Genomic DNA, 288,358 nt, shown 5'->3' on the forward strand with positions numbered 1-288,358 from the left:
GGCCCATTGTATCCAACGGGGATGCAAAGCCTTAGAGTTTGGTACACTTGCCTTTGTCACCGCTTCCAGAGCTGGACATGGTGTTACAACCAAAATCTGTTTCCCTTGTGCCAGTGCGTGTTCCAATTCTGCTGAAGTGTACAAATGTGATTTGCAAGCAATAGGTACTGTGTCTCCTTCATTAAACGTTAAGTGAAACCCACATGGCCTGGGACGATCTGTATCACCAGGTTTGTATAGTTATCACGAGTCAAGAAGAATTTTGATGCCATAAGATTGGACTGCAAATATTGCAGTATAGTAGAATGTTCCGGAAGCCCGCAGGCTTTTGAAAAAGTAGGTTGTATCAAAGCATACAAAGGCTTGATATGCTGGGCATAATCGGGAATGTATGTTCGACCGAAATTCAAAAAACCCAGCAAAGACTGTAATTTTTTCAGTGTAGCCGGAGGGCGCAAACGTGTGCATGTTTCCAAGCCTCTTCCTTCATTGTTGAGCTCGTAGCCCAAAAACAACACTATGTACCCTGCAATGTGTGATTTTGCAAAGTTAAATTTGTAACTGTGGTCAGCAAACAAAACTATGATGCGATCTAAGCGACAAAGATGCGGCCATAACTGGTCGTCCGTTAGATAGATATCATCAACATACGAGTATGCGTCTTCGTCTATGCTGTTTAACAAAGAGACAATACGGACGGCGAAAACACCAGGGCTATTTTTGTAGCCCATTGCCAAACGCGTACATTTTTTTTTTTCGCCCGCTGTGAAGGCCGTCCATTGACTGCTTTCAGTTGATAGATTGTGTATGAAAAAGCTGTTTGAAATGTCTAGTGTAGTTTTATATTTTTTACGAACAAGACTGTCGACTAACGCAGAACTTTGGGTATTCTGCACGGCACAAGTCCGACAATGTGATTTCAAATATCGGTAATCCAACGCTAAGCGGTACGACCCATCGGGTTTTGCTACTGTAAATAGAAGATTATTCATTGGTCACACACATGACTCAATTACTCCTTGATACTCTAGTTGATCCAGAATATTTGCAACGGGAGCTGTTGCCTCCCGGCGCAGGGGATAATGGGGTTGTGGCTGTGGCAAAGACCGTAATGGTATCTCATGCGGGTGGGAATCTTTATCCCAGCCCACCTGAGTATGGTACAGAGCCGGTGCAAGCTCCAAAGCCCACTCTTCTGCAAAAGCCTTTGCTTGTTCCTTGGAGAAGTTATGCGAAAAACTGGTGAGTATAACCTCCTCACCCCTGGGAGCGGTTAGAACAAAAGGCGGCGGCCAATCTTTCTCTGCCAAAAGTATGTCATAAAAAGAAATCAGGTTTTCCCAAAAAATCCCTTTTATTACACGTTGTATGTCACCTTCAATTAGAAGAACTATATCATATAATCTGCCAGGGGGAGCCACTCGGGTGTCAGCCGTTTCGACTGTGAAATGTTTCAGGTGCTGTCGCCTTCAGAAATGGATGCAGTGCTTGCCGTACTATTGTAACCTCTGCTGCGCTGTCTAGCAGCATTACTGCCCATGTTAGGTTCCGGAGCCGGTTTCTCACCATCAGTGGCATATCTCGCTGTTAAAGCAGCAACTTTCTTTTTCTGAAAAAAAGGAACATCGTCTTGTTTCCCTTTGCTTTCAGTCTGACGAGGCTGCTCACGACCTTGAGGGGCACCTCGACCTCTTCCGCGATCCTGGCATTCCCCTCCACCGGCTTGTGAGCCTGATGTTGCCTGTGAAGAATGAGGAGAACGCTGATCAGGAACCTGAAACCTATCAGGAGACCTAATTCTCGCGCAGTCGTGCAAATCATAAGTGCGTTCAGAAGGTTCGGAACTGGTGATGCTGCACGCGACCCTTGTGTTTGTTGTAGCTTCCCCTGTTTCTTATTTTTCCAATTCCTTTTTGGAAAGTTTGGATGGTCGTCTTTAGCAGACTGTGCCGTCTGTGTTTGCTGTTGCGCTGGAATTCTAGCAAAAGGCTTACCACCCAAACTATTGCGCCCAATTGTCCTATAAGCTTCTGCAATAATTTTTGGTAATTCACGGGATTTCTCCTCATCCCGGACAAGGCGCAAAGCATTAGACACTTGAAAGTTAACCGCATCTCCCTTGACATTAGCAAGGATCAGATCAGCAACTACGTTAAACACTCCAACCAACCTCATCCCCAACTCCACAGCCGCCTCCGGTCCATGTTCATCCTGAACACACTTAATCATGGAGGGGAGCACAGTCATAGATGGTGTGCCAAAACATTTTGCATACACCGCTGCTAACACTTGACCCCAATTTTCACAATCAGTTACTTTGGGTATTAAATCTTTCTGCAAACTAATAGTAAGAATCCTAGGTTTCTCTACAGGAGTTGTATTCGGAAATACTGCTTCGAGCTACTCAAATTTCTCCGCAAGTCAGCAAGGTAAATCTTCCTTGTTCTAGGGACGCTTGGACATAACCGAGTTAACCATAACTGGACTAATAGTTAGTCCCACAGGTCCAGCTGGTTGCACAGCAACCCCAGGTGCTCCCACCTGTAGATTGCGTGAGACGTATTATACTAGAGCCCTGTGCGCTTCAATCAAGGAGGTGTGTAAAACACCCAACTCGTCTTCAGTGACTACTAGATAACGTGGATGTGGTGAGTACCCGGCCAAAACTGGCCAACTGGCCCCTGGAATCGATAAAGGGCCTAACCGGACCGGGGTCACGGTGTGGGGTAGGGTGCCATTAAACCAAATACGGTTTTACCATGCTGAAACCGGAACCTCAAGAGTCATATACGGCCGATACGCTACAGGTGTTGCAGTGGGAGTGTACGTATGGAACAAGTTATCATCTCCATCCACTGCCGGAAAGGTCACTCAAGAACAAAACACCTCAAAGGTGGTGAGCTGGATTAGCCTCTACCACAAAAATGAGTGAGATACCCACGTCGGGCACTTCAAAAGTAGTCAAATGACGACTGAGCGCCCAGCGGCTATGTGCCGCAATATCTACCTCAGCCATATCGAGTAGAAAAGAAGAACAACTTATAGCGTGGCAGCGCAATAGGGCAGTAATTCAAAAGAACCATAAAACCATTTAATGTATCAAACTTGAAATGAAACCTATAAAAACGTCAATATAGGTAGGCTATGCTGACATGGCTGCTTACCGGAAAACAGAAGCGAGGGTGTCATGGACAAGCACAAGTACTACTAAAGTGCCTCGTAAATAAGAACCAGACCAAACGTTAGGTGCGCCATGTTGCAGGGATTCTGCACATACACAGAACTATGCGCCGGAAACCAGGACCTCAGTGTGTAGTGGTGTACCAAAATACCTTCCTCGGTGCCCAGAACCCCAATCCGACTAGCTATAGTGTCTCATTCGTTCTCCGTGCTACAGCGAAGCTACCAATGATTAGACATCCTAGAACATGCTACCCGTCCCTCTCAGGATACGTGGGAACAAGAACACTCTTTCATTCAAACTCTCGCACTTGTCCACAACATGAGTAAGTAGAGTCAAGGAATAGTTTAAAAGGTTTATTTTAACTAACGTGCTCTATAATGCAGTACACTAGCCAATACTAGCAGCGATATGCATAAGATCAGACAAATCAGCATTGTTACAATTCCATATAGAACAAAAGGGGAAATCATATTATAATGATGGTGGAAACAGGACTATAGCGCCTTGTCTCCTTCCCCGTGCTAGAAGCAATTTTTTTATAATTATAGAAGACCTCCAGGCTTTGTCAGGGGGAGCCCATACCTCCGAGTTCAGATGCAGGAATTTACATCACCGGAAGAGCACAGCTCTTCTATCCTGGAAAGCGTTACTCCAAGTGTCGTAACATGAATGCAAGGCAATATTAAAAGCACCACATTTCCAGGTTTGCAGCTGTGTTCTATGTTATGGCTAGGGACGTGAGACTGACCAAAGCAAATCAACAGAGCTCATTGTTTTTCGACCTTGAACAAGCTGTACAGACGAGGAGCAGAGTGTTCAACTAAATATGTGAAATGCAGACAGTTCTTATGTGAAAGCGAGCAAGCAAAGTGTTTACGAGAAATGTGGCATGTAGTAACGTGAGCAAAAGTAGCAAAATGGCGGCCAAGCATACTAACTTATGCTAACTTAGCAATGCCCGCAGATGTGTCCATATCCTCACGACAAAGAGGGTTCACGGAGACCTGCCTTGATGTGAGGGATGGTGTGGAAAAATGGCCACACTGTGGATATTAAGCCAAATCAGGTCCTGCCTGTTAACCAGATTGAGTACTGTCAGCACTAGGAGTGAAGATAGCAGCCTGGTAAGCAGCAGTAAAACAAGCACATGGGATGTTTTGCTACCTTCGCCAGCTGACAGATTCCCTTGTTTAAATGTTCTTGGTCAGATTTTAGCCCTCTACAGCAAGACACATTACTCTGACCTGGTAGTCTTATGAAATAGAGCAAGAGGTAGCTAGAGCCTTTAGTGTCAATGGGCTCCTAGATTATACCATGTTCGTGGGTGAAAATATTGGATCAATGAGGTCCAAAGTGGAAACACCAAGTGCACTTGTTTGAAGCTGGTGTAAAAGAATTTTGTAGACTTATAATTTTTGTGCGTCATTCACAATTTGCAGTATGCATTTACTCACACAATTTTACATCTGCAGACTTATTAAATGCAATTTCTTTTTAAACAAGTTTCCTATGATTAGTAGAAGTGGATTTCCTAATGTGTTTTAGTTAGGCCAGCTTTCTGTGTAAAACACCATTTTAAAAATGATGGAAGTCCTCTCTGTCACTCATTTAGTGCTTACCCCCAGAGCAAATACTCACCTCACAAAATCTGCTGAGCACTGTCAAAACAGTAATTAATTAGGTTATTTTCGCAGTTGGTATTGCTTTGTTCCTGATGAGCCTTCTCTGGTTCAGCTGTAACTTGTAACTTTTTTTTTTTCAGCAGGAGAGGTGTGGCGCAGCGGCCACAGCGGGTGCCTCCGGAGTGCAGAGATCATGATTCGATCGCCGGCAGCAGCTCAGCTCAGCATCATGTGACTCTGGGAAATATCTCTCTTAATCTCTCCGACGGCCCCCAGTGCCCTTAAACCTTAAGGGGTGATATGTTCGCTCTTTACAAAATATGGATTATTCACTGAGACCTATTCATTCAAATGAAACTTTATTGTTAATGTAGGCAGGGGTGGGAGCACACAGCTTCACCTCCCAGCACAGTTCGCCATTAGCATTATGGTAAATGCAGTTCTTAATACATGCTTACTTGAGATTTTACTTGAGTGTTTCATCAGTAGAGATAAAAAATAATTTTATATGGGGTTGCTGAGCAGGCTGCCACAATCCTTACAGGTCTCAGTACCTCTCACAGGCACACAGGTGCATCTCCACAAGCTCGTCAGCTCAAGGGCTCAAGGGAGCCTTTTCAAAACAGGAAGGGGTGGGAGCACACTGCTTCACCTCCCAGCACAGTTTGCCCCTTAGCATTATGGTAAATGCAGTTCCTAGTACATGCTTACTTGAGATTTTACTTGAGTGTTCCATCAAACATGGTCCAGGTTAGTGCTGTACCTCTCTAGACACGTGTTTCTGATGGCATTGTTTCTTAATGGCATTGACTCTGTACCGCTTTATTTCTACATTTCATTGATCTAGAACTCAGTTATTGAGTGGGTCCAAATTATTCTTATATTAGAATTATTTCATGAGTTGTATTTCTCATGATTTTGATCTTTTTGGAGGTGCCTCAATGCCTCATGAACTTGAGTTTAAACTTCATCTCTATCCAGATCGATGTATGATGTAACCACGCAAGCCATTACAGCGTATGGCTTAACAACGCGTTCCTTACAATGACCGCAACACTACCAAGGAAATCTTTATCATGCATATGTCTTTACTACGCATGCCTTTACAACAAAATTTGCATTGTTAAGCCTTGTATAGTAAAGGCATATGTGTGGTAAAAACTTACCAGGTAAATATAACTCCAAATATATATATATATATTCAAAAAGATACACGGAAAGCTGGTCTGCTGCCTGATCCCTGGTGGTGCTCAGAAAACAGTGCTAGTGTATCAAAATCGGCCCAAACTCTATTATGAGAATGAAAACCGGCACTCGAAGTCAAGAGAAATGAACCTGTTTATGGGATCAGGTTGCCCCCGGTGCAAGAACAGGAAAGACGCATTTTAGCAGTCCAACTGCCTATTTCAATAATTGTTTTTATTGATAATTTAAAAAAGCACAAAGTGGTTTTTACCGGATTTTGTTTACAAGACTCCTTTAGGAGTGTTATGTCAACAGTGGTTGAGTTAAAATTTTGTGTGGTATTTATATTCAAATGTTGCATAAATGTCCCAATTGAGGCTAGACAGTGGAACCCTATAGGCCTCAGCACCTAACTTATATAGATATATTCTGGAACTACCCAGAGAGGCGTGTGCACACTGACAAACACCCACTGTCACAGTGGAATTCCAATACAGGAATATAACAATTAAAACAAAACAGCACAGGTGCACCACAGATAAGCTTAGACAAAGAATTTTATAAAATCCATGTCCATAAGTATGCTTCCAGGTTCTTCTTTTATTTCAATTAAGTTTTTAAAACATGATCAAAATGATCAAAACACAGCCGACGCGTTTCGTTCTTATCAGAAGGACTTCTTCAGGGCAAATTAATCTTTTTATATTGTAGACGTTGTGAAATAATCCACATGGCAAGCCGAATAAAGGGTGAGAAAATACTTCCGTCCTCAAACGTATTATGTTTAGGATTTAATTAGCACCTTATCTAAAAAGAAGGCCGAATGGGTAAGATAACTCCCAGTCTGAGCAATCCTAAATCCTAGGTTGGGAACAAGGTAATAAAAGGAGTGATTGCACAATTGCAACAGCCGGCCAGAATCAGTCGGAGTTTTCCTCATCAGCAGAAGACGGGACGGGACTAAACCCTAAAAACCCCTTACTCATAATACGTTTGAGGAAGGAAGTATTTTCTCACCCTTTATTCAGTGCACCTGTGTTGTTTTGTTTAAATGTCCCAAATGTCGTTTTTTTTAAAAAGGTGCTGCTATACATTATAGTATATTGTTTAAGTCTATTTTAGTTGAAGTTTAAAAGGAGCATCAAAATGGCAAAATTTTAGATTGAAAAAGGCAGTTGGACTGCCGAAACGGGTCTTACATATATATCAGAATTGCTCCAAACTTTATTAGGAGAATGAAAACCCACACTCGAAGTCAGGGGAAATTATATATATATTGTTCTCAATTGTTCTCACAGCAAAGTCAACCACATCCACCAGAAAGGGGAGAGAGTGCAGGTCCACGAGTGTGAGACTCGCTTAATAATGAAAAGAGAAAATCCTGGGCGATATCCAAGATTAACAAGCATTGGCATAGCCAATAGGTCTCGCCTTTGGGACCTTATAAGTGTTTAGCCATGCAGCACATTATCCTGTGTGCTTTGCCACCAGGGATTGAAGGGCCACACAACTTCTGCAGACTGTGTACACTTTATAAGTAGCAGCCATCTGCAAATGGTCTGATTTACTAATGAATTTTGAGGCAGGTGGTACTTGTAGCATCAGACACTCAGTGTCAGGAAGTGGCAATGATATCATCTTAAGACCTCCACTGTGAGGAACTAGCAAACATAACATCTACTATCAATAAGTAGGGCAGGTAATATATGCCCGACACTCATTGTCAGCAGATAGAACTTTAAACACCCCAAAGCATTCACAGTCAAATAGTACCACTTGTAATAACCTCAGATACTCGTTGTCAGTAAGTTGAAAGCATAGCACGAAACATCTTCCACTGTTAGAAACGGTTACTTGTAACATCATATGACACTTGCTGCCCAACTGTCCGAAAATGGCATTTTAATATTGAGATACTAAAAGCCAGAGAAGGGTGCTTGTAGCATTACAAGAAACAGCGCCAGTCAGTGGAAATGATAACACCAGAAGAAATCAATTTTTAGAAAGTACCATGTAACAACACCCTAACAGAGTAACATCTCAAACCAGAGACATCCAATGTTAGAAATGGCCACTAGAAACATCATCAATATCAGATTTTTGAAAATGGCATGCACTGCAGCTCAAGGCACCGAGTTCTTAACATACATTAAATTACAGAAAGTCTCTTTCATGGCATCTAATCACAAAAAGTGACACTTGTATCACCTCCAAAGCACTCACTGTGACAAAGTAAAATGTGAAAAGAATGCTGCAAGCCAATACATCTGTACCAAGAGAGACCCTGAATAGCGAAGTATGTGGAGCAAATAGTGTGCATGAATGCAAGCTTAAATCAATGCATGACTTTGTGCCTTTTTTTTCTGGTACACCAGTAAAAACACACTGTTGGTGAGGGAGGAGCCTGGGTGCATATGGGTGCACAGGAGGAGGGTGGGCAAAAAAAAAAACAGTGCGGGTGAATGAATCACATGGATCACCCCATGATAGAAACAAAGGACAGAGCTCAGAGAGGCCAGATCTAGATGTCAGGAGACGGATGACGAACATCAGAGGGATGCATGTGAACCAACAGGGCAGAGAGGAGCGGGAGACAAGCAAAGCTAGAGGGAGAAGGGAAAAACAAGCAGAAAGAAAAAAATATATACGTAAAGAGGCAGTCGCAGACTGGAGAGATGCTTAGGAAAAGACAGACATAGAAGAGAGAAAGGGATACGCGGGAGGAGAACAAGACAATGGATGAGATATAGGTTCTACTGATGGAAAGTAAATGCGAAAATGTGCGTGTGAGAGAGACGAGTGAAAACATGAAGAGAGGATACACACAAGCAGGGAAAGGCGGTAGAGAGAGCTGGGTTAAATGGGAAAAAGGAGAGGGCAGAGACAAGGAGTGGAAGAAGAGATAGAGAGGACATGCATGTGGTGTGTGAGAAAGACAGATCGATACAGAGTGAGGCAGAGAGTGAGACAGGAAGGTGTAGAGGGAGGAGCGGAGGAAGAGCGGTAGGCAGAGTGGGATCTGGAGGTGGAAAACGCGAGAGGCCGGTAAGGCGGGACAGATGCTGCTAGAGGCCCTGTGCTCGCAATATGCAGTCTTGCCTGGGGTTGTATGCAGAAAGTGTGTAGTGGGAGCAGTTGTCTATTGCCACTTGTGTACGCTTGGCGTTTACCTTACGGGAGCGAGCAGCGGCAGGGCGATAATTGCTAAAATATGGCACCGCTGCTCGCTCCCGCAAGGGAAACGCCAAACGTGTATGAGTCACAATAGAAACCAATGGAGAACATGCACGCATTTAGGCAAAAGTCCTGAGCGATGGCTAAAGGTCCCCTCCTAAGCAACGCTTGCGTGCTGCGTACGCGAGACCTAAAAAGCAGGCACACAGTGTGTTGGTTTCGAGTAGTTTTAATGGCAATGTGTTTCAATCCTTCCGGGTTTTCGTCAAGGCCCGATCACATTTTTAGGTCTCGCGTTTGGCAGCGCATGCGCTGCATGCGCTGTCTCAGCGAGACCTAAAGTAATCTATATGTTGGGTGAAACTCTGTGTAATTTGTTATACAGCTTGTGATTCGTTTAACTGTGGCAATGCTTTTCTTATCTTTCTTTCTGTTGGCTGTTGATCCCATAGTAACTTCCTTGAAGTCCCGAAGCAGCGGCGCCTAACTACTGTTTTCCTCCGCTCGCACTTGTTTTAATTAGCAGCGGTGCCCTGTAGCTGAGGAAGAGCGGCTCCCTGGCCTCTTCTTGGCCAATAGGGAGCTGGGAATTACATCAGCATGGTGCTGTGAGAGCCAGCATGTCTGCAAATGTTCATTTTCAACGTGATAGGGTGGCCGTCATACTCCCTGATCCACTGCAGTGCAACCCAGACTTGGTATTGTTTTTTGATGTAGCGCCACGTCCCCCTGCGCCTGCTGAATCTGCGCATTCCGATCACGTCTGGAATTTGGATGCCTGTTTCTCGGACTCCGCCTTGCATCGTGTCCCTGGGGCTTCGGAGGAGCGGGCAAGGAAGAGGCTTTACAGCACAGGCCGTGGGTGAACCCAGCTCCCAAGGAAGGCAGCAGCTCCCCGAATCCACTCTGCCTGCCCGTCGGAGCCAGCCCAGCAGTCAACCCGAGGGCGGAGAACTGACAACCCCGCCCTGTCCACCCGCCGAAAGCACTACAACCCACAGCGCCAGCCGAAAGCACTACATCCCCGCTCCCTCTCCTCCAGCAGCAGCCTGGCAACACACAAACACACAACCTCTTCACACAGCAGCAGCCTGTTCCTACATCCCCGCTCCCCCTCCCCGCATCCCAGTACCTCAGCCAGAGGCGCAACTAGAGCCAAATTACGGGGGGGGCTGAGAAAATTTCGGGGGGGCTGAACTTTAAGCAATAGGCAGAGTGGAGCTGCAGGGGCTCTTAGAAGGGGTGAAACAACAGCGAGGCCTCATTAACATGCAAATTGTCTTTTAAAGACCTGTGAAGTGCTCGGGTGCGGCTGCTTTTTTGCCCGGGAAGGTGTCTCATCCCGGGCTGCCACACGCGACGGGGGGGGGGGGGGGCTGAAGCCCTGTGAGTCCAATGGGTGTTGCGCGCCTGACCTCAGCCATGGGCACCACGGTCCCCCAGATGCTGCAAAACACCGCCTGGGGCAACAAACACTACGGAGCCCAATTGAACCGTGGCAGCACACCATCCCCTGGGAAATACAACAGCGGCCAGCTGAAAGCGCTCCATCTGCGCCCCCGCCACTGCCCGAGCGTGGAGGCCCCTGCCCATTGCACAGCTCTCAATGCACCGTGACTGACCTGAAGGTGTAACCGCGTAGCCCCCACCCCCAACCGCCGGCGTCCCTATGGTGGTGCCTTGGTGTATACGAATACTATCAAATCACAAGTGCCCCCTGTGACGAGTTGATTAATGTGCTAACTGTCTTCCCCGCGTATCCCCACTGCCTCGTGCCCCTAGAGCCCCCCCCTTTCCTGAAGGTGACCATCCGCTCCCCAACCACCTGTGCAAACTACCTCCCGGCTCCTCTGCATTTCTCCCTGCTCAAACCAGTGCCCCCCACCTCTCCTACTGGCGCTCCCGCATCTCCCTCCACTCCCAATCAGTGCTTGTGTGTGTCTTCCAGACTTGCCCGCCACGTCACACCCGGCTAACTTCCCTTCCGTACTATTCCCAGGACACTAAACCATCTGCCCAGAATCACCGGATGTGATCAACACCGAAATCTGCACGCCATCCCACAGCCCCAAAGTCAACAGCCTTGCCCACAATGCCCAACGCCTCCCCATGGGACCCCTACATTGCCCACCATATGCTCTAACAACACTGTGCCCTGATCCCCCCTAGCAATCCGCCACCTCCAAAGCGCGCTCCAGCAGTCAAAGAAACAGTCTCCCATCACCAGCTTCACCCAGCCCTCCCGCACCCCTTCCCGTTCTCGTGCGCACTTCCACCCCTCACCCACTTGTGTAAATTCGCACCCAAACCCCCTAAATCCCACCCCCAAACCACGAGCATTGAACCCTCGGCAGCACTTCCAATTCCCCACCCATAACCACCAGCAAAAAAAAAAAAATCATCCATCCTCTGGTACCTGGGCTAAGCCTCGGACCTGTAAATTTGATGCCACCTCGAAACGCACGTAGATGAATGGACTTTTAAAATACTTTGGGATAATAATAATGTATTAAAAGTGCGCATTCTTACTCATATGTTGTGGCTATACATAGGGTGTTCACTAGCACGGAGCTCCTAGAAGGAGCTACTGTTTTGAAGGACACGTGAGAGCGCTATGCGGCGAACACATGTAAAATAGCGCGAAGACACCTGCGCGTGTTTATTTAATTTATGGCCACAGACAGTCCATATTACTCGAGCAAAATATTAAGCGCGATGGCAGACAGCATGCTGTAAGTGTTAATCAGATACCCATGCAGACCCAGACCCCAGCTGCAGCAGCTCTAAAACCTCTCTGCCCCTCACCCACTCACGCAGAGTCCAGTAGGAATACTCCGCCTGCAGTGTGTTGGGCAAAGGTGTTTTTCATGGAGGACAAGCAGAGGAACAAGTCATGGGAACAAGAGGCTGCAGGAGTTCGGGAGGCTGCGCTAATGACGACCCCCTGGGAAGTGCTACTTGAGGACACAGCAGGAATATTCTGTGCTCTGGCAGCCTCCCTCCCTTTCCGACCCAGCAGGAGCCCAAGCCATTTTGACGATAATGATCACTAAGTGAGCAGAAATGTCACTTCACAAATTAATATAAGTTCTCTTTAAGGACATTGTACGAGCCCTTGTAGACTCCTAAAACATTAACAAATTTCGGATTTTTTTGCCTACCTGATGCAGCTCTCCCATATAGCAGCCAGCAGATCAATAGACAGGCGGGCTGGGGTTGCAGCCACGGTCAAATTCCGTTCCAATCTATGTAGAGAGACGCAGAGGGGGTGGGGGGAGTGTGGCAGAGGCCCATCTAATTAACAAACATTTGCAATGCAATAGATCTCGCATATACGCGAGTTTCAGCTATTGGCATTGTAAATGACAATGCCTTTTATTTATGTTTTAAAAACAAAAACAAAAAAAGGCATTATTATTTGCAATGTCAATAGGTCAAACTCGCGTAAATGCGAGACCTATTGCATTGCAAATGCTTGTTATTTTTTTATTGGGTTGTGACGAAGGCCCGGAAGGGTTGAAACGCATTGCCATTAAAACTACTCAAAAACAACACGCTGTGTGCAGGCATTTAAATCTTGGATATCGCCCAGGATAGGTACAGACCACAAAACATAGAATGTTGCTGTGATGAAGTGCTTTATTTAAAATTCATGGCTCACTGTCTACTTCAGGCCAATGCCTGACATGACGCTTTTCGACCGACAAAACTTGGTCTTGATATATATATACTTTTTTTAATTTTTAAAGGTAAGATATATATATATATATTTTGTATAAAAATATATATAGAAATATTTACATATATATAATTGTTTTAATATATATGTATAACTAAATCTAAATATATATACACACACATGCATAGACCCTTTCCACCCAAAAACCCATACCAACCCTAAACACGAAAACCCAATAACACCCAAAATCCCATACCTGCCATAAAACCCTAAATACTAAAAAACCCTTAGGACCCAAAAACCCATACACACCCTAAACCCTAAAAACCCTTACCACCCAAAAAACCATACCCACCCTAAACACCCTTGAGCACCCAAGAACCCAACCCCATCCGAAACCTTCAAATTTCCCTTGCCACCGAAAAACCCATACCTACCCTAGACCATAAAAATCCCTTACTATCCAAAAACCCATACCCAACCTAAACTCTGAAAAATAACATTGTAACCCAAAAACCCATACCCACCAAAAATCCTAAAATTACCCTTGCCACAAAAAACCCAAACCAATCCTAAACACTACAAATCCACTAACCCACCCATAAGCACTAAAAATAAAAATCCATAATATACATCATCTCTATCCAGAGGGATGAAAGACGGAACCATGCAAGCCATTACTGCACATGACTTTACAACGTGGTCATTATAACAACTGTGACATTACCAAGCAAGTCTTTACCACACATATGCCTTTACCAGGCATGCCTTTACAACAAAATTTGCATTGTTAAGGCATGTATAGTAAAGCTATATGTGAGGTAAAAACTTACCAGGTAAGTATAGCCCCAAATAAAAAAAATAATAATATATATATATATATATATATATATATATATATATATATATATATATATTCACTGAAAAAACCATAGGTTTCACACATGTTATAGTTAGCGGAAATTTTACTGATAAAAAACCAGTGAAATTCCCCCGTTATAGTTAGCGCAGGCAACTATAACTCACGCGACCGCAATCCTCTGCTGATGCTAATACTGTATTTAGACACTTATTTGCCCATGTCTTCTTCCATACATTTTTAGCTATACATATATTACAAATATTTTTTTTTCATAAAGACACATATGTCATCAGCAGAAGATTGCAGTCGCGTGAGTTATAGTTGCCTGCGCTAACTATAACGGGGGAATTTCACTGGTTTTTTATCAGTAAAATTTCCGCTAACTATAACATGTGTGAAACCTATGGTTTTTTCAGTGAATTTGCAAGGTTTTTTAAATGCTAATTCCTAACTATAACGTGTGTGAAACCTATGGTTTTTTCAGTGAATTAGTACGGTTTTTTAAATGCTAAGTTTTTTTCCCTTATAATAAGCCCTGTACATTTGGTGGCCTTCGGCCACCAAAAGCACAGGGGGTGGGGTAAGTGTGGATAGTGTTTTTTGCCCTTAACATAAGCCCTATGCTTTTGGTGGCCTTCGGCCACCAAAAGCACAGGGGGTGGGGTAAGTGTGGATAGTGTTTTTTTTATTTTTATTTTTTTACCGTACGCTTACGGTAAGCGTACGGTAAGCGTACCCCGCGAAATTGCCGAAAAAAAAATAAAACCGTTTTTGCACTTGGGGGATGTTTGGGGACTCCCTCAACCTGACTATGTGGGAGGGAGTTGTCAAAACAGCCCCTTTACATGTTTTTGGGCTTGATATTTTAAAAATCACTCTCAGTGCGAGAGACAAAATGGCGGCCGCCGCTTCCTGGTTTCGGCCGATTCGAATGTTTACTAAGATCTAAGAGCCAATCAGAATCGCGCTCGCGCACGCCACCGTACGCTTACCGTAAGCGTACGGTAAGCGTACCGTAAGCTGGCTCAGATATATATATTGATTTAAAGGTTATTTTCTCAGAATCTACTGAACAGATTTACACCAAACCTACAAAAGGCACTTCCTTGACCTAGGGACTACCTCTCCGCCAAATTTTTAGTAATTCTGTTCAGCCGTTCGGGCTGTAGCTCGTTCTAAAGGTCCTATGGAAAAATGCACGGGAAAAACGCGTTTTGGGACCCCCCTTTTATCTCAGCCCCCGCTTGACGGATCCCCCCGAGACTTTCAGGGTAGGAGCGGAGCGTAGCGCCCCACCTATTTTGAAAAATTTGCGAGGATTCGTCGACCGGCGCCAAAGTTATTCAAAATAGAATGTTGAGGTTTTCCTATGGAAACGTGGTCCTAACTATAACTACCTACTGGCTATCGCCAGTAGGTAATATAGTTTTTTTCGACCTTTAAAAGAAATATATATTGTTTTCCTATATATATATATATATATTCACTGAAAAAACCATAGGTTTCAGGGGTGCTATAGTTAGCTGGACTTTTCACTTGTACAAAACCATTGAAATTCCCCCGTTATAGTTAGTTCAGCTAACTATAACTCGCGTGCCCGCAATGCACTGCTGATGACGTCACATATTACATCACTCATGACATGGTCAGTGACATCACTCATGACATCACTGATGACATCTCAAATGACATCACTGATGACATCACTGATGACATCATCCAGTGAATGTGTGTTATTCTGAAAATTAAATATGTTTTATATATGTATATCTCAAGGTCGATGGAAGAATAAATGGGTATATAAGTGTCTAAATGGATGATTTGTTTTTGAAAAATTGATTGTGTAACTGACTGATTAAGTGTATCATAGTGAATACATGGCTTAGTGAGTAATGTTTAAATATGTAAATATCTGTATCAGTCTCTCACTTTGTGTATAAGTGGCTGCATGGGTTGGTGAGTAGCTACATGGGTGTCTATATAGGTTATTAGTTGGTTTTTTGAGTATCAGTCTGAGTGTCTGCATGGTTCGGTGGGGGTATTATGTAGTGCATAGGTGCATGAATGAGTGACTCACTTTTTGTATGTGTTGAACACAGTATGTGTGCAGGACTGTATGGGTGGATGAGTGTGTGTATGGGTGTGTTAGTGAGTGAATGACTGTCTCAATAGTGTCTTTATGAGTAACTACATATGTTTTAAACTAGTATATGTGACTATTGGTGTATATATGTGAGTATATGTGAGAGTGAGAGATTGAAAGAGTTCCTGTATGAATAAGTATGTGTTTCTATAAGTGATTGTTTAAAAGACTAAGTATGTGTAAGTTTCCGTAGAAGTAAGTGTGGTGGTGTGTGTATAACTGTATATGCAAGTAAATGTATGTTTGATTCTTTATTAGCATGAGTGACTATGTGTGTGAGTAACTCTATGGATGAGTGGCATTGTGTAACAGGATGTATAGGTGTATGAGTACATATGATGAGTGAGTACATGTATGAGTGACTGTATTGGACTGTTGGTGAATGAGTGGATGTGTATGTGGATCTTAGAATTACTGAAGAGGTTGTTGTAACTGGTATTGGTATGTCCATTGTTTTGAAAATGTTAGTCTCTATTTTTGAATGTGTGTATCAAAGGTTATATTAGGGTGAGAGGAGGTCTGCCACTCTATCACAAGGATGATGTCATCAGTGATGTCATCAGTGATGTCATTTGAGATGTCATCAGTGATGTCATGAGTGATGTCACTGACCATGTCATGAGTGATGTAATATGTGACGTCATCAGCAGTGCATTGCGGGCACGCGAGTTATAGTTAGCTGAACTAACTATAACGGGGGAATTTCAATGGTTTTGTACAAGTGAAAAGTCCAGCTAACTATAACACCCCTGAAACCTATGGTTTTTTCAGTGAATTTCTGAGGTTTTTTAAATGCTAATTCCTAACTATAACATGCCTGAAACCTATGGTTTTTTCTGTTAATTTCAAAGGTTTTTTAAATGCTAATTTCTAACTATGCCTACAGAGATAGGACATGTGAAGAAAGAAGAAAAAATGCACAGAAAGAAACAAAAGAAGTGCAGAAAGAAGCAACAGAAGTCCTCAAATACGAAGATAAGTGCAGGAAGAAGGATAACGTGCAGAAAGAACAAAAAGAAGAGCAGAAAGAAGCCTTGTTGCAAAATCATCCTGTACCCTCAACTTTTTCAGACGGATACTGGTGGTAACTGAGTCTGACTAACCAGTCCTAGAGCCAGTGCTATGTTAAAAGACACTTAGAATACAGTGAAAACACCTACATACACTAGGGAACATTATGCGTTGGGGTCCCCCTGTGATTAGCCTTACCTCCTCTATAAGCCCCTAGTATATAATAGGGCATGGGGATTAAAACTACCTCTTAAAACAGGCCACAGGGCGTTTTTGCACACGTTAACTCAGGCCCCGTCCCCTCCTTTCACCATTGTGTAAACACGCCCTGTGTCCGTTTTTAGTTGGGAGATTAAGTTCATTTGAGTCCTGAGGGTCCCTAGGGTCCAACTAGCCCACTAGGTACCTCCAGTAAGTGCCACAGAGCTGCGTTGCAGAGAGGTGTAAAAAGTGGCACGGCCTGGACCACCTCTCTGCAATGCAGCTCAGTGGCGCTTACTGGAAGCACTTGGTGGGCTAGTTAGCCCCCAGGGGCCCTCAGTATTGAAGGGAAATTATATCCCCAATTTAAAACGTGCCATGGTGCGTGTTTGCACACGTCACCTCAGGCCCGTCCCCTCCCTTCACCACTGTGTAAACGCGCCCTGTGGCTGTTCTAAGTTGAGAGATTAAGTCCCCTTGAATCCTAAGGGTCCCTAGGGTCACACTAGACCACTAGGTACCTCCAGTAAGCGCCACAGAGCTGCGTTGCAGAGAGGTGTAAAAAGGGGCTTGGCCTCAGAACACCTGTCTGCAGCGCAGCTCCCTGGCGCATACTGGAGATGCCTGTTGGGGGCGCGTTTGCAGAGTGCTGCATGGAGGGGGCATGGCCTCCGGCACGATGCCAGTCTTTTATTTATTTTATTTTTTTAAGAAGGGGGGCTGTGTGGTTCCCCTTCTTATTCTAATTTATTGGCCCTGATGACCCCATCCCCCAGGGCCTGTCTCCTAATTATATTTTTTTGACCCCAATCCCCAGGGCCGGCCACTGTTTTTTATTATTTTTAAAAAATATATATTTATAGACACACCTAGGACATGCTGGACAAACCGTACGTACCTATCACCATGACGATTTGCGTGATATTCATTAAAAGGCGACTATGCATGCAATTAATCCACGTGGAATGTATTTACACCACTAGTGAAGCTCCGACATGTCTGATGCTCTACCGTGCCTAATCCCGGTAGACACCCTTGTCGTTTATTTATACAAACATGGGTAGCTATTGACGGGCACATTTAATACACATGCACACCAAGCCATTCAAAGGGGATTCGACAAAAATTCGACCAAAACTATGCAAGAAACCCCCCTCACAGTTAATAAAACACACATCCACTGCCGGATGTGTAATACTTTTTATTTTACTCTCTGGAAAGGGGACGAACATCACTTGCGAGTCACAGCGCGCTCCTGACAGAGCCCAATGTTGTGTTACACCCACCATTGCCTGCCGAGTGCCACACACCTCTGTATTGTATTCCACTAGCTAGTGCATATGCTATGACACTCTCTAGCCCATGTGCACTCTAACACCACCCCGTGAAAATGTCATGCCACACTTGTCTTAGCACGGGTTATATTGCCCCATCTAACGTGCCTTCCTCGATGCCTATGTTATAACGCACAGTGCTATGCCATACATATTACAATTTGGGATCCATATCTTTGTCACAGTGCATATGCAACGTTACACTCCCCAGCACATATTTTATATTACAACTTTAGAGACTAGTTAGGTTACACAACACTGCCCTGTGCATATTACACTCTAAGGCGCATATCGCATAGCACGCGCTAGTGCCTGTGCTATCTCGCGCTCTCCAATGAATCTGTCATTGCGCACAATGTATTGCATATTATATTTCACGCCTGGTTCATCTTATATCACACTTTTTGGTGCATAGTTTATACCATACACTATATCTAGTTTTCATTTTCAATCGTGCTCTCAGGACTATGTTCTATATAACACTGTGTTCACCTACCCTTTTCACGGGCATTACATTTTGCGATAGGGGGTGGAGGGTCAGGGGGTGTTTTTGCCAAGTGAGCCCGGAGTCACAGTCACTAACGTCTTCTTCTTCCTGAATAAAAGTGAGATTATGCTGCATACTTGTTCATATTTTAAGTAGTTTGCACAGACAAAATGTTTTAAAAACAATAAAGTTTCTAATACCCGCCTTCTCTGAACAGTTAGCTTGCTGCCCCATCCCCCTCCTCCCTATCCTCTGTTGTGTGAATCCATGGACTAGCCTCCTCCCTCCTGCCATGCATGGTCTGATGTGCTGCCACTGCCCTCAATTTAGTATGATGTACCAGTCCACTCCTCCTGCCCTCCATTGCCCAATTCTATGCCCCATCATTGACCTCCTGCTTAAACTCTGTGCTTAGCTTGCTGCCCCTATTCTCCTTCCCCCTGCCCTCCGATGTCTTTGTGCATGCCCCTGCTCCATCCTTTTGCCCACCATGTCCCATGGACCTGCCACTCCTATCTACTCTGAGTGTTCTGTTGAGCTGCCACTCCCCTCCCACCTGCCTAGCATTGTCAGATGACTGTAACCTGTCCCTGCCACCTCCACCCTGCCTGTCCACATGCCATGCCTCTATCCTCTTCCTCCTGTTCTACATGGTCCATTGTACTGCCACACCCTTCTGCCCTCCCTGGTCTGTTGTGCTGCAACTGCTCCTCCTGCCTGCCCCGTGTGGTCTGTTGTGAGGCCCCTTCCCCTGAACTTTCTTGTCTGTGCACAGGTCCTGACCCTCCCTTCTATCCTCCATCGTCCTTTGTGCATGCCCCTGCACCCTCCTTCTTGCCCATCATAGCCATTGTGCTGCCACTAACCCTCCCACTTGCCATGCATGGTCTTCTGTGCTGCCATGGCCCCTCCCACCTTCCCTGTGTGGTCAGTTAGCTGCCCCTGACCCCCTCCCACCTTCCCTCCATGGTCTGTGTGTATGCCATCACAGTCTCACTGTTGCTCTTCATGTTGTGTCTTGCTTCTAGTGCCCATCCTGCCTGACCTCCATGGCCATCTTGCTGCTCCTGCCCTGCCCCCTTGCCCCCAGCCCTCTGTTTACATGTGCAGACCCCTACTCCCTCCCTCCTGGCTTGTCTGTTCCATTGTAATGCCCCTGATCCGTCCCTCCTGCCCTTTATGGTCTGTTATGCTGCAGCCTTCTCTCCTGTCTGTCCATTATGGTCAGCTAGCTACCATTGCCTCTTGCCCCTCTGTTCTCTGTTGTCCATGTGCATGGTCCTGTCCCCTCCCTCTTGCTTTCTATGGATTGTTGTGCTGCACTCCCGTCCTGCATGCACTGTGTGGTGTATTGTGCTGCTGCAAACCCTGATGCCTGCCCTGCAGGGTCAGTTTGGTGCACCTCTCCATGTCTCTCCTGTCCTCTGTTATCCAAGTCCATGTCCCTATCCCATTTCCTTCCATGATCCAATGTACCATACTTGCGAACATTTTGAACTTGGTAAGAGGGAGATTTTGAAAAAAAACTGGGGTATTGATTTTCCCCTTTGAGTTACATTGAAAAAGAGGATATTGTAGACAGGAGACAGATCAAATAAAGCCCATTTGAGCTTAAAAACATTGGACGTTTCCTGGCTGAATCGGGTCTGTTGGCATGTATGGTTGTACTACCATTGCCTCTTCCTTCTGCCCACAATGGTCTATTACATTGCCACAGCCTTGAAGGAGGGTAGATTTTGTATCACAGGGGGCCCCTGGCCCGTTCTGTCCACACCTGAAGTATGAGACCCTTGTCCTTGCCCTGCCAGCCGCATTTGTAGGCCGTATTAAATTGACCAGCGGGTCCTGTGTTGCTATATAATTATCCTGAGACATCCTTACCACTCAGCCAGCATAAAACCCCTGTGTAGGCCCTTCTGTTCAATATGTAGGCCTCTTTGTTAAATTGACCATAGCTCTGCAATTTTAGTGTATAGCAGTCTGAAGGCAGGTCTGCGAGGCCTTCTGCTCCAAACTAGTAGCCCCCACCCTACCCGAGTGCTCCGTGCTCGGTATCAAAGTTCAACATCCCCCTGAAGCTGTCGACATACAGTAGGCTGCATCCTGGACTGCTACTTGCTTCCTGGGCAGGTTTCCCGCTTTTAAGGAAGTGGCAACCGCAGAGCGTCAAGTTAGGAGAACTGAGGAGATTTTATACATGAATATATTGAATTCCTGTACAATACCCATTATTTTCTGCTTGCTCTATGGAACTTACGATAAGCGATTGGCCTGAGAGACTGACCTTTTCACCCAGTCCATTGTCAGCATTAAGTGGGTAAATGACGAAATGTCTGGTAAAATCTGCAGACGAAGCTTTTGGGTAGCATACGTAGGTAGATGTAGCGTGCAAAGGAGCCCACAAAATGATATAAAAAGGGAGCACCCACAGATATCGACGGACAACCTCGCCGTCTGTATGTAGGTTAACAGGCTGTGCAGGTTTTCCCCAAGAACTGGGAGCTCTTGTCTTCCTTTGCTTAAAATGTCTTGCTCTGCTTTGCTTGAAGTATCTTATTCTATTTTACCTATATGAAATGTCATGTTATGTTTAACCATTGTTCTCTTTACTTTTGCATTTAAAAGATGTTGTATTGTAATTGCAGGAATGCTTGCTCTAAGAGTAAATGTGAGTGTCCCTAGGTAACATTTTCCTTGGTGTAACTTGTTTCTCATGATGCATTTATAGATGTGTTTTCTCTCTCTCTCTGTCAGTCCATTAATTGAGATACAGAGAATATCATGACAGCTGTATGATTATCTGGATTCTGTATTTTGTACTTTATGTCTCTATTCTGCGGTTTCTTTGAAGTTGCATCTTCTCATTAAACTGCCATTGTATTCTGCCTCCAATTCCATGTCTCATATGTCTGTTTTCTTCATTTTTGGAGCAAGCGTTCCTAGGCACCCCGGCTCAAATTAAGGTGCCCCTTTTGTCCCTGACTCACTCTCCTGCTCAGTTCTGTGGTGGCTCCCGGGGCTCTGGGGACCGCCCCTAGCTTCCTTGACCCGTAATAGATCTTCCCTCCAACAGCTTCTCTTGCAAGTCCTGTATTGTTGGTTTGTTGCCCCTGCCCCCCTTTCCACTGCCCTCCGTAGTCTGTTGTGCTTCCACGGCCCTTCCTGCCTGCTCAGTGTGGTTAAATTGTTGCCTTTGCACCCTCCTACCTGCCTTCAATTTTCAGAGTCCGTGCCCCTGGCCTCTGCCTCTCAACAGTATCCTAATGAACAACTAGATTGCTAACATTCTATATTTATTACAAAAGTGTGGAACGCCTGACATCATCTTGATGTAATCAAAACTGTAATACCTAGAGCATTCCTTTAGAAATTACATATATGAGAGGGTCTTATTGGCATCAAAATTATGGTTAGTGCTCTAAAAGACTAAAATAAGGACATATTTTCTGAGTTTTCAAATAGCGACAAAGCACTTTTAAATTATTTGTTATCTTTATGTTTTTTTATCTAGTTGACAACTTGATTAAATGTTGCACTTAGGGGAGAGGATGTGGTGTTACTTCCAGAACTGCAGACTTTGCAACTGGGGAACCAGGTTGAAGTTTCTGCTTCAGCTCGACATTCTGTGATTCTGGTCAAATCACTTAGTCTCCCCATGTCTACAACCAAAATGAATTTGTTCTTGTGTGATGTAACCAATGCTCATGTAAAGCACTCCAATACCTGACAAGTCTGCACTATATAACACTGCAAAAACACAAAATAATAAGTGTTTTGCACACTTCTGTCATTGGGCTATATTTGGGCTATATATGAGTGATTTTGGGCTACATTTGGGCTCTTTTGTCTCCGGTGGCCATCTTGGGAGATTTATTTGTTATGAAGTTTCCTTATTTCCTCATGTACTGCAGTCTCCTCAGTCGGAAATGCTTTCAGTTTTTTACTTTGATTCCATCATGAAGGTATTCAGATATGTCACACATCTGCCATGAATACTGAATGTTAGCACTCTAGTTGCTCATTAGATCACTGTAGTAAAACTACTGTTCACCATGGAAGTCTGCTCCTGGTATTAAAAGTGCATGTTTCAGTCTGCATGTCAGAATTTTTTAATGAAATAGAAGAGGATTTGAGAAGTCACTCAAAATGTGCCCTCATTTTCTTTCTTCAGCATTAATCATAATTTCTATGGCAAAATGAACCCCCTCATTGTGTTCCTTTTTAAATTAAATGTTTTAAGTGTTACCAGTTTATTCCAATCAAGATGGCTTCAGGTGTGCCATACTTTTGTCATAATGAAGACAGTAAGTGCTCTAGTTGTTTTTAAGAACATTCTTGGACATTCTGTCATTGGGCTATACTTGGGCTACATCTGGGTGATATTTGGGCTACATTTGGGCTCTTTTGTCTCTGGTGGCCATCTTGGGAGACTTATTTGTTATGAAGTTTCCTAATTTCCTCATTTACTGCAGTCTCCTCAGTAGGAAATACTTTCAGTTTTTTACTTTGATTCCATCAAGAAGGCATTCAAATGTGTCACACATTTGCCATAAAATCAGAATGTTAGCACTCTTTTTGCTCATTAGATCACTGTAGTAAAGCTACTGCTCACCAGGGAAAACTGCTGCTGGTATTGAAAGTGCATGTTTCAGTCTGCATGCCAGGATTTGAGCAGTCACTCAAAATGTGCCCTAACTTTTTCTTTCTGCAGCACTAATCATACTTTTTATGGAAAAATGAACCCCCTCATTTTGTTCCTTTTTAAATTAAATGTTTTAAGAGTTACCACTTTAATCCAAGCAAGATGGCTTCAGGTGTGCCATACATTTATCCTAAGTAGGACGGTTAGCGCTCTAGTAGTTCTTTGGAACACTCTGGAAAGCTGCAGTAGAACACAAAGGAATCAACTGACAGTCTCTGCCCTTGTTGGATGTACATGTTTTACTGAGAATGTCAGACTTCATTCTCACATGACTGAGAAAGATAATGTGAATTTACAGAAAATAAGCTCTCAGTTTAGCTTATAGATCACCTTCCAAACCTCTGTGGTAAAAGCATGAGAAAATATTTTTCTCTCAATCATGATATCCCAGCAGAAGGCTTTTTCACATGGTGAAATCACCTTAGAACATACCACAATTCCTAAAATGAGTATGGTACCATCAACAAATGATTTATAATGTAACTAAAGTCTTAAAATCTTCTATTAACTGCAATGCTTTTTAATGAGGTGCTATCATGTATATTGGTCCCAAGATGGCTGCCAACACTTCTTGGATGAAGTGCTGACAGCCAATCAGATCTCAGGATGAGATGTGTGGTTAGGCTCCGCCCACATATATATATTGATTTAAATGCTATTTTCTCAGGAACTACTGAACAGATTTACACCAGACCTACAAAAGGCACTTCCTTGACCTGAGGACTACCTCTCTGCCAAATTTCAAGTAACTCTGTTCAGCCGTTCTGGCTGTAGCTGTGTCTAAAGGTCCTATGGAAAAATGCATGGGAAAAACGCGTTTTGGGACCCCCCTTTTTTCTCAGCCCCCGCTTGACGAATCCCCCCGAGACTTTCAGGGTAGGAGCGGAGCGTAGCGCCCCACCTATTTTGAAAATTTCGCTAGGATTCATCGACCGGCGCCAAAGTTATTCCAAATAGAATGTTGCGGATTTCCTATGGAAACAGGGTCCTAACTATAACTATCTACTGGCGACCGCCAGTAGATAATATACACACATATATATATATATATATATATATATTCACTGAAAAAACCATAGGTTTCACACACGTTATAGTTAGGGATTAGCATTTAAAAAACCTTGCAAATTCACTTAAAAAACCATAGGTTTCACACATGTTATAGTTAGATGGATATTTCACTCGTAAAAAAACAATGAAATTCCCCCGTTATAGTTAGTTCAGATAACTATAACTCGCGCACCCGCAATCCTGCTCATGACGTCACATATTACATCACTCATGACATGGTCAGTGGCATCACTCATGACATCACTGATTACATCATCCTTGTGATAGAGTGGCGGTTGCACAAGTTATAGTTATCTGAACTAACTATAACGGGGGAATTTTATTGGTTTTTTACGAGTGAAATATCCACCTAACTATGAATTTTTTTTTTTTTTATGGTTTTTCACCGTGCGCGCACCCCGCGATTTTTTAAAAATACAATTACAATGTTTTTTTCTGCCTTCGGGGTCCTTCAGGGACCCCCTGACAAAGGCTAGGGGTTCAGGAACTCTCTACCCTGCCCCCTTTTCACGTTCGCCACCTTCCTTTTTCACTCTCGCACTGAAAACAAACAAAATGATGGCCGACACTTCCTGATTTCGACCGATTCGAACGTTGACTGACATGTAACCACCAATCAGAATTACGCTCGCGCACGTTAGGGTGCGCGCATGGGGCGCGGCTGTAGATATTTATGTGCTTTAACTGCAATTTTCTCAGGAACTACTGAACAGATTGACTCCATATATGCAAAAGGCACATCCCTGACCTGAGGACTACCTCTCTGCCAAATTTCAAGTAATTCTGTTCAGCCGTTCGGGCTGTACCTTCGAATAAAGGTCCTATGGGAAAATGCATGGGGAAAACGTGTTTTGGGGCCCCCCTTTTTTCTCGGCCCCCGCTTGACGAATCCCCCTGAGACTTTCAGGGTAGGAGCTGAGCGGAGCGCCCCATTAGTTTTGAAAATTTCGCGAAGATTCGTCAAACGTCGCCAAAGTTATTCAAAATAGAATTTTGAGATTTCCTATGGAAACACAGTCCTAACTATAACTATCTACTGGTGACCGCCAGTAGATAATGTATATATATATATATATATATATATATATATATATTCACTGAAAAAAAACATAGGTTTCAGGCACGTTATAGTTAGGAATTAGCATTTAAAAAACCTTAAAAATTCACTGAAAAAATCATAGGTTTCAGGGGCGTTATAGTTAGCTGGACTTTTCACTCGTACAAAACCATTGAAATTCCCCCGTTATAGTTAGTTCAGCTAACTATAACTCGTGCGCCCGCAATGCACTGCTGATGACATCACATATTACATCACTCATGATATGGTCAGTGACATCACTGATGACATCTCAAATGACATCACTGATGACATCATCCAATGAATGTGTTTTTCTGAAAATTACATATGTTTTATATATGTATATCTCAAGGTCGATGGAAGAATAAATGGGTATATAAGTGGCTAAATGGATGATTTGTTTTTCAAAAATTGATTGTATAACTGACTGATTAAGTGTATCTTAGTGAATACATGGCTTAGTAAGTAATGTATAAATATGTAAATATCTGTATCAGTCTCTCACTTTGTGTATAAGTGGCTGCATGGGTTGGTGAGTAGCTACATGAGTGTCTATATAGGTTATTAGTTGGTTTTTTGAGTATCAGTATGAGTGTCAGGAATCACGGGAGGTTTCCTCCTCCTACTTCATCGGTAGCTACTATTATCTCATTACAAACTCAAGGAACAGCTAATCTCTTTAGTTGGAGCGCTAGTTGGCACCGTAGAAACTCCAACATGGCCGCCAACATACTGCAACAGCATATCGCTGTTTAGCAGTCTAGTCTTTCAGCAAATGACAGTTAGTGAGGTGTGCGCCAACATTCTACTGCGCACTTCACTGAAGATTCTACTGGAGCAGCACCTGTTTCTTGCGTCGTGGAAGTTAGTCAGGGTAGTGGCGGAATTATCGGGTTTAGTTTGTCGGTATACACACATTCATGACTAAGGTTAGTGTCAACATCTAGATATAAATTCAGTTTCCTTCAGAAGCCAATAAATAAACTCTGTTTGAAGATAAATCAGGCTCAAGGTAGCTCAGGTTATCTACAGTAATGTAAATAGTTTAGAAGATCGAAAGTAACATAATTTGAAAGCTAATTCTAGACTGTTTAATCCTGAGGTAAGGGCCGAGTTACAGAATGCAGGCGAGTTCATTCTCTCGCCGCACATGTGGAAACTATTCTCTGTGAGCCATAAATTACTATCACAATTGAAAGGGCTAAACGGGCACTTTATTCCTTCGTGCCGTTCAGTCCTGAAGGAATTGAGAGGTAAAAGACGCGCACACGTTTCTTTCCGTGCGCGCGAAACAAACACAGGCAAAGACTTCACCGGCAATATTTAACGCGTCTCTGCTCCCTGGAGACGCGTAAAAATACTAAAGCGGGTAAAAGTGAACGCAAGCGTTTACCGTTCGCTTGCATTAAATAACGAGGTAGCGCTAATAAAAATTGCAGGCGTTTCATTGCTGTCAACAAACTAGTTGCAGATGCTCATTAATGGCAAAAATCTAATTAAGTAACACCTTCTCTATAGGCTGGAAACAATAAACATAAAATCACCTTTTCCTCCCTTGTAAGAAATAAACAAGGCAGGTGCATACTTGGTTGTGAAAGCCAACATTAAAAGAGCAACTCTACAATTCAGTCACCATTATAAGACAACACTTTCACTTGATTAGTGAGTATCCAGTACAGGAAAAAAGAGAGAATAAACATAATAGTACAATGCAAAGAATATCTAATCAATCAATCATTCAATCACGACATTTGTATAGCACGCTACTCACCCGGAAGGGTCTCAAGGCGCTGGGGGGGAGGGGTACGTTACTGCTCGAACAGCCAGGTCTTGAGCTGCTTCCTGAAGGAGAGATGGTCTTGGGTTAGCCGAAGGTGGATGGGGAGGGAGTTCCAAGTCTTGGCTGCCAGGTAGGAGAAGGATCTTCCTCCGGCGGTGGCTCTGCGGATGCGTGGTACGGTGGCGAGGGCGTGGCTGGTCGATCATAGCTGGCGGGTGGGCGAGTAGAAGGTCATGCGGTCGTTGAGGTACTTGGGGCCCAGGTCGTGGAGAGCCTTGTGTGCATGGGTGAGGAGTCTGAATGTGATTCTCTTGCTGACGGGGAGCCAGTGCAGGTCTCTTAGGTGTCCGGTGATGTGGCTTTGTCGGGGGATGTCCAGGATGAGTCGTGCGGAGGCGTTCTGGATGCGTTGGAGTCTTTTTTGAAGTTTGGCTGTGGTTCCGGCGTAGAGGGTGTTCCCGTAGTCCAGTCGGCAGGTGACGAGTGCCTGGGTAACGGTCTTCCTGGTTTCTGTGGGGATCCATCTGAAGATCTTGCGGAGCCTGCGCAGGGTGTTGAAGCATGATGAGGAGACGGCGTTGACTTGTCTGATCATCGAGAGGGAGGGAGGAGTCCAGGATGAAGACACATACTTACCTTGTTTCTCTTACGTTGAGACAGAGCAGAGTGTGAGATAGAACAACCTGTGAAGAAAAGAGCAAGTGATTAGAGTGAAGGCTTCTCTGAGTAAAAACGTACACAACACTTGAGAGAAGTAAGAAGAGCGGCAAGCCCAAAACCACCTTCTGGTGAGATAAGTAATCTTATGTAAAGAGTACAAGTAAGTTTTAAATAATAAATCACATCTAACTAATGTAATGTTTTCAGCTTAAGAAAAAAGAAGAAGAAAGACCAAGCAGAGCCCGCTGAGTTTTGGAGCTGTCTCGTCTCTGTCCCAACCCCTTTCCCCCCTCAGTACTTACCTGCGATGGAATAATATTAAACCTAGCAGGGGGGGTTCTGACAAGGGCATTGGAATTTTGCGTTGTTCTGCTCCTGTGTGGTAAACTAGTTCCTGCACAACCCCCTTGACAATGAGTGTCTGAGTGTCTGTATGGTTCGGTGGGTGGTATTACGTAGTGCATAGGTGCATGAATGAGTGACTCACTGTTTGTATGTGTTGAAGACAGCATGTGTGCAGGACTGTATGGGTGGATGAGTGTGTGCATGGGTGTGTTAGTGAGTGAATGACTGTCTCAATAGTGTCTTTATGAGTGACTACATATGTTTTAAACTAGTATATGTGACTATTGGTGTATATAAGTGAGTATACGTGAGAGTGAGAGATTGGAAGAGTTCCTGTATGAATAAGTATGTGTTTCTATAAATGATTGTTTAAAAGACTAAGTATGTGTACGTTTCTGTAGAAGTAAGTGTGGTGGTGTGTGTATAACTGTATATGCAAGTAAATGGATGTTTGATTCTTTATTAGCATGAATGACTAAGTGTGTGAGTAACTCTATGGATGAGTGGCGTTGTGTAACAGGATGTATAGGTGTATGAGTGCATATGATGAGTGAGTACATGTATGAGTGACTGTATAGGACTGTTGGTGAATGAGTGGATGTGTATGTGGATCTTAGAATTACTGAATAGGTTGTTGTAACTGGTATTGGTATGTCCATTGTTTTGAAATTTTTAGTTTCTATTTTTGAATGTGTGTATCAAAGTTTATATTAGGGGGAGAGGAGGTCTGCCACTCTATCACAAGGATGATGTCATCAGTGATGTCATCAGTGATGTCATTTGAGATGTCATAAGTGATGTCATGAGCGATGTCACTGACCATGTCATGAGTCGTCATATGTCATATGTCATATGACGTCATCCGCAGTGCATTGCGGGCTTGCGAGTTATAGTTAGCTGAACTAACTATAACAGGGGAATTTCAATGGTTTTGTACGAGTGAAAAGTCCAGCTAACTATAACGCCCCAGGTTTTTTCAGTGAATTTTTAATGTTTTTTAAATGCTAATTCCTAACTATAACATGCCTGAAAACTATGATTTTTTCAGTGAATTTCAAAGGTTTTTAAATGCTAATTTCTAACTATGCCTACAGAGATAGGACATGTGAAGAAAGAAGAAAAAACGCACAGAAAGAAAAAAAGAAATGCTGAAAGAAGCAACAGAAGTCCTCAAAGACGAAGAAAAGTGCAGGAAGAAGGATAACGTACAGAAATAACAAACAGAAGAGCAGAAAGAAGCCTTGTTGCAAAATCATCCTGTACCCTCAACTTTTTCAGACGGATAATGGTGGTAACTGAGTCTGACTAACCAGTCCTAGAGCCAGTGCTATGTTAAAAGACACTCAGAATACAGTGAAAACACCTACATACACTAGGGAACACTATGCGTTGGGGTCCCCTGTGATTCGCATGACCTCCTCTGTAAACCCCTAGTATATAATAGGGCAGGGGATTAAAACTACCTCTTAAAACGCGCCACAGGGCGTGTTTGTACACGTCACCTCAGGCCCCGTCCCCTCCCTTCCCCACTGTGTAAACATGCCCTGTGGCCATTTTAAGTTGGGAGATTAAGTCCCCTTGAATCCTGAGGGTCCCTTGGGTCCAACTAGACCACTAGGTACCTCCAGTAAGCATCACAGAGCTGCGTTGCAGAGAGATGTAAAAAGGGGCACGGCCTAGACCACCTCTCTGCAACGCAGTGCAGTGGCGCTTACTGGAAGCACCTGGTGGGCTAGTTGGCCCCCAGGGTCCCTCAGGATTGAAGAGGAATTATTTCCCCAACTTAAAACGTGCCACAGGGCATGTTTGCACACGTTAACTCAGGCCCCGTCCCCTCCCTTCACCACTGTGTAAACACGCCCTGTGGCCGTTTTTAGTTGGGAGATTAAGTTCATTTGAATCCTGAGGGTCCTAGGGTCCAACTAGCCCACTAGGTACCTCCAGTAAATGCCACAGAGCTGCGTTTCAGAGCGGTGTAAAAAGTGGCGTGGCCTGGACCACCTCTCTGCAGTGCAGCTCAGTGGCACTTACTGGAAGCACCTGGTGGGCTAGTTAGCCCCCAGGGGCCCTCAGGATTGAAGGGGAATTATTTCCCCAATTTAAAACGCGCCATAGGGCGTGTTTGCACACGTCACCTCAGGCCCCGTCCCCTCCCTTCCCCACTGTGTAAACACGCCCTGTGGCCGTTTTAAGTTGGGAGATTAAGTCCCCTTGAATCCTGAGGGTCCCTAGGGGTAAAATAGCCCACCAGGTACGTCCAGTAAGCGCCATTGCAGAGAGGTGTAAAAAGGGGCACGGCCTGCACCACCTTTCTGCAACGCAGAGTAGTGGAGCTTACTGGAAGCACCTGGTGGGCTAGTTGGCCCCTAGGGACCCTCAGGATTGAAAGGGAATTATTTCCCCAACTTAAAATGCGCACCAGGGCGTGTTTGCACACGTCACCTCAGGCCCCGTCCCCTCCCTTCACCACTGTGTAAACACGCCCTGTGGCCGTTCTAAGTTGAGAGATTAAGTCCCCTTGAATCCTAAGGGTCCCTAGGGTCAAACTAGCCCACTAGGTACCTCCAGTAAGCGCCACAGAGCTGCGTTGCATAGAGGTGTAAAAAGGGTCGTGGCCTCAGAATACCTGTCTGCAACGCAGCCCCCTGGCGCATACTGGAGATACCTGTTGGGCTAGTTGGCCCTCAGGGACCCTCAGTATTGAAGGGGAATTAATTCCCCAATTTACAAATGGCCAGAGTGCACGTTTGCAGAGTGATGTGCGATGCCGGCCTTTTATTTACTTTATTTTTTTAATAAGGAGGGCTGTGTGGCCCCCCTTCTTTTTCTAATTTATTGGCCCTGGGGACCCCATCCCCCAGGGCCTGCACCCTAATTTTTTTTGTTGAAAAAAAGTAATTAGGAAGGGGGCCACGTGGTCCCCCTCCCAAGGCCTTAATCGGCCCGGGGACACCAGCCCCCGGGTCATGGCCTTTTTTAAAAAAAAATCTTTAGGAGGGGTACTGCGTTGCCCCCCTCCTCAGGCCACTTATGGCCCCAGGGACCCCATCCCCCGGGGCCGGCCTTTGTTTTTTATTATTTTTAAAAAATATATATTTATAGAAACACCTAGGACATGCTGGACAAACCGTATGTACCTACCACCATGACGATTTGCGTGATATTCATTAAAAGGCGACTATGCATACAATGAATCCACGTGGAATGTATTTCCACCGCTAGTGAAGCTCTGACATGTCTGACGCCCTACCATGCCTAATCCCGGCGCCCCTGCCGGTGGGTACTCTCCAAGTAGACACCCTTGTCGTTTATTTATACAAACATGGGTAGCTACTGATGGGCACATTTAATACACACGCACACCAAGCCATTCAAAGGGGATTCGACAAAAATTCGACCAAACTATGCAAGAAACCCCCCTCACGGTTAATAAGACACACATTTACTGCCGGATGTGTAATACTATTTATTTTACTCTCTGGAAAGGAGACAAACCTCACTTGAGAGTCACAGCGTGCTCCTGGCTGAGCCCAATACTGTGTTACACCAACCAGTGCCCGCCGAGTGCCACACACCTCTGTGTTGTATTCCACCACCTAGTGTGTATGCTATGATACTCTCTAGCCCATGTGCACTGTAACACCACCCCGTGAATATGTCATGCCACACTTGCCTTTGCACGGGTTATATTGCCCCATCTAACATGCCTTCCTTGATGCCTATGTTATAACGCACAGCGCTATGCCATACATATTACAATCTGGGATCCATATCTTTGTCACAGTGCATATGCAACATTACACTCCCCAGCACATATTTTATATAACAACGTTAGAGACTAGTCAGGTTACACAACACTGCCCTGTGCATATTACACTCCAAGGCGCACATCGCATAGCACGCGCTAGTGCCTGTGCTATCTCGCGCTCTCCAATGAATTTGTCATTGCGCACGATGTATTGCATATTATATTTCACGCCCCGGTTCATCTTATATCACAGTTTTTGGTGCATAGTTTACACCATATACTATATCTAGTTTTCATTTTCAATCGTGCTCTCAGGACTATGTTCTATATAACACTGCGTCCACCTAACCTTTTCACGGGCATTAAATTTTGTGATGGGGGTGGAGGGTCAGGGGGTGTTTCTGCCAAGTGAGCCCGGAGTCACAGTCACAAACGTCCTCTTCTTCCTGAATAAAAGTGAGATTATGCTGCATACTTGTTCATATTTTAAGTAGTTCGCACAGACACACATTTTAAAAACAATAAAGTTCCTAATTGCCACCTTCTCTGAACAGTTAGCTTGCTGCCCCAGCCACCTTCTCCCTATCCTCTGTTGTCTGAATCCATGGACTAGCCTCCTCCCTCCTGCCATGTATGGTATGTTGTGCTGCCACTGCCCTCCATTTAGCATGATGTACCAGTCCACTCCTCCTGCCCTCCATTGCCCAATTCTATGGCCCATCATTGACCTCCTGCTTAGCCTCTGTGCTTAGCTTGCTGCCCCTATTCTCCTTCCCTCTGCTCTCCGATGTCTTTGCGCATGCCCCTGCTCCATCCTTTTTGCCCACCATGTTCCATGGACCTGCCACTCCTATCTACTCTGAGTGTTCTGTTGAGCTGCCACTCCCCTCCCACCTGCCTAGCATTGTCAGATGACTGTAACCTGTCCCTGCCACCTCCACCCTGCCTGTCCACATGCCATACCCCTTTCCCCTTCCTCCTGTCCTCCATGGTCCATTTTACTGCCACACCCTTCTGCCCTCCCTGGTCTGTTGTGTTGCAACTGCTCCTCCTGCCTGCCCCGCGTGGTCTGTTGTGAGGCCCCTTCCCCTGAACTCTCTTGTCTGTGCCCAGGTCCTGACCCTCCCTTCTATCCTCAATGGTCCTTTGTGCATGCCCCTGAACCTTCCTTCTTGCCCATCATAGCCATTGTGCTGCCACTAACCCTCCTGCTCTCCATGCATGGTCTTCTGTGCTGCCATGGCCCCTCCCACCTTCCATGTGTGGTCAGCTAGCTGTGCCTGACCCCCTCCCACCTTCCCTCCATGGTCTGTGTGTATGCCATCATAGTCTCACTGTTGCTCTCCATGGTGTGTCTTGTTTCTAGTACCCTTCCTGCCTGACCTCCATGTTTGTCTTGCTGCTCCTGCCCTGCCCCCTTGCTCCCTGCCCTCTGTTTCCATGTGCAGACCCCTATTCCCTCCCTCCTGCGCTTGTCTGTTCCATTGTAATGCCCCTGAGCCGTCCCTGCTGCCCTTCATGGTCTGTTATGCTGCAGCTTTCTCTCATGTCTGTCCATTATGGGCAGCTAGCTACCATTGCCTCTTTCCCCTCTGTTCTCTGTTGTCCATGTGCATGGTCCTGTCCCCTCCCTATTGCTTTCTATGGATTGTTGTGCTGCACTCCCATCCCACATGCCCTGTGTGGTGTATTGTGCTGCTGCAAACCTGATGCCTGCCCTGTAGGGTCAGTTTGGTGCACCTTTCCATGTCCCTCCTGTCCTCTGTTATCCGAGTCCATGTCCCTACCCCAATTCCTCCTGCCTACCATGATCCAATGTACCATACTTGCGAACATTTTGAACTTGGTAAGAGGGATATTTTGCAAAAAACCTGGGGTATTGATTTTCCCCTTTGAGTTACATTGAAAAAGAGGAGATTGTAGACAGGAGATAGATCAAATAAAGCCCATTTGAGCTTAAAAACATTGGACGTTTCCTGGCTGAAACGGGTCTGTTGGCATGTATGGTTGTACTACCACTGCCTCTTCCTTCTGCCCACAATGGTCTATTATATTGCCACAGCCTCTCTTGCCAGTCCTGTATTGTTGGTTTGTTGCCCCTGCCCCCCTTTCCACTGCCCTCCATAGTCTGTTGTGCTGCCACTGCCCTTCCAGCCTGCCCAGTGTGGTCAAATTGTTGCCTCTGCACTCTCCGACCTGCCTTCAATTTTCAGAGTCCGTGCTCCTGGCCTCTGCCTCTCAACAGTATCCCAATGAATAACTAGATTGCTAACATTCTATATTTATTACAAAAGTGTGGAACGCCTGACGTCATCTTGATGTAATCAAAACTGTAATACCTAGAGCATTTCCTTTAGAAATTATGTACATGAGAGGGTCTTATTTGCATCAAAATTATGGTTAGTGCTCTGAAAAACTAAAATGAGGACATATTTTCTGAGTTTTCAAATAGCGACAAAGAACTTTTAAATTATTTGTAATCTTTATGTTTTTTTATCCAGTTGACCACTTGATTAACTGTTGCACTTAGGGGAGAGGATGTGGTGTTACTTCCAGAGCTGCAGACTCTGCAACTGGGGAACCAGGTTGGTGTTTCTGCTTCAGCTCAACATTCTGTGATTCTGGTCAAATCACTTAATCTCCCCATGTCTACAACCAAAATGAATTTGATCTTGTGTGATGTAACCAATGCTCATGTAAAGCACTCCAATACCTGACAAGTCTGCACTATATAAAACTGCAAATACACAATAAATAAGTGTTTTGCACACTTCTGTCATTGGGCTACATGTGGGCTACATCTGGGTGATATTTGTGCTGCATTTGGGCTCTTTTGTCTCTGGTGGCCATCTTGGGAGATTTATTTGTTATGAAGCTTCCTAATTTCCTCATTTACTGCAGTCTCCTCAGTAGTAAATGCTTTCAGTTTTTTACTTTGATTCCATCAAGAAGGTATTCAGATATGTCACACATTTGCCATAAATTCTGAATGTTAGCACTCTAGTTGCTCATTAGATCACTGTAGTAAAGCTACTGCTCACCACGGAAGTCTGCTGCTGGTATTAAAAGTGCATGTTTCAGTCTGCATATAAGAGTTTTTAATGAAATAGAAGAGGATTTGAGAAGTCACTCAAAATGTGCCCTAATTTTTCTTTCTTCAGCACTAATCATAATTTCTATGACAAAATGAACCCCCTCATTGTGTTCCTTTTAAAATTAAATGTTTTAAGTGTTACCAGTTTATTCCAATCAAGATGGCTTCAGGTGTGCCATACTTTTGTCATAAGTAAGACAGTAAGCGCTCTAGTTGTTCTTAAGAACACTCTGGGACATTCTGTCATTGGGCTATACTTGGGCTACATCTGGGTTTTATTTGGGCTACATTTGGGCTTTTTTGTCTCTGGTGGCCATCTTGGGAGATTTATTTGTTATGAAGTTTCCTAATTTCCTCCTTTACTGCAGTCTCCTCAGTAGGAAATACTTTCAGTTTTTTACTTTGGTTCCATCAAGAAGGCATTCAGATGTGTCACACATTTGCCATAAATTCTGAATGTTAGAACTCTAGTTGCTCATTAGATCACTGTAGTAAAGCTACTGCTTACCAGGGAAGTCTGCTGCTGGTATTCAAAGTGCATGTTTCAGTCTGCATGTCAGAATTTTTTTATGAAATAGAAGAGGATTTGAGAAGTCAAAATGTACCCTAATTATTCTTTCTGCAGCACTAATCATAATTTCTATTGCAAAATGAACCCCCTCATTTTGTTCCTTTGTAAATTAAATGCTTTAAGTATTACCACTTTATTCCAATCAAGATGGCTTCAGGTGTGCCATACTTTTGTCATAAGTAAGACTGTTAGCGCTCTAGTTGTTTGTTAGAACACTCTGGGACATTCTGTCATTGGGCTATACTTGGGCTACATCTGGGTGATATTTGTGCTACATTTGGGCTCTTTTGTCTCTGGTGGCCATTTTGGGAGACTTATTTGTTATGAAGTTTCCTAATTTCCTCATTTACTACAGTCTCCTCAGTAGGAAATACTTTCAGTTTTTTACTTTAATTCCATCAAGACGGCATTCAGATGTGTCACACATTTGCCATACATTCAGAATGTTAGCACTCTAGTTGCTTATTAGATCACTGTAGTAAAACTACTGCTCACCAGGGAAGTCTGCTGCTGGTATTGAAAGTGCATGTTTCAGTCTGCATGTCAGAAGTTTTTTAATGAAATAGAAGAGGATTTGAGAAGTCATTCAAAATGTGCCCTAATTTTTCTTTCTGCAGCACTAATCATACTTTCTATGGCAAAATGAACCCCCCTCATTTTGTTCCTTTTTAAATTAAATGTTTTAAGAGGTACCACTTTATTCAAATCAAGATGGCTTCAGGTGTAAAATACGTTTGTCATAAGTAGGACTGTTAGCGCTCTAGTTGTTCTTTAGAACACTCTGGGAAGCTGCAGTAGAACACAAAGGAATCAACTGACAGTCTCTGCCCTCGTTGCATGTACATGTTTTACTGAGAATGTCAGACTTCATTCTCACATGACTGAGAAAGATAATGTGAATTTACAGAAAATATGCTCTCAGTTTAGCTTATAGATCACCTTCCAAACCTCTGTGGGAAAAGCATGAGAAAATAGTTTTCTCTCAAACATGATTCACGATATCACAGCAGAAGGCTTTTTCACATGGTAAAATCACCTTAGAACATTCCACAATTCCTAAAATGAGTATGGTACCATCAACAAATGATTTAAAAATGTAACTAAAGTCTTAAAACCTTCTATTAACTGCAATGCTTTTTAATGAGGTGCTATCATGTATATTGGTCCCAAGATGGCTGCCAACACTTCTTGCTGACAGCCAATAAGATCTCACGATGAGATGTGTGGTTAGGCTTTGCCCAGATATATCTATCTTTTTAACTCTAATTTTCTCAGGAACTACTGAACGGATTTACACCATTTAAGCAAAAGGCACAAGTCTGAACTGAGGACTACCTCTTTGCCAAATTTGGTGTAATTCTGTTCAGCAGTTCGGGCTGTTCGGGCTGTAATTGCGTCAACAGGTTGTTAGACCTGTCAGCCCTTTGGGTGGTCCCTCCTCATCATTATTTATTTTGTCCCACTTTTGCCTCAAACCCTGTTTGAATTTTTTCTTTTTGGGAACCACCAGGCTTTTTAGTGTTGCTGCAGATTCAGGGAGCCATTTTACCTACCCCTGAAACTTCTGTCTGAGGGCCTGAAGCACAAAATGGTGGCCACCTGTGACATCACCAGCATCCACTGGAACCTACCAGCACCTTCCAGAACATTCCAGAACCCTGTGACAGTTGGAGGCGGTTTAGAATGTTGGGAAGCTAAGAGAGAGAGTTGGCAGTTGGAGCTGGCAGTTGGCACCTGACTGGTGAGGAGTGAGCAGCAAAAACGTGAAGAAGGAAGGAGTGAAGCAGCAGGGGTGGAAACTTGTGCCTGGAGTGGGGTCCATAAACCCACCCTTGATACTAGTCCCTACTGACGGAGCCCAGCCTAGAGCCCTGTGTGGGAAGAAGTCAGAAAAACCATCCTGAGGACCTGGACAGCAGGAACAGGCCTTAGAGACAAGAGAACAGCAAGATCCTGACCTGGAAGCTGGTTTCCCTGAAGTCCGACGTCGAGTAGCCTAAGACCTGGAGCCCGAGGTGGAGAAGCGGCGCTGACTGGAAAAGCAGACGTCGTACCCGGAGCCGCCAGAGGTCGAGAGAGGGCGCCGTCAGAGGTCGTGAGGAATACCAGAGGTCGAGGAGGAAGTCACCCGAGGTCGAGTGAGCGGCGTCATCGGAGGAGTGAAGTCCGCCCTCCGGAGTCGTCGGAGACCGAGGTGAAGGGTAACGGAGGTCGGGAGTGAGGATCGCACTCCGGAGTCGCCGGAACCTGTGAGAATCGTGCCGGAGGTCGGGAGTGGAGGTCGCACTCCGGAGTCGCCGGAAACCTGTGAGGAGCACCGGAGGTCGGGAGTGAGGATCGCACTCCGGAGCCGCCGGAAGTCGACATCGAGGCAAGGCCGGCCGACGTCATCGAAGCCGAGGTCGCCATCGGACCGGAGCCGCCCGAAGTCGACATCGAGTAAGACTGCCCGACGCCATCGAATCGGAGGCCGAGATCGAACCGAGGCCGCTGACATCGAGACCGGATCCGCCTGCCGGCGTCGTCAAAGAACTGACATTGTGCCGAGGCCGCCGACATCGAGCTGGAACCGCCTCACGGCGTCGACACGACTCCAGCGGCGTCGGAGCATCAGAAAAAGGGCAGTAAGTGGAGTAGAGGGCGCCTAAGGCCCTGTGGAGACCTGAGAGACTGCTCTAAGGGGCTAGGGAGGTGCTGGAACCAACCTGACTGTGCCAGGGGTGAACTGGGACTAATCTAGAGAAGTTGTGTGGAGAGAGAGAGCCAGGTCTCTGGTTTTTCCCCCCTTTATCTACCTCAGTTTAGGCCTCAGCCTTGACCAAGCCAGGGAGTAGACACCCTCAAGCCTTCCACCTCCCCACAAGCTGTGCCTGGGCCAAATCAGCCCTTAGGAATTCAAAAGTGATCTGAATCCATGAGTGTCACTGTCAGCTTTTAAGTATTTATTAGGGGCACTGTATTTATTGTATTTAACCTATTTATTGTTCCACTGTATTTATTGGTCCACAGTATTTATTGATGCACAATATTTATTGGTTACAGTATTTATTGCCTCAGAATATTTAATTGCCTGTCAGTATTGCACTTTTATTTATGCCTTCAGTATTTATGATCACCCCTATTTATTGAATCATTAAGCCAGTATTTATTTGACCTGCACTTTCTAAAAGTTTGTATATTGTGATTGTTATTTATTTTCTCCAATCAGCAACTAAGAGAAAAAGCAGATAAAGAAAGTTATTTTCATAATTTTTACGGTGTAGAGTCGTTTTTGGAACGGATGCACGCATGGTTATTGTTTGGGTATGTTGTATGCTTAGCACGGAGCCTGATTCCTGACCACTCGAGCCAAGCTACCACAGTGTGTCCGGGAGACCACCACCACCCCTTCTAGTGTGGGAGTGGTTTTCCAACACAGGTCCTATGGGAAAATGCATGGGGAAAACGCGTTTTGGGACCCCCCTTTTTCTCAGCCCCCGCTTGACGAATCACCGTGAAATTTTCAGGATAGGAGCGGGCCGGAGCTGGACAAATTTCGCGAAGATTCGTCAATCGGTGACAACGTTATTCCAAATAGAATGTTGCGGATTTCCTATGGAAAATAGGTCCTAACTATAACTACCTACTGGCGACTGCCAGTAGGTAATATATATATATATATTCACTGAAAAAACCATAGGTTTCACACATATTATAGTTAGGAATTATCATTTACAAAACCTTGCAAATTCACTTAAAAAACCATAGGTTTCACACATGCTATAGTTAGCTGTACATTTCACTCGTAAAAAAACAATGAAATTCCACGTTATAGTTAGATCAGGTAACTATAACTTGCGCGACCGCAATCCACAATGTGTAATTTCAGATGTCATCATTGATGTCATGAGTGATGTCACTGACCATGTCATGAGTGATGTACTATGTGACGTCATCAGCAGTTTATTGTGGGCACGCAAGTTATAGTTACCTGATCTAACTATAACATGGAATTTCATTGGTTTTTTACGAGTGAAATGTACAGCTAACTATAACATGTGTGAAACCTATGGTTTTAATTTGTACGGTTTTTTAAATGCTAAGTTACTTTACGCCATTCGTGGTGTGCGCGCCCACTTAACGCAGTTCGTTCCGTGCGCGCACGGTGCGCTTCTCGCACCGTGCGCGCACAGAGAGCACGCGGTGCGCTTCGCGCACCACGCGCCCACTTTACGCAGTTAGTACGTTACGCGTGCCCACGTTACGCTGGATGGGCCATGTACGCACGGTGCGCGATGGAGGACATATTATGCGCTTCGTTGTGAAAGGTAATGTTTGCTTTTTTGTTGTGCTATGGTAATGTATAATATATCATGCACAAATGGTGCCCTTCGGGCACCATTTGCACACGGGGTATGGAGAATATGGATATTTTTATTTTTTGCAATTTTTTTACCGTACGCGTACGGTAAGCGTAATCGGCGATTTTACGAAAAAAATTAAAAATGCTTTTTTGCCCTTGGGGGTTCTTTGAGGACACCTTCTTCAAGGCTAGGTGGTTGGGAGCTGTCTAAACAGCCCCTTTATATGTTTTTTGCCTTTGTTTTTCTTCCACCCCCTCAGAGTGCGAGATAGAAAATGGCGGCCGCCGCTTCCTGGTTTCGACCGATTCGAATGTTTACTAAGATCTAACAGCCAATCAGAATCGCGCTCGCGCATGTCACCGTACGGTAAGCGCACGGTAAGCGCACCGTAAGCTGGCTCAGATATATATATTGATTTAAAGGCTATTTTCTCAGAATCTACTGAACAGATTTACACCAAACCTACAAAAGGCACTTCCTTGACCTGTAGACTACCTCTCTGCCAAATTTCAAGGAACTCTGTTCAGCCGTTCGGGCTGTAGCTGTGTCTAAAGGTCCTATGGAAAAATGCATGGGAAAAACGCGTTTTGGGACCCCCCTTTTATCTCAGCCCCTGCTTGACGAATCCCCCCGAGACTTTCAGGGTAGGAGCGGAGCGTAGCGCCCCATTAGTTTTGAAAATTTCGCGAGGATTCGTCGACCGGCGCCAAAGTTATTCAAAATAGAATGTTGCGGTTTTCCTATGGAAACAGGGTCCTAACTATAACTACCTACTGGCGACCGCCAGTAGGTAATATATATATATTACCTACTGGCGGTCGCATAAAAAGATTTAAAAAGTTGGCCATGCCCCGGGGGATGGGGTCCCCAGGGCAAATTATGGCCACGCGGCCCCCTTCCCGATTTAAAATAAATAAATAAATAAACAATTGGGAGCAGGCCCTGGGGGATGGGGCACCAGGGCCAATAAATTAGAAAAAGAAGGGGGGCTAATTAGCCCCCCTTCTAAAAAAAAAAACTAAAAAAAGACGGGATCAGGCCGGAGGCCACGCCCCCTCCTTACACCACTCTGCAAACGCGCCCCCTGGCGCATTTGCAGAGGGGGGAGTAATTCCCCTTGAATACTGGGGGTCCCTGGGGGCCAACTAGCCCACCAGGAACCTCCAGTAAGCGCCAGGGGGCTGTGTTGCAGAGAGGTGTAACACAGCTCTGTGGCGCTTACTGGAGGTACCTGGTGGCCTAGTTGGCCGACACGAGACCTCAGGATTCAAGGCGACCTAATCCCCCAACTTAAAACACGCCACGGGGTGCGTTTGCACAGTGGTGAAGGTAGGGGGCGGGGCCTGAGGTGATATGTGTGCAAACACGCTCTGTGGCGCGTTTTAAGTTTGGGAATTCATTCCTCTTCAATCCAGAGGTCCCCTAGGGGCCAACTAGCCCACAAGGTACCTCCAGTAAGCGCCACGGAGCTCCGTTGCAGAGTGTTGTAAAAAGGGGCGTGGCCTCTGAACACCTCTCTGCAACACAGCTCCCTGGTGCATACTGGAGGTACCTGGTGGGCTAGTTGGCCCCCACGGGACCGCAGGATTGAAGAGGAATTAATTCCCCAACTTAAAACGCGCCACAGGGCGTGTTTGCACACATCACATCAGGCCCCGCCCCCTTCCTTCACCATTGTACAAATAGTCCTCTAAAATCAGCCGAACTACGAATTATGATTTACTCACCTGTTATCAGGAGAGAACCCAGTGATGCATCTTTTAGCCTAGCACTGACCCTGAAAAGTAATTGTAAGCGTACTTACCAGTAACTTGGAACATAGGAATCCATTGTGTGGTTTTCACCAGAAAAGTTTCTAAGTGTACAATTTTGAAACGTACAAATATTCCTCTAAAATCAGCCAAACTACGAATTCCGATTTACTCATCTGTTGTCAGGAGAGAACCCAGGGCTGCATCTTTTAGCCCAGCACTGACCCTGAAAAGTAATTGTAAGCGTACTTACCAGTAACTTTTATTTCCTTCCATAGGAATCCATTGTGTGGTTTTCACCAGAAATGTTTCTCTGTGTCCATTTTTGAAACATACAAATATTCTTCTAAAATCAGCCGAACTACGAAATCCGATTTACTCACCTGTTATCAGGAGAGAACCCAGTGCTGCATCTTTTAGCCCAGCACTGACCCTGAAAAGTAATTCTAAGCGTACTTACCCGTAACTTGTATTTCTTTTCATAGGAATCCATTGTGTGGTTTTCACCAGAAAAGTTTCTCTGTGTCTATTTTTGAAACGTACAAATATTCCTCTAAAATCAGCCGAACTACGAATTCCGATTTACTCATCTGTTATCAGGAGAGAACCCAGGGCTGCATCTTTTAGCCCAGCACTGACCCTGAAAAGTAATTCTGAGCGTACTTACCAGCAATGTTCCTTCTAATTTTTTTCCTCTGTGTGCGGCAGTGTAAGGTCTCTGTGCACTACAACCAAGACTATGTGCACCAGGAACCAGACCACATGTGGGGGTGCAGCGCCAAATATCACTCCAAACTTTTGCTTAAAAAAGTGAAAAGACAGTGCATTTCCACACATGCAGCACCACATGAATGGTCTTAAAGCAGGTTTTCAATTTAGATACACATGTCAAGACATGAATTTGTTACACAGGCAAGTACACTTCGGGTTCAGAAAAGCACTGGACTCCAATGGTGGTACCGTAATACGATTTTACTAAAGATCCTCAACTCGAGCACTGTTCATAGGGTGGGGAAATGTTAGGAGCCTATACAAGATCACATATATACACAATTACATAACATTTATAATTTGATGTGCAAGCTACGGAGTAATGTGTGGATATCCCGTCAGAGATAGTTTGTGAAATGTGTGGCGTCCAGGAAAACATGTAGTGTGGAAGAGGGCCATTCACACATTTCAAGTGCCATCACTGTTAATAGGAGCATGGCTGCGGGGCAGATTGTGAGCCTTTTTGAAAGTATTTATGCTATTCGCTGCAGCAGTTATGCATGTACAAGGCGCTGCACATGAATACTTTCGAAATGCACACAATCAGCCCTGCAGCTGCATTCTATTAACAAAATAAATGCAGAGTCTCAAACAAGACTTGTGCTTTCAAAATCCTGAGTTTTTAAACAACCTCAAGGCTGAGGACCTTTTTCTTGCTGAATTTTTTGGTGCCTAAGATTACTCTAATATGACCCTTGTATTTGTTTTAATATTATTGTAGGAGATGTTTGGAGTGTAGTTTTATGGTTTTTATTAAACACTCTAAAAACATACATTCTGCTAGCATGAATGACATGATAGTCCTACACCTTTAAATCCCCATTGTTTCATGTAACATTTCCTGTACTCTGATTTACACACTTATAAGCCTTCATGTCTGTGTAATATACGTGTGATGTAAAGTGATCCGACATCCTAAACTGGTATGAGAAGCACTATAAAATAAATGAAATATATATGAGAGAGGGTCTATGGAGAGATGAGGGGCACTCTTGGAGAGTGACAGTGGGTGAACTTGTTGAAAAGAGAGCTATGAGAGGAGGGCACCAAAAAAGGAATGTTGCACCGGGTGCCACCCGCGAAAGCTGGCTATGTGCAGCTGTGTCAACCGCTCAAAGTTAATTTTTGTGAAAAGATGTAGACTGCAGCGTTCATCTTCATTTGGCAACTTCAACAATTGCCAAATACTGCGGGAAACAGTGCTTAATTTGTAAAACAATAAGTGCCGGTCCTCAAAGCTTAGCTCAGAAGATGTGCATTGTTTTTTGTCTGTGGCTCTGGATCAGGGGTACTTACAAACTTTCTCTCAGGGGCCAAATTTACAGTGTGGTTTGTGGCAGAGGGCCGCACTGGTGGGAGCGGGGTCAGTGGGGGAGGGGGGCAGGGCCAGAGCAAAAACAACTGTGTCCTTGAGGTTGTACACAGGACGCCTTCGTCCACTGAGCCACCAAACCTGGCATATGCACATCTCTCTCTCTCTCTCTCTCTGTGTTTGTCTCTCCCTCCGTCTCCCTCTCGCCCTCCATCTCCCTCTCTCCTTCCCTCTCCCTCCCTCCGTCTCCCTCCTTCCGTCTCCCTCTCCCTCCCTGCCTCCCTCCGTCTCCCTCACCCTCCCTCCCCCTTCCTCCGTCTACCTCCCATCTCCCTCCCTCCCAACGTCTCCCTCTCTCCCTCTTTGTCTCTCTCCTTCCCTCTCTCCCTCTCCGTCTCCCTCCCCCTCTCTCCGTCTGTCTCCCTCTCTCCATCTGCCTCTCTCCGTGCCTGTCCCTGTCTCTGCCTCTACCTGCCTCTGCCTCTGCCTACCTCCTCCCTTTATCTGTCAGTCTGTCCCTGTCTATCTATATCTCTCTCTGTCTCTGGGCCTCGGGCAGTGCACACTTCTGTGTCTACACGTCCCCGACACCAGCCCATAAACAGCCCCCCCACTCCCTCCTCTCCCTGTGTAATGTAAAAGCCAGCTCTCAGACCCTGCTGCCCTCCGTCACCACACCTGGCTCTCACTCCCTGCTGCCCCCGTCACCCTCTGCCATTTCACCCGGCTCTCACTCCTCGCTGGCTCTCACTCCCTGCTGCCCCCCTCACCTCACTGGGCACTCTCACCCTGATGTCCTCTGTCACCTCACCCTGCATGTGTGGCAACCCGGGCTGAGACAGCTTCCCGGGCTGACACACAGCCCCACCGGAGAACTTCACGTGTCTTTAAAAGACCATTTACTTGCTAATGAGGCTTTGTTGTATTTCACCTCTTCTTAGCGCCCCTGCATCTCCACTCAGAGACGCAACTAGAGTCAGATTTCGGGTGGGGGGGGCTAAGAAAACATTTCTCGGGGGGGAGGCTGATTCTTCAAGCAAAAGGCAGAGTGGAGCTGCAGGGGCTGTAAGCAGGGGTGAACACCATCAAAGCCTTGTTAACAAGCAAAAGGTCTTTTTTTTTTTTAATAAAGTTTTATTGTTTTCACAAAAACTATAACAAAAGGACACGAAATCAGATCGTATATACATTATAGTAGACAAAACATCATACATAGTCATCAGTTCTCCAAGTAGACCTAGATCGGGCCTCCTGAGGCCATCATTATAAGCAAAAGGTCTTTTAAAGACCTGTGAAGTGCTCGGGTGCGGCTGCGTGTGTTCCCGGGAAGCTCTCTCATCTCGGACAGCCAAACACGACGGGGGGCTGAAGCCCTTTGAGTCCAATGGGCGTTGTATGCCTGTCTCCACTCTATCCTGGAATCTCCTGGCCCCCATAGAGCAGTCTCTCTCGGAGTCCGGTGGTGTTTGCTGACACACTTTGAAAAATACAAAAAACCAAGGTATGATGTCTGCATGGTCCGCGGGCTGCCAAGGAAGGCTTGCCGGGCCGCTGGCGGCCCGCGGGCCGTACTATGAGTACCTCTGCTCTGGATGAAAGTTTGGTATATATATATATATAAATATGTATATATATATGTATATATAAATATATTCACTGAAAAAGCCATAGGTTTCAGGCACGTTATAGTTAGGAGTTAGCATTTAAAAAATCTTAGAAATTCACTGAAAAGAACCATAGGTTTCAGGGGCGTTATAGTTAGCTGGACTTTTCACTCGTACAAAACCATTGAAATTCCCCCGTTATAGTTAGTTCAGCTACCTATAACTCGCGCGCCCGCAATGCACTGCTGATGACGTCACATATTACATCACTCATGACATGGTCAGTGACATCACTCATGACATCACTGATGACATCTCAAATGACATCACTCATGACATCACTCATGACATCATCCAGTGAATGTGTGTTTTTCTGAAAATTAAATGTTTGAAATATGTATATCTCAAGGTCGATGGAAGAATAAATGGGTATATAAGTGTCTAAATTGATGATTTGTTTTTGAAAAATTGATTGTATAACTGACTGTTTAAGTGTATCTTACTGAATACATGGCTTAGTGAGTAATGTTTAAATATGTAAATATCTGTATCAGTCTCTCACTTTGTGTATAAGTGGCTGCATGGGTTGGTGAGTAGCTACATGAGTGTCTATATAGGTTCTTAGTTGGTTTTTTGAGTATCAGTATGAGTGTCTGAGTGTATATATGGTTCGGTGGGGGGTATTACGTAGTGCATAGATGCATGAATGAGGGACTCACTGTTTGTATGTGTTGAAGACAGCATGTATGCAGGACTGTATGGGTGGATGAGTGTGCGTATGGGTGTGTTAGTGAGTGAATGACTGTCTCAAAAGTGTCTTTATGAGTAACTACATATGTTTTAAACTAGTATATGTGACTATTGGTGTATATAAGTGAGTATATGTGAGAGTGAGAGATTGGAAGAGTTCCAGTATGAATAAGTATGTGTTTCTCTAAATGATTGTTTAAAAGACTAAGTATGTGTATGTTTCTGTAGAAGTAAGTGTGGTGGTGTGTGTATAACTGTATATGCAAGTAAATGGATGTTTGATTCCGTATTAGCATGAGTGACTATGTGTGTGAGTAACTCTATGGATGAGTGGTGTTGTGTAACAGGATGTATAGGTGTATGAGTACATATGATGAGTGAGTACATGTATGAGTGACTGTATAGGACTGTTGGTGAATGAGTGGATGTGTATGTGGATCTTAGAATTACTGAATAGGTTGTTGTAACTGGTATTGGTATGTCCATTGTTTTGAAAAGTTTAGTTTCTATTTTTGAATGTGTGTATCAAAAGTTATATTAGGGTGAGAGGAGGTCTGCCACTCTATCACAAGGATGATGTCATCAGTGATGTCATTTGAGATGTCATCAGTGATGTCACTGCCCATGTCACGAGTGATGTAATATGTGACATCATCAGCAGTGCATTGCGGGCGCGCAAGTTATAGTTAGCTGAACTAACTATAACGGGGGAATTTCAATGGTTTTGTACGAGTGAAATGTACAGCTAACTATAACACCCCTGAAACCTATGGTTTTTTCTGTGAATTTCTAAGGTTTTTTAAATGCTAATTCCAAACTATAACGTGCCTGAAACCTATGGTTTTTTCAGTGAATTTCAAAGGTTTTTTAAATGCTAATTTCTAACTATCCCTACAGAGATAAAACATGTGAAGAAGGAAGAAAAAACGTACAGAAAGAAAAAAAAGAAGTGCAGAAAGAAGCAACAGAAGTCCTCAAAGACGAAGAAAAGTGTAGGAAGAAGGATAACGTGCAGAAATAACAAACAGAAGAGCAGAAAGAAGCCTTGTTGCAAAATCATCCTGTACCCTCAACTTTTTCAGACGGATACTGGTGGTAACTGAGTCTGACTAACCAGTCCTAGAGCCAGTGCTATGTTAAAAGACACTCAGAATACAGTGAAAACACCTACATACACTAGGGAACACTATGCGTTGGGGTCCCCCTGTGATTCGCATGACCTCCTCTGTAAGCCCCTAGTGTATAATAGGGCAGGGGATTAAAACTACCTCTTAAAACGCGCCACAGGGCGTGTTTGCACACGTCATCTCAGGCCCCGTCCCCTCCCTTCCACACTGTGTAAACACGCCCTGTGGCCGTTTTAAGTTTGGAGATTAAGTCCCCTTGAATCCTGAGGGTCCCTAGGGTCCAACTAGACCACTAGGTACCTCCAGTAAGCGCCACAGTGCTGCGTTGCAGAGAGATGTAAAAAGGGGCACGGCCTAGACCACCTCTCTGCAATGCAGAGCAGTGGCGCTTACTGGAAGCACCTGGTGGACTAGTTGGCCCCCATGGGTCCTCAGGATTGAAGGGGAATTATTTCCCCAACTGAAAACACGCTGTTGGAAATGGCCCTTTTTGCAGGGTCATCCCTAAGCTTTTTGCCTCCCTCCTGGATTTTTCCTAACCTGTTTTTGTTGGCTTTATGACTCTGGGCACTTTACCACTGCTGATCAGTGCTAAAGTGCATATGCTCTCCCTTTGAAAATATGACTATGTGAATTGGTATATCCCTGATTGGCTTATTTGGTTTACGTGTTAGTCCCCAGTAGCGTGGCCCATGTGTGCCCAGGGCTGGTAAACCGAATGCTGCTGGTGGGCCTGCAGCACTGGTTTGTGCCACCCACAGAAGCAGCTTGTAAAGTGTGTCTCAGACCTGCCACTGCAGTGTCTGCGTGCAGTCCAGAACTGCCATCTTGGCTGTGAAGTGCACCCACTTCCCAGCCCCTAAACCTTCCCTTGGCATCATGTCAGCCACCCCTATGGTAGGGTGCATTGTATGTGTAAGGTAGGACATGCTCTGATGTGTGTAGCATGTCCTAGTAGTGAATTACACCCAATTTCGTTTTTCACTACTGTAAGGCTACCTGTTCTCCATAGGCCAGAATGGGAGGTGTTGGCTATTACATTCTATAGTCCTAACTGACCCCCAGAACATGGTAGAAAAACGAATTTAGTATGCCTGAGCTCAGAATATTAAAATACATTTTTAGTGAAGGTTATTTTTATATTCTGTGTTTGAAACTACCACTTTTAGAGTATAGGTACTTTCTTGCCTCAGCCTTCCAGTGTGCTCTGCTGTTTTGTGTATTGGCTGTCTGGTTTTGAAGGGACAGGGCAGGCTGAGTCAGACCTGGGTTGAATAGAGCGTCCTGCCTTGGTGTGAGGGGAGGGGTAGCTCCTGCACTTGAATAGGGCTGTCCCTGGCAAGGTGAATGCTGGCTCCACCTCCCACTGTGCCTCTGAGGCAGACCCCCTCTTTCTGAAAGGAAGGATGCAGCCTGATCAACAAAGTGCTCCAGGGCTGGGCGGAACTGGTTCTGGCTGGGTTCAGAGACTTGTGGTTCCTAAGAACAAAGACTTTGGGGGTATAAATATTTGTGCACAAACCCCTACAAATGGTATTGCTCCTGGATAACAAGAAGAACCTCTGTCCGTGTGGCTACAAGAATCTGCAGGAGAAGGACTGTCCTTGTGCTTGTGTGCTGTTTCTGGGACTGGCCTGCAGCTGTTACTACTGGACTTCAAGAAGAGGAAAAGAACTTTGATTGGACTTTTATTTTTTGTGCTTCAGCAATCACCCAAGGGCTAGAAGAGAGCTAGCCTCCTGCTGGAGTCTCAGGCACATCAGACTCCATCATCAGCCTCCTGTTTCCTCCCAGCGAGGATTACTATCTGCAGGTGAGGCTCCTGTGTGTTCCAGGGCCTCTAGTTCTACTGCTAAGAAGAGAGCGCTGAAAATCGTCGCTAACCTCCGTTAGCGAGCCGCTGCAGCTGGTGAGCGTGAGAAAAATCGCCGCTCTGCTGTCCCCGAGCGCTCGCTATCCCCGAAGAAGATCGCATCATCTGTCAGCAGGTCTGAAAACGCCCGCTATCTGAAAATCATCGCAGCTCCTGTCAGCGGGCCTGAAAACGCCCGCTATCTGAGAATCATCGCAACAGGATCATCGCAGCGCGGACGCCGAGCGTTCGCCATTTTCCCCGCATCGAATCCGGATCGTTGCTTCCTCGCGGAGCGCCATCTTTGTCAACGCAGCAAGATCGCACACGCAACAGGCTCGGTGCATCATCCTCCCTTCGCGGCAAGGATTTCATCGCATCACCGGCTTAGCGTGAGGAAGTTTGTCGCTTTGTCCTGCCCGCAACCCAGCGCATCATCCTCCCTTGCGGTAAGGATGCAACGCATCGCTGGTTAGCGTGAGGAAGTTTAACGCTACAACGCCTTAGCGACATTTTTGTTGCTTTGCCCCAGGAACCAGATACTTTGTGAGTAAAAGGGTCGCAGAGACCACTGCCTTGAACTAAACCACATTTTGTGCATCCTGAACTATTTTTCCTTGCAGCATTTCTAAAGTAATTATATTTTTATAGTATTGTGGATTTTTACTGTTATTGGTCTTGTGATTAAGTCTATATAAAAATACCTATTTTTCATAACTACTTGAGTGGTGTCCATTTGTAGTGTTCCTCATTATATTACTGTGTATGGTCATAAATGCTTCACACACTGTCTCTGAGATAAGCCTAGCTGCTCGTGCTACGTTACCACAGGGTGGAGCAGGGGTTGTCAAAGGGTGTAGGCTGCTTACTCTGACTTAGGAAGAAGGGTCCCTACTTGGACAGTGGCCAGCCATTGCCAACTAGAGACCCCCATTTCTAACACACGCCATAGGGCGTGTTTGCACACGTCACCTCAGGCTCCGTCCCCTCCCTTAACCACTGTGTAAACACGCCCTGTGGCTGTTTTAAATTGGGAGATAAACTCACCTTGAATCCTGAGGGTCCCTAGGGGTAGATTAGCCCACTAGGTACGTCGAGTAAGCACCATTGCAGAGAGGTGTAAAAAGGGGCACAGCCTGCACCACCTCTCTGCAACGCAGCTCAGTGGCGCTTACTGGAAGCACCTGGTGGGCTAATTGGCCCAAGGGTCCCTTAGGATTAAATGTGAATTATTTCCCCAACTTAAAACGCGCCACAGGGCATATTTGAACATGTCACCGAAGGCCCTGTCCCCTCCCTTCAGCACTGTGTAAACGCGCCCTGTGGCCGTTCTAAGTTGAGAGATTAAGTCCCATTGAATCCTAAGGGTATCTAGGGTCAAACTAGCCCACTAGGTACCTCCAGTAAGTGCCACAGAGTTGCGTTGCAGAGTGTTGTAAAAAGGGGCGTGGCCTCTGAACACCTCTGCAACGCAGCTCTCTGGCGCATACTGGAGGTACCTGGTGGGCTAGTTGGCCCCCAGGGACCCTCAGGATTGAGGAGGAATGATTTCCCCAACTTAAACCGCTCCACAGGGTGTGTTTGCACACATGTCAACTCAGGCCCCGCCCCCTCACTTCACCACTGTGCAAACACGCCCCATGGCGCGTTTTAAGCTGGGGGATTAACTCCCCTTGAATACTGAGGGTCCCTGGGGTGCAACTAGCCCGCCTGCTACCTCCATTAAGCACCACAGAGCTGCTTTGCAGAGAGGTGTAAAAAGGGGCGTGGCCTCCGAACACCTCTCTGCAATGGAGCCCCCTGGTGCATACTGGAGTTTCCTGGTGGGCTAGTTGGCCCCCAGGGACCCCCAGTATTCAAGGGGAATTTGTTCCCCATCTGCAAACGGGCCAGGGGTCGCGTTTGCGTTAATGCTCAAAGGAGGGGGCGTGGCCTCCGGCGCGATGCCGGTCTTTTTTTTTTTAAGAAGGGGAGCTTTGTGGCCCCCCTTCTTTTCCAAATATTCTTGACCCTGGGGACCCCATCCCCCAGGGCCTACCCCCAAATGTAATTTTTTTTTTTTTTTATTTGGAAGGGGGCCACATGGCCGAGGTCATAATCTGCCCCGGGACCCCACCCCCCGGGGCATTGGCCATTTTTTTAATTGTTTTTCTTTTTGGAGGGGGAGCTGCCTTGCCTCCCTCTTTAGGCTATTTATGGCCCCGGGGACCCCATCCCCCGGGGCTGGCCTTTGGTTTTTTTTAAAAATTATTTTTACATTTTGAGGAGGGGGGCCGCGTGGCCCCCCTCCCTGCCCACTTATAGCCCCGGGGACCCCATTCCCCGGGGCAGGCCCTCTCCGCTGGGGGCCGTGGGGGGTCCCCTATCCCCCCACAGTCCCACTGGCTCCCCGCGTCCTGCGGGAGCCAGCATTGCTTATCCACATGGGGAGCTGCTAAGATGCAGCTCCCCGTGTGGAAAAGCAATTTGGTTTGAATTTTGAAAGAGAGAGCAGGTTTCCCTGCTCTCTCTTTCAAAATCCAAACCAAGTTTGCTATGGCAAACTACAGTGTCCCGGGGGTAGGCACCTTGGAACACTGCAGGAGCCGGCCCTGGGGGATGGTGGTCCCCAGAGCCATGAAAAGGCTCCAGGACGGGGGCCGCGCGGCCCCCCTCCCACAATCTACAAAGCCCTGGGGGGTGGTGGTCCCCGGGGCTGGGGGGTCCGTCACGGACCCCCCAATTTAAATATTTAGAGCCCCGAGGAGGTGGCGGTCCCCAGGGCGTGTGGGGGGCTTGCGCCCTTCCCACACAGGTTATTTTTTATTTGCAAAAAAGCCCCAGGGGGTGGTGGTCCCTGGGGCTGCGGGGGGCATTGTGCCCCCGCAATCAAAATCAAGGAGAGCCCTGGGGGGTGGCGGTCCCCGGGGCTTGGGGGGCCTTAGAGGCCCCCAACATTAAAGTAAGAAGCCCCGGGGGTGGCGGTCCCCGGGGCTGCGGGGGGGAAGTGTGCCCCCCGCAATCTAAATTAAGTAGAGCCCAGGGGGTGAAGTCCCTGGGGCTGGGGGGCCCCTCTCGGCCCCCCATTACATAAAACATATTGACCCCGGGACTTGGCCCCCCCCGGGGCGAATTAACAACGAAGCGCAGGAGCCTAAGCTTCGTTTTTTTTTTTATCGGCAGAGTCCGCACATCCAATGGGGATTTTGCCGAATTTTTTGTTTTTTTTGTGTTTGGGGCCCTGGGGGTCCTTGTCGGACCCCCTAAGCAGGCCTAGGGGGTCAGGGTGTTTCTACCCTGCCCCCTTTTTGCGTTTTTTCTGTGCTTTCTTGAGCTTCGGCTCTACCGAGGCACAAGATGGCTGTCAACACTTCCTGATTTGGAGTGTTGACAGCCAATTAGCATACAGCTCGTGATCGGGAGGGTGCGCGGATCCACCACGTCCATAGATATATATGTGATTTTACTTTTGATTTTCTCAGCAACTACTGAACGGACTTACACCATTTAACCAAAAGGCAAGACTCTAAACCAAGAGCTACCTTTTTGCCAAATTTGGTGTAATTCCGTTCAGTAGTTCGGGCTGTAGCTGCGACTAAAGGTTCCTATGGAAAATTGCATGGGGAAAACACGTTTTGGGACCACCCTTTCGTCTCTGCCCCTGCTTGACGAATCACCCCAAGACTTTCAGGATAGGAGCGGACCGGAGCTGGCCAAAAGTTTTGAAACTTTCGCGAAGATTCATCAACCGGCACCAAAGTTATTGGGAATAGAATGTTGCGGATTTCCTATGGAAAATAGGTCCTAACTATAACTACCTACTGGCGACCGCCAGTAGGTAATACACACACAGACACACATGCATAGACCCTTCCCACCCTAAAACCCATACCCACCCTAAACATTAAAACCCCATTAACACCCAAAAACCCATACCAACCCTAAACCTTAAATACTAAAAAAAACATAGCACCCAAAAACCCATCCCCACCCTAAACCCTAAAAACACCTTACCATCCAAAAACCATTACCACCCAAAAACCCACACCCACCCTAAACTCAAAATCCTAAAATGTTCCTTGCCACCCAAAAACCCATACCCACCCTAAACCCTTAAAACCCTTCCCATCCAGAAACCCATACCCACCCTAAAAATAACTTTGCCACCCAAAAACCCATACCTACCCTAAACCCTAAGAATACCCTTACCATCCAAAAACCCAAACCCATATCCACCCTAAAAAATCCTTAGCATCTAAAAACCCATACCTGCCCTAAGCTCTAAAAATACCCTAGCCAACCAAAAACCCATATCCACCCTAAACCCTAACATTACCCCTGCTACCCCAAAACCCATACCCAACTTAAATCCTGAAAACCCCTTAGCACTCAAAAACTAATACCAGCCCTTAACCCTAAAAATACATTTACCACCCAAAAACCCATACCCACCATGAACCTTAAAATTACTCTTGCCACCCAATATCCCAAACCCACCCTAAAAATTCACTTATTATCCAAAACCCCAAACCCTAAAAATTCCTACAACCCAAAAACCAATAAACTCTTACACGCCCTAATCCCTTATCAAAAAACGGTTTCCAATATATATTTTGTCCTCTCTAAGATGTCCGCCGTGTGTAAGGTAAATAACATTTCCTGTGAATGTCTGTTTTCTATCTTGTTGGAAATAAGCAGTGAGTGACGTGTATTTAAACTGTATGCATTACTTGTTGCATTGACATTGATGTAGGCCATTATGGCCGAAACGCGTTTGTCAAGCCAGGGATGAAAATAAAGTAAAATTGGATTTATACAACTCGAGTGTGCCCCACACCTTTGTGATACAGAGTGTTTGGAGAAATTGACTGCAGTGCACCTCTGCTTTGTGGCAGCACCCACCCGGAAGCGAGCAGCGGTTTCAGGTGACGATCTAGGACGAGCTTCATGGAAAATACCGCTGGCACCACCAGAGCACGCAACGTATCTGAACTGCAAGAGGGATTGTACTGGGCAAGAACAGATGGAACCGGGACGGGATCGGAGGCTGCCGTATCGGAGGACACGTAAGCCTATCGAAAATCCATTCCGGTAAGTCGATATCGCTATTACACAGCACTCCCGGATTGCTTTGGTTGGGTGTTGCGAGTGACATTTGGATCTTAACGCAACGCCAGAAGAATGGCAAACCAAACTTTCATAATGTTTGCAATTAATCCTGGGCATTTGTGACAATGTTTAGTGAGGAAAAAAGAATGGAGGCAGCTGCCTCGATATTCAGAGTGGGGCCCCAAGAAATCACAGGGGTGAGAAACAGACATGGAGGAAATGCGGCCCCTAATTCACTGAAAGGACTGTTCCAACTACTTGAAAAAACGTACAAAAAAGAAGTACATAAATGGTAGGAATCTACATTATTACGCAGATACTTGGAAGTTGATTGCCCATTTTGTTCCCCATCTGCAAACGGGCCAGGGGTCGCGTTTGCGTTAATGCTCAAAGGAGGGGGCGTGGCCTCCGGCGCGATGCCAGTCTTTTTTTTTTTTAAGAAGGGGGGCTTTGTGGCCCCCCTTCTTTTCCAAATATTCTTGACCCTGGGGACCCCATCCCCCAGGGCCTACCCCCAAATGTAATTCTTTTTTTTTTTATTTGGAAGGGGGCCACATGGCCGAGGTCATAATCTGCCCCGGGACCCCATCCCCCGGGGCATTGGCCATTTTTTTAATTGTTTTTCTTTTTGGAGGGGGAGCTGCCTTGCCTCCCTCTTTAGGCTATTTATGGCCCCGGGGACCCCATCCCCCGGGGCTGGCCTTTGGTTTTTTTTTTTAATTATTTTTACATTTTGAGGAGGGGGGCTGCGTGGCCCCCCTCCCTGCCCACTTATAGCCCCGGGGACCCCATTCCCCGGGGCAGGCCCTCTCCGCTGGGGGCCGTGGGGGGGTCCCCTATCCCCCCACAGTCCCACTGGCTCCCCGCGTCCAGCGGGAGCCAGCATTGCTTATCCACATGGGGAGCTGCTAAGATGCAGCTCCCCGTGTGGAAAAGCAATTTGGTTTGAATTTTGAAAGAGAGAGCAGGTTTCCCTGCTCTCTCTTTCAAAATCCAAATCAAGTTTGCTATGGCAAACTACAGTGTCCCGGGGGTGGGCACCTTGGAACACTGCAGGAGCCGGCCCTGGGGGATGGTGGTCCCCAGAGCCATGAAAAGGCTCCAGGACGGGGGCCGTGCGGCCCCCCTCCCACAATCTACAAAGCCCTGGGGGGTGGTGGTCCCCGGGGCTGGGGGGTCCGTCACGGACCCCCCAATTTAAATATTTAGAGCCCCGAGGAGGTGGCGGTCCCCAGGGCGTGTGGGGGGCTTGCGCCCTTCCCACACAGGTTATTTTTGTATTTGCAAAAAAGCCCCAGGGGGTGGTGGTCCCTGGGGCTGCGGGGGGCATTGTGCCCCCGCAATCAAAATTAAGTAGAGCCCTGGGGGGTGGCGGTCCCCAGGGCTTGGGGGGCCTTAGAGGCCCCCCAACATTAAAGTAAGAAGCCCCGGGGGTGGCGGTCCCCGGGGCTGCGGGGGGGAAGTGTGCCCCCCGCAATCTAAATTAAGTAGAGCCCAGGGGGTGAAGTCCCTGGGGCTGGGGGGCCCCTCTCGGCCCCCATTACATAAAACATATTGACCCCGGGACTTGGCCCCCCCCGGGGCGAATTAACAACGAAGCGCAGGAGCCTAAGCTTCGTTTTTTTTTTTTATCGGCAGAGTCCGCACATCCAATGGGGATTTTGCCGAATTTTTTGTTTTTTTTGTGTTTGGGGCCCTGGGGGTCCTTGTCGGACCCCCTAAGCAGGCCTAGGGGGTCAGGGTGTTTCTACCCTGCCCCCTTTTTGCGTTTTTTTCTGTGCTTTCTTGAGCTTCGGCTCTACCGAGGCACAAGATGGCTGTCAACACTTCCTGATTTGGAGTGTTGACAGCCAATTAGCATACAGCTCGTGATCGGGAGGGTGCGCGGATCCACCACGTCCATAGATATATATGTGATTTTACTTTTGATTTTCTCAGCAACTACTGAACGGACTTACACCATTTAACCAAAAGGCAAGACTCTAAACCAAGAGCTACCTTTTTGCCAAATTTGGTGTAATTCCGTTCAGTAGTTCGGGCTGTAGCTGCGACTAAAGGTTCCTATGGAAAATTGCATGGGGAAAACACGTTTTGGGACCACCCTTTCGTCTCTGCCCCTGCTTGACGAATCACCCCAAGACTTTCAGGATAGGAGCGGACCGGAGCTGGCCAAAAGTTTTGAAAATTTCGCGAAGATTCATCAACCGGCGCCAAAGTTATTGGGAATAGAATGTTGCGGATTTCCTATGGAAAATAGGTCCTAACTATAACTACCTACTGGCGACCGCCAGTAGGTAATACACACACAGACACACATGCATAGACCCTTCCCACCCTAAAACCCATACCCACCCTAAACATTAAAACCCCATTAACACCCAAAAACCCATACCAACCCTAAACCTTAAATACTAAAAAAAACATAGCACCCAAAAACCCATCCCCACCCTAAACCCTAAAAACACCTTACCATCCAAAAACCCTTACCACCCAAAAACCCACACCCACCCTAAACTCAAAATCCTAAAATGTTCCTTGCCACCCAAAAACCCATACCCACCCTAAACCCTTAAAACCCTTCCCATCCAGAAACCCATACCCACCCTAAAAATAACTTTGCCACCCAAAATCCCATACCTACCCTAAACCCTAAGAATACCCTTACCATCCAAAAACCCAAACCCATATCCACCCTAAAAAATCCTTAGCATCTAAAAACCCATACCTGCCCTAAGCTCTAAAAATACCCTAGCCAACCAAAAACCCATATCCACCCTAAACCCTAACATTACCCCTGCTACCCCAAAACCCATACCCTACTTAAATCCTGAAAAACCCTTAGCACTCAAAAACTAATACCAGCCCTTAACCCTAAAACTACATTTACCACCCAAAAACCCATACCCACCATGAACCTTAAAATTACTCTTGCCACCCAATATCCCAAACCCACCCTAAAAATTCACTTATTATCCAAAACCCCAAACCCTAAAAATTCCTACAACCCAAAAACCAATAAACTCTTACACGCCCTAATCCCTTATCAAAAAACGGTTTCCAATATATATTTTGTCCTCTCTAAGATGTCCGCCGTGTGTAAGGTAAATAACATTTCCTGTGAATGTCTGTTTTCTATCTTGTTGGAAATAAGCAGTGAGTGACGTGTATTTAAACTGTATGCATTACTTGTTGCATTGACATTGATGAAGGCCATTATGGCCGAAACGCGTTTGTCAAGCCAGGGATGAAAATAAAGTAAAATTGGATTTATACAACTCGAGTGTGCGCCACACCTTTGTGATACAGAGTGTTTGGAGAAATTGACTGCAGTGCACCTCTGCTTTGTGGCAGCACCCACCCGGAAGCGAGCGGCGGTTTCAGGTGACGATCTAGGACGAGCTTCATGGAAAATACCGCTGGCACCACCAGAGCACGCAACGTATCTGAACTGCAAGAGGGATTGTACTGGGCAAGAACAGATGGAACCGGGACGGGATCGGAGGCTGCCGTATCGGAGGACACGTAAGCCTATCGAAAATCCATTCCGGTAAGTCGATATCGCTATTACACAGCACTCCCGGATTGCTTTGGTTGGGTGTTGCGAGTGACATTTGGATCTTAACGCAACGCCAGAAGAATGGCAAACCAAACTTTCATAATGTTTGCAATTAATCCTGGGCATTTGTGACAATGTTTAGTGAGGAAAAAAGAATGGAGGCAGCTGCCTCGATATTCAGAGTGGGGCCCCAAGAAATCACAGGGGTGAGAAACAGACAAGGAGGAAATACGGCCCCTAATTCACTGAAAGGACTGTTCCAACTACTTGAAAAAACGTACAAAAAAGAAGTGCATAAATGGTAGGAATCTACATTATTACGCAGATACTTGGAAGTTGATTGCATTCCCCGAGGTCTTTGCATATATACGGTGCCATCATATGAAAACCCTGATACCAACCTATTACTAGAATGGACAGACCATACAACCAAATCAGCGAGAGGGACGGTTGAGATTCTTATCAAATATGCGAGCAGCGACAGAGCAAAGCTGTTAGAAGAAATTAAAAGATTGGTGGGCCTAATCACTGATGACTTTGCAAAAGAGACAGCGGAGAATCTCAGACAACAAATGAAACTGCGATTGGTGAAATATGAAGAAGCAATTAGAAAACGGAAACATGAGAAATTCGTAAGAGACGAGATCGATTACGAATCCGGCAGAGTTCTAACCTTCGCCAAGAAATTTGATCTGCCCAGGAAATCAATACAAGAGGCCAAGAACACCAATAAAGTATCAGCGAGAGACACATCAGAATCGGAGTTGGAAACAGAACAAACAGAGACAGAAGGGGGAAGCGAAAGTACATCAGAAAATGTAGGAGGAAGGATACATTTTCCACAGGAGTACCAAATAATACAACAATCGTGGCGACAATTGCCACAAAGAACGAGGCCACCAGAACAAGAAAAAGGAAAACAAGAAGGAGCAAAAAAAGAAATACAACAATACACTCCAAGAGTAACCAGGAGCAAGAGGGGAACTTACATGAAGTAAACCAACCGGACTTGACTGTGGCAAGTTTATCAAAAAGGCAATTAACAAATACGGAAAAAAAAGTGTTGCGCAAGGGACTGTCATTCTGTCCAACTAATAGATGGGATTATGTACAAACACGTATCGATCTTTACCTTTTTATTAGAAAGTTAAAGTTAAAGAAACTGTTCCAAGGGCGAATAACTAAACCTACCACCAACTTAGAACGAACTACAAGTCCTACTGACTCTCTAATTGGAAGCGATATCTTGGCACTAAGGACGCTCCATGATCTAGGAGGAGAATCCATCGATGAAAGAATCCCTCTAGCTTTAGATGATATGGAATTCCTAGTACAAATCGATCTAGCTCAAACAGGGATGTCCAGCAATTTAAAACAAAAGTCAAAATTCATCCCGAGGACAACCTTTGACACGATAGATAGCTTCCACAAAGTAGTCATAAAAGATTTGGACAATCTACGAACTAGACCTGAAGGAAGAGAAGAAACAACGACATAACATTACCTTAGCGGAACGACAAGCCATAAAAACCACGCAAGAAGACAAGACAATCGTGATAAAACCATCAGATAAGGGCGGAAATATCGTCCTACAAGATGTTTTAGCCTATGAAGAAGAAGCCCTGAGACAATTAAATGACTCTATTTGTTATACTAAGATCTCCAAGAAAGTATATAATGAAAGCATATTGGAATTTTTATTGTATGGTTGACTCTTGGAGGGATAAGGGCATCTTAAGTCAAGATGAATATGTATATATTAAAGTAGATCATCCGGTTACCCCTACTTTTTACCATATCCCTAAGATACATAAGGGCAATAAAAAGCGACCAGGTAGACCTATAGTTTCTTCAAAAGGAAGTCTTCTGGAAAATACTTCTATCCTGGTGAATTCGATTTTATGTCCTTTTGTTTATGATTTGGTTTCATTTGTTAAAGACAGTACTGATTTTATCAAAATGATTGCCAATATTACATGGAAGATTCCTTTTTTCTGGTGACCTTAGACATTTCTAGTCTATATACCTGTATAAATCACAGGCAAGGAGAAGAAGCTGTCAAAACTTTTCTAAAGATGAGACCAATCAAGTATATGGAACATCGTCAAATGATCATCCAATTCATGTCATTATTTTTACATAACAATATTTTCGCCTTTGGAGATCAGTTATATATCCAAAGGCATGGTACCGCGATGGGCACGTGCTTCGCCCCCAGCTACGTGAATTTGTTCGTTGGCTGGTAGGAGAAGCACGTGGCCTGGGTGGATACAAATGAGTTTCTAGCACAGAAAGTGGCCATTTGGACCTGTTATATAGACAATATATTTTTCGTCTGGACGGGCACGAACAATGAATTGGATGAATACGTAGACAGTCTCAATACTAATGAGGTTAACCTGCATTTTACCAAAACCATTAGTTCCCATGAGATAGCATACCTGGATCTGTTGGTATATGTTGATAATAGTCAACTGAAAACCAAGCTCTTTCGTAAACCTACAGCGGGCAATGCCACTCTACATTACACTAGTCAACACCCACGCTGTCTTGTCAACAGCATCCCGTATGGGGAGCTGTTGCACCTAAAAGGGAATAGTACAAGTAAAGAGGATTATGATGTAGCTAGTGATCAAGCAGTAAGTAGCTTTGTCCAAAGGGGCTATCCTCAGAAAGTGCTACAGACAGCCAAAGAAAGGGCACATCAACGAAAGAGAGAAGAACTCCTGAACAAAACACCTCGAACACAGGATGAGGATGTCACTAGAATGATATCAACATTTTCCACAGACTCTGGAGAAATTTTCCAGATGTTGGAAAAACATTGGAACATCGTTCAATCTGATGGTGTGATAGGCAAAACTTACCACCCAAGTATCACATATAGGAAGAACATCTTCTTACCCATGCCTCAAATGAAAGGCTTGCAAGAACAGCAGAGTAGTGAAAGAGTTCCAGGTCCCGGGTAGGAGTCAGACCAACTGCATCACAAAATTATTGAATTGCAATTCAGACTTTACAGTGTACTGGCTGGTGTGTCCGTGCAACCTGTGTTATGTGGGAAGCACGATACACCAGACAAAAAAGAGAATCTTAGAGCACATGCGTGCTGTCAATAAAAAAGACAAAAACAACAATTGATGGACAGAATGCTGAACAATGTCACACATTCACCCCACTACAGAGATCTGGGCCCAAATCCATCGATTTTTTGCTCACCATGCCATTCCAGTTTGAACCCAGCCATATGCAAATCAGTCTTGACACTGTGCCTCATGGGAACAGTCCAGCCCGAACTGCCAAGCCAGGTCCTCCCTGAACTGGAAACAAGCATCCTAGGACCGGTTTCGGGGTTTCACCCCTCTTCAGCATGGATAGCTTGATTCCAGTGGCATGGAGAGCATGGGACTCACGCGCCTTTGAAGAAGAGAAATCGAAACGCGTCTGCAGTGGCGCAATGACTGTTAAAGGATTTTGCAATGAAGCGTTTCCATACCTTTAATAAAGGGCTTTGCTTGGAGCCTTGGTGGTGTTCGAGTGCTTCCTAACCAACAGTCAAGCAGGAGCGAATACATAGGCGGTGTCCGTACCGCCAGGACTGCACCACCCCAGGAACCTGGGGGCCACAGGGGCTGTCATCTGCCAGCCACACGTTGGAGCACCATCCTACAGGATTTAGGACACGTTAGCTGCGGAGGCCCATCCAGGGTCTTTGTTTATCTGACAGAACATTTGCACGTAATGTATGCATCGGTACTACCACACCCAGAATCCTCAGCACCTCTCATACAGAGTAGCCCATCAAGGGGCGTGCTACTAATGAAAGAAAGGGGAAAGGCAGTGACCGGGCTGTGCACTTCATTCGACCACACGCCTTTGAAGAAGAGAAATCGAAACGCGTTGGCAGTGGCGCAATGACTGTTAAAGGATTTTGCAGTGAAGCGTTTCCATACCTTTAATAAAGGGCTTTGCTTGGGGCCTTGGTGGAGTTCGCGTGCTTCCTAACCAACGGTCAAGCAGGAGTGAATACATAGGCGGTGTCCGTACCGCCAGGACTGCACCACCCCAAGAACCTGGGGGCCACAGGGGCTGTCATCTGCCAGCCACACTTTGGAGCACCATCCTACAGGATTTAGGACACGTTAGCTGCGGAGGCACCTCCATGATCTTTGTTTATCCGACAGAACATTCGCACGTAATGTATGCATCGGCACTACCACTCCCAGAATCCTCAGCACCTCTCATACAGAGTAGCCCATCAAGGGGCGTGCTACTAATGAAAGAAAGGGGAAAGGCAGTGACCGGGCTGTGCACTTCATTCGACCACACGCCTTTGAAGAAGAGAAATCGAAACACGTCGGCAGTGGCACAATGACTGTTAAAGGATTTTGCAGTGAAGCGTTTCCATACCTTTAATAAAGGGCTTTGCTTGGAGCCTTGGTGGTGTTTGCGTGCTTCCTAACCAACGGTCAAGCAGGAGCGAATATATAAATATTTATATGTAAAACAACAAAGAAAACTAACACCTGACCTAGGTCAAGCACTTAAAGTATATTTATATGTATATATCTCTTAGACATTATAATATTGTTTTTTGATATATATATATATATATATATATATTAATATACGAGATATTTAATGTCAATTCTCACTTTAATATGGTGCTATGCTATCTAAATAGAGAGTACTAGTCTATAAGAACACACATACATTACTTTTTGTCCTCTCTAAGATGTCCGCCGTGTGTAAGGTAAATAACATTTCCTGTGAAGGTCCGTTTTCTATCTTATTGGAAATTAGCAGTGAGTGACGTGTATTTAAACTTTATGCATTACTTGTCGCGTTGACATTGACGAAGGCCGTTATGGCCGAAACGCGTTTGTCAAGCCAGGGATGAAAATAAAGTAAAATTGGATTTATACAACTCGAGTGTGCGCCACACCTTTGTGATGCACAGTGTTTGGAGAAATATAAAAATATATATATTACCAACTGGCGGTTGCAAGTAGGTAGTTATAGTTAGGACCTATTATCCATAGGAAATCCGCAACATTCTATTTGGAATAACGAATATATATGTTATAAGAAATGGAAATATATATACACACTTAAAAACTTTAATACTTACATATACTTACCTTTAATACTTTTACAATGAATATGCCTGTACCATTCATGCCTTTACAATGATGTTCATTGTAATGGCATGCGTGGTAAAGGCATATTCGTTGTAAATTCCTGCATGGTAATGACTTACATGGTAATATCGCATGTGTGGTAGAGGCATGCAGGGTTTTGACTGTGCGGTAAAGGCTGTTTCTCATTCAGATAAATGTGGGAGATCTGACTACGGTAAATTTAGGGAGTGTCGATTTTGGGGTATAGTTTTTGCTGCCACACTGGCGTCTTCCAGAACTCCTAACTATGCCCCTTCCACTATTTCTTTCAAAGTTCATCACCTGAATATAAGATCCCTCTGCGCTATACTCTGTAACATTGCTACAGATTCATTTAGACTGCATTAATACTACCCGCCACAGTAATCAGTCAAAGCGCTGAGAGGCCTCCGGGTAGTTACGCGCTATACAAATGTAATTTTTCATTTCATTTCATTTCAACTCAAATTTACGATTACAACCATGTGAACACAATCAATTTAAATGCGGATTTAGAAAATAAAAGTGATATATACTGAAAATTACTGTTTACTTTTGCACCTGGTTGTCTATTTCAATGAATTTGAAAAGGAAAAATACTCCGCACACATGGGCCATATAGAGGGGAAGATACTTTTAATTAACTTTGTTTGGGAACCTAGAAAAGTAACAAAGTAAATGTTGTTGTTGTAAGATTAGTTTGTTTATTAAACTGTGTACTGCATACATTTACTAACAATGTGTCAGTAGGGACTTGTGTGTATTAATATGTTGCCTTTTCTTTCTTGAAGTTGCATCAGCGTCAACCACCGCTGGTGGTGTCTGTAACTTGCCAGTTTATCACATTGCTTGTTTCCATTAATACTGCATTTAAGTTTTTGGTAATTCTCTCTGTTAAATGCCCCTTTTCGTGGGTCTGGGTCGTACTATATTAAAAACATGAAAAATAAATCAAATATCTGTTATTGTAAAGAAGTGCTTGAATTTACACGTATTTTGCTATGTCGTAATTTTAGATCATTTGGATCAGTGAAGTCGGTTGTGTGTGGAAGGTCAAAACCCGCCACTAAACAGTAAACCTGTCGCCGCTTTGTAATATTAATTTGTACCGTCCCTGTTCAATTTAACAGGGCGCACACGTTCCATTTCAAAATCAGTGCACTGTACTTAAGACAGCAGCTCGTTTTTTTTTATTTTACGGATTGTGTTGATATGTGTAGTTAGTTACCATTAACGATTTAGCATTCAAGCTAAGATTAATAGAGGAGATGCATAATTTGGGTCGCTAGTTGACTGTCAACCCCAAGTTATAGTAACGCAAGCACAAGAGCCTTTCAAAAGTCATGTAACCATGGGACAGACAAGGATGGGCAAACCTTGGAAAACAGCGAAGAAATACTAAAGTATGCGGAAGGCGCTGTGCCAAGTGGAGCCCGGAGCTTGTCTCTCGGGACACTTCCAGGCCGGGGACGAGCGGCCTTGTGCTTGCTCGGTGGCGGAGTGCGAGTGTCAGGGCGCTCCCCGGTCACGTCCTCCCCGCATGAGCGGCCCTTCCCGGGAGAAACGAGGAGCGAGTCGCAGGGAAAAGCGAGGGAACTTGCAGAGGATCCCTGCGGCGCGAGGCGCTGCCGTACACTGCCAGGAGGAGAAGGAGGAGGAGGCTGTGGTGTTGGAGGCTGGGCGGCCCCGACTCCCTGACGCCAGCCAGACCAGATCAATCCAGAGAGGAGGAGGGACTCGGAGCGCCTGCATGTGTGTGTGTGTGGGGAGGAGAGGGGAGCTAGCATTGGAGGAGCGGGCACCGGAGAGCGGCGGCTGGAGGGGGGTACGCCACACCGGGACACGCACGGTAAGCCCCCGCCTTTATTTACTCCCCAAGCCCCTCAATATACACACGCCCTGTGGCCCACGTTTGGGGTACGGGACTTTTGGTAAGGTCTTACCCGGCATGATGGCGCCACTCCGGGGGGAGAGTGGAGAACCGGCAAAGGGGTCTGTGTTTCTTCCCATTCCCGATTCTGTGCTTCCCTCACCTCGGGGCTTGAGCCGGGGTGTGTAGTGCTCCGGCCTCCTCGGCTGCTCCGCTGGAGCAAAGAAACAAACAAGGCACGAAGAAAGTTACAAGTTTTCCTTAGAGCGGCGTTATGGGCCCGGGGCATCGTGATACCGATTGCCCCATCCCACTCGTAGTTTTGTTTTCATTCTGCTCTCGCTACCAGGTGCTCGGCTCCCGTTCGCTGCGGTCCCTCAGTTTGTGCGATTTTATCGCAGACGCCGCAGCGCTTTTACAGCAACAAAGAGTGGGGCATTGACTTAAGCGAAGCAAATCACTGAATGAACCAACCGAGATCCCTATACTAGGAGGGGTGTACCTCTTTCCAACACTTAAGCACTTGGTGAGGCCTATTCTCTGTTTTCGGACGTATAAAGTGCTTTATGAACTAGTGCAGGCCTTGGCTTTGAAAGCAGTTACCATGCACGTTTACATGCAATACATATGTGTAGAGGGGAGATAACAGAACAGGGCACGCAATTAGGTGTGAGTCTCTTTAAGGATAGAGTTTTGTCTGTTTCTCCCTTCGCTCCGCAAGTAGATGGTTCAAAGCGCTATATGCTTGTTTTCCCCCTGTCTGCAGCAGCGCAGGGGGTGAAGTGAAGCTGAGTGATTCTGTTTTAGTGCCCGATCCTGCGTGGAGGGAGGGAGTCGGGGAGCACGCTAGCAGCAGGAAGTGCCCTTCTTGCAGGATGCCTTTGAATGAATGGCAGTTGTTTCTTGTGTCCGCCAAGTTCTTTAAATTTGTATGACTGGCCGTGGACCCGGTGTGTATCATTGGGTGCAGGAAGCAGGACATATTTGTTTGACACCTCTCAATCTGTGCGTTCCAAAAAGTGCCTGGGTTTCCGCTTGAAATGCCTTGAGCCAGTATCATTTTTTAACACGTTTAACGAACAGCAAATCAACAGGGATAATGCAATTGTCAGATAACGAACATTGACACTACAAAAATGAGGCTGTAGTGCATCTGTCAGTTCCCTTTAAAAACCCAAGGCAGCTCCTGCCCTCTCCCCTCCTTCCCACTGCGTCGGCAATAAAACGATAAACCGTATTGACACAAGGGCGAGCGTATCGCTCTCGGTGTTATTGGAGGAAAGGGTGAAAGTGCCACCAGGCAGACGTTATGTTGACACCCACCGCTTCTTTCCGTAGATATGTTTTTCCCTTGCTGGTGGCGTGTGTTGAAGGAGGGTCTGCCCTGACAGCTCCCCTGGACCGCCGGTGCCTCGGCAGGGCCTGGCGCGCATCCTTCTCGTTATCCCGCAGCCCCCAGAGAGGATCACTCCCAGGCCGGATTAGGTTACCCCGGAGGCAGGGATTTGCCCTTGCTCTGCCTGTTGACCCCTCCAGCCCTCTGGTGTGTAATACTCGTTTTAGCAGACTTTCGCTCTTGCTTGGCATCATTAATCGTTCTGCCTATTAAATTTACATCTTTCTGTGCATTTAAGCTTCTGGGATTCGGCTCCCCAATACCAAAAAGTGAATGCTTAGGAGTTCCACTGACAGGGGCAGAAGATGACGTCCGGGTGCAGTTTTATAGAGGGGCATTTTGTTGTTTTCCAGCCTATCGCTTGTGATCATTTTTGCACGGAAGCAAAAATTGCGTTTGATGCTATTTTCAGCTGATAACTAAGTGCATGTGTTGTTCCCTAATTCACCAGACTCTAAAATGGGCACAAAACCATGTATTTGTGCACCGGGTGTAAACATCATTTATGCATGGGATTTACTTTCCTCCCGAATCACACCTGTGAGGTTTTAGTGAGTACGTAAAAGTTCTATGTAGCGCTTAAATTCAATAACCGGAGCCTGGTGCTTTAGCACGGGGACATTCTGGCACAGGGTACTGCTATTCCTTCTGGAGCGATCCTTGTTTAAGGAGAATTCCTAGTCACTCCCTTAATTCCCCCTTTTCATTGGTGACAAATCCATCATACTGATTTGCTCCTGGTTGCTCACTTTGTCGTTCTCGCCTTTCTTACTCGGTGCCCTGCACTTTGTAGCATTATCAAAGTGCTCGTATCTGTTTGACTTTCTCCCATTTTAGACGTTTGATTATAGTTGACACCTGTACCACATAATCTGCCATTGGCATGGCATTGCATCTCTTCTCGTGATTTTCAAACCTATTTGAATTTTCTTTGCTGGAAGCTGATTTTACATATGAAAAATAAAGATGCCTCCACTTAATTGAGTTGTAGCCAGGGCAACTGGCATTATGCGGCAGGGAGCACCAAATTACATATCGGAGTTGATTTAAATTATGCAGCAAGAAAAGGGAAGTTATGGGGCATAATGTGGCACATTTGTTGATGGTATTACTTAATTATTGTTCAATTTTTACACATAGTGATACTGTCTGGGCAAAAAGTTAATCTCATTAGTACCAGTTTAACAGCCAAATACAGAAATAACCAACTGAAAGATGACCGGTTAACCATTGCAAAGGACCACCCCCCAGCTCACAAACACGTGCTGCCACGTTTTAACACCTTTTATCCATTTGAGCTAGAAACACTTTTTTTGTTGATAAAATCCGTACATAATGCAGCAAATGACTGATTATATGGAAGATCCATAATTATGTGAAAATAGCTGCAGAATTGCATAATCCCAGTAGCCAAGCTTGTAGGTGAACAGTATTGGTGTTCCATGGGTGAGACAGGATAGGATGATTGTACTGAATCGCTTGCACATCCTCGAGAATGACTGGAGTGCCTGTTGCCTAGCAGAAGTATATGCAAGGCAGTGAGTGACCAATCAATCAATCTATCAGGGTTTGAAAAGTGCAACTACTCACCGTGAGGGTCTCAAGGCGCTGGGGGAGAGGGAGGCGGCTCCGTTGAGTGCTGTGGTCATCCAAAGAGCCAGGTCTTGAAGTCCTTCCTGAACTAGGACAATGTGGAACATTGCCAGAGGTAGGGGCGGGAGGATTGGTGCTGTAACAGCCAGTTAAAGGTATATTTGGGCAGTGTTGGGTGCATGTTAGGAATTCTGTCTTACTGTGGCCAGTTGTATGATAGAGCATGTTGTTTCCCGATTCACATGTGATAAGTGGCATTGAGGCTCCGTACAAGAGCTGTAGACCTGCTCTATACTTTGCTTTTAGCTCTTTTGTTCCATTACAGACAGGAAACAGCCAAATGCAAATCAGTCTTGACCCTGCCCCAAATGGGATGGTCCAACCTAGCTGGTAAGCAGTGTACCTCTGGAGTGGGATCAGTTAACAGCCTTGTTTCTTGGTTAGAGCAAGCAGAAGGGATCAGACACTGGGCCCTTGCCATTAGAATCCAGATTTCTAAAAGGATGCGACAGCTGTAGGTCTTGCTCATTTGCACATTATAATTATTTAAGGCACATATGAAGGTCGTGAGGTAACATTGCACATGCAGCCTGCCAGGCCTAGACAAGGATGCTCATGTCTGAATCACTGCACCCGTTAGGAGAGGAGCAGGTCTTGTCTGATTTTACTGCCAGTGGATGAGTTAAAAATACATTGATGTCTTGGGTGCACGGACCCCTTTGGCTAAAGTAGTTACCTTGTGTTACTAGGCAGACACGCGCTTTATACTGTGGCATTGTGTGCACAACAGCCTGGGTAAGAGGGCTCAGTTTGCGCCATCTTACGAGGCTAATGGAAGCATTTGCTAGCCATTCTAAATAATGTAGGATGTGCATAATACAGCGTCCCTCGGGGCTGCAGAGAAAGCATCATTACCAGCCTTTTCAAGCTGCCTGAGATCTTAAATTGATTTACAGCACTGAACTCGTGCAAAATGATACATGGAGATGACTCGGGGGTCAGCCCGTAAAAGTCCATGATGCCACTCCATTAGCACAGCCCTTGCAATTAAACCATATTATAGGCAGGCACCGTGGCCGTGTCCATTAAGGCGAGTAGAGCAACCTAATTAATTTGTACCGAGTGCAACAGAAAGTGCATCCCCTCCAAGTGGAACTCAAATAGGAAGGAGCTACCAATCGTTACAGAAACAGAATGTCATAACTTCCTGTAGCTAGTAAGGTGCCTGCCCATTGGGTGGTTGGATAAAACCATGTACCTTCTAGTAAATATTTTAAGCGACAGTCCATGAGGCATCAATGTTTCATGGAGGAAGTAGGGACCGACAGTATACAAATTGCACGTCATGATTGAGCACTATTTTAACAAAAATGTTCTCTGTTGACCATTTAGGCTGTTGGGTTTGTTTGTCAATTTTATTTTGTCAAGCAGTATGTAATGGGTAGAAGGCCAAGGAACAGGTACATGGATTAGGATGAGACAACAAAAGCAATTTATGACTCGTAGTGAAAGGATAGAGGAATATATGTTTGTTTGGGGCGTAATGAACAGGAAGAAGGCTCGTCTGGTGCTGCAGTGTGCTTCATCTGTGTTAGTCTTGTGGTCAAGACACCGTGAATTGTCCTCACCCTTCTGCAAATATTGTTGTATAATTTTCACACCATCACATAGATTCCTAAACAAAATATCCCACACCAGCCAACTATATTTAAAATAGGTCTAAAATCACTATGGGTGAAAGTAGTATGATCACTCCTTAAACACGCTAAGAACATCGTGCTCTACTTTCTTTAGCTTGAGCCTACTTCTTTGGAGAGGCAGTGTTCTTTATCTTAAATGCTTCAAATATAATTATGAAATTCGAGCTTCTAAAAGTAAAGAGGAGTGACCACTATCCATTAAATACAACTCTCAATTTGGACACGTTTCAAGGAAGACCAAGGTACTCCCTATAAAGTTTCGGTATCCAAAACAGTTAAGAACAATAATTCCTGAAAAACATCTACATTTATTAAAGGTCCTCCAACACAAATATTGGGAATTCGCTGATGAAGAAGTACACTCTGACTCTTTAGTATGGTAGGAGGACATAATTAAAGAGGTTGTTGCGTGCCTAAAAGTCGAATTGAAGGCTTTTAATAACATTCAAGATCAAAATAAGAGTGAGAAGTATTAAGGAAATAGCTGGTTTGATATGGAATGCAGACTTCCAAAACAAAGAATAAGAAAGCTTGAAATATATATAAGGTTCTCTAGAAATAAAGTGGGTGTATTCGGTCTTCAAAATTTAAGGAAAGAAATTAAAAACATGGTAGCAAGTAAACAGCAGGCATCTAAAGCAGAATGCTGGAAAGTAATGCTCGAAACGATTGAGTCAAACAACGTTAGGAAATTTTGGAGACTGGTATAGAATGGGATTGGGAAACTGACGCGCTCGGTGGGAGAGTATGCTTGGGTAGAATTCCTGGAGGCAGCCTACAATAAAGATGCCATAATTTGTTAGGGCCTGATAACATTTCTTGCTAATGAAGAGATGAAAGAAGGGTTCTCAATACCAATAATTAAGAAAACAACTGAGATGGTAAAACTTACAAGGGCAGCCGGCACGGATCAACTTATCAGCAGTAATAATAAAAACAGCCATTCCTTGGTGGACCAGCTTGCGCCACCTGCTTTTTCAAACAAATTCTCCTGAAAGGAAGCTTCCCATATTGCTGGAGGGGGCGGTTATCAAACCCCTGCACAAAAAAGGGCAGTATTCCCTCCTGGAAACTATTGGCAAAAAAATCTGCTAGATGGGAGTGGGAGAGTCTTTTCTAAAATCCTTCTGGGGATGCTGTGTGATTGGGTGGAAACAAATGCAAGAGCAAGAGGTTTTAAAAGGGGGGGGGGGGGCACCTGACAACTGACCAGTGCTTTATATTCTGGGCCTTAGCCAAAAAATCAATAGAGCAATGTAGAGGATTGTATTGCTGCTTCATTGACTTTGGCTCCACGTTTGATTCAGTTGATTGGTCCTTTCTATGGGAAGCACTAATTAGTTATGAAATCCATGACGGCCTACTCCAAATCTTACAAGAACTTCATTGGGTTTACTAGGCCCAGATGGAATTAGATCTTGAGGGGGGTCTTTCTGAATGAGGATCGGTATGAGAGATGGTCTGGGACAGGGGTGCACGCTGGCTCTGATCCTGTTTTCCTTATTCCTGGCCGGCCTACCAAAAATACTCAGCCAATCGAACAGTTTCAGCCCCATAATGAACGGGACACATGTAAGCTGTCTCTCATGCGCAGATGACTTAGTAATTTTGGACCTTGTAGAATTTGGCCTTCAGAGAAGTCTTCTCTGACTATTGTAAGAAAAAAAAATAGTTAGTATGAAAAAGACCAATGTACTGCCAATAGGAAAGAAGAGGATAAGGCGGTCAGGGCTATAAAATAAAGTTGAAATTGAGACAGTTAGAAATTATAAATATTTGGGGATATGGTTCTTAAATGATCTATGGATGAACGAACACCTTGCCTCAATAGAAGCTAAGGCACTTTCATTCGTAGTGGGACTTAAGACATTTTATAAAAGTTATGGGAGCCCCTCCTTAAGACCAGTGCTTTCAGCCTACCAGGATATGATCTGGCTGCAGTTCCAGTACTGTGCCAAGGTGGTCGGCATCAGAGGGAAATTGAGCTCGGATGCGTAAGAGGGTAGGTGCTTAAGAAGATTACTTTTTCTCCCTCCCTCTACAGTGGTACAGGCAGTCAGAATAGAAATGGGACTGAAAGGATGGACACACCTTGCGCTTGCAGAGATAATACAATTCTGGATAAGAATAGATAACCAGGAGATTCTAAAAATCTCATCGATGTGCAAAAGTGAGATACTACAAAGTGCATTAATGTGGACACGAGTAGTCAGAAAAAAGGATCCTTAACTGTTGTAGAAAATAAAAAATAAAAGGTGATATTGTTCAGGTAGGCGGGAGTAAAGTATGCGGTTAGAATAGTATCTAAACAAGTATCTAGGGAGGCGGATTTACTCTACCTAAGTAATAAACCTGTATCCCTCTTGATGAATTCATGGTTGGGAGATGAGGCATTTCCCTAGCTGGAGAAACTTCCAAATGTATTGTTGCGACTATGTCTCTTGAGATTTAGATGTAGGGTAAATCAATTCTTGATGTCGGATGTTCACGGGATCTTGCTAAATAATGACAACCTGTAAATGTGGTCTCAATATGAAGGGAGATTTAACACATATTTTAGTAGATTGCCTGTGGTTCTTGGCTCCACTGAAGATTTTATTAAAACCAGTTTTTAAAAAGTATGACATTAGGGTTAGAAGGCAAGTAATCAAATTACTCATGTAGATATAATTCCTGGATGCAACCTGTGCCATGGGGGCGATTTTTATTTTATGTAGATTCAATTCTAAGGCAAATTGGTTATTCTTATGAAGGATGAACTGAGGTTTTAATTAGGGATTAATTGTGGGGTGATATTTTATTGTCTGTGTTTAAAGTTTATGGATCCGTTTATGATAGATGAATTACGGTTTTAACAATGTTTTATTACGGTTTGCATTTTTAACCATTGATTAAGTGTGTGTGTGCGTGTGTATATGTATGTGTGTGTGTGTGTGTGTATATGTATGTATATATATATATATATATATATATGTGTGTGTGTGTAATTGCAATTTTAACCACTGTTTATATGTTATATATGTGGTTTACATAGTGTTGTTTAAAAGACCAATGGTCTAAATAAACATATGTTTTGACTGACTTGTATGCTTTGGCCTTCCTACAGCTTTTGTCTGCTTAAAGTGCTCCATTGTTGTCCACAGTGTCATCGCTATGTTGCTGAATTATGTCTTTGCATCTGTAATCGGGCTCATTGACATTCACACTTCAGTTTTGTTGACAAGGTTGTGTAGCTGTCGGGGGGGGGGGGGGGGGTAAAGTCATTCCCGAATAAAACCAATTTGTGTCTCGCTTCTGGAACTGGTATTGTTTTCCAGTGGTAAACAATTTTCAATGACACAGGATAACTGGTATAGAAAGTGGGCTGTTGACCCTTCTGCAGACATGTGAAATAGCCCGTCCAACTGTTAAGGTAGTCAAACAGCCATAAATGGTTTGCAATGAACCCCCTCCCCTGCACCCACGTCGTACTGCACTAAAGACAGCCAAGCCGGACGATCCTTTGTTGAGGGTGCTCCAACTCCAGTCGACGTGGGCTGCAACTAGGTGTTGAGAACAACTACTAATTGTGTAAATGTTTCCAGTTTAGTTTCATTATTTATAGTTTGTGGCTGCAGCCTTCGAAGGCTTGAGACCAGCCCTTGTTACTTTGAAATATGTGACATACGAGTGTTCCATCTCGCCGTGTGATGGCGTCCACTGTGTGCTTCTCTGTCACTCTCATAGCATTGGAGTTCATAGTATACCTGCCTGCAAAGACAACCTGCAAGACCTCACTGCTGCCATCTCCCAGGAAGCGCCGTAGCTGTTCACTCTTCATAAAGATTCTTTGTTTATTGAGGACGAATCCTAGATTGATCTCAACACATGTGGCCATAAGACAGTCTGTAGCTTCTGTGAAGCCACCCTTTGAAGCCTCTTGCCTAGTTATGGCAAGCATTGATGCAAACCTAAAATGGAGGCAAATTATGGAGATAACTGGATGAATGAACGGGTGTTGTCAAACTTATTGGGAAACATATATGCTCTTGTAACTTGTTGTTGCACATAGCACTTATAGCATTTTTATATTTAGAATATGCTGTGCATGACGCATGCAACCTTTGAGTGATACTCACTGTGCCTCCCTCTGGAGGAGGAAAGGCTTAGCCACTGCTGGGCTTGATACTTGTGACCTGCGAGGCACCTATGGATATCAGCAGCCATTGCTTCGCTCACTGAGCTGTCCTACTGGAAGGGTACTTTTATTTCTAGGCGAGGGTGGTTCGTGTGTGGACCCATTGCTGCTGCTGATGTAAAGTGAGTACCTTTTAGATTTCATTTACATGGGAGCCTATTGGGAAGATGCTCACGTCAGATGGCCTTCAATTCTGCGTCAGGTGCACATGTCTCTGCTATAAATGCAAATACTAAGCTACTACATCTTTGGTTTTCACGGCGCACTTTACAGCTTTTATATTTGATAAAGTGGGTGTATGCAAGCTGTGGTTGTCGATTACAAAAAAATATGCTTCGTGCAGGCGGAGAACCCAAACACGCAGTCTGCAGTAATCAACTTCTGATGTGCCTTCCGTAATGCCGGCTAAATATAATTTCACTGCGTACTAAAACGGCATTTCCCTATTAACTTCCCAGAGCTTTTGTTCTTTATTAACGCTTGCAAAGGCTAATAAATGCCGCTGTGCCGAAGTGCATCTGCTTTCGACCGATTTGTGTTGTCCTAAATGATTTACGTCTTCCATATCTCCAAGTAAAACTGGCCTGCAAACTGTGCTGGCCAGCTGCTGCCCGTGCTCAAATCGAATGAAATGCCCCTCTCGTGTCTCCACAACATAATGCGCTCTTATCGAAAGCGTTTAATGTTCAGGAAGAACTCTAGAAAGCAAGGAAGGCAGCGCCTAGCTTCTCATCACTGTTTGCAGGGAATGCTGTCCGGATCAGAAGGGTTGCCGGACAAGAAGGTGACGTTTTGACCTTGTTCATTGACCCGGAGGTGCCCCGGGAGGAGGGCGGTTTAGTAAGTGGCAGGAGCTTGTCAGTGCTGCAGACTTGGGCTCAGTGCGGGGATTGGGGAGGGGGCTGTGAGGGCGGCGGGCTGCAAAGAGCTACGATGGTGCAGGGAGAGGGATTACCATACACGCTGATAAAGAGTAAGGGCGACTTTTGTGTGCCTTTTTTTGTTGCAGTTTTATATAGCGCGAACTGACCCTACGCTATCGGAGCGCTTTACATGAGCACTAGTTGCATTGCAGATGGACACATTAATTTTTTAGGCACGGGTAGCTTAAGTGATTTGCCCAGAATCGCAGGATGCTCGAGCCTCCCGCCAAACTCGAACCTTGACTACTTCAAAACTGGTTGTAAAAGGAGGGCATGAAATGTGATTTACTATACACGCTCTTTGTGTTTTTGGGAGTGTGTAGTTTCTAAGTCGTTACTTTGTAGTTTTTTTTAAAGGAAAACTAAGGTGTTGTCGCACCTCACCATTCTCATTTTGTTAGAGAGATTGCACTTTCATCCAGCGACCATTTGTTATTTCATGGCGTGGCCATCGCGGTAGTACACGAGATGCAAAAACGAGTGGGAAGGAACCTGGAGTGTCTATGTTGGGATTCATTACCTCGTTCTTTTAGCGCAGCATGTTACGAAGTGAATGAATGTGCCAGAGTAGCCTGGCAGTAGTATGCACTCTACTAATTGGCGCTTGGCTTGGATGATACTTCAATTTGGCTACAAGGACTTTTCTTCCCTGTTCGCCACTAATTTAAGATGCAACAAATGCTAGATCTATGTTTCAGGTAGTGACGAATTTTGATGTCTCAGCAAAGGCAGCATTGCTTGTTGCAGTCATCCGAAGTGATTTATTATATGCTGCGCTGAAGTTGTGTACATGGTTTACGGCAATAAAAGTGGTGCAGAAAAGCACTGTCTGCAACATACAAAACGATGGGGCTCTTTGCGATGGCGGTCGGACAAGTGTATGACCGACATCGAAGCTGGAGTGAGACCGGCCGACAAGGAGTGTGCGGCCCCACCCGCCATATTTTGATCAGACCACTGTGCAAGTGGTCGTAAAATGCCTTTTTCGACTGCATCTTGTGCTGAAGCCCCACAAGTCGCAGTAGAAAAAGGCATTTTTCAAACATCCATGTACTGTGCCAGGCACCATGTGGTGCCTGGCACACACACAGTACATGAATGTTTGGGGAGCCGTCCCCCGGTTACTTAGCAGTGACACATGGAGGACTGGGGCCCTGCTTCGGGCCCCTAAAAACCCTTTCCAACAGCATTTTCAGTGTGACTGCTATGTAAAGGCTGTGGGAAATGGCCATTGTGATCCTGACGGCAGTGCCTAAGCAGGCCCACCCCCCCTCCATTCCGGATCACGATTAGGACCGCCTCCCCGTAGGGATCAGTATATCTGGCAGAGGCGGCGGTCTGTCCATCAAGTTTTTATGGTCTGACTACCTGCATTGTAATGCAGCGGTCGTCCCGAAGGGCTATATGTTGGTGAGCGTCGGTGGCGGTCTCACCAGCATTGTAATGTTCCCCTATATTCTGAGATGCAGAATTAAGGTATAAAGAATCATATGTAGTAGTATTTAGGATAGCCTGTAGGAGCGCACATGTTGTTTCATGTGGAGTCCAGCATTTTAAGATGCGTTTGCAAGAGTGATGATGTTGAGTTGTGCTCAAGAAATCATATGTTTGAGACCGACATAAGTTAATGATCCCGGGCTCTATGGACTTAAAGCACGCATCAGGAAATTACAGGGGTCTTAGTGTGAGGCATGCTGGTCAGAGTTTACCTGCTTGCCTTCCTCCGCTGTGCAAGAAGGGTATTATTGCTTGTGTATGCTGGTGCTGTGTTGTGCCACATATCGGGGCAGTCATTTGGGTAGCAGTGTATGCAGCTCCCATAAGTACTGTGAGGTACGAGTCAGTAACAGAAGACAGCAGTAAAGGATTTATTGTTTATCACTCTGTACAGAGTCTTCAAGAAGAAGTGAGAGGTGAAAAATAATAAGAGGAATAATCTCTAGGAATTTGTTTTATTTCATTTTATGTCTAGAGAAGTGCAGACGCAAAACCTGAAGGTTAAAAAAAGAACTTGAAGTAATACTAGAACATTTCTCTTAAAAGTATAAATGTGCAGGGATTTAATTGTCTCCTACTTCATGTCCGCCTTGTAGCCCTTCTTTTCTTTTCCAAGGACAACAGTTCCCTTTTAGAGTGGTAGTGGTGGGAAGGGTATTCTTAAGAATTATATGCGACTTTGTAAGATGAAAGTCTCGCCACTGTTAAAAAAAATATATACATATATATATATTCACTGAAAAAACCATAGGTTTCACACATGTTATAGTTAGTGGAAATTTTACTGATAAAAAACCAATGAAATTGCCCCGTTATAGTTAGCGCAGGCAACTATAACTCACGCGACCGCAATCCTCTGCTGATGCTAATACTGTATTTAGACACTTATTTGCCCATGTCTTCTTCCATACATTTTTAGCTATACATATATTACAAATATTTTTTTTTCATAAAGACACATATGTCATCAGCAGAGGATTGCGGTCGCGTGAGTTATAGTTGCCTGCGCTAACTATAACGGGGCAATTTCATTGGTTTTTTATCAGTAAAATTTCCACTAACTATAACATGTGTGAAACCTATGGTTTTTTCAGTGAATTTGCAAGGTTTTTTAAATGCTAATTCCTAACTATAACGTGTGTGAAACCTATGGTTTTTTCAGTGAATTAGTACGGTTTTTTAAATGCTAAGTTTTTTTCCCTTATAATAAGCCCTGTACATTTGGTGGCCTACGGCCACCAAAAGCACAGGGGGTGGGGTAAGTGTGGATAGTGTTTTTTTCCATTGTAATAAGCCCAGCACATTTGGTGGCCTTCGGCCACCAAAAGCACAGGGGGTGGGGTAAGTGTGGATAGTGTTTTTTTTATTTTTATTTTTTTACCGTACGCTTACCGTAAGCGTACGGTAAGCGTACCCCGCGAAATTGCCGAAAAAAAAATAAAACCGTTTTTGCACTTGGGGGATGTTTGGGGACTCCCTCCACATGACTATGTGGGAGGGAGTTGTCAAAACAGCCCCTTTACATGTTTTTGGGCTTCCGATTTTAAAAATCTCTCTCAGTGCGAGAGACAAAATGGCGGCCGCCGCTTCCTGGTTTCGGCCGATTCGAATGTTTACTAAGATCTAAGAGCCAATCAGAATCGCGCTCGCGCACGCCACCGTACGCTTACCGTAAGCGTACGGTAAGCGTACCGTAAGCTGGCTCAGATATATATATTGATTTAAAGGCTATTTTCTCAGAATCTACTGAACAGATTTACACCAAACCTACAAAAGGCACTTCCTTGACCTAGGGACTACCTCTCTGCCAAATTTTGAGTAATTCTGTTCAGCCATTCGGGCTGTAGCTCGTTCTAAAGGTCCTATGGAAAAATGCATGGGAAAAACGCGTTTTGGGACCCCCCTTTTATCTCAGCCCCCGCTTGACGAATCCCCCCGAGACTTTCAGGGTAGGAGCGGAGCGTAGCGCCCCACCTATTTTGAGAAATTCGCGAGGATTCGTCGACCGGCGCCAAAGTTATTCAAAATAGAATGTTGAGGTTTTCCTATGGAAACGTGGTCCTAACTATAACTACCTACTGGCTATCGCCAGTAGGTAATATATATATATATATACCCTGACAGAGGATATATAGACAGCTGAGAAAATAACACTGTAAATTTTTATTCAAAGAGACTGGGAAGTCTTGACTACATTAGGTGCACATTATGGACTACATTTTGTGGTTGTTGATGAAAGCGAGTTCTTCTGAGAAGCAGGGTCAGGTGGAAAGTATTGATAAATGGGTTACTAATTAAACATTACTTGCACTGTAAGCTTGGGGATTTTGCTACACAGAGAGATCACATTGTCATGCACACAATTTATAAGTCTGTCCAGGAAAGGTTATTGGTGAAAGACGACATGCCAATTTACGAGGCGATGGTCATTGCCCACATAGCAAAGTGAAGGTGTGCCAGAGCTGTAAGGGAGAAGAATGAGGAAATAATGGCTGAGAGCGTGCTCAGGGAGAAATGATTCCCATGGAGAAGGAAAAAAAAGTTGCATGTGCAGAAAATATGCCTCCAAGAGTATTCTCCTCCCGAAATACATTTTTAAGTTTGGACTTGCACCCATTGCTGAGGCTCATTAAATAAAACCTGACTTAACTAAGCTAGAATAATTTGCCTGTGACTTCGTCTTGATAAAGGTCACCCCTTGTATGTAGGTGAGCCAACAGAAATGTTGTATTGTGTAAACATCATTGAGTTGAATGGAAACATCTGGGCTGGAGTTTTAGTGCGTGATGCGTGAACTGTGAAAAGCAGGGAGTTAAGTACTTTCAAGATTATATTTAAGTGATGGTGCCAATGAGAAGGAACATGAGCAAGTTATTTCTAGCTTGCAGTATACCTGTGATGGTTTTGGGGCATGAAGCCCGCAAGTAAGGGAAGGAGATCGAAAGGTATTCTTGGATTTAGATGCTTTCTTGGATACATACATGAAAGGAAGAGTTAAAATCACTCTTGGGTTTGGATGCATGTATGATAGTATTTTTGTGGCATACACTTAGCCAAAAGGGCAGCAGAGCTGGGGTAGGCCGAGTTCTAGAAAAAGTCTATTAGGAATTTTATCAGCAAAATGTATCCTGTAAAAATACTGTTTAAATAGGGTGCATCATTTGTGCATTTGCAGAGGCGTGTAAATAAACTGATTAAGAAAATAGAAGCCATTGAAGAGGTTGACCGGAATCTTCATTTCAGAGGAGATTAAAACAATAGAACTAACGATAATCATGCATTCACTCTGGAATAAAACCGGATTTGAACCTGGATTATAAAAGAAAATATAGGCAATTTGGCAAAATCTGCTAAAAGCTAGCATAGCATAAATACTCACCGCCTCTACATGAGGTGTGTTGCATCCACAAGGACCTTCTAGCCTGCTTGAATGGCAAGGTCAGCGAGTCCAATATTTTGAAGTAGATGCATTGAGTGATGATCACAATCATAAATTGAAGTGGTGTGTCCAGTGTTCTTGGAGCTGACGGTCGGCTTGGATTTTTTTGGAGGTTTTAAATGATTCTGATACTTTGTTTTCACACCACCAGTTCCTTTTTGTTCAGAAAGCTCCAGGAAATGAGACAGTCATTATGCTTGCTTTCTTTTTGGATCATTCTAATATAACAAATTCCCTTTGTAAGGCCACACTACAGCCACCACAGAGTTCGAGACATCAGAAAAGTCAGCCCTCGATAATATAACAAAGCCTCGTATGGCTTCCGACAACCTCTAGAGGCCCATGGATGACTTTGTTTCTGAAGGTAATATTTAAGAAACGTTTTTCGGTTTTCACTGTACTTGATTCCTCATTTTCCACATTCTACTGAGGATGGAGCTGCCTCAAGTTGAGTAGACTCTTTCTTCCCTTCCCCACCTGGTTGCAGGACAGCCTTCCTCATCTCTGGGCTTTTCCAGGCAGTAAGAGGCAAGCCCATCTGTGAACCTCTGTAGTCAGCGGCCATTCCCTTTGTCGTCAGCGGCCATTCCCTCTGTCTTTTCGGTGGATCCCATTGTTAGTTATCTTCTTGATCTATGACATGTTCTAGATTTCATAATATAACAATTAGCTTGGTTCCGACCACATAAAGTAATTGAACATTTTAGTCTGCGCTCAGCCCGGCCAACTAAGTGTTTAGATACTACCTCTGGAACTAGTAAAGTTTCTCCACATGACTTCTCCCTTGCCATGCTAACGACAGACCTACTTGGAGCGACATTTCCTCATTTTCAAAATTGTTCTTTAACATCAAACTAGTCCATTAAGGTTTGAAGTCACCAGTGGTAACACAGAAATAAATCATACTTCACTCTTTTGACCAGACTGTCACTGTATTTTCTTTCTTCATTTTCCTGCAAATGACGAGCAATTAGCAGTGACAGCACAGCTCCAAACCTTTGCTGAATAAACTTACATGTTGTATCCTTGTCAGGCTGGCTACCCTCCATGCATTGGCACTGAGATCCGGATACTGCTTTCAGCTCTTGGAACTCCTAATTCGGAGTGTCTGTTTTGTCTACATTTTCCACCTTGTCTCAGTTTTGAATGGTACCTTTAGATTCCAATATGGTAACTTGCTTCACACTGTATGCGGATACCACTCATTACTACAACACCTACAGGACAATTAGGTTTTAAAGAAATTTGACCATGTCTTTTCCCATTTGCTATGCCTTTGTTGGTCACCCATACAAACGTTAATTTACTTCAAGACACCTTGTATGATGCACAAATTCATATATAATCCTGGAACTGCTCCTTTAATAAACAGTTTTAGATTTAGTTTCTATAGCCTGTTGTCCTCGGCTGCTGTGGACGGTCTCATCCTTCCAATTGGATAGCTGGGGGAGGGAAAGACCATATTGTGACTTTGATTGGTGGTCTCTCCACATTTTACTGGGAAGAGCAGTGATTAAAGTCTGTATGCTACAGTTGACTGTTAACTTTCTGTTGCAGGCCTCATAATACGCTGGACGGTTCGAATAATGCTGCAGGGGAGGACTAAATTATGCATCTGGGTCTTCTAAATCCTGCAGCAAGGAAAGGCAAATTGTGTGGTGTAATGCTGCACATTTTGTAATAGTATTACCTCATTATTTTGTCATTCTTACACATGCTAACACTGAATGGGCAAAGGTTTCACCTCCGTACTAGTCTGACACCGATACACCAATAAGCAACAGAAAAATGACCAGCCAACCTTTGGAAAGTGCATTAAACTACTTATCAACTCGTGTTGCTGCGTTAGTAGGAACCTTTGATCCTTTTGTGCTTGAAACATTTTTTTGTTAAATCTGCAGACTATGCAGCAGATGATGATTGTGGCAACTGCTTCAAATCCAGGTTTATGCGGAAAATGATTTAGCCTCAAAATTGCGTAATTCCAGTGGCCCTGATTTATGCTCTTTTAGAGATTATCATCAAAAGTTGTCTTTATTTTTTCTTCATCTATCAGCCCTGTTGTCGCATGAAGAAAATATTGGTTGTATAAAGGTAGTCATTTCACATGAATATTGCCGTACTCTATGCAATTCCGTTAGTTTTGCTGTACTTTAGAATATGTCAGAAACCGCATCAGTTTTGATCAACTAGCGTCTTCAGGACTGAAACATTTAAAGTTTGTTGAGTTGGTAGCAAATTGGCACATATCTGTGGATATGTTCTTGTGTGCGCCAGAGTTGTGCGGTTTTAACCCACTTAAATCAACTTTCCTTACTTAACCAAATCCAGGACAAAAACAGATTGTCTGAAAAGCTAAAAGTATGTCCCTCAGTTCGTATGAAGGGAAAGGGGAAGAGTCCTTCCGTAGCTCCGTCTTCTTAAATGTGCACCCACCGCTTTAGTCTAATACACTTCCCATCATAGTACCAAGCTATCCGCTGTACAGCTGCTGATGATAGCGTGATTTTTAGACTCTTCTTTGTGTCTTAAGAAATCGAGCAGGCAAATCCATAATTGATGCGGACACTGTCGGGTGATAATGTTTTACAATGATCAAACCACCCCTGCTGAGTCCAGCTAAGACTGTCCTGGAAGGTGCTGTTCGCATTATGGTAGAATGATGTGATGTCATCTGGAATGTGGGTGGCACTGGGAACGCTAGACTGGCCAGGCACGTGGATGTTGCACTGACATCCTGTTCCTACTTTTGTTGTTAATAAAGCAGTGTTTACAACAGTGCTTCGACCCCTCGCACTGTCTTACAAGGGGAGCACAACAGCAGGATTTCTTAGTGATCTTTCCGATCATCAGTGGAAGACAGATATGAAAAGATCTGTGACAGACAAAGGGTATCGACAAAGGACTTTGGGTGAATTTCAGTGTATGGCATACCAGACACAGGGATGTGGAATTCCTATAGCCCAATGCCCAGGACATAATGTTTGGGGTCAAGGGCAGCACGTTTTCATGTATATTTTGTCCTTGGCACAAGTAGGCCCAACCCTCTGCAGCACAAACCCTTTGGCTGTCAGTTTGCAGTACCACATTATGGATCAGGGAAGGGCACTGTCTGCAGTTAAGGTAATATTTTTGTCCATATGTTAATGCTGTTTAAACTTCTATTTATGGTTCATTAAATGAAAGCCTTTATTATTAGTGTGAGTGCTCTAAGTAAATGTTGTAAGCTCTGACTGCACTACTGACAGTGGTTCCAGTATAAAAATGTGTTTTACACGCTTTCAAAGGTTTAGCAATATGAGGCTATGTATAATGCTCCCAAAATGCTCTCTGTATTGATGCAAATATTTGCTGAATCTTGAAAGCAAGATTGATGATTCTTTGCTTTCAAAATTACGTTGATAAAAAAATGAAAGCAGGAAAAAAAAATTAGCGAAACTACTGTATAATTTCAGGTACCATTTCTTTGCAGCATCATTTAGTAAAGTGTTGATGCATGCTAGTATTTGCCAAAAATATTCGTATTGGAAAATCAATGTACTCCGTTTCAATTAGATTATGGGAATCAACAAGCATTGTCAAAGCCAGTAGGCATGAAATTGATGATCAGCTTTTTAGTTTTGTTAATTTGTGACTAGTTTTGGCATTTTTTTTAATTTTTTTTTTTTACGTGTTGTTGTGGGAGCTGCCGGGCCCTCACCATTATAGCAAACATTGGCAAAAGCAAAAATAGTTTTTGGTCCCAAAAACAACACACTGCCACAGTAGTTACTGGCACTGAACAAAACTACTTTGTGTGCCGATATGCTCCTTGTGAAAGAGCAGAAAGCGGTCACTCACATTGAAGCCAGCCGATACAGAGAGAGAGAGAGAGAGAGAGACAGAATTTTAATATACGCAAAAGGTCATGGTCCACGTCAGACCAAATTTGGGGGCCCAATTATTAAAGAAAGTGTCAAAAGTGCACCCATGGTATATGTCCTTGAATTCAATGTAGCGACCCGTATTTCGTGAAGTCCCAAGAATTTACAGAAGTATGACCAGAAATAGTACTTTACTCCAAGAAAATATTTGAACGCATTTTAGCATGAGCAAATATGCATGTGTAGATTTGTTCATGCGAAAATCTGAGTGTTTGCAAGTCCACTTTCCCTCCAACCACTTTAGTCCCAACTCTGGAAGAATTTTTACGTCTGCCATTGTCGGGGGTGGAGGGGGGGTTAAATTCTCAACATTTCTCAGTATGGGAAAAGGTTAGAGAAGAGTTGTTAAAACCCTTAAAACATGCAAGTTAGTAGGTTTGCATAGAGTCAAAAGGACATTCTAACCCTGGAACTATTGCTTACCACTACCTTAAGCCCCAGTATTTTACAGACTTCTTAAAACCCACTGTCTTCAAATGTGCACTTTGATCTATTGGAAATTAGCTTCTTCTTGTGACATATGCACCACAAATCAATACCCTTCAAGTTACTGCCCTGCGTACTCAAGAACCCCATGTAGAAAGTTTAAAAAGAGAGGTTGGCATACACATACCTTCCCCGACATGTTGCCACTTAGTGCAGAATGTTGCTGCTATACCATGGCTTAGTAACCCGAAAAGATATTGGAATTCTGTCTGAACGTTGACCTTCATTTTAGAGAAGTCATTAAGCTATCTTTACAGGTCCTCCCTGTGGTTTTTGTTGTTTTGCTGTTCTCTGATGTAGCATGATAATCGGGTGTCTTTTTTAGTCCATATTTGCAGGCTAATTCCACCTATTTTGAAATGTTTGCAGTTGCCTAATTCAGTCTGTGGGGGCCAGGTTAAAAAAAATTGTTCATGCAAGTATCCAGCTGCTTCCTAGTTGAGTCTCCCCAACGCACTATCCACCTGTTCGGTTCTGTCATCTCCGTTGTTTAATGTTCACCTTTCTTTTTAAGAGTGTGGCTCCATTTGGAATGCGTGGTGGGGCAGAATGACCAGTTCCGTGCCCAGTATTAATAATTTTCTTCTGGCTGAGTAGTCTGCGATCGATTTGACATAGGGTTCAAAGGACCTGAAGCCTTTCTTAATTCCGAGCAGACCATCTTTCCTAAAACACCGTAGGTGCTGAGTGGGCATTTATTAATGAAGGAGGGTGTGCATTTTTTGAGATTTTTTTTAAATTTCATCTTGTCATTTTGAGAAGTTGTGCGTAGTGAAGTTTTTTTTTTTTTTTTTTTTAAGCTGCTGATTTTTTAATTGTCCTAGTAGAGGTCCTGTTGTAACTTTCAATGGTCTAAGTAAGGAGGAACAGCTGAGACGCCTGGTGTGCTGGTGTTAGGTTTAAGACTAACCCCTTGTTCAATACCTGCAGGGAAAGCTCTCTATAATACCCATATTTATGCATAGCTTTGTTTTGATGTTTGATGTTACAAGTACAGGCGCCTTTTTATTGTTGGCATGGATCCGATTCATTTCATCTTCAACAAAGCACAACATTCTGGCACTGGCTAATGACAACGTTTTGTGCGGTTTGATAACGTACAGTAAGTAGGTTGCCAGCCACCCTCCTTGTCTTATCTAGCTCTCACTTTGCCTGGGTTGTCATCCATTGCCAGAATATTTACTTTTGTAATTGCTTCAAAGGCATTAACCTGACTTTGAAATCTTACTAATTTTGAAATTTCCAGAAGTCTTGTTCAGCCAGTCTTTTGGATCTCTCAGAAACCTCTCTTGACCTTTTAATGTTTGGAGTGATGCCATTTACGATTTGCATTAAATTGTTTGTGTCTAGTTGATCAAGGTCTGGACTGTCTTCTAGTCAGTAAGTTGTGATGCCATTTGTAACCGTTCCAGGTTTATCAATGATTCATCTGCTTGGCAGATGATTTAGTAACAGGCCTGTTTTTGAAAGATGTTGACGTACATTGTTTTCGCAGAGCCACCGATCAATGCCTTTCACTGGTGGGCAGACTTCAAAAACGTTTGCTATTCAGGAATAAAATGGGTTTTCACAGTTCCCGTTAAAACGTTGCGGCCCTGATTTACTATAGGCATAGATTTAGTGACGAGTGGTGCATGATTGAATTTATTTCTCAGGTTTCACCATTTCCTCCATAAAGCCCTCATAATCGGCCCCCAGGTTCTATCTTCATCATCTATTACAAGCGATAAATGACTATTGGTGGAGGTTAGCTTATTCGTACTAAACTGGAAATGACCAGGGCAGTCCTCCACTGCTGTGCAGCATTTTCACTTGAACATTTGAGCCATCTATAGCTAGGGTGAGAGCCTGCTGTTTACTTTTACTGTGGCTCACCATTGAGGCACTGACCTTAGATGCAACCCATGATGAGATTTTTTTAGTCCTCCGTACTTGCTGTACTGAAGACCATTCTCAGATTTCTGTGCATTATGAATCCTCACCCTGTTGGTTTTTGAAAATTGATTGTGTGAGTGAGAGGCATCAAATGTGTGCACAAACCAGTGAAAGAATCCTTCCCATCTGAGGGGGCGGTGCTCTAGGGAGCAGCAATTATTCTTCCCTCGCGTATCTGCAATCTTGGGTGTAAATTGGAATTCCTCTGGCATGGCCATGACCTATTTTCAGGTCATGAGGACACCTTTTGGAAGTGCCAGGCTGTCTTGTGGTGTCACTTGCATATTGGGAACAGGGCTGTATGTCTCTCCTGTAGAAAGCCTGTCACTTTTTTCCTGAGTCTTGCTCCACGTGGGACCTCCAAGCAGACTCCTTTGTTGAGTTTTCTATGTAGTCCTAACCACCTGGTTAGTTTATATAGTTTTTCCTTTTTTCATTGGGAGTTATTACATCATGATTTCTCACATCGGTAGTACCTTTATTTCACAGTTAAGCTGGTAAGTATAGTTTGTAGTCCCTTTTATATTACTTATTTATATTCTAAAAGTGAATGTAAATTTTATAAATCTAATGTAGCAATATTTTTTATAACAATAGTAATAGCAAAATGTAATTTATTTTGTCATTCTTATTTAATTCATTGTATTTAGTATAATTTGATTATTCATTACCCATCACTGAAGCCTAAAAACCGTTACTACCCATAATTACTACCCCCCTACTGAACTCTAAAACCCCTTACTACTCATTTTTGTTAAACCATTGCTATTGTAATTAGCTTGTTGACAGCGTTAACTTGACAAAATTACACTATTGGTTCAGTATTTGAGTTTACAGCATACTTTGTGTATGCGTATGGTTTTGGGTGGTGCCTATCGGAGTTTGCCATGTCCCTATTAAGATCGGTGTCCCATGACTAGAAATGAATCGGACATAAAGAAAAGAGGCAAGTGCGAATACTTATCCTCAACAAATGTCTATTGCCTTGGCTCTTCTTTCCAATAAACCGGGGGTTCAGTAATATTTTACTGCAGCACTCAAATATTTTACTTCATTTTTTGGTCAGGGTCCCAATTAGTAGTGGCATTGCTAAGAGGCGCTCCATCTCTCCTGCCTTTTTCCTCATGTCTCACCACCGGCGACCGATGAAACAAGCATTGGCAAAGCCAATAGGTCGTGCCAATGTGTCTTAAGCCATGCTGTACACCAACATCACTGCTGTTCAGCATGGCTGAAAAGTTAGTGGCGTAGAGGAGAGTGATGCGGAGTGTCAGAGAGTGCAGTAGCAAAGAGTCGAGTAGTACCACTTGAAATCTCTGTAGAAGAAGTTGAAAGGGGGATCAGGGCGAGTAAGGGCGGAAAGGCCCAAGGCCCCGATGGGGTCCCAATTGATGTTTATAAGGAAGCGCCTAAAGTCTGGGGTCCCCTGTTGACTGTTGTTTTTAATGCCGCGGTTTGTACTGAACCCCCTCCGACCTGGGGGGAGTCTATTATTGTTCCAATATATAAAAAAGGATCCAGGTCTGATGCAAAAAACTATCGCCCTGTCTCCTTATTGGACTCCCGTTAAAGTTATGAGCAGGATTATGCTTATAAGATTGGAAGAATGGGCAGAACAGGAAGGTATCTTGGCAGATAGCCAATATGGTTTTAGGAAAGGCAGGGGTACGCTCGATCAATGCGTCAATTTAGAACTATTAATCGGGAAGTACAGTGATGCAAAACCTGGCCTTATTTATCTGTGTTTCGCTGACTTAAGCAGCGCTTTCGACATGGTTGACCACTCAATTTTGTGGCCAACCTTGTTGAATTTGGGAGCGCCAGAGGGCATAATATTCTTTCTTGCTAGGATGTATGAGAGATTAAAAATATGTGTACGTTTTGGCAGGAAGGGAGAATGTACCCCGAACTTTAGCGTTAAACGTGGAATAAGGCAGGGTTGTGTTTTAGCTCCTCTTTTATTTATTTTATTTATTAATGGAATTGATGTTATTTTAAAGGAAGTCAATGCAGATGCTCCTAAGATCAATGGTGTATCAGTGCCGGTGTTATTATACGCCGATGACGCTGTGTTATTGTCCAGAACTCCTGTAGGATTGCAACGATTGATGGACAGTTTTGCCTCCTTTATTGATAACAGAAAATTAGTTATCAACAAAGGAAAAACGTACACCATGACCTGTGGCCCCAAGAAATTAAAACAGGCAACAAAAGGGTTTTTTATCAACAACGCAAAAGTACAGCAAGTGGACAAATTTTGCTATCTAGGTATAACCTTTTCTAGTGACAAAAAGTGGACTCATGAATTTAACAACATACGTAATAAAATGGCTAGAAATGCCCACTGAATTTTTAGATTCGCCGAGAAAATTGGGGATCGCAGGACTAGGGACATGATAAAAATTTATCAGGCCAGATGCGTAACAATTGCATTGTACGGGGCAGGAATCTGGGGTTACTGCTGCGCCCGTAATTTGCAGCTGGAAGAGAATTCCTTCCTTAAAAAACTTCTATGTCTACCCACATCGGCCTCTAACGCTCTGAGCCATCAGGAACTATCTGTGAATTACCTACTTGACCTTTTGTCCCTTAGGCCTTTGATGACCTGGAGGTCTATTTGGCTGAATGAGGAGAAGTCCTTCACTAGGTCTATTATCCAGGACTGTTTGCGATTAGATAAAGTTGCAGCAATACCCTGGATCAAATATATTATTGTGTTTCTCAGATATTTTTAACTTGAACATTGTAATTGATCCCAATGCTGTTTTTTTGATCCCCAAAGTAGAGTTAAAAAGGGTTTTTCTGGCCTATGCAGAGAGTAAGAGGGCTGTTGCTGCTGGAACTCTGTCCACTGTTATGTTTTATAACAGATATTTATTTAAGGATGGATTCCCTGTCTACTTAACCATGGTCACTAGACCAATGCATACATTTGTGCTAACAAGACTTAGATTTGGAATAGTGCACCATTTGGTGGCCCACCCAATAATGAAGAAACATCCATCAGGACCTTGTAGATGCGATGGGATCTCCAAGCAAAGCACAATGCATTTTATGCTGTTCTGCAAGCTGTACTCTAATTTTCGTATTGTCCTGCTTAAACCAATGTTTGTTAAATATGGAACACGTACAGTTGAGCACGCAATGAAATTGATTTTTAATTTGCAATCTGCGGATGTATGTTTTTATACTGCAACTTTTTAAAACAAATGCATCAATTCCAGGAAAAATATGTGTTTTTAATTGTGTAAATGTTATTATTCTAATTGTATTAACCAGTTATAGTGATTTTAATGGATTCTCATGTTTGCTATAACTTGCCGTATTTTCACGTCATGATTGTGTATATGCTTTTATGGTCATTAATTTGTACCGAATAAAGCTTAATTGAATTGAATTGAGTCGAGTAGTGTTGTAGAGTGGGGTGACATAGAGTGGAGTGTTTTTGAGTGGCGTAGAGTACAGTGGACTGGCGTTGAGCACATAGGCGTAGAGCGTTGCAGAATATAGTGGTGTGTAGAGTACAGTGGCGTACAATGCAGTGTCGTAGGATAGTGTTGCATAGTAGAGTGGACTGTCTGTGGAGTGGTGCACAGTAGAATGTAGTGTCAGTGTATTGGCTTACAGTGGATTGCTGCAGAGTGCAGTGGCGTAGAGTGGAGTGATGCAGAGTGGTGTAGAGTGCATTGGCTTAGACTGCAGTAGTGTAAAGTGGCGTAGAGTTCCGTGGCATAGAGTGAAGTGGCATAGAATGGTGTAAAGTTCAGTGGCATAGACTAGATTGTTTCAGAGTAGAGTGAAATGGCGTGGAGTGGTGCAGGGTACAGTGCAGTGGCGTGTAGAGTGCAATGTTTTAGAGTGGAATTGTGCAGAGTAGATTGGAGTGTCCTTGACAGGAGTGATGCAGAGTGCAGTGGTGTTGAGCAGAGTGGCGTAGAGTGCATTGACCTAGAGTAGGGTACAGAGGCGTAGAGTGATGCGGAGTTAAGTGCCGTGGTGTGGATTGAAGTATTCATGGTGTGGTAGCGCACTGCCTTTACAGACAACACTTTTTACAGTTGAAATGACCATTACATTTGTACAGACATACAGTTTTACTAATAAAACTATACAGCGCACAAACAATGTGTGGAAATGGCTTCATCTAGTGTTTTGATTTGTTATGACCATATTAAAATATGCATCCAACACACTTGATAATTAACAACAATTGCACTTAATTTGTGTGTTCATAATCCTGAAATGCTTGTGCAGTTCATTTAAATGCTGTTGTGTGCTAGGAAAAAAAAAACTTTCCTACTCCCAGTATCCAGCAAGGTTGTCACATAAGTCCTCTCACTTTGAAGTCTGAGAAAGAAAAGTAAACACCAAGCTCTCTGGAAGACAGAGTCTGACATTTGACCTCTGGTTTTGAATGCACAGCAAATGTAACTAGATAAGAACAAGATTTACAGGCCTGTTTACAGAAAGGAACACTTGTGGAAGAATGCATGGGGAGTTGGTGTGAAAAGGCTTTGCTCCTTGAGGGACACATTCACTCTGGACAGCCTAAAATAAATAAAACCAGCAAATAGAAAGCCATAAAATGTGATTCACACACCACAAAGCCAATGGTAAGCAACGGGCAAAATGCATTCCCAGGGAAGCTTTCTGAATGTCCCCAATGTCTTTAGCAAACCGGACCGCTGCTCTGTCTAATAGGCTTTGACCTAAAAAAAGACCCTGCCCTCTTAAACTGCAAACAGCGATAATGTTTCTGTTTTCATTTGATGTTTTACTTACTATTGTATTCCCTAAGAGTATCTGCTTTTTACAGGATGGTGTGTTTCTGTTTTTTATTTTCCAGGCAACAAATTAAACATGCATAGTGCGTGCTGTGAAGAATCGCCTCTTTGTGGCGTTGTGAGTTTAGCTTGTGGGTGGGAGTTTATAATAGGTTATTATTGACAGCTGGGGATTTCAATCCAACCCTAGTTTGAATTTCTCACATTGGCTGTCAGTGGTTCATAAAGGGATTCAGAAGACGTGTTCATCCCATCCTCAACCTGTCTGCAGAGCACAGAAATCACTGATCAGAAGTCCCAGTTGAAATTGTGATTCTATGTGAAAGTGTGTGAAGCAAGTACTCAGGTGTCCGTCAACATATTGACTTGGCAAAAGTTAAAGAAAATGCAGTGCTTGGAGATGTATGGGTACGTTGCGTCAGGGGTGGGGAAGTGAAGGAGATGCTAGGAAGTACATGGAGAGAGTGAATAGGACGCCGAAGAGGAAATAAATGAGGTGTGAGATATGTAGATGGTGTGTTTCAGAAAGATATGAGGAAAGAGTGCAAGTGTCGAACTGAAAGACTGCAGAGGACAGTGGGGCGACATTCCAAAGACCACCACCTCTTCCACAAACCCATAGTAATGTTTTATTCACATTCTGTAATGCATCTTTAAACTACTTTGTGTATGTGTGATTTTTATTTTTTTATTTTATTTGCTACCCATGTGCACACGCCAATCGTTATGATAGCCTGTTATAGGTGGCATTATCAGCTTTATCTGTGGCTCCTTGTATGGCCCCAGGCCCCTAAATATCACCTGTAGAGACTTTTCTACACATACCATCTGATTTTGGAAGTCTCTTAGGGTAGTGGTGTCTGCTTGAAGTATAGAGAGTGAGTGCCCTTTTAGCGATGCCTGCAGAACATGGAGCTTCAGTGTAATGTAGAGCGGACCAGAAGTAAAGCAAGACTGAATTAACCTGCAGAGCAGAACACTTTGGCTCGACGTGGTCTTTTTGTCAGTGGCAGAGTGAAGTAACTCCTGTTTTTGAAAGCACATTTGTTTATTCTCGTCCCTTTTAGGACCGTTAAAGACATTCTTCTATCTAAAGTTACTATGCAATAGCAAGGCAGGAAAGCAAGTTATTTTGTTAGAGCTTGGTGCACGATTGATGTGGGTATGGGTAATAACGTGGGTGGAAATATTTATAAGAATTTCTTGCAACTTTTACTCTTCTGACGGTTTGTCTAACCTTAAGAAGCTGTGTTTGCTACGGGAAAGGCGAGACAATTGAGTTCATTAGTAGCTAATCCTACCTACCTGCCCATTGGGTTACACCTGTCGGAAAACAGAGGCTAAAACTTTCAAACAGAAGTTCCCAGTTGAAAGAAGAGCCTGTATGACCTAATCCCTGTTAACATGATTCACAGCTGAGGGATGAAGCAAATGGCATTGGGTTACCTGTTGGCATGAAAGGACTGTGGGTTTGCCCAGCTTTAGATTTATTCTCTACTGAGAGACAGACGTATAAGTTAAAGCCCGTTGCTTGACTCCCGTCTCAGGTGACTGCACTGGTGCGAGAAGGAACGCCCTGGAGGTGCGAGAACTGTTGGAACAGGAATACCCTAATGGGAGCGGAAGTGACGAACAAGGATGTGCACACTCCTCACATTCATTTTAGGAAGTGATTGCGCATGGCTAAGAGAGAAATATCTGGCTTTTGGCTTGCTTAGAGAAAGAAGGTATGCTGTGAAATTGAAAGAATCACTCCTATGAGGGGCTTCAAGTCCTCATGACTGGCACTCCCTTCTGTGGTTAGTCAATCCTTCTCACATGATGCACCGGTGTACTTGTCAGAATGCTCTAGCTTCTGCATCCCAAAAAATGCTGATTTGATTAGCCGGTCTTTTGCAGTGACGGTTTGAGCTGTTTTTGAGGGTACTGCTAAGCATGAAGTGGAAATACCTACACTGGAGGCAAATCGTTGTTTTGGGTTCAAAAAGAGACGGGCTCACTTCAAAGAGTTGAGCCCTGCAGCCTGCCCACCAGTTTGGAGCGATATTCCACACCACCTGACTGAAAGTTGGGTTTATGGCCATAGTGATTTTGTGATAATGCTGCAACAGGAAAATATTATTTCTGGCAAATATTAGTATCTATTTTAAAGACTTTGATTTCGCAGAAAGTTTCCTTCCTTCCATCGGTGTGGTCTGTTGTTACTAAATAGCAAGTTTATGATTGTTGATTTGCTCGAAATAATCCACGTTTCCCTCCTGTCAGCCTGCAGAATAAGTCCCGTAAATAAACGGGGAACGCCAATATATTCTTTTGTCTTCAAAAAGGAATTACTTCTTCAGTTTTAAGAATATCACCGAGTGGAGTTTACACTTTGAGAGACAGTGAAGCAGTTGCACTACTTCTCTTTCACTTAGTTGTTGGTGCCAGGTTTGAGAGGGGAGAGTGCGTAGATTTCCCTTTGTGGTTGGCATCCATTTTGTATTTCATCCTTTCCTCCCTCGTGAAAAACTAGCAGCTTTATTTGGCTCACCTGCAGCGGAAGCTCCTCCCGCGCTGCTCTGCTGAATTGGGAGGAAATGATTTTTCAAGTGATAAAAAGAAATTAAATTCCATGCCCTTCCCAAAGGAGGAGTTCAACAATCGGTAAAGTGGCGTGGGACCGTGTGTTGGTTTCCAAAAGGATATCACTTGTAAAGATGTTTCCTTTGGTGCCTGTGATGAATATAGATGCGTTTCCTCTGCAGAGGGCCACGATTAAATTATGCAATTAGAGCTGGGCAGGCACGGGTCTAAATATAGGAAGAGCGCTCGCTATCCTGCCTTTGTGTGGCTATGCACACCCACACAGATGTTTGCTTTTGTTGTAAACAACACCTGTTTTCTGAAGAAGGGTTGGAAAGTCAGGAAAGGGAATAGTCTCTGTGCGGAATGAGATAATGGAGTGATTTTAACGAGGGCACGCTTAACTAGGCCTCTCCACCCTTTGGTTCTTGTAAGATTAGCACACACTCCACCAGCTCAGTTGCACAAGTTCGCTCACCATTGCAGTTGACTCTGTTCACTATAAAGCATTGTCCCCTCGCACTCGGTTGGAGTAGAGCTGCATTTTGTCCATGTAGTCATCTGCTTGTCACTGCCAGCCGCAGTTCTTCGCTGTTGACAACTGTCCTCCCTTAACTGTGATTGCTTCCGCTTCTCCGACCTACTAGTGTGTCTCTGATTTTCAAAACCTGACAGGTATTTAGTTCCCAAACCGTGCTGTGTGACTCAACCCAAAGCGTCTGTTGCTTTCTTTAGAGTACTATTGAAGGTTCCCCTTATCCACCTCCAGATACCAATGGCGCACCTCGCATCCCACGTGCCTTTCTCCAACCCTCTTCCCCCAGCAGACTTTAACTTCGACCAGTGTTTCTCATTCGGGATTTGTTCTGTCATCGCATCGTCTGTATCACAGCGAATTGTCTCTCTTGTTAGCTCTACTGTGTTTATCATGAGCTCTGCATTTTCTCTTGTAAGTCCTTTACCTTTCTTGCAAACGTTAGTTTTGCACTTTCTTCTTGTGTCAAACTCTAAAGTTTCCTCTAGAGCTCTGAACTGTGTTCAGCAGGATCTCTGCTCAATCGTCGGTATGTCGCGTACGCTTCCTCTAACTTTTCTCCTGTTTAAGGAAACCAACACTTGTAAACCTAAACACTCTTTGTTTCCTGAACTGCATTTTTTTGCCCTTGAGATTGAAGTTACTGCTGACGTTCCCCTGAAAAGCTCAAATTGGGGAACGTGTGTGTCTGCTTTTCCTCTTTTTTCCTGTATCCTGGTGCAGTCCGTGGTTACTGGGCAGTGTGTGTAGTAGGTAATGTTTGTCCCAGCACCTGGGCTACTATTGCAATGCAACTGGATAGCAGAGGTGCACCCTTTTTAGGTCTCGCCTGAGCCAGCGCGCTTGCGCTGCAGTGCAAGACCTTTACTAAGGGCTTTAAACTTTGGAGCACATGCTGGTGCGTGTGCTTTTGTTTTCCTTGCCCGCTATTGACCTTTGCATGCTTCTTTATAAGAACAACAGCACGCAATTGGCCAAAGGCGGGTCCATGTCCCGCCTTCTCTCTGCCCTGGCCTAGGGTCCGCAGGAGCGAGTGCGGCTTTCCTCCCTCTTCATGGCTTATTAAGCAATGCGTGCACTTTCAGCTCCAAACGCGGTCGCTTTCACTTTCGCATTCCACGCTTGATTAATTAATTTATTTATTTGTTTACTAGAGCACCGTAATGCCTTTCTGCACAGAACACCCCTCCCAAACATCAACCAGAGCGATAAGCCGTGGCTTGTTTTTTTTCTTTTTGAGGCACTCTCGCTGCAGGCACGACGTATTTTTTTTTTTATTAACGGAGCATTGCACTTTAATGTGCTTTAAATTTTAAATGCAGTACTGGGCTGTACAGAGCCCTCATTGCTGTACTTGCGCTACATGAACGGATATTTGTTTGTTGTGTAGTGTGCAGTACTGGGCTGTACAGAGGCCTCATTGCTGTGCGTGCGCTACATGAACAGATATAATAGGCTCTTGCTCTACAAGGTTTGCTGGCTGTTTGTTTTGCGAATTCATACAGCGCAAACTGAACTCTAGTAGTAGAGACCTTTACAAGACACCCAGTTACATTACACAAGAGCACATTCACACAGGAACACATTGCCTTTTAGAAGGCACAGGAGTTTAACTAATTTGCCCAGAATCACACCTTGGTAAGCCAACGCCGTGACTCGGACATCACCAGCTTCTGCACACGATCATCATGCGTGATTAATCAATTAATCTCCCCATTGTCCCCCTGTTTACTAAAAACGGGGTGCTAAGGAACATTCACATGCGCTATAAGAAGGGACCACCCCGTTAAATTTGTTTCGTGTTCTATCTACTCGCCGTTTTTTGTATCTAATATTCAGCCTCTTTCTGCTCTCCCATGTGCCCCCTTCGAGATCCTCCTCTCCATCCACATTCTGCCAGCACCCTCCTACCCAATTGTCGTCCAACACCACCACGTCCAACACCACCATCACCACGTCCAACACCACCATCACCACGTCCAACACCACCACCACCAACACCACCACCACCACGTCCAACACCACCACCACCACGTCCAACACCACCACCACGTCCAACACCACCACCACCACGTCCAACACCACCACCATGTCCAACACCACCACCACCATGTCCAACACCACCACCACCATGTCCAACACCACCACCACCACGTCCAACACCACCACCACCACGTCCAACACCACCACCACCACGTCCAACACCACCACCACCACGTCCAACACCACCACCACCACCACGTCCAACACCACCACCACCACCACGTCCAACACCACCACCACCACCACCACGTCCAACACCACCACGTCCAACACCACCACCACCACGTCCAACACCACCACCACCACGTCCAACACCACCACGTCCAACACCACCACCACCACGTCCAACACCACCACCACCACCACGTCCAACACCACCACCACCAACACCACGTCCAACACCACCACCACGTCCAACACCACCACCACGTCCAACACCACCACCACGTCCAACACCACCACCACGTCCAACACCACCACCACGTCCAACACCACCACCACGTCCAACACCACCACCACGTCCAACACCACCACCACGTCCAACACCACCACCACGTCCAACACCACCACCACGTCCAACACCACCACCACCACGTCCAACACCACCACCACGTCCAACACCACCACCACCACGTCCAACACCACCACCACCACGTCCAACACCACCACCACCACGTCCAACACCACCACCACGTCCAACACCACCACCACGTCCAACACCACCACCACGTCCAACACCACCACCACGTCCAACACCACCACCACGTCCAACACCACGTCCAACACCACCACCACGTCCAACACCACGTCCAACACCACCACCACGTCCAACACCACCACCACGTCCAACACCACCACCACGTCCAACACCACCACCACGTCCAACACCACCACCACGTCCAACACCACCACCACGTCCAACACCACCACCACGTCCAACACCACCACCACGTCCAACACCACCACCACCACGTCCAACACCAACACCACCACGTCCACCACCACCACCACGTCCACCACCATGTGCACCACCACGTCCACCACCACGTGCACCACCACCACCACGTCCACCTCCACGTCCACCTCCACCACCACGTCCACCACCACGTCCACCTCCTCCTCCACCACCACGTCCACCACCACGTCCACCTCCTCCACCACCACGTCCACCTCCTCCACCACCACGTCCACCTCCTCCACCACCACGTCCACCTCCTCCACCACCACGTCCACCTCCTCCACCACCACGTCCACCTCCTCCACCACCACGTCCACCTCCTCCACCACCACGTCCACCTCCTCCACCACCACGTCCACCTCCTCCACCACCACGTCCACCTCCTCCACCACCACGTCCACCTCCTCCACCACCACGTCCACCACCACTACATCCACCACTCCTGTAAAAGCACTCACAGCATCTCTACCTCACAGTGGCATACCTGCACGAGCCACTCACTCAAAACATGCATTGGCATAGCGAATAGGTCTTGCCTTTGGGACCTTATAAGTGTTTAGCCATGCAACACTTGATGTTGTTGCACAAAGGATATTGTGCTGGATAACTAAACACTTATAAGGTCCCAAAGGCGAGACCTATTGGCTATGCCAATGCTCGTTGTGCTTGTTTCTCCCAGTGTAGTTGGGGGAATCAGATAGGACTTATCCCAGAACACGACAGAGAGTTTAGGTTCAAGAGGGAGAGCGGTAAGAGACTCGGTCTTGAATGATGTAACGTTTCAAAGTGCTAAAATAAGATCGGCACCAAAAAGGACATGTCAGTGTCTCAAAACTGCCTGTTTACAGCCAAGATCTTAGGTTGGAGGGGAGCACATTTAAGACAAGAAGCACACATTGAGCCCTCTTCTTATACCATTATACCAGCTGGAAGTGAAATTGTATCAGGAGCCAGCTATGACTAGAAAGGTTGTTGAGTTTGGGACTAAGGTGGCAAATATATGTGTTTTGCTGTTAGGATGGGAATGCCCACTAGTTGGCACGTGCCCCTGCACTGACTGCTGACTGCATGTTAAACTTGTATCCTGACTTTTTGTTTGGTCATACAACATGCTAATAGAATGCAGGTGCCTAGGCCATTCCATGGTAACATAAGTTCCAGAACCTATTCTGTGACCCAGAGGGGCACACCAAGCTTCTCCTCGTAGCTGACATGAGACTACATTACCTGTGCTGGGTTAGTCATATAAAGCTGTATTAGCAGTGTACTGAGTTTTATGAACCCTTAGTCTTGACCACGCAGTTGTTTCTTTGTTATTAGAGAGTAAAGCTCCTGGCCCTTGCACTGACATCCCATTTATGTGTCGAGTGAATGTATGTGCAATGGATGTGTAGCACATTTGTAATAGTAAAACTCTGTGTATGGTGATAGCCTGAGTAATTCGAAAGTGGGATTCATTTTCGATGGCCTCTAGTTTAGCATGAAACAAAATGAAGGGTGGATACTGCTACCCCAGGCAGTGGAACATTGACTGCATCCTGTGGGTGGAGACATTGAAGTGATGGATAATGGATACTGAGTTGTGGAATTCAATGAGGTAGTGTTAGTAAAGAGACATTTATTAGTTCTTTTCTGAGCCCTGCCATTTGGTAGTTGGCAGGGGTAAAGGGTGGACTAGCATTTTCTGTTATTGAAAGTGAGGAGGTTTCTAGACAGGGCAGTGCCTTTCAATGTGTCTGTCCCACCTTTAGGAAGGCAGAAGACCACCATGTGCAGAGATCTCACACATAATTGTGCCTTTGTTATGGGATATGCCTGCTTAGAGCAAGCATCACTGCTGCTTGCTGTGAAAACACCACCTTGCACAATGGTTGTGTCTGCAAGTTGGATAGAAAACGAACTACATGTGAGAGAGAAATACTTAAAACCTGGTCCAAAGCTTTAGACAATGAATCCTCATCCCCTATCTGGAACATAAGTATAGAAATCATACCAAAGCCACTCCACTTCTTTTTCCAGTTTCACGTTCTTCTTGAGCAAGTAAGAGAGTGGTGTGGAGAGTGCTTGGAGAGCTGCTGTGAGTGCATGACAGCCAGACTCCCATATGTGAGGGGACATCACCTGAAGTCTGCAAATCGCTGGATATGCATAATGTCTGCCTGAAGTATAGAGTTCAGAGAGATAAGGTTAGTGCCTGACCCTGCAGAAGAAGAGACTTTTCAGTGAGAGAACTCCACCATGTTCAAGGTGTGAGGAACACCCAAATGAAACTGGACACCATTAGAAGCCAGATTCTGAGCTATGCGCGGAGGGCATCCCCAATCTCATCATAGGTTGCTGTTGCAAACTTACCCCAAGACAATCAATCAGGTGTTTAAGCACGACTACTCACCCATAAGGGTCTCAAGGCGCTGGGGGGTGGAGGGGGCCGCAGGTTCCAGTCCATCAAGGAGGGGGTCTGTCGAAGAGCCACGTTTTGAGATTTCTTGCGAAGATGGAGAGCGATGTTGTCTGTCTGAGGTGGAGCGGAAGGTCGTTCCAGGCTCTGGCCGCTCGGAAGGAGAAGGAGCGGTCTCCCGATCTGGTCTTCCTGGTGCAGGGGACCATGGCGTAGGAGAGCTGGGTTGATTGTAGGGTCCTTTGGGGTGCGTGGAATTTGAGTAGGCTGTTCAGGTATGCTGGTCCGGTGTCGTGGAGGGCCTTCAGCGTGGGTTAGCATCTTGAAGGTGACTCTAGCGTCGATGGGGAGCCAGTGGAGTGTGTGCAGGTGCTGGGAGATGTGGCAGTGTCTTGGCAGGTTGAGGACTACTTGTGCGGCGTTTTGGATGTTCTGTAGCTTGCGGGTGAGGTTTTTGTTTATTCCGTCATAGAGTACGTTGCCGTAGTAGAGTGTGCTGGTGACCAGGGCGTGAGTGACGGTCTTTCTGTGTTCAAGGGGGATCCATTTGAAGGTCTTGCGTAGGAGGCAGAGGGTGTGCAAGCAGGGGGACGAGACTGAGTTGATCTGGCGGTCCATTTTGAGCTCTGAGTCCAGGATGATTCCCAGGTTGCGTCCGTGGTGGTGGGTGGGCTTCCGAGGGCGGAGGCCACCAAGTGTCGTTCCGGGCGTCGGGGTTTGGGCCCATGATGAGTAATTCCGTTTTGTTGGTGTTTAGTTGTAGGCAGCTGTTTTTCATCCATTTGGCAACGGCTTCCATGCCTTCTCGAAAGTTGTGTCTGGAAGTGTTTGGTTCGTTGGATAGGGAGAGGATGAGTTGGGTGTTGTCTGCATATGACACAATGTTGAGTCCATACGTTCTGACGATGGGGGCGAGCGGAGCCATGTAGACGTTGAAGAGCGTAGGGCTGAGGGAGGACCCCAGGGGGACTCCGCAGGTGGTAGGTGAAAACTAAATTTTGTCATCCAGTACCCCTGCCAAATGCCTGGAAAAACTGATTCCGCTGTTTGACGTAATTAGCTCTACGCACATGGAACCCCTGATCTTGCCTGGAGACTGCAACTGCTGAAGATGGATGCCCTCTTCAGATCTGGCACCAGAGGGCTGCAGCTGCCAAAAACAAGTACCTCTCTGTGTATGACCTGAGAAGCTACAACTACCAGAGGCAAGCATCCACCATGCAGGCATGCTGTGCTGAACCACACACAATGTCCCATGTCCCAATTAAGACTGTTGTTGTGGTCTTGCTTCATCAAAGCTACTGCTGTATGAACAGGTTCAGCAAACAACCCAGTCTGTGCTGCAGGAGCTACATTTTCATTGAGCAGGCTGTGGAGGGCTGAAAGACTGGATGTGCATAGGTACATCTGCTGATAGAACACTAGACTTTTGCCCATGTGATTTCTTTGAGGCAAGAACTGTTGAACTGATCTATGCATCTGGAGCTACACCTGTGCCTAATCTGTACCTGTACTGTGCTTCGTACTAAACTTTCACGTCGGATTGCAAACCTTTACGTTTAGTCAATTTTGCTTGGGGGATAGTGAACATTTCTATCCTTAAAGCAATCTATACACAGGCCTCATGGAGCTATGTCATGCCCTTTTACTCCTGGTCAGGGTTGTGCTCCCTTCCTTGCACCTAATTGGAACTGTTTCTCCTGTGCCCCAGGCATGTCCCAGTAGCAGAGTTCTGTTCCTTGTAGCCCTCTCACTAGACAAGTATGGGTTAATGGGTCCAACTTTAGTTTCTTGGGGGCACCTGCAGACACCCTATGCTGAGGAAAAGGTGGGATACTTTTAACATTTGGCCTCTTTCCCAGTCTGAAAAGAGCGCTGCATCTTCACTTTTGCAAAACAAGGAGAGGAGCTACTTTACTAGTCATGTAATTGCGTGCCCCGCACTCATTTTGCCTTGCAGCAGCAGCAGTAGATCTGCCCTATCCCAATAAACATGTACATAGTGTCAGTTCAGATTTGTCAACAAAATTGTGTTGCCCTGTGGTACACACTTCCAGTGTTTAATTCGACAGCATTGCTTAGCAACCGCCAACCCTGCCTCTACAAATCCTTCAGGTAGTTGAGCAACTGAAATCTCCCCTTTATGGAAAAGTGCAAGAATAGTAGTTTGCCTGTTTAGGTCGATGGCTATTAGACAGTGCAGCTGGCTTGTTTGCCAACGGCATCTCCGCGACATTTGGAAAGCTTCCTTGGGAATGTATTCCACCCCCCTCCACCCTCATTGCTTACCATTGGCTTTGTGTTTCGTGATTCACATTGCTTGCTATCTATTCGCTGGCTTTGTTTTAGGCTGTCCAGCTTGAGTTCGTCCCTCTTGAAGCCCATACTCCATCTATGGTATCCTTCCACTAGTGATAATCTTGTTCTTATCTTGTCCAGTGGCGGTTCCTCTGCTAAGGCATTGGAGCGTCGCCCCACTGAACAAAAGGAAAAAAATAAAATGTTAATAACTATCATTATCATTTTAGTTTTCCTATTTCATCAGTGGCACTCTGGTGGGGCTGGCCTGAGCAGGGGGAGGAGTGGTTTACACTCCAAGTGCGCAGGACTGCTGGCTGGCCCTCTTGGGCCGGCCAAACAGACCTGCACACTTTGCATCCTCCCCACCAGGCTACATTACACAGCCTGGTGAGGAACATGCACAGCCTCCCATTCCCCATCTGAGAACCGAACCGCATCACTCAGACCAATCAGAACGCTGCAATGCAGCTCAGGGGAGCTTGGGAGCTTCCTGCTGCCGACCAATACTGCAGGAAGAGAAGGAAAAAGATGGAGGAGAGGCGGCGGCCGGCCATTACAATTAAGTGTTTTTTTAATTTTATTTTTTTGTCGTCTCTCCTTCCCTCGCCCACCACCCGGGTCCGGTAGCAGCCGCTACTGATCTTGTCACATTTTCTGTGCATTCAAAGACCGAGGTCAAATGCCAGACTTGGTCTTCCAAGGTAGCTTGGTATTTACTCTTTTTTCTGAGTTCAAATTGAGAGGATTATGTGATATTCATGCTGGCCACAGGGGTTGTGCTGGACAGAAGGCTGTACGATGTTATTTCTGTCTAGCACACAGCAAAATATAAATGTATGTAAATAAACAGCAGATATTTCAGATTATATCAGAATTAGGGAAGCACAAATGAATCACATTTTTTGGTAATTCTGAAGTGTGGCGGAAGCAAATATTTAAATATGACAAAAAATACAATAGGTGATGACACTTCCATCATTTTTTGTGCGATTTGTGGTTTTATTAGTAAAACTGTATGTCTGTGCAAATGTAATTGTCATTTCAATTGAAGATGTGGCTGTAATTGCAGTGCGCTACCACAGCATGCATACTCATTCTCCCCACCCCACTCTACACCACCCCATGCCACTGCACCACTCCACAGTATGCCGCTAAACTCTATGCCACTCCACACTGAGTCACAGCATTCCAATCTGCACCACTCCAGGCCATTTAATTCTGTGACTCTACTCATCACCACTCTACTTCATGCCCATGCACCCCACCCCACTATACTATGCACCACTGCACTCTTAGCACTGTGTGCAAATGCAGCCTAGGCCACTCCGCGCCGCGCTACACTGCACTCTGCCACTGCTCTCTACGCCAATCCACTGTGCTATGTATCACTTCACTCTACACAGTGCACTGTATGCCAGTCTGCTCTTTGCCACTCTAATCTACACTGCACTCTATGCCACTGCACTCCACCCTGCACCACTCCACTGCTCACCACTCCACGTTACTACAATCTACACTGCACCACTTTACTCAAACCACTGCTCTATGCCACTGTTCCAAGCCAATGCACTCTACACCACTTTACTCAAAACCAATGCACTCTATGCCTCTGCGCTGTACTCTGCACCACATCACTCTACACTACTATACTCCACTCTACTGTACATCACTGCACTCTGTCAATGTGCTCTTCGCAACTTTACTCAAAGCCAATGCACTCTGCCCCTGCAATCTACGCCAATCTACCCTGTAATTTACACCACTTCACTCTAGGCCGGTCTACTGTACGACACTCCACTCTGATCCTACTCCACTCAATTACACTGTACTCCGTTATTTTGCCATTATTTTGCCACTTCACAACACTACTCCACTCTATGCCACCATAGTACACTACTAGAATCTACAATCCTCTATGCAGCTCCATCTACGCCACTCCATGCCACTTTAATCCACTCTATTCTACGGCACACTAATCCACTCTGACACTCCACTATGACACTGCCACATCACTCAATCAATCAATCAAGACATTTATAGAGCGCACTACCTACCCGTAGGGTCTCAAGGCGCTGGGGGGGGGGGGGGGGGGCGCTACTGCTCGAACAGCCAGGTCTTGAGCTTCTTCCTGAAGGAGGGGTGGTCTTGGGTCAGGCGCAGGTCAGCCGGGAGGGAGTTCCAGGTCTTGGCGGCCAGGTAGGAGAAGGACCTTCCTCCTGTAGTGGCTCTGCGGATGGTTGGGACGGCGGCGAGGGCGTGGCTGGCAGATCGGAGGTGGCGTTTGGGAGCGTAGAAGTTGATGCGGTTGTTGAGGTAGCTCGGGCCTTGATCGTGGAGAGCTTTGTGTGCGTGGGTAAGGAGGCGGAAGGTGATTCTCTTGTTGACCGGGAGCCAGTGCAGGTCTCTTAGGTGTCCGGAGATGTGGCTGTGTCGTGGGATGTCGAGGATGAGTCTGGCTGAGACGTTCTGGAGGCGCTGGAGTCTCTTCTGGATCTTGGCGGTGGTTCCGGCGTAGAGTGCGCTGCCGTAGTCCAGTCGGCTGGTGACGAGGGCCTGGGTGACGGTCTTCCTGGTCTCTGTGGGGATCCACCAGAAGATCTTCCGAAGCATGCGCAGGATGTTGAAGCACGACGAGGAGACGGCGTTGACTTGCCTGGTCATGGAGAGGGAGGAGTCCAGGATGAAACCCAGGTTGCGTGCGTGGTCCGTCGGTTTGGGTGCGGTGCCCAGGGCGGGGGGCCACCATGAGTCGTCCCAGGCGGAGGGCGAGGAGCCCAGGATGAGGACCTCCGTCTTATCTGAGTTCAGTTTCAGGCGGCTTGTCGTCATCCACTCGGCTACCTCTCTCATCCCTTCGTGCAGGTTGGCTCTGGCGGCGGCAGGGTCGTTAGTCAGGGAGAGGATCAGCTGGGTGTCGTCGGCGTAGGAGATTATGTTGAGGTTGTGTTGGCGTGCGATGGCCGCGAGGGGGCTCATGTAGACGTTGAAGAGAGTAGGGCTCAGCGAGGATCCTTGAGGGACGCCGCAGATGACTTCGGTGGCCTCTGACTTGTACGGTGGTAGGCGGACTCTTTGTGTTCTTCCGTCGAGGAAGGAGATGATCCATTCCAGTGCCTTCTCCTGGATTCCGACGTTGCTGAGGCACTGCACTAGGGTGCGGTGGCAAACCGCGTCGAAGGCCGCGGAGAGGTCTAGGAGGATGAGGGCCGCTGTTTCTCCGTTGTCCATCAGGGCTCGGATGTCGTCAGTGGCGGCGATGAGGGCGGTCTCGGTGCTGTGGTTGGCACGGAATCCGGACTGCGATGGGTCGAGGGATCCGTTCGTCTCGAGGAAGGCGGCCAGCTGTTTGTTGACGGTCTTTTCGATGACTTTGGCTGGAAACGGGAGTAGAGAGATGGGGCGGTAATTCTTGAGTTCGGTGGGGTCTGCTGTAGGTTTCTTGAGTAGAGCACTGAGTTCGGCGTGCTTCCAGCTCTCGGGGAAGGTGGCGGTGTCGAATGAGGTGTTGATGATGTCCCGCAGGTGGGGTGCGATGAAGCGTCGGCTTTGTTGAAGACGTGGTGAGGGCAGGGGTCGGTCGGAGATCCGGAGTGGACGGAGTTCATCATGTGGACGGTGTCTTCGGTGTTGACCGGGGTCCAGGCGCGGAGGGTGGTGGTGGGTGGCGTTGCTGCGGTCGTGGCGTGCGTCGGTTGAGTGCTGAAGCTGTTGTGTATGTCCGTGATCTTGTTGTGGAAGTAGGAGGCGAGGGAGTTGCAGAGGTCTTGCGATGGGGTGATGTCGTTGTTTCCGGCGTTGGGGTCGGAGAGCTCTTTCACGATGTTGAAGAGTTCCTTGCAGTTGTGTGCGTTGTTGTCCAGCGGATCAATTGGTGGTGTTTCCGGGTGGCGAGCTTGAGGGTGGTCCTGTTGTCCGGCGTGGGTTCCTTTCTCCAGGCTTTCTCGAGGGCTCGGCAGTTCTTCTTGGAGCTCTTGAGTTCGTCGGTGAACCATGGGGCTCTCTTATTGCCGGGTCTGCTGGGCGGGATCCTCAGAGGGGCGAGTTCGTCTGCGCATTTGCTGATCCACTTCGAGAGGTTGTCGGCGGCCTGGCTGGGGTTCGCTGAGCTGGCCGGAGGGTGCTGGCTCAGGGAAGCGGCGAGCTGGTCGGCTGTGATCTTGTTCCAGCTTCTTCGGGCAACCTGTTGCTGGTGGTGGTGGATCGTCGTTCTACTGAAGGTGAAGTGGATGCATCTGTGGTCCGTCCAGTGGAGTTCTGTGGCGTGGCTGAAGGCGATGTCTTTGCTGGATGAGAAGATGGCGTCGAGTGTGTGTCCGGCGAGGTGGGTGGGTGTGGATACCAGCTGCTTGAGTCCAAGGTTGGCGAGGTTGTCGAGCAGGGTGCTGGTATTGCAGTCGTTGTTGTTATCCAGGTGGAAGTTGAAGTCCCCCAGGAGGATGTAGTCAGCAGAGGGGAGGGCGTGTGGGCTGACGAAGTCGGCGATGTCCTCGCTGAATTGAGTGCGTGGTCCCGGAGGTCGGTAGATCAAGGTGCCTCTGAGGGTGGTCTTCGGGTCGGTGTGAATCTGGAAATGCAGGTGTTCGGCGGAGGGTGGGGTGTTGTCAGTGCTGGTCGTGATGCAGATGGTGTTCTTGTGGATGATGGCGATGCCTCCTCCCACCTGGTTGGCGTTGCGGTCCCTCCGGGTGATCTTGTAGCCTTCTGGGATGGCGATGGCGATGTCGGGCGCTGAGGAGGCGTTCATCCAGGTCTCCGTGATGAAGGCAACGTCAGGGGCTGTGGCGTCTAGGAGGTTCCAGAGTTCGATGGCGTGTCTGTGGACGGAGCGGGTGTTGAGCAGGATACACTTGAGGTGGTTGCTGCTGGTGTTCGGCTTGGCAGGTGCTGGTGCCGGGCAGGTCCGGATGCAGGTGAACTTGCAGGCGAGGCAGCTGAAGGGTCCGTGGGTGGGCTTCGGAGTAGCTCGGTAGCATCCCTGGGTCCTGCCGGTGTTGAGTGCGATGAGGGTGGCGGCGGTGTACGTCAGGCGGGTCGATCGGGGTCCGTGCGGCGCGGGAGTGTCCCAGAGCTAGGACACACTCACCTGCGTCGCACGGTCGCCATATATGGCCAAGTGCGTGGGTGGGCGGAGCAGCTGGGAGGCGGGAGCGGGGAGGGAACAGAAGGAAAAAAGGGGCGGTGGTGGCGGGAAGCGGGGAGCGGGGAGGGAAGACGGAGGGCGGTGACAGGCAGGGAGAGGCAGGCAATACAGCGGGGGAAACAGCAATCAAAACAATGCCAGTACAATTTTACAAATAAACACAGAGAAAGCCAATAAACAAATACGCACAGCAAAAAAGACCAGGGGCACAGGGAGAGGAGCGCCGATCACGGACCACGCCGCTCGAAGGAGGGGGCGTGGTCACGAGGCGGCAGTCGGGCAGCGAGGCACAGAGGAAGGTGGAGGCACACGCAGCAGCTGGTGGCCGTGCGGCGCGGGAGTGTCCCAGAACTCGGACACTCTCTGCCGTTCCACTCTACTACACTCTATGCACCTTCACTCTATGACAGTCTGCATTGCCCCACTCTACTCTACAGCACTCTGACACAATACTCTGCCACTCCACTCTGCCACTGAACTCTCAAACACTCTACTCCCACTCCAACACTGATCTCTACATCAGTGTGCAACTCCGCACCACTCTATGCCACTCCATAACACTCCACTCTACTCCACGCCACTCTAATTCATGCCACTAACTGTTAGCCATGCTGAACAGGAGCCATGCTGGTGTATAGGGAGGCTAAAACATATTAGCAAAGCTCTTGTATAGACTATCCCTATTGACTTTGCCAATGCTTGTTTTTATCCCTAGCTGCATTACAACAGGAATTTGCAGCTACACTAACAGGCATCTTCCATTTTTTCCTGCCCATAAATCCAAGAATTAGTGGAACGGCCACTGGTTAAGAACCCAACTTTAGACCAAGCGCTCAACTGGGATAAATCTTAAACAAAGCAAGCGCTTGCAAAGCCAAATAGGTCTGGCTTTGGCAAGCCAGTGTATTATTATTATTTTTTTCAGTTTGAAGCCTACCAGACAGTGCACTGGTCTGCTAAAGACATCTTGGGAACATTTCAAAAGCTTCCTTTGGGATGCATTCCGCTCATTGCTTACAATTGGCTTTGTGGTTTGTAACTCACATCTTCTGGCTTTCTATTTGCTGGCTTTGTTTGAGGCTGTCCAGTGTGAGTTTGTCCCTCCCAGGCAGTAAAGCCTTTTTCGCACTACCACTCGTATTCTTCCACGAGCTCTCCTTTCTGTAAACAGGCCTCTAAATCTTGTTCTTATCTTGTCACGTTTGCTGTGCGTTCAACTACCAGAGCTTGCTGATTTATGTGACAATCTTGCTGGATTTTGAGGAGGGGTGCCATTCTACTCTACACCACTCTACTCTATGCCAATGCACTCTATGCTGCTCTACTCCAGTCTATGCCACTTCACTACTGTGCACAGCTCTACTCTATGCTACTCTGAAACAAGTTCAATGTTTTTGTCTGTGACTTTTTCTTTTATGTAATCTTCCCCTAGAGGGTGGTGCCTCTACTGGCAGTTGTTGGCTGAATGAGGGTTTACATTTTGCTCACTCACGGGATGGCCGGAGTTTAATGAGATCTTAGATTCTCACAACCTGGTCTTCAGTTTCGAGGAATTGGTGAATTCCCTGAACCCCACAATTTTCCCGTCTTATAAAGGGAGGGGCAGTGGATTGCTTATTGATTTTATATGTGTTGCAGCACAATTATACCTGCTCATCTCTCATTTTAACATTATTTTCAGCCCTTTCAGTGACCACAATCCGTTATCCCTAACCTTGGGCATTGCCTTGGGCCCATAACCACATCAAAGGGTTTCCATTTTGAGCCTGTCCGTTGGTGGCCAGGGGAGAAGGCTGAAATGGGCTCTAGTGGACCCTCAGCGTCTACAAACTTCTCTTTTTGCTGCCTACCTGCATGATTTTAATATCTGCCTGGATAGTGATGCGGCGGGGGTATTGGAAGCTTACAAAGGCATAGCTGTGGGGGTTATAATGGTCACAGCTATTAGCACCCGGGAGTCACAAATCCCAAAATGGTTTTATAGGGACTGCTCAAGAACTCTTGTCATTTGAAGGCAGTCCTGAAGCAGTTCCCAAGGGACGGGCAATTGATCAGAAACTGCAGGCGGACTTATAAGTTGGCTCAAAAGGTGTGCAAACATAACTTACAGGAGTCAGCCTGGGAGGATCTTTGTCAAGCCTGTGAAATGGGGGACAGTTTCCTTTTTTGGTGCATTGTAAATAGGCCTGCTTTTTCAGAGGGTCTGGTCTGCTTTTATGTCATCACATCCCAGAGCAACAGTGGTTGGATCACTTGAGGGTATCTATAACTAGGGGGTTGGCTGGAGCGATAAGACCTCCATGGCATCTGTTAAAGTAGGTAACCGAGCGGTCTTCACGTTAGATGAAATCCAACTAGGAATCCTTGCCCTGTCCAGCAATCAGGCCCCAGTCCCACCCAGTATACCGCCAGACTTTTTCAAAGATAATACAAACGTTTGGGCTCCTTTACTAATGCAGGTCTTGAATGCGGCTGCTCTGTAGGGGTCGCTACCCTCAGTTTTTTACCGTGATTGGCCCCATATTTAAGAAGGGGGATAAAGAGAATCCACAATGCTATCGGCCAATTTCAATATTGGACGCTACAGTTAGTCTTAGGGAAGGCGAATTTAAATAGTCTGTGTGACTGGGCAGAAGAAAACACAATTTTGAGCGGCGTCCAGTATGGTTTTAGGGCAGGGAGGTCGACTTCAGACCAGTGCCCTAATCTCCATTTAATTATCAGCAAATATACGGTGACTCGGTCTGAATCTCTACACCTTGCATTGATGGACGGGACGTCCGCATTTGACATGGTGAATCGAGTGGAATTCGGGGCTTTGCTCAGCGAGATGGGGGTTGATGCCAGTATTGTGGCATTATTAGCGGATCTTCACTCATCGACCTCGGCCTCTGCATTTTCCTCAAGGTGTGCAGCATGCATCTGCTCATTTTCAACAAGCTGTGGGGTTCGCCAGGGGTGCATACTTGCACCATTTTTGTTCACCTTGTATGTGAATGGGCTAGAGTCCATGCTCCTATCGGTGTCAGCCGACTGCCCTAAGATTAGGGACCGATTTCTCCCTGTTTTGTTATATGCGAACAAAGCGGTCTTGATGGCTCAGACTGCACAGGGGTTGGACTTGTTGTTGGCAAAGTATGTGTCTTTAATGGGACTCCTGGACCTGTCGGTCAGTTTCTTAATGTCCCACGTAATGGTAGTGGGCTTCAAATCTACAAGCAGTTAGACCTTCAAGGTATCTAATTATACCTTGTGCAAAGTTAAGGCCTTCCCTTATTTTGGTGTTTTATTTGACGGCAATGACTGCTGGTGGAGTCCAAACGATCAGAGTCCATAAAAACTATGGGGACAGTTTTCAGTTTTACACATAGGTTTGCGTCTAAGGCACCAAGGGACCTTTTGAAAATGTATCAGGCCAAGTGTATTGCACAGCTGGTAGCGAGGTCTGGGGGTATGTTAAGCTGGATCGGGCTCAGACTATGTAGAATAACTTTTTGGGCAAGTTGGTTCAGGTCCCCCAGCGTTTTCTGTGCATGCGGAGTTAGGGATAGATAATGTCTTGGGCCTGATTTACTTATGCTCCCTCCTGTACTGGATTAGGATCTGGAGCAGAGCGGAATCCTCGAGGACTGTTTGTCTTTGGACCGGGTGACTAGTATATCCTGTTTTGCTCATGTTAAGGCATCCTTTTCTTCTCTAGGCATGCCTGATATTTTTATGAATCCTATTTCTCTCTCCGCACACAAGTTGGGGAGTGTTAAAAGATTATTCCTGGAATGCTCCCGTTCAGAAAGAGAAGGTTTAGAACTTCAGAAGCCATCAGTTGGAGGCCACATGCTTTTAAAAACTGTTCACAGGATGGAGCCATACCTGGGCTTGGTTCGCTCATAGCATGATAGATTTTTACTGGTTAGGTTCAGGCTTAATCAATTGCACCATTTTTTGGCTTCCCCGTGTGGGTGGGTTCGGCATGAGGCAAGGGCTCCCTGCGGCAGTGACAGTGCGTCTCCGCAGGATTTGCTCCACTTTATAATGTTTTACTCATACTTAAGTTGGCCGAAGAAGCGTTTTTTAATCCCCTTGCTGAAATCACTTCAGGTTAAACAAGTCAGGCCCACCATGTTGTACCTTCAGATGCTCCCCACGGAGCATGTGACCATCACTGTTTAATGTTTTTTACAAGCTGTCTGGGCGTCCAGGAAAACGATAACTGATTAATTGTTTTATATGTTCTTTGTTCTTATGAGCAATCTTATTGTCTGCTTTTTATTACTCATGAACTTGATTTTATCGTTTTTGATCTGTATTTTTTTAATGGTGAATTTTACTGAATAAAGATTTATATTGATTGACTGAAACGCCCCACTGCACTCTGCTAGTACATTCTATACCAAACCACTCAACACTGTACCACTCCTCGCCCCTGCACTCTACGCCAATCCAGTGTACATCTAATCTACTCTGCACCACTGCACTCTGGTACTGCACTACACCATTTTACTCTGCCATTGCACCCTGCGCCACTCTACTCTACACCAATCCACTGTATGCCACTACACTTTGTCACCGAACTCTACTCTGCACCACTCAACTTTATGCTACTGTACTCTAGGCCACTATACTCTACTCTGCATAACTGCACTCTCCACCACTGTACTGTACACCACTGCACTCTACGCCACTCTACTCTGTACCACTGATACTCTACACCACTGCACTCTATGCCAATCTACTCTGCACCACTGCACTCTACTATGAACCACACCTCTAAGCCACTGCATTCTATGACGCTGCATTGTACGCTTCTGAATTCTATGCTACTGAACTCTGAGTCACTATACTCTGCAATACACTACGTCAATGCTCTCTACACCAGCCCACTTTGCACCACTCTACACCCCTGCACTCTACACCCCTGCATTCCTGCCAACGCACTCAACGCCCCGCACTCTGCAGCTCTTCCCTCTATGCCGCGCCAATCTACAGCACTATACTCTACGCCACTCTACTCTGCACCACTGCACTCTACTATGCTATACTCTAATCTGTGCCGCTGCACTCGACACTGCTGCAGTCTATGCGACATCACTCTGCTGCTCTCTAAACCAGTCCACTCTGCTCTACACCGCTCCACAGAATGCCACTCCAATACACCACACTCCATGCCACTCTCCTGTACACCACTAACGTTTAGCCATGCTGAACAGCAGCCACGCTGCTGTACAACATGGCTAAAACACATTGCCAAAACCAATAACTCTTGCATAGACCAGACCTATTAGCTTTGTAAATGCTTGGTATGTCATGCATATGTCAGAAAACGAAAACATGCTGCTACTTAAACGTGGTGGTCATATGGTTCCAGTAATTTTTATTAATTGGAATAAAAAGAAGCCTCGCACGTAATATATGCGTACTGAACAGCACCTGTGTTTTCTAGCAACCAGGTGTACTTTTAACAGATCTAGAAAAGAAACCCGTTTAAGTATAAACGCGCGCACCAAACATGTGCATGTTGGCTTAGACAAAATGTACTACTGGATTTGAATTACTGTAACCTGAAGACCTATTTAAACATTCAAGAAAAACTACACAAAATAGAAAAAGATTGACATAAAAAAGCATTGGCAAGGCGTAGTAAACCTGAAAAATGGAGGAGAATAGGGTATCTGACTTGGAGATGGAAAAGCTCCAACTATGACATGACTGTTACTGGTTGGTTTCCAGATAGGTTTGGCACCTAAAGGGCGTAAGACTGAGTAAACAATCTCTTTTTACTGGATAGGTGACAGCCAACTGAGCTCCTTTTATTTATGCCTATGGCTTTTCTGAGGTCTGCGTAAAACACATAGCTTAGTCCCACCTCCGCCCTGCAATAGTCAATAGCATTGATGCTTAGTCTAAGTCCCTGCAGGCGAGACAGTAAATTCTTATAAAGTCAATGGTTGCGAGAGCAGGAATGGTGAGAAATCAATTTCTTGCTGTAACTTTGACCTACAGCCAAAAAAGTGTATCAGACACGCATAGTAGAAAGAGTGATGTAGTGAAATTGCTATAATGAAGGAAGTAACTGAGATGGGAAAAAAACATCATTGCCTAGTACACCAAGTTTGACGTAGCATTCCAGGAATAAGTGAATCAGAGATTGATTACTTTTGTTTCAACATGGACTACACAGTCAAGAATCCTACAGTGTATTCTTTGTCCGGTTGTACAGCGAGGAAGGGGGGTGCTTTGGCTATTGTGGTCAGTTGATTACCTTCAGTAGCTCTGTCCCTTCACAGTCCTTTTCCTCTTGTGGTCTTGCTGCATCACTGCTGTGCATGAGGCGTCATGATTTTTTTTTTTTTTTAGCTTTGCATTTCGAAAACAAATAATCCAGGTGCGTGCATACATCTTTGTAAGAGGTACACCCACCCACCATTTCAGTTTTAGCAGTTCAGCAGGGTTCCCCATTTCGTTTTGTTGGAATTATCTGTTGTGCTATGATAAATGAATGTTCGGTGTTAGACTCTCCGCAGATTCATAGCACACTCGATTGTGTGAGAAAATCACTCACTAATTTGTTTTATAAAGTTCAGATACATGTATGTTATGTTTAGTTAAACTGTATAACCCTACATCTCAAAGTAAAGTGTGTTTTAGTTGAGAAGCAAGATGCCTTTTAGGACTAGAAAAGAGCTAGACGAGTTAATTTTACAGGCTCTAGTGGTAACAGGAAACGGGCAAAATTGTTAAAGGATGCAGGCGCCATTATCGGCCAATATTCGCTTATTTGTGAAAGGGTTTGCAGCCATGGAAACTTTTTTGGCTTGTACAGAATGGAAAGTAAATGGTTAATGGATGGACAAGTTTGTAAGACTCACTTTATCTACTGTTTTCTATTGGATGATGTACATTAATGGTGCTTTTATGATAACATTAGCTTGTTTTTCTTGAGATAAATTCCGACCAATGATTAGATCACTCCAGAAGAAGAGACCTGATGAGCCCTGAAATGCCTTCGTTATAAAAGCAATTGCTTTCATTGGAAGTAAAACAAATAAAAGAATTCTGAATTGGAATTTCACAAATAACAGAATATAATCTTGAGTTGTGATCTGGAAATGTATACTTTTTCAGTTTAAACACGTTATTTGAACTCTTTCCATCAAGTTAGTATTTAATTTTCTCACCTTTCGGAGCAAACTGTGGATGTACTGCGAGATTGGGCAGCTGACATTGATATAACATTTGGAGGCATTATCTGGAAGCCCTGCACTGGCCCTTTTTCTCTTGTTGAACTATACTTAAGATATTAGGATGATTGTGTAAGGTAGCCATTATTATAAAATTATTTTACCTGCGTTTGCAATGATAATGACCTTCAAAAGAGCCTAACGTGCACCTCCTGTGATCTCAAAATAGTTTTCAGATTTGTGAGGTCACTGTGGAGTTGGACTTTATAGATCGTTTACATTTTCTGGAAGTATATGCTTTGCTTCCATTCGAGGACAAATTCTGAAGTGTTTGAATGCAAACGTGGTCTTTGTTGAGCATACTTGGTGCCTTAAAAAGTGGATGGGACATTGCCATTCAGTAGATATCTCCTCAAGACTGAATGCAACACAATTTAAGAATTAAGTTATTCTTAAGTAGCAACAAATGAGTAGGCACATCTCAAATGTACGACCGGCTTGACAAAGTTAGGGCATTAATGGATTGACTGTAGTATTGTAGTTCAGCACATTTCTTGGTTTTGAGGCCGAAACAACCCCTTGAGCTTGCCTCTTCTGAATCTGAAGTAGATGTGGTAATTGACCATACAGCGGATTATCCTGCTTGTCAATTTTTTTGTTCAGTGTGGCACCAGGATCCCCAAAACTGGGTTTTAGTTTATTTTACCCCCGAGTTGATTTACCAACATGAATTAATCAAGTTTCCTTCATTTGACCTATTATGCTATCCTTAAAGCAGGAAATGTTCTAAACTGCCCCAAGAAATCTTCTCTGGACACGGATTTAATCCAGCTATTGAACAGTCAACATCCCTCTGATTGTCAAGAGCTACAGAACGTTGATGCCTTGCAACTACGATGCCTGGGGGGGTAGATTTCTTCTCTTATGTTTGACACCATGCATCTGTCTCCCTGTACTCTTTTCCCAAATTAAACGTTCCCGCTGCACTGACAGAGCTTTGTACCAGTTCTTTGTTGTTTTTGTCAACCAGGTGTGTTGATCATAGGTCCTTTGACAATGATATGGGGCTTGTCATTAGGTTCCACACTTTCAATCATTTATTTTAATGTTCCTATTATACTTCTTCTCCATAACCCACAATACTTTTCTGTTACCGTTATGGAGAGAATATACCTTTTTTCTTTATATCAGTTGGGGAGGGGAATGAGTTGTAGATTATTAGTTCTCATTTTTCTTAGATCAACTTTCCTGCCAAAATTCATTGTTGTCCCAAAAATATTTTACAGCCTTGCAGTTTGTTCTATTGGCTGATAAACATGTTATTTATGTACGTATTATATACGAAAGCAGATGCTGCTTAATTTAATACCAAATTTGTCATTCAGTTATTTTCCATTATTTTCCTTAAAATTGGTTAGATTTGGGTTTGTTAGGAGTATTGATGTAATGCTCCTAAACATGTGTTAGGTGCTAGTAACCTAATATCTTTAACCAAATGATATGCACTGAAAAAGTGCTGATTTTTACCCAGGATTAGACCTCCAGAGTAGAAGCTTCCTCTCAAGAGATTTATTCCAGAATCCAAAAGCAGTGAGGCATTGATCTTTGTTGCTCCTAAATTCTGCATCTGCCTCTCGCCACTTCAAGATGAGGTCTTTTCTTCGTATTCCAAAGTGTTGTCCTTCGAGGTTTTATTGACTATTTAATGTTATGGTACAACCTGAGGCCCAGCCCTTAGTAGGGTCTCCTTTTTGAAGTACGTAGAGCAGGCCACCATTTCAGAGGCACTTCGAGTGCGCACCTCTGACGATCTCTACATTGGCTTGATATGATTTTTGTGTGGTGTGGGATTCAGGCAGAAGATGATCAGCGTACACCGCAGAGTGCCAAGGGAACAGAATGAGTAAGTGATAAGAAGTTAACTTCAAGTTCAACAGGAAAAGACACACCTTTGAAGATCCACCATCTCTACGTTCTTCATAGCGTTAGGCTCATGGATGTTGTCTTTCTACCGAGGGGTAAGGCCCAAAAACCAGATTTTGAGCTCCTGACAAGGCTGCTGTTGAGTTGTGTGATATGATTGCGCAGTTAGCACTATAGTTGTTTTGCCATTAAGCCAGGTCAGTCCTTCGATGTAGTGACAGCTTGGAACCTGTACAGAGTGGTCTTTGAAGAACATCTATAACAGGTGGCTGTCTCTCTTCGTACCTACTGAATGGCTTAAATATCCAAAACTGTACATACACCTCTATTTAAAAAAAAAATTGCAGACTAGAAATCTTAAAATGTCAACACACATTTACAAATTTTACTTTCTCAAAATAGGTGTATGCATGCATTATTTTTAATTCTGCATGTTTAACTGGGCGAGAAAATTGTACATTACATGTTATTTGTAGTTATCCCATAGTGAATGAATTTCACAAAAGAGCACATAGCTAGTAATTTTAAGATCGTGCAACCTGCACTACATGCTATAACTTCCATATAACCTGAAGTACATGCTATAACTTACATATACCTTCAGTTTCCTAGCGGCACGTGCTTGGTTTGTCTGAAATGTTCCCATAAACGGTTTTTAAAGCCTCGCTGTCATAGGTTCGGGCAAGTGTACCTTGCTTTGCGCCTTGGCTTTAGCTGCTGACGAAGGCTGTGTACGCCATGAACAATTGACTGCTGCTGGCGTCCTCGTGCTCTCGCGGCACTGCAGGTGCAAAGGAGCTATCGCTTTCACCAGCCCCTTTGTGTGCCCTCCACAGTAAACAAGTGCTCTAGGTGACGTAGATTCCCAATGTGATAATGTTCTGAATGAGTCACGAGAGACCCAGGGCTGTAGGCAAGCGTCTTTTTGCGTAGGGTCTCCTCACACCCCGCCCCCTTCTCTTAGCCTCAGGAGACTGCCGGTTGGATCGGATGTCGACATTAACTACTTCGACTTAATTTGCTCTTTACCATGTAGGGCCGGAAGTGGATGTCTTAAAATCAACAGTGGCCCTGCCCCTGCCAGGAAAAGGCAGCATTGAAAAGTGATACCCGTCGAGCTAATCAAACCATACTTCCGCCTAAACCACTTTCATTCTGCTTTTAAGGCTTCCATTTGTTGCATAATAGTCACTCCTGGAGGTGAGCTGTTACTTCAAGGCAGCCCTTGCCTCCGATGATCAGTTTCCCAAGTTACTCGTTCATGTATAAACGACGTGGACGAGGGTCACACGCTGTAGCATGGTCTCGCTAAGAGGGGAATCGAATGAGGCCTGGTGCACACGGAAGAGGGCGTGAACGGGGGCTATTAGCGGTCAGAGATCGGCTTTAATAAATGCAGGGTGGCAAGGGAGGGACACCGTCGTGATGTTCCTGTCAGGAGACTCGCAGTTCAAGCTTTATCCCCCTGTGCAAGAATACATTGCGGCTTTGAAAGGAAGCTCTGAACAGGGCGGCAAACGTGCACGCGATTAGCACTAGTGTTAAAAGATGAGTGAACTGTGTTAAAGTGGAGCACCCCCCGCGTTGCGTGAGCAGTACTTGTGTAGTGTTCATTCAGAGGAGGTATGTGTTCAGCTGTTTCTGTGTGGTCCGCCGAAGCCAGTTGTTTGCATATTCATAACTGCAGTCAGTGCGCCATGGAAGCGAAGGGGGTGGGGGCACAACATACCCCTTGTCGTTCTCGTGGTCTGCCCACATTTCCATTGCCTTTCGTTCTAAGGCGAGGGGGCGGTGTTGTGTGCGCACGTGGCCTCCGCGTGGCGGTTCTCCCCTTCTTCTTCAGGCCACACAAAGCCGTATGCGCCTTCAACCCATCCTTCATTCATTGTCACGGAGGGAGAAAAGTGTGGATTCCCAGAAGCCCTCTGCCATAGCGAAAGCGGCCTGAATAGCATGAACCCTCAGCCTACAAAAGGAGGGATTAAATATTAACCCTAAAATGCTCTAGTGGGGGGACTGAATGATAGACTCTCAGCCATTTAAACGTCAGAACGACAGTCCCTCTGTACTGTAGAGGGATAGAACGACTGCCCCAGTGAGCAAAGAACAGACTGAAGACCGGGTCGGACTTGCACAAAAAATAGGCTCAGGCACCAAAATAAAAGTGCAAAAAGAACAGTTGATGGACAGAATGCAGAACAACGTCATACATTCACCCCAGTACAAAGGTCTGGGCCTAAAGCCATCGTTTTTTTGCTCCCCATGCCATTCCAGTTTAAACCCAGCCTTATGCAAATCAGTTGTGGCCCTGCTCCCAATGGGAACAGCCAAGCCCGAACTGCCAGGCCAGGTCCTTCCTGGACTGGAAACAAGCATCCTGGGACCGGTTTCGGGGTAACACCCCTCATCAGCCAGGCTAGGTTGACTCCAGTGGCATGGAGAGCACGGGACCCACGTCTGGGCATACCCGTCCCACTCAGGGTGACAAATGCAAAATAAAAGTGACCCTCATTAACAAACTACATAGCTAAAAAAAAAAAAATTGACCCACATTTGCAAATCGGGCCAGTTTTGACTTTGTAAAGACACCCTGTGGGTATTTGCATACTTTTGCGTTTGCTGCTGGCAATGCTTGTGGTAATATCAGGGAAATCAACAGTAAAAAACCGGACCACCTAACGATAAAACTGGGCTACAAACAGCCAGAAACCGGCCCACACAGACATCAGACCAGCGCACCCCACCGGGCACTGCCTGATTGCCCCATAGGCTAGTCCGACCCTGACTGAAGGGCTGTCCTAAGTTCTCTCAGCCACAGCAAGTGGCAGCCCTGAGCCCGAACCTCAGCCCAAAGAGCTCTCGGGCATTGCACGGGAGAGGCAGAGCAACATCTTTCGAGTCCCTAGACACAGTAAAGGATAGACTGAACGGCAGTGGTAAGTGCCGGAGTGCCAGAATTAAGTGCAGTAGCCCTAGCCAAAGAGAGGCTGAAAGGCCCTGTGCCAGAGCTGGCCTTTGCTCAGAGAGCGCCCTGGGCGAAAACAAATTTGGCGCTCCCTCCCACACCTTGCTATGGACCCAAGTCATAGGAAGCCTACTCCTGGGAACTCCAGCGACCCTCTGAGGTGGGCTAGCGCATGCTAAAGGCCGGCCCTGCCCTGCGCCACAGCCAAGGAGAGACCAACCCGCAGCCCTGAGGGTTTTCATCCACCGTAATAGAAATGCTCAGGGCAGCCCTTAGAAGTAGTACTGAGAGAGCCCACAGAAGCCGTTAGCCATAGTAGCAGAATGCCCCGCCTAGGAAGCCATCGTGGTGGGCAGGCCAGAAAATGGCGGCTACCTCGGAGCGGTCAGTGAGGGGCGTGATATGACGGTTAAAGGAGCCCAGAAAATCCCTCTTCATCAGACTAACATTAAGGTATTACCTCAGACGTTTCCCAACTGAGCCCTTAGACTTAGTCATGGACCGAAAAGGAACAGTAAGCTTTCATTTTTAGTCCTTAATCATAATTGAAAGCGTAGCTCAAGCAACAGCAAAAACCTACGTGAGAGCAGTAAAAGTGTTCCATATGAGCGCAGAGTGATTCACCCTCTCGTTTGAAAAGGCTGTGATAACGGTCGCCTCAGCACGCGCTCCGCGGACAGGCATTGAGTGATCGTAATCCGCAGTGCCGGTATCGCCCTGCTGCTGCTGTGCACAAGGGTCAAACCGAACACGAAACCAAAGGTGACGACGTATTGGCTTCCCAGCACTTGCTTGCGAGAGTGGTGTCTGTATTTAGAGGTCGGATGCTTTGCATTGCAGGGCAGTATGGTCATTGGTTTAATGTTGCATATAGTGTGCATTGTTTAATGTGACAACACCCCTTCCTGCGTGTGCCTTTGCGTAGTAAAGTTGCCAGTCTCTTTTTTTTTTTTTTCGTGTTTGCTTTCCCCTTCCCCTCTGTCCAGAGCTGCGTGTTTTAGAGGGGACCAAACGCCAGCCTTGTATGGAAGAAAGTGTAACTTGCATTGTGTTTATATGCATGGTGGTTGTGGTGACAATCCAAATTCAAAGTTGAGACTTCCGCAAACTCGCCTGTCCGAATAAATATTTCTGTGTTGTGAGTATTTGGGCGCTATGGGAGCATTTCGCCTTTGTAGGTGTCTGCAAGATCAGGCACTGTTATTGCCAGAATAAGCATTGTTTTGGCGAGCGCGAGCTAGCAAGCAGGCTGTGACCCACATCGTGATGAGCAAACGAGTTACGCCATTGCCGTGGTTAAACACGAAGACCGTTTTATTTCAGGAGCGTACTTCAGTTGACGAGTTGGCCCATCGTTTTAGCACTGTGGCAGACGCTTTGTAAACATTTCAACGTGATTCAGCCAAGGACCTGTTGGCATTTCAGTTGCTAACTTTGCTGCATAATCAAAGCAGTCGAAAGCTCGTGAAGAATTAAATGTCTGCCGGGAAAATCTCTCGGGCGGTGGCGACCTGCCCAGGATCACACAATATGTCTCTTAGAGGTGAAGGCGAGCGAGCCTCAGTTAGAGGGCCTTCTCTTACTAGCTGGGTAAAGCCATTTTATAAGATTGTGCAGATCTCAGACTTTGTAAGATGTTGTAGAACATGTGTATTTTGCCCCTTGCAAAAAATAGAAATGCGTACAAAATGCTTCGGATACTACATCGAAGTGAGTATCTGAAGACTTCCATAATAACTGGACTGTATATTACCCCTTATACCGCGCTTCTGCTAAGCTCTGTAACAAATGCCACTATTACTCAATGTACCGACTTCCGATCGGTGAAAGGCAGGCACGCCTTCCCAGGGGTTCAAACTTGTGACCTTCAGATCACTGGAGATGTTAGTGGTCGGTGTTAGCTAAGGAGCAACTTGCCAGTATCCGTCCTGCCTAAAATGACAGCTCTGAAAAGGCTCAGGGGATTCATCAAACAGGCCTGCATTTGCCTTTTCTCTAGATGGGTGATGACTTCTTCTAGACTCACTGGTAATTTGTTCCAAAAAATTGCCACCTGAGTTCTGAAGTTTCTTTTCCCATTGTGGAGAGACAGAGCTTATTAATATCCAGGAGGGTTAAGCTTTCGGACCACTGCACTTGGCGAGAAAGTATTGTCGTCTTAAGTCTGGCTTGACAGTGCAACTGTCTCTATGACCTATTGTTACCAATTATTTAACATGTACATAGAGTGGACTTTGGTTCCACCCAAGAAGTATCACTTTCACCGTATGCTATTGGCTGTATTAATCCACCTCCTATCAATTGTTTGCATTGCGCGAGGCACTGTTTTACATTTCAAAAGTACACAATCGCCCATTACATCTACAGAAAGCAATAATATTTTTTTTCCAATGTATTTATTTCGGTTTTTTTCCCGTTTTTTTCTTTAATTAGACCGAACTAAAATGCACTCCAGGATTATTGTCTCTTGTCAAAGCATGCAAGTGCAGTGCTCTGTGGGTTACGCAGGAAATCTGAAACCAAATCCTATCCCTCATGCATGCAGGGTGTATGGGGGCTTAAGGATATAGTCTCTTGTTAAGCCTCTCAAGAAACTAAAGGTTCAATATGGGTCACCTGTAGCACATGCACTGATTTAAATGGCAGCGCACCAAACAGTCCAACGCAATAGTCATTTGTCTCTTCTCTGGACGCCTCTAAAATCGGATTAGTAGTACAGTTTTCTAAAGTAAGGAGAGGTGGGTGACAGCTCTTGTAACTATAACTCCAACGTGCACTGCAATGGAACCGTTCTCGGTTCTGTAATGGATGTAAGATATGCTGGGGCGAATACAGAAATAATTATCTATTTGGCTTAAATAGTCAATATTTTTCAAACTATGGAGAAATGTTTTTTCTATACTTATGTGCACTAAGCTGCAGCAGACATCTTGGCCCTGATGGCCATCAGCTTACGTTTCCATGCAGGGAAGAAGCTGGGGGAGGCATGGTTACTGGGTGTGGCAGAATGCTTTGCTCTGTTTCCTACTCATTTATTTCTTATTCTTTAGCATTAAAAAAAAAGTGCAGGTTGATGCAGCTTTTAGGTGATTTATGAAGGTCATGTCTACAAACAGATAGCCATAAAATTGCTACCTAATTCAGCCGAACTTTATAGAAATCAAACTTGGTGTTCATGCTCGAATGCCCTGTTTAGATGCCCGCTCTTCTCATCCTCGTGTACAATAACTCTGGTTGCACAAAGTGATTCTAGATGACCCTCTCCCCCTCCTCACTTCCGAGGAGAGAGTACATCCCACGTATCATTTGTCATAGTTGACGATTTGTTTGCTACAGTGTAAGAACGGGTTGCATACCAGTGGTTGGAATCTCCAAGACCTCAAGAAATATCTACATCAAACAGTCCTAAAGTCCAAAAATAAGTGAGTCTTTGATTTTTGCGAAGTTAGGACACATTTGATGGACGGATGTTGGCTGCGTCACACACTTTGGTTAAAAAACATTATATATCACTCCTGGGCAACTGTCCTTTAATTTCTGCTGGATCCTCATCTCTGTCCACACCTGGAGCAGAATCGATGGAGGAAGAGAATGGCATGATGAGCTAAGAGAGCGTGGTATTTTCTCGGAGTTGTCCACAGGGTTTTGAGTAAGTCATAGTGCTAGGTAAGCTGTGCAGCTGAGTTAGCCCACTTTAGTGCTTCAAACCATATAATGTGTTTAGCACCTTCGTCGGCATGTGAGGAGGAAGCATTGGAAGCAGTGGCGCAGGAATTACCTTAAGGTCCTTGTGGCAAATATGGAGTGTCTACCACACTTTGACTGGATGCTCCATGCGCCAAAAGAGTGGTGGCACTAATAGTACATCAGATCAAGAATACTTTGACCAGTTCTCAGCTCTGCTTGTGTGTATTGAAGCCTTGCCTCTGCGTTACTGAAAGTAAGCACCAATTACAATGACCAGGTACCCCTTTCCAGGGTGGACATCCTACTGTCTCATCGGGAAAAGCATTGCACTTGTGGGGGACTCTGTTGTAGCTTTATATTTCCAAAGGGAATATAGTTCATGTAGAACACTCACACATGAAGTTAGCCATTTTCTTTCAGTGGTTCATTCATATGGAATATATGTCACACGCACCCATTTGGGTTGAGCTAATTATGCTAATGGTGGCTGATCTATATTGTATGCTTGACATGGGGTTAAGAGGGCATAGGATTGATTGCGGCACGGCTGCTCCTGATCTACGGTCAGAGTAAACCAAATGGGAATGCTGGCCCTTCTTATACATCATCATACCTAGTTTGTCACTACAGGTCCTGGTGTATTGCATTAGGGTCAAGTGCTCAGGCATTCTATCCTCACTCAGGGGACAGAGTTGGGGACCATCTCTTGGGAAGGGAAGGTGGTGGAGGGATGGAAGCTTGTGTTAGTGACGGGCATTCCCCGACAGGAGCGTACACCTATATGAGCAGAAATGAAAAGTCCAGTTGCACGAAACATGCACTCAAGAAACTGAACTGTTGAGAGAAAGAAAAGTTTGCCTGCTCTGGCCTGCCTTTTTCTGGGATTTTAATTCACAGAAAGAGCAATGGTCACATGCCCCAGTAGATTGCCTCGTGAGACCAAGAAACCAAGGCCCAGAAGAACTGCAACATGCCTGCATCCAAACAGTCTCGGAGGAAGAAGAAATGCCAGCAACTGGATGTTGTGAAGCAGCTGCTAAAGCGGGAAGCCAGTGTTTAGGAGGGTCTATCTGTGGGTATCCATGTTAGTGACAGCAAAGGTGGAATGCTAATGACCATGAATAACTAACTCCTTTTAAGCTTGTGGTGCTCCATCTCTGGTGCATTTGGGCTCATGGGGCTTATAAAGCAGGTTCCCTCCACCCATATTTTTTCAGCCTGCACAAGCTTTGTAGCAGCTTTTTATCACGGTCTTTGTTGCACACACTCAAAAGCTGCAACGCTTCTCGTCATCCCCATTTTCCTTTACTGCTTTTTAGACAATGCTTATCCATGACTCGCTTCTCAATATCACTTTTGCCAGGCCCTGGGCAAAGCAGATTCCCCCAAGTCTTTTCATACTGAAGTTAGATGAACCATTAATGTGGTAATTCCAATGAAATTGCACCTGGACGCAGTGCATCCTATTGCATGAATTCCTGTTCACAGACTTATTATGAAGAGCCAAACAAATCCTGTGGCGCAGAAGAGGACAACAAGGTTGACACATCTGGCTAAGAGGTCTAAGCTCAAACTCTTGGGAAGATGAAGCCCACTGGACCAAGTTAAAGTCAGACCTGCAGGCTCATTTTGTGCCACCCTGTGTCACACAATATTGGCTCCTTAGACATGGTCTTCCAATGAAGAGCTGATATCACATGGTGAAATACAATATGGGCTAGAAAATGCTGCACATAGTGTTTCCAGCTCTTCCTTGTAGCTGCTTAGCTTCTAATGTCTATCGGGGAGTCTTCATCCTTCCTGGGACATTGGCAGCAGCTGTTGTTTGTATTTTGGGAGAGGGTATGCAAAACTACTGTGGCCATCCCTCGTTCGATACCCCCATCCGATTCCTTGGCCCTGCCCCTTAATGACCTTTCGTTGGCTAGAATGCCAGTAAGGGGTTCAAAGTCCCATCCTCTCACAGATCCATCCACCTCTCACACAGTGAAAACATTTGCAAAGTTGACAAGTCTGTAAAGTTATATACCTAGGATTTGCTGTGTTCAATGATTTGACTGGAAAATGCTAATTCTTGAAACACTAGCAACTGACGGAGAACTTACCTCTTAAAGTCACTGATGTTTCGCTAGTGTCCATATATGAGAGAATCACAGTGGAAGTATCCTTTCATTGTAAATGTTTTCCATTATCTTGCACTCAATACTAATTCTTCTCATTAACTCGTTTTTTTAAATTCTTCTGCTCTGCTTTGACTGGTGTCCTCTACTGCCCTTGCACCTTTGCTGTCTATCATTCACAGTATTTCAATAGCCGCCCTTTTTGTTTGCTTTAGGTAGCACCATATCTTAGGAAGGGACAGGGGTTTGATCCCTCTGCAGAATATTGTGTCCTTGACTTGTAGATGGGTTACTGTGGCAGGATATCCTCACACACAGCTTATTGTGGCAGAACACGATCTCCGAGCGAATCAGCTGACCTAATCCCCAAGCGCTGTAACAGGAGTTGCCTTCACAGTAAAAGAAAGAGGGAAGAAAAATCCCATTAAAATCTAATTTGGTTGATTTCAATACTGTTGTATACAAAGTAGAACAGCTGTGGTGTACGAAACCATAATTGGCTTTGAAAATGCATTCTTATCGCACAATGTAGGAGGGATTGTAGGAAATGACATTTAAATGTCAGGAAGTACTTGTAATTAAGTATTATGGTAATTTTAAACCGGGTCAAGGCTAGCAGAGTTTGCCATAAGAGCGGTGATGTTTTTGCTGTCTCTGTCTGAATGTCTGTCTCAGTCATCTACGTATATATGTTGCATGCTGGCGGTTGCCAGTAGATAGTTAGAGATAGGACAATGTGTCCATAGTAAAAGCGTTGTTTTAACTTGCCTACGTCTTTGGTGCAGTTGGACAAATCTTCACAAAATGTTCCCCAAAAAGTTCCCAGTGATTCTAGTTGTGCATGGAAAGTTTAAGGGCCAACCTGTTGGGGGGCTGGGTCAAAAAAGTTTTTTCCCCATGTTTATTTCCATAAAGATTTTAGACACGACTACAGCCCGAAACACTAGTTTGAATTACACCAAATTTGGCAGAAAGGTAGCTCTTGGTCCAGAAAGACCCCTTGGCTCTGGTGTTTGGGACCCCTGTCAGAATTTAAAAAAACCTTAGAAATTCACTGAAAAAACAAAGGTTGCAAGGATGTTATAGTTGGGCTCAGATTTCACTCGTACAACACCATAGAAATTCATCAGTTATAGTTACCTGAGCTAACTATAACTTATGCCCCACAGTGCACTGATTATTACCTCAATTCATTCATGACATGATCAGTAACATCACTGATGACATCTCAAATGACATCACTGAGGAACCACTCATACATACCCACTCACATCCCCGTAGAACCTCTCATACACCCACTCAACCCCTCACGTACCCATTCAGAGACCCATACCAGTACTCTCTCAACCAATCACGTCCATAGAGCCACACATCTATTCACTCGTACTGCCACTCTCACTAACTCACTCATACAGCCACTCATGCACCCACCCACCCACTCACCAATACAGCCACTCACACATCATCATACAGACACTTACACATCCACTCATGCACCCTCACATCCACTCACACACCCTCACATCCACTCACACACCCTATTCAGTCACCCATTAGGAAACCCACACTCACCCATACAGCCACTCACACCCATACAACCACTCACACACCCATACAACCACTCACACACCCAAAGAACTACTTATATACCCATTTGCACATCCATACAATCACTTATATACCCACTCACTCTTGCAGCCACACACATTCACTCTTTAATACAGCCACTATCACCCACTCACCTATACACAGATGGACAACTAATCACTCACCCATACAGCTACTCACACACCCATACATCAACTCTCGCAGCCTCTCCGTTACCCATACAGCCACTCACCCACCTACTCGCACACTGTTGCAGCCACTCACACTGCAGCTAACTCGCCCATGCACCCTCTCACACACCCACTCACCTTACAATGCAGCCACTCTCACACCACTCACTCTCCAATACAGCCACTGACTCACCCATACAGCTACTCACATACCCATACAGCTACTCCAATACCCACTAACACATTCATGCAGGCACTCACACATCCACTCATGTAACCATACAGCAACTCAGACATCCACTCACACACTGATCGTCACACAGCGACTCAGATGAGAAATGTTAGAAATATGACTAATTACTAGTACCGAAAGAATATTATTTTAATTTTTGCTGTAGCTTAGTATATATTTTTATGCCTCAAACATTTACAAACCAATAACCCTCACGGTATGATGTCTTCAGTGATGGCATCTCAAAGACCCATAGGGATCCGGCCAAATTACAAATAAAAAATCAGCAATTTTTTCCACGGTCCCGCAGGACTCCGCTGGATTGAACTCACCCACCCCCCTCCCTCAAATGGCAACCGGTGCCTTAATCTTAAATTGAAGGCCCTGGGGAGCCCAGCCTTGGGGTCAAAATGTTCTTAAAGGGGGAGGGGAAGCAGCACAGCCCCCCTCCCTGAGTTATCAGGCCCTGGTGGCCCCCCTCCCTGAACCTTATGAACCCCATTCCCCGGGGCTGTCTTACTTACTTTGTTCCAGGGAGCCCACCCCAGACACAGCAGTTTCTGCGCCGGCGTGGGCTGGGAAACTTGTGTTTACACCTACTTGCGTGAGTATTTTCAAAACTCCTGCCACGAGGGAGCGAACACAAACTCTTCTCCCAGCAGGGGGAGTTTTACAAATGCTCCCAACCAGCTGGGGCAGACTTGAGATCTGTTTCCCTGCCCACACTGATTCAGGCAGGGAAACGGATCAAGAGATTGCTCCTGCCCGGAGGGAACAGCATAAATAGCTTCTCCCTGCAAGCGGGAGCAATGCCGGCTCCTACAGCATGCAGGGAGACAGCTGGGTCTGCGGAGGCCTGGGGCTCCCCCTGAGGCCCCCAACGACTGTATGGGGGGGCACTAGGGCGCTCACATTTATTAAATACAAACCCGGAAGAATGAGGTCCCTGGAGCCAAAAACTGCTCGGGCCACACATCTTTCTTCCCCTTTAAAAAAAACACTGACTGGGGGTCTCACAGCCTTTTTAAGGCTTGAGCAGTAATACTGCTTGCCCCCCCCCCCCGCCTCTCCTTAATTATCACATTGGGCTCCTGGGGATGGCGTCCCCAGGGCCAAGATAGGCTCGGGGAGAGGGGCCATAGCGAACTATATCTTGCGCCCCTGCCATGCCTTGCTAATGACCTCGCATATTTCATCACTCATGACATGATCTATTACATCATTTATGATATCACTCATGACATCTCTAAGGACATAATTGATGACAAAACATCACTGATGACATCCAAGCCTCTTTTATACACATTGCTCTATGAAAGCATTAGAACTATAAAAGTGCAAAATGGCTCAGAATAAATTGAAGAATCATTACCGCTATCATAAATACAACCCCCATAGGTAAAGCAAGCTTGTGTTATGTGTAGCTTTGACACTATACCATACTTTACATGGGTAGCTGAGTTCAGGTTGACCCGTGAACCACAGATGAAAGAGTAACCTATCCTGCACACAGTGTTCAGTGTGTGTATACAGCTGTTCAGGAAAAAACAAGTTCCGCCGGAAACTCAATCCCTGTTGCATAACTAATGCCCTACTACAGACACTGTACCAAACCCCAGACACTAACTGAACCTACGTTGAGAAATTAAGTGGATATGAGTAGAAAAGTAGGTACTATTAATACTGTTAATTGTATGGAGAGAGTTTAGTCTGTACCACACTATTTGCAGGCAGTGAAACTCTCATGAGAAATACACCACAGAGTATTAAAAAGTATCTACTAAGAACAGTGCATTCTCTATGAAAAACATGTCCAAAGAACGACTAATCACTTAAATTTACCAAAGGCTGAAGGTGCTAAAGCTCATACTGCCTTAATACTGTGGTGAAAACTTTACAGATAACCCATCTTCTGAAGCAAAAGATGCACATGAACCTAGGCTAGTACCTGGTGCACTGCCTTCTATGTTATTCATAAATTGTCATGGTGAGACTGTTCTGTCTAATAACTCAAGGCTGCTTACAATACATGTTTGACATAAATATTTTCCCAGTTGGAAACTTTTTCTGCAGGGCTAAAAACTTGTGCGGATGATGCTGAACACAAGTCATAAACTGTCACCTACACACAGAGTTGGTCTTCAATACAAAAATGTATAATGTGTTCAATACCTCTGCACACCTAAGATGCACGAGGAGCACATGCGTTTTGTAAGCACACCCATTAAGTGGGCACCGGCTGTACAAAATAAGTTAGAAATGTAATCTGGAATTTACCTGCCACAATGTAAACTGTTTAAAAAATAAACACTAGCACACTTTCATGATGTCATCAATGATGCCATTAATGAGGTCATTTGCAATGTCATCAGTGATGTCGAATGCGGTCCGTGAGGTTTGGTTCCCAATAGGTAGTAACGAGTGTGGCTTTCGACGTACAATTGTACGAGATCGTCGCACCCCCTCCGTTGACCATGAAGCACATTGTTGCTATTTACTAAACGAATTGCGGACGTACATTACGTATGTATCCCATAACGCATGCCTTATAGTTGCGGCATCACACTTATTGCACCTTATTTAGGCTAACTAGGAGTGGCAAGTTTCTCGGCACTGGGCTGGTCCCAGTGCAGTCCGGATGAAGAGCTGGGGAAGCTCGAAACTAGTTGACCAGATCATATGCTAGGCACACCTTTCCATTATAGTGAGGTTCTCTAGCATATCACCTCGTTTTAATTTTTCAGCTTAGAGCATCAATAAAGTTTATTTTTGGCCCATTAGCTGATCATTTTAAATCGTCCCACTCCACCACTTCCTTACCCTATTTTTTCAGTGCTCCTACGTAATCTCGCAAGTTGTAGCACGCCTCAGTCCGTAGAGGACTGGGAGGACCCCTATGATGAAGCATGTCACCGTGGGGAAACCCTGGTGAGTGAGGGGACTCAAGAAAGAGATAATTTCTTCCTTTCTTTTCATTTGGTGTTCCTCAGGATCAAGTTTGGTTTCTGACACCACCTTCTTTACCCTGGTCAGGTTCTTTTTACTTGACGTGTTCAAGTTTTTTGTTTCGAAATGATGTCACAGAACATGTAATGAGCAATGTAATATGTGAGGTCATGAGCAGTGCATGGCAGGGCACAAGTTATTGTTAGATCTGCTAACTGTAACTGGTAAATTTCTGTTTTTTGAAAATTCAAAATGTTAATGTTGTCTCATATTCTCTCTCTCTCTCTCTCACTCTCTCCTATCTATCTATCTATCTATCTATCTATCTATCTATGTATCTATCTATCTATCCATCTATCTATCTATCTATCTATCTATTCACTGAAAAAAACATAGGTTTCACACACGTTATAGTTAGGAATTAGCATTTAAAAAACCTTGCAAATTCACTAAAAAAACCATAGGTTTCACACATGTTATACTTAGCTGGACATTTCACTCGTACAAAACCATTGAAATTCCCCCGTTATAGTTAGTTCAGCTAACTATAACTCGCGCGACCACAATCCACTGCTGATGACGTTACATATTACATCACTCATGACATGGTCAGTGACATCACTCATGACATCACTAATATGTGATATCATCAGCAGTGGATTGCGGTCGCGAGAGTTATAGTTAGCTGAACTAACTATAACGGGGGAATTTCAATGGTTTTGTATGAGTGAAATGTCCAGCTAAGTAGAACGTGTGTGAAACCTATGGTTTTTTCAGTGAATTTGCAAGGTTTTTTAAATGCTAATTTCTAACTATAACGTGTGTGAAACCTATGTGTTTTTTTTAGTGAATTTGTAAGGTTTTTTAAATGCTAATTTATGTATGTATTATATTTTTTATATATTTATTTTACAATAAACTACCTATGTATATAGTTATAGATTGACTGTATCCTGTAATATGGAATGGCTCAGATCTTTTTTTTGAATTTGGATAAAGTTGAACAGCATAGTTAATATCTTCTATAAACTTATACACAGTTTAAAATGTTTTTTTTTTTAAAGGGTTTTTCACGGTGCGCGCACCCCGCGATTTTTTGAAAAAAAATTAAATGTTTTTTTCACCCTTCCGGGTCCTTCAGGGACCCCCTGACAAAGGCTAGGGGGTCAGGAACTCTCTACCCTGCCCCCTTTTCACGTTCTCCACCTTTCTTTTTCACTGTCACACACAAAATGGCGTCCGACACTTCCTGATTTCGACCGATTGGAATGTTGACTGACATATAACCACCAATCAGATTTACGCTCGCGGACATTTGGTGCGCGCACCGTGCGCGCATATAGATATTTATGTACTTTTAACTGCAATTTTCTCAGGAACTACTGAACAGATTGACACCATATATGCAAAAGGCACATGCCTGACCTAAGGACTACCTATTTGCCAAATTTCAAGTAATTCTGTTCAGCCGTTCGGGCTGTACCTTCGACTAAAGGTCCTATGGGAAAATGCATGGGGAAAACGCGTTTCGGGACCCCCCTTTTTTCTCAGCCCCCGCTTGACGAATCACCCCGAGACTTTCAGGTAGGAGCTGAGCGGAGCGCCCCATTAGTTTTGAAAATTTCACGAAGATCAGTCAACCGGCGCCAAAGTTATTCAAAATAGAATTTTCAGATTTCCTATGGGAACTCGGTCCTAACTATAACTATCTACTGGCGACCGCCAGTAGATATAGATATAGATATAGATATATATATATATATATATATATATATATATATATATATATATATATATATATAGTCCTCCTTCCATTTCATACAAAAATACTCACTTGGCTTGTAAAGAAGCATTGTGGGATATGTAGTTTCCAGAGAACATAATTTAAAGTAACACAATTGTTTCAAACAACTTGCTCAATTGTGTACATATTGGTGATGAGGATTAAATCTTAATTCTAAAATTATCACCCTCCTCATTTTGCAGCGAGATTGTGAATGGCCATGGAAGAGTTCTTTTTTCCTGTAATATTGGCAAATGGGTGTATACCATAACTAGGAAACTTCAGGAATTTTATGTGTTTGCATTCAATGAACCATAACCAGCCTATAATTTGTTTTTAATTGAATTTCCAGGTTTTTTAAATTATATACTTCATCCTGTATGTATCCCTTCACCACCCGACTCACCGTGTGCAGCAGGAATAAGCTGCTCTGCAGGCCTATGACCAGGACCTGCACTCAACCTTCATGGGTGGCCGTCTGCCCATGCTCCACTTACCCCACTGCTTTTCATGGCTTTTTGTTGTGTTTGGTGTGGGATGTTGGCCAGGCCTAACACGCACTGTGGGTGGTGTAACCGTTAATAGAGAAACGCTCTTTCCAGGCCCAACACGCACTGTGGGTGGTGTAACCGTTAATAGAGAAACGCTCTTTCTTTGATTTTTGTTGGTGCTTCTCAAAGCAACCATTTTTGGGGGACAGAAGTTTTTGTGTTTTCTTCAAAAGTCTCATTTTTATTGGTGGAAATTGTGGACATATTTATCCACCTGCTCCTCCCCCATCAGCTTGTTCTTCTCCCCACACCATACATTCACCTTCCATTCCATACAATTGAGTGCAGACACTCTCTGGTTGATTTGTCTCCGCAGGTTCTTCCTAAGGAACCTCTTCTGGAGTGCTCTGTAATGTACCCTCTTTTTCCTCCAATTGTGCTCCATCTCTCAGCCACCTGGTGTACTCCTTCTCAAGGTTAGACTTGTACGTATCTCTGACATTGCACACACCTTTTTCCCTCCTGAGGCGGAAGCCGGGAGGTCTCCTGTCTTTTCTTGCATTTAAATTGTGTTTTTAACAGCTTTTGGTATTTCGCTACCTGTAATTTCACACCTTGATCCCATCAGGTGTGCTGAGACCCCCCAGCGCTTTGACAGCGCTATAAAAGGCGCCAGGAGCAGGCTACGGGTAATTCTGACATTGCACGCACCTTTTTCCCTCCTGAGGCGGAAGCCGGGAGGTCTCCTGTCTTTTCTTGCATTTAAATTGTGTTTTTAACAGTTTTTGGTATTTCGCTACCTGTAATTTCACACCTTGATCCCATCAGGTGTGCTGAGACCCCCCAGCGCTTAGCAGCGCATAGAATTCACTCCTACCCCTCCCTGCAGCTCCGGTCCCGCTCTCGGCTGAGTATTGACGCCGAGAGCGCTGGGCGCCGGTTTTGGCGGCCATCTTGGGTCGGGCTGGGTTAGTGAGGCCATCGACAGCGCTATAAAAACAGACAGTGATGGCTCTGCGCAGCGGACGCGACCAGCGGACGCGCCGGACCTGCGCCGGAGTCGTGCCAGAGTCCTGCCCGTCCGCGCACGACCGGGCCCAGGGCTTAGGGACTCTGGCACACGCACCTGCTATACCTCAGCGGATCTCCTAGCACTGAAATCTGACAGGTATATCCTATCCCCTATCGTATGTGCCACTCTCAAGGAAAACCACATCTTGCACGTCTCTAGCTGTAAGAACCTAAGCCGCTCAACCCCCTTGAAGCTAGCTACCCTCAATACCAGGTCACTGCAGAAACACCACTTAGAAATGTTCACCCTTCTACAGGACGAGACTATCGATATCCTTACACTCACCGAAACCTGGCTGAGTGATGCCTCTTCCCCGGATATCATCGCCGCCCTTCCCAGTGGGTATGATATGGTCTGGCATAATCGACCAGAGGGGGCCCGAGGTGGGGGTGTAGCAACAATCTTCAAAAGGCAATATATGGTAACCAAGATCTTATCAGAGACCATAAATACCGTTGACCTACTGGGGATAAAAATTACCATGAACAATTCCTGTCTTATTATTCTAACAGTATATTGTCCACCCCAAAGTACCCCCATGTTCAATGATCTCTTTTTTCCTATTATATCAGACCTATGCACACGTTATAAAAATATCCTGGTAACTGGTGACTTCAATGTCCACTGGGATAAAAGTGATCAAGATCCGTCAGTCCAGAAATTACAGACCATCATGACCGCCCTTGGATTGACACAACTTGTGGAAGTTCCAACCCACATAAAAGGCCATATCTTAGATCTTATTTGGTCTTCGACACCAAAAGCGGTCATCACAAGTATTTCACCTTGTTTCTGGTCGGATCACCATCTTATCTCATATGACTTACCGCAAAATATCTACCAAGCCAAACTACCGTTAAAAACAAAAAAAGTGCGCCAATGGAAAAAATTGAATTCTGAGACCCTAGCCAAAACCCTGCCCAAATACATACAGAATTTTACAATCCCTTCTGATTGTACTGATTTAGACTCAAAGTACAATATGATAATTACCACCCTTAGGCAATCAATCGATGAGCTAGCTCCTGAAAAGACACAAAAAATAAAAGGTGTAGAGAAAGGATCCCCCTGGTTCACTGAAGGTCTACGTGAACAAAAAAGAAAGCTTCGCTACCTCGAAAGATGCTGGAGGAAATCCAAAAAGGATACCGACAGGGAATCATATAGAACATCATTTCAAGTATATAAAAAGCTTATTACATCAGCCAAGAAGGATTATTATGAGAGACGCATTAACAACGCTACTAACATTCAGAGAGAGACTTTCCAAATTTTGAAAGAACTGACTAAGAAGGAGGAAAAGGCAGATATCCTGATTGACTGCGATACCTTTCAAGGATATTTCCTCGAAAAAGTAGCAACCATCTTGTCGGATATCAAGAAGGATAACCTAGTCCCTTACATCAAACAACTGCCTCTCTCAGACTCTTTAACCCCGATTTTTACCAGCTTCCCCGAAATTGACTCCACCACTCTGAGACAACTTGTAGCATCCATCAAATCTGGCTCCCCCGCCGATCCCTGCCCGCCCGACATCCTTCGGCTAGCAATACCGATTCTAGAAGACCAGATTTTAGACCTTTTAAACACCTCACTAGCCACTGGATCATTACCATCTGCCTTCAAAGAGGCACGCGTCAGACCCCTGATAAAAAAGCCTGGAGCTGATCCAACTCGCCTGAAGAACTACAGGCCAATTTCCCAGCTTCCACTTCTGTCAAAGGTACTAGAACAGCACGTATTAAAATCCTTGTCATCCCTCCTGGAATCCCACCATCTTCTCCAGGAGCGGCAAGCTGGTTTTCGTGCCCACCATAGCACAGAACTAGTAATGCTGTCGGTACTGGACGAGCTAAGATGCATGGCTGACAGTAAAAAGCCAGGCGCCCTGATATTATTAGATCTTTCAGCGGCGTTTGATACTGTCAGCCATGCACTGCTCCTGGACAGACTGGCTGGGTTTGGGATAGGAGAGCAAGCCCTCAAATGGTTAACAGCCTTCTTAACAAGAAGGACGCAGAAGATCCAGTTGGCAGACCAGGTCTCAGGTGTGGGCATGTTAGCCTGTGGAGTCCCGCAGGGATTGGCGCTCTCTCCGCTCCTATTTAATCTTTATTTACAACCATTGATAGAGTCCCTGGCAAACATGGAGTGTAAAGTTTTTAACTATGCCGACGATACTCAGCTGTTGCTGAGTATCGATAATACACCATCGGCTCAATCAATGGTCCAAGACATACTACGATTTACAGTGAATTGGATGTCGTCCAATTTGCTGAAAATCATTCCAGACAAAACGGAAGTCCTTGTAATCTCAACTTTTACTTCCCCCTGGAACGATTTGTTTTGGCCACAAGAACTAGGACCTACTCCGAAACCATGCCCTAGTGTCAAGAGTCTTGGGATGAAAATCGATCAGGAACTCTCGATGGCCAACCAAGTATCCGTTGTAGTTGGTTCCTGTACCAATCTGATCAGGCAACTACGTAAACTCGCCCCCTTGCTCTCGAGGAATATGCTGCGAACCATTGTTTCAGCCACAATAGTGTCTAGAATAGACTATGGCAATGCGTTGTACCTCGGCCTTCCAAGGAACTCCATCAACCGTCTTCAGATCATCCTGAATGACGCAGCACGTCTGATTTTTGGAATGCCGAGGAGAACTCATGCTTCCCCTCTGCTCCACAGGCTACATTGGTTGCCTGTGGTGCAGAGAGTTGAATTTAAAAGTATGTGTATCTGCCGCAAAGCAATCCACGGACAGGCGCCAGCCGACATAAAAGAAAGGCTCGAAATACACGAACCTAAGCGCGCCCTGCGATCGTCCGGATCTTTTCTGCTATCCCGTCCACGTTTTAAGCTAACGACAAAAGGAGGCAGATCTTTTTCAGTTCAGGCTCCTACCATTTGGAATAAGCTACCGGAGGCACTTCGCAGAGAACCCAATCTTCTCCATCTTAGGAAGTCCTTAAAAACTTTACTCTTTAAAAACGCATTCCCGCTTCAATAGTCGGTTACTAGATCAGACACCTATATATTCTTAGTCCATCTTTGGTGCTGTACTTGGTCAGTAGCGCTTTGAGACCTGTCGGTGAGTTGGCGCGATACAAAACCCAGTTACAATTACAGTGGCCTCTTGCTCCCAGTCTAGCTTCATTTCTTACAGTTTGCATATAACTGGTGTGCTTCCATCTTCTTCCGTTCCAGGTAGGTGAAAAACTCCCACACATCAGACTGCTTTTTAGGTCGAGCATTCGAGACCTTTAGTATATACTTGTATGTCTATGTACTTTGTGGGCTCTGGAGATCAGCCCTAGGACTTGTCTGCTTCGGCTTAGGGACTTTTTTCTGTTTAACTGCCTCTATTTAACTTTCTTGATAGAAGACGACCAGCAGAGGTCAGTAAAATACCAGAATTACTTTAGCATTCTCTAGATTCCAGTCCATAGAAATTGTCTTCCATGAGCATCCGTAGACAATAATATTTTTTCCAAATCTTGCATTTTCAGTGATCTGACCACCAAAGCCCCCGATTTTATATTAAAAACAGAGCTTTGGACTACACCATTTCCAGCTGAAAGGCAATATTTCTCTCCATGTGTTCCCATACCTGGCGTGTCACGCAGTTTAGTGCTTACTTTCCCTCCATGTTAAAGAACAGTAGATGTTTCAGCACCCAGGCTAATGTCCTGCATAGCTAAACACAAAGAAGGCCCCAAAGACGAGACCGATTGCATTGCATTGCAAATGCTTGTTCTTGTATACGTCCTTAGACTCCATATCGTGCTCCTTTTTGCATGTTTCAGCTGACCATGCCACTGGAGGGTTAGCCTCTCCAGATTTTGGCATGGTTGACCTAAATGGAGCAATGAGTACCTGTAACTCTTTGTCAGATCTGCTTATCACAAAATGGTGGACAAGCCTCTTGTTGAAAGGGAAATACACTTTTTTCATGGAGAGGAAAGCTACCCGAGTTGCCAGCCATTAGAAGCTCAGATTACTCTTTTTTTTAAAAAAAAAGTAGTCTCAATTTCTACGAGCTCTACAGGAAGTCTATCCCTCATTCTTAGGTGTGTTAGGTGTGTCAGGTCCATGAGAGAGTCCACGGTCTTGGTGCGTCAATATAAATATATCGGAATACTGTGAGGAGGACCCCTCCCTTAAACATGAATTTGGTGTCAGGGCAAATGTAAGTCGTTCATTTACGGTGTGAGAGGTTTGAATTCAGTTTCAAACCTAAAAGTATCTATAGCCCATCATCTATTTTTTTGAGGTAACGGACCTGACCCACCTAGGTGTTCATGGCCCCCAACAACTTGGCTACATACGCCGACAAACTAGCTCCCTAAGTCTGCAGCCCTTCATCTACAGGCCTTGTTAACAAGACCACAAACAATTAACGGGAGCCCAGTATCAGTCCATATAACCAGTGGCATCTGTAGCATGTCTGCGTGCCCTGGATTTAGGAGACAGGGAGTGCGTGCTCATAGTCTGCGGTCGAGTTGCACAGGTAGTGAATTTTAGGGGCAATTTTAGCTCTGTCCAGTCCACAACCTCAAAAAATGGTTATGATCTTCTGAACAAAGGTAGCATTGTTGTTGAGTGAATGGCGTTTTTGGAGGGCCATAAATATTTGATGTGTCCACACAGTTGTTTAAGTTTAATAAATTTGCACGTTCTGTATTCTGGTTTTTTTTTTTCCTCTTGTGTTTGCACCTGTTTCTCAGTTGACATTGTTTTGCCTTTATTACGAAATTGTTTTTCCTCCCAAAACACTGCGTGACTGCACACTCTTCCCACATCCTAGCTAAGTGATCATACTGTCACACAGCGGTGACCACAAGTTCCTGCGTTGGTTTCATTGTAATTTAAACAACAAACATTAAAAACATCGGCTTTTCCGGGATGGTGAGCTGAGGGAGACTGGAGGGGCGATTGAAGGTGAACTTTTGGTTCCAAATTCTTTTTATGTGGCAAGTATATGAGCATGTATATATATATATATATATATATATTTTTTTTTTTCTCAAGAAGAGAGCGATGCCTTTTCTTTATTATCTTGTTTGATGAACCTTTCTTTTCCACTTTAAGCTTAGAGCCGGACTCGCTTTTATTTTTGTAATTTTTTTTATTAGGTCTCAGGTGTGAAGCTTTGTGTACTTTCCTTTGAGAGGACACTAGTCACTCGGCGATAAACCCAAGTCGCTGCAATAAAAATCAAATGTGCTGCACAGACGAGGCACTGAGTACTAGCGTGTGGTACGTAGCTCTTTAAGTTTGGAAATGAACGGCGCATAGTGAAGACATAGAAAAGGTGCTCTGAAGTGTCGGTGTTTGGTTTGTCATGGATGACTCGGCAGTTGACGCAGCAATTGGCCGCTGCTTCGGGAATGCTGGACACAGGTCGACTCCCATTTCCAGGAAGTGGCAGCCCGTGTTTTCTTACTCATTTCTTCCTTAACCGGCTTTCTCCTCTTAGAGGCCTCGCGGCCAGCTGGCCAGCAAAGACAAGTGCGGCCTCGGGCTCCAGTTTTTGAGACCGGTGTTCTTGACATGTTTTTCATGTTATTGTTGACCTGTATTTTGTTCGAGTGCAAATGTCTTGCAAGGAAACGGCTGTACGGTGATTGTGTGCACTCGTCTACGCCTAAATCCACTTTATCAAGAATTTAATTGGTATACATAGGAACTGCAGCTCGCAGTTTGGCGCCTGTATTTAGACTCCGACGACTCATAGAAAGCCTGCGTTGGGTAGGGATAAATGTAGAAATGATTGCGATGCAGTGCAGTTACATATGGGCTACCCAGGTGCCCACAAATGTTAAAACTGAATTTTATGGCAGAGAAAAGTGGGAACAAAGAGCCACAGCCACCTCCGCTCCCCCCTTGTGCTCTGTGGAGGGCGCAAGGGAGTGATGCGTTTTTCCAGTTCCCACCTCTGCCCCATGGTACGTTGGCAGAAACAGACATGCTGCTTTAAACCCCCCACCGTACCTTGTCAGGACTACAACCACCCCCCACTTCTCATGGTAAGCCTATTTTATTAAGGGTGTGATGTCTTCGCTGATCTCTGTGGTACAAGGGGCAGTATCATTTGATCGCCTTAGTTGGTTATTGCTTTTTATCTGCTGTGCCCTCAGCATTGGTGAGATTTATTGCCTGTTTAGTCTCTAGATGTGTGAATTTGTGCCTTTTAAGGTGCATAGCGCCTGATAATGTGGTTAATTTCCATGCTTGCCCATTAGGCCTCAGTTTCTCATTTGACAGCATTCCTGCCTTGTAACAATCCCGTATGGATCACTTGGTCTTCTCTGATTACCTCTCTTTTGGTGTACATTCACACAGCACTCCCCTGCCTTTCCATGTAGTTTTGTAGCTGCCTATATGTTTAGTTCCCCTACTTCCTCACGCTAATTCACCTACGTATAACACAGACCATCCAGGTAGATCCTTGCCTCTTTCTTCTGACTATAGTATCGTAATGTTTGACATTGCGGACCCAAACAAGATAAGAGCACCTCTGGTTACTCATGAACGATCCAAAAAAGTTTCTCTCGCATGGTCACAACAAATAAAAAAACCTCTGCCAACCATGTACTCCCCCTGAGGTACTGTGCTGCCCAGCTGATAGTACACTTAGGTGTCCCATAATGGAGTAAAAAGTGCTAGATGGTAGGTAAGTGATGCAATCCGATACAAATCATAACTTAATTCAACTGTTTAAGGTATCAAAGTCATAGCAAATACAAGGAGATGATGGATAGAATTATACCAAAGGACCAAAAAAAGGAAGGATGGATATATATACCCGTTCCCTCACCCTTTGTGCTCCCTCACACTAACCTACTAATACACACACTCATGCACCAGTCTTTGAACTGGAAGCGAGCTGTTCAAGGACAGCATCTACCAGGCCTAAAACCTACCTATCTCAGAGCTTTGGAAAAGCTTCTTAGGTGCTTTACAAAAGTTTCTTCAAGATATTGAGAGACACTTCAAGTCCAATAATCTTCACAATTATCCATCCTTGCATTAAGAAGAGAATGACACATTTTTTATTAGCATGATACATAATATCAGAAAAGAGGCATCATTGTAGTCCTTGTAATAAAAAAAAAATGCTAAATTTGCAAAATCAAACAATCACAGCAACTTCAGCTTGCAGACAGATCATTGACAAAAGCATGACCTACTCCACCAACCCATCTTTGCTAATGACCCTAATCCAGCCCTACTTATTGAGTCTGTTACACATTTTAGGCACTTGCAGTTATTTTGCTATTGAAATGGGGACGGTGGGGTGGGGGGGAGGGGTGCAGACCTGTCATTCACAACAGCTTTCATCTCATCACAGGCCTCTTCTTAAAAAAATGAAAAAGCCGAATTGGATCATAGAACAAGTACACTTCTACAAATTTGTGACAGTACAAAATTACATCTTGGTATTTTCTGCAGAAAATTCAGAATTTTTAATTACCTGTAGATCTTAGAAGCATGTACAAAGAAGCATCCAAAAGGCTGGGTAGAATAAATGGGATAAAAAGTGGCAGCAAAGACCTAGTGCCAGAAGAATTCAGAGACTACCTGAGACATTAATTTTAAGCCTGGGCAAAGCACTACGCTACGCTCGCGAAGTTTGCGCTACTTCGCACTACGCGAACTGCACGTAGCACAGTGCGAACACGCGTAGCGTAGTGTTGCGTAGTGCTGCGGTCATATTTTGCTTGCTTGCGGTCCTCAACGTCAAGTTGGCGACCGCGAGCAAGCAAAATGACATCCCGGCGAGACCTTTTCCTTGTTCGCGATCAGCAACTTCAAGTTGGCGATCGCGAGCATGGAAAATAAACCTCCCGGCGAGATTCCCAACGCGAGGAGGTCAGGTTTCTCATTGCGAGTGGTTGCGTATGCTCGCGACGGCTCGTGATGAGAAACTACCAGTTCGCGTTGAGAAAGCTGAAGCTCGAGTAAAAATCTACTCGAGCAGCAGAAAACTACAGCTCGCACTGTCCAAGATGCCATTTTCAATGATTGCACAGTGCCGGTTGCTTGTCCGCACTGTGCAATCATTGAAAACGACATCTGGCATAGTGCGAACAAGGTACTACGCAGTTCGCGAAGTGCTACGCGTAGCTCGCGTAGTGCGAACTTCACTTTGCGTAGCTTCGCGAAGTGCTACTTCGCGAACTACGCCCAGGCCTAATTAATTTATTGTAATGACGGCTCTGCCAAGGTTCAGGCTGGGCCAAGCGTTGGTATCCTGTTTAGCGGTCCTGTGCAAGGAAGCAGCTGAACCACAGTCACTCAGTCATCTATTGGAGGTTCCCTTTTGCCCCACCCACATCACTCAATTTGGAAAGTATGTAGTTGAACAAAAATGCACAGTAGGGCTGAGGCAAACCGTGTGAGAATGCAGAGGCTGGACTCATGGCACAGTGAGAATTTCCACGAATATATATGGTGGGGGAAGTGACCTTGAATAAAGACTAGCAATGGAGCGAGCAGTAAAGGAGAGATACATTTTCCAATTAACTTTTTCTAAACATTCTAAATTGTTGAAAATAAGTTGTGCGTTTGTTGTGCTGTAATTTGTTTTATTATTTTTGGCTTCAAATCAGTATGCATTTTCACGGTTGTTTGTGTAGATTTAAGATTAATCAGAATTTCAAAACCTTTTATCCCATCAAAAATGTTTTTTTTAAAAGTCTGCAATAAAAAAAAAATGGCCTTCACCCATATATCTCTTTTCGTAGCCGATTTCAGCACCAAAAAAATCTTCCTATAAGTTGTAGATAATGCCATACGTAATTCTGGCAAAGGACAGCCTTTGTTTCTTATTGCACTAGCATTCAACAGAGTGTACCATGAGAGGCATATGAGCATCTTAAGTGTGTGCAAAACAGTCAGTGGTCAAGTGTTTATAAAAGTTGCACCATGGTCTTATTGGCATTTAACCATAGCAATTATTTTGAGTCCAGAGCCAAACTAAATACCAGTAAGCCTTCATTACAATCCCCACGACAATCCAGCAGGATCTGGGCTTCGTTTCATGTGCATATATAGGTAACCTCGCAGACCACAGTCCTCAATCATCCAGGCAAATGGAAGCATATAAATGTTGAAAAATAAAAGTGATGAGGGCAGGTCCCTTAGGGACTCCACAAACCATGTGATCTGTGAGGAATGTTCGAATCCACTTCAGGACGTGACATTGAAGGTTCATAAGATGATCAATTATATTGAGAAGAATAGTGTGTCCACGGTGTCAAATTGAGCTGATGGCTGTATTCCTTGTTCACATTATTGAATTGATTAGCAAAGTGGCAGTCCTAAAGTCCAGTCATGGACAGGTAGTTGCTGGACTGCTAGCACCTACTCGAGTCATTACTGTTACGAAGCAATTGTTGGAGAGTTAAAGGCTTTTGAGCACTCCCAGCCACTTCATGGCTTCATCCGGCGAGAAAGGTGAGACACTAACCCGCTTTTCATTTACATAACCAATGATGACCATGCATATATTCCTAATATTTAGTCCTCTGATCGTCAAAGCAGGAATAGTACATGAAGGATTCATTTAGACACAGCCACAACATTAGTGCTTTCACATGAGTTTGCAGGTTTGGTTGATGATGGAAATCTCTACTTGTGTTTGTAGTCTAACATGTTAAATCCGCCCATTTGCATTTGCACTGCTTGATTGTATTTCTAATTACCCACCTTTGACGTTGGTGTTTGATGCCCACCTAACTTCATTTTCAGTTTTCAAAAGAAAGGCAGTGTTTTGTATTGGCTCCCTTCGAAACTCCTGTTTTTGTAGCGCTGAGTCATTTTTTTTTTTTCTGTTGGGAGGAACATTCACTTCTCTTTTCAGCAGAGGTCACAAGTTTCACAAAACCCATAGCTTGGGGAAAAAAACAAATGCACTGTGTGCTCTGTCATTACCACGATGTGCTGCCAGCTTAGTCACTTCCTGCAAGCTGCCTAGGCTGCAGCATGGATGTTTTTCTCCATTCCATTTGCACATCTGGACGCATTCTGCTAGTATTGCTGTTGCTGATATATTGTTTGTTTCCTTTCCTCCTTTTAGGTGCTGCTCCTCTTTCTAGGAACTGGAAAAGGCCAGGAACCCGCTTCTGCCTGCGTCGCAATGCTGCAACCCAACCTTGCATGATTTCCTGACTAGGAAGACAGCACTTCCCCCAAGATTCCTAGGATACAGTGGTTTTTGAGTGGATTTTAGCCGCCCAGGTTGCTTTTGTTGTGTGTGCTCTTGACTTGCCCATTCGCTTCTTTTGAAGACAGAGACTGGTCACAATGAACGTGACAAGCTTGTTCTCCTTCACTAGCCCAGCAGTGAAGCGGCTGCTGGGATGGAAGCAGGGAGACGAGGAAGAGAAATGGGCAGAGAAAGCAGTGGACGCTCTGGTAAAGAAACTCAAGAAGAAAAAAGGTGCCATGGAGGAGCTGGAAAAGGCGCTGAGCTGCCCGGGGCAGCCAAGTAACTGTGTGACCATTCCCCGTTCTCTGGATGGGCGGCTTCAGGTGTCCCACCGCAAAGGACTGCCGCATGTCATTTACTGTCGTGTATGGCGCTGGCCGGACCTCCAGAGCCACCATGAACTTAAGCCGCTGGAGTGCTGCGAGTTTCCCTTTGGCTCAAAGCAGAAGGAGGTCTGCATCAATCCATACCACTACAAGCGAGTGGAGAGTCCTGGTAAGTGTTCTCGCGCACACCCACACAGCACCCCAGTCTAGACAGGCACAGGGATGCCATAATTATCGGCGTTTAGATGTCTAGCATGTCTTTTCGTGTGTGCTCCAAATTACATATTTTTGTTGCTGAGCTTCTGCAGGAAAATGTCCTTTTGTCTTTCATTATCCCGTTGTGGACAGCTCAAATCTCCTTGCTTTTGTGCAAGGTTGCAGTGTATTCACACATTGGGTTAAGCCTGTAAACTCAACAGAGTTTGAATTGTTGCTGTTTTTCTTTAAATGTGCTTCTTGCCCCTGTTCAATGTTTTACACTCTACTTGAATGCCCTGACAGATGAGCCATCCGGTGTTTTGTTCCCAGTGTCTAAGCCTGAAGCGCTGTTCAACATAGGCATAGGCAGTGGGGGAAGCAAGCCACCAGAAGCTGCAAGAAATAAACACACTACAAAAGGCGAAGCATAGATGTGCTTAAAGTGAAAACAATAAAGCAGCCACCACATAAATCCTCATCAGCGATCTGACATGCGAAGCCCACTTATTTTGTGGGCTGCAGTTACTGAGTACGTCCGGCTTGAAGTACACTGCACCTCTGTGTGGGGAAGTGAGTGCGTTAGAGTGACTGGTGAGGAGTAAGACAGGTGGGAAGGTGGAAACGAGAACAAATGCCAGCTCTGTCACTGCCTGGCCTAAAGAGGCTGCTGGCGGTGTTGTCCAGTGGAAAATATTTTGCCAAGTGTTGTATGTGTGGAACGTGCACACCACAGCTGTGATTCCAACGTGTGACTTCTCATGGGTCGTACGCAGCCGTACGGTAGTAGTCCGAGTTCATGACTGTTGAGTTGAACAATAAAAGTTATGGGCCTCGTGCCTTAAAAGCTGCGGAGACACTCATTTTGATGAGCATAGAGCTTAGAAATAGATTACTTGCTAATTTAAAAAATGCATTATGTTATCTGTTTAGACTATTATCAGAGGATTTGTGCAAAACCCGTGTACGGGTGGGCAGTGCAAATAGATACATTTCTTGGAGGGTCTTTTTTTGTTTTGTTACATTTAGCATAGCAGCACCTCTCCAGTAATTGATGTGCTGCTAAATGTGTATACGTAAATGTTGTTCCCCAGATGAATTTTTATGGAGACCGTAATATAACTTTTTGTTGCACCAGCTTTAAAAGTTGGTGTAAACTTTTTGAAAATCGAAATGAATTAAATATGAAAGGAGAATGTGTGCAGTTTCAAGAAATTTGACAAAAGTATTCAGCCGATTTTATAGAATTCCAGCGTGGAAAAAGAAATAGCAGATGCATTTAGACAGCGGTGGCTAACTAGCTGTATTGATTCATTGATTTAGGCCTCTGGCTATGTCTTAGAAAGAAGCAGCTTGTTTGTTTTCAAAATCATACATCAAAGTGTCTGGGTTAAGCCAAAACGAGTACTTAAGATTGTCATCATCATGTACCTCAGTCTAGTATATTTAAGAATTAACTTTAAAGATGATCAGTGATAATTTATAAATCCCACAAATCACTCCCCCCAAAAACTCCTTTTAAAGAATCACATTTTATATATTTGGCTGGAAAGGGACAGCGTTTGCCAAGCAAGTGATGACGTGGGGATTCTTTAATGCATTGCCATGTTTAGCTGTTGAAGTAAAGTAAAAAGTTACTCTCGCAGAGCTACCTTGTTACGCATCAAGCTTTAATACACAATATGCCAACAAGTTAGACCTTTCCTGGAGCAGGACCACCTTAAGTTGATTCCTGACATTATCTGTGCTATACAGTATTGCAGAAAAGAAAGTACATCCTCCTAATATTCAGTGGATTTACATATTCGCGTATTTGACGTTCATCTCGTCTTAAAGTCCTAACTGGGAATGGAACTATCTTCATTTTAAAAGTAACACATACAAATTTTACTTATTCATTATTTGTTCAAAATAATTACAAAAAATCGGAAGTGCAGGCTGTTCTAAAGGGTTAGTGGCCACCTCATAGAATCGTCAGTTGCCTCTGTTTTTGCATCTGATTTTGGTTGAATGTGGGAAACCTTCATCCTCCGATACTAAGCAATGAGCCACGGTGAGTTGCAAGTGTTTTTACCTGCAGGTATTTGGGGGCTACATCTTTAATGCAGTTGTATGTGTAATTGAGATTCTTTAATACCATTTTGCCCTTGACTGGGAGCCAGTGTGATCTTCTGAGTGTGCTGATGATACTGGCTCATGGCTATAAAAATGTTACATCATTCTTCCTCCTGAGTTTGAATCCGTTTAAGGTTTGATGGTTGTCTGTGGTACACAGTGTTGCTGTAGAATTTGTCAAGACCTTAACAACCATGAAGTGATATTTGTTGGGAATAAATGGTAAACCCTTTCCTTGGAGTTTGGTTTGGTGGAATTTCTGATCACTTTCTCCGATTTGCAAATGTATGCTTAGGTTAGGATCTTTTATCACTCACAAATTATATTTTGATATGTATGAATTCTCTACAGAAGGTGGCCATTTTAAGGAGGTGTGAGTGGCTAAAGCACAAGAGTTTAGTCTTTGAGATATTCAGCTTTAGGCTAGTATTACTTGGGTATACTTAGATACTGGGGAGGAAGTACATTTTGTTTTCAAATTGGTCTGGATAGCCTGTTATTTGACGGTAGATAAGCATGTCTTCTGCATGGGAGTGGTTGTGGAGATAGAGCGACTGGAGGAACTCTGTCAGTAGTTTGTATATGTTGATGCCTAGTGATAATTCAACTTCCAAGTTGTAGGCTAGTGCAATTCTGTTACCTTTTGTCGCAGAGCTTTCAATTTACCTAAGGGTGATATGAGTAGTGTTACTTTGTATTATAGCTAGCCCTCCCTCACTGCCTCGAAGATTGTTGTGTGAGAAAGGATAATTGGGTTCAAGGTGCTCCAGGGAAGTGAGGGCCAGCGATGGAAAAGCCTTGGAGCCTGTTCTCCTATGTGGCAAAAATTTCCAGATTGTAGTCTAGTGAGTTTATGTATATTGACTATTTCACATCTGAGATAGCGTTTGACACTACATTCAAGTAGGGGAACAGTTTTAGCTTTGTTAGTGTGTTACCAACTTGTGATTGTTTTGTGGCATTCTTCCCCGCTCATGACGGAACCGCTCCGTCATGAGCCACGGTTGCCGTGTGCTCATGACGGAGCGGTTCCGTCATGCCACGACCGTTGGCGGCCGCTCCGCCCACGCGGCGCTTTTTCCCCGCTTGTGCGGGGGGACAACGCAACTGGGCGGAGTCATGACGGAACCGCTCCGTCATGAGCACAGCTCAACCGTGGCTCATGACGGAGTGGCTCCGTCATGAGCACAGCGCCGCCGTGCTGCCCCCCCCGCACCCCCCAGCGCTGCGGCGGAATTCCCGCCGCAGCGAAGGGGTTAAAGATTATCATGGATAGCTCGTAGCCTAGACATTGCACAGAGATATTTCTTTGTATTTTTTTCTAATGCACAGCTACTACCAGACAAAAATTCTAGTTTCAAGCTGTAGGTGTGAGGAGGGGCCAAGTAGGGGAGAAAAAGACTGGGAAGGGGCGGGGGCCCGCTGGTCAAGTACAAGAAAACCAAATGATGGAACACATTTCTTAAGTTTAGACAAGCATTAGGTATTCAGAGAGAGATTGTTTCTGAGGTTTTCTAAGCACGATTGAAAATCTAGTGTAGGGGCATTTTTCAGTAAGGGGGAAGATCTTGCATTGTTTCGGCCCCACAGTGGTTAGGCTTTTCCACCAAGTCTTTTTCTTGCAATATTTTAGGTGAAAAATGTAATCTGGTCATAAGAGTGTAGGATTCTTTCATACTTAGTTGTTACAAAAAATTAATAATGCGTCTATTCATATATTTCATCTGTGCATAAGAGTAGGGCTTTATAGTGATTACCTTTTTATGTACCTTTCCTGTCACACACACTATTTCGTCTAGGGGAAAACAATTTATTTTTATTACCATGGATTTCTTTACTGGGTAGGATATGTCTTTCAAGTATATTGTATAAAGACCAGGTTTTAAAAGATAGGTCTTTCCAATGGATTCTTATGATAAAATACCTAAACAAAATAAACAATTCCTTGACAACGATGTGAAGATTCTGGCAAAGGCGCTCCCATTTAATTAATAGAGTATGAAGGAATGGGTTAGAAGGCTAGGAGGGGTTGGTAGAGCAGATGAGGGCGATCACGTCTTTTTACACTCAGGTGTGTTTGATCAAAATGTGGCGCTCAAAACTCAACACTGGATTTAACTCACATGCACATGAAGGGCGCCTGAGCTCATGGAAAAGCACCAGCACCTAACCTGCTGATGTGGGGTGGACGGTTGCCATAACAGGTCAAATTGCTAGTAAGGATGGCAATAACTGGGGTTCAGAAGACATTCCTAGAGCATGAATGCCAAGAAAATATAGATAGTTGCCATCTGATTGAGCATAGATATTCACCTTGGATGACCACCAACATGAAAATGCAGTGCCTTTCTTACAGGCCAGCTCATTAGCTCAAGGTCCTGGCAGCTAAAAGAAGTGCGGCTTTCAAGACTTGGCTTGTGCTTCAAAGGCTTGGTGATACTTTCTGGAGCCTAGATGAGGTACTGTCCACTGGTAGGTGTGGGGAGGACTGTACTGATACTTAAACTTGACTCACACTATGGGATCCTTGTGGTAAGATTTGTTGGAGAGGCTTGAGGCCTTGGGAGTTGAAGGTGCAGCCCTGAGATGGAATCGTTCTGCTGATGATAAGTGGCAGATGAAGTGGGGGGGACCAGGGGCCCAGTTCCTGCCGACAGTAAACACCAATTTCTCCTGGATGTCTGAGTCCTGTCTGTAAGGTGTATTGCAGGTGGCGGGCCACATGCCTACTACCGTAACATCAAGCGGCTGGAGCAAGGAAGTGAAGGGTGCTGGAATCAGGAGGCCCTTCAGGGTAGATAGCTGAGGAGGCAGGTCAACAGATTTGGCATGCAAGGAGGTGTCTCAGTGGAGCGCCTTCTGAAAGTATCTTCTGTCGCTGGTTCTTTAGGATGGACGGGGTCCGTATGGCAATAATACGGTTTGTGTGTCTTTTTCTAGACAGGTAGGCAGGTAAGATGACCATGCACAATCAGTTAGCCAGTTCTTGTGTCACAGGTATTGGGCAGGTGGCAGCAAACTGGGAAGTCTGTGGGTCTTGAATTTGATTCAGTTTTCCCTTTCTTAGGTGGACGGACATTGATAATGGATATTGCTATCATCTAAATCAGTGGTCCTCGTGTTATTGACAGTGGAAGGAAGAGTCTGAGTCAGCCATGAAATGTTTTGAATCTGTGACTAGTGACTTTGCTTCAGTTATATACAGCCAGTGCATTTAACTGACGTAAACCTGATGTTTGTATAACATGAGTATTAATGTCAGACAGGTGTTATTGGACTGAATTGTCCCAGCGTTCCCCGTCAAGATCTACACTTTATGCTTTAAGACACCATGCACTGAGATATGTCCTATGTCATTCTTTACCTGCAGCTATCCAGTTCTTAGCTACATTTGGTAATATTAACTATACATGTTTGAAAAATATTACTTAAATCGGCTACTTTCTGGACTCTAATATCTTGTATCTTAATCGATCAGGATTTATTAAACCAAATTTGGTTTTCGTTTATAGGCATTTCCCTCATTTTTTCTTTTTTAAGTTGTTTCTTCTGAAAAAATATTATAGCCCAACCTATTTGCAAAATTCAGGACTGATCGTTAAGTTGTCTACTCGCTGGTCTTTGAAAGTGGATTGGGCAAGGTCAAACCCCATGACATTGGCACATGCTTTGTTTGGAAGGCTGGAATGATGAAAATATGGGGTCTGGAAGCAAGATTTCGTTAGTAATTAGTGTCTCCAACTATTTTTCATGACTTTTTAAATGTACTGTGTAAAAACTGCTACACTTCATTAATGAAAGCAGCAAGTTGATAGAAAATACAGGCATGAAGAGGGTGTGGAGGTCTTGAGATCCCTCACTCCGCTCCAGCTTGAGCAACACAGAGACTAAAGGTCCCAAGAAAAGCAACAGCTCGGTAGCAGACAATATAGTGGTGGTATTGACCAGTGCTGGTTTGGCAACTATAAAATGACTATCCTGACCAAAGAAGATTGAGGCATAGTGAGCTTGGCTGACCTAAGATACGATGAAAAATACTAGAACAGTTGATGGCAAATCTGCAACACCTAATTTAGGCCCTGGGATGAGCCTTCTGGTAGAACCCATTCAATCTAATTCAGAATCATTAGAACATAGAAATCAGCCTGCCTGTAGGTGTTACACTGTCACTAACATGCTTGCTCTTCAAAAAGCTGTCTCTCTCTCTCTGAAACCTGGTTAAAAATTAAAAAAGTAATTGGCGGAAACCCAATCATCAATTCAGAAATTTTAAAAGTACTGAAAGGGGCACTTGTGACTTCATTCTATTTGTTGCAGAAGGAGCCACAGGGGTCTTTGAACATAGCAGGCCCACTTTTCTGGTTTCCAAATTCGGGAAGGATTGTGACCTTCGAATGTCAGAGGTCAAGATTAACAAAATTAAAGCTTTTATTTTAGAAACTCTTCTTCATCATGATTTGCTTTGGATTCTTCTGCTGAATATTGAGGCTAGGAATATCAAGATACACCAATATTGTGGGCAGAATATCGAAGAATAAAATATCAAAAGGTAAGTGCATATAGAGGAAGTATATAGATTTACTATTTTAGCTCTACATCTCACATCCCAGTATCAATGGGCAGGAACCTTGGAAGGCTGCGAGAAACAGCAAAGGTGGAATTGAGCACAGAAGATCTGTGCTGTGACCTCCAGAAAATGCAGTGGATTTTCTATGGAGAGTGGGCATTGTCAAGAGCACATATCACCTTAGGATGTAGGGTGGGAAACTTTCCAACAATGCTAAAGGAGTAGAATAGCTCGTGTCTAAAACGTTATTAACCCTCTGTTGTGCACAGCAAGCTTTGCTTTTTAAATCATGTCTGCCCCCGGAGTATGAGATTAATTCCCCCACTGTAGAGTTTTCAGTGTACATCCTGAGGGGGTTAGTGTTAACTTGTTAAACATTGGGATTTTGTCATAATTTTACTTATTATTATTTTCGTATCACTAACACGTTTACCTCTGCTCATGTTATAGTGTGGATGTTTTGGGAGAGCAGGGATTACTTCCAAACATTGTGGAAGAAGTGGTGGATGAGGGCATTGACTGCTCATCAAAAATAGTCTGCAAATGCAGGATATTTGTGATCAGGACTCGATTTGCCATATTAGTAATTGAACTTTCTTGTTAAACCACCCCAAGATTGAAGTAGGGTTTCTACAGCCAATTTCAGCAATTTTACCAATACATGCTGGATTCTGGAGAGTGTGGAATCCCAGGAGAAAATTCACAGAGAACATGTCTGCCCTCTGGGGTGGGAAGAGTAAGAATGTACACATAATGGCTTTCTCTCCTCAGTGGCCCGCAGTGTGCTGGGGAATGGCGACTCTGGGAGAAACTGTAGTTAAACTGTGCTGACTTATACCATAGAACCTGTATATCCTGTAGGAATCCCGTCTGTGGTGCAATTTCAGTGGAGTAATGGTATAGCAGATTATCGTTTTAACCAAGTATGTGTTAGTTGAATGCCACCTATGGTCACATCCTTTTGGCTCCAGCAAAAAGTAGAATTTCCCTCTTGCATGCCTCTCGAACTTGTCAAAGAGGGGAAGCCTTCATGGAAGATATGGTCAAAACCTTGAGATTCACCCACACACTGAATTTGGACATTCACGGTGTCTCAGTGCTAGTCTCAGTACCCCACTGCCCTGCTATTATTTTCAGACACAGAACCATGCATACTTCCTACCAAATGCACTGCATTACCCCAGCTTGTTTTGCTTGGCTTGCACCGGCCAGGCTTTCATGCATTCACTGAATACTGCACATACAGAGTCCTACCTAAATCGCTGTTGCCTGAAAACATACACATTGTGCCTTCAACACACTGCCAATGACGTTTACTGTGCTACACGTGCACTGCTCTTCATATACTGCCTGGGCACATCAATGTTTTGTAGAGTTGCAGATCGCACTGTTACCTGGGAGGGTTTCCTGGCATTTAGCAGGTGTGAATCTAGCCAAACCTAGGGCGTAGCGGGACTACTCGAAGAGCCAGGTCTTCAGCTTCTTGCATAATTCCAGTAGTGAAGAGGAGGCTCTTAAGTGCAGCGGCAAATAGTTCCCCTCTTAAGGGGCGATATAGGAGAAGGCTAGACCACCAAGTTTGGATGTCTGTATGCCTGGGATATATGCAAGTAGTAGGCTGGAAAAGCTGAGGTATCTGGAGGCTTTGTGAAAGCAGATGTGATTGTTGAAGTATGCTGGGCCAGTGTTAAGTAAAGGCTTGAAAGTGTGGGTGAGGAGTTTGAATTGTGCTCGTTTGTGTATGGGGAGCCAGTAGATCTCCTTTAGGTGTGGTGGGATGTGAGTGACGAATGGGAGGTTGAGATTGAATCTGGCTGCGGAGTTCTGAATGGTCTTCACCCTTCTGGTGAGTTTTTTTTATTTTTATTAAAACATCTTTTTTGTTAACAGAAATAAAAGCTTTCCATTCAGTGAGACGATATACATAGCAGTGGGTCTGCCAAACAGTTATATGACAGCATTCATCCTGTGCAGTACCCTTAGTTCGCTAGTAATCTGTGGCACTTCGGTTCACCCCTACACCCCTCCCCCCGGCACCCTTGTGAGCAATAACCCTCAATCAGTCAATAAGTCCCCCTGGTATGCCATCCTGCCTTCTGGTGAATTTTTTGTTCATCCTGGCATAGAGCATGTTCCCGTAGTCCAGCTTACTTGTGATGAGGGAATGTATGCCTGTTTTATGGGCGCTAATTGGAAGCCTTTTGAAAATCTTCCTCTGCATCTTCAGGGTATGGAAGCTAGAGGAGGTGATAGCATTGGCTTGAGCGATCATGTCGAGTTTGGTGTTCATGACGATCCTGAGGTTCGTGGCTTGGGTGGTGGTGGGGTCTGGTCGATGCTGGCTCTGTTGGCCACGATGTAGAGTCTCACATTGAAGCGCTCGTCCCGAATGTCACTTTTGGTTTTGTCGGTGTCAAACTTCAGATAGTTGGTCTTCATCCAGTGGGTGATTTCAGTCATGCAGGCATTGTACTTGATCTGGGTATTCAGCTTCTTATCCTTGAGGGAGAGAATGAGTTGTGTGCAATGTTCCCTCTAATTGTTTTCCTCCATATGCGGCTAAAAGGTACTCTGTGCAATGCAGCCAGGGCAGTGTGCATTGATGACAAGCAGCAACTTAATATACAAGTATTTCAAGTCTGCAAGCTAGCAAAATCAGTGATGCAGCTAGGGTGCCAAGGGTCCTAAGGTAAATCAGAAAAAAAGTTGACCCACTTGCTTCTAGTGTGGTAATAATACACCCATTAGAAGGAAGCAATGGGCTCCTTCCACCCCTGGGCACTGGTACTACTGCATATGCTGCCTTCATCATTCTGTCATTCTCTCTCTTTGTCTCCCTTATTACCTCCTCGCACATTTACTTACCCATATCTATTTAAACTCTCTCTTTCTTATCTTTATCTCCATCGTCCCTTTTTAGTTTTTGTCTTCTATTTGCTCCTTACCCTCTCCATTTTTCTTTCTTTCTCCCTTTCCGGTCTCCTGCACTTCTCCCATACCTAGTCTCTTCTTTCTTCACTCTGTCATACCCTTCTCTCTCCCCCTACCTCCCTCTAACCTCCCTGTTCTGTCTCATTCCACCCTAACTCGATCAAATCTTTATTTTGACTATGCTTGTCGCTAAATCATCTTGTTCCTCTCCTTGTCTCCATCTCCTTGTTTGTCTCCTCTTTGTCTCCCTATCCCCTTTTGTTTGTTCTTATCCTCCTTTGCCTTCCTTCTTTCTTCCCCTCCCCTTTTCCTCTCCTTGCTGTTTCACTGCCCTTTATTTCTTTTCTCTTCATCTCTTGCTTATTCAGTACTTTTTTATTTCACTATATCATTTCCTAAGCTTATTCTCCACATATGCCCCCTTTCTACCTACTTTCAAATCTCTCCTCTCTACTCTAAATCTCCTTCTTACCTCTCCATCATTCTGTGATTATTTCTGTCCTTCCTACTTTTTCTCCTTTCATATAATTTACCTTTTCTTCCATCCATATCTTCTTTCTTTGCATTCAGTCTTCCCTATCTCCTTTGTCCAATTTCCTTATTCTCACTACTTCATATCCCATTCTCACTTACTGTTCTATATCCTCCTTTTGTTCCTCTTCTAAATATTTCACCACCATAGCTGCCCTCTTCCTCCCAACCTCTTTCTAGCCGTCTTTCGTGTTTTACCCTTCTGTTTTTCTTTATTTCTGCTGCCTTCTCACAGCGTTTCCACCCTGTCTTTGTCCTCTTTTTTTTTTTTTTTTTTTTTTTTTTTTTTACCTAATGACAAGTTCTTTGCACAAGACTATTGAATGCAAAGTATGGCCCTTGCTCCAGTGTAGCCTCCGTTCTGGGTTTACCACCACCTGCTTGAAACCTGTCTCGCTCTCTGACAATTACTTTTTCCCCAGCCTCTTCCTGTCCTGAGGAAGAGACTGCACAGAGCTAAACCCAGGGAGGTACTCAAAAATTCAACAAAAACCTGTTAAACTGCAGCCAATGCAGAGCAGACTGGCCCTCACGACTTGGCCCGGTGCCTTTGCACCGGCTGCAGCACAAATAGCCACACCACTAACTACAATAATAATCCACATTTGTAAAGCGCGAACAATCACCCGTAAGGGTCTCTAGGCGCTGGGGGCCGTCGGGAAGATTAAGCAAGCTATTGCCCAGAGTCACATGGTGCTGGGCTAATCTGCCGCCGGGGATCGAACCGTGATCCCCAGATTCCGACGTCAGTCGCCCTGGCCACGGTGCCACACCTCTTCCATCTTCACATGTTTAAATCACAGGGGGGTACTCTCTCTCCGTGCTGCACTTGTCTAACCACTACAATCCTCACAAGGTCAGGCAAAGTCGATCAGAGCCAGATGCCCCTACTGTTGCTGCCAATAAAAGGGCCTCAACCACACCTCACCACTTGTGATGGAAATAGAAGAGGAACACTGATGTTGTTTGCCTCTGTTATATTTACATAGTGCTTAATACTCTGGACTCAGCTGTAATTTATTCTGATTTGCATTACGATTCTGGGAACCCTTTTGGACTACATGGTTGACTAGGTTGCCGGTTGTAGTGTTGCCGATATGGAAAGTGTTGAGTGAGGCACATGAGGTTCAAATACATGATTCAAACAAGATGCTGTGAACATCTCTGCACATAAGTATGAGGGACTGCAGAGCATGCAAAAATGTATTGTTTCAAAACAGTAATGCGAAAATATGTGAACTGGCACAGCTATATTTTCAGTCACCTCTGAAATTTTAGGTGTTTGTACATTTTTAAGATGATGATTTAGCAGTCCGCAAGAACCATAAATAAACAGTAGCTACTAGAAGAAGCTATAGCCCTTTAAAACCTGGAACATGTTTCCAGAAAACTAGCATTCTCAATGCCAGACACAAACCATTTTCTCTCATGCTGAAGAGCCTCTTCTCTATAGCTTCCTCCATGCCTGATTTTATGCTCTACAGCAACATTTATTCTACATTTATCATGTGGCATTTGGTAACCTTGCATTAACTTGTAGTAAGAATACAAATCATCTTAATAATATTGACAAATACCATTTTAAAGATTCTGGCCCAGATTTACTAATACGGTGCTGTGTTTGCGCCACAAAAGTGATGCAAACCCTGCACAATTTGTTGTGGTGCGATTAACATTCCAATGCATATCGTGATTTTGATTGGAAGATTGCCTAACGTAATGCAAACTAGAGCTGTGCCCTACTTTGTGCCATGGGGAACATACCATGTGTGGTATGTGGGCGTTCCCATGCAACCACCTATGGGTTAGAGGAAAAGCCCTAACTTTTGTAGACCCGGATTTGAGCCAAAAAAATTACACCTCCTCGAGGCGGGCATAACAGTGGAGCAACTTTTAAAAGTCTCCACATTTTTTAAACTTTGCATGTGTGTTGCACTGTACAGTACACATACGAAGTAGGAAAAGTAGTGAAGCATAGTTTTTGTACCAGAGAGTCTTCTCCCAGTACAAAACCGATGCCTGATAAAATGCGCACACGTGTGTGTGTGTGTGTGTGTGTGTGTGTGTGTGTGTGTTTTCGTTTGTTCTTGGAAGCCTAAAATGCATCCGCACTGGGCAAGAGCAGAACAGCGCTATTTCTTAGTAGTTATGGTGCAGTTTTTCTCTCCCCCTTTGATGCAATGCAGTGCAGCAACTTGGTTGCTCCCCTCCTTGGTTTCAGAACTTTGTAAAGCTACCTCTGTATCTGAACCCAGTCAGCACAGTCTCATTACGTGGTTGGTTCTGCTATACAGAAACCATCTTTCTGCAGTTCAATTAACACTTTTGCTACTTAAAGTTCTTTAAAATCCCCTGCAAACTAGCCTTCTCCATGTAGGGATAACCAACTTTAGAAATGGAATTTCCTTAAGGTGCTAAAAAAATCACTAAATATAAATACATAATGAGGACTGTGCAAGTCCAGGGTCAGATTCGTTTTACATCAAACAACGGTTCCTGTGGGCAATCAACAAAATATAATTAGTATGTAATAGCACAATCACAATAGTCGAAGGCACTGGGGACACCTTGCACTAGATTTAGAATAATGTGATTGTTTATATAATGTAATCTGTTTTCATACAAATTCGTGTTATATGCCTTTTCTCTTTCAGACATCCCTTTGCCTTCGACTATTGTGATTGTGCTATTACGTATTAATTGTTGATTGCCCTCAGGAACCGTTGTTTGCTGTAAAACTGTCAAGTACCCTGGTTGCGTGTGAGTAGGGTGTCACATGTTTCTTCATACACAACAGGGTCAGATTGGGACAGAAAATAGACCTGTGCACAAAAAAAAAAGTGGTCCCCATTAGTGATTAGATAACTAACAAGCCTTGACAAAGCCAATTTATTGGAACATAGCCAATATATTTCTCCTATGTGAGATCTATTGGCTTTGTCAAGGTTTCGAAACGGACAGCGGGGCGGGTCTGCGGGGAACAAAACTGAAAGCAGGACGACGTTGGGGGCAGTGCAGGTAAAGGACAGCAGGAAGAGGGCAGGATTTGTGGGGAATAAAATGGATAGCGGAAAGAGGGTGGAGTAAACAAAGTGCGGGGGAGCAACACAAGTGTGCTGTGGTGGAGGGAGAAGCGACAACGGACAGCGGGATCAGGGATTGTAGGGAGGTAGTACACAGACTGCACTTGTATAGAATGCAATGCAGTTTCAAAAAACTTCTTGGAGCAGCGCGCAACTAGTGGAAGGACACTGGCCGTAAACAGGAAGAATACAGGAGAGGTGAGCAGCCAGCTGGAAGCAGGAGGCGGGACGAGTAAGAAGCAAGGAAACAAGAGTGATGTGGGAGCCGACCAATGGTAAGTATTGTTAAGTAATGGGCGGGCGCTAAGCACGTTTTTTTTGTGTACAATGTATGGAAGACTGCATGGATTTTAGATTGCTGCAGGCAGTATTTATTTCAATATTGGGGAACTCAACAGTAAAAACCTGCCCAGTAAACCATAAAACTGGCCACAAACTGTGGGGTCAGTGAGCTTGGGGCAGGATCAAAGGCGTGGGCAAAAAAAAAATATATATTCTTTAACTATTTCATTGGTAATTCACCTTCAAATAACTGCCTAAAAAATAGCACACACCTTGAATGAAAAATAAATGCAAGCTAAACTAACAAGTGAGAGATGCACCTTTTTATATTATGAAATCTCTGTTGGTTAATGTGATCACAGCAGAAATCTGAGTGTGTAACCAGGGAGCCACAGAACTGAATTCTGGTTGATGCAGTGGGTAATGCTGACCTCTTTGTTTTTAGCGTCAAGAGGTCCCAGCCTGTGACAGAAAGCACTGTGAATATGTACATCATTATTTTAAACTTGGATTACAAACAGTATAAATAGGCTTCCACAAAGTGCCCAAAAAGATTTAGGTTGAAGATAAAACAAGTACTTCCAAAATGTAGATGTGAGTAATATGCAGACTGTACCAAGCACAAATATTTTTTATAACGGTCCATTAAAACATGCACTCCACAGCTCATCAGGTCAACTTACAATACCACTCAAAAAGAATATTCTTCAAGTGACCCCATCAATTAAACGCAATACCGGCTTCCAAGCACCCTTTATACTTGATTCACCAAATGCGTACATTTGCATTTCTTCCAGACAGCAGACACCCTGGCTAGAGCTCTTTTTTCTATTTCAGCTGTCTGTTCCTCGCTCAACTTTGGCTTCACAGCACTGGAGACTCTCTGCCCTTCAGCTGAGGTGTTTCAAATGTCGAAATTAACAATCTCCTGCAGCGCCTGCCACACATGAATAAAAAAAAGAGGCACTTACTTTCTCGCCTACCTCGTCTTTTAAAAACAAACGGTTGCCGATAGCAGAATATCCCTTTTGTACCTGATCTTGTCTTGAGAGCAGCAAGGGCGCTCCCAGAGAGAGCCTGGGCACTGAAAGGAGCAAGGCTGCGCGTGCAGGTGCACTGTCTAAAGAGAACATAGGTTGCATTTCATTGGTGTTGAAGAGGACATTGATGTCATGAGAGCGGATCATGCTAGCTATTGTATTCTTTGCAGATGAGTTTGTGGGCATCCGGGATGTCTTGTGCCAAGCTGACTGACTGGGTCCTAGTCAGGAAGGAGCAGATTCATTGGAGTGCCTGTCCTTGTATTCCGATGTTGTGTGGGCATTGAATATGGATGGGGTGGGAGACTGTCAAAAGCCGCAGAGATGTCAAGGAGGATGAGGGCAGCCGTATCTCCTCCATCCAAAGTGATAGGATATGCCACCCTTGGCTATGATGAGGGTAGTTTCTGTGCTGTGGTTGGGTCTGAAAGAATACTGAGGGGTTTCAAGGAGTTGGTGGTCAGTACTCAGTGAGAAGTTTGTTAAAGATTTTCGCTAAGACCTTGGCCAGGAATGGTAGCAGGAAGATGAGTCTGTAGCTGGCAAGCGTTGAGGGGGTCTGCGGAGGGTTTCTTTAGCAATAGGAGGGCAGATGTGAGTTTCCAAGCATGTACAGTTTTATGCAGTGGCGTTAAATCAATCTGAGTACCTTTGTGTACCAACTGGCCTGGGTCTGGATCTTGTTGTATTGCTCTATTAGAGGGGAACCAGGAAGTCAGTACAAAAGGTGATCCAATTGTTGAAATTCTTGATGGCTTTGAGGAGGCTGTTTCTGTGTTTGGGTTGGTGAGTGTTTAGGGTGGTCTTCCAGTCTGTGATGCTGTCCCAGTTTCGGCAGGCTGGTCTGGCGGGTGGTGCATGTAACCAGGAGGGAGATGCTGAACTTGACATGGGCGTGGTCTGTCCAGGAGACTGGTCTGGGCTCGTCGAATCTGATGTTGAAGGTGGTAAAAATAGGGTCCCAGAGGTGTGCGGCTCGTGAGTGGGTGCCTTTAATCATGAAGTGAAGCTGAGGCTTTTAAGGCTTCAAGTGCTTTTGAGTTTGGGTCCGCATGGTCTTCCAAGTGGAAGTTTGGGTCTTCGAGTATGACGTAATTGCTAGCATCGAGGGAGTATTGCAATTAAGTCTGGGATGGTGAAGTTGATGGGTGGTTTCGGTGGTCTGTAGATGAGAGTGCCACTTAGGATGAAGTTGGCTGTGACATTGAGCTTGAATAACAGGTGTTCCATGTTGGAGAATGATGTGTCCATGGAGGTGGAGCAGCTGGTGACGTTCTTGTACATAATAGTGATTCCTACTTGGGTCTTGTGAAGTCTGGCTTGCCTGGTGATCTTTTAGCTGGGTGGGGGTAGGGTGGTGGCTGTTGTGATGTCGGGTGCCGATGTGGTGTCCAGCCAGGCTTCCATGAGGAAAAGTAGATATGGGGTATTGTCATGCAGCAGGTCCCAGATCTCTGAATGAGTGGGTGTTGAGTATACATGTGAGTGCAGAGTGTTGTGTGGGTGGATGCACAACTTTGTGAGTGTGAGAAATGGGATTTGAGTGCTGTAAGATGCAGGTGCGGCGACTGTAGAGTGTGCGTAAGTACATGCAAATTTGCAGGAAGTGCAGAAGGACACTTCCTGTGTGTTGCAGAGGGTCGCAGCGGGGTAATGGATTGAAGGGAGAGGACCGATGTTCCTAGTACTGGACATGGCGCAGATGGGAGTGCGGTCGCCATTAAGTAGGTGCTGGGGGAAGAGTGATGTCACTTCCTGTGCAGTTGGATGATGGGAATGAGTCCTCTTACTTGGCTTCTTTTAATGAAGAATAATTTATATTTTTAAACCTTACATTTGCCATCAGTGCACTTTCTTAATAGTGATAAGAGGTGAGTACTATAACCCAACTCAGTAGTTCTTATTTTATCTACATTGGAAGGATGGAAGACTAATTGGACCAACTAGTGTTTGCACCTGTTAAACACAGTTCCCTGCAGTGGATGCGTTAGTCTACTTAGCCACCACATTAGAACATACAGCCTAGTATGGCCACATATTGTTTAACAGCAGTCTTTGATCTGTCTCAAAAATGTGCAGTACATTACAATAGGTGAGACCCACTGATTTTGCCGATGCTCGGTATAAAATATTTGTGAAGATTGGTTGAAAATATTTTATTTGATCTGAAAACGATAGCCAGGTATGCATAGCGGGGTACATTATTTAAAAAAAAAATGCACAGTTTGTTAAACTGTTGCGCATTGGTCTTTACGTTTATCCCGCAGCTTGTGGTGTAGTGCTACAAAACTGGCAGTCTCCATTTGCACATGCATCGTAGGAAAGAGCGACGCTTCACTGGAAGCTAGACGCGGTCATGTTTACAGAATAATTTGAGGAGGGGCGTGGCGTCAGGTGGACAGCCCGTGACAGATGGTCCGCGCATGGCATCAGGTGGGCAGGGCGTGGCATCAGGTGGGCAGTGCCTGGCATCAGGTGGGCAGGGTGTGGCATCAGGTGGGCAGGGCGCCACCATGTGCTCCCATCTCACTCAAGTGTGCCTTTCAATTGTATCAATATGTACTGCAGATCTGGCCTCATTTAAAAACAGATGTGTGTAAGCAGGAGACTTACAATTGACTGCCACAGTTGTATTTACCTCACCATGCTTATCTTCAGTTGTGTGAAAGGAAAAGCTGATTTTTGTTTCAATACGTCATTGGAAACCATGTAAACCATTCTGATGCGTTAACTGATTGAACAAGCATTGGCAAAGCGAACAGATCTGGCTCTCACTTGAGCCCTTGGTAAAATATTTTGACAAGCTTGCTGCAGTGAACAAAGGAATTATTGCTTTGTCTATACAATACATTTATGAAAGAGAGAATTTGAATAATGATTCAGTGCACCTTTGACATGTAAAATAGTCCCATATGCATTGTAATGCAAGCACTTCATAGGAGTTGCAATGATGCAACAAATAGTCAGAAGCATGAGGTAAGAGAGTGGTACATTGCGGGGTGGAACCAAAACGCCTTCAAGCCAGACCAAAAAAATGAGGTTCATATTTTGTTTCTTGTATTTTTAATTTTAACAGGCTGAAAAACAGGACTGTGGCAGAGTTCCTCTGTAGGGGATGATCTCCAGGAAGGCCTTCAAGCAATGTTCCCAGCTATGTTTATAATCGCATCAAAATGTAGCAGCTTTTTACAACAACAAAAAAGTCCCCTATTTCCTGAAGGCGAGGCTGAGGTCTGTGGCCTCTATTTCCTGAAGATGTCCAGTGTGTCCCATATGCCTGTTAATGACTGTTTTGTAGAATTAAGCCAGCCTTCTTTCTGACTGACATCTTTTGTGGCTGGTTTACAGAAAGCATATTTTAGCATCCCCTATGAAAGTATTGATTTGATGCTCGATGAAAAGCAAAGGTTTGACAGGAGTCAGCATAGAGTGCTGGAAAAAATTAGCGTGGTGAAACATTCCGGGGAGTGAAGCTTTCAGGCTCTGTGAGAGACGCCGTGCGTACTCTCCACACTTATATCGTGTGGAAGGACGCGTCCCTGATCAGCCGAGCCATTTGGCCAGTTTTGTTCTGTTAAAGAACCCTGTACGTGCTTGGCGTTTAAAAAAAAATAAAAAAAAATGTATATTTTTTTTGTGTTGATAACGCAGGATGCCATTTGAGGCTATCTCATAAGAGTCGTAATAAGGTAACCCTCATATATCTCAGCACGGGTGCAGCAGGGGCAAAACAAGCTACAGCCCACATCATAGAATAACAAAAGGCCACTTATCTCTGGCAAACTCCTAAGCCTGGAGGTTTTTTCCACGTTCCGCCTTGCAGCGAGCCCCAGGCTCCCAAACAATGCACTTTAGCACTCCTGTAGCACCTTCGAGATACTAGTTGTAGGTGCCTTATGCCATGGAGCTGATAAGCAGCAGGTGTAGTGAGAACAGCTGGACTGCATATTCTTGTTTTCCCTTAGTTCAGGTATTTACGTGTTTTAAGGTGTACTGGAGTAAATGCTGACTTGGTTGTTTTCTGGCAAGATGTATGTGTGTGCACATGGGTGTGTTTGAGTGTGCGCGCGTCTGAAATATACTTTGTGAGAGGTCATCTTGGGAGTTCTAGAGCTGGAAAGAGATGAGAAATTAAGTACAGAGTGATAGGGCCTGAAAACTGGAAAAAGTTGCTACCAGTTTCACCCCAGAAAAATTTCACAAATGTAGTCCTGAGGTACAGTTGACCCGCATAAAACTAGCTTTGACCGTCTCTAAGCTAGTTGTGGTGAAGGGCCATGGTGTCTAAAAACCTAACCAAGATACAGACCACCACCCATTAATCCAGAAATGGAGGTGAAAAGGGGTATTGTTCATAGGATGAGCAGTGTACCAGCCTATTCACCACTTTTAAGTGGCACTGGAGGAAGGCATAATTCCTTCTACCGCAGTCACTGAGCACCAAGCCAGTGGTAGGAAAGACTGCGAGAATGAATGTGTCAGGAGGCTATGTAGTCAATCTGACATTTCCCTTGTGCCTTCCTATGGGTGTAACGTAGGACGGAACCGGCGTTGCTCTTGTACGTAACAGGGCTAAGAACTGAAATTGTTATCCACAGAACTGGCAGCTGTTAAAAGAAACCTTTTCAGTATCTTAGGCCTGGTGAAGAAAATATTGCCAAACTGGTTATTGCATGTAAGATCAAAGATGACTTTATTAAATCACAGGGCAAGGTGCTCCTAGGGCAGAAATATGGTTTATGGAGAATGTTAAAGATGTAGATAGCAACAACATCCCAATATCTAGCAGGACTGCTCCAGTTTAGGAAAAAGCTAGACACCTCTGGAATGAACCCATTCACAGTCCAGTACCTGTAACCTCTGCTGCCTGAACCCAGCCACCTTTCTATCACTCTTTCACTGTATGCTTACTACGACCAGGCACTGCTCTCTTGTGCTTTTAGGCTCGGTCCACACTCTACAACTACCACATACCTCTACATTCATACATACAAATGTGTAGATCGTGTGGTTATACATAACCACATATCCAATAAAGCATGAATAAATATGAACTTTTAAATATTTTGTTTTCCTCAAGGCTGTCCAGTACAAATTGCTGGCAAGTACTTCTAACATAGTAACAAACATTGTATCCCACAGGCACAAGAAATTGACTGAGTAAAAACACTTAAGTGAATAACATCCAATGTATTATTGAATGTATACATGTTAGATTTTCAGCAGTAAAAAGAATGCGTTTACTCTTATGTGGTCTTGAGTGGACATACGTTTATTGGAACTGACTGTGAAGTTGCACTTGTTATTGCACCCTGCACATTAACTCTTGTCGATTTGTAAATGGGTGCTAAAATACTGAAGACATTACTTAATTACAATGTAAAAGGATGAGGTATGGAGGCACATGGTGGTAAAGTGCGTGTCATGACTTATTTCCGGGCACGTCTGATGAAGCACCCCCCCCCCCCCCGGGGCACACTAAGTACACTACACTCTTGTTAGTGCAGTTTGTGAGGGCAGAGGTTTACTCATCCTTGGGGGGCCGAGAGACTTGGAGTCCATCTCCGTGTTACTTTATAGAGATAATAGCGCCAAGGCATTGTACAGAGGGGACAGTGTCAACTCCTCCTTCATAAACTGTGTTGCCTTTTTAGAATGGAATGCGTCAATCAAGGTCGGCAGATTGAATGAGGAAGGGAGTGTACACACAAGCCTTGGGAATAAGTGTTGCTCCAGAAGCAGTGTGCTTTGGGCAATGAAGCAAGCAAAGCAGAAATGGAAAAACATCATAGAAGAGAATCTGCAGCAACCCATCATGCATGTCCAACAGATATTGTCAACCGGTGTTAATATTCCCCTATTCAATCGAATAAGCCAAAGCCCTAACCTGATTTAAATCAGCGGTTGGCTTTGGGATGATTACGCTCTCGAAAGGCAAGGGTTGGGATCAAAGCACAGAATTTATCACCTGTTTCGGTTTTCCTGTCTTTGTATTTTTCCTTTCTCCCTTTTCTGCCTCTTTCTTGCACTGGATCAACGTTTGATGAAAAATAATTCCCAGTTCCCAAAATGAGTGCAGCTGCTCACCACCTACTCCCATGGGCACAAATTAAGCACAGGGTTGGCAACAAACAAATCTACTTGAAAAGGGACCAACAAGTCAGGCAGACATTACTTCACGGCTGGACTAAATGTTGCTTTGAATGAGCAAGAGCTTTTGTAGGCCTTGTCTAAAACAGCGCTGTCTTTTGCAAAGTATTTTACTATCTAACAGGGTGCTTATAAGCCAACCATTGCTTACCTTTATTTTTCACTCTCCTTTGCTTGCTCCGTATTGGTCAGCTTCTGTAGACTTCCTTTCTCTTCATCTATTTGTTCGTACCCTGGAGCATGAAGGCAACATTTGTGTCCTTTCGCTCTGCCTTTTTTCAGGCTCTATATTTTTGTTTAAGCATGCTACCAGACTACGTGTTTTTCAATTTTCTCCCTCGCGTACTTCACCCTGATCCTCCGTTGTCGGTCTGCTTGCCCCAGCCCCTGCCCACATTTCTCTGTTGTCCATGTGCTTGCACCACCCTCTCCCCCTCTGTCCATGTACTTGCCCCTCTCTGTTGTCCATGTGCTCTTCCACTCGCATCCTTGCCTCCCTCCTCATGTTTCTTCACTCCCCCGCTTTGCATTCTCTCCATCCCTCTTTCTCTCAGTATTGCCTCCCTTTCTCAATGTTGCCTCCCACCATGCCTCCGGGAACAATAAAAAAAAAAGGCTCTAGGATGCCACCAGCGCTGGCAGCATGATAGTGCTATTTTTTTTTTCCTCCCTCACCTGCGACCTTGTCTCCCTCTCTCCCTCCGTGTTGCCTCCCTCCCTCCGTTTGCCTGAGGGGAGCATAATAAAAAACGCTATGAGCTGTGTAAGTCTTAGTACTTTAGGTCTCGCCTGAGCCACTGCATGCGCTGGTCTGGCGAGACATTTAGTGAGTGGGGGCTTTAGAAATGCGACCACAAGCTTTTGCTTGTGGCCTAAGGCTTTCTGTTACGCACGTGTGAACGCGCACAGCTGCCATCTGGTTTTCCTCGCGATCATTGTCCCACTTTCACTTTCGCGGCCGCATCACTTTCACGGCCGCGCGGCCAATGCTTGTTGTCAATGAGTTTCTGCTGACGCAGGCACGACATGCATTTCTCCAACGGTATCCACTTTAATAGCGTTTTCTTTAAGCAACCACGTCTTTCTTTACTTCTGCTCAGCGCAGCACTCCTGCACGCGTTATGCTACTTCATTGCGGGCCGCCCTGCTTTATACTATTAAATCACTTGATTTATGCCACTGCGCTCCTGAAATGGATGCTGCGCTTTCTCTTTCAAATATGTTCCCTCCCCCCTTTGCAGCTGGGCAAAGCGCGTTAATTGCAGTGGATCGGAACCACAATAGCCATATGCGTGTGCGGTACCAGCTCCGGCTCTCCCGTGGCCTGGGAAGGGCATGTCACCTATGCGTGTGCAGAAGTTGCAGAGACTGCTAGAGCGAGGAGTACTACTCAGAAGCTCTGTAGGCTATAGATGCCTCCCTCTCCCTCCCGCTTGTAGTGTTTAGTGAAGCTAGGATTGGTATGCTTTTATGTGCACAGAGCTAGCAGGACAAATCTCGCATTGGTTTTAAGCCCCCAGTGGACCCACCGTATTCGTGAAGCTAAATAAAGACCCCAGCGGCCCGAAATTAAATGTCGAGATCCGTGATCAAGGCTCCAAGAGAGCCAGACTGAAAGCTTATAGTTTTAAGAGAACCTGGTAATCTGTCGCCCTCCTCGATTGGCACAGAGCCAGGAGTCCTCAGTTTGCTTTTAAAAATATGCCCCAGGCACCGACCTTTACTTTAAAACGTGTTCTATAAAGAGAGACGCCGTTTGAATCAACCACATCAGTTTAAAGTGCTCGCACTACAAGTGTACATCTCAGGAAAAATAAACCAGTGGATACCATGAAAAAAATAGCTGGCTATTCATATAAATCGCGTTATGCTACATCATAAGCATATGAAGTATGCTCACATACTTCATATGTGGCTCACAATCCACGCACCTTTTTGTTGTAGGTTTTGCTTAAGCTGTACAATGTAGCTACAAATACATAGCATGGCATTGGATGCTTTTCAAACAGTGGATCAGCAGTTTAGAATCATCTTTCAATGCTGTGCTTTAAGCTTTCTGAGAAATGATTAATAGTGTTGTAATTGTTTCGGTTTTCTTTCTGTGCTTGCGCTCACTATTAATGGCCGTGTGCTCGTCCCTGCTGCTTCTCCATTTTTTTTGTTAAAATGAACTATTTCTTTTTAACTTGCTTAAAGGTATCATTGACGGTCTTAGTGATGTAATATGCTATGTAGTTTTGGAAGAAGGCCCATGCTGAACTCTGTTCATGGTTGACAACTTTGGCAAATACTGTTGAACACAAAGAAGTTATCTTAATTTCATGTAGACAATTCTGCTAGCCTAGTCTGTTGTGGCCACTGCTGTCCTTAGCAAAGCAAAGGTTCTCACCTTGATTTAAGCAATCTTGTTAGATACCGAGTCCTGGTATGACCATGGTTTGTCGGGTAAAAGTTTGCCCTATAACTGTGAATACCTCACCCCCTCCCTGCCCTTCTCTCACTCTCTCTAGAGATATGGAAACGATACAGATTTGTGCTGGGAAAACAAAAACTTAACATTGTGCATCCTTTATGCATAAAGAAGACAATGTTAGGTTGAAGATGTCGTGTTTGATGGCACGCATCTCTTCTCTATCTGCTTATGAGTTTTGTGGTAAGTGGGTACACGAGAGGTGGCCTTTGGCTGGGGTGGAGAACATTTACAAATACATTTGGCAGTTGGTCTGACTCCAAAAAGATGAGGCTATAAAGAGGTTTGGCAGTCACATTTTATCTCAAATCCTAGGTCAAGACACCTCACCCAGAGAATAGAGTAGGTCCATAGTAAACCCACGCTGGCCCTTGCCTCCTCTTCTACCCAAAAGTTATCCCGACTTGTTACAATAGAAAGGTATATTGTTTCCCCTGTGTAAAGCAGCGTTATTTTTCCTATTTGGCATTCAATGCCTAAGATTCCAAGGTATTATTTATATTCTGTATCATTGTATTCCATCTCTGCCCTAACCCTCCACCACCACCGGCTCCAAGAAACTATCCCTGCAACTTCTTGAGGTTCAGCAAATATTGGGCAAAGGATTTTACACTCTATGCTTTATTATAATCGACAGTCGTTTGCTACATCCTGGAACAGTTTATTTACACCCAGTTACTGGTCAAGGCCTTAAATGCACAACATCACATTACATGTAAAGCACACGTGCACCCATGGGTAGCTTGGTGTTGAATAACAGATGTTTGTTACCCATTCAATGGTACTCATTTTATCAACCTCGTAAGGAAGAAAGGCTAAATTAATATCAAGGACAGGAGCCTTGGGTTTCCTTAGGACCCCACCCACCCCAGGGGCTTCCAAATAATATGGTTCCCCATGCTTGGTTTGACCTCTCGCCTCTCTTCCACCAACATCCACTTCATATCTCCTTATCTTATGTTTGCAGTTTCTTTGGTTTTTCCTCGCTATTTCTCTTTGTCGATGTTTCCCTAGTTTCTTTCCCCCTTTCCGCCTTTTCCCCTTCTTCCCTGGGTTAAAGTATGAGGATAAAAAACGCCCCGGTCTTGTCCAAAAATGTGTGTCCCGGAGTCTGCCGCGTAAAAGTACTGGCACAAATAAACAAGCATTAAAAATGCAACAGGTCTCGCCTTTCATTAAGTTAAAGCCATTTGCTTTACTATACAATACCATTAGCAAAGCAAATGGCTGTAACTTAATCAAAGGCGAGACCTATTGCATTTTCAATGCTTGTTTTAAAAATTATGTTTAGCCATGCTTTACAACATGGCCACAAAACATTGACAAAGTCGGTACCCCTCGTAAGCAAAACCTATAGGCTTTATTAATGCAGCATTTAAAAAAAAAATTGCGTTATCTTAGTGTGAAGCCTGGAAACCAATACTGGTAGGCGGCAATCGCAATTCCTGCCCTTCGAGCGCGTCAGTTCTTGAGACACCTCAGTCGACCTCTTCAGTAGTAAAGAGCCTGGGGGGATTCTGTTTCGTTGCAAGTTCATCCTAAATCTGTGCAGGGGTAACCATGTCAACATGCAGGTCTCCTTCGTTTCAAAAAGTCATCCCACTACTCTAAACTGACCCCCGGGTGTACTTTGCAAGCCTTGACTACGACAACCTCATCTACACAGGGCACACGTGGATGAGTTGGAAAGAGTACAAAACTGGGCAGTCTGAATGTGGTTGAACCTCAAAAACACAATTACATGTGCACTGGCTCCTGGTGAACACAGGAATCAAGTTCACTGTGCACTCAGGATTGACAAAGTCTAATGGGGCAAAATCACAGATTACATTCGCAAACTGTGCCCCTTTGTGCACCAACCTGCATTTATAGACTGCACTGATAATTCGCATCTCGGTGTTTGCAGATGCTTGAGAATTTGGGTCTCTGGGTTGTGGAATTCCCAGAACTCAGACCTCTGAGCCGATTCAAACAGGCGCTCAGTGTCTCAACCCCAACCAGACCTCATCAAACAGAAAGACATTCTGGAATTCTTGGAGTAGGTTGTTGATAGGTCACTTAGACCTTGGAAGAAGTCCCAGCAAATTCCAGTTGCCTCTCGGAACTCCCCTGTCTTTAATTATGTCTGGTGAAGTCTATTTTTCTGCTTTAAAAAAAAAACAAAAAAAGCTTAGAATTTCCACTCGCGTGGATAGAACCATATTACAAAACTTGAATGCAGCAACTAAATCCGTTAGTGGCCGTTTCTAACTAGTCAGCTGATATTTCCACAGAGGCAACTGGCACCCAGGGAAGAGGGCATGGCAAAGTTTCTTCCACTAGGCATTTCAGATTGTTCAGAAGCGGCTGTGCTAAGCACCACAGTGAACCTCTTTAAGGGTTGGGTGCGAGCACGTGGCCGTGGCAGGAAGAGTTTTCCTGGCACTCAACAGATCTTTGTTTAAATAGGGAGGGACCACCCAACTACGCACAAGCCCTCCCATACACGGTGTGTGCGCGCTTCTTTGACTTTTATTTTTTAGTCTGTGCAGCAGGTGTGTGCTGAGTTGGTCTGTTCTCAGGGTTGCAACTTTTGATGTCGAAGGCTTGGCAAGCAGCTGCTCCCCCGGTCAGCCCCCCTCCTACCATCTGTCCTGTTTGTTGCTCTTCCACGTTAATGATCTAAAAGCAGAATTTGTAAATACGCAGAGGAACCCGGTATTATTTTGTTTCTGAGCGTCCATCAATTGTATTATTGCAATAGTTGAAGAAGTAATCGAGTACAGATCTCCTCTTTCGAGCTTGATACTCTCTAGTGCCATTTCCTTTTGTGTCATTCTTTATCCCTCAAAAATAGGAGTTTAATTGCATGCGTTTTTAGTCCGAGGACATGTCGGTGAGGGCTCCGATAAACAAATGTCGTTTCCATAAGTGGCCAATTAAATGGTTGTTAGTTTTGCCAGATGCCTGCATTCTGCCTGATTCTTGCGCCCACACTATCAGCAAAGATTCTTTCCCACGAAGCACTCGAAAGATCTGATTTCAGATTGCCATTGATTGCATCACTTCCTGCATTATGATTTTATTTTTCCCCCAGTGACCCCTCCTAGCTCATGGCCCGTTCTAGTTACAAACATTAGACTCTTCCTCATCACCTCTATTTGGGAACACACAAAGATGGTGCGCCTTACAGCACCTATTACACAACACGCATTGCCAAATGCAGAGGGTCTGGCCTTGGGAAGGTCGTGCATTAATTATTTGTAATATTTTTATTGCAAATGTATGCCATAAAGCGAAAAAGGAGGAAAAGCCATAATTGGTGCTATATGCTTGCATTACAAATATTATATTTAAAAATCATTCGGGGATGTGACAGTTTCAAAAGTCATGTTTTTAAATAAGCAACCTTTCAGTTCCCTTCATACTGTTGTTGTTGTTGGTAGTAGTTGTAGTAGTAGCAGCAGTATTAGTAGTATTTGTGAGGGAGGCGAGAATAAATCACTAGCTAACGAAGCATTGGCAAAGCCTATACGTCTGGCCGTGGCAGGCTGTGATGTTTTTTTCTTTCTGTTTTTTAAACTGCAGGTGCATGCCACAGAAAAATGGCCATCATATGCTTTCTTTAAATGTAAAAATTCCATGATGTGGCATCTTTACTAGTGATGACAAACCTTCCAGCTGCTCTGCGCCTTTTTTTTTTTTTTAATATATTGCTTTTGAGGGGAAGAAGAATATATCGCAACTTAACCAAACACGCAAATAGCATTCAGCTACAATGTTAAAATGTAATTTAAGCAGTTTATAATAGTAATTTTACAAAACATATGGAAGATAAAGCCACATCTGACCGGGTAGGGAAATACCTGGTATTTCATGTTAAAATATTTTCTTAAAAAGCACTCTTTGAACATGCTTTTTCACTTACAGGAAATGAACAATTTTTAGGTGGGTGTTCAAAATGCGCATAGTTTTTGTTCAGTCAATCAGAGTGATGGGAGCCAGTGGGTAAAATGGGCTGAGTTATTTTCCCATTCTCTATACTTTGGTGAGCGGAACAAGACGCATGGATGAAGCCTGATGACCAAATACCCCTCTGTGCATGTAAATTGTATTACAATTTGGGGGGGGGGGGGTGAGACTACTACAGCTGTCTGGGACCAGACACAATACAAGGCAGGCCTGTGTGCATGCATGGTCCTTCACAAATGGGATTATTCTTTGAAGAGTGACTTTTAGAAAGAATTACGGCATTATACACTTGTTATTCGTGTACTAACGTCACTGTCTTCACTTCGGTGTTTTACCAGCCAGTCTCAGATTTTTATTCCAGCCCCCTCAGTCAGACTAGGAAAGGCCCCTCCGTTGTATAACCCGGTCCTGTGTTCACCCACACTGGGTTGCAACCTCAACAGCCAATGTTTATATCCGGGTCAAAAAGCAGCAGCAATTTCCTTAACCATAATAGACATGTTTTTTGGATCGGGTCCATCTATTAGTCCTTCAGTCACTCCATTTCCTTGGCATCTTTTTTGCCTAGGCTGCTTTTTGTTAAACACCTAAAGCGTACAGTGGCTGCAGGTAGCTACGCATCCCATTCATTAACCCTAGTGTTGCTTTCACGTACCCCCATTTGCTTCCACTGACTATAGTGTGTTTTGTAAAGGATGAATGGAGATGATGCGGCGCAGCTCTTTGACCAAAAAAGTTGTGTGTGGAAAATGGCGTCTTGACAAATGTTATGGGGAAGTGCGTGGGCCTGTCAGGAAGCACGGTTTATGATGGTGTCAAAAGTGCAGGAAGGGTTGTGCTGGCAGTAAAGGAAATGGAATTGTAAATATCTAAATATAAAGAAAGAAATGCACCTCAATCTGTTGATCATATTTGCGGAAACCTGAGAAGTTGTTTTTACAGGTCTGAGAAGTCCTTTTTGCAGGTTCTTCATAATTGTCTAGCCGCTTCATATGCAGTTTGAGTTTGATAATGGATTCGAGCAGTTGTATCCCATATTGCTTAAGCGCTTGCGCGTGAGGAATCCCAGTTATCTTCTGGCCATATTCTTTGTTTTTGCACTTATATCTGTAATGGTGATATATCTACTGTGACACATTCAACATTTCACGTAGTACCCACGCTGCTGACCAATGGACCTGCAGAAATTTATAGACTGGGGTTTTTTTGCTTCACATTTTAGGGTAAATGTGCACTTTTTAATGACTCCTTAAAGGTAGTTGGTTACATCGATTTGTGTTTGAACATAGTACTTGCAGCAAAAAATATTCAATTTTCACAGCACTTTTAGCAGTCCATGTTACTATCCCCGAACATGGTGGTAATACATGTGTTACAACAGTCTAATGTACCATCAATGAAAATACCAAACACCCTTCCTGAAAAAAAAAATTAGGTGATAAAGCAGATTACGGGACATTAATCAATGATTTTTCCTTAAATAGACTGAGCCCTCCATCATCCTCGCACCAAGTGTGTAAAATCTTAATCTTTATAGAGTCAAAGTTAGCATCCACATCTTGTCACTTGCATGATTGATTGTGAACACATTTATTCACATTGACCCTCCTACAAGACAGCCTACAGATTTCATTCCTTCTAAATATGTGATTCGCAGAGGCCACATAATTACTCACCCACGTTTAGTGTGTCCATTGTGGCCAAAATCAGACAGTTAGTGAACACCTGTCATCCTCGGTGGTAGATCTGGCATCTTTTGTTGTGGTTTCCCCTGGCTTTTTGCTTCTGACCTCCTGTTTTTGACTTTGTGTTGAACTGCATTTTTGCTGGTTTTAAGTTGTCTAAAATGTAATGGTATTTTGTTTCTCCATGATTGGCATATTTCACTGTGTGGCCTGTAAATCAAATGCTACTAGTGGGCTTGCAGCACGGATTGTGCCACCCACATGAGTAGCCCTTCAAACCGGTCTCAGGCCTGCCACTGTAGGACCTGTGTGTGCAGTTTTAAACTACCATTTTGACCTGGCAAGTTCACCTACTTGCCAGGCCCAAACCTTCCCTTTTATTACATGTAAAGCAACCCTGTGGACGGCCCTATATAGCCCCATGGACAAAGTGCAGTGTATTAAAATGTAGCACATGTACTTGTGAGGTTTACATGTCCTCTCCATAGGTTAGCATTGGAACTGCCTTGTAACATCTTTAAAAGTGTATCCAATTGGGAGTAGATGAATTGGAGTTTGGTGTCTCTGGACTCTCAATTTAAAAACACATCTTTTAGTGAAGTTGATTTTTAAATTACAGGTCTGAAAATTGCACTTTTAGAAAGTTGGCATTTTCTTACTTAATAATTCTGTGCCTCTATATGTCCATAGAATACACGTCTGGGTTGGGTGACAGTTGGGCTTTGTGTATTCACTCTAGACAGTTGCACACAAAGGGAGCTGAGGTGTGCCCTGCATATTCTGATGGTCCATCACCTGGATGATGAGCCTTCTGAAACTTGCACCTGAATAGGGCTGTGCCTGTCTCCACACAAAGAGCTGCATACCCCCTATAGTGTGTCTGGATCCAAGGCCAGAAAGGGCAGGGCCTTGTGCATTACATACACCATTCTTTGAAGTCTCCCTACTTCAAAGGCTAAAATGGGTATAAGTACTGGACCTAAGACATCATACACTTCTGGACTGAGGGCATTCTGCTAGGAAGAAGAGCTTTTGTGCTGCCAGGAGCAAGTGCCACTTTGCTGTTTGCTTTACTATGTTAGACTGCTGCCTGTTGCTTCTGTCCTGAGTGTGAGAGGACGGGACTTAGCTCTCTACATCCTGCTTTATAAAGTTCCTCCAAGGGCTTGAGTTGAGATTGCCTCCTGTTGGAAGTCTCAGGGCCATCAAAGACTTCACCTGCAGCACCTGGGCTCCTATGCTGAGAGCCCTTCTTTGCCAAGTGGTGCCAAATCCAGTACCTGGTCCCTTTTGAAGTGAGTTTCTGTGCTAAAAAGAAGAAAATCAGCACATGGACTTCGAGCACCACTTTTGAACCAGCACCGTTGGCAACACCAAAGCCATCATCCCCGCTCACCGCAATGACTGTGACTTACAAAGTAAGCTCCGATGCCGCCGCACCACCTCTGAAGAACCGCCAACGTGCGAGTCTAGATTACAGCGTCACCGAAGTCCGTGACGCCCGACTGAGACTCTGTTGCAGTACCTGTGGCCCCGTGGTGTGACAGCGACGCCGTGAAGTTGATACCTCACGTCTTGACCCTCAACGCTTCGACAACGCACCACCATTCGTTTTTTTTTTTTTGGGGGTTTTATATAGTGCGAACTAGACCCGAGACATCGGGTATCAGATCGCTTTACATGAGCTCCAGTTTCATTACAGATGGACACATTCATTTTTGTTAGGCACGGGAGATTAAGTGATTTGCCCAGAATCACAGGATGTTGAGCGTCCTTGCAGAGACTCGAACCCCGTTCCCCAGCTTCGAGGTCGACCTCTCTACCTGGAAGGCTATGTCCTCTCCCCAACCATCGGAACCGAAGCCTCCTCGCATCACCTCCCCTGTGCCTTGCATCGTCCCCAGGCGTCAGGGGCTCAACAACTCTGCACCGCCTCCAGGAACCAGCGTCTCACTTGCTTCAGCGATGCCTCACCTCTGTTGTGCAGAGCAACATCCCCGAGCGCCGACGCGCCAACAACCTTCATAGCTGTAAGGAACCGACAGCACAACTGCCTCAGCGATGGCTCACATCCTCTGCACCTTGCATCTTCTTTGATTCTCAACGTCTCCAAGGTACTGTACTTTGGTATGCACGACGCTAACAAATAAAAACAAAGGCCTCGAAGCTCGAGGGGATTTAAATCCTTTCGAGCTCCGAGAGGCCTTTGTAAAACATTGGAATGTTGCTCTGCGGGCCTTTACCGGCCCATAGAAGCAAGGTGCACTCCATTGTCTTCAATGGAGCTCCCAAAATTCCAATGTTCTAATAGATATTCTTTTCTTGAAATAAAAAATGATTAACGGACAAGTGTACGGGTACCTCATGCCTTTATCTTGTCAAAAAAACCTACAAACGTACAGAGGTCCTGAAGCGGCTCCCCAATAATAGTCCTTATTTACAAGAAACAAATCTCTTTTGGAATTGACATTCACCTATCAAGATGTCCTTTTTCCAAGCCATGCTAACTTCGTTTGACCATTACGCATTTTTAGGCAGCATTAAATTGAGTTTTCACCGGTCAGTCTTCCGCAAGTAAAAGGCCTCAGCAAGGAAGGCTAAATATAGCCCTTTACTTTTCTGACAGCCCTAGCCTCCTAGGTTTGCTCTTCTCTATCCTTTTAGTCATAGGTCTGCAGCAACCGTTTGGCTTTGCTTTTGGGATGCAGAAGTGCAGTACAAAAGAAATTGTATTGTTGGCATAAATCTGTCTTTACAGGGCAAAATCAATTTTTCCTGGACAAATTAAGTAAAGTGGTGGTACTCTGTTTAGAAGAGGTGAAGTGCATTGGACTCCGCTCTGCAGAAGAGTTCAGCAGCACATTTTCTCAAAATCAATACTGTTTAGTCTTTTCGTGCTTGTTCATCATAAAAATGGTTTCCCTTAGAGTTGTTTTAAATCTCTGTTGTCCTAACAATGAGATGAGATTTTGCCATTGTGTCTTTCAAGCGAAACCTATTCGGCTACTTCCTTATCAACTCACATTAGCCAGGCACCCATCAAGTTGCTCTTTTTTTTGTTTGTTTTCCAATTTTTTTTTTCTTTTTTGAAGTTTTTTCTAATCACGAATAGATGTGGATATTTGTGTTGTTCTGTCACAAAAAAACTTTAGACCCGATTCATGAAAAAAACGTAAAAGGGCAAGCGAAGATTTGCATCTCTCCATGAACATAGTTTTATGGGTTTTTGTTTCCAGTTCACAAACCTTTCAAGCCTGGAAAGCTGCATCGCGTCGAGCTTTCTAGGCGTACTACCGGGAATGCCATGTGACATATCTTGTAGGTTCTTATTCTCCTTACACTGAAATCAACAATGGGTCTATTGTGTAAATGCACATTTTTCTCTCCATGGGAGAAAGCACTGTGAAGAAAGGTCTTTCCCTACGCCTCCACTAAAAATGGGGGTGATCCATTGCCCCTCCCATTCTGGAAGGGGAGTTACCTCAGACAGAAAGCGACCATTTTCAGGATTTAAAGTGGTCAGATCCGAGATTGTGGATGCCTATAAATTCACCTTTGTGTAAGTTCACAAACGTACAAGTCAAACTGCGTCTTTTAATGCCCACTTCCTCTTCCCCCTTGCACCGGAATTGATGCCGAGGACGTCTCCTCAGACAAGGCAAAGACATCAAGAGTAGAAAATCCATTTAGTCCTGTGAAATCTTTACAGGCGTAAGTGAGGTATTTTCAGCTGCAAACTTCGTTTACCACTGAAAATACCTTTGTGAATGGGCCCTTTTGTATTTTACATTAGTTGAGGGACAGCCGAGTCTCCCTTTGAGATGTCTGAATAAGGAAGCAAAAGCCATGAAATGTCATGTTGAGAAGCAGTTGTTTGCCTCCTTTGAAATTAAATTTCTGATTGGCTGACTGGTTTCTATTTGTGACTGAAACTAATATCTATGCTTACATTTGCCATTTTTGAATGTCTTTGTTTAATTCCTGTTCAGAGAGGACGTTGGCTTGGCTGTTTGAGGTGGGCTGTTCCTTTTGCAGCAGGACTGAAGCTGATTTGCATATAGCTGTGTTGAATCTTAGGTGGTAGGGTGGGCAAAAGAATGACGCGTTGAAATGCTACCTCATGCGATTGCAAGTGGTTAGAGAAATTGCAAGATTTCCTCAATCTTTTCTGTGTTTGATGTTACGTCCTAAGTGGCTAAGGATGTGCCCAGACGTGGGCCCCTTGCTCACTGTGGCACTGGATTCTGACTGACGAGCCCCAATCATGGCGAAGCAGGTCTTGGGTTGCATATGTTTCGATTCAGAGAGGGCGATGGCTTCGAAGTTCTGGCTGGAAAGTTCTTTTTGAAGCAAGAACAAGGCTGATTTGCAGATGGCTGGTCTAATCTGAGGTGGCATGGTGGGCTGACCATGGGTTGGAATGCTAGCCAGAGTGATTGCCAGTGGTTAGGCAAATTTCAAACATTCCGCGAATCACCTTTTGTGTGTTTGATGTGTTGCTGCAAGTGGCCAAGGGTAAGCCCAGATGTGGGTCCCTTGTTCACTGTGCCACTGGAACTAAGCTGCACCCACCCAACTAGCTCCATTCAGAGTGAAACCGGTCTTGGGTTGCTTGTGTTGGCATGGCTGTTTGTGCTGGACTGTTACTATTAGAGCAGGACCAAGACTGATTTGCGTATGTCTGGCTGTAATCGAAGTTGGCATGGTAGGCAAAAGAACGATGGGTTGGAATGCAACCTCGAGCGGTTGCCAGAAGTTCTACAAATTACAAGCATTCCTCCCATTACATTAGTTTTTTTTTGTTTTGTTTAATTTGCACCATATGGAAAGGCACAGATTGTTAAAAGGAGCAGTGCAAAGATAGCACTTTTCTAATGGTTTACAAGCTGACTGTAAAAGCGGTATTCCAAACATTGTGTTGAGTGGTAAGATGTATTCACTTGTTAACATGTGATGTCGCCCAGTCATTAGTTACTGTGTATTTTATTTGCCAGGGAAATTGAAGTGCTATTGTCATTTTATTTTTTCCTTTTATTCTGCAGTTCTTCCACCGGTTTTGGTTCCACGGCACAGCGAGTACAACCCGCAGCACAGTCTTCTCGCTCAGTTCCGCAACCTGGAGCAAAATGAACCACACATGCCACACAACGCTACGTTCCCGGATTCCTTCCAGCAGTCAAACAGCCACCCATTCCCACACTCGCCCAACAGCAGCTATCCCAACTCTCCTGGTAGTGGCAGCACCTATCCTCACTCCCCCACCAGCTCCGATCCCGGAAGTCCTTTTCAGATTCCAGGTATGTTGGTAGACCTGTGACTTAAAATATTTGTTCAGGTGTGTTCTATAACTTTTTTTTTTTTTTTTTTTTGTATGTCTGATATTTTGGTTGCTTATAATATGTAATCAAGGACATGTGTGCACAGTATGAATCGTTCAAATGCAAAAATGTTCCTAATTGTTCCATCTGAACCATGAAGCAGTAGCAATTATTCATTGCGAGCCCATAGCATGTTGGATAATGCCAAATTAATCCTTCAAATTCAGGAATGTGTCTTTAAAATTTCAAACTTTAATATTGACAAACTAGCATGACTAAAATTGATTTTTTTTTGGGAGACCAAGTTGAACAAAGCATGACTAAAAAAATTAAATAGCCATTATACAATTTATTTTGAATCCCCCAAAATCCCTTTGGTGAAACCCGCTTATTACAAAGATACCCTTTATAGTAGAAGAAACCTTCCCAGATGCACATTCCCCTTGGTACTCCAAGCATCAATATAAAAATAACTTTCATTTTTATGGGTTCACCTTCATATCCCGCAGTTCTAATATCAAGTTCTTGTAATTTAAATCACACAATTAAGCTTTCATCAAATAATTTCTGAAATATGAGAGAAAGTTTTGCCCTGATTCAAACATTCTCACTTTTTGGCCTTTGATACTTTATAAAGGAGTCACTCATTCTGTCTCCTAGATATATAAAACACTTTCTCATGTCCCCTGTCACACACTTTATTAATTTGTTTGCTTTTTCTCACGCCTATAACACTTAATCCCCTCTAGGCATTTATGTCCCTCTCTATGCAAGACAGTCTTTATTATTCCCCATATGACGATGTTCTCCACACCTGTAATATTTACCCATGAATTTCATTATTTCTAAAAGTTGATTCTGACTAAAAGTGCCATCTTTCTGTTGTCGGTTAGTAATTACTTGTCGAGCCTTCTCAGCTGTTATATTTTTTGAGTTTTTCTGTGCATGCTAACCCGCGTTAAAGCACCTTGGCAAATTGTATTATTACAGTTGGAAAGAGACCATCACACACCCATAGATCCTCCCAGACCATCTCATTGTCAGACCCCAGCATAAATTCATGTCTAATAATTTCTTCAAGACTGACGGTATACTTGCAAGTGGTTGTCCACGTCCCTAAACCATTTACATAACCCTCCACTGTCTTGTCCTTCTTTGCATCATTTCATCAAAAGGAAACTGTTCCAATACTACAGTCACCTTTGGCAAGTGGTTCCAGCAGTGTTGGCGGGTGAACTTTGAAAGTGGTGGGGGCGAAGTGAGCTAAAGAAAGATGATGGATTCAACCCAGATCTGTGACTGGGGGTGTCAGAAGCATTTCAGCGCTCCTTCCATCATCTCCTTGTGTTTGCTTTGTACGTCCTAAGTTGGCAGGGTATGCCCAGACGTGGATCCCTTGCTCACTTTGCCACTGGATTTAAGCTAGCCTGGCTGATGAGGAGTGTTAGCCCGAAACCGGTCCCAGGATGCTTGTCTCCGGTCCAGGGAAGAACTGGCTTGGCCGTTCGGGCTGGACTTTTCCCATGAGGCACAGGGTCAAAACTGATTTGCATATAGCTGGGTCTGAACTGGGGTGGTGAAGTGAGCTAAAGAACGATGATGGATTCAACCCAGATCTGTGACTGGGGATGAGTGTCTGAAAAGATTCAGCACTCCGTGCATCATCTCCTTGTGTTTGCTTTGCATATTCCATACCACTAGACATAATGGTCTCAAAATTAGCAAGGTTGATCATTGAAATATCAGTGTGAAATATTTTCTAAATAGATTTATTGCTCCAAATATCGGCTGTTTTTTTTTTCTGTGAGAAGCACTGCATGCTTTACTAAACGCAAACAGGTATTGTATAGGTCAACAGCAAAACAAGCTTTCCTCACACACAGAATGAGTTCACCAAAGGCAGAAGTGCCATCTTCACTGATTCACCTGTGCTCCGCTCATGTCGCAACAGTGAAAGCTTGCATGACACACAGAAGCAGTGCAGCTGCATGAGTTTTAATTACACAGATCATCCCTCAAGCTACACGCAGAACTTGGCACGGCAAATAGCACACAAAATGTAACAGACACCCATCTCATTGTAACAAATTGAAATTAAGTACTCCGAAGAGCACAGTAGGATTGGGTTTCGTGCAAGGTATAAGGGGTGCTTGCATACAAGAGCCACGCTACTTTCCTATAGCAAAGTCTCGCTAATTAAAGTGTTCGCTTAAGAAAAAACAGAACTGTTTAGCATGCAGTGCTCATTTTGTTCCTTAACATGGCACTTCCCTTCTTCTTAAGACCCAACCCAATGATAAATAAAACTCAAACTAGATTTTAACTTTTGTTTGTCTTGGCTGCAAACCGTTTCATATAATTAACAACGAAACTTCGCCAGAGATCTCAATGTGGAAATTAACTCACCTTGCAGTAGTTAAATCTTCCCCTGCACTGCCAGATAAAATGTTATGACGTAGTTGGGAGACTCGAGTTAAAATCCACGTGCAAGGGAAGAGGCTATTTAGAAAGTGCCAGCGCTCATTTTAAGTTAGCGTTACAGCTGTCACAAATCCAACCCCATCCTGTGACATGAGAGTTAAAGGTGTATCTGAGGAGGAGAAAAGGAGACCTGTACCTGCCTCCTATTTTAATCCCGGGCTGCGGCGTCCTGCACCCGATGTAGGATTAAAATTGACAGCAATGGGTCCTGCTGCAATGCAATGGGAAACTGCAAGGGGAGTCATTGTCCTCCACTATAGACGATGGGCGGTTGACCGGCATGTGCTCCCTGCGCTTGTGCAGTTACCTGGGGAGAAATATTGAAACTGAAAGCCAGTTTCAGGAAACTCGCGCCGAGGAGAAAGTAATAACATTTTCGTGCATGAGGAAATAGTGCAAGAGACAATCATCAAGCACAAGTGTGTGTGGGGGAGGTGCGGGTGGCTCCAACGTTCCTGGGAAGCAGCCGTCCTTGAGTGCAAGTATAATTTCTTAATCCATACCTCATTTTTATTTCGACCTACTGCAACTATGGTAAAGGATTTAACACTTCTTGTCCTTCAGGTCCCAGGCAATGTAATAGCAGAGATGGTTTTTAGGATGAGCAATCGAGACCTCTTGTATATACTTTAGTATATACTTATGTGAAGAAGGAGTGTGTTTAACTCCGAAACGCGTCGGACGTAGTGTCGACCAAATAAATCGCACTTTGGATAGAGGCCACGGCTCCGGTGTTTTTGTATTCCTGGATTGTAGGAGACACGCATTGGTGATTTTGTTGGATATTGTGGGGGTGGCTACCCCTGCCGTGAGCCCACCGTGTAAGAGGCTTGGGATAAAGCCAACGTTGGTGCTTGGATACTGAAATGTGTATGTACTTTTTGGCTCTGGAGATCAGCCCCAGGACTTGTCTGCTTCTGCCTAGGGACTTTTTTTCTGTTCAACTGCCTCTATTTAACTGTCTTGATAGAAAACGATCAGTAGAGGTCAGTAGAAAACCAGAATTGCTTTCTGCTGAGGGACCTTCTTTTTGTTATTTTTCTGGCAACTGCCTCTATTTAACTTTCTTGATAGAAAACGACCAACAGAGGTCAGTAAAATACCAGAATCACTTTAGCATTCTGTAGATTCCAGTCCATAGAAATGGTCTTCCACAAGCACCCGTAGACAATATTTTTTTCAAATTTTGTATTTTCAGTGATATGACCACGGAAGGCCCTGATTTGATATTAAAAACAGAGCTTTGGACTATACCATTTACCGCTGAAAGGCAATAATGCTCTCCAGGTGTTCCCATACCTGGCGTGTCACGCAGTTTTGTGCTTACTTTCCCTACATGTTAAAGAACAGTCGATGTTTCAGCACCCAGGCTAATGTGCTGCATAGCTAAATGCATATAAGGTCCCAAAGGCGAGACCGATTGCATTGCAAATGCTTGTTTTTTCTGTGCTCGGACTTGTACCACCCACTTTGGCGTGTCTGGAAAATACTTTCTTCCATTTTTCTAAATTTAATACAGACTTATGTGAACATGTGGGCTGTGTATTCCTAAACTTGTATTCACAAAAAATGCGTCAGTACAATTGTTAGATAGACCCAACTGCATTAAGTATCTACACATTTATGAGTAAAGAGGCAGATCCTGACTAGATATAGGAACTGCTGCTGGGAGGTTTGAAGGGTAGTGTAAGGGGGCTGTCCCACTACAAACACCTGTTACATTAGTACAAAACTGAATTTGGGATAGTGAAAAGAGCTATATGAAGAAAGCACGTGGTCTGATTTAAAAAAAAAAAAAAAAAAAAAAAAAAGTGATTTGTGAAGAAAAAAAGACGATTGCCTTATTGTTGTTCCTCCTTTAATCCTCGAATGCAATATTGCTGCAGGCTAGTACAAAAACGGACTACCTTCTGTACACATTTCCTTGTGTTCATTATTAAACCAGCTGTATTCCACAAGGATTGCTGTCATTTCACAGGGTTGAAAAAGTCTACATTCGATAGAATTTATACACAGTTGCTGTTTTTGGATGGAACTGTATTTTGCTGCACATTTTCCACCAGGAAAGGAGTTCAGTCATAGGGTCAACAATGTGTAATGGTTGCTCAGAATAATAATGACCCCTTGGGGGATGACCCCACCAATGGAATCCATGCGCCACAGTGGTGATGTCATCCCGTGTGACCAGTTTTCACCAGCAGTCCCAGGAAAAGGACCTCAGCATTTGTCTACTAACCCCCAAGCAGATGGTGATGTTTGCATGCCATTTATTAATGCTTCTTTTATGCAAAAGCAATAAAGAACGCTTTTTGACTTTTGATCTACAAGTAAGGTCAAAATTTGTCTTGTTCAAGAACCTACACAAGTGTATGTAACAACAGGGTTTGCTTTCACAAGACTGGTGTCAAACCGCACGTGCTTGGGTAATATGAATGTGCATGTTCAAAGAAGATAAAATCAACCCTTGTGGTTTGAGTCTGTACCGTGTTGTATTGTGACCGTGCTTGTGCAAGAGCTGGTAGGCACAATGCGTAGGGGGTTGGAGCATCGAGATAACCTGGTAAATATAAAAAAAAACATAATCTGCCCACATTGACTAGGTTTTCCCGGTTATGTTTAGAGCCGTCTGTGTGTAACGACGCCACCAGGGTATTTGGATAACCATGGGCCCCCACCGTCTGGTTGGCGCAGTCCGGACTGAAAGCGAGCATGCAGGAAGACTGGCTGGCAGGTTGGGAGATGGCTACAGGAGAGATGTTGCGCTGACGGATACCTGCACTTATCCGGTGCTGGGGCATGCCGTTGCCTGGCTCTCAATGGGGCTGGCCGAGATGATTATTAGTGTAGTGGCAGCTGCAGGCTGTTCGGAGTATAAATACAGTAGGCACAGGAGGTCAGGCTGGTTATGAAAGGCAAAGTGCCACTCACAACTAGCCTCTCTAGAGTGAGGGCAGTGACATCTGTCCTGCCGCAGGAGGATGCACCGCAGTTTCCAGGCACCCTAAGGCACGGTGGCAGGAAGCTGAGAAGCCCCCAGGGCCGAGGAGCTTCTCCCCAGCAGCAGCTCCTTTCCTGAGCGAGTCGATTTAAGAGGAATATCTGGGGCCTTGTCAGAAGACTCCAAAGAGACCGGTGGACGTCAGCAGGAGTCCACCCCTTTGCTGGCTGTCCCTGTGGTGTCACTTACACCATTTGTCTCTGTTCAAAACCGAAAACGGGCTGATGGAAACCTATACTGAAGAGTTTTCTCACAAACCAATTTCTGTAATCTTTTTAAGAGATAAATGGCATAATAAATGCCCCCCACACCTTATTTTTTCCTGGGCCACTCCAATTGCTCTGTATTCCGGTATACTGCAGAAATGCCCTGACTCTGACATCCTCCTCTATTCTACCTCTTATTTTATTTTTTATTTATTAACATGTTAAAAGCCTCCCATACACATTATTCTACTTGCCTCTGTATTTAGTTCTCCTGAATTTTCCTCCCTTGCATTTTTTCTTCGCAACTTTTTTTTTTTTTACTCCTACCTCCAAACAGCTTCCTCATCCCTGGTATCTTGTATTTATTGTGCAGCTCTTCTTTCTTCCTATTAGCCCTCTGGTTTTCATTCTAATCTTGTGGGTGAAGTGGGGGGGGGGGGGCGACTCCTTGTGGCTCAGTTGTGGTTTTTTATTTGTCTTTTAGTCGGCTCAAACTCCCCTTCCCATTTCCCATCCATTTAACATTTTAGTACACTGGCTAATTACATAGAAAATGCCAGACTTTTGAATTTTTGGTTCTTAGATAACTAACCTAGGATTCCTTTTTCTTTATTTTCACAAAATGTGTTATTCATTTTATGGAAATGTTTAAAATTTTGGTATTTTACCAAAATGGAAACCTGCCATTCTGGTGCCATTTTTTCTTCTTTTGCCAAATTAATGAAGTCTGGAGCTCAATCCATGGGCTAAAGCCACTCGGAAGAATTTCCTAATTGCTGTTGCCAGAGGTGCTCAACTGGTTCAGAAGCACATCATATCTCAAACTTTCTCTCCCTCCACAGTGTAGTCAGAGTTGGGGAGTCATTACCTATATACAGTGGGCTGGCTCCAACCATATGGCTTGCCCAGATTCCCCAGGCACTGAGGTGGCCCTAGCCCCGTGAGCAAGACAAACCCTTTGTAACTGGATGAAGGCCACCAGCATACCTGCACAATAAATGTTATTGACTTACCCGACCTTGATCAGGAGCATCGCTTCAGGGGGGTGTGATGTCCCCCTCAATGTGTCTCATGGTAAATAGTTGGGTACAGGTGCTTTCAGTCTGGTATGGTGAGCGGTCTGTCGGATTTTGCCCTGGATTTTCACATGCGCACACAGACAAAAATACGCACACACTCTATTGTTTCTGACTTAAAACGTAGTTTGTTTGAAAACTATTGTGTTTTAAGTACCCCCCCCCCCCCCCCAACAATGCACACTTTCCTGTCGATCCACTGCCTCTTAAGCTCCCCTCGTGTCCTGCTTCTCATAATGTTTAACAAGATGCCAGCATGATTGTTGGTAATCGCACCCCTGGCCTTGATGCAGGAAGGTGAGGGGTTGATGCATCTTTTCTAGGCTGTACTTGCAGGGCCCTAGCTTTCCCTGGTGTCCAGGTGACCGTGGTGTCGATGGAACCCATGGCAGACCCTGGTCCCAGAGAACTAAGTCACTGCATAACTGGGCTGTGGCTCTGTGCTGTGGCTCTGTGCTGTGCAAGGGTACCCCCCAACCTCTCTGGTTAGGAGCCATGCACTGAACCCTTTTTGTGTATTTTCCTGGCGATCAGGGGTTAAACTAGAAAAAATGATTATGCGAGTATGTTTCTTTTTTTTTTATGAAAAGGGATATTATATGAAGCCCCGTCACACCCAGTGCTGCAGTGAGCCAAAATGTCTTTCTGACTCGATCCTTTTTTAAGAAATCTGCTGTATCTCCAGCTCTCTCAGTTGCTGCTTCTATTCGCCTATTGTGCAGCCACTCCCATCTCTGACTGATTACTTCATCCCACTCCACTCGTCTTTAATTCTGTTAACCCCTTGTCCTCCACATCACGCTCAGTTGATCTTCACTTCAAATCCTCTTCCTGCGCTGCTTCCTTTTGCTCTCCCAAGCATCTTGAAGCAGTCTGAAATGGCTGATAGCCAATACGTGGGTGCTGTAAGAAAGAAATGCAGTAAATACATTGATTGGGTCTTTACTCTATGTTGGTCATCAACCAAGCCGCTAATAAACACATGAAAACTAAAAATCAGACATATTTTTATTTTCAAACCACATCTGTTGAAAGTTTGTCTGTATGACAGTTCCCGCCCTCTGCCGTGATGCTCAGCATTGCACTATAACTCCTAGAAAATTGTGTCCCCGATGCCCATCCTCTACACATGCCAATGTTTTGTGCTGTTTATTTTTCTTAATACCTCTAGAGGGGGTGACCACAGTTGCAGGTGGTGACTGGGCCCTGCTTACCAGGCTAAGAATGTAGAACGATTACTTGCAGCTCCGAGTCCAGGTCAGTTCAGCAAAAGGGCTCTCTATCTAAGGAACATAGCTTCCCATGTAAATTCAGTACCTTCAGAATAGATAAGGTATAGAAACACCTATAGCTTGGTTTGCCCCTTCAGCTTGTCAACAATTGGGCCATCTTTAAGCTTCAGTGAACCAAAATCCTGGGCACTAACTAAAGTGCTGTTTGTATACTGCACTTTTGCCATTAGTATGACTGTGGTGGTGTATGAGCGAGAAGTAAGATGTAGGTGCTGGTATCGTGTGTTGGTAATGGTGTAGGTAGTGGAGTTATTGGTTGTCTTGGAGACGCAGGTGTAAGGTAGTGGCGTGGACTTGCTCCTGTAATGTGTACAGGCATGGGGGCATGTGGTTATGGAGGGTGCATAGGAAGTGATGCAGTACTATTTTTAATACCTTCAGCCAAATGTCTTTGTCCACATACAGACCTGTTGCTTGTTCTTGGCTCTTTTGACGGGTCCAGTCAGTACGCCTCCCTTCCAGCTCCATCCATATTCTATTGTACTACTAAAATAATTTGAATCTGTTGCTCAGTAGTCATTTCATTGGGTCATTGCTGAGAAGATATTTCTGTATTTCTTTCCCTTAACAGATTTATTGGCCACATTTCTTCTTATTTTTCAGAATTTGTTGACATGAGGCTTCAAGGTTTGAGAGATGTATTCAGTGTGAATAGATGGAGGCAGTTCAAGAGCCTGAATGTATTCAAGGCAGAGACCTTGCTGTGGTCCATTGGGGGAACCATGCAAAGTTTAGTTTTATTCTGACTCGACGAGTTTGAAAGCAGTAATCCAACACAGAGAGACACTTGCACAATCCACGTGTACCCTCTGGACATATGGCACCTTAATGCTTACATGTAGTCAATGTTGGGCTCTTTTTTTTGTTTGTCCGATACTCTTTTCAGTGTCTGCTAACTAATTGCCTCATTATGCTTTGAAACCTGTGGCATACTCTTCGAGGAAATGTATGAAACAAGACAGAGCCAATAGGTTCCTTTATTGTGCTAGTGCAAGCTGTATATATAACTGGGCACAAATGCACAGAGAGTATTTGTGCACTATTTCCGTGTACCCTCCCTCTTTCGGTGCCTCCTGTATCCATGCTGTATCTTTTTTGTTCTCCAAGATTGCAGCGCCGCTTGACGCTAACATGAAAAGATTGGGGATTTAATAAACCGCATCACCACATGCTTTGGTAATAAAAAAAAAAACAGGGCAGAAGAGGAAAAGAAAAGATAGGTTGTTTATAGACATAGCACAAATAATTTCTGATCATTTGTGCATGCTTGTGTTTGCAGGCTGTTGAGACAGGAATGTCCTTTACATGCTAAACATACGTATTCCCTTGCCCTGAGTGCCAAACTACATGTGAAGCTGGTGTCCTGACTGTTTGGCCCTGGCTCGCGCTAATCCAGCATGTGCACACAGGCCTCGGCCTGTACCCGTTAATATGACCTTCAGAACCTGTTCTATGACCTGGAGGACCAGCTAACTGGGCCCTCATAGTGGGCATTCGACTACTGTCTGTGATCTGGGTGACCTACATAAAGCAATGTTGGCAGCGTTGCTATGACCAGACGTTTTCCTCTGTGCTCAGGAGTGGTGTCCCTTGTGGTTCCTGTACTATGCAACAGCAGGACGATACACCGGAACCTTGCGCTAACATTCTATTTGCGGATTGAGTTTATGTGTGCAGTGAGTGTGAGGCACATGTATGGCAGGCAGTAAGACTGTGTTGTGAGAATCTGATACTAGGGCCAGTCATATCCATTTTGGACTCTCCTGGTTTAGCATGGCACAAGATGGAGGATATACATATCTTTCCCTGGCAGTGTATTACATTAATTCCTGTCGTACCTCAAACTGCTAATCATTGAAACCATATCTACACCCCCTTCTATATTAATGGTTCAATCCTGCAAGCAGCGTGTTTTTCCATAAGGTACTGTGGTGTTCTTATTGCAGTGTGCATCTACTTTCTGTTTGTAAAACAAAATGACATGCATTTTTAAAAATAGAAAATTGTGGTCTGCTCAAGTGCTTAATCACAGGAAACTGCAAACAAAGGGCTGCAGATCATCTCACCAGTGCACTGTGCGGCTGTAATCCAATCGTGCCTAACTGAATCTAATGTGCAGTGTCTTGTAATAAGAGTCGCTTGTCTCACCCTCTGCTTCCTGCTTTTAGCGGATACTCCGCCCCCTGCGTACATGCCGCCCGAAGACCAGATGACGCAGGATGGGTCCCAACCAATGGACACGAACATGATGGCTCCACCAATGCCCCCAGAAGTCAGCAATCGAGGAGGTAAACCATGTTTAGAAACCTTAATTATTGATAGCGTTTAATAACAAAGAATGATGGCATACATGAAGATACCGGAGGTGTCTTTATTTTTTCATTATTGAAGCTGTGTAGATTACTGACTTTATCAATAAAAATGCAGATTCACCAGGCACATTTTGCCTTCAGGTGATAAAAGAAGAATGCTCAGGGCAAAGCTATACTGTTGCTAGCGTTCTGTGAGGATAAACAGGCAGCCTTTTTAATCGGGTATCAAAATTACGAATAGGGGTTATGGCTCTGGAAATTATATTATGTGACTTTGGCATTTGATATGTCATTGAAGAAAATTGCATCACATGCCGTTCTGGAGAGAGACGCCCCTCCTGAAGTCATGGTCATACTGCTGGTTCCCTGGTAGCATCATTCATTACCAGATGCTCCGAGGGTCACAAGGGCCAGCCCGTTCCGCTGTCATGGGCTTTTACAAATCATTGTTTTCAAGTGGATCGAGGTTACATCACCCAGAATAATATAAGCTGTTAAACGAAAATCTAATTATGTGGTTCAGTTAGCACAAGGCCTGTCCCTCTCCTACTGCAATTGTGTGGCCCTCTTGAACTGCTCAGTCAATGCACCTCTATCCTGACATGCAGCTCCATTATCCTGCTGTTCCAGAGCACCTACAAGCAGCTCGGTAACGATGCAACTCAGTCCTGACCCGCTTCACCCCTCTACTGTGTTGGAAACAGAACCCTTGCGAGCGGCTCTACCAATCTACCTCATTTGCCCCTCACATGTATGACTCCGTAGCATCCTTAATAGCCCCTTACTTTTGCACCTCAGTCCTGCCAAGATTGCAGCTCACTGCGCCTGTGTGTAGTGACTTTAGGGCCCTCTGAGTGCATTAGTCATAAGATTCAGAAGTAAGTAATCTTGGTCAAAGTAGGTATCCAGGGTTCAAGCAGAGCTGATAAGGCCCTGTAGACCACCTTGAGCTAGATTTGAAACATCTCAGATGGTATTCTCTGTATTTCGCTTTTCAATCCCTATACTGCCGGCTTTATATCATGACCTGGTGCAAGAGTGATGGCTTGATGGCAAGTAGAGCCAAATTCCCTCACCATGATAGCTGTTCATTCATACTGTGTTTTATCCTTTATCTCAGCTACTCAAATAGGGGTTGTAATGAAGATGCAGAGTCTTCGTTACTGGTCCACCCATCCCCAGCGTTCTGCCTCTCATCTCGGATTCCACAAGCTGTCACACGCACACACCACACAGAGATTTTATCAGGACGCTACATTAAATTTGCTGGCAAACGTATACATGTAACCTTCGCCTACAACACTCCACCCAAAACCCCTATTTTTCTATCTCTGCAAATTGTCCACACCTTAGTTCAAAGATTACAACCTTGCCTTTAAAAGTCATACCCCTGCAACCTAACAATGCCTAATCTCCTGTAGTTCGTCTATTAATACTGCCAACCAATGCATGAAATTCGCATACCCCCTCCCCCACTAAAGAGACACCAAATGTCCTACTAATATAATCTACCACATAGAAACAGGAGTAAAGGCATTGCATGTTTCCTGTAGAGCATACAAATAATCCCAATAACCAACAATAACTACAAAAAAGATGAATCTTGGGACCTGGAGCAGCGTGGTGCCCAGCGTAAAGCACAACAATGCCTCGTCAGGGAGTGGTAACTGCTATCTAAAGCAATCACAATACATTGTATTGCACACAATAAACCTAATACCATAACACTCCACAGACAGTCAACTGTAGTTCATGCGGGCTTCCTAATAATTCCTTTTACGGTTACATTCACATAAAACAAAACTGCTAAGGGTCATAAAGTAGCGTATTAGCCCACAGCGGTAAACCATCCATTACCAGCTGATCAGGCGTGAAATATCTAAAGAGATCAACCACACTTCTCTGGCCACCGGAGGACTTGAATTTAGACCTCCATGGCAGGTCCTGACTAACTGCACACTACAGCACAATCAGATTTTGGGATAATATTAACGAGTCCACCCCAGCCCTTCTTTCTGCCATTTCCTCCTTTTTACCTTAAGCCTGCTCATGACCATGAACTTTAAACAAGATATTTCAGCTAGGTGGACTATGAACAAAGGAAATATCAAAAAGGGACCTGCGGAGCTATTCAAAGCTGCCAGCTTAGTGAAAACCATACACTGCGGCCCTGTCTCTCACACTTAGTCATCAAGCACAGTGCTAAGCGTTGTGTCCCATATAACTGCACTTCAGTGATTCTAACGCACAACATGGAAACGTTTCCCACACAGGGTCAAAACAAAGACTGCATGCCTCCAATCAAACACCCTACATGGTGTAGCATTTTCCCGTGTAGGCAAGCGCTTCAGGACCACACATGGGTATAGTAAGTGCTATATAAATCTTGCTATACAACATTGAACCCGGACAAAGAGCACACACCATAGGCGCTCCATCCTGCAGGCAGGAAGCGATGCAGTTTTTAACAGGCAAATTTAGGTGAAACGAGCAGACGAGTGAAGGGCTGTCACCCATGCGCCAACAGAATCTTGAATTAATAGATTGAAGCTACAAGTGACGGGCAATTGAAAGCAAAGTGATTAGACTTATCGTGTCTAAAAATAATTACTTTTATTTGCGAACTCGTAAGGAGAACTAATGTTGAGTTAATAGAATGCCAAGTGAACGTATGGAAGATCCTGCCACCATAGGCACAAGACTGCAAGGCTGGCTATTGTGTGCTGAAAGCAAGAGGAGGTGGTTGCACAGCTTGATTTATCTGTTGTGGGCTGTTTCATAAGGCTCTGTGGTGTCAAATTGCCCTCAGCCCCTGCCACCCAACCCTGTTCAATGCTCATTAATATGGATGATTAAAGAAAGCATTGAGGCAGTCCGAGGACTGGCCTGTATACTAGGTGGCCACACATCCTGCTTTTTCACGGACACCACCCTAGTGTATGTATTACCTTTTGTTTTTATATTCGTGCCTTAAAGCTGGGGAGGTTTTGACATTTCTATAGTTACCACTATTCTAAGGTGGTTGTGTTTGAAAACCTTATACATATTGCTCCTGGTCACATTTCTTATTCCCTATGATTAATAGCCCATTCCTGTATAATGACCACATCTCGTGCTCCTCTTTTAAAGCATTTTTTTATTGCTTCACTATTCCTATATCGCTATACCTCTCTCCTTCCCGTATAAATAACTATTTTGATGTATTTTCACACGTAGAATTATATATACAAATGTATGGTTTTGCTCACATAGATTATAGCACCTACAACCCGTAGCTCTCCTTTGGGTGCGCTACTCTGTCTAAATTTCCTATCCGGAATGGCGCATCCCTCTTCTGCAGGCGCAAGGCAGCCCATGCAACACCGCCAAACAATGGACCCAACTTTCGTTTTCTTCTTCCTTATCTGATGAGAGTACAGTGTTTCATTGTCTTGCCTGAAACCTAGATGTCTTTCCTTTGTTCAGCGACATCTGTCTCCTTCCATCTGTTTCCGCTATCCTGTGTTTGCAAGCAAAACCTAGAATGGCAACCGCTTGCTATGTGTTTTTTTTTTTTTTATTAAGTTTTGTCATGTAGAGCAAACTTTGCGTTTTCTTCTCCTGAAGGCCAGATTCTGTTTGTAAAATGCTCCAATGAAGTCAACTTATCCGAAATGTTTAGTTACAAGCGATCAAACCCGTGTTCTGCTTGAGATTTTGCTGGCCTTAAGAGATTTGATTTAACAAGCTACATCCTGCCAGTGGAGTTGGGTAGTTTCCATTGTTGGCCCACGCTGTGAATAGAGAGACAAAACACACCTGCTCTGCATGACTTAAAGCCAGTGCGAGGAAGCCGGTGTGAAATCTGTGTGAGAGAGATATGATTCATGCTGCAGGAATGGCCAGCTGGCAAGCCCTCTCCCGGAGCTCGAGACCTGTGGCAGAGGCTAGCCTTGACTCTTCCTGGCATCCTGATGTGTGAAAGTAAAATAACCTCTTGCTCACCACCAAGCCCTCCTTGGGAACAGCCGGGGTGTTCATCCTTGGCAAACAGGAACTCGCCTCGTGCATGCTTCCTGATTCATACAGTTTTTTACTGCTTTGCCGTCTTGGTGTTTTTTTTTCTTTTCTTTTTTTTTGCTGACTGTTACCGAAGGCATCATTTCTCGTGCTTACAGAAAATAAGAGGAAAGCTGAATACTTTATGGTTCTCTAAAATAAATGAGTACTTGCTTATGGTTTGTGCGTCCAGTAGAAATTTAAAAATATAGGTTTTTTTTCTCCTTTCAAATTCTCATTTTTTTGCGTGATGCCCTCTCTTCAGCACACTTGTGAATTAAGGATTGCTGCGTTTGTGCCCGTGAACCTTTGATTCAGAGCTTAAAAAGGCAACATAGGACCATCCAGCTGCCTACACTTTATGCATCGGCAGTGGCTGAGGTTCTGCTATGGGAGAGGAGCGTCGCCCCACTTCTTTTAAGTCATAAATTGATAATAACTTTACGTTATTATCATTTTATGTTTCTGAGCTGCTTAGTTTGCGGGTGGCAGGCAGGTGGGCGGGGCTGGCCTGGTCTCAGAGCAGGGCAGGGGAGGAGTGGTTTGCTCACTCCTAAGTGCAAATGACTGTTTGGTCAGCCCTCTCCGGCCGCCCGAACCAGTCATGCGCACTTTCCCCATTCTCCATGCAGGCTGCATTACAATCTGCGCGGAGAACAAGCCCAGGCCCCCATTCCCTGGTTGAGCATCGAACCAGGACGCTCAAAACCAATCCCAACGCTGCACTGCAGTGTTGTGATTGGTCAGGGGAGACTGGCTGTGCTTCCTGTGCCTCAGTCGACGAGGAGAACAGAGAGCGGGACCTGGCGCGGCAAGGCAAGTGTTTATTTTCTTCTTCTTTTTTTTTTTTTACCTTGCGCACCATCTCCACCCTCATTGCATCACCAGTCCCCTTCCCTTCGTGCACCCACCACCCACGAACGATGCCGCCCCCCACTGAGCAGATGGCTCTGTGGCCCAGAACGGAGTGCACCAGCCCCGTACCATTCTGGGCTTTTCTTTGTCAACTAATGCATCTTAAGAGTTGTAGGCACTACTGAGCTCGCACACTGGATAACAAGGATGTGTGTATGAAATGCCCAGAACGGGAGCTCTGCGTCTTTAGTGACTTGGAGCCATCTGATAAACTTAACTACTGCTTGGAGTCAGGCTTTCTCACCCGTAAGTCAGAGCAAATTAAACCAAAGTCCAAGAATTTCCAGGTTTAGCACCTGAATTCAGTAAAATAACTATTCGGGTGGGTAGCTGTTTCTGCGCACATGTTCTATTCTCATGAGATTCTTGCATGGACCTATGCAGTCAGAATGCAATGCAAACAGTATTTTACAGAGAAGGGAGGATTTCAAGAAAGAGTCCGCTCCGTGAATAAGTGCAGAAGCACCTCTGCACTACAATAGTCTGACGTGATGCATAGTGTCTTGAAGGCAACCCAACCTGAGATTGGTACCCAATGCATAGCGTTCCATGCAGGTGAGAGAGCACATAGTGTCTGCACCCCATCCAAAGTACAAGGCAGGATACAGCGCATTGTAAGAGACGCTTAATGAAGTTTCCATAAGTGCAAGCAGCCTGGCTGATCCGGATCTGTTAACCTATTGGCTCATCTTGAAACAATTAAGTGTATTTCGAGATAGTTCTAATAATTAATGTGAAACTGATTAGTCTGCTTATTATCTGGGTGCAATCTGACCCAGTTAGGCTTTGTTCATTATACTACCATTCGCCTGCTCAGTGCACACTCATTCACTTACTCCACAAAGTCCTGGTTCCAATTTATCCAACCCACCTTACTGTAACACTACAATCTCCGAAACATTAGCCAACTGGCTGGATACAAACCTTTTCATGATCGCTACAACTTTGTGATTGGCACCAGCGCCCCCTTCCCGTCATCCTCTGAGAGAATCATCCTTTCATGAAGTGCTCGAGAGTGAACATTTTGCATCTGTTTCTGTTTGCCTGCCCCTCCAGAACAATTCCCACCCACATACTGACAACCAAAATTGATTAAAAAAAAATATATTTTTGGAGACATTATTTTATAATGATCTGGGCTGCCATCTGGGTATAATGTTGCATTTTTATAAAATCGAAAGAATGAGTTCAACATTCTTGCATTTCTATCTTAGTGTCTTAGATTTAAATTTGGTAATAACTGCTTGAGGATGCACAATGCCTGAATGTGGCATTTCAGTGTAAATAATATGGTTGCATGTATATGTGCGTGTAATATAATTTACACGTCATGCCTACTCCTATTTTTTTTACTCTCTCCTGTTCCCTGCTAATGTTCTATTTTGCCACCTAGTGAAGAGGGCGAAACGCATCTTCTCAAAATATTTTTTCAGAGCCATGCACAGCCATTACCTTCTATTTATGGCTAGATTTTCAATATGCGGACACATCCATTTTTCGTATGCAGGGGTATGCCCTTGCCAGTTCTTTGATTTTCACAGATCATTGTGAAGTGAAACCCTCTTCCCATATTTCCATGGGGTGGAGCTCCTGCCCTATCCTTCGTTGCACTACGCAGAGGAATCAGAATTTTTTTGTTCTGCTGCAAGTAGTTTTGCAGCAGCTGTCTCGCACCCAGGGCGCGATACTGCCCTGTCTGGGGAACAAGCCATCCTGGGCATGTATACGTTCATTGTATGTTCCTCTATAGGAATAAGGCCTTTAAAAAACCGACTGGTTGGTGCCTTTGCAGAGCAAGAGCAGCTCATCATCATTCAGTTCTTCGACTTACGCTTCCGCTGGAAGTATGAGTTGATAAATGCATGAGTTTGCAAATCTCCTCCACATACAGTCCAGGGACCATCCTTCTAGCTGGAAACAGCGATTAAAGGTAACTGCACAGAGGGTAGAAGCACCAGTTGAGATTACCAGCATTCAGCCATTGCCAGAAGACTCGGTTCCTGCAAGATCCTATCTGTTTAGGAACTGAGAAGGGACATTTCTATCCCAATTGTTGAGTCAGTCTGGGGTTGAGGCCTGCTCCTTCAAGACAAACTGTCAAACCTTCATCAAGGCTGTCTTTGCACAAGAAGGGCCTGATGGCAGATATAATTCTGCGACCTTGGACCAGCAATATTAGTGAAGTTGGTACCAATGAGTTAAGGACCTGCATTTCATTTGGCAGTATTTTATAGTCAAAGCAAAGACTCACCATGCCGCCTTCTTTGACCCTCCCTACTTCCCTCTTGGGTAAAGGTGCCATGTGTTCTTTGATTGCAGCTTCTGTTTCATGCTTTCCGTCTTTATTCAGCTCCATATCTTCAAAGAGGCTAAGAGGTGGAAGAATCCAAACTCTTGGCTCGCCATAATCGAGACCTTGATAAACCAGTACAGTGCATCCAGATGGTTTCCAGCGTTAGTGTATGGAACAGCTCTGTCATGGGCGGCGATGGCTGCCTCATTGGAGAGAGAAGGTGGCATCCACCCGTATGGAGCAGGAAGTGCAGATACCTCAGAACGATGGCAAGGATATGCACCAGTTGGCAGTGCCTGAGACAGTAGAATGCCATATTGGTGATGGGGAGCAGTGTTCTGCACATATTGCAAGATTTTAATAGTAACTGACCAGGTCCAAGAGCATAGGGATGATTAACCTTGGCATGGAGTCTGCTGAGGAAAACGGATGCTGATGCTAAGGGACCTTATTGATACCTGGTCTTATTTTTTGGTCCTTGAATGTTGGCTATGTTATATAAACCAAGGCATGTTTTCATGCTGTTAGCAGGAAGCCCAGGTAAATGCCAGCAATCTGCCTCTTGAATCAAATGATCGATTTCCCCTTCCCAGCATCCTTCTGCTTACTCCTCTGCTATGGGGTACAACCTCTTTATACTTATAGGTGGTACGTTAAAATGTGAAATTGACAGCATGTGCACACGTAGAGTGTACCTTGCAACTGCCTCATATTGGGTGCTGGCACTTGTTTAATACCAACTGTTCACAGCTTTGAAGAATAGCTTTGAGAAGCAGTTACCTGTCCTAGCAGTAGATTGTAGGGTAAATCGTCAGCGGGGGAATAGGAACTTGCCTTGGATTTATGAGTTAAAGTCACCACTAAAGTATAATTTCTTTCTTTTTGTATGTATTCATTTTAATTAATTCATTCAGTGATTGCCATATTGTACATGTTAGTATTGAAAGAATAAAGTGACAGTGACGAAACTGGATTAATTCTTCCTTTGTTAAACCTGGAGTAAAATATTTGTAGGAAAATCCTGCTAATTTGTGATAATGCACCCTTTCATAGTAACATGGAGTGCCTGAAGCATCATTGCGGAAAGTGGGTGGCAGCAGGGATGTTTCATATAAATCACAAATTGTTTTTTACCTTTCAATACATTTACTTTTGCCTTTCTACCCACTAACCACAAAATATTGCTTGTATGTTTGTCTTCTAATTAAATTTTTAATTGCAGTAACAATTAATCACAATTGGTGTCTTCTTCCTCCTAGTTGATGTGCAAGCAGTTGCTTATGAAGAACCCAAGCACTGGTGTTCCATTGTCTACTATGAACTCAACAACCGTGTTGGCGAAGCCTTCCATGCCTCCTCCACAAGTGTCCTGGTAGATGGCTTCACTGACCCATCTAACAATAAGAACCGGTTCTGCCTTGGGCTGCTCTCCAACGTTAACCGCAATTCCACAATTGAGAACACTAGGCGGCACATTGGCAAAGGTGTGTTCTTTTTCACTGCTTTCTCCTTCCATTTGGCAGACGTTTATAAACTGTTTGCTCTTCCTTCCCTCAGGAGTAGGATTTCTGGTATTTGTGGAATGATGCGGTGAAATGTTCGGCCGTACAAGACTGTTTAACTGTCTCTACCTAGACTGATTTTGCAGTAAATGATTAGGGCAATGTCTACCTAGAGAGTATAGTGCTTTAAATGTCATTTTAGGATTACATTTGAAATATATTACTGTTTTAGTCTGATCAGGAATTACTTTTCTTATGTGTTTTGCCTGAAGAGTAATTTGTTGTTTGGGCATGAGCTACATGTGAATTAGTAATATTCTACATATTATGTAATTTCTGAGGTGTACTCCTTTAGGAAAAATCATTCTGTATTAGGACAGTTTTCTCAAATGTCTGGATAATAACCTGTATTCCCACTCCACCTTAAGAGGGCACAGCCATTCATGACCTTCAGTCTGATTTTTTTATCCCCTTTTTTTACCTTGTGGTGACAGTGATGATATGCACCCCTTTATCAATGCACAAGATGTCACAGGATGTTAGGGGTGAAAAATAGTTCCCCATTATTTAAACCTTGCAACGTTAAATGTTTAATGCAGAAATTATTTCCTACCTGCGTTGTTGCATCCAGCGCTCAGTTTCCCGTCTGAACTAGATGTGCACTATAAAAGTACCCTTAATCAAAATGAAATATTCCATACTAGGGCAATTGCAGAAATGTCTGTTGTGATGGGAATGTCACCTACACGTCTACAGTCCTGTTTCCCTTCCCTGATTATCTGCGTGTATCTGTTATCCTGGACTACATTAGGGTGTGCTTTGAGGCCTAGGCCTACCCCTTCAGAGGAGTGAGGTTCTGGACATGTCCTGTGACTTTGAGGGGTGCACCAAGCGTGACCTTATTTATCTGACTGTGGACTACTATCCATGTCATGGGTTTAGCATACAGAGCAATGGTAGTAGTATACCATGTTTGTGAATTCATAGTTTTGCAGCATGAATCCTTTTCGGGATTCACATGCTGTGTATTTATTCCGCCATCTAGTAGTTGGGTACAGAATTTTTTTTTTCCATCTTCTTTCTCGTGGGAATCTTCAGATTCTTTTTCCCGCCGTTGGGTCTGGAAGCACGACGAATGAGCTCTCAAGAATTGCTAGGAATAACAGTAGAATAAACAGAAAAGCACTGATGAACGCGAAAAAGTCATGGTAAGAACGCACAAAAAGAGAAGGGCAGCCTTCTTGACCCCATGGGAGACCACGTAGGTGATAACCACATGGCTGGAGAATAAAGAGGATAGAGGCAGCCAGAGGGTCATGGAAAATAACCCTTTTAAATTCTGCCCTCAACTGTCACCACAAGTTCTCACTGAGGGATTCACATGAGGTCTGCAATCTGTGTCTGCTGAGGACTACAGGACGAAGATTGCAAAGCCTGTGCTGAATTTGTGTAGAAGACAATCCATGTACGATGCCGACAAAGAGTAGCTCCCCACTCCATGGCTAGCACCCACAAGGTGCACAAATTCCTGAAAAACCTTGGCCTATTCAGCGAAGACTAAGACTGTCTAGGAGGCCGAACCAGAGCAACAAGGGTAGTCGGTCATCAAAGACGCCACAGCTAAAGTCCAAAAGAGGGAAGAATCAAGGAAGTAGACGGCAGAAGGTAACAAAACTGCTGAAAGGCTTGGATGTGAAGTCCTTGGACTGGAAGTCTTGGATAGCAGCCTCACTGTCGAAAAACACAACTGAAGGACAGCACAAACTTAAGGAGCTGCACAAGTCCTGACCAAAGGTCACGGATGTAGGCAAACCTCCGATGAAGCCCTCAACGCAAACAAGTGCTCAAGGGGGAATGAAGGAGAAGATAGAATACACGTGGACAGTGAAACTGCCCATGCCGAAAAGCAAGAATCCACCCACAGTGGACATCGAATAAAGAGCGTTCCAGGTCGATCGGAAAAGGCAAAGGCTTGAGGTTGAAATGGTGGACCTTCTCCTGAGGAAAAAGGAGTTTGATGAATCTATGAGAAAATTACGCAATCCAACAAGACCGTCTGGATCCGCAGAGGTGGCGAATTAGCAACCATGCATGGAGGCACCCCAGACCGCACGAGGGAGAGCAGGAGGAAATCTACGAACTTGAGGACGAAGAAGGCAACAACGTTCGAGGAACACAGCTAGTTCAAGGATACATGGCACGACCTCGACACTGAGTCGCCCGATTAGGGCGTGGGCAACAACCCCTTGAGGCCTTCATCACCGGACGACATGTCCGTGTACAACAGCCTTTTCAAAAGAGTAGTTGACACAGATGGAGGACAATTAGAGGAAGAAAAGGAGGAATCGGGATTTCGACTGGAAACTCTAATGCCTTCCCAGAAGGCGAACCTCTATCAATGTTCCTCAGCATCCTGGACCAGGGGAACAAGGCTTTTAGTGAACCAGCCACAGTAAGAGCACTAACCCCTCATGTGGAGAAGTACAAGCATTCAACACAGGGAATGTCCCTGCGGAATTTTTATCATTGTGACAACTGCAAAGTAGAGAAGCAATGCCCTGACACCAGTGGGACCACCACCAGAGAAGGAGAGCAAAAGACTGGGCCTGGTGGGCAGAAAGACAGAGAGAGAGGGGGCCACACAATGGAGGATAGCCAACTCAAATATGCTTCTTAACCTATATGGACACCAACAGTGAGGAGAGATCGAAGGGCTGCAATAGCACCTTCCAGAGGAGTTCCTCAAGAGAGCCACGGCCATGGTCCAGGATGTTAAAAACATCACCAACTCCTGCATCATATCTGCTGTGGCTGCAGCAGGCATGGCCAGCGGACAGATGTGAATGGCCACCACACTCGGGAAGCACAATGAGAGTACAATACCAAGCTTTAAACCAGAGGTTTCAGTCATCAATATGCCTTTCACGTGTGTGGTCCTGTCGGACAAGCAGTAGAAGAGTCGCTACAACAAATATAAAAGGACAATGACACTGAAAAGGCCATATTCTTAAAAGAATTTACACATTAGAATGAAAAAGATCCACCGTAGGGTTCTGAATATATCGATTTTACAGGCAATAATAAATCAAAGCAATTTCCGTCAACCGCGAACAAGCCATGGCAAAGTCAACACTAGTCAGGGGGGCCAGCAAGGTCCTCAAGAACAGTTACCTTCACAAAAGAAGCTGTCCTCCAGCAGTTCCAGGCACTTTATCCGCATTGCAATGAATTCCTATGGAGAGGTCCTGATGCGAGGGATTAGGGATGCTGAAGATGCTCTAAAGATGCTGTGGATGCCATGTGGTTGACCAGAGTAATCCTGTAGGGATTCCCCTGTCCATGAAGACGGTGAGGGGGTCTTGGTTGCAGGTTGATGTCCCACTAAGTCCTCTACGGTCTGCCTGAAGTCCAGTTGCCAGAGTACTACCAGTCACCGTTGTCACAATCACAGGCCAATTCTCCCTGGGTAGTTAACTTGCATTCTGATGGTCCCAGCAACTCCCCAACAGCACTTGTTGGCTCTGTGAATTCAGGTACAACTCTATGCTTTGGGTCTTGGTGCTGCATAATGGTGGTGGGTAGCGACTTGAAGACTTTAGGCTACCAACGTACCCCAGCAGGCTTCATCAGCTGTTGTCCCTGTGCTCCAAACAGAAGGACAGTCAGCTGCCCTTAGAGTACTCTTGGCTTGACTAGGCTCCAGAGACAGCTTCCCCTTGAGCACAGGTATAGTCCCTCTCTTCGCTAACCACCAGTTGCAATCTTCGACGGTGCAGCCTCTCTTTTCTTCTTCCAAGTCATTCGCGATCTGAGGTCCATGTAATGCTTGGAAATTGCCCTCAGGGCAGGATGCAGTTGGTAGTCAATGGGATACCAGGTTTCCTCCCTCCCTCCTGGTGACCACTTCCGTGGAGTGTGGCATCTGACTGTCCCAGGATGCACCATTCTGCCCACTCCCAGGATGGCAAGACCCCTCTCTGTGTTCAGACCTTTCTAGCCCTCCCTGGGTTGTCTACCTCAGGGCTACACGCCCCTGGGGAAGTCGGTTTGGCAGCAGGTTTCCCTTCTCAGCTTCCCCTACCTGACTGTCTACCTCAACATGGGCAGTCCTCCCCCTGGTGTTACACATCTGCCCTTCAAAGGCGGCTTCGTCTTTGAAGCCGGCCTTTAGGGGCTAACACCCAAGTGGCTTCTGCAGGAGGGAGGAGACACCTCCCTGGCCTGCAATCCCTCATTGTTGTTCTTCCTGAGAGTCGTTGGCATGCCTCTTCAAGAGGGCAGAAAGCTGTCTAGTGGAGAAGGCTCCACAGGTACTCGGGAAAGGAACAGGATTTTTAAAGACAACAAATTTCAACTTGAAATAGAAGTCAGGATTAATGTAATGAGTTGTTTTATACTTTGGAGTGCCCACTTTGGTTGCACCGCTCAGGAGTTAGCACAGCTGAGGGGTCAGCGTGTAGCCCTGTACTCGCTGAATGGGCGACCAAGCCTTTACACACTAAGAAAGTTCCTTTCGCCTACCTGTCCTGCCTGTATCATATGTTGCACACTGCCTTTAGAGCTGGGTAGGCCTACCAGAGAAGTGACTTGTATGTATGTCCAGGGAAAGTGGTGGCTTTGCCTTGCCATTTCTGCCAATGGCAACGTCGGGCCAGTAGTGCACAACTGCTCTACCTGGCAACAGTACCGGACTGGAGACTTGTTTTACTTGGAGGACCTCGAGGGGTCCAGGAGTGTTTCACCCGGGGATACATTTCACTTAGTTTAATGTTTCCTCCCTTATTTTTTCTGAAATTTTTCCATACCTTCTAGCCCGCTCATGAAATACTATGTCAGGTGAGGATGTATTGGGCGGTTTAGATATAGATTTCCTTTTGTATGACCTCTTCTGTATCGATTTGAGACCATGGAATAATATAGTGTCTAAACTGATGGATTGTGCCATACGTGCCGTCTAGTTTTAAGCTTGTTTCTAGCTTTAGACACGCCACCTCCCAACATTACTGTTTGCAGCTGCAAAAATGACTTTCTTTTTCTGCTGGCTGACAGCAGAGTCTCAGATACTGACTTCACCCACCACGATGAGCTATTCTGAATGTAATGCTTTATAACTTTTTATATATTGTGCCCTGCCCCTTAGGCATCCTTCCCTGCCCCTTCCCCTGCTAGACATGGAGTCCTCCGAGCTGGGGCTGCACAATATCTTTAAATGTTACTTATGGTTTCAATGATTCCAGTTTGTGAATTACACTTTTGAATTCAGCTTTTTTGCACTTTCTTGTATTAAGTATTTATTTTTAGTACACAGTGACAAGGGTCATTCTTAAGATTGAATTTCTGCAGGGTAAAGAAGCTGCACTTTGAAAATAGCAATTCGTTTTTCCTTCTATTATCTACCAGCGTTGATCGTAAATTATTTATTTATTTTTGTTTTTCTAAATTGCAGACCATGCAAGGTTAACAGGGTGCTTTACAAAGATAGCACAGAACACAATAACAAAATAAGGACAGTTACAAGATACAAAGATGAAAATCAATCACATGACCAGAGGCAAGGCTTTCACCAACCTTGTAAACCAATTACATGTCCTTATGTGAAAGGATACAAACACAGTGAGTGTGGAGATAGCACAGAACACAATAACAAAATAAGGACAGTTACAAGATACAAAGATGAAAATCAATCACATGACAAGAGACCAGGCTTTCACCAACCTTGTAAAGCAGTTATATGTCCTTATGTGAAAGGATACAAAAACAGTGAGTGTGGAGGGGCCTAATAGGGGATTGTTATAGTATACACTAAATACAGCAGAGTGGGGATACACAATTAAAACTATACAAAATAATCCTAAGAAGTCCGCGGGCATTAGTGGGAAAACAGTGGACTCGATTAGGCACAGGAACTGGTTCAGAAGAGATCTTAAGGGGCTTTCTGTCAGTAAATATAGTCTTGCAGTGTCTTTTTATTTCTCTTTTCAAAACTTAAGGGTTAGTTCTGATATCTGATATTTCACAGCTTGAGTTCACCCTCTATGACTGATTGCTACAGTGTTCTTTTTTTCTGCAAATCAGGTATTAAAACACAAGTGTTTCTGGTCTCTGTGGTTCTCGCTGTCCACCTTAAATAGCCATTTTATTTGTTAGGTAACCTGACGATTTCCTTATTTGCGAGTTTGAGTAATGTGGAGTAGAGTGAGAGCAAGTTGCCCATGTGAGTCGAAATAAATACCTGGTGATTCCTTGGTCTAGAAAACATGGTCTAGAATGAAAATCCAGTACCTGAAAAATGATAGCAGACTATATCTATGTGGAAGGTCGTTATATACACCTATAGCGCTCATGGCATACAAGGTTCCTTTACAGCTGACGTTGGTTGTGTCCAGGCAGCCTCTTAATAGACCCCAAAAGCATATGGAGAGTTACCTGATTTTGTTTTGATGTAGTGAATTCCAATTTACAAGAATTTAAGCTGCTGGTTATTTGATTAAATAAAATAATTTTGCTACCAGATTAGTTCAGAGTAACTGTTGAGTAGTTGCCTTTCCAGAAGAATGCCTAGAATACAAATGCTAACCTCAAAGGTTCAACTTGGGTGCTTATGGTAAAAGTGCATGTTTTATGTCATCCTGGGATCCATTTAATGAAAATCCATGATTAAAAATAAACCACTGTGCAAATTCACTCAAACCGAAACTAGGTAATTGAATATTGTTAAAGTATCTGATTTAAAAAAAAAAATAGCAAACGTTACAAATGTTGTAACTTAGTCTTTGAACATTATCGAAGTCGCAATTTGTGCCCCTTCTATATGTCTTCACTAATAAAAATCACAGACGTTATCACAGACTGTTGGTATTGAGTAACTTGTGCATCATTGTGGTGATTCGTATAAACTTCACACTAAAGGACTGTGAGAGTTTGAGTTTTTGTTTGGGCAATTCTTTCCATGTTTCATAGGACTTAATATGGAAGGAGTACCATATGTGCTGCCTTCTGCACAACTTGTTTCCGAACCATGCGTACTCTTGTGCATACAATTGTATATGTTTTACCTTGTGCCATGGTGTTGGAATTAAGTATGAGACTACTGAGCTGTAAAGGAGTCCTACCTCTTTCATTATTGGACTGTTTAAAAGGTTTTTAAACCGTGCCCGTTCAGGCTTAGAGTGTTGCATAAATCATACAAACCAGAAAATAAGGAATCCTTACTGTGGTCATCCTGTGCTTAAAAACTGTTAGAAAAACAGACATTTGAGATGAGCAGACTTCGTATGTCGATGTAGAGTGCTCTATATATAGGAGCTGCTCACCACCTACACCTTTGAAAGTACCCCGGGATCCCTACTTCCTTTTTTGCATAATTTATGGGTTACTATGACCTGTAAGAGCATTGTTTAGTCTTATTTTGGGTTATCTCTTGATTTTGAGCAAAGCTATGCTTATCTGGTGAGCTCTAATGAGACTGAAACTCGCGTGCATTAGCCGCTTTTATTCACTCTAGGTTGTCTTGAATGGTATCTTACCAAGCCAATCTGTATTACTGTGCCTGCATTGGTAAAAGGTTTTTGTCAATTTTTAGCTCGGCAGAGGTAGCACTTGCAGATCCTATGCATAAAGACTTCGCTAAAAGTGAGCTAATACAGAGTGTCTGTGGTGTTTGTCCAGTCTTCCCTTCAAATGAGCTGCTCACCACCTAAAACGTTGTGACATCCCAGGGAATCTGTGTATCTATCTATCTATCTATCTATCTATCTATCTATCTATCTATCTATCTATCTATCATCACAATGTGTTTACAAGTGGGTAATAGATAACTCCTGTGAAAAAATGTAAAAACATCTGTAAACATGGTGCATAGAGGGTAAGGAACATTATTTTGTACCTGCCTCTTCCCCTCTTTCCTGCTGTAAGATTTGCGTAATCCCATTGGTAGTTTCCTTAAAGGGGTGGGGGTGCACCCCTGCAGAACCCAAAATATCAGCCAATTTACAACAGGCAGACCCAATGTATTTGTTCTGCTTCTCCATACCATTTGCGTTCCACTCTACTACCTTTTGTACTATAATCACTGCTTTGTCTCATAACAAGCATTGAAAAGCTATTAGGCTTGGCCAGTGCAAATCTACAGTCTATTTATTTGTCCAAACATATACAATAGACATTACAAGTTTAAATTTAGTAACAAATTAAAATGCTGCCAAGTAGTGGTGGCAAGTGAATATTTGTTTTAAAAAAAATAGCCTAAAACATCACAAAAATATGTAGAACAAAAGATGTCAAAAGTGATAATCTCATCAGGCCTGGCACTGCAGTGGACAAATTTTTAGGCAGATGTGCCCTTTGCACAATCATTATGCCATCATTCCCAGTCAAGAGTCAATGGTTGAAGTGGCTTCACACATTGCCCTATGCTGTACACTTTGGTGGGCTGAATCAAAATGTGACCTGTGAATGGCACTTGAACAGACCAGTGGATGGAGAGGCCTCACAGAAAACCTCTGTCTGCATATGCACTTATGCGTACCTTTCTTGTACGGTATTTTGGAATACCAGAGGCTGGCGAAACATCTAACACTGTCTCTAGATCAGACTTAAAAAGGGGTGTCATACAAAGACAAAATGTATTGGTAGTTCTAGGAGTAGTTTTGTGATTCCAATTGCTCATATTATTTTCTTGCCTTCCTTGATGCACCCTCCTTTTGCATCTAAAGCAGAACTGTCTGTAACATTGCATTGAGCAGACAACTAGACACACCACGTTTCTGATCTGATTCGGTTCCTTTACATGACATACACCAAACATTACATGTGAGTACAACTTCATGAGAGAGGAAGAAATGTTGTGATGACCTGATTAAAGCCATGTGAAGTATGCAAAGTGAATAGCTGTTGTCAGCTCAATTAACATATTGTCCTTTTTTTGTTACATTATCTCGGGATCTAGTTTTAAAGGGAGTTGCCTTTATTGCAGCTGTTAAGTTATTGCTTAAAATGTACATCTCGCAAAGATCCATAATTATTTAAACTGTATTTCACCTACTTTAAAAAAGTGTTTTAAAAAATTGTGAATTTCTGCATACGTCATGAATGGTTTCCAATGTACCATAACGTGATCACTGTTTTAACCCTCTCCTTTAGGTGTTCACCTCTACTATGTTGGAGGAGAAGTATATGCTGAATGTCTCAGTGATAGTAGTATTTTTGTACAAAGTCGGAATTGCAACTACCACCATGGCTTCCATCCAACCACCGTGTGCAAGATCCCTAGCGGCTGCAGTCTGAAGATTTTCAACAACCAAGAATTTGCACAGCTTTTGGCCCAGTCCGTAAACCACGGCTTTGAAACCGTCTACGAGCTCACAAAGATGTGCACTATTCGTATGAGTTTTGTGAAGGTGGGTAGCGTCTGTTGGATTCTTTCTGCGCACACTTGTATATGCTTGTATGTATTTCTGTAACCATTTAATGATTGATGACTTGGGTAATGGAGAAAATTTTGGGAGGTTAAGTTATACACCATCTTGTGGCAGGGCTGGGAAGATAGGGTTTAGCAGTCAAAAGTAAGTGACGTTCACTAATTTGACCCTCTTCTGCGCCATGGCCCCATTAGGCTTACTGCATTTTTGATTGATGTAGCACAGATCTTCATTCTCCCCTGCTGCATACAATGCGCCTGAGATCATAACGTATTACGATACTCCTAAACGTTTTTGCAGACATCAGTGTTCTTCTGTGCTTAAAATCAGAGTATTGTAATCCCATTTGCTGTCTTCTGAAGTTTCCTCTCCTTGATGGCGGTTTGCGTCTTACTAACCAAGTATATTTTCCTAAAGTTGTACCATTCTAAGCCTTTTCTTTATTTGTTTCCCCTTCCTTGCCAACGTGAATTAAAGCACAGAAGTAAGTATGGTCTGTTTGAGACGTAAATTGGAAACCATGCTCTTCACCTTCTACTTAACTCAGCGTCCGGCAAAATCAACATTTTGGGCTAGAGAGTCTGCTTTCCAAATAACCAGACAGTAGCTTGTGGTGTAAACCAAAAGGGAAAAGAGTTAAAACAGTTTTAAAAAGAAAAGCTACTATGGTTATGGTACTATGAAAAACAATACTCCAAACAACTACAGGCAGTCTGCTGTGGCTCATGAAAGATAATAGTGACTGTTTGCTGGTGGTTTGTATTCTTATGGGAAAGGGATTGGAATAACTGGCCAAGTGGATGGTATGTGCACTATCTGCCCTCTTTAACAGCATTGTTAGCATCCCCTGGGAGCAGGAATCGGGGATGCTACCATGATGACAAACACAGAATGGCAGAGTCCATTGCTGCTGCAGACTCTTATCACAATTTATCCCTGATGCTGTTTAAATGTGATAGCCCAAAGGCGACCAGCCTCCCTCATGATCTCTTTATTCATTTGAGATCCAGTCCAAGATGGAGCACTTTCCTTTTAAATTGCACAAGTAATTTAAGAGACCCAGTCCTGTAACTAAGCACAGTCTCGTGAATGACCTTGCATGGCTTCATGTGGCCGCACGTTACTTATGCAGACTGACTGTGCAGCAGCATTCCCGATCATGGGAGATATTTCCAGCATCAATGGGAATAGTAACAGACTTCTGGATCCTGGAGCAGTAGTGCATGATTATTCCACTATTATTGTTTTGTAATCAATCTCTCTGGGAGTACAGCTTTAGCAGCAGAGCACCTGTACCTCATTAGAAAGGTGCTCAGGACTTCACTTCAGTGCTTGACTTCTAAAGTCTGACAATTTGAATGGCTGTGATTACACTTTGTGTGTGGAGGTTATAAAAGTAGGCAGATGCCCTACATCACGGTTGACTAACAGTAAAGTTGAGAAGAATTTTAGGTGGTATCTACAGAGAAAATGTTGAACACAACAGCTCAATATATAGAGTATTAATGCCTAGGCAATATGCGACCTTTTGCAACTACTAAGCTATATTGCGAGATGAAAAAAAAACCTTTACTCAAATTACAGTTGTGACTTTACTGGAAGGTTAATCGTACCAAGGAGGCATTTGGATCTTTCATCACTCAGGATTTAAATACAGTGCTAACTTGGCAAATGTCCTTGTACCTTAAGCCAGGCCACAAATACCCAGTAAAAGATGTCCACTCAAGGTAGCAGTATTAGTAGTGGGCACATTTCTCAAATGGAATAGTCCGCTATAAGAACTGGCAAGAAGAGCCTTTCAGACATATATTCACAAGAGAAGGGTGATTATCACCAATGAAGTTGCTAACATTGTCGCTAAAGCCTTAGTCGCTGGCTGAACGGTGATTAAGAAACTTAAGTACTTGGAGAGCTTTATTGTATTAGACAGGCCAAGAGTTGAGAAATCCAGTTGTTTTGGCACCTTTAAAACAGCAAATGGGAATAGACAGTGGCTAGCATTGCCAGGTGCATAATGAACTCAAACTTGTTGCACCTTGGTTAGCAAGCAACTGACAATTTGACCAAGTGCTCACGAGAACCAAAAGAAGGAACACTTGTTTTTAATGGTAAGATAGTGGTATGCAACCTTGTCTATTGTAGCTTCACATAGATTTATGCTCCTGGCATCACGTTTGGTCTGAAATATCGAAAGTTGTGTTTCTTCGAAATCGTTTTTTTGGGATTACATTATGACACCACTGATCCCGGACTGCATGCAGCAGTACGTACTGACCCTCCAAGTTTCCAATTTGGCCTGATGACCAACGTTTCATAAACAAAAGCTCAAGATCACCCGAGTGATAGGTCTTCCATGATCTCTTCCATGTGACTGACTGGAGCCCAATGCACTGTCTTGAGCAAAGGCCTGCTCTTGAGTGGGAGGGTAGATGACAGAACTGACTGCTCCACTGGGGATTGCCTCAGGGTGCTAGTGTGGCCTAACAGTCAGAGGCGCTGACTTTGGAATTGCGAACCAGGTCCGACTGACTTTGGATCACCTGTGATTCTGGGCAAATCACTTTATTTCCTGATATCTAAATAAAAATAAAGTTAATCTGACCTCGTGTAATACAATTTGGTGGTCATTGCAAAAAACAAAATGATGAGGAAGATCCCAGGGAGCCTTTCACAGGGTCTGAGCATACCAAAATGCACATAAAAATAATAACGGTAAATTGGAATGATGATTCCTGTGCTGCTGGCCCTGTGGAGGGTCCGCGGTCTTCCTGATCTGAGATCTGAACAAATACATATCTCCTTCCTCAAAGGGTTGGTGTCTGTAGGGTCTGGCTTCTAAAAACACAACTCGTCCATAGTTTGTTCCCATAAGAGACCCTTATTTTGGTTTCCGGGGTCCTCAATTATAAGACTGTTCAAATTGAGTGGAAATCACTTTGTTCCAACCCATCATTGGATGGTCCACCTTTACATATTCGAGATCAGCTCACTTTGAAAGAATTAGCAAACTGAAAACTATCAGGTTGCAAGACCGCAGAAGTTCTGTTTTACCCTCTTCAGTTCCACGGGATTCGCCTGCCTTTGGGCTCCAGGCTTCTATCTCCACATAGACAGCATTTAGACACAGCAGCAGTACTAACCAGTATGCTATTGAGGTCACCCAAAATACATCAGACCCATTCAAGGCATTGATACTCCTATGAATTGGCCCCACAGTGCACCATTGCAAAGCACACTTTAGTCTTGAGAAACTAGTGCTCATTTTCATGTCCATTCATAAAAACCTTAGTACCAAAATGGCCACATAACACTCCTTGATCATAGTTGTCCTGCATGTGTCATTGGTCTCAATAAGCAGGGGGACTGTCTAACCAAGGTATGGTTGTTTGTTGCCTGATTGAGGATGTAATACATCAAGGTAGTTAAGTCATCTTACAGAAAAGGTTAATGGTGAACACACTCCATAGCAGATTGAAGCTTCGATGTATAATCTGGATGATGGCCAATCTTTGGGAGAAACCCAGTACTTCTAGCATGATTGCATAAAAAAAAATAGATTCAGAAACCTCCAACCGAAAGAGGTGTCTCGCTCTTCTCACCTTCTGGCACACTACTATGCAGCTTTGGCTGCCGTGACTATGGATAACAGTCAAGTGCTATCTTCAGTACCAATGGACAAGAAGGAAATGGGCAATAAGTCCCTAGACAGTATAGTTAAGTGCAATTTGCTATGCTGTTAAAATATCTGGTGTTTAAAATCTTGGCTTTCCATTTATTGTGTCAGGCGGCACTAGTAATAAAGAGCAAATTCTACAAATAATTTTTCTTGCGGCTTCCCAGGAACCTGACCACAAAGTGGGCATGATTATGCACATCTTCATTCTCCATGTTGCACACGCATCCCAGATGTGAGCTCCAGTCCTCAATCTGCTAAAAGCATACAGTCCACAGCAGACCCCAGCCAGGTCCACTGTAGACGATGTGATTGGGAAGGGTATTAGTCTCCTGCCTCCCTGGGATTCTGCATCCTTTCCTGATACCTCTTTGTACCGTTCAAACAATGTGCTTTGATTTCTGGCCCTGCTGCACCCTCATCCTTTTTTCTGACCCCACCTTTACCCCTTTGACTTAAGCACTATTTGTCCAGGTCTTCACTCTTTCTGCCTGCAACATAGACAAGGCCAAGTACTCGCAATGCATGACTGCTCCATCTGGCAAGATACTTATTTTTGGGATAGTGCTAATCATCCTACGGCTTCTTTTCATTCTTTCGAACATATCCCCTTGTTTGCTCTCTCCCATTATTTCTTTTCTCTCTATCATTACTTTTGTTTTTCTCTTCTGTCCTTAAGGTGTCCTTAGTGTGGTGTAAAGTACTGTACAAAGCATTGCAACTATGTAAAACTGTTGGACTATCCCTGGCACAGTAAAACGGGACAAAATCCGTAAACAGTACAACTTGTAGATATTGGTTAAACTTCAGATATTTTTGGAATCTGTGCCTTCTTAGATGTTAAGATTCTGTATTCAGGATGGTGACACATACTGGTTAGCATCATCGACATATCAGTGAAATTATGTCACAAAAAGGAGACCACATACACTTTTCACATCTGAATTAGTACACCGAAGTTCCTGCATAAAATGCAAATTCTACTACATTTAGGGGGGTGTAAGGTGTCCGTCATCCCCTGGTGTATCGGCGGGGTGCAGATGTCCCCCCTGTAAGAGTTCCATGGCCCCCAGACCCTGTTCCATTTCCCGGGACATCCTCTGGCTATATAGACTGACTTTTCACGGAACATGCACCAATCCACGTCCTTTTCCACTTTCCCATCGTAGGTGACTGATGAGCTTCCCAGTTCTGTGCTATATTTCTTTTTGCGAGCATTACTGCTAATGTTACCCATTTTTTAGTATGTCAGTCAGTTCCCAAATGTTTAATAGGGACCTTCGCGCCTCAGGGCATAGTTCTAACATTAGGACATCACTGAGAGTACGGTGTAGTGCAGCCCAATAAGTCTGTATGTATTCACACTCCCATAGAATATAGAAAAAGGTGCCTTCCCTTCCACAACCACATCTGTACTCCCCACTCTCTGTTCTACCCATGCGCACCAATCTGGGTCCATCGACATACACTCTTTGGAGAATTTTGAGTTGGACTAGCCGCAGTCGTGCCTGAATCGCCACCACCCTTGGGGAGGAGACTGCGTCTCGTCAGTCTTCCTCATCAAGCTCAAGCCCATCTCTCTCCCATTTTTCTTTGAGTGACCGCAGTGGATCCTCCATGTTATTGATTAGTTTTTTGTATATTATTTGAGATGGTCTTTTCTGGCAATCTGCCGTCAAGTATCCTATCTTCCAATGGGGAGGCCTGTGGGAGGGCAGATTTTGATGTAAGGTGTGTTTGGAGGGCATGCCGGACTTGGAGGTACCTATAACGTTCCGACTCTGCGAGGTTATATTGGTCCTGTAGGGAAGGGGAAGGGAAAGGGAAGATTGCGTCTTTTACCCATAGATCTTTGATCTGAGAGATCCCGATTAGGTCCCATTTATTAAAACCCTTAGTTTGCCACAAATTCCCCAATTTTTGAGAGGTCCACACAGGGGTTGCCAGTGTAAGTCGTCCGTCCCACCCCAGATATTTATTTACTACATGCCAGACCTGGACCGCATGTGCAGTCGGTCCTGTTAAGTGATGTTTAGAATAGAGTGCCCTACCATAATCTCCCCCCCCCCCCTCCCCCCCTGGAAGGATCCATCTGTCCATGGCGTAACCTGGATCTCCCAAACTCCCATAGGTCCCTCGATTAATGGCTGCCAATGGGCCCACCAATAATACTTTTTAATGTCTGGTAGACTAATGCCTTAATCATACCAGTTCAGTGTGAGTTTGGGTAGTGCAATCCGAGGTTTCCCATCCCATAAAAGATCCCTCTGCAGACTCTCTATTTCCTTAAAATACGAAGCGGGGACCGGATCCATTGAATTATGCAGGGCGTAGAGAAAGCGGGGCAGGGCCATCATTTTAAAATGAGCTGCTTTACCTAACAGTGGAAGGGGCAGAGACTTCCAGCTCTTTATGTCATTCTTCAGCCTTTGCATAGGAGGCAGAAGATTGCATGTGAAGCGGGTCATAGGGCTCAGAGAGACAAAGATGCCCAGATACCGAAAGCCCCAAGTCGCTATCTGAAGTGGGCAGTTGCCCGGGAGGGCAGGAGGCTCCCCCTGCAGGACATAGACGACCGATTTTGTCCGATTTATAGTGAAGCCGGAATACCTGCCGAACACAGCAAGGATATCAAATAAACATATCAGGGATGCCCTTGGAGACGTTAAGTACAACAAAATATCGTCCACTGGTTAGCATTTTTGCATTAGGCATGTGGAGCTCAGGTTGTGAATAGGCTTTAAGTCCATTTGGTGCTTAGATGTAGGAAAAGCTGGATAATCCTGTTTGAAAAGGAAGACACTCTTCCCCATCCTCAGCATAAACAGCTCTTTCGAAAGAAAGTCCGGAATGGTAAAGTTGCTCTTTGTTTCCAGTCAATCTTTGTTCATTATTCCCTGGTTCTCTCTGCTTTCTTTGCTCCGTTTTTGTAAAGCGAACTTCCAGAAGTGTAATTATCCAGAAAAATTAGCAGGAAGTATCACAAGACTATCAGTGACTTTGTCTCCTCCTCCAGTGCTAATGCTATCCCAAAGATGCAAAAGTAAACACCATCATGTCTCAGATTGAGAGTATTCAGCTTCATTGTATAAAGTCCCTTTTTCTGTTGTGGTGGAGAGAGTAGCAGTCTCGTTATTTGGATGCTCTCCTCCTCCTCTGTTTTGTGGCTACAAAGGTTGCTGGGCCTCAGGAATGCATGCAGACAGGTGTACCTTCATGCTGACCTTGGATGCACCAGCCACACTTCCACTTAGCTCTACATTGGGCTTAGAAGAATTGCCTCTCCAAAGATGTGATGGTGGATCAGGAGTTCTGGGCCAACAAGGAAGAACCTGAGATTTCATTGACAACTCATTTCTTAGTGTTAACTACTTATAGTCTGCAGAAAAATAGTTGCTTTAAATCAGTATCCTCAAACTGAAGACAATTCACTGGAGTGCTTTTTACAGTCTGTGTGGGGGGACTGGGACAGGTAGTTGATCTACAGCAAGGTCCCTGCAGCAGCTGTATGTCTACAATTAGGGATTTACTCACTGCCATATTTGTGTAGTTTTTTGTTGCAAATGTGACTGCAGGAGCTGGCTACTCTTGGTCTTTCCTGGTTATTTGGAAGGTAGAATTCATTTACATCCTTATTTCAGTGCATCGGATTTCTGGGTTGATCCACGCGTTGATAGTTATCCCCTATATTACCAGTAAGGGCGGTGGTGTTGAGCAAAAGTGAGAGCGGCATGGCTGTGCACCACTGTCCATCATTTCATAGCTTAGCTGACCGTTTCTTGAGGTGTTCACTGATGGTCGTTTGGTCTTGTTTTACATCAAAGAGGTGTCGAGAGACAGTCTATCCATTGTCCCTACAAGAGCAAATGGCATAGATTCTGTCATTAATTTTAAAAAGGAGATTAATTCTTTCATCCCTTTGCATACTCTGTTATATAAGTGGAGGTAGGCAAAGGATACAGGACAGTGATGGCTGCATTTGGGATATCAAAAACTGTTTCTTATTACAGACTACAGTTATCAGTTTACATTTTGATGTGTTGCTCAAATAGTATCCCTCCTGATCTGCAATTAAATTATTACTCTATCTGCTTTGGTTAGCAAGCTGGGGGACTCCTGGAATCTGCAGACATTGTGGTAACATGGAAGACAACTTTACATCTTTGGCATCTGTTAGGACGCTGTCCAATACTAGCGCGACTCACACCAACCAACATATAGCAGCGAGCACTTTCTGGAGAGTTCACAGCATCTGTTCAATACCAGCGCGGCACCTAGTGATGTCCACTTAGCTCCTGCAACACACCCTCCCTTTACAAAGTCAGCATCAACGTTTTTCTCAAAGTCTTTAACAAAATAACATAAAACTTCTTGTCTGCTCAACTAAAATGAATATAAAGATAGAACCACTCAATCTAAGAATTTCTTTTGCTTCCAGCAAAACCTCGACCAGCGCCATTTCGCTCACTTAAATGAAAATCCTCAAGAGTTCTCTAGATGCGCCTTCTGAAGCAACCTCAGAAATCCTCACTTGTCATACTTCAATATTCCCTACGTTAGCACTAGCAAAACCTCTTTGCACAGCACCACTTTCACAGCAGACAAGACACTTAGTGTATGCCACGTTAAGACCCACCCTTAGGCGTTATCCCGAGATCTTAGGCTAACGACGGACCTGTTACTTCCATTAAGGTCAACGACGGACAACAACATAGAACATGTACAAATGTCTACAAGCTGTCATTGACAAGCCCGTCTCTTCATTACCTAGTATATTTAGTCAAATAAACCATCCGAATATGCTACCAGAAAACTGATCCAGCAGAAGCGTTGTAAATGTTTTGGGGCACAGACACAGATTACCCATCACCCTATAAACTCCAACCTCAGTAATATAATTCTCAACAACATAGAGTTTGGGCCAATAGAAACTCTACAACCACTTACAAATCATGAGGTCCTCTTACAGATCTTTGTAAGATCTAATAGGGACTCAGATAATTAGAGGCGGAAGCCATTCCTTCATGAGGACCTGTAATGAAGAAATTCCTGTCTAACAACAATACATCAGTAATCAATACTTGTCAATAATATTCATCAATAAGCAAACCAACTCAGTAGCTTAAATCGTGGCACTTTTATCTAATCTTAAAAATATGAATGGTCAAAACCCAACAATACATTAGAACTTTTAGTACATAGGTTTCATTTGAATACAGGTAAAAAACAATATAATCACAGTTCAAATCAAATAACTGGCATGAGGAGAGAAAAAAGAGAAAATAAACATGCATTGCAATTTGGTATGCAATTTCCGGAATAATAGGCACCAAAGTTCTGATGTAGAATATCAGGACTAAGACGCAAGATGGACTAAGGCACAGCGTCCAATAATTAACCCTTCAGCCAAAAGGTATAACCTGCTCAACTTCGCCAACCAAGGAAGTGTAAGGGAAATCAGGAGAGTTCAGTTCAGGATAGTCAGAGTTTGGACCGACAGCATGTCATGCCCAAGAATTGCAAGCTAATAATCGCACACATACTTTTTTAAACAAAGTTTTTATACCTCGAATTGTTTACAAAGATAGCCTTTTGCATAGGTTTCAATATTCTATTGGTTGGGATCCATGGTGGGATCATGGAATGATCATTCTCCAGCCCAAATCATCCGGAACCTATACGTAATACCTTTATTCTCCGTTCTTCAGTTTTCGAAGAATGTACAATATCTAATTTCACCTCGGAAGTAGGAAATACATTTGCAACTCAACATGTCTACGCTCTCGCTTCCGAGTTGGCTTGCAACACATTTTGACACAATTACTTCTAGAGAGAGAATATTCAGACTGGAAGAAGGAACTTTAGTGATTATACTTGTAACTAAAGCAAACTAAGTCAACATTTTATCCTATTTCAGAGGAAATAATGAAGGACAAAATACATTTCTCTAAGCCCTGCATGGAAAGACATAATACATTTTTGAGGCCTACATGGAAAATCAAGTGTTAACGTTAAAACACTAATCTAATATAACTACCTTTATACTGTTTTCATAAACATCGTCTTAATTACTGAATCAATCAATATAACTTTATTCGGAGTCATAAAGAGAACATCCATAAAAGCAATTGTACATAAGAGGAGAGACCGTGCAAAAAGCAGAAATACATACAATTTCGTTGCGCTTTCCAGTTGTAAGTTTACAATTATGTGCAGTATGAAACATAAACTCCTCATATAAACAGTTGCCCCAGTTCATTTCACTTTATATTAATAAATTAGTTATAGTTAGTGTAAACATAGGCATGTCTTGTTTAAAATGTATCTATCATTACACGTTGCTTTAAACACATTCCCTCTGTTTTTTCCTCTGTCAGTCCAATTATACGCTTTTTTCATGTTCGCTTCCGCATTACTCTTCCTCTAACTGCATTTCCTTCCTCCTTTCTGCGTGTTCTATTTATTGTGATCTGAATGGTGGGAACTAGTATGCCTTTTTCTAGTGTAAAAAATAGTCCATAAAAATCATATTTCATTAATAAACAATCAGTTTCTCTTTGCAGTTTCAGATTTACATTTGAGAAAATGTAGCAAAACGCATTTTCCATCGAGATCATATTCTACTAGAAATTAAACACTACGCTATTATCTTTCACATTATTATCATTACACATATCTAGTTTTTCTTTTCTGTCTCTCATAAATCTCTCAGCTTCACCAGTTTGCGACCCTTCTGCATGCTTTTACAATGCAGTTTTAGAACTCGGTCTTCAACGAGACACAATGTTCTGTTTTCTTTGAAGTATGTTTTAGTAATTCACACGATAAGCAGGATTTGACCAAGCAAAATCATTCCTAAATAATCAAGCTCCATCACTTTGCAATCCTTTTCTCATGAACAACACTGTATAGTGTAGAAATCGGTGATTCATTTGCAATCCTTTTCTCCTGAACAAGGCTGTATAGTGAAGAAATCGCTCTCTAAATTTTTAGACAGTGTTTTCAGAATTCTGTATGAGCTAGGAATTCTCCCTGCCCCTTCCCCTCACCCCCCCAGTAACATAACATGTGTAGAACATAAAGTGTAATTGTAAGGCACACGTTTACCCTTGGGTCTCTTGGCACTGTGACCATTAGGTCACACACAGATTCCTGGAGTGATGCATCAGTCCACTGGGCCACCAGACCTTTTTTCCACAATCCTTGGGTGCTGAAATAAACCTCCATGATTTTGACTGGATAGAGTCAAGATTCTCTTTGCTGTGTGCAAAGTCTTAACCACCTCTAATGCTCTGGCTCAGCAGGCAATCTTCTCAAGCGCAGATTGCCTCCTGGGAATGATATTGTCGGAGCTTTTACCCCTCGGAAGGCATCTGCGCTCACCTGGTTAATTCAAGCCAACGAAGGTGGTATTCTGCACCAGAGTCCGCTCGATTTCACTCACAAACCAGAAGCTTGAGCACAATTTCATAACTGCAGGGGATAAAAGGAGATTCTTATCGTTAGAAAAAGGAATGCACTCCATAGAGGGAAATTTATTGTGAGGGCCTTTAGGTGTTCAGCAGGATTACAGTGTATGTGTGAGCAGACCCACAATGAAATCATTTGTGAAGGGCTTCTTTTGCTGCTCGTGCAAGCTGTCTTATAGACACCGCATCCTTTGAAGAATCCATGCACGTTAGGTAACTTACATACTTCCGCTATGGTTCTGATTGTGTGCAGGCATGTGTGCACGAAAGCATCTTGTGTAAGTCACTGAGAAACGTGTGGAATTTGTTCACAATATCCACTGAACAGCCATGCATTTTGCAATATCTATACCTCCCGTACAATTTTGCTTGCACCGCGCCCTCCTGTCCCCAGCTTAACCCCCCTCTCACTTTTCCTAATAATTCCAATTTTGTGGCCGTTTTGTGGCTTTCATAAAAAAGCAATTGGACAAATTGTACGCAAAATATCCATCCCATTGGCAGTGGAATGAGAAGTACTGTGCTCACTGAGTTTTATTATCTTTATTTCACTTTGCGATCTGCTGTTCAAAGTATGTAAATGACCTACATTACGGTCCCATACTGGTATGTATATTCATTTTACAAAGGTCCCATCATGAACTTTCGGTTGGTAACATATTTGAATGTGCAGAAAATACCAATGTCAGGGCAATCGTTCCTTCACCCAAGCATTTCAGATCACCCATAGATGGAATAAATCGCAAAATACAAAAGCAGAGCTTAAGTGTTTACAGTATCATGATTGGTGCATGCTGCTGACGTCATAGGTCTGTGAAGAAAAATGCACAAGACTCATCTGTGTTTAGTGATGAATATGTCGTAGAAGTTCCATAGCCCCTGTTAAGCATAAACCTTCCCTTTGTCGGAAAGGTCTTCTGTATCTTGCTGTCGCTGAGATGTTTGGCTCATCATAAGGTTAGCATTACACTAAAAACCTCTTTGGAGCTTTCATATAAAGAAATTTAATTTTGTTTTCCAGGGTTGGGGTGCTGAGTACCATCGACAGGACGTAACAAGCACCCCCTGCTGGATTGAGATACATCTTCACGGTCCCTTGCAATGGCTGGATAAAGTACTCACACAAATGGGCTCTCCTCACAACCCTATTTCATCTGTGTCTTAATTGATTCCTCAGTGATGGCCTCTGGAACCTAGTACACCTTGCATGTACTTGAAGGATGTGCGAGTTGGAAGACATTGTGAATTGGGGGAGGCTCGAAAAAGGCCTCAAAGATACTTGACTTTAGTGACCAACTGCTAGATTCGAAGGGTTGACTACAACTCTACAGCCCTGTGTTAGGTTCTTTCGGCTTCATGAACATTTTACGTTGTAAAGTTATTTTTTTTGGGGGGGGGGGGATAATGATCAGCGAAGCTTTTTAATTTAGTAGGATGTTGTGTGAATTTGGTTAGTACTAGGAAAAAATTATTCAAACCACAAAAAAGTTACCTGTTAAAATGGGTGTTTTTTACAGTCCCACGTTTCTGGCACTTTGAGGTCACATTTTACATGTTCAGAATTTGTTTGTCTCAATTTCTGGGGGTAGGTACACCCCCTTCTTCCCTGAAGGTGGAGAAAATAGAATATGAATGGTGGTCTTAAGGCCGAACGAGATGCTTGCTTATGTTTCATGAACTTTTCCAAACTGTTTTAAAACTAGTCATAGATGCTGTTCCTAAAGAGAAAAATGTTTTAGCTTGATGAATTTAACCTTTCCAAAAGTGTGTACTGACACTACTGCTGTCCGGAAAATAGGTATTATCTCTGCTAATTATATGTACAGTGTTTTTTGGATGTTTATCAGTAGAATAGACCGAATCTAGATGTATTTGATGGGTTGAAACTCGTAGAATATTGTTTAAGCACAGCTTTGTGGATCAAAAGAAGGTTTGAGATATGCTATGCATTTTATTTGTTGTTCTGTGTGTATTTTTTCTCTCTGTTAAATAACAATCTATTGTCCCTTTAAAGCAGTCATGCTGCTTGAAAGCACTCATGTGACTGATTAGGGAACATGTCCGTTTCTGCGGTCCTTAAATTTAATAGATTACATTTCAAATGAAATTGTGTAAAATGTTTCAGTATATAGCAGTTTTATGCAGTTTACAGCACACAAAAAAAACATTTAGTTTCTAAGACAACTGTTGTTTTGCCAAACATACTGTTTAAAGATTTCAGGAGTTAAACTTCTGTTCAAATAAATGTCGAACTTTTTTAGAAATAATGTTTTTACTTTTTTTGTACTAAATATTTTTGTTCTTCCGCTACTCTTTTATATCCACAGTTAAGCTGTAGGACTTTGTTGGAAGTACTTTTATTCCAAAACTAGCAAGTCTTCTCTACTGGAAGTTGAAATAAAACGTCAATATTGCTTACTTTTTTGCGTTGTTGTTTTCTGTAACATTCTAATGGTTACATTTTGCTAGGAAATAAAAACAAGATTTGGAAAAGCCATTTGTTCTCGTTTATGAGAGCTATCGCCTCTAGAAATTACTTGTAGTCAAGCTGTAAAGCAGCATGGCTAAAAATCTATATTTTATTTATAAAGCGCTATAACGCAGCCAGCGCTAAAGTTTTTTTTTTTTTTTTACAGTGTTCTGAGGCTGGCAGCACTAATGTGCTTTTTAACATTTTTAAAAACTTTTTGCTCCCTCTGTCCCCTCTCCTGCCTTCTCCTCCCTACCCGCGTCCTTCTCTCCCCCATTCTTCCCTGCCCATGTTGCCTCATCCTCCATCCCAGTCCCCAAACAAGCGGTGGAGTGACTTGGTGGATAAGGCAATAAGGAGAGAAGGGCGCTGGTGGAGGGAGAGGATAGGTAAGAGGATGGGGAGCACATGGGCAAGGAGGATTCGCGGGAGGACCTGGGGTATGCTCGTAAACAAATATGGGTGGGAGGGGCTGGGGCAAGGGAGGCGTTCGGGCAAGCATTTGAAGGGGCAACTAAGGATCGGCGGGAGGGCCTGGGCCAGCACATTGCCTGTTTGCGGGAGGGAATAGGGCAAGCACACAGACAATGGAGGGTGGTTGTGAGGAGCTAGTCAAGCACACGGACAATGGAAGATGGGCGGGAGGGGCTGTGGGAATCACACTGACAAGAAATGGTGGACATGACGGGCAGGAGAAGCACATAGACAGCGGAGGGTGTGTGCAAGGGAAGGGTATGAAGAGAATGGATAAGCCCAGATAATATAGGAGGGCAGGAAGGTAATGGGGATGAACATGGAGGGGGGACAAGTACACAAGGGAAACAGCTGGTAAACACAAGCACTCAAAGACCACCCCACCTGCAAAAGCGAGCAGTGGATGGACACAGTAATGCGCCCATGCTCCACGGTAGGAACAAACACAAGAAGAAAAATGAAATCTTATGGAAGCTGATGAATAAGAAGCAAGTAAATGAGAATGACAATGAAACCAAACAATGGTAAGCAATGGGTGGCCCCAAAGCCCACTGTAACAAAACAAATGGTTTAGCAAGAGACAGCGCATAGGCGAGGCCCAATGATGGGAACCACTATCAACGGAAATGATGACATACCTATGTTCAGATGACAATGGTTGTATATGTATTGCAACCTTTATATAGCACTTGCTACCCCTATGTGGGGTGCTGAAACGCTTGCCTAAAAGTGTTCTTTGTTTGATCATATGTGGTAAGGTTTTCCATGTCTTGCGTGATGACAATTGGGGTGAAAGTTATTTTGTTGTGGGACACAACACTTAGCAAAGTGTTGGATGACGTATGAGAGAGTTGCACGATGTTTGGTTTTCAGTAAACTGGCAGCTGCAGCTCCCTTTATGGCATTTATGATCCACTTTGCTGGCTACTTCATTGAGTTGTCCACTCTGAGATATTTTGTTTAAAGTTTATGGTCCTGATCATGCATGAGTTGGAGGGAGAGATGGTGGGATGATCTTCTGGGACTGTCATTGTGAGCTGTCATAAACTATGTAGATAGTTGGGACCCGCAGTGGTGTGCTAAATTGAAATACTCTGACTCGTGGCATGTGGCAGATCTCTTCAATTATTTAATGGCTGTTCAGCTGGTGATGAGTGGTTTACTGCTGTGGACTGGTACACTACTGAGTGAAGGACATGATCCAAATCAGTTTTGTTTTGTGTGAGATTCAAGCATTATTCATCACTTATTGTGTAGCATGTAAGAACTTCAATTGACGGCTCAACTGCTGTTAAGGTATTGCTGTTAGTGTGGGCCAGGAATGTTATATGATTCATTATAATTGCATTTTCGCAGTGCCTGCTACCCTTGATGAGGAGTTAAAATGCTGCTCCTGAACTCTAAGTTAGTGTTTCTTTCAGTGGTTATTGTTGGTTTTGGGATTATACTTGTGCTTTTAAGGAAACCATTCCATGTGTTTACTAGAGTTCGTATGTAGTAGATTAAATTATTAGGAGTTGTGTGACCTTTAGTGGGGCTGGTTATGCAAATTCATCTAAATGGCGGTATTAATAGATGTGCAAAGGCAATTCGTTATTGTTAAGATGCAGGGGTATGAATTTTAAAAGACAGGCTGTGCTCTTTCAAATGAGTAGTAGGCAATTTGCAGAAATACAATAAAAATAAAGGCAAATGTGTGACTTGGAGTAAGCTGTGCTCAGCGAGAGGAGGTATGTACTGGATGGAAAGGAAGTAGAGGATCATTTGGAAGAAGAGGAACAACAATTAGAAGTTTTAAGTCAACGTACATTTTAATTCGAATATTTAGGAGGCTTTTTGATTTGGCATGCAATCTTGGGATGCAAAGCTGTTAAAAACATTATTTGAATGTGAGACCTCACTCTTGGGTACTTTTGATAAACACTAGAATCAGGCAAACATTGTCCTCTGAAACTAGAGCTAGACCATGTCTTCAGCAAGAATATCTGTTCAGCTTAACAGCTGGAATCATAAAGTAATGGCTGGTCCCATATATATGGGAATTTATGAGAGCTTTAGGCTGCTCTCGAAAGCCAGAGTAACCTCCTGATCATAGCAACGTGATAGAGTATATGGGGTAAGTTATTAAAACATTGAAGAGGACATACTGAAAATGCAGTAGCGGATGTCTACTGGTGTTCACCCTTAAAGTTTGACTCTGTATTAATTACGAAAGCCAAGTGGGAGCCATTTTAAATGCCCCTGGTTTTGGTATGGCAGAAGATGGGGATAAGGATAGCTCGCCCAGACAGTGCAAGTGTATTGCTTGCATTACTCCAGTATTGGAACTTTCATAGATTCCCATTGCTTGTATCATACCCCGTCGTCGGGATGGGAGTCCCCGGTATACATAAAATAGCCATAAAAAGAAGTACAAAAAAAGAATTAGGCCTAGGCCCCTTCTAGTTTTGTAGCATATCCACCTCTTTTTGTAAAAGAGACCAAATAAAATGAACAGCCAATCAGAATAGCCTCACCCCTTAGAACCTTACTGAGAGAGCCTCAGATTTTCTACCGCACGTTGAGCAAGGGAGTCTCCACTGAGCTCTGCTCAGTTTTTCCTGTTTACCCTTATCTTGAACCAGTTTTTTCCATCTACAATATAGACTACGTGGTCAACATATCCGACAAAGAGAAGAAGGCTCTCTTCAAGGCTTGTGCCACCTGCTCCAAGAAGAGGCTTTATGTGGAGGACAAACATAAAGACTGTATTTATTGTTTATATCCTGAACATAAGGCGGCTGACTGCAAAATTTGTCGGACCTTCTCCACGAAGACCTTGCGAGACCATGAGGGGCGTCTGTTAACTTGGCTCCAGAGGCTTAAGTCAAGAAAGGATCCTGTCTCCAGTGACAGTGATGATGCTTCCTCTGCTACTTCATCCAGGAGGTCTCTAAAGAGGGGTAGGTCATCTTCTACTTCTTCCAACCCCCCTTCTAAAGCCTTACAAAAGACCTCTCATAGGTCTGACAGGCGTAGTCCCATGAAATCTCCTCACCAAGGTGTAAAGGAGGGGGGAAGGACTTGTCCCAGGAGTGGCACTGGAAAAGAAGGCGAGCTATGTGCCGCCTTCTTCTCCTCCTGAAAAGCTAAAGTCTTTTAAGAAACCAGCTTCAGTCCCATTTGATGGAAAAGCTGAGAAAAAAAGTTCACTCAACGACAACATCTATTCCGTCGACGACAACTTCTAAGATTTTGTCAGCGTCGTCTTTGGCTCCATCGACGGGCTCTTCGACGTGAGTTTCCTCGTCTCCACCAGTGATGAAAGGATCGGCGTCGACGGCTTCAAAGCCAGGCTCTGACGCGCTGTTCACTCTGTCGTTGACTTCCACACTGACTACTTCCACGTCGGTAAGTATGACAACTATGGGGGCGCTAGAGGGCGCCAGACCGACATGGCCGCACTAGCGTGAGGCTCTCGCCGGCCGGGCGACTAATCCATCCCGAAGTCCAGCAGCGAACGTGAAAACGACCATTTGGACGGCGATTCCGAGGCGGGAGGCTGCCCGGCGCACTCGCTGAGCTTCTGGGGCTGGACCGCCCAAGAGCTTCTGGGGCTGAACCGCCCAAGAGATCCTGAGAAAGAACGTCTCCATCGGCCGGCGGCCGCATACACTCCTGAATTTGCAGTGGGGCTTGCGCGAGCACGCGAGGTCGGGGATTTGCAGAGGCCCGTAGACCGCGCTGACCGGGCGGAGGAGTGGCGAGAGGCAAGCGGAGAGCTCTGACCCACCGGAGCTCCAAGGAGGATCAGCAGTGAGCCCCAAATGCAGTGAGGAGACGAGGAGGTGGACAGGAGAGCTTCATCCGTACCCTGGGCCGTGAGACTTTGGGGGAAGACGGAGGTGAGCCCGAACTTGTACCCACTGGCGCTCCACGCGGGGCGAGGAGGCGGGGGAGCGACGCGGGCGGCACGGGCTCGACTGCATCCATCAGGTCGTGACTGCCCCCCCCCCCCCCCCCCCCCGGCACTGGCGTGTGTCTGGAGCCGTCCCTGGCAGGCTTAATCGGTGGATCTTCCTCCCTGGCCATCGGGGGCAGGGGGCCTAGCGTGGAGGGGGCACTGGCTGGATGAGGCTCCCCCCCGCTTTGTGTTTTCGTGACCCCTTTGGCTGCCGGGCTATCCTTGCTGCCCTTCTAGACGTGGCTCCGGACTCTGCTGCACTCGACTGGGGCCCTGGCTGTACCTCACCCGATTCCCCGCTGTCTGGGGGATTGCTGGCACTGTTGGGGGTGGTGGCGGCGTTGTGACCCCGGGCGTGCTGCCGTGTGCCGGGACACCCCCTCCCCCTGCCTGGCCGTCATGGGGAAGACCGACACTAAACAGTCCAGGCTTCCCTTCGAGTCCCAAAAAAGGAAACCTCAGGTCCCACCGGCGGAGGAGGGTGAATCTGATGGGGGAGATGGCGCTGACATAGATTGGAAGGTGCTTCTTCTCAGCATGCAAATAAGTTTCACCTCCATAGACTTCAAGCTGGACAGTATGTCCAAACGTCTGGATTCGGCGGTGCACAGATTGGATCAACAGGAGGTCAGAGTGAAGGAGGCGGAACAGAGGGTTTCGGATCTTGAGGATGGGACGTCGGCCACGAATACTAAAGTCACACAGATGGAAAGACTCTTAAAAGTAATTGCAGATAAGAACGGAGATTTAGAAGCGCCGTTGCGCCGCAACAATGTGCGCCTTATTGGCCTTGCAGAATCCACCAATGTGGGCAAAATGGAAACCTTTATTTAGAGATTACTGGTCGAGTTGTTCGGTCTGGAGGCTTTCTCTCAACAACTAGTGGTGGAACGCGCGCACCGCTCTCTTGGTCCCCGACCTGTGCCTGGGGCACCCCCCAGGCCAATCATCATCAGATTTCTGAACTACAGAGACCGAGACACCTTACTACGACTTGCCCGAGAAAAACAACCTGTACAGTTTGAGAATGTCACGCTCTCCTTCTACCCAGACTTCACACAATCTGTACAGGATGCGAGACGCAAGTTTGTGGCAGTAAAAAAAAAGCTTCTGCAGTGTGGCATTCAATACTCTATGGTCTACCCGGCTAAGTTGCGGGTGGTTCATCAGGGCCAACGGCATTTGTTTCACAACCCAGCACAGGTGGAACTTTTTTGGAAAGACAATAAGCGATCCCCTGACAACACTGGTTCCCCCCGGGGTCGGGGGCGATCCCGCTCGCCTACCTCTGCGCCGGACTGATCTTGTGGCTGCGTGTCTCCTGTTTGGACTCTGTTACATGTTTTGGTGCCTTTACTAGCTCCACCTTTGGATTGCTCCTGACTTGTTTGGTTAAGTTCACTATTCATATTGGTACTGTATGCTCACTGTAAAGCTGGAGAGCCTCACTGCTCTTGGGATTTTCACCTTGCTAATGTAAATCTTCGCCCTGGCACTTTCTCCCCCTATCCCATTCTTTCCGTCAGCTGTGATGGTTGGCGCGTGGCGGGTGCAATATCGGGGGGAGATCGTAGGCAGGTCTGGATCCCCGGTGTCCCCCAATTCGGGAGTGCCCCACTTGGGTGGTGATGTTAGTTCTTTTGGTTTTTGTGGGGGGGGGGGGGGTGCATGCCCGGCATGATTGGGATGTTGGTGTGGGTGGGGGGGGATTCTTATGGGGATTTTGCTTCGTACATTTAAAGTATATTTTGACTGCTGACATAGAGCACAGATTTCGAATGTTCCTCGACATGACCCGCTCAGAATTGACTATAAGCCAAGGGGTTGATGATGCTGTATATGACCAGACGCACTCAGAGCAGGTTGATGGGCCCAGTTAGCAACAAAAATATTGGCTCGGAGGGTATTATCACCACCATCTCCTGGAATGTAAGGGGATTGGGCGACCCCAGGAAGCGCAGACGGATATTGCAGGCGCTTGACCGGCTTAATGTACACATAGTTTTTTCTGCAGGAGACCCACATGGACCCCCTACGCCGGACTAATTTTGCTTCGAGATGGGCTTCGCACTCGGTCTTTGCGCCATACTCCTCTTACACTAGAGGTACTGCCATATTGATCACTAGACATATACCCTACACCCCCCTTGGTGAGGCGACTGACCGGGAAGGGCGATATTGTTTAATGTGGGGCAGGATGGGCAATAAGACCATCACCTTGGCATGCTCTTATGGGCCTAACTATGACGATCCCAGTAGCTTTATATCACTTTGGAATAAGATAAAAGACATAGGATCCACTCACATGATAGGGGGGGGGGGACTTTAACGCAGTTCTTGATCCAGTAATGGACAGATCGAACCCGTCTGCACACCACTACACCAACACGTATAAATATTTGAAGGACATATGTGACAATCAAGATGTGGTAGACACATGGCGGCACCTACACCCATTGTTGACTGAGGGCACGCACTGGAACACTGCGCACGCATCATGGGCTAGGCTGGACTACATCTTAATCTCGCGGGGCCTGGCCCCAGCTTTGTCGGGGGCACAGCACATGGGCCGCACTTCTTCGGGTCACTCCCCAGTGTTGGCTAAGTTCAAGTTACTGGAGGTGGCGGGGAGACCGCCTGCGTGGCGACTACAGCCCCAACATCTTACTTGATTAGCTCTTTCGTTCTGAGTTGGAGCACGACATTGAGGAATTCCTCGTGCATAATAGGGGATTGAGGCGTTGAAGGTTACGATTCGAGGTGTCTGCATCTCCAAGGGATCGGGGGTGCTGAGGGCCTTGCGTGCCACACTACACAAATTGGAGGACACACTTCATAATTTGGAGACCCAACCTGACTTTGCCACTAACACAACTGCACAAGTCCAATATAGAGAGGCACTGAGTGATTACAAATCCACAGCCGATAATGAGGTTAACTTCTGCAGTGAATATTTCAAGTCTAGGACATTTGGGGAGGGTGAACGACCCGGGAGGTCCCTGGCGGGAATAGTCAGACCACCTCGACACTCTAACTTTATCACTGAGCTGGAGGGAGACGGTGGGGTGCTCCTCCGCGACATGCAGTCTATCTTAGCTGCTTTCACCACACATTACGGGTCGTTACATACCACTACCAGGGTAGGGACGTTGGACATGGATGATTATATGAGTGAGCTCACCTCGGGCTGGCTGCCGGACAATCGGAGAGAGTTTTTGGCGGCACCGTTTGAACTTGACGAAATTAGGGAAGCAATAGCTCACATGTCATCGGGAAAAGCGCCGGGATTAAATGGGCTTCCTATAGACTTTTACAAAGCCTATGTGGACATACTCGCGCCGGTACTGAGGGAGGTTTTTCACGAGGCACATGAATCCGGGTATCTCCCGCCATCGATGCAGGAGGCCTTAATCACCTCACTGCTCAAACCTGGGAAGCCGCCGAAGTGCTGCGATTCATACCGACCCCTCTCCCTGATCAATTGTGATGCTAAGATCTTGACCAAGGTACTGGCGAATCGATTGAAATTACTGATGGAGGGGCTGGTGCTCTCCGCTCAAGCGGGATTTATCCCCGGCAGGGCTACCTCAAATAACCTACGCACTTTATTTTCAATACTGCAAAACGTTGACCCTGACTTGCCAATGGTGGCGGTCTTCTTAGTCGCCACCAAAGCGTTTGACTCACTGGAATGGATTACCTCCTCTGTATACTGCGTAATATGGGTATCCCAATAGGCTTCTCGCGATGGATCGAAATACTGTATCACAAACCCATGGCCAGGGTGGGTATTAATGGCCGCATATCTGAGGCCTTTGCGATATCGAGGGGCACTCGGCAGGGGTGTCCCCTCTCCCCTCTCCTATTTGCCCTGGCCATCGAACCCTTGGCGGCCCGGCTTCGGCAACATCACCGAGACAAGGCACTGCGCTGCTTCCAGAGGCAGGTTCTGATCTCCCTGTATGCGGATGACATCACGATTTACATCAGGGACCCCTCCGTTAACCTTAACCCCATATTGCGAGAATTTATACAGTTCTCTGTGTTGTCCGGAGTTCACATTAACTGGGGAAAATCTACTATCTTCCCTCTTACAGCAGCAGCACAACCCTTCCCCCCTGATTATCCTTTGCAGTGGTGTGACAGTGATGTCCGTTACTTGGGAATATCGATATCCCGGGATCGGGAGGAACTAATGCGATTGAACTATGGTCGTACATTTGACCATATTCAGACTTGCGTGTCCCGATGGATCACGCTCCCTCTGTCCATGGCGGGACGGGCATCCCTTATTAAAATGGTCATACTCCCAAAACTCCTGTACTTATTCCTCAACATCCCTTATCACCCAGGCAGGTTTTTTTCACATCCCTGCGGTCTGAACTCATCCGGCTAGTCTGGGGGGGCAAGAGGCCTAGGCTGAGTTGGGATTTGTTGACCCGCCCATACGCGAAAGGAGGTTTCGATTTGCCAGACTTCGCACTCTATTATCATTGTGCACAGGCACAGTTCGTTTACTATTGGATCCACCCTCCCCCTTCATGCCCCAGGTAGCGGTGGAACACTGGCTGGCGGACCCCATCCCGCTGGAGGGGGCGTTATTTAGTAAACCCGAGACACAGCCTGCGTATCAGACCCCGCTTTGCAGCTCGATCCTTGCCTGGCGACACATTGCGAGCAAATTCCAAATGGCGCTGGTATATTCCCCGCTGCTGCCATTGACGTATCACCCCTCTATGCCTTTACTACAGGATCAACTCTTCAAAAACATGCAGTTCAAACTCAAGACGTGGGGTGATCTGTATCATGAGGGCCGGTTTCGCTCACTAGCACACGTGTGGGGATCTGTCCCCTACTTCCATGGAAACGTTTCTTTATCTCCGGCTGCGTAGTGGGATTCAGGCGATTACCGAGACGTACCCTGATGAGCCGCCAATATTAGAGCCACTACACCAGCTGCTTTGGGCGGACTCCCCTGCGAATGCGGTCTCCAAGCTATACCACACGATTCACACCACACTCGAACTCGAGGAGCTGGGCACGCCTTTGGAGGATGACCTCTGGAGCTTCTGTTGCCAACAGACAGAACAGATTTCATCCAGTAGCAGTTTCAGGATCATTCATTACAAATTCTTGCACAGACTGTATTGTACTCCGGCCCAGATGCGTAGGTTTGGTCTCCGAGAGGACGACCTATGTGGGCGCTGTAGTGCGCCATCAGCAGATTTCCTCCATCTGGCCTGGGGATGCCCGGATATTAATAGATATTGGCAGCAGGTGTTCCTGGGATTCTCTGAAATGGTGGACATCCCTCTAACTCCTTCTCCTACACAGGCTCTACTTGGGTACACTAAGCTAATCAAGAGACCGTATCGTAGATTTATTACAGTCGCCCTGCTAATGGCTAAAAGACTAGTGGCGTGTAGATGGGGGAGAGGCAGGGCACCCAAATTTAAAGACTGGATTCAGGACATGATACATTGTCAAGACACACTGCTCATGTATGCGGAGCTATTGCCTGCTGCCTCTAAACCGGTGGATGTCTGGGGGCCACTTAAGAATTATCTCCTGATACACCCCACTGTTGACACTTTAGGCACTGTCGATGACAAAACGGACACCGCCACGAGTTCCTGATTGTTGTTCACAGGGAGGAGGGTCCTGACTGGTTTGGAGATGAGTGTAGGGCTCCGAGGTGATGATGTGCCTTGAACAGATGGATTCGACGATGCTGGTACACTTGGTCCTACCTGATGCCGCGCGTAAACACTCTACTCAGATAGGTGGGGGTGTACGGTTTTGCGTCCCATGTTCTCCCCCCAAGTGCTTATGTTTGCAGTATTGGCCTTTGCTCTGGACTCAATGCTGGCCAAATTGTTGACTCCTGGGAACATGTCACCTTTTAAATGTTATGTGCTGCCATTCTCTTTGGTGCTAATAGCCAATGTCACGTATGTACATGTTTAATGAAAAATTTGAATAAAGAAAGTTTAAAAATAAATAAATAAAAAAATGAAGAAAAAAAAGGATGACAACTATGATGGTGGCGACGGCTACCATGGCGAGGACGACGGCTTCTAACATGATTATGACGCCGGTCTCGACGACGATCCAGTCTACGGTGTCCCTCGCTCCGTCGACTGGTCAAACATCGCCGTCGACGGCCTAGTCGACGATACAAAATGTGGCGATTACGATTCGGAGACGCCGCATTACACCAGAGATTACTTCTCCCAGGGAAGTGACACCTCTGCCTGCTGCTCTCCTTCTAGAAGAGGAGGTTTCTGATGAAGACGATGGACCTTATTGTGTTGCTGTTAGCCCATCACAGCTGAATCAACAGTGCAGTCGAAAAGTTTATTGTATGAATTTAAGGAACCCTACAGAAAGTCAGTCCGAACCATTCCAATAGTGGGTCACGTCTGGGATGAAGGGCTCAAGGTGATTAAGACGCCTGCCACATGAATACCTGTTCTTCCTCGTCTAGAGAAGAAATATAAGGCCCCCAACGTTAGCCCAGCTTGTTTAGTCAGCCAACCTAAACCGGATTCGGTAATTTCTCAAGCGGCCCAGAGGAAATATAAAAATCCGGCGGCCCCTATCACTACACCTCCAGATAAAGAGGGCAGGCATCTGGATAATGGCGGAAAGAGGTTCTCTTCTGTGTCTAGCCTCCTTGTCAGGGCAGCCAACGCCTTAGCAATTCTTGGTCGGTATGATCGCCAGATGTGGTGCGATCTTTTCCCTTATCTGGACCAGTTGCCGGAAGACTTTTAAGGTGGAAGCTAAGAAAATCCTCCAAGAAGGAGAGAGAACATCTTCTGAGATAATAGACTGCGCAATGGATATTGCCACAACAGCTTTCCGTTCCCTAGCGGGGGCGGCGGTCCTTCGACGCCAAGGCTGGCTTCATGCTACTTGATTTCGGCCTGGAGTCCAAAATGAGACCTTCCCTTTGATGGCGAGGCGCTCTTTGGGAAGCACATTGATGATGCGCTTCAGAATATAAAGAAGGATACGGAAACTGCAAAATCCCTAGGGACTTTACAATACCGCAGGGTCCCCTTCCGTGGGGCTAGGGGTAGAGGCCTCCCCTCCTACAGAGGCGGATTCCAACAACAGCGTTATTCCTCCTACTCACAGGCCTCCCAATCATACCGGCCATATACTCAACGGCAAGGCCAATCCTCTTCTTTCTCTCGTTCAACCTCTAGAGGACAAGGGCGCCAGGGGAGGGATTCCTCTAAGCGCCAGTAGCGGCTTGTTGGCTCTTTCTACTGTTCCTTTCTCCCCTGTAACACCAGTGGGGGGGGCAGGATATGCCAATGCTTCCGAAGCTGGCAACTGATAACATCAGATCGATGGGTTCTGAATATAGTTCAATCTGGCCATACTCTGGAATTTCTACATCAACCACCATCCAAGCCCCCTCACGCCACCGAATCCAGACATCTTCATCTTCTACATCTAGAAGCCCATCAACTACTCCTCAAAGGAGTGATAGAACCGGTCCTTCTCTCTCAACTGGGGGAAGGATTCTACTCCTGGTTCTTTCTAGTTCAAAAGACCATAGTAAAATGGCGCCCTATTTTAGATCTGAGGGAGCTCCTCACCCATCTCATCAAGCTCTCGTTTCGGATGGTCTCCTTACAGGATATTATTGCTGCTCCTCAATCCGGGAGATTACATGGCCACTCTGTATCTCGAGGACACATACTTTCATGTCCCCATCCACCCAGCCCACAGGAAGTTCTTACACTTCACAGTAGCCAAGAGCCACTTTCAGTTCAAGGTAATGCCTTTCGGACTCAGGTCTGCTCCGCGGATTTTCACAAAGGTGCTATCCCCTGTGGCGGCATTTCTCAGGAAGCAGAAGCTCCAGGTCTTCCCTTACCTGGACGACTGGTTGCTAAAAGCTCCGTTTCATCACGCAGCAGAGAAATCTGTCAGGACCTGCACACAATTCTTTAGTCAATTGGGGCTTCAGCTCAACACAGAAAAGTCAGTCCTGTGCCCGTCCAGATCAGCCCGGTTCTTGGGGGCCCTTCTGGATGCATCTCGCTGCAAAGCGTTCCCTTCAAAGGAAAGACAAGCAAAACTGATAACCTCGGCTCGTCAATTGCAACAAAAGGGTCACTTTCAGTTTGCCTCTACAAGTCCCTCCTCGGGTCAATATCGTCCTGCCTTCCGCTAATTTCTCATTGCAGGTTAAGAATGCGCCCCCTCCAGGAGCAACTGTACTTGCAGTGGCGTCAGGCAGACTGCTCTTTCGAGGACAAGATCCTAGTCACTCAGCCTATGAGAGAGGCGGCAGCATGGTGTACGAACAAGGACAACATCCCAGCTCCTCTCGTAATTACAACAGACTCCTCACTGGATGGCTGGGGAGCGGTCTTACAAGACCTTCAAGTAAGCGGCCGCTGGCTGCCCTAGCATCATCAACTTCACAGCAATCTGTTGGAGCTCCGGGCAATTTGTCTCACCTTGCAGGCCTTTTTTCCGCAGATGCAACAGTCATCCGTCATGGTCCGAACGGACAACATGACTGCCATGCTCTACGTAAACAAGCAAGGTGGAATAAGATCTCGTCGGTTATCGAAAGAAGCTCAGGCGATTTGGGAATGGGCAATCCAACAGGAGATATCGCTCTCAGCGGAGCATCTTCCAGGTGTCCTCAACAAAACAGCCACGAGTGGGAGTTAGACCACGCCATTCTGGAGGAGATGTTCCGACTCTGGGGCTCTCCGCCCATAGATCTCTTTGCCATTCCGGAGAACAAAAAATGGCGACTCTATGCAAGCATGCATCCCCATCTGGGATCGTTGGGGAATGCGCTTTCGATGGCCTGGTCAGGCTCCTTTGTTTATACTTTTCCTCCGATCCCACTGATTCCCAGGCTTCTCCGGAAGCTCAAGACGGAACCCTGCAAAATGATTTTGGTGGCCCTGGCAGTTTTGGTTTAGGGAGCTTCTTCTCCTCTCCCTGGACAGTCCAGTTAATCTGCAGCCGATTCCTTCCCTGCTGACAATGTCCCAGGGCTAAGTGGTACACCCAGATCCGAGATCTCTTCAGTTATCGGTGTGGCTCCTGAGCACCGAGAATTTCTAGATGTAAATATCTCGTCAGAATGTAGAGAGGTACATGCTCAGGCTCGAGCCCCAAGTATAAATACATACCGCTTGAAGTGGAAGCGTTTCTGCCTTTGGTGCGGACAAGAAAACATTCATCCCTACTCTTCTGCACCTCATCAAATTTTGCCGTACATCCTGGCATTGGCAAAATCAGGTTTAGCTCATTCTTCCATCAAAGTACATCTTGCAGCCATTTCTAGATTCAGACGGACTTCCTCTGGTCCTTCCCTTTCATCAGCTAGAATTGTGAAGCAATTTCTTAAAGGACTTTTTAGGGTTTTCCCTCCAGTTAAGCCTCCACCGCCTCTCTGGCAGCTTAACTTGGTTCTTACTCAGCTCATGAGGCATCCTTTTGAACCGATTCATAGGGCGGACCTTAAATTCATCTCATGGAAGGTGGCCCTCCTTCTCGCCTTAACATCTGCCAGAAGAGTGGGGGAACTGCGCGCTCTCACTATTCAGGAACCTTTCCTGCAGTTTAAGAATGAGACTTTGATACTGAGAACTAATCCTAAATTTATTTCGAAGGTACCTTCACACTTTCATTTGAATGAACCAGTAATTCTCAAGTCCTTCTTTCCTCGACCTACTACTCCAGCGGAGAGGGTACTCCACTCTCTGGACATTCAACGATGTTTGAAGTTCTATCTACAGCGTAACAAAGACTTCAGGAGGTCAACACAGCTCTTAGTGGCTTTCACTGCTCCTCGCAAGGGCTTTCCGCTTTCAAAGCAAGGGATTGTTGGCTCTTTCTACTGTTCCAAGGGATTGCACATTGGATTGCCAGCGCTATCCAATATTGTCACCAAGCAGCTGGCAAGCCCCTTGAAGGGCGGGTCCGGGCTCATTCTATGAGAGTTATGTCTTCTTCAGCGGCTCTCTTCGGCGGAGTTCCCATCCGAGACATTTGCAGAGCAGCGACCTGGAGCAGGACCCATACCTTCACAAGGCATTACTGCTTGGATTCCTCAACGCGTAGTGACGCTGCAGTGGGACAGGCAGTCCTGAGGAACCTCTTTCAATGAGTAGTGAGCTTTCCCTTCTAACCCTCCTTCCTTTTATTTGCTTCCGCTTTATGCACATTTTGCAAGTCTAAATGTTTTTATGGTCCTTCTTTTATGTTTATTAATGTTCTATTACCCATTGACTGTGTGGGATTAATATCTGTACTGAACATGATGCATCTTGCAATGTTTTTAAAAGATTGTATTGCTTCACAAAATTTGCGTTCTCACTGCTAGCTATTCTTATACAAGCAAATGGAATCTATGAAAGTTCCAATACTGGAGTAAGAAAACAAGTTACTTACCTGTAACTTTGGTTCTCCAGTATTGGTAACTTTCATAGATTCCCATGCGCCCACCCTCCTCCCCTGGGAAAGGTCAGCCTTCAGCATCTTCTGTTGTACTGTTACACAACGGCTACGAAAATCTGAAGCTCTCTCAGTAAGGTTCTAAGGGGTGAGGCTATTCTGATTGGCTGTTCATTTTATTTGGTCTCTTTTACAAAAAGAGGTGGATATGCTACAAAACTAGAAGGGGCCTAGGCCTAATTCTTCTATTGTACTTATTTTTATGGCTATTTTATGTATACCGGGGACTCCCATCTCGACGACGGGGAATGATACAAGCAATGGGGATCTATGAAAGTTACCAATACTGGAGAACCAAAGTTACAGGTAAGTAACTTGTTTTCTTCCTGTGCATAGAGTGTAGAGAGCCAGATGATGAAGTGAGGCGGGTGTATAGCTACTTCTAGCAATTCCATTAACTTGGTTATCAAGGGGGTGCTGAATATTTTTTTTTTTTTTTTAGCACTGCTATTTGGTAGATGGGAGGGGTGCAGCTGCAGTTTCTGTTGTTCAAAGTGAGGACGTTTCTAAGCTGAGCCTGCCCTTTGTCGGTCTCTAATTGCTACTTCAGAAAGGTTAATAGCAGCATGGAGAGATCTCCTCATAATGTGGGTACATTGCTTTACACAATGGCAGGAAGTCTGAAAAGGGCATTTGAAAAAGAACCAAACTGGTTCCACAACTGCTCAGTTAAAGAGCGGTGGTGGGGCAGCAGTTTATGCGCATGCTTCAGAGAGTTGCCTATCTCTTCAAACCATAAAAAATGTGATGATACAACAACTGTATTATCTAAAAACTATTTTTGGATAAGTAGGTCTTAGCCACATTATAGTTGCATACTTCATCATAGGCAACATCATCCCACCCTTATGACAGATTGCTATTTGGGTGAACCCAACCTCTGTTCGAGGGAGTTCTTGATAAGAGTTGCTGAAAATGACCATTGCCTATTTATGTAAAATTACCTTGAAGTAAACCCAAAGGGTAGACCTCTATTGGCTTGTACAAAAGGGTAAGATTAAAATCTAAGAAGGTGAATGTGCATAGAGCGCTTTTACCCAACCATCCTCCGGAGTGCTGACATGTTTCAGCCTATGTGGTTGCCCAAGGGGTCAGAGGCTTTCATCAGGGCTGTGTAGGATCCCTAATAGATACATTTTACACACTTACATTGGCAAGAAAGTACAAAGGAGAACTAACAAAGTTCAATCTTAGATATAAAGGCGGAAGTGTAGGGCCTAAGAAAATATTCAATTATTTATGGTAGAAGTGTAGAACATAAGAAGATAATAAATTAACTATGCAAATGTTATGTTGCAGCATAGACATGCATTATTTGTGTGCTGCTGAAAGTAGGTGTTGTTTCAGAATAATTTAAGTGACATGTAGTGAAGACCGCAAAACCACACTGCACACATTAATAGTGGAAACCACAATCGCACATTTTACTTACCGTAACTAAGGGTGTATTAATTATCTTGGTAATGGCAGATGGGTACGCTCTTTGTAGTCACCCACTTGTTAGTTATAATGGCTAGTGAACATAGCAATCGCACACTATTCTCAAATGTATGCCAGTTAATAAGGGGCTAGAGGTACCTCACATTCATACTTGGTAGCAGGGTTATGACTCTCCTCTGTCTTAAACCCGGTGCCAAGGATTGTACAATGCCAGTGTGTTCATTGGTGTCAGTGGCTTATATGCCAACATTTTAGAAGAGGGCGATTACATTTTTTTTTTTTTAAATAGTTGGAAAAATGCATTTCCCCTATTAACTTCTATTGAAGCAGAGCCAATTTCAGGTGGGAGGCAGCCAAAATAACACAAGTTTTGGTTTTAATAATCTGGAGTCTCCCGACTGAATCGGGTGTACTGGTATGTATGCAGTGGGGACCTAAATGTACACTTATACTTCATTGCCCTTATGCTGTAAATTTGTTAAAAGAATTTGTGCGTATACCTGTGCACAAACATATATGTCTCTTTACTTCATCAAGAGTGTGTGTCCTGCTATCCTAACTATGGTCCTTCCATCTGCCAAACTGATCAATTGGGGGGCATGCCAATGTTAAATGCGATCCTGTTCCTGAGGGTCCATCCATTTTCCATGTTGTGTACGCATATGAAACTGGGCACCACCCTTCTTGGGAAATGTAGGCAAAAGAAGGCCATAATGACCTGGGTCAAGTCTGGAGTCACGGTTGCCAATAGGTCTCGCCATTGTGACCTTATAAGTGTTTAACCATGCAACAGTTGATGTTGGTGTACCAAGGATATTGTGCTGTATACCTAAATAATTATAAGGTCCCAAAAGCGAGACCTATTGGCTATGCCAATGCTTGTTTTACAGTGCTATAAATATAAGCACCGACAACCACTGATTTGTACACATTTATGCAAGTAACGAAAGATGCCGGGAGCCCCCACCTGAGTGCACAATGTCATGCCCAGAAATATAGCTTCACCAACAATGACAAACGCTAATCCAGGAAAAGCAACAAAGAAAAACATTATGTTAAATCTGCTGTGTCTAGTGTCAGCACTGTTTGACCCCAGCATCTTCAGATTCAACACACCCACCCCAAACCACTCACACAGTTCTCAACACCATCAAATATTAAAGTACTCAAAGCATTATTGTCATACCAAAGGCATTGGTCTTTACACTCTGCAACCCACTGCCTATCAATAGAGTAGACAAGCCCTGCCCAAAGAGCCTCAAACAGACACAGATTGGTATTTATGACTTGGGTAGAGATAATACTGACGTTTCAGGGACTTAGCATGTTGCCAGACTAGTAAGAATGACATCTGTTCAGGAGACGGTAGAGACTGTGACACATAGCTGTACAAAACAAGAGAATACATCACTTACCAATAACCCTGAAATACCCAGGCTAACAGTGTGGTGTAATAGTCGAGACTGCTAATCTGATAAGTGTCCCTTAAGCCAGAGCTGTGAAAACTGTTCTGCACATATTGCTACATGAGGAGTCAGGTCTTATCTTTTGGGCCATTTAAGCTATTGTGTTCCCATTAATACATTTTTGGCACACACCTAGCTAACAATTGGAGCGATTGAAGTTTCTATTTTCTTACAAAGGTATTTCAACTAAAGTGAGGTACCGAAAGCGGATGTGCTTGTAGACTGCTGAAGGCGTGAGACCTGGCTGTTAATTCAAACGTTGTGAAGCTGCTGCATTCGCTTGTACATTTAGCCCTCGTTCCAAACATAATCATAAAGTGCTCGCAGGGCAGCAAGTGTTCAGGGGGTTACCTAGATCGCTCCGTGGGGATTCGGAAACTGTTCTGCTCACAGTTCGGAAAGTAGATCACAAAAGTTACTGCCAAAGGTCGTGCAGTAGCTCTACTCACGCACACTACTGGAAGTGGGTGATCTAGATCCCACTACATTAGTTCTGCGGCAGCTGTTCTCACAGTCCTGAAGGTGTGTGACTAAGATTCTCTATGGGTTTGAAACAGAAGGTGCCTTGCTGACACATCAGCCAAATTCATTAAATGTGCTGCTTTCGCACAAAAGGTTTGTCTTGCAAAGAAGGCGTTGTGATGACAAGACATGGGACAGCTATGCCCCGTTTTAATTCAAGACAGATGACTAGAAGGCACTCAAACATCTGTCTGTCATCCAGGAAGGTATTCTGTCTTCAAACCAACAAGCGTGTAATAATCTTACAGTACTTAATCTGGGTTGATTTACGGTTCCAAGTCGCAGTTGTTACTTTAAAAAAAAGCCTTTCCCATTTGCAAAATTTAGGCAGCAGAGTCAGGACTTTAAAATAAAACAAGTATACTTCTAGAACCGACTTAGCAATGGCAAACAGCACAAGCATTGATCGCGATCAAACATCAAAGCGGCCGCGAAAGTGAAAGTAATTGCAGTGAAGCGCGGCGCCCGCGCACATGCACTGTAGCTCTAGGCTGGCCTGGTAGCACTTTTTGAAGCCCTCTCAATAAGTCTCGCCAGACAAGCGCATGCGCTGGGTCAGGCGAGACCTAAAAAACAGGAAAGGGGCTAACAAATACCACTGTCGGACACCACTTTTCTTTTTAATCGGGGCTGATAATTCTCCATCTGCGCCATATTTTACTCTGCCCGTGACATCCTTAATCTCTATAACCTTTGTAGTGAGACGGCAGGCATTACATTTGCCACTTGGGTAGAGCCCTTTAACGAGAGGTAAAGGTTCTTTGGGAACTTTTCTCTTAGGAAATGTTTGATGTCATGTGCACCAGCATATCCCTTATTCCTTTTGCCCCCTCTTTCGATGTTAAGTGATCTGTTGACCATGGAGCATAGGAATAAAATAAATAGGTACATAAGATGCCTTAGTGAGCACGGGAGACACAGAGGTCAGATCGCACTTTCAGATAAAAGGTGAACATGTTGCTTTGGACTTGTCATTGTTGTCTTACTCCCGCTGAAAAGGCTAATTAATGTATGGAATCTAGGTGCAGAAGCAGGAAATACAATGTGTGTTCTTAACGCCCCAGTAGTGCTTCATTGTTAATTGTTCTTCTGACCTTGGAAATTATTTGCAGTTCACCCACTGTTCTCTGGAGATCAGGGAGAAACAATAAAAAAAATTCTTCTGTAAAACACCTGACAATCAGAGGCACCGATTCAGCTTCAGCGGAGTCTTTTTCCGTCCCTTACAAGATATTTTTTTATTCGACAAATTCGCTGCGCGCAATCAGTTTGGTGAATTACCACTTCCATTACCTTGTTAACCATCGTAGTGGATTATTTGTTGTATTTTAATGAATTAACTGTTTTTTTTTTTATCCAGATGATTCAATACATATTAAAACTCTTTGTGCTTCTGTACCCTTGTCAGAGCGATGTTTCGTGGGCAAGTGAGTGCCAACAACAGAGGCCTGTACACAGTGCCCACGTGGGGGTGATGGAAGGAGAAAGGGAATGGAGGTTCCTGGCTTCTTATACATATCTGAAGTGCTCAGTTAAGGATATTATAGGAGAAATGCAGTCTCTCCATACTTGCAATGAAGGGCAGGACTTTCCAAGACGAAGACTGCTTCTGTTTTTTGTCTGTAGTGTTTTGCAGTTGGGGTTCCCACCTAAACCGAGGCTGTCGGCGTTTATCTGCTTTCCCACATTATAATTAAAATGTACTCTTTTCTCTAACAAAGTCATATACCTATGTTATGCAGATGTCATACATGTATGTGTATATTGGCGTAGCATACGCATAACATATGCAAACGTGTCATATATGCGTAACATAACACGCATAACAAATGCAAACATTTGCAAGGAAATGCATGGGACATGTATATTGTATACCATGTACATATGCAATAACATAAACCTATGATGATGCTTCTCCATAGATACCAAAGCACCACATAAGGCCATCCCCGATTTTTGAAGCTAAAAATTTATTCACTGCAGTATAAGGGAATGAGCTCTCAACACCTCTCATGGGGCTATCACATCGGTATCAGCTCTTACAGGGTCACTTTTACCCCCACTTCTGGGGTGCACACTGAGTACTGTGCAATCCTCTAGAATGTTTCAAGTTAAGCAGTCCGTCCAAATTTGAATACTTATGTTCAACATCTACTTTCATCCCATGTTCCATCGGGAGAGATGCAGGTTTGTAAAAGGAAAGTGAAGTTTGCAGAACGTGAGCATTAAATCTTGGTGGGCGCCTTCATAACAGTTGAGTGCAGCTGTTTGGTTCCCATTCACGTCGAACACAAATATCAGTGAAAAATTAGATCTGGACCAAAGTATTAGCTCGAGTGAATGCATTTGCAAAAGTACGAAGAAATAAAGAGAACTGCAAAACGAAATGGTACGACATACGATGTATCAAGGACAAAATAACAAGCCAAGAAACATAGTACAGGTCGGGACCTAGAGTTCACGTCACAGCTCTTAAAAAGGCGTGTTAGTGTTCATTTGTATCGGCATCCTAATTAAGATATGAGGAAAAATTGTGATGCCCATCACTACATATTTAGGGGCATATTTAACATACTTTCATGCAGCGCAACGCAGCAAGCCACTTTGCTTTGTGAAAGGGAAAGGACAGGAATGCGCTGTATTTTAACATCATACTGCACATTTCTGTCCTTTCCTTGCGCTAGTTTACTTTTGGCTGTCTAGCACCAATGCAGGCACCCTGGTGCCAGGGTGCCTGTGTTGTAAGCAGGATTGTTTTTGTGGAGGAAGCGACACTTTCCTGCACAGCATAATTAGAAAGAGGGGGGGGGGGGGGGGGAGATATTTCTCCTCGTTACGCCTCAACTGGGGAAGCATAGTATTTTGACGCATTCCCAGGTCTACCACTAATGGTAAATCTGGAAATGTGGTAGAATCCTTGGGTGGATGCGTGGGAACAGCCAGGCTCCACCCATGAAATGCCTCCCTGGGCCAGAGTAACACCAGGCTGTTATTTACGCTGCCTTGTGTTGCTCCGAATGTATCAAGCCTTGCGTGGCTTTGTAAATTGTACTTTAGTGCTCCGTCACACTTGGGCCCCCTGGCGTGGCACAAGGGCGATGCAACACTATGATAAATATGTCCCAAGTCTTGTAATTCCAAAAATATTTTTATTTCTAGTTTTAGAAAAACATGACCCTAAATAGACAATATCCAAAGCTGTGGAAAAAGAAGCAAAACTGGCAGAATCTGAAGTTCGATAAGACCGCAAAGTTCAAAAGCCATGTGAGGAGGAAGCCACAACTGTGGCCAGTGAAGTAGTACAGGGTGGTACAGGAAATGCATCCCAAAATATTTCTGTACTTGTATATGAAGAAGTGACAGGGTGGCAGAGTGGGCTAAAGAACGGTGATGGATTAAACCCAGATCAGTTGACTGGGGGTGAGTGCTTGCAATGTTCAACACTCCATCCATCATTTCTTTTGGTTTTTGCTTTGTTCGCCATAAGTTGGCAGGGTATGCTCAGACGTGAGTCCCTTGCTCACTTTGCCACTTGATTCAAGCAAGCCTGGCTGAAGACGGCTGAAATGCCAGAAACCGTTCCTAGGAAGCTTGTTTCCGGTCCAGGCAAGACATGGCTTGGCAGTTCGGGCTGGACTGTTCCCATGAGGCACAGGGTCAGACTGATTTGCATATGGCCATGTCTGAACTGGGGTGGCAGAGTGGGCTAAAGAACGGTGATGGATTAAACCCAGATCAGTTGACTGGGGGTGAGTGCTTGCAATGTTCAACACTCCGTCCATCATTTCCTTTGGTTTTTGAAGTGACAGGGTGCCCTAGTGTGCCATGCAATGACCCCGAAACTGACACCATTTCAGAGAGGGACAGGCAGTTCCTAACAACTACTCACAGACAACTTGAAGTCATAGACTGACTGAATCATAAAACTGGGAAACACAGACTTGAAAAGACAAGTAGACTGTATTTGCAGAAGTCGGGCATTTAACAAATATTGTTGGTAGCCTGGTCCAGATACTTGAAAAACATTTTTAGAAAACAGGGTATACCGAATGCATAATTGATGTCTGTAGAAGAAATGCTCGGGGACATCGTGGATTTAATGTTTCCTGAATGGCAAAGTGCTGGAGAAGAGGGTGATGACCCTGGGGCTCCTTGCTCTGGTTGTGTGTGCCTCAATGATACTCCATCCAATCACGAAGAGGTCATGGCAGGCTACAATCTCCTTTGTTTTCGGAGGAAATTCTTACATTGCATTCAGCATGTGATTTTTAACATGATTTGATGCACACCATTTTTTTTTTTAAAATAACAATTTTCAACTATAAGCTGTTTGCACTCAAGCAATTTGCATTTCAAGAACGAATTTATGTGGTCATAAACACTTGTGAATGTTGCAAGAATTCTGTTTTGGAAACAGAACAATCACAGGACGTCAGTATGTAGGGACTGAGTCAGCATTCCACATCAGTACCTATGTGCCTAAATCCTGATTATCTCACTGTGCCTTACCTGCCTTGTAACCCTCCCAGAGTAACGGGTAATATGGCACCCCAGAACACAACACTTTAGTCCACTCAGGGTACCGCGGCAGCAGGTCATAACCTTTCGTTCCCTCACTCAGCATGTCCACAATAAACATAAACGAGAAATGAAAACAGTTTACAATATTTTTTTAAACCATCATACTCTGTTATGAAGCAACTGCACTGCAACTAGAACACATATGATACTTAGTAATGTAATCCCCATCACCAATAAACCGTACACAATGAAAAGCACTATAATGGTTGTTGGTGTATCTACGTAATCCTTGCCTCACAATATTATACCAAAGATCTCCTGGATGGTGATGCGCCCCATGCCTGGCATTTACCGTTAGCTGATCTGCATCTCCGATTGCGCAAAACGGATACTCTGGTTCCGAGACCTCATTCTCTGCTAGAAATCCTCCTCTCCGTTTTCAAATTGGCAAGTCTCAGCTTAAAAAATAAGAAATGCCCTACTCGTGGACAGCAACTGAGTCTCTTCTGTTGTGTCTAGGTGTTACTGTCCGGCCACAGAGAATAACAGGGTACAATGTTGTTTGTCCATGTATTAAATGTTCAGATTGAATCTCAGCAAAAAGCAGGATAATAAAACCTGTGCAGCCTATTTTAACATGTGTGGCACAAAAATAAGCATGTCATTTCATAACATGTGCAAAGCAAAAGTAGCCTACAACATGTGCAAAATGCATGGTTGGGCTAACATAAGGCAAAACTACATTGGGCCCTATAGGGGGGACACAAGCTCCCCCCCCCCCCCTTTGGCAGGGACAGTAACATGATGACTGAGGAAATAATAATCATATGAACAAGCTAAGCAAGTACAAAGCGTTTATGAAAAGCGCATTATGAAAGGTTTATAATTTGGATGTAAAAATATAATATGTCAATTTTAGAAAATGGTTGCCGAATTAAGGCATGTCGGAAGTATCCATGATGGCTTTCGCAAGTTCAAGAGCCATTGAATGCAGAATGGATTCCATCTCCGCAGATGATGATTTACCAAAGGCCTAATTCACCAACTTCAGAAAACAGGCATGATCCTCTGTCTCAGCCAATGCTGAGAAAGAAACAGAGTAACTTGCATCTGTGTCATTCGAGCCAGGTGTTATAACTCCATGTGCTTACACATTTGTTTCCATTAAACGAGTGGCTCATAGCTGGCATTTTGAAGGAGTCACAGGCCCAAGGGACAGTTTTGAAAATGGGTCCCTGGAGCAAGAGGATTCCAAAGAATCGAAGCATGTGCTCAGTGCACAGTTGGAGTGGTGGTAGTTCCAGTGGGCTGGCAAGGACAACATCCATTGTGGAGGAACACAACTAATATCAGAGCACTGTACCGGACACACTGGAAAGAGGGAATGTATAAAGGCTGGTATGGTATTACTCCAAAGATTGTCTGAAAGTAACTAAGCCGGAACTTATCATTAAAAAAAAAAAGTGCAAGGCAGGCTGCATTGGATGCATTAAAAATATGATGGACTAATTCGGCAAAATATAATGGGAGGCTAGTGTTTAGCAAGGACTGCATCTTGTTGGATGTCCTTGTGACTAGCAGATGTTATAGCCACTTCCTTTTGAAACAATAGTTCTTTGAGTCTGCTTAGCTTGTTAAAATCTGCCTTCAAAGTTGGAAAGGAAGGCCACTATGAACTATCCATACCCTCTTAGGTGGGAAGGTAAAGTACGTTGTTGCAGCATGTGACGAGCTGGGAAACTGATAAAATGTATGGGATCCCAGGTTCCATCCCGCAACAGTCTTGATCTCACTTAACATGAAGTAACTTCCATTTGAAAGGACTGTAAGTAGTGGGAGTATTGCAGGGGCTGGCATGGCTTCGAGATGACAGGCCAAATTCGCTACCGAAGCATTACATGTTTACGTGAATGGTAACGTGTTTGCAAGGGAGTGAATGACCAACAGAAGTCACATTATATAGTTACGTGAGTGGTAACGTAATTGGGAGAGGAGTTGGCCTAACAGCTAGGGCGGTCGACCTCGAATCTGGGGAACTGGGTTCGAGTCTCGGCAATGATGCTGAACATCCTGTGATTCTGGGCAAATCACTTAATCTCCCCGTGCCTAACAAAAATTAATGTGTCCTAATGTAACGCAAATGGTGCTATGTAAAGCGCTCTGATAGCAGATTCGGGTCAAGTTCACGCTATATAAAACTATTTTTTTTTAAAACGTGTTTGCAAGTGAGTGAACGTCTGACAGAAGTCACATTCCTTTCCAGTAGGGAAGACTTCTGAGTTTGCATGTTCACAGTGAAAAGAAAATGGAAGGGACCATAATTCATGAATGAAGCTGCCTCCGAGGGACACTTATCTAACAACAGGGAAATGTTTTCTGCAAGCTGTGAATTGAAATGTTGAAATTGTCCAAAATATTGCGCCATGTATTAACCATACAGCAGAATGTGTTTCTGCTATAGTGAAAGGGAGCTGTTCTAACTTCTCGAGATGTAACATTGTGAAAGTTGTTTTTATTTTCTTTAGTTTTTTTGCCATGAGACGGTGTTTACGTGTCAGATTGAGAGGCATGAATAGGTGACTGGAATTAAGGTAACGCCAGGGGACGAGACCATTTTTGAGGGTCTGAAGGGTCCAGCTCAACTGCATGATGGATCTAAACTGACTTTGCGCATGGTATAACGCAAATGATTCAATGTTATTCAGATTGTAAATGTGCGAAGACACCATGTTAATAATATTATCAACAACAAGTACTTTATCCAAATTATCTTGATCAATTTGTCTTAAATGTGCGGCAGCTTCCGCTTGTGACAATTTCCAAATTCATTATACGTAGCATAAATTAATCTTTTAGAACGCTGAGACTTAGGACCCAGCAGAAAATGTGATAAGTCCATGTCCTCCGATAGGAGGGAAAGATGTTGTTTCACTGCAGATAGTGTGGAGTGTTTTAACGATTATTGACATAATTTTCACACTGAGTTGGTAGTGACAATTCCTGAGTGTTGGGATTGAGGATAACGAGGGTCAGGTCGGCTCACTTTAAACCCCAGCGTGAAATTAAAATATGTGCATGTCAACTATTTGTGTCTAGACGCCACAATGACCACCTGTGAGAACCTTAAAGTGTGGAATTAAATGTACCATTCTGCAACATACTATTGAGCTGTTCTTCAGAGTAATTTGGTAACTGTTGCCAATTTTCAAACTGGTAAATGGAAGGAATAGTGAGTGTATCAATTTCTAAATTTTAGCTAATCCTAGACATATGGGGGCATATTCAGAAGCCCCCAACGCCACCAGTCACTTTTTCTTACGCTTCCATGGAGTTGCTCTCTACCCCATATTTACACGGTGGCATTAAACCACTCCATGTAGCTTAACGCCACCTCGTAAATACGTCCCTTACCGCAGCAGTCCGCAGCGGCAAAGGAGTGTGCAATGGGTGTTGCTGTGGCCAACACCCATTGCTTTTTGACGCTGCCCCATATTTACAAGGATGAGGCAGTGCCAAAACCTAAGGCTAGGTAAAACCTGGTCTTAGGATGGCGATACAAGGAGAAAATATAAAATTCTCCTCTTATTTTCCTCTTTCTATGTGTGCTGCATTCTGCAGCACACATAGACACAGCAAATCGCCTTTAAAGATTGTTTAAGTGCAGGAAGGTGTCCCTTCCTGCACATGAAAAATCGCCCCTGCAGTGCAGGCACCATGCAACATGGCGCAAGGGTGCCTGTGCTGGCGCTAGGCAGCTTTTTTAGTGCCAGCACTAGGGAAAGCGCAGGGGTGTGCCGTATTTTTTTAAATACGCACATCCCTGTACTAACTTTGGCGTAACACCGCGCTCCGACATTTTATTGGTTTGAACAGTATCGTTCAGAAAAATCATTTGTGTTGGGATTAAACAGGCTCGAAACAAGGTTTCTGCCCCCTGAACTTGCCCTGATTTGGTACCCCAAATGGACTTCATGTCAATTGTATCCTTCCAATAGTCATAACCTCTGACACCCAAAGTGTGTAACATATAAATGAGCTTAGTTTGTGTAAGCATGTATTTTTTAGGTTTTTGCAGGGATGAGTTGTAAATTAAAGGATTTTTGATCTGATGTGTTATATCCTGAAAAGTATGCAAATTTGTTTTTCTATTTTTTTGGAACTCCCTTGCGAGGGAGTGGGACAGTGTTCCCATTGTGTGCAATTAAAAAATGTACGTGGAGCACTAGCTTAATGCAAATAATGATGTCCGTAATGGTGATAAAAGAATATTTCAGCATAGTTAGCAGATTTAAGGTACAAATCCTCTGAGTCGAAAACAGCCTAATATTCCAGTTCTGAGAGCATGGAGTTTACAGTTTCAACATCCCAATCATCCAAATGTAATCCAGGTACTATTACATCCCCATAGAAACTTTAAATACATATGGTATCTGCAGTCCATAGGGCCAAATATATTGCAAGGAACTTTATCCCAAACAATTCCATCAGTTACTGGAACAACTGAAATGTTCACGGGACAAAGCTCTTTTTATCTCATGTGAAGAAGAGTGCGGGGCCAACACCTCGTCTGCCAGTTCTGTAGCACAGCGTTTCGGAAGTAGTTTTTTAAAAAACTGGTGTGTCTGGTACAGCAACAGGACCAGTAAAAAACATGAGACGTGGATCCGAAAAAGGTTGATCATTGAAAATGACATCAGCTGCAGAAGACCAAGTAGTAAGAACAGTACTCACTTCAGTCGAGTCACTGGCATTTGTAGCGGATGCAGGAATTAACCGTAGTGCATTCTATACCACCTCCCCCCAGCAGTGGAGAAACCGTTTTGGTGGAGCTCACTGGCTGTGGAGGAATTTCCTGTATGGTAGCGAGAGGAGTTAGGGAACTATCAAGAACTCCCTGTGGCCTACTGAAAAAATCGGCCACATGATGTGATCAATGGAGACAAAATGAATGGCCAAACTCCTTTGTAACCGCCACCTTCTCTCAAATGAGATCCCTAACTTTTGGAATCCAGCCAGAAGGTTCTGGTTTCTCCTTGATTTCAGCAGAGGCACATGCCTTCAACTGCTCATTGGAATGGGTGTTACGGAAGTTTTGTAGATCCTGTAAGACAGCACAACAATCATTTAGGACGTGATCTGCGCCAAAAAGTCTGGACTGTCGAGGTTGGGAACATACATGTTGATGCCAAAAAAACCTGATATGGAGATCTTTTAGGGAGGGTGTTTAGCGTTCTCTGAACGCCATAGAGGTGATGGATCCAACTACTCCCTGTTACTTTAGCTATTTATTTATTTTATTTGAAAAGTTTTATAAAGCGCGAGCATGACCCGTATGGGTATCAGAGCACTGTACAAAGGAGCGGAAGCTAAAGGAGGTAGAGGCATGAATACAACACCACAGAGGACCTTAACAAGCACAAATATAAAAAACAAGAGCAACAACCCATCTTGTGGGACATTTAAAGTACCAAAAGAGCAACAAAGCGTATGGAGCACTCGGAGCGACAAAATTACAGCGATGAGCAGAGGTATCAAAGACTATCAATAGGAAATAAGTTAGTTAAGGTAGCTTCGGGACTTTTGCTGTAGATGGTCATTCAGGAGTAACCATTTAACTTGTTTTTTAAATGAGGCGGTAGAGGGGTTAGATCTGATCTCAGTAGGACGAGCATTCCATATTCTTGGTGCAAGACCAGAGAAGGCACGGTCTTAGGTTCTTTTCTTTTTGAATTTGGGAGGTTTAAACAGGAGAGTGTTAGAGCTTCGTAGGGGCCAATTCAAACCAGATAGTTCAAGTTTTTTGCCAGGTAAACTGGGGTGTTGTAGTGAATAGCTTTGTGCATCAGGCAGGCTATCTGGAAATGAATCCTTGCTTCAATAGTTCACCAGTTGAGTTGAATTAGGTCTAGCGTGATGTGATCATGTTTTCTAGAACCAGTGATGAGTCTGGCCGCAGAGTTCATAGTGGCTCTTAGAGTCGCCAGTCTAGCTTTGGGTAACCCAGCTAGGGTCACCCTTTCATACTCTAAGCATGAAATAACTAGGGATTGGACTGTAGACTGAATGTCCTCAGAAGGCAAGAATGGTTTGTTTTTCCTTAATGTGTTGAGCTGATGATTGGCTCCCCTTGTAGTTGCACTGATGCGATCTTTTATATTCAGGTATTTGTCCAGAGTTATGCCTAAAGATCTCACAGTGTCAACAACATGAGGGGTGCAGTTGAGAGCTGTAAGTTGTTTGAGCCAGTCTTGACTGGGTGCAGAATGATTGGTTGGGCAATCAGGAGGAATTATGTCTTGTGAGTAATTAGCAAAATATGATTATGAGTTAACTATTCTTGAGTTTTTAGCAGCACACAGTTTAGAGTTTTGATGTCATCTGGAGAAGAGATTTTCAAATACAACTGAGTGTCATCGGCATACATATGGTATTGAATGTTAGAGCGGTACAGAATTTCGTAGAGTGTTTCCATGAAATGGTTGAAAAGCGTGGGCGAGAGTGTGGAACCTCGAGGCACTCCAATTGAGACTGGGGTACTGGTTGCAAGAGAGTAGTTAACTTGTATTCTATTTTTTGCTTTCTGTTTCGTAGGAACGAGGCACACCAATTTAAAACAGGGCCCGATAGCCCCATCCGTTTTTGAAGAACAGCAGTCAGGTTTTCATGTCTGACTGTGTCAAACGCTGAGGACAGATCAAGAAGGATCAGTAGACAGGGTATGTTATGGACTGCTTTCAGTTACAGTTCATCCTATCCACAACAGAATTTCCCTGTGGCCTATATGGAGAACTGTAATGCACCTGTCCATCCATGAAAGCCATAATATCCTATAAGCTTTAGAAGCAAAGGCCGGGCCCTGGTGAAAGTGGAATGTACTGCATGTATGTGTCCCGATAAAGACTCGCATGTCTTTAATAACAGTGGGAGCGTCAGATGAATGCTGTGGCCAAACCCAGAGGAACCTGGAGCAAGAATTAACTGCAACTAGGATACATTTAAAGGCTGTATCCGAAATAAGAGTATCACAATGGTCAAAATAAATGCAGCCGAAGGGCTTGTTAGAAATTAACAGGTGAGTCTGTAGTGGATGCTTTACTTTGTTGACAAATATCACAACAACGGACATCCTTTTTGACCTGCTTATGTAAGATATGCCACCAATAACGTTGCTGTAGCAAGGAAATTGTGGCCGCCACACCAAAATGTGAAGAATCGACACCTTCATTCGCAGCTATCACTAAAGCTAGTCTGTGGTCTTGGTTGGGATTCAATCAATCAGCAACTCCTGGATTAGTTACAAAAGGAATGTTTTGTACACTCAAGTGGTATGTATATTTGGAAGGAAAACCTTTAGGTAAAGGGCGCCGTCTCTATTAGCATAAATGGCGGCCAAGATATCGGAATCCATTTTTTGTTTTAGAATGAGTAATGGCAGCAACCGTGGCAGTCGCTCCTGCAGATTTGGCTGCTTCATCAGCCAGATAATTCCCTACAACGTGCGCTCCCCCACGACAATGACTCAAAGTATGAATAACATCAGTCTGGGGGAACCTATCATTGAGGTCAGCCACATTAACCCAAAGCATTTTATGCTTGACTGTGTTGCCTTTAGAATCTTTTAATCCATTTTGATGCCAATCATGTAAATGATCATTAAAGGACTGTGCACAGTAATACAAATCACACACAATAAGTGGAGGGAATTCAGAATCTGTATGTTCAAGTGCAAGAAGCAAAGATTTCAGTTCAGCCAACTGCGCAGTGCAGTCCCCTGACTGGATGCAAGATATTTGTGATTGGAAGTTCCCGTACAACATAACACCAACAACGGTGGTGCATGCCACTGAATATTGCAGTTCACAACCTATTGCAGGTTGGGCTGAACCATCAGTGTAAGCAATATATTTTTGCTGTTCAACAGGTAAAACAGGAGTGGGCATGGGGTATATATGCTCATACTGTAGAAATTCTTATGTCTGTAAAGACGGGTCAAAGACGAAGTCTACATCAACAGCTGATAAATATGTTCCCATTGTATCCATCTAGGTTAGAGGGTTTCAGCATTAGGAACGCTAGTCTTTGTGACGGCCTGTAAGGCTGGCATGGAAGTAAAAGCAATAATGAGTTTCCCTTGTGCAACTGGCCGCTCTTTAAGAATAGCCATGTGCTATGCAGTTCGTATATTTTCAGTGGAAGCAAAATGTATTTCAGCATTGTAATGTAAATGTGACTTATAAGCCATTGGCACTGTTTCAACTTCGTTAAAAGTGATAAGTAAACCCTAGTGCACCTGGCAAGACCCAGATGACTACGTTTGTGGTATTCACACATGTATGTAAGTGACGTGTTGCAAGTAAGTCGAGTTGTAAACATCTGAGTGTATTAGTGTATTCTGATGTCCATTGAGAAGTGGAAAAATCAGGGTGAATTAATTCATAAAGTGATTTAATGCGTTTGGAATATTCGGGAATGTATGTTCTACCAAAATTAAGGAATCCTAAAACAAGGATTGCAATTTCTTCAGTGAGGTGGGAGATTGAAGTTGAGCACACTTCTCCAAAAGTGAGGGGCAAGACTCTTGCACTGATGAGCAAATTCATATCCTAATAAAACAACACCGAGAAATGCGATAGAGATTTCTTAAACTTGAACTTAAAGCCACAGACAGTGAATCCCAAAATTATGCGATCTAATCTGGCTAAATGTGAATTTAGCTCATCACCTGTTAGGTAGAAGTCCTCTACATAGGATAAAGCATCATGGTCAATATCATACAGAATTTACACAATGCGGGCAGCAAACAGTCCTGGACTGTTCTTATAGCCATAGGGAGTGTGAAATGAGGCTGAAATCGAATTGCCGAAAACTCTGTCCAATCACTGCTTTCAGGAGCTAGGTATTGGCTGAAAAAACATTGAATATATCCAAAGTTAATTTGCATTTTTTTATGCACTTTATTGCTAATTAGTGCTGTACTGTGTGCATTTTTTATAGCTAATGTGCCTGTATGGCTCTTTAAATGTCTATAGTCTAAGACTATACAATATATAAGCTCTGGTTTTATCACACAAAAAAGGTGATTATTCATCTGAGACATACAGAGTTCAATTACTCCCTGGTACTCCAATTGGGAAAGTATTTCTCTAACGAGTGCTTTAGCATCTTGTTTAATAGGATATTGTGGTTGCACTGAGGGCTGGATTTTATGGTTATGTGATAAGCAGAGTCCTTACCCAGCCGACATGATTGCGGTAAAAAACAGAGGCTTGTGCAATAGCCTTATCTGCTTGATAAGCTTGTTTGACCTCATGAGCGACAAGATCAGAAAATGTTGGAAATAATACATCCTCACCCTGTGAACAAAAAGTGGGGGACCAATCGGCCTCTGCTAAAAGGATGTCATAAGACAAAGTTAAATTCTCTCTGAAAATTGCTCTAATGGTGCGCTCTGTCACCCTCAATTTGTATATCAAAGTTGTATAACCTATATGGAGGGGCTACGTGCCTATCTGCGGTTTCAACCATAACAAATGTATCCATTTCTCACGCTGCCAGAAACTCCCGGAAATTCCAGCACACTATGGGGACTTCTGCAGTACTATCGAGGAGAGTTACCGCCAAACTGCTGTCCAGGAGGAGGGTTCTCAGAGTTAGGGGCATATTTTGCGGTAATGGCCGCAGCCTTCTTTTTCTGAAATTTGGGTTTAAATAAAGGAGATTTGTACTTCTTTATCTTCACGTCAGACGAGCGTTGTGAGTCCCTTTTCTGTGTCACTTACTCTTCTTGTCTGCGGTCAGGTCACCCTCCCCTCTCGTACTGCTTTTCAAATAAATCCTGCAAGGAAAGGGGAGAATGTGTATCAGAACTCTCATACTTGCCTGGAACCTTGATTTCAGTGCAATCCTGAAAATTGTAGCACTTCTCAGAGGGCTACGGAGGTGGAGAACCTTTGTGAGATTTTCCTTTCAGTTGTTGTTTAGATTTATTCCATTTTTTTAAACAAACTCACAGGTTTGCTTGGGTTCCTTGTCTGTACTAGGTTTGCCAAGAGGTGGTTTCGTAGGTCTGGTTCCCAAATTATTGCGTCCTAAGGATGTGTACACATCAGCAATAATTATAGGTAGCTCACGTTCACGGTGGACTAGTGCGACCGCTGTGAATCTCGGGCATATAGCCAGTGATGCTGCTTCGCCTTTAATATTGGGTAGAATCATTGGGAACACCACAGGAAAATTTCGCATTAGTTTCATCCCCAAATCCAGGGCAGAAACTGCCCTGTATTCATTCTATATTTGTTTTAACACGTCCGGCAAAACTGACATGAACAGAGTGCTGTGACTGATGGTATAGACAGCCGCAAAGACTGTTCCCCATGTTGCAATTACCTATTTCGGGAACCAATCCATGTGGTAAGCACATAGTCAACATTCTGTGCTTGTCTTGTCGTCCCCTATTGGGAAACAAAGCTTCAATTTGGTCGATCTTTTCGGGTGATCCAGAATGGAATATCCTCACGATTGGCGGGATTTTCGCCAATAACCGATTGAACTACAGGACTTATTGTTGGCACTGCTGGCAACTGGGCTTGCGCTGGTAGGCTAGGTCATACTGGCACAGCCAACAATGTGCGTAAAAACATATTGAGTCAAGCGTCTTTATAGTGTAACTAGAGCATTATAAAAAGCTTGTGTTTGCAAAAGATTAGGACACTCCATGGTGTGTGTCTAGCTAAAGCTGTCCAGGTCTCCCCATCATTACTAAGGGGACCTAAGCGTACGGTGTAGCTACATGTGGGAGTGCGCCTAGGAACCAAGTGTGATGCTCCCAATCGGACAAAGGTATCTCCAAAAGCACAAACGGTCTAACCATAGATTTGAAGCTCAAGGTGTTGTATAAGTATGGAATATGTTAGTATTCAAATCTGCAGCTGGAAAATCGACCCAAGGATAAGACTTCAAAGCAGTAGGCATCATTTGCTTCAACCCCGAAGATAAATGCACCACCTGCATTAGAAAGTCCATGATGCATTACATGTGCAAATAACTGGAATGGCCACAGGTTGTGCAGCCAACTGAAAGAAATATAAAGCACAACACAAAATGGGTTATCCTTTTGAACTTTCAAGCTTGTAAAACCATAGAAATAGTAACTTCCTAAATACTATGGAGGACCACTCCCCCACACCACGGATGTCTCCGGGGGCTGGTGAGGGAGAGTTGTGGACACACAAAAGCACTACTCAGGCGACCTGCAAATAAGTACCAGACCAAATGTTGGTGATACCATGTTTTAGAAACAGAACTATGCCGAGGATCACAGGACGTCAGTATGTAGGGACTGAGTAACCATACCACATCGGTGCCTATGGGCCCAAATCCTGACTATCTCATGGTGCCTTACCTGCCCTTCTAACCCTCCCAATTAACAGGTAATATGGCACCCCAGAACACAGCACTCTAGCCCCCTCAGGGAACTGCAGTAGCAGGTCATCACCTTTCGTTTGCTCACTCACTCATGCATGTCCACAATAAACAGAAACGAGACATGAAAACAGTTTACAATATTTATTGAAACTATTGTGCTCTATTATGAAGCAACTGCACTGCATCTAGAAAACATACAAAACTTAGTAATGTAATTAGCATCACCAATAAACCGTACACAATGAAAAGCCCTATTATGGTTATTGGTGTAAACCTTGCCTCACAATATCATACTAAAGATCACTGGTATGGTGATGTGCCCCATACCTGGCATTTGTCGTTAGCTGGTCTGCATTTCAGAATGAGCAAAGCTCGTGTTCTGGTTCTGAGGCCTCATTCTCTGCTAGAAATTCTCCTCTCCCTATTATAAATAGGAAGTCTTGGCTTATATGATAGGAAATGCCCTACTTGTAAACAGCAGCTGGGTCTCTTCTATTGTGTCTAGGTGGTAGTGTCCAACCACAGAGAATAACAGGGTATAATGTTGTTTGACCTTGTACTAAATTTTCAGACTAAATCACAGCAAAAAGCAAAATAATAAAACATGTGCTGTGAATTTCTAAAATAATAGTGTGGCACAAAAATAAGCATGCTATTTCCTAACGTGTGCAAAGGAAAAGCAGCCTACAACGTGTGCAACATGCACGGTTGGGCTAACGTAAGGAAAAACTGCAGGGGGCCCTATAGAGTACACACGACATACACATTATTAAGAGTGAGATTTTGCAACTCTTCATTGCTGTTTAAATAAAATAAAAGTTCACAACTGAAGTGCCCTTTTTCCTTTGTAACCCTAATCTTCATGTACCAATTGATCGTGGCGGTCACCATAACTGCCACTTTCTATGCCATTTTCACTTAGTAGAACCTTAAGTTGGGTGGTTACACTGTGCAACCTGCAGCTACTTTTCTGCATTCCAAAATGTCTCTTTACGGTGTCCCATGTTTTGATATAGGCTTCATTATACCTTGTGCCTGTGTTGGACGGGGACACAAAATGAGAATGAGCAACTACCACTTCAAGGGATAAGCGCTTTCACCTGCATAAAGAGCAGATCTGAGTAAGTGTACATTATACAGACAAAGACCTCGGAATGAACCAAGGTACAGTTCTACCCAATAGCAGTTTTATTTATGCTGCAATGTTGTCATCACACCAGGAATGCAACAGTTTTGCATAATGTATAACCCATGGGCTAACACTGGATAGTTTCGCCTAGGAGTGGGTGGTGAGTGGTTGCGCATTGGAGATCATGGCACGGGCAATGAATGTCATTTTTCTGATCCTGAAATATTTGATTAGGAGATGTTGGTGGTACAATCCACACATGCGGGCAAAGGTCAAAATGAAAAAAAATCTGTTTTCACCACAGTGAGATCAGCATTAGTTTGGAAGAATTAAATGTAATAATCTATTTAGTCCATCATGGCATCTGTGGCTTGTTGTATTGCGCTGCAAAAGGTAGGTTGAGGTATTCCAGCGGACAGGGCCACAGTCCTCTGACAAGAACAGGGGCACAATTATGGAGCATTTTACCAAGCATGGAATTGCAGTCCCAATGTTGCTGCCTCGCTCCAATTTGGTGACAGTCCACACGAGCATGTACAAAATGGTGGCCCTATCCAGCTGATAAATCGCTAGGCCCTGCTCAATACTCACCTCACAGGTGTCTTGCAACCCCACTCTTTTCTTACTTTTCTATTTGCTGATTTCCAACCTTCCAATCAGGTTATGCACTTGTGGAAACATTACATGTAACATGAAAAACGAAAGTACCCCTTCATTATCAGAGCTATTTCTATTTTATGAAAGTGCAAGTCATTACCGATATTCCTTGACTTTGACATTTTAGAATAACAAAAGACACAAGAAAACTCACACAGCTACATTTATATATTGCGTGTTTTGAAAAATGTCAAATGTTTATGACTTGACGGAAAACAATCGCTAAACTCAATTATGATGAAACTTACATTTGGGCCTTAGTCTCTAAGTTGCTTTACAACGTCACAAAGGAACACTTCTGATAGCTGCATGTTACACTGGACGTTTTTATGGATTTCTATCCTGCCATCCTATATTTATTTGAAGGACATTTAGGACACATGTTAAAGTAATAGAAATGATGCCTATCTCCACCAGGATACAAAAGTATGGTGTTCTGGTTATAAACATATGCTTCTTCATCTGATAGTTTAATTGTGAAAACAGCAACAAGAAATCTAAGTTGTCTTTTTTATACCAAAAGCTATGTACTCTGTTATTGAGCATCTTAAAGACAAAATACACAGGTGATATAGAGCACAGGCTTTCTAGGTAACTGCATAATTGGCTTTCACAGAATGTATTAGATGGGCAGTGAATAAGTTTCTGCAAAGTCGGGAGGTAGTAATGCTCAGAGTCTATGATTAATAAAATGCATTGGCATTGCTTTTGTGATACAAAGACCCCTTTCAATCAATAAAACTGTGCTTATATAGCACAACTTATCACCTGTGAGGGTGTCCAGGTGCTGTACTGAGGGTCTCAGTCGAAGAGCCAGGTCTTGAGTCCCTTCCTGAAGTCCGCCAATGAGGGTGATGTTCGAAGGTGGAGGGTAAGGTTGTTCCAGGATTTGGCTGCAAGGTGGGAGAAGGATCATCATCCGGTGCAGCAGCGGCGGATGCACGGTGTCTGTGTGCAGTCGAGGTGAGCGGAGCGGAGGTTTCCGGGTTTGGCCGGTGGAAGTTTAGGCGGTGTTTCATGTATGCTGCTCCTTGGTTGTGGAGGGCTTTGTAGGTGTGGGTCAGGAGCTTGAAATTGCACAACTTCTGGATGGGGAGCCAGTGGAGGTCTGTTGGGTGATGGGAGATGTGGGTCCTTTTGAGCGAGTGAAGGATCAGTCTTTGTGAGAAGTTGGCCTGGTATATGCTGTCCACTAGTTATAGTGGGCACCTTGTATCAGTCCAAACAACCCCTTATTGGTTATAAGTTAAAGACAACCTTTATTGAAAGCTATCCTAGTGGTAGCTATGGAAGCAGCCTTCAGGCTAAGTCTTGAAGGAAAGTAAATCAGCTTGTTTTACCAGTCTATAATCTCTTGAGTTCCTAAATGAAAGATATCCACACCAGGTATATATAAAATATATGTATTTATTACTAAACACACCCTCCTAGTCTCTTTATGAAACTAGAGGTCAAAACACATAAGTTACACTTCAATAATCACAGTAAAATAGCACAAATACACGTCAGGCCCTGGGGCGAGCCAAACCATATACTAAAATAGTGGTATAAGAACCACGACTTAACTAGACACAAGGCCTAGAGCCTGTAGAATCGCTGGGACCTCAAGGAACCACCCAAGGTAGTGACACGGGGGACCCACGGGGATGGTGCAGTGTATGAACACAGCCGCAAGCTCCCGTTAGCTTCTATGGGGAAAGTCTCGGTTAGATTTTTAAAGATTAGAGACACTTAGAAATGAGTCAGGACCAAACCCTTTTGGATTTAGAAAGTTCTAGGGCTAGCACCCATGGGAGCACCGGAGTACTCATGTTACCTCACCCAGGGAAGCGATGTCGATTTCAATGGGAGCTGGCGAAGAAGTGCTGCTGCCGTGAAGATGCGAAGTGTCCAAAGAGATCCAAGCCAGGATCGAAGATGAGAAGAACCTGAAAGCAAAGGGGACAGAGTCTGGGTCACTAGCCACTGACCAGGAAGGCGATGGACAGATGCCCACCGATGTCGGGTGATTTCAGGTGAAAGAGGTGAAGCTTGACTCTTTAGCCACGAGCACCAGGAGGCGTCGAGGATGGCCAGGAGCTGGATTCGAGCTGTCCCACGAAGGTTGTCAGGTGCTGCAGCATCAGTGCCCGGATTGGACACAACAAGCCTTGGCAACAGCAACCCACGCAGAAACGAGAAAGATGCTTCAGTGCAGACCAGCAAGGTCTCTGGGACTCACCAGTTGGTAGAGAGTCGGGGCACGTCTGGAGCAACCAGGGAAGCCCAAGGAAGTTCAAAGTTACCCCCTCAGGGACCCACCAGTCAACGGACCAGGGATTGCAAAGGGACCTCAAGACAAAACATAAAATGCCAGCCCCTGGGTCACTCAGAATGACCAGGCCGACAATCTTCGCTGGATTCAGTGCTCGAGGTGGGGGCTACAAGTCAGCCCAAGCACGACTTCAAGAGACGTAGAAAAGTCTATGCACTTGCAGAAATGCACGGTGACCAGGAGTTCCGGTTCCACGCTACTCACGAGGGCTGCGGGTCTCATGTTTGCTGGGGACTCGGGTCGGCCTCTGAGATGTCTGGAAATCTTCTTCCAGGGCTGCAAATACTTCAGAGTCTGGCGGGAGCTTCGATAATGCAGACTGGCAAATTGCTTCGTTGGTGCCTGCCAAGCAGGGGAGTCACTCCTTGACCCCAAGGGAGATTTCTTCAGTCCTCTGGTCTTGAGCAGAGCGTCGAAGGTCCAGGATTTGGCTTCAGAGTTTCGTCCAGGGTAATCTAAAGTTCTGGTTACAGAGGTTCCTTACTTATACCTAAGGAAGGGGTTGGACTAGCTCTGGGGACCCACCTATGGGAGGGTTTGGAAAGAGGGGTGGCTACACCCATTTCCTTTGTCCAGTTTTGCGCCAGAGCAGGGGCTTGAACCGGTCTGAGCCCCCAGTGCAGGACTTCAAAGCCCTCAGATAGTGCCTCCACCCAGCCCCAATACACATAATCCTGTCTGGGAGGTGGTTACATCTCCCTGTGACAGGAAACCTATTGTCCAGGCCTCCCCTGTCGGAGTTTCGGTCAGCAGCAGGAGGCCAGACCCTTGTCTGTGGCTGCAGCATCCATTTTGTGATGCCAGGGCTCTAATAAGTTTCTACCGGGTATACCAGTGCTGTCATGTCTCTCCCTCTAGAAGGGTGGGATCATACTCCCACACCAGTTACTGGTGTGGGGGTATGATTCCAAGGTGTTTGACACCAAACACGACATGTTTCCGTGCAGCTAGTCCAAAGTTAGCATTTACCGTTTGGTTATAATGCACTTAAGAGTATATGGTCAGGCTGCACTACTGACAACCCCGAAGAAGAGATTCCGAAGGCTGCAGAGAGGCACAGCTCATGCCTGGGCACCCCCTCACATATAACCAAGCACCCTGCCTTCCGGATTGATAAGGCCTGCCATAGGGGTGACTGATAGGTTTGTATGTGCCGTATATGGTGAGATATAGTGAATCTATAGCTCACCACCTTACCCAGGCTGTAGTAGCAGACCTGTGGTGTAATTTTGGGTAGCTTTCCAGGGGTGGCATAATACATGCTTCAGCCCCTGGTAGGCCTCTGGGGTACCTATGCCCTGGGTACATAGTATACCATATACTAGGGACTTATAAGGGCACCTCAGATCCAATCTGAACTGTACCTAAAGTACATGGAATCATTTTAGAGAGGAAGCAGCTAGGCTGGGGCCCTGAATAGCAGGGTCCCAGCCAGACCAAAGTAAAAAAACAGTGAAACACCAGCAAAAAGAGGGGGTAAACATGTGAAGCAGATCCTACTCTCCTACAGACTCGCTGCTGCATTCTGGGTCATCTGAAGCCTTCGCATGAGTTCGCTGGTGGTGCCTGCATAGAGAGCATTGCCGTAGTCCAGATGGCTAGTGATGAGGGCCTGCATCACTGTTTTTCTGGTGCTGGTGGGAAGCCATTCTGCGCAGTATGTGGAAGAAGGAGGGGACATTGGCCTTTCGTTTCATGGAGCGTTTGATGTCCAGATTGATGCAGAGGTTGCGGGTATGATCTTTCGAAGTGGGGGTGGGGTCAGAGTTCCGATGGCCACCAGGAGTCATTCCAGAGAGAGGTGTGACTGCCGAAGCTCAGTACTTCAGTTTTGTCTGTGTTGAGTTTTCAGGCACTTATCTTTCATCCAGGCTGAGATGTTCTTCAGGCAGTTGTGAAGTCATAGTGGGGTCAGCTGACTGTGACAGGACTGGGAGTCGTGGCATAGGAGATGAGGTTGATGTCCTTGGCTCTGACGATGTCTGCTAGCAGCGTCATGTAGATGTTGAAGAGGGTGGAACTGATGGAGGAGCCTTGCGGGATGCCACAGATGGTGTGCTTTGTCTGCGAGGTGAAGGGAGGGAGAATGATCTTGTGTGTGCACACTAGGAGGAAGGATGCCATCCATCTAAAAGCATCATCTTTCATTTCACGAAGGATCAGGGCAGCAGATTCCCTCTGTCAAGTAGGGTGCTGATGTTGTCTGTTGCGGCGATGAAGGGCGTTTCGGTGCTGTGGTTGGCTCTGAATCCTGATTGGCAGGGGTTTTGAAGGTTGCTCTCTCCAGGCATTTGGTGAGTTGGAGGTTGATGGACTTCTCAGGGACTTTGGCGGAAAACGGGAGCAGCGAGATGGGACATTAGTTCTAGAGGTCTTTGGGGTCTGCGGAGGGTTCTTGAAGAGAGATCGGACTTCTGAGTGTTTCCAGGCATCGGGGAAGGTGGCTGTGGTGATGGATGTGTTGAGGATGGGGGTGAGCTGGTAGCTGATATCGTTGCTTCCGTGGTTGAAGAGTCAATGAGGGCAAGAGTCTGTGGGTGCTCCTGAGTGGATGGAGTTCATTAGGGCCCTGGTGTTTGCTGTGCTGAGTTGTTTCCATGTGGTGAGCGTGTGGTCGGAGGTTGTCTTCACAGGAGTGGGAAGGCTGAGGAGGTCGGTGGCTTGGGGATCGAAGTTCCTATAACTATGGCTATTTTGTTGTGGAAGTGGTCTGCAAGAGTGTCACAGAGTTCCTATGAGGAAGGGTTTGAGATTTTGGTGGTTTATGAGCAGGTGAACTCTCTGACAATGGTGAAGAGTTACTTGATCTGGTTGGCACTGGTCTCGATGCGGTGTATCAGGGCATTCTTTTTGAGGAGGTGGCTGTAGTTGTTGAGGGCAGATTTGAAGATGACTTAATCACTGTAATTTCTGCTGGAGCACCATTTTCTTTCCAGTTGTTTGCATCTGCATTTTGCTGCACTGATATCTGGGGTGTACCAGCTGCCTTGTTTGGTGGGTCTGTTTGTTCTGGCTGGTTCGGTGATGATGATTGTCGACGGTGCAGGTGATCCATGCATTGAAATTCTCTACTGCTTGGTTCAGGTTAGTGGAGGCGTCGGGATGGGAGAGGCAAAGGGCGTTGGTCCGTTGGGGTTGAGTGACTTTGATCCAGCTGCGGAAACGGCACTGTGGTGGTTTTGCGAGGTGATCTGATGATGGTAAAGTGTACAATGGAATGATTGGACCAGGTGAGTTCCGTGGTGTGGCTGTATCTGATTCTATTGCTGGACATTAAGATGGGGTCCAGCGTGTGTCCAGGTCTGAGCGTGGTGGTCTGAGACCAACTGTGTGAGGCCTATGTGGTCCATACGTTCCAGGAGGTCAATGGAGTTGGAGTGTTTGGCTTCGATGATGAGCAGGGTGATGAATTCTGGGATGGCGCTGCAGAGGCCGGTTCGTGGTACCCGGAGTCGGTATGCAAGGGTGTCTCTAATGGTGGTTTTGTCATCGGCATGGAGCTGGAAATTCAGGTGTTCCATGAATGGCGCGGTTTAGTCTTCGGTAGTCGTACAGGTCATTGCTTCCCTGTGTATGATGGTGATGTCGCCATTTGTCTGATGGCGCGGTCGCAGTGTTTCATCTTGTAGACACTGGGTGTTGCGGTGACCATGTCCGCTGCTGACACGGGGTGAGCCATGTCTCTGTGATGAAGGTCACCTTGGAGGCGAGTGTGGAATTTGTGTCCCAGACTTTGGTGGAGGGTTTGCACAGCAATCTGGCATTGATCAAGAGGCACCTGAATTGATCTGGTGGGGTCTCAGCCAGCAGGGACAATGTAGTGCGGGATTCTGTGAGGGCAGTCGGTCCTGGAGTGGAGGTGAAGCGACAGCTGAGACAAGTGAACGGTCTCGCTGTAGAGTGGGGAGATGCGAGGCAGCAGTGGCTGTTGGTCCAATGTCTAGGGTACAGAGATCTGCGGCAGAGTACCCGTGGGAGTCTGGGGAGACAGTTTTCCTGGCACTGAGTGTGGTCCAGGCACAGACCAACTTGCCTTTGGCCCACTGGAGGTGCAGCTGCTGTGCAACTACGCTGCAGCCTCGTTTACGTAGGTTCTTTGAGGGGTACTGGGGAGGGGGAGTGGGAGAGCAGGGGGGAGGGGGGAGGGGAAAACGGTTATCGGGGACGGCAGGAAAAATGGATGGCAAGGCTCCTGGGGGCTTTAGGGAACTTAAGGGAATAGCGGCGCCAGGGCCTGAAGGGCTGTTTTACTTGCACTTACTGCTGCTGGCTGTCATGTCAGGGCAGGAGACTGGCTGCTGGCAGCAGTCAGGAGGAGGCGACTGACCTCAGGGGACCCGGTCTGGTCCTTTAGAGGAAGTTGTTCAAGTGGCTTGCACTGCAGGTTTTATTATTTTTTTTGTGTTGCTGAGTAGGTATGGGTGCACTCTTGCTGGTACAATCCTGCTGAATGTCTTCACAAACTTCATTGAGATGTCTGAGGTGGGTTAGGGTCAGGCATAGCTTTGTATGCATCTGTGTTAAGAAAATGCACATAAGGGTAATTCAAAATCAAATCAAGATGTATTGTTTGTGACTAGTCTAAATGATAAAGCACCCTATGTTTGACTAACAATCGTACAGGGTCAGAGAGTGAAACAAATCCAATATGAACCCAACCTCCCAAATGGGGCAAAACCTGTCTCTCCTTGCTTGTGGTGTTCCCCTTCAGAGAGAGTCTGGCCTGGCAGTTCAGGTTGGACTAAGATCCAGACTGATTTGCATATGCCTGGTTCCTGTCTGAGGTAGAATGGTGGACAAAAGAACAATGGATTGGAATGTGGCCCGGAGTATTTACCAGTGGCTTAGATCCATTCAAGCATTCCACTCATCACTTTTTTGTGTACCTCAGTGCATTGCTGTATCTGCGAGTATGCCCACACTTGGGTCTTATGCTTACTGTGCCTTAGGACTCAAGCTACACCAGACTGAAGAGCGCTAAATAGGCCAAAACCTGTCTTGGGTTGTTTCTGTACCTGTTCAGAGGGTGCCTGGCCTGGCACTTTGGGTTAGACTATCCCTGTTAGAGAAGGATCAAGACTGATTTGCAAATTTCTGGTTCCTTTCTGAGGTGGCATAGTGGGCAGAGACAATGGACCTGAATGACAGAATAGTTACCAGTGCCCGAGATTACAGACAAAGTGACCCACCTTTTAGGTGTCAGGTTTCTTACACTTTGGGTCTCTCTACAGTGTTTGCAGCTGCTCACTGGTGGTAGGAGAGTTTCTCCTGGTGCTGGAGCCTGATATTACTGCACTGCTGCCCGCTGGGTGCGAGAGACACCAGCCAGATGGATTTACAGTCCTCTGTGCAGCTGAAGAGGTCTTTGTAACTATATTGTTAACTGCATAGTTATGTTTGTCACAAGGAAATAGATACTGTGGCTTAATGTGCCGGGATGATTAGTCAGTGATCTCAATACTCAAGTGCTCCCTTGACTTCTTCTCTATCTGGTGTAGGACCACTCCACAATCATGGAAGAAGGGTGCGTCAAACCAAAAGCAAACAAAAGTATTGTTTGGCGATCTGAATGTACAGAGAGCAGTAATCCCAGACCATTGTGCCCCCAAATGATCATGATTCACCAGACAAAATGAAATCTATCCGCAAATACATGAGGCAGAGCCTGCATAGCAACAAGAAGAAGATTGACAGGTTTACCTCTAACATCACACCTTAATAAAAAGGCCTCCAGGTTTGATATGGCAGGACGTCTAGTATCGAACATAGAAGCTGACAGGTCTGTTCGAAATGAAAATTGGTTAGAAACAAAAAAAGTCCTTAGCTTAATTACAGCCAAGAATGAAAACTGGGAAGCAAGACCCAGGCCCCCAAAAATATCAGAACCACCGGAATGTCAGATTCAAAGAATACAGGCATCATGGACTCATTTGTTGAATCTTTCTTGCTGCATTGTTTGACAGATCTAATGTTTCACTAATGTTCATTATGAAAAGAGTGCTCTGTTCCCGGGGCATCATCAAAACTAATAATGTCTTGCTTGTTGAACTACAGAGACTGTGATAGTGTGGTGAGACTAGGGCGAGAACAAGAGATCTACATTACTTGGGCTCCTCCATATCTATCTTTTCTGTCTACCCCTAGCGCAGTATGCACTACTGTTTTAAGTAGCCCCTTTTGCGCCACCGGTTATTGGTTGGGGGAGGGCAGTGTGGGAGATCAGCAAGCCAGTGGATTTGTTTCTCTGTGACACGTGTCTGTTTTAAACCAGGGACCTACTGACTCACATCTCAATGAGACATTAGGCCTGTCACTTTAGAACCATGACTCACGACAAGTTAGACGGCTTAGAACTGTTATCCTGGAAAGTGAGAGGATTAAATGGGGCACCCTAGATGGAGGGTATGGAGACATATTCACCCATTATCTACTGCAATTATGAATGCCCCTACTATGCACCCTATCAAACTACTCCTCAGCCATACTGGGCTTGGGGAAATAGCTAAAAACACCCCAACATCATTGATTGCACTTCCTCTATGAAGCTTTACTCAATGCAATATTTAGAACAAACTTCTGGGACGTAGTTATGGATTACTTCCGGACAAATGTAGGATCAGTGCATCGCCCTGGCGTGGTCTGGGTGGCCATTAAGGTGGGGATTCTCAGTAGCCAAGTCAGAGATCGGTCAAGGGCAGGTTGAATGCCCTTAGGGACTTGGAACGGTGTCATGCTACCATTTGTGGTGATGATACCCTCACCAAATTACATGCCAAGCTGACAGAGTTTAGAGACACCACGGAAAGGTCACATTTCTAGCAAAGTACACTGTGGCCAGGACCTCTAGCAAAGAAAAATGGCCAGGTAGGATAGTAGCTAGGCTCTTACACCTAGATTGAGCTGCAGCAACATCCCTGTAATTGAGACTTCCAATGTTAAACAAGTATATGATATCCCCAGCATAGTTTTTCCTGCTTCGCTGAATACTGCAAGAATCTACATTCATCCTGGCTGACCACTTCAGACCTCCTTATTTTGAACTGTCTTGATAGGTTGAAACTTGCATAGCTCGAAAATTCAGAGAGGGAAATCCTAATGAAACCAATCATGGTAGAAGAGAACAAGGTGACTGTTGGTACAGGACTGTCCCTTGCATGGTAAACAGACATGTATAACTTCCCAGAGTGACTCAGCTGCATGTGATATCTGGTATTCTGACGTTTTGTATCCCTGCTCACATGATAACCCAGAGTGCCCAATGAGGTCTCTGACTGTATGTTGAATTTGAAAGTCCAGAACCTGGTTCTAAAGCCAAGAGAGGCGTGCTCAGCATGCCCTCTAGATGACATGGGACTACTGTCTATGTCCTGGGTTGTCCACCTGAAGCAAGCTTCACAATGAACAAACCTATTCTCTGATTCTTTATTTCCTCTTGTGCCAGTGGCAATACTTCAGGACGGCAGGTAGGGCTTCAAGACTGGAAGATAGATTGTCAATACAAAAGGCAGTGCAAACTATAGTTTTACAGAATGTTTGAATGTTTGTTATATAATGAAACATGGCTAATATTCAGCCACAATTTATCTCACCATGGCGAGTTTTTTGTTTTTGTAGCTAAAGAAGCCACAATGGGGGTTTTGTTATATGTGAATATAACTTCAAATTTCATGTTGCTTTATTTAGAGAAATCGTCTATGGTTTGGAAAGATGGCAGTCTGGGCTTAGATTCTCACTTCCTAGCCATGCCATAAGTGGTATTGGAACATCTTGTTTAATAGTTTCTCTGTTGGATTTCTTTTTATTAAAACATTTTGCTAGTTTTAGACAACTATATGATCAGTATGTGCTTTGATTTCACAATGAGCTCACTCTCTGATGATCAAGTTTCTATGTAACACAAGATTAGTTCAGATACATCATTCATTAGGTTAGGTGTATTAGATGGGATCTGGTGGATATGTGCAAAATGGCTCTTATCTTGGTTGTCCACACATTTAGTGTCGAATGAAACACAACACCAAAAGAAAAATATTCAGTGATGAAATGTGAGGCATTGGCCCATGAGTGAGAGTAAATTTTTTAAACAATTTGTAGAGTGAGCTGAATTTATTGAACAGTGATCAAACGGCTTTGGGCCTCACTTAAAATTTGACGGATGAGTTACTCCATCATAAATGTGATTAATATTCCCTCTTCTTTACTATAAGTGTGTACTGCACTATGGCTTTCGTAATAAAATGGATAGTAAAGCCATCTTGTTTTTGATGAAGGAGCCCGTCCATCAAATTCTAAATCAGGCCCATTTACTACACTAATAAGCATGAAGAGGAAGGGTGTTTATGTCAAAGTGATGTTCATGTGAGCTAGTGGGACAACACAAATGAAGCTGTCAATGTGGACAAACAAGAGACATATTTTTCCACATGAAAAAAATGCATAGCTATGGACTCACATGATGTATTGTGGGTTCAGTTTTTCATTGCTCCCTGGAAAGCCATTTATGCCAACCCTTTGCTGGAGCAAAATCCAACCATTTCCATCGCCCCATCTCTGATACCCCTACTCTGACAGTCTACTGTCTCCACTAATGCCTTGTCTGATATGCTGGAACCCAAGGATATTCTCCATCCTGTTCCTTGGAATGTGCCACTGGTGAAAAGGTACCCGCTTATGTGGCCGGGCAGGCTCAGAAAACCTTTGAACAAGAAGATCTGTAACCGGCGCCGGGCGAATTGCCTCCACCCTTCCCTGAATGGCAAACTAGCTCATACACCTGACATTGATACTAGGATGGTCACATTACTGGCTAAGTATGTAAAGGATCCAAAGAAAGTAATAGACTGGCACTTCTGGCAAGACAAATTACTATGTGCAATTGGCCCCCAACCAAAACGCTTGAGATGGCCAGGGAGGCTAAGGAATCAAGGTCTCTGATTTCCCATGAGATCCACTCCATTTGGGCACAACTTGCCACTATTGTGCTGAGAAACGCAAATTGCGCAATCTCTACTGAGAGGCACAGATCCCTTCCGATCAAGGTTGATCTGAAATTGGGTGAGCTTGCCACCTCTGAGGCTGGTACCATTGACCAAGGGGGTCTCTTTGGGGACCCTTTTAAAAAAGAGCTCATCAACTTTATGGCATCCTTTACCTTTCTGGACAAGGCACAGGCTTCCATGAAGAGGATATTCAGCCTAAGGTCTTTCTCAGAGGCTGTTTGATGCTGGGGGGTGCTTGGCCAGCAATTTCCACAACCAAGTCCCTGACAGGGGTCATGGATCACAGCATGAACAGTTGCAGGATCAATCCAAGTTGAGGGGCTCCTTCCCCTTCAGATGAGCCTTACAACACCAGGGACCCAGAGACAGTTTCAGGAGCGGCAACAACCAGGTTTGCAGACTTTCTTTCCGTGTGGCAGACAGTAACCAAAGAAACTTGGATCCTACAGACTGTTCCACATCGAGTTCTGCAGCTCACTGGTACAACCTTCCTGCCCCCCTAAAACATGCATCTCTGGTGGAAGGAGAGATACCAGACCTGCTTGCTAAAGGGGCAATTGCTCCCACAGTGACACACCGCAAAGATTTCCTAAGCAATGTGTTCTTCTTGGAAAAGAGGACAGAGTCAGCGTCCTGCCATAAATCTTCGGGAGTGCAACGATTGGCTGGTCTTCTGCCACTTCACAATGGAGGGTATCAATCTTCTGCAAGATACTCTGAGGCCCAACACTTGGTTAGTCCATCTCGATCTAAAAGACTCACATCTCATGATCTCAGTATATCCTCACCACAGCATATTCCTGCATTTCTGGTGGGGCATTCAGACATTTGAGTTCCTAACGCTTCCCTTTACTCTGTCGTTGGTCCTTTGGTGCTTTACCAAGGTTCTGAAGCAGGTGATGGAACATCTCAGATCTCTCTCAGATATGCTTGATTGTGAACTTGGACAATATCCTTCTCATGTAATGTGTCGAGGAAGCTGTTGGAGCGCTTTCAAATGAACGTGGTCCTTCTAGATAGAAGGTTTGGGGTTTGTGATAAACAAAAGGAAATCAATCCTGTCCCCAACACGGCAAATCAAGCTCCTGGGTTTTTTGATAAGATTCCACTCAGGCAACCTTAAGCCTCCTATCTCGGAAGATGACCATAATCATTCAAGAATTATGCAAGACTAAAAACAAAATGCACACGTCTCTGCTTCAAATCGTTTGTCTGGTGAGCCTTCTTTCATCATCCATCCCAGGCCCGCACCATTAAAAGGCCCATAACCTCTAAAGGCAATCCACCTTCAGATTGGTTTCAGGTACTCCGATTTCAGAGGAGGCAAAGGAAAAGATACGCTAGTGGCTCTCCCACATGGAGGACTGGAATTAGAGACCGAGCTCTGGCTCGCAACCGGATCTGTTATTGAATCAAACACCATCAGAAGTGGCTGGGGGGCCAGATGTGGGGAGTTCCCCACAGGACAGTCATCTCTCCAGAGCATAGCTTACATATCAACTGCCTGGAACTGCTGTCTGGATCATTTGTGGTGCAGTGCTAGGCCAAGGACAGGGTCCAGTGCTTCGTCCTTGTGAAGATGGACAACATTGCTATAGTTTGTTACATCAACCATCTATGAGAGGGGTGACGTCCCGGGTCCTCTTTGATCTGGCCAGGCTTTTCTGGATATACTGATTAGAGAATCACATAACAGTATTGGAGGAATACCTTCTTGGGAAATCCAACCAAGTGGCCATTTGGCATTCATGTCACCTACAGGATTTGAGCCTCTGGATGCTGGACCTGAGAGTGTTCAGATTTATTGCAGACAAGTAGTGTCTGTTTACAATTGATCTGTTTGTGTTAAGCTTGAATCGCCACAGATACTTCAGTTGGAGGCTGGCCTGCAGGGGGCAGCAATGGACGCGTTCCTTCATAATTGGAGCAAGAAGACAGGGTATGCATTTTCCTCTTTCTCTATGATAAACTATCTGTCGGCCCAAGTATAGAGGCAACAGGCGGACGTGGTGCTAGTGACACCAACCTGGAAATCTCAAGATTGGTATCCAGTTATGATGGAACTTTCTTGGGATTCTCCACTCTGTCTCCGGATCTTCTTACCAAACTGTTGGGGAATCAGCACAGACTGATTTTAGAGGACACATTTCATCTTATAGCTTGGTGGATTAGAGGGAACAAGGGAAAAGTCCCAGGTGTTTCACAATAAGCGGAAAACCTACTCTCCAAAGCTTGAGCTGACGGGATCATCAAGCAGTATAAGTTGACCTGGTCGAAATGGATAAGTTGGTACCTGTTAAAGGAACTGGATTCTGTTGGGGCAGAAGTTGTCTCCTTCTTGAATTTCCAGGCAGGTGTGACTTTTGAGGCAAAGCATACAGATCGGTGAACATGTTCCGATCTGCGATTTCAGTGGGGCATACACCCATAGAGGGTAGTTTCAGTAGGGCAATACCCCTTGGCTATAAAGTTCTTGCGAGGCACTCCTCTTTCTCTCCCACCAGAACCAAGATACTCTTCCCTAGGGGCAGTCAGCAGGGTTCTGAACCACCTTCTCTCCTGGAACAGTAATGAGTATCTTTCCAGTAAGGAATTGTCTTGGAAGCTGGCCATGCTTTCTCTAATGTCAGGACGGGGACGTAAGAGGTTGAGAATTTACCTGACACGGGGTTACGTTTCACACTTCAAGGAGAACAAAAAGTGATACTAAGATTGCTTTGTCTCCTTCTTTTCAGGATGTGCGAAAATTGTGCGTGGTGAGATGTATAAAGGCATACAAGAACATGACTGAGGAAATCTGACCGCCAGGGGAGAGAAAACTCCTTAGTGCCATTCAAATCGGCACAGAGCAGTATCTTCTGTTAAGGAGTAAATGAAATGTGAAGAAATTGCGATACTGCAGACATTAGTAGAGAACAATTCAAAGCGATACATGATTAAATAGCAATATTGCGTTGGTTTCATAAAGATTCAATGTAGGTTAAAGTTTACCAGAAAGCAGAAACACGAGTTCAGAAGATTTTCAGTTCAATAGAAAAACATGTTTACAAGCCTTGAAGAGATTATAATCACAGCACACAAAGTCCCTTCTTGTTGTAATTGAGACATAGTTCAGACCATGTTGGTCAAAGGTGACTTTAGTCTAAAGTACACAGAGCAATATAAGAAGTCTTGGGAGCAGAGTAATAAAAATTAACACACTCGGGGAAAGAAGGATAATGTTTCATTAAAGCTTTCCTAGAACCATGATAAAGAGAATGTAGAGAAAATGTTACGAGGTTAAAGGACACAGGTGATGTGACGTTTATGTAAAAGTATATTATTAACTTATGTATTCTTTGACCTGTTCTTGGATTTTTTTAGACAATTGTGTTTAGGTCATCACTTTTTTTAATTATATAAGCAGCTGCCTGCAAGCAGCAAATAGAGTTCAGCTTTTTAGTTCTGTGGCGAGAAGGTGAGCTCGCCTGGCCATTGTGATTAAACCTACTTTTCCCTTGCCAGGGAAGTCTTGTCTCTATTCCAGTTTTCCCCCAACATTTGGTGAGCCGAGCCTGGAGTTCCATTTGCCCACAACCTATTGCTGACACAGGAAAACCACTTACTCTCGTTGCATAGAATACTGCTAATTTATGACATGGTAAGCAGACACCATGTTACCTAAAAGTTCTGCCTATTTACTGGGGATGGGTAGGATCCAGAGATTGCTGACTTGAAGGTGAGGACAAAGTGGACTCAGTTCCATGTTTGTATATTACATGACTTGTATCTTTGGCAATGGTAAACATGGATGAAATGTAAATGGTTTATCACATGCAGGATTGTGTATGAGCATTACACAATATTAGGTTAAAGCTCTACTTAGTCGGTAGAATGTTTTTCCCAATATAGAGTTGGAAGTGGTCAAGTGTGGGTGATTCGAAGTTGGGATCCAATATGTGTTCCAATGATTTGACATAGAGGGACGGCTGAAAGGCCGATGTCACTGACTTTTCCTCCAGTAAGAAGTGAACACTCTAATCGTTACCCAGACCTAATGTCTGGAAGTCACTTCATGATGGGTGTATGATGTTACAATGCACGCTTTTACCCATCATTGCGTTACAACACAATTTTTTTTACCGTGCGCTGGAGTTTGGAATAGTGTAATTTACTATTCCAACTCCAGTCTGTGCAACAGTAGGGAAGGTGTTGGAGTTAAATCCAACACCTTATACCTCTTCCACCAAGCCATTTTCATTGTAATGACATATGGGGTAAAAGCATGCGTTGTAATGCATACGTTGTAACGGTTGTTTCACCTCCATGACCTATGAGGTGCATGGTTTGAGGTTTGCCCTCTCTTGAACGTAGAGGGAAGTAGCCAATGGCTGCCAACCTAGTATATAGATTTTAGAAATAGTTAGTGTTTATATTTTAAATATGTTTGTGATGAATCTGTGTATGTACATGTAAATAGAAATGTGGCCATGAGGTTATGTTGTTTTATAATGTTATGACGCATAATGTATAACTAAGAAATAAATATTCCCTATCTAGCAAAGGATAGTTTAAAACTTCAGTAAAGGAATTTTTCAATAGGTAAAACATCGAGTGAATAGATAAAAAGCAAAATAATTATTATAAAAATGTTGCTAGAAACACGGGGACTATGGACACTCCCATAGAACATATGGAAAAACACGTTCCTGAAAATCAGACAAGGTTACAGAAATATTGTAAAGATTGGTTTAAGGCTACCCTGAAACACATGTATCCCTGGCCATAGGAAGGGATATACGATGATAAAATATTAGAACATACTGCCACATACCTTAAAAATAAATATACAGTAGTTAAGTTACAGAAGCAAGAAACAGCCTTAGCCTTTTGGTGAGTCTTTTGTGAGAAGCCTAAAAACTCTAAATATTGACACATCTTGAACCTTGCCCACTACCCCACCCCATATGACCCTACAATTAACTTTCCCAGGGACTCCGATATTTATCAATTAGCACAGTTACAGGAAGCTGCGGTGAGATTTGAGAATCCAGAGGTTGTGACCCTTCCACTGTCTCGGAAGGTACCCCCTAGTATTGCCCTCAAGGCCAAAACACACAAGTACTCACAAACAACAAACAAGTATGGGTGATTCTCAGTTCTCCGGACAATTGGAAGCACAGTTCACATTACATTTAGACGGGATCTCTCCCCAAGATGTTAGAGATGAAGGGCAGGGTCTAAGAGACGATGACGATCAGTCACATATCTCATCAGCACTGTCATATTTGTTACAAAAAACAGACATAACAGGAAGGGTAGTCAAAGAGCGGATGCAGATGATGCAATAAGGTATGATTATATAGATGGGGCTTTTGGTATGGCCAGATGGTCAGTACCTCAAGAAAAAGATGAGGACTTTGAAAAGACGGAGGATGATTTGCCACCTTGGCAAAAGGAGAAAGGAAGTGTTATAATTACACCAGAGAATATTCAGAAATGGCTGCAACGAAGTGAAAATATAAAAGATGAGTGAGATGCAGGGAGAGAAGGACATTGTGATAATACATCAGAATGATTTCAGGGAAATTTTAGGAGAATGGCAGACAGAATAGAATCAGTACATAGGTACGCAGATGACATGGACAAAATATTTCAATCTCAGGAGGCTAGACACCCCACATTAGCACCCAAGAATGGCCCCACATCTATCTAAATCCTAGGGATAGATCAATGGGGTCGCCCAGTCACACTAACATTGAGATAAACTCCCCAGTTTGGGGACACCTGACTACAACAAAGAGTTTTACCTTTTCTGCCACTGCAATGATCAAGAGATGACAGCTGTCCTCGCAAAAATATCCTTTAGGACACAAATCCATTGCATACTTCAGTGGTCTGTTGGACTCAATAATAAAAGGACATTACCCCTGTGATCAAGCCCTACCCACTGCACCCTTTGCAGTACAGAAAAGCACCTCCACTGTCACGGGGGCACCTCTGATGCTCTATAAGGAACATGCAGCGTTTGCTATCATTTAGAAGGCTAAGACTACCCTAACCACACAGAGTATCAGGGCATGAGGTAATACTGTCACTCCCATCCTTGAAAGTTGTAAAATGACATACAGTGAAACCTGCAACATTTTTTTGCACACTCTATATTGGATTCTGAGAATGATGCACACAACTGTGCAATATATGTCCCTAATACATCCAGCCAAGAAACAGAGGTTACCATTCCCAGCAGTATTGCATATTTTGTTGATGGATCCTCCACTATCGGCCAAGACACATGAGTAAGATACACAGGTGCGGCGGTGGTCAGAGCACAGCAGCACAGTTCCTCAGACACACTCCACATAGTTGAGCAGCTAACACTCCCAACACATTATTCTGCACAAGCAGCAGAATTGATAGCCCTGATAGCAGCCCTCGAGCAAGCAATAGAAAAAGTTATCATGATCTATATGGATTTGGCCTATGTAACTACTACAGAACATTCAAGTATCATGAGATGGAGCAGAAGGGGCTTCCTTAAATCAGACGGGAGCCCTGTCATGCATAGGAATCTCTTGGAGGCTTTAATAGATAGAGGCACTTGCTCTACCACAACCAGTGGCAGTTGTGAAGTGTGCAGCACACACAAATGGACAGGACTTTGTGTCACAGGGAAATTGATTAGCAGATTGGGCAGTTAAAGACACAGCTAGGCGCACATCCTCATCTGCACCATCAGATTTAGAATATATTCCAGTCTTAGTGGCTCAAGCCGCCACACAAAAAGAATCTGAGTAAAACACTATCTCAGATAGTAGTACAGCTCATTATGCTGAGACGTTTACATCTTTGAGAACTACAGAAAGCTGCTCCACTGAAGGAGAAACTATGTGATGCTATAGGGTGCTCCCAGTCAGGGGAAAATGTAATATACATACAAATATCCACAGGTAAACCATTGAGACCTCAGGCTTTACTCATAATAGCCCTTGATCAATTGCATTTACCAGTTCACAACTCAAGAGATTACTTGTCTATGCAGATAAAAAAAGATTGGTTTATTCCTAACCTGCGTGAAATGCTTACTATGTACAGTCATAATTATACCATTTGCCAACAATTCTCCCCATATACCACATTGTAGGTAATAAATTCCACCATAGCATGACCACAAGGTCCCTTTAAGGCTCTTCATATTAAACTTGATTGATCGATGTCACCACTATCAATACCTCATAGTTGTGGTTTGTTCTTTTTCCCGGTGGGTTGAAGTAGGACCCTATGTTCACTGTGATGCCAAGTCAGCTGCTACTTTCCTGATTCATTAGGTGATTCCCCGCTGGGGAATTCCAGAAGGGAGAAAATCTGATAACAGCACACACTTTGTTAATTTTAGTTTTATACATCTCACAGCAATGCTGTGAATAAAACATTAGTTGTCTTCCGTTTACCACCCTAGACTAATGGAATTCTAGAACACCTTAACAGGCTTGCTGAAAAATAAGATCAGTAAATTACTATGTGCCACATTGCACTAAAAGTGGTTGTATTATTTACCACTAGCAGTATTTTCTCTTAGGAACACACTCCCAACTTCCCGTCAGATAGTGACAGGAAGACTCATGAATATGCAAATACTTGTAAGGTGGAAGCAGAAAGTACAACTGAAATTCTGAATGATGAAATGCATGTTTATCTCTGTGAATTAACACAGGCCAAAAAGTTCATTCCAAACAGGTAACCAGAAGTAAGGAGAAGTGCGCCAACATTGATATCGACCTCCCAGCTGTACAATTAGGAGATCAAGTCTACGTAAAAAACTTGTCCGGAAATGGGAGGATACCAGGTTCGGCGGACCTTTCTTTATAATGATAATGGATCTTGCTTCACGCCAAGCACTGCCAGCGACATAAAAGAGGGGGGAAGATGATTGCAACTGTGACCACCCCCGCACCTTTGCTTTGGGACAATTTTTCAATTCTACAAGTAGATAGCTATCTATTGTTGTTTTATTTTTTCTTCTATGTCTTTTTTACTGCTATTGCATTTCTATAGTGTTGCACGCTTAAGCTCTAATCACTATGTCACACACTTGTGAAGAGAAATGTCTACACATACCAATGTTTCTCATAATGTTCTCACTAGCTTGTTAGATAACATTTGGTGCAACACATTTCAGAAATAGAATTAGGAAGCACCAATGAATCCTGCTTTGTTTGCTCATTGATACCTCATCCTACTGGATCAATTAGATTACACTCAACTAAAGAAGTACCACGGTGTATGAAACTGCCTTTTTTTACATTGTCACACCCACTTTTTGCCTGGTATTTGATGCAATTGCGACTGAAATTGCACTGGCTTCCCGCTAACCAGGCCCCCTGTGCCAGATCTCTTTCCCTAAAACTGTGCAATTGTACCCCTATTGGTAATACCTTTAGCACCCCATAAGTCCCTAGTAATGGTACCCCTGGTATCTAGGGCATGGGGTCCTAAATAGGGTATCTAATGGCTGCAGCATGAATTGTGCCACTCTAAGGGACCCCACACCAAACACAGGCAGACTTGCCATTGCAGGCTGTGTGTCTTGGTGCAGAAAAAAAAGTGAAAACGCGAAATGGCACACACTCCTGCCCACAAACACGGCATGCAGCATGGGTAGGTCACCCCTACAGAAGGCCTAACAGCCCTGAAGTAGGGTGCACTACACTGGATGTGTGGACATATCTGCATGAGCAGGTATGCCCCTGTACTGGTCAGCTCAATTGCTGCCAGTACACATGACCAGGAAAGCCATTTTAAGTACATGTGCTGGACACTGGTGAAAGTGAGCTCCCCAGCTACATGATGGCTTCACTAAAACCCAAGATGTTTAGTATCAATCATCTCATATTGATAAACACAAACTGATTCAATTGATGGATTTATTAACATATGCACCCAGAGGGTACTTTAGAGGTATCCCCTGAAATCCTACCAACTACTAGTGTGCTGACTGACTGGTCCTATCCAGCCTGCCACCACTTATGAGTTTCTGACCCACATGGGGGAGGACCCTTGCTCTCAGGAGGTCAGGACCAAAGCCTGCAGGGGCAGAGGGTGTTTACACCCCCTCCCACAGGATGACCTGCAAATTAGCATTCCAAGGCAGGGAGCTTCAAAGAGTCCACCATCTTTGGTATACAAATCTAGCTTCCCTCACAGGAGAGGATGCAGACCACCCCTGTCCAGGGCCCATTTGGCACCTGGACAGGTGGAAATAGTCAGAGAGTTGTGTTTACCTTTAGGCAAGTTCCAGCCTTAAGGTTGGCTGCCTGAAGTGGATACCAAAATCAGAAACCTGCCATCTTAGTGATGACAAACTTAGGAACTCTGGGACGGGGTGATGCCTATTTCCCACAGGAAGTGGTGTAATGCCCCCACGGGTAAGTAGCCCATTGGCAACTACCCAACACTCCCCTAATGCCCCTAAATCTAGTATTTAGGGGAGCCCCTGGCACCAGGAGAGTAGATCCTGCAGACCTAAAAGAAGAAGAAGGACTGAAGATGAAAAAAGCAAGAACTGTGGAAGAAGCAATTGACTTGGTGCCAATCCTGCCAACCTGTTAGTTGTTCCCGACAATTGCGCCAAAGTCGACTCACCCTGCAAGCTGTTGTGCCTCCAAACCCTGTGAGAACTGCCAGGACTTCTGCCAAGACTCAGGAACTCCCATGGAGCAGCAGAGCATTTTCCCCTGTACCCTGCAAGTACCAAAGAAAGACCTATGAGGACTCAGAACCGCTTAAATCCGACACCGGCCAGCACCACTGCACCAGTTGCTCCAGGCCTGAATGGAAGTGGGCTAATGGTGCCAGCTTAGTTCCCCAGGCCCCCTCAGAGAAGAAGTCCACCTTGGGTTTGCAAGGAGGGGACTCCTCGATGCTGGCTGCAGCCTCTTTGTGCAGCCCCCCAGACTGTGAGTGAAAAACCCGATGCCACAATGCACCTCTGAACCCGTTGCCCCAGACCCAAGTGGAAGTGGACCAAATGTGTCCACAGATCCACGAGCATCGTGAGACTGAAGCCCCCTTGTTGGTTCAGCCTGAATGGTTTCCCAGTCAAAACCTGCAGCCTTTTTCCGACTGAACCGAATCCTATTGACTAACATTCGGTACCCAACAACTTAACACATCTCTGCACCCGGATGCCCCAGAGCCTCCCAAGGTGACCTGTTGGTGTGGCCTTGGACCTTGCCCCATACTCCCCTTAAGTTTATGAGATTGGTCCTGTAAGTCGCTGCAAAGTGCCTGAAAGCAGTACATGTTTTTCCAATAGCATAACATTGGGCACCTGATTCTGAAACACTCCTCTGCATCCAGACACCCCAGAGCCTTCTAAGGTAACCTTTGGTATGACCTTGGAACTTGCCCCCTACTCACCTTAACTCCAGGAGATTGGTCCCATAAGTCACTGTGAAGTACCCAAATGCAGTATATGTTTTTCCTCCTTAGGATAACGTTGTTGAGGGGGGGGGCGTGTCTAAGATGGCGATGTAAGCGGACACGTTTTCTGCTCGCTCTGTCGCAACTGCCAAATATCCTGCATCCAGCCGCTGGAAAATAGACCAGCATACCACGGAATCACTGCGAGACACATCACGGGCGTCCCGCGACCTAGCTGAACCCTTCTGAAGAGATCACGGCCATGGGGAAGCAAGATATCAGAGCGAAGTCCCGGGCCCATGTTTGCGGCCCTTCTCCCATGTACCTCCGCTGAGAGTGTGCCCGGCCAAAGACACCTGATTCACCGCCGGCGGCTTTCTCTTGATGTCGCATCGCACCTGCACGAGCGCCGCTGCAGCAGTAAAGAGGCACGGCGGGGTGCAGCCCAGCCGCGCACCCTGCTGCTTCACCGATGTCAGGAGATCGTGTCTGTGCCACATTGAGGACGGGCCTGGCCGCAGACTCAGGTAGGCCGTCCACACCTCACACCTCCCCTCCTGGCATATCTCCAACCTTGTGGCTAGCATTGGCGATGGCCCCTGAGGGCCCAATCGACATCTGTGGGCTCCCCTATACTCACAGGCCCCCAAGGCTGTTCCCACAAGGACTGGACCATCCCTAATTGAACTGTGCATCCCGCAAGCACAGTGTTGCCCGCATGGCCCGACTACACCTTGGCGCTCACCAGGCCTGAGATCGTGTTGACTACCAGGAAGGCAGATCATGCTGGAACAACATGCACCTGGTGGGCCTGCCAGAGCGCGTCAAGGGTCTGAGTATGGAGTTATTCTTGGTAACCTGGTTCTCGGACACCATACTTCAAGGCAAGCATTCCAAGTTCTTCTCCATGGAGCGAGCCCATAGAGTCCTGGGGGGGGCACGTATCTCTTTAACTACCTCAACAGGGACCACATCCTGCAGGTTACGAGGGCCCATGGCCTGTGGGTGATTGAGAATGCAGAGGTGCACATATATCCGGACAACACATTGGCAGTACAGAGTCGCAGAGCATCCTTTATGGACGTTAAACGCTGCCTCTGCGAACACGAGAAATATGCATTACAATACCCGACCTCACTGTGAATACAGCACAAAGGAACCACAGTCTTCTGCCATTCTCCTGATGATGCCTGTAATGGGGTGACACAGTACGGAGTGGCGTCAGCCTCGAAATCCACGGGGGACTCCCACCACCAATGGAAAAAGGCTGAACACCGTGGACGCCGAGGTTTGTCCCGTGGGCAGTGCCCCACCAAAGCCCAATCAGCGCAGGAAAGGGAGCAGGCTCTCAAACATGCTTAAAAGCACAAAGCCACCGCTTCCCCTCTCCGCTCAGACTCAGAAACGGAGGCCCTCCCGGAATAGGAATACTCTCTATAAGGCTCACAGCAACAGTTGATGCTGGGCGACGGCCCCAACGTTACACCGCAACGAACTGGGTTAACCACTCATGGCAATGGAACTCACAGGAATTGCGTAATCAACGCTCATGGAACATTTTGTCCAAGCAGAAGACAACCGCTGGATAAAAGTCTTCATCATTCCCTGATTGGCTGATCTATATACACTCTAATAAGGTGGTCAGGAGGCTATGGCGAGACTACGCGAGTATCTTCACGCCCACACACGATAAGTGACTGTTACAGACTTTGCTTGAGTTTTGTGATTTATTGTTTCTTTTCTTCTTAATTTATCATGTTTGCATACAAGTGCATATGGCCTCTTGCCCGTTGGCACTTAGGCCTGGGTTGGGGGGGATTGGTTTATGGTTTACCACGGAAAGCCAGTCCATAACATATATCAGCGTGCCACGCTAGACTGCAGAAATGCCCTTCACGTGCTATTCAACTATCTGTCGCATGCGGGAAATGCATATTTACTGTCTTTAACACTTACCAAAGTAAATGCAAGGGAATAATTACCTATTGTTGACTTGGAATGTGCACGGCCTGGCCGGTTGTGTCAAGCGACATAAAGTTTACCAGTACTTACGCAGGCATAAGATAGCCATAGCTCTACTGAAAAAGACTCATTTAACACAACAAACACTGCAGTCGCTTAGTAAGAGATGGAGGGGCAAGACTTATTCAGGCTAAGCCAGAAGGGCCCTAATCTGAGTGGCACCTGGTACTCCATTACAGATAATGCACATGTACGTTGATCCTCAGGGCAGTTATGCGATACTAGAAGGTTCTTTAGATGGTCGCCCACTATCCATGGTTTCGCTTTACGTGCAATCCACGTTCCTTAAAACATTAACCCCAGCACTCCTTAGGGACCCTTCAGTCCCTACTTACTGGGGGAACGACTATAATAGCATACCCAATTTGACTCTTGACCATTGGACTCGCACACAATATGTCTAACTGGGCCTCACAGATGCAATTGGTGGATGGTTGGCACGCAAAACATCCTACAGATCGGGTATACTTACACTACTCCACTCTCCATGACCTGTACACGCGAATCAACGCCATATACTGCACGAACACGGCACTGTTGCATGTAGCTCTCGCTGAATACTTAGCTTGCATGATATCGGACCATAGCCAGCTGCAATTCCAACTGACCTGGGGCGCGTCCAAACCAGCATACCAACCTGGCGCCTCCCTTCGGAGGCACTTTGTGACCCTGTTCCAATTGTCTTGAATGTCCATTACCTCATACTTCCAAACTAACGAGAGAACCACCACACATGCTGGCATTGAATAGGGCACCCTAAAGGTTGTTCTGCGTGGGCAGGTCATACAGGCAGTGTACGGTACCCGCATGCCACTAACTAGGGAAATACAAGGGCTAAAGGCTGAACTACAACAGCAGGAACAAAAGGCCCCCACTGATCCGCACATATTACCAGCACTCTCCAGAGCCAGATTAGGCATTAGGAAGCACTGGATAAATTGTGTGCCCTAGATTACAAGCAGTACTCGGCTAGACGCCACGCGAAGGGTGACAAAGCAGGCAGGACACTTGCTTGATTGTTGAAGATAAAACTTGCGCAACCACCCATCCCTGCAATATATACCCAAGATGGCACCCTAGTCAACACACAGGAGCAGATTAACGACTCCTTCTATAAATAATATACGTCATTATACAAGGCCCCAGATTCAGGTGACCCTCAGGCAATGCAACTGTTTCTAGAACAGGCGAACCTTTCACAAGCAACGCAAGACCAATTGTGGTGCTTGGAGACAAGAATGATTCGGAGAGGTAGCGGCTCAAGGGTTTTTATTTTTGGTAATCAAAAATATCTCATAAGGAACGGGGGGAGGTGAGGCGTCTGCTTCCGCTCTCGTCCGGGCACGGGTCCAGGAGTACCTGCCAATAATCCTTAGTGAGATCGAGGGTGGTTATGTATTGGTCATCTCTGAGCTTCTCAATAAGCTCGTCAACTCGTGGTATTGGGTAGGAGTCAAACTTAGAGATGCGGTCAACGGCCCGAAAGTCTATACAAAACCGGACAGAACCGTCCGGTTTTGGTACAAGGACTATCGGTGATGACCATTCACTTTGGGAGGGTTTTATCACCCCCATCTCCAGCATACTCTCAACCTCCTTTTTGATGGCGTCCGTCCGGGCTGCGGGTATTCGGTAGGGCCTTTGTTTAACGGTCTTCCCGGGGAGAGTGGGAATAACGTGTTCTACCAAGGTCGTTTTCCCAAGAAGATCGGAAAACAAAGAGGAAAAGGTTAACAAAGCAGTGTGTAAGGACTTCTTTTGAGTAATAGATAAGGCATCGCTTACAATCAGTTGTCCTGAGGTGCAGTTGTTTTCTTCAGGGGGGACGTTGACCTGAACATTCCGAGGAATGAGTACCAACCGTTTCTATAAAAGGCTGATGTGATACATCTGAGACCTTTTCGCGGTGAACTGGATCATATAAGTGGTCAATCCTATTTTCTTTACAATGCGGAAAGGACCCTTCCATTCAAAACGAACTTTGGACAGGCTGGATGGCAGGAGGACTAGTACCCAGTCACCTACGGTGAGCTGTCGCCATTTCTTTCCCTTATTGTAAAGCAATTGTTGTTTAGTTTGGGCTCTTTACAGTTGGCTTCAGCAGAGTCTCTCAGCTTATAGATGCGGGTACGTAAAGCCATGGTATAATCTATAACACCGGGTTTCCTCGTGTTTTTCCTGTTCCCAGGCCTCTTTGGTGATTTCCAATAGGTCGCGAGGCCGCCTCCCATAAAGTAGCTCGAATGGTGAACAGCCTAAACTAGATTGCACCTGGCTTTGTACTACAAAAAGGGCTAGGAGAAGGAGCATGTCCCATTTGTGGCCCTCCACGCTAAGCACTTTCTTAAGGGAAAGCTTCAGGGTGGCATTATAGCACATCGGTCTGAGGGTGATACACCGAGGTCCTGATGTGGGTGATGTTAAGTGATTTACAAATTTGGTTCATTAAGCGTGAAACAAAAGAGGTCCCTTGGTCTGTTAAAATTTCTTTAGGGAACCCCACGCGTGTGAACAGTTCCATGAGTTTATCACTGATGTTGGTGGTTGAGGAGGTGCACAAAGGGAATGCCTCAGGAAATCGGGTGGCATAGTCCACTTTGACTAGGACGTATTGATCGCCCTTTTTTGTGTGAGGGAAGGGGCCTATAAGGTCCATTCCTATGCATTCAAAAGGTCTTCTGATGATTGGAAGAGGCTGAAGGGGAACAGCAGGAGGTCTGTAGGGGTTCTTTGACAGACCTCACATTCCTGACAGTATTTCGTGATACTGGAATAGATGCCTGGCCAATAAAAGTGTTGCAACACCATCTCTGTAGTTTTCTCTGCCCCTCGGTGTCCTGCAAGCAAGTGTGTGTGGGCAAAAAACAGGATCTGGTCCCTGAACGTTTGGCGTACTGAGAGTTGAGGTGAGTCCCCGGGTTTCCCTGTCCTGTATAATAGGTCCTTTTCTATATGAAAAAGAGGAAAGACTGGTTGGGATGACAAGGCTGACTGACGGGCGTGAGACCAAGCAACTTGGAGAGCTGGGTTATGTTCTTGGTTGTATTTAAAGCTGCGGTCAGAGAGCCAGGGGGCCTGGGTGAGGAAGGAAGGCCGTTCTTGTGATGGAGGTATAGAGGAGTTGTAAAAACAAAGGGTTATCTAATCCTAAAATCAACTGTTCTGGAAGGTTGGGTAATACCCCTAGTCTGGCCTGGATAACCCTACCACTCGGGAGGGAAATGGGGAGGGATGCTACTGGATAGGTGCGGGCATCCCCATGGACACACCGTATCGGTACCCATTAGTCTGTCAAGAGAGCAGAGGGGCTTATCAGGGACTTTAGAATAACTGATTGTCGGCAACCGGAATCCAACAATGCTCTTACCTCCCTCCCTTCTACTCTGACACTGTAGAAGCAAGGCCCCATCTCCTCGGTAAAATAGACAGCAGACGGAATACAACTAACGTCTATGGGCTCATCTGGTTGTTTCTTGTGGGGGCAGAAGCGGGCGATGTGGCCCCACTCCCCACAATCAAAACACTGGGGTCCCTTGTTAGAAAGAGGATCAGGCCGGAACCGGGTTCGAGATGACTCTGCTGCCTGTTTTATCGGTTTTCTTTCAGTCTTATGCGGAGTTATGGGGGTTTTGGTGGGGTTGCTTTTCCCCGGTAAAGTATGGGGTTGGGTTCTCGCAAATGTCATGGCCATATTCACGGCTTCCTCAACAGTCAGGCGGGGATGCTGTTTCAACCAGCGTTGCGTGGGATAAGGTAACGCCTCCAAGTATTGCTCGAGGTAAGTGAACTCCATTATTTCCTCTTTGATGTGTTCTAGAGGCTTGAGCCATTTATCGGCAGCGGCTTTTAACCTGAAATACAGGGTTTTGGGGTTCTCTCCCGGTGCTCCTCGTTCTTTTCTAAAACGTAGCCGATAGGCTTCTGGAACCATTTCAAGGTGGTCTAGAATTACATGTTTTATTACTACGTAGGGGGTGTTTCCAGTGGGGTTGGCCACTTGATACGCAGCCTGCGCTTCTCCTGTTAGGAGGGGTGACAAGAAGAAAGGCCACTTGTCTTCTGGCCAAGCACAGGCACGTGCCGCCCTTTAAAAAGTTCATAAGAAAGGCATCCGAATCTTCACCAGGAAGGAGCTTCTGTAGCACCACGTTAGGACCACTGGACTGTGCCCCATGCTTGGCATTGCCTGGTCAGTGGCCACCTTCTGGACACAGTCAACCTGCTGGCTTATGGTGTCTCTAAACATGTCACGGTCGGCCTGGGCCGATGTCATCTGTCTCTCAAGCGTCCATTCCAGTTTTTGCTGACCTGCTATCAATTGTTGAATTAAGTTCTCGATATTTGTCCTATGGAGCTATCTTACCTGCATTCTCCACCATATGTGGTGCTTGGAGACAAGAATGATGGGGAGAGGTAGCGGTTTAAGGGGTTTACTTTTTGGTAATCAAAAATATCTCATAAGGACGGGGGGCAGGAGGTGAGGCGTCTGCTTCCGCTCTCGTCTGGCCACGGGTCCAGGAGTAGTTGTGTCCTCTTCGGATCTTCACGCGCCGAGGTTTTGGGGAGTAAAACAAAACAGAGAAGGAAACATAAGGTTGGGTCCCGTAAGGGAAAACACTTAGCAGAGGGGAGGGAGAGGGGGACGTAAGACCAGAGTACCACCACCAGTGCTTAGTACGCCATGCTTATCAATCCTAACTAATCGGACTGAGCGTTGGCACGTTCTCTTTGCTTGTCGTTAGGTACCGGCCTGCCTCCCCTGCCCTTAAGCCAAAAGGAAGAGACACGGTCACGTACCTCTTGAAGCCACGCTCCTCCAGGAACTTGGCTGGCGTGGTCGCAGCACCAAATTAGGTTCGGCTCCCTCTTTCCACTGGAGTACACCTGCACCATACCAAGTGGGTTCTCCGTTACTCCTCCTGCAGCGTCAGGTGAGAGGTCCCTCTGCTCCGAAGACGCACTCGCTGTCTCGATTCTGCTTCCTTTCACTTCCGCCTGTGAACGCTTCCAGTTGCTGATAGGTGCATGTGACCAGGTCACATGTGGCAGCTCAGGAGTGTGGTGTTCCAGATCGTTAAAGGCACAGTGCACGTCCCGATGTCTGACAGCAGCAGGAGACTGGAAACAGAGGAGAGGGGAAACATGAGGGGGAAACAGGTCAGAATCGTCCCCACTCTGTAGGCCATGGGCAGACCCCTCATCACACCAATATACGGAGCTGGAGGCTTCGCTCACGGTAGCTGAAATCTCAGACACAATCAAACAGCTGGCTGGCCAGAGGCAAAACCCCCAGAATGGACGGCTGGCCCATGGAATTCTATGCTACATATTCCACCCAGTTGGCTCCTGGTTGCTCACAATATTTAAAGAATCCATTGATAGAGGCACATTACCTCCTTCTCTCCGCAAAGCTGTCCTTATAGTCCTCCCAAAACCTTGGTCATGAGCTCGTACCGTCCGTTGTCATTGCTCACATCAGATTATAAAATCTGGGGCAAATTGCTGGCAAATAGGCTGCTTGAGGGCGTTCCTCTAGTGGCCCACACAGACCAAAATGGATTTGTCCCGGGGAGGAGCACAGGACTGAACCTTAGACGCCTGTTCAAACTCCTAGAATTAGCCCAAACAGCTCCTGTACAACACTAGATAGCAGCCTTAGATATATAAAAGGCCTTCAACACCTTGTCAAGGGATTCATTACGGGTGGTGCTGGCCTGATTCGGCATAGGTCCCAAGTTCTTCCGCTGGATGAAAAAATTATACACTAACCCACATGCCAGGGTGAAATCGGGCTGCGTTATCTCGTCACCCTTTGACATTGAGCGCGGCACCAGGCAGGGTTGTCCACTCTCACCAATTCTTTTTGCCCGGGCCATGGAGCCCCTGGCCTGCGCACTTCGCAGGCATGTTATAGACTGGGGAATACGAGTGCACACGCAGTGGCATGTAGTGTCCCTTTATGCGGACGACGCACTGATTTATCTATGCAATCAGGGCGAGGCGCTCCGAGGTCTGGTTGCATTAGTAGGAGCCCATGCACTGCTGTTGAGCTGGAAAATACACTGGGATAAGTCCGTCTTATTCCCGATGTAGCCCATTCCAATCAAACAAAGACAGAGGCAACCCCACGCCCCACTTGCCAGAGCGTATCACTCCTTTGAATACCTGGGAGTCCAGGTCTATCATTCCCCGTCTGATCTGATGGACGGCAGCTTGGGGAAGGCGATCACCAGTGCCAGGTTATCTCTCCCGTTCTGAAACACCCTCCCGCTATCCCCCATGGGTCGCATAGCCATTTCCAAGATGCTCCTCCTCCCAAGACACATATACTTTTTTACTGTCCTCCCCTATAGACCACCTCAGAAACTATTCCACGAACTACGGTCATTGCTAGTTTCTTTGATATGGGGCAACTCCAGGGCAAGGGTAGCACTCTCAAAGCTGCATCTCTCTATATCGGAGGGAGGCTTGGGAGCACCCAATTACGATCTATTCTATGCAGCCACTCAACTCCAGTGGCCCATGCGCTGGTTTACCAAGAAGAACCTAGCCAAACTAGACACTTGGGCAATGGCGTTATCGCAACCAGACCTCCTTGAGTGGCTATCAGGCACCAAAACTCAGCTTTGGAAGACTGAGGGCTGTACTTTGTTAAGGGCAGCCCGTAATGCCTGTTTGCATTACGTAATAGACAAACGTTGCCCTCCACCGTATGCCCCAAACCTCCCTATTGAGACGTCACCGTCATCATATACCCACCTAAAATGCCTGGAATTGGCTGAATGGCAGGCAGCTGGCCTGACAACATAGAGAGACTTATTTACTGACACTGCCCTATGCGACTTTGACACTTTTATGGATGACTATGGTGTGTCACCGGGAACGTTCCTTCTCTATGAGACACTAAAACAAAAGGCACCACAAATCTGAGGGGACATAAGCACGGTGCCATTAACTTCTGAAGCCCTGCAGACACTACTGACACATGGTTTAGGTAGGAAAGCCATCACGGCCATCTACAATTCACTCAGAGCGGCCACAGCCTCCTCATTGTCCCCATTACATGAATATTGGACAGTGACACTCTCCAACGAAATCACAGACAAGTAATGGATGCAATGCGAGGGAAACCCCAAGACCATCTCACTGAATGCCAGACTGAAATTCACACAATTCAACTATTTGCATCACACTTTTTATTTATTAACCTGTAAACAACATGCTTCCATAAAAGAGCACATTATATTCATTAGTGGAGCCGCACATACAAATCAACTACATTCACAATGTACCGTTCTTCCTTATTCCAAACATTTTGTGCTATCATGGATGATCTAGAACCACTTACACCCTGTTGGAGGGTTCCCTTCATACATTCTAAAAGTCCCCTCTGTAAGCCCTCCAAGCTCCCCAGATCTTTTCCCATTTCCGTGGGCACCCTCTACTCTGGTACACAGTTTGTTACGCCCTGTGACACCAGTCCAAGTCATTTTCCCACCCCTCCACGATGGTACCTCACTAGCGCCCCATAGTCGAGCAATATTTCTTTTGGCCACCACTCCCGCTAGCACGAGCCAAACTGTGGCCATTTTGGGCCATACTATATCTCCTGTCATTTCTAAGATATTTAATTTGTAACAAAAAAGGGATACCCCTAATAATGTTTCCTATATCAGGGTCTACATAGCATATGTGAAAAAAACATATAGGAAACACAATACAAAGTGGACTGACTTCTTATATAAGCATGTACACACCCACAGATTTATGTCCTACCAAATTCATTTTTTATTCAATATTTTATATTTAAAAGAAGGGGAAAGAGGGTAATACATCCATAAATGAGATCAAATTCTTTTTTTGTATCATTCGCTTGTTAGGGAAATTGTCAATTGATACAATTATGTCTATACAGTATAGTCATTGATCTATACATACATAATCCTTTCAGTCAAAGTTATATATTCATATTGCACATTTACACTAAATGTCAAAAAACGGGGTAGGAAGGGAAAATATAGGTTCATATACATAGATGTTTCATGGCTAATAATATAGTCTACACGCGTTTCGGCCTTGTGCCTTCATCAGGTAGCCATGTAATTATGAAACCTTATGCTAGGATCACACAGTCATTTTTACTGTGATTGCTCGCTCGTGATTTCAGCAGAAAGCAATAACTGGAGGGCAAGATCCTCGCATGTATTGTCGATAGGGATATAAAGTGTGGTCTCTCTCAACACTACGGAATACCTGAAAAGATGGGAGTAAAAAGATTAAGCGAAACCCAGCACAGCAAGATGTCTGGGTGGTGCGACACACGCTAGCCGTTCGCAATGGTGGCCACTGTTGAACTCACGTGGTGATTGACGGGCTAATCCACATGAACGGCAGCCTCCATCTGCCTCAGTCAAGTATGTTGTTGAACTGTAACTATGAATTGCCGTACAGTCAACA

The 288,358-nt window shown here is 44.8% G+C and overlaps 1 protein-coding gene across 1 annotated transcript; it reads left to right on the top strand.

Annotated features, from left to right (window-relative positions):
• The first annotated feature begins 64,727 nt into the window (after nucleotides 1-64,727).
• Nucleotides 64,728-220,034, top strand: SMAD1 (SMAD family member 1). Its single transcript, XM_085641619.1, has 7 exons — nucleotides 64,728-65,093; nucleotides 143,167-143,793; nucleotides 177,667-177,921; nucleotides 188,164-188,283; nucleotides 196,813-197,037; nucleotides 206,197-206,453; nucleotides 218,638-220,034. Exons 2-7 carry the CDS (start codon nucleotides 143,394-143,396, stop codon nucleotides 218,779-218,781), a joined length of 1,401 nt encoding a protein of 466 aa, XP_085497745.1. The 5' UTR covers nucleotides 64,728-65,093; nucleotides 143,167-143,393; the 3' UTR covers nucleotides 218,782-220,034.
• Nucleotides 220,035-288,358: the final 68,324 nt, after the last annotated feature.

Source organism: Triturus cristatus, chromosome 2_2, assembly GCF_964204655.1.
Source record: "Triturus cristatus chromosome 2_2, aTriCri1.1, whole genome shotgun sequence".
Taxonomy (NCBI): Eukaryota; Metazoa; Chordata; class Amphibia; order Caudata; family Salamandridae; genus Triturus; species Triturus cristatus.

Bases quoted from the DNA above. Each gene is read 5' to 3' on its own strand.
- SMAD1 (XM_085641619.1), top strand. From the start codon at position 143,394: ATGAACGTGACAAGCTTGTTCTCCTTCACTAGCCCAGCAGTGAAGCGG. The intron at 188,284-196,812 runs GTAAACCATGTT...TCTTCCTCCTAG, and splicing joins AGAAGTCAGCAATCGAGGAG to TTGATGTGCAAGCAGTTGCT. The intron at 206,454-218,637 runs GTGGGTAGCGTC...TTTGTTTTCCAG, and splicing joins TTCGTATGAGTTTTGTGAAG to GGTTGGGGTGCTGAGTACCA.